Source organism: Homo sapiens, chromosome 1 (assembly GCF_000001405.40).
Source record: "Homo sapiens chromosome 1, GRCh38.p14 Primary Assembly".
Classification (NCBI taxonomy): domain Eukaryota; kingdom Metazoa; phylum Chordata; class Mammalia; order Primates; family Hominidae; genus Homo; species Homo sapiens.
In genome coordinates, this window is record NC_000001.11 from 148473729 (window position 1) to 148713847 (window position 240119).

Consider the following 240119-nt stretch of genomic DNA (forward strand, 5'->3'; position numbering starts at 1 on the left):
AAGCATACACATTTAATTAAGGTTTGGTAAGGTGAAAGGTGTCAGCAGAGAATGTAAAGGTGAAATAATGAGAGAAAAAGGAGGACATCAAGGAGAAAGTCGTGTTTTGAAAAAAACAAAAAGGACACATTTTCAAGAAAGACATTGTCAATAGTTTAAATGTCACAAAATAGTAGAGTATAATGCAATTAAAAAAACAAAATCTATTGCTTTTGTTAATTAAATAACTAGTAACCTCGGCTGCAGCAGTTTCAGTAGAGTGAGGAGAGTTGACACCAAACTGCACCAGTGGAGTGAAAATAAGTGGGAAGAAAGAGTGAGGAAGTGGAGGACAGTCTTTTTTTTTTTTTTAATAAAATATTTTCCCAAACTGTCTTTTCTGGAACTTCCAACATGTCTGCTTAAGAGCTTGTCTAAGTTGAATTCATTCAAACTTCTTGAACCTAATTAGTTTCTTTTTGCTGTTTTTTTTTTTTTTTTTTTTTTTTTTTTTTGAGATGGAGCCTTGCTCTATCACCCAGGCTGGAGTTCAATGGTGCATTTTCGGCTCACTGCAACCTCCTCCTCCTGGGTTCAAGCAGTTCTCCTGCCTCAGCCCAATTAGTTTTAAAGACGCTGCATATATTGGCAGGGAAAACCTAGAACACAAAGTCAAACTTCCAATTATCTCCCTTCAGTGCTCAAATCAAGAGTTCATTTGTTGCAAGGAATGGGGATTTGGACTCCAGGGAGAAGAATAGAGTTTTAGAAGGAGAGTTCTCCTAAAACTAAATGGAAGGAGGGTTCTTTGAGATACCAAGGATTTGCAGGACTTTATTTACAATTAAATGTTAGTTTCAGACAGCCCAGGAGGAATAGGTCTATTAAAGGAAAGCAAGAGTAGTTGGCGTAAGGAAACAATTTGCATTGGAGCCTGAGAGTGAGTATAGTAATGACCACATGAGAGACCCATTTGACTCAAGTACTTCAAAGCATTGCCAGTGTTAGTCTTTGCTCCACAATCAAGTGGGGAAAAAGTGAAATGTCTTTGAAGAGCATTTCCTGTAGGTGGTCTTTGAGGAGGTCCTGAAAATTCCAAACCTGCAAGTATTAATGGCAAAGAATAAAAATTCTTTATGTAAAATACTTTTAAAAATCTTTCTAAATAGCAAGACATTATATATTACCATTGTTAAAAGATGAACGAATTGAGAAATATCATTAGAATTATATGCAGCAGATAAAATGGTCACTTTTTCTTTTGAGACGGAGTCTCGCTCTGTCGCCAGGCTGGAGCACAGTGGCGTGATCTTGGCTCATTACAACCTCCAGCTCCCTGGTTCAAGTGATTCTTCTGCCTCAGCCTCCCGAGTAGCTGGGATTACAGGCACGTGCCACCACCCCAGCCAATTTTTGTATTTTTAGCAGAGACGGGGTTTCACCATGTTGGGCAGGATGGTCTTGATCTCCTGACCTTGTGATCCACCCGCCTTGGCCTTCCAAAGTGTTGGGATTACAGGCGTGAGCCACTGCGCCCAGCCAAAAGGTCACTTTTTAAACTTAAAAATTATTAAGAAAACAGTGAAAACTTAATGTTTAAAAGAGTAGAAGATAGGGAAAATTATTATACAGAAAAAGATAAACAACAGAGAAAGATAAATAAATTGCCAGTGAATATGTAAAAAGTTGCTCAGCACCAGTGGTAGTTCAAATCCAAATAGCACTGAGTTAGCATTTGTTAACTAATAAATTGGCAAAAATTATATTTTGATAAAACCCAGTGTTGCTGACATCCCAAGAAAAAGGGCTATGCTCACACAGCCTTGGAGCATGTGCACATTGATGATTTTTTTGGCATAAAAATTAGTGGTTTCTATTAAAATCAGCAGTGTAACTCACAATCGCTAAGACATGGAATCAACCTAGGTGCCCATCAACTGTGGATTGGATAAAGAAAATATGGTACATATATGTCATGGAACACTTTGCAGCCATAAAAAAGAATAAAATCATGTCCTTTACAGCAACATGGATGCAACTCGATGCCATTATGCTAAGCGAATTAACACAGGAATAGAAAACCAAATACCACATATTCTCACTTATAAGCAGGAGCTAAACATTGAGTACACGTGGACACAAAGATGGGAACAATAGAAACTGGGGACTACTCGAGGGTAGAAGGAGGGAGGGGGTAAAGGTTGAAAAACAACTACTATGTCTAGTACCTGAGTGATCGGATCAATCATGCCGCAAACCTCAGCATTACACAACATACCCATGTAACAAACCTGCACATGTACCCACTGTATCTAAAATCAAAAGTTGAAATTATAAAAAATAAAAAAATAAAATCAACAATGTATATTTCTCTCACACAGCCATCACGATGATATATTTGGAATAATATATGCATAAGGATGTTCATTGCAGTGTTGTCTGCAAGGGCAAAGTGAAAACAATCTGAATAACCAACAATATGACACAGAGTAAGTAATTATTGGTACGTCTGTACAATGCCTCATGCAATCACCACTGACAGCGTGGGAAAGAGAGACATCTATTATGAAAAGACCACTAAGACATATGATTACATGATAAGTGCAAGGTTCATGAATAAATAGCATGTATACTAGTATAGCATACTTCTTTCTAAGAAAGAAACCATAACACATACAAGAATGGACAAGAAGTTATTAACAATAGCTAACTTTGGTGATAAGACTGTAGGTTGTAAAAAGCCAGACTTTCATTTCTCATTTTAAACCCAATGAATTATTTAAATCTAACCCTACTGCATTCATTATCTTTATAATAAAATAAATATGTATAACAATGAAACATAGTTTTTAAGTATTTGGGACATAAATTAAACATTAATAGATTACACCTCTTAAACTTGGTACTTTAGTATCCCATTTCTCTGTGAGAACTCTGAAAGCTTCATCTTCCACAGTTTAGGTAATTCTTTGGTGTCTTATTTTGTTATTTTCTTGCCTGAGATTAGCAATGTCAGATCTCCAAACTGCTAACTCTTCTCTTTGGCAGATCAAATGCTTCTTCTTAAAAAAATTAATTTTTTAAAATGTATTTCATAGGATTTTTGTTCTCTCTCTCCCTCTTTTTGTGCATATGTGTGTGTGTCTGATTAGTCTTTATTATCTTAAAATGGTTAGTCCTGATAGACCTGTTTCTTCAAAATTTCTCTCAGTTCTTTGGCAGTTTGCTCTTAGCTTATAATTAAAGATCAATTTCTGACTTGTCTTGTTCTAGAAAACCTCAATGGAAATTACAGCAAGCTGAATAGGATACTAATTAAAAACATAAACCTGGTGAAACCCGAACATAGAGGCTCCAGTTCAAAGATGCTTCCAATAGTTGACATGGCCCTTCATTCCTTAAAACCAGCTATTTTTCTTTCGAATTACATTACCTTTAATTCTGTAAATTGGATGTTATATAGTACCATGAAAACTGCTGTGAGTAATTATAATACTCATTGCTGAGTGATGTGACTTCTTTCTCAAGGCTATTTCTGAGGGAAATTGTACAATTAGATCTTTAGGTATTGTGACTTGTTTTGGAAATTATGGTGGCCCTCCAGGGAGCTAATGAATCTTTAATTATTTAGAGGTTCACATGAGACCCCTTACAGATATAAGCACATTAGCTCTTTAGCTAAGGGAACATTTAAAAACAGTAACATGAAATGTGTCAGACATAGAGGAAAGATGAAGAAGCAAGTAGAAACTAATGCAAACAGAGGAACTGCCAGCTCTCTGTGGCACTCTAGCTCTCTCTGTCAGTATTTGGTTGGCAATGTAGACATAGTGGATGAGTGCAATTACATATGTTAGGCTCATTCTGAAATGCAGGAGCATTTTAGATTTTCATGTAGAAGCCTGACAAGCAAACTACATCTAGGATATACTTTGATAACTTTGAGTTGAGAGCCAAATTTTTTGAAGGTAAACCATCTCCCTGTTTTAAAGTAGTGTTTAAAATTATAAAAATTTTAATACATCTGTAATATGAAATATTTAGCTATAAATACTACAAGTGCAAATGAATTTTTTTTTCTACTTCTGCATTCAACTTTTCTCTTCTCCCTTTACGGAAAACACTTTTGTGTAAAGGCCTCCAAAATATATGTAGAGACGTATGTATGTTAAAAACATGTATACATATAATGCATAACCAAACATATGAAATATCCTAAACATATGGACCTGAAAATTGCTTATAATAAATTTGAACTGAACATATAGGCATAAATGTGGTTCAGAAGTGTCCAGTTGAAGCAACTTCACTTTGTTAGGTCAACAAAAGTTGGGGACACCAAGATCTACTCCTCTGATTTTGTTCTAGCATTATCTTAATGGAAATGTTTACTGAAATGGAAATACATGTAGTGGACATCGTGGTGGTGTCTCAAGCATTCAGTGTTCCCTGCTCTCACACACTCCTAACCAAATAATGAATTTCTCAGCTTCACAATGTTTAAGTGACATGAGTCCCATGCCCAATTCTTGGTCATTGTAATTGGTGCATGGAAGGAACGTGTGCCTTCTGCTAATCAAATCAGAATGAAGTACAACTTTTTCATTCCATGATTGAAGAGGGAAATGCCTTCTTTCCAAATGCAGCAGAGGAAGCACGAGGTACTAGGATTGGAAGTTGTCTACTCATGACATGATATTTTAAGCCATAGAATAAAACTGAGACCTAATGTCTTAGTCCTTTCAGGTCGCTATACCAGAATATCACAGCCTGGATGGTTTATGAACAACATAAATTTATTTCTTACAGTTCTAGAAGCCAGGAAGTCCAAGATCAAGGTGTCAACAGATTCAGGGTCTAATGAGGATTTGTTTCCTGGTTCACAGACAGCTGTCTTTTTGCTGTGTCCTCACATGGTGGAAGGGGCTAGGAAGTTCTCTAAGGTCTCTTTTATAAGGGCACTAATCTCATTCATGAGGGCTCTGTCCTCATGACCTAATCACCCCCCGAAGACCCACTGCCAAATATCATCACACTAGGGATTAGATTTAAACATACAAATTTTGGGGGGATACAAACATTCAATCTATATCACTTAAGGTAGAGTGAAGAAACAGGGAGGACAAGAAGCATTTATTTTGTGTCATTATTAAACTTCTGCATTAAACTATCTTGAGCCTATACTATTGTTCAAAATCTCTTTATTATACAAGCCATTTTGAATTTTGATTGTTTGCAACCAAAATTAACCTAATAAGTTAAAATGTACTATAATGTTACATCATAATTTGTCTGTACTAGTAGTATTTGCTAGAGTGTTTAGGGGAATACTTGCTTGTTAACTTTTTAGTAAATATAACACTCCATGTTCAAATACATTTGGGAAATGCTGAGCATTTCACACTTTTAGAGACTCAAAACAGGCAGCACATTTTTAAAAAATAAAAATAAAACCAAATAGCATTGCATTTGGAGAATGGTACAAAAAAAGAGAATTTGATAAACCGGAGTTATCAGAACTCAGTGGATACTATGTGTTAGACATTATTATAAGCCATTAAACATTTTACAAGCTTGATACCTGAGTTAAAAATTAATAACCCAAAGACACATTGGAAGAGAAAAGTTGACATATTTTTATTATATTAATGACCTAAAAATATCATAGCAACTAACCTCATTATAGTCAACAAGTGAATGAATGTAAATAATATTAAATAACTATTAGAAAGTCTCTCTGATTAAGCATGGAAATAAATAGGCAGTGCTTTTGACCAATAAATGGAGGACTTACAATATTTTCCAATACGAAACAAAAAGATTCTAAATGTAAAGGTTTTAGGCCCAAAATATGTTAGTCAATTCATGACAGCAGAAATTCAGCAGGTCATATTTTTGGGGTAATGTAAATGACAATAGAAATCATGGACTAAAGTGTAACAAATAAGTAATATCTAGGCAGGTGGAAATTTTAAGATCTTTTAAATTAACTTCTGGACTATAGCAAAAATTCAAACTAAAATTCATCAGGGAGTCAGGGAAGGTCAAATGAAGAAGCATGGGGATTGAGGCAAAAACCCTGAATTATACCAATATTATCTTTTTTTTTTTTTTTTGAGACAGGATCTTGCTCTGTTACCCAGGCTGGAGTGCAGTGGTGCAATCATAGTTCACTGCAACCGCGACCTCCTAGGCTCAAGGGATCCTCCCACCTCAGCCTCTTGAGTATCTGGGACTACAGACCCTCATCACCACAACACCCGTCTAATTTATTTATTTTTTGTAAAGATGAGGTCTCACTTTGTTGCTCAGGCTGACAAGTATTATCTTAATGTTATAGAAAAAAAGTAATTCTGGCCATATATAGGTATTATTCTTTGCAGTGGAATAGCATTTCAGAAATTTGTGCCAAACATAAAATTAGTTTTCTAGTAGTAAAAAGTAATTAAACTCTTTAAATTATTATTACCCCTAATATACTGGGGAATGGGTGTGTGTTCCAAATGAAAAAACTTGGGATGTCTAATGAGATGCTGTTTTCTGTCGCAGAAAATCTATGTAAAATGTTTTTTCTCACGTGTACACTGTTGATATTTGAGACAGCACATGTTAACACTTCAAGAAGTAAAATAAATGTGTTGATTATATCCACAGTTTTCATATTTATTAACTATATATTTCATTTTTAATGTAATGCCTATTGAAAAACCTGTAAATAGTTGTTTCTTAAAATTGATAAATACTGCCTAAGATTTTTCTGTATATTTTCATATTTCAATTTTCCTGTGAGGTTAGAATGAACACTTTTAGCTAAGACATTTGGGCCTCCAAATCCTAAACCTTTCAGAATGTTAGTTTATTATTTGGTTTTTACCTAAATTATTTTCTGCTTATTCAAGAACCTTAGGTCTATCCAGTTACGTTTTTATTTTTTTATTTTTATTTTTTTACTTTGAAACAAAGTCTCGCTCTGTTGACAAAGCTGGAGTGCATTGGCATGATCTCGGCTCACTGCAACCTCTGCCTCCCAGGTTCAAGTGATTCTCCTGCCTCAACCTCCCGAGTAGCTGGGATTACAGGGGCATACCACCACACCCAGCTAATTTTTGCATTTTTAGTAGAGATGGGGTTTCACCATGCTGGCCAGCCTGGTCTCAAACTCCTGACTTCAGGTGATCTGCCCACCTCAGGATCCCAAAGTGCTGGGATTATAGGCGTGAGCCACCATGCCTGGCTGTATCCAGTTACATTTTTAAGACCAGCCAGGCTTAATATATATTTGGTCTTTAGCTCAATTCAATTTGTTGCATTTTGTCCATTGTACTTCATGTGACACAGAATATATCTTAATTTAAAAAGACATATGTTTGTTGAGCTATCTGTTACGTTGGTATATCTTGGAATTTTAAAAAATATAAACCACAGAAGCCAATTATGGCTGACATTAACAATAAATAGGTTTATCACAGAAATAGTGGGGAACTTGTAGAACTGTTGAGAAGGCTAGAGAGCCAGATCAAAGCTAGGCAGCCAGGAAATGTACCCCAAACCATGCTGTAGAACTCATCCAGGGAGGAAACCACTGTCACCACCAGTAAGAAGTAACACCGAAGATGCAGACAGCAACAATTGCAGCAATTGCTCAATCCTAGGCTAACTGCAAAGCCACCAGCACCACTCCCACTTGTTCGCTTTGCAACAGATATTGTAGCAGCTGCTACATGGCCTCCACCAGAAACAAGAGAAAGCATAACTGAATCTGCTTCTTTTTTTATTAATTCCGAAGTCGAAATTCAGCACTGGCAAACAGATTGGCAAAACCTAAGTCATATGCTTGTACCCTAGCTGCAAAGGAGGCTGAGAAAGCAAGCATTTGGCATTTTAGCTTCTAAAGCAGGAGGTGGTTTCTTGTTTTCGTCAAAACTGAGAGGCTGAGGAATTCCTCAAACACAGAAACAAACATCAAATAATAAATATTCATGCTTTCACTTGCTCAATATCAATATAAACTTTCCCTTTTGAAAGTAAACATGAAAGACCCAAGCTTCCTTCTAACAGAGTGCAACTATTTCTCTAATAATTGAACATGTACCTACAATCTCTTGAACAATGAAACAATAAAAAATTCTCAATCACAGCATGTACTCTAAGTCTAAGAATTCTGGGTTATGTCCATTCCTCTACGAAGTTCTTCACTATACTCTCTTGACATTCTGCCATATATCATTTAAAAATTAAGTTAATCACCCTCAATAAGCCCTGTTTTAAAAAGAGGGATAAATGGAGAGGAAAGAAGGAAAGTTGTTAAGATACATAAGTATGCACAGGACAATACAAGAGAAACAATGTGTTTGGATGTCAAGGCTCTCCTTTCTGCAAGTGGCCAGCAGGTCACTATTGGCATCTATGGCCATGTGCCCTCAGCTAACACCTCTGCTAGTCAGGGTTTTGCCTTGTGAGATGACCAAATATTCATTCCTGACAGAGAAATGTCCTTGATAATCTTTTTGTGTGAGCGTGCCATGGTCATTGTTAATTTCTTTCATTTAACAAAATAATAGACTTTATTTTTTGAGCAGTTTTAGCTTTATGGAAAGATCGAGCAGAAAGTACAGAGTTCTCACATACTGTCACCTTTATCCCACCCCCAGTTTACATTAGGGTTCACTCTTTGTGTGGTACAGGTCTAGGAGTTTTGCAAAACGCATAATGTCATGTACCCATCATTACATTATTACCAACGTATTTTCAATCCCCTAAAAATCGCCTGTTTCAGAACTATTTATCTCCCTACCCATCCCCAAACTCCTGGCAACCACTGAGCTTTTTTGTTGTTGTTGTTGTTACTTAGTTTTTATTTCATAATCATAAACTTAACTCTGCAATCCAGCTAGGCATGGAAGGGAACAAGGAAAACATGGAACCCAAAGGGAACTGCAGCAAGAGCACAAAGATTCTAGGATATTGCAAGCAAATGTGGTGGAGGGGTGCTCTCCTGAGCTACAGAAGGAATGGGTCTGGTGGTGAAAATAAAACACAAGTCAAACTCATTAGAATTGTCCACAGTCAGCAATGGTGATCTTCTTGCTGGTCTTGCTATTCCTGTACCCAAAGTGCTCCATGGCTTCCACAATATTCACACGTTCTTTCACCTTGCCAAAGGCCACATGCTTGCCATCCAACCACTCAGTCTTGGCAGTGCAGATGAAAAACTGGGAACCATTTGTGTTGGGTCCAGCATTTGCCATGGACAAGATGCCAGAACCTGTATGCTTTCGGATGAGGTTCTCATCATCAAATTTCTCCCCATAGATGGACTTGTCACCGGTGCCATTAGGGTGTGTGAAGTCACCACCCTGACACATAAACCCTGGAATAATTCTGTGAAAGCAGGAACCCTTATAACGAAATCCTTTCTCTCCAGTGCTCAGAGCACGAAAGTTTTCTGCTGTCTTTGGAATCTTGTCTGCAAACTGTTTGATGGAGATGCGGCCCAAGGGCTTGCCGTCGACGGTGATGTCAAAAAAGATGACGGAGTTGACCATGGCTGATAGTACAGGGCTCACAGCGATGGCGGCGTCTGCAAAGATAACCACTGATCTTTTTACTGTCTTTATAGTTTGGCCTTTTCTAGAATGTCGTATAGTTGAAATCACAGTATGTACCCTTTTCAGACTGGCTTCTTTCACTTAGCAAAATGTCTTTGTTTTTTCTGTATCTTTTTGTGGCTTGATAGTTTTTTCCTTTTAGCACTGAATAATATTCCACTGTAGGAATATACCACAGTTTGCTTATGCAGTCACTCATTGAAGGACATCTTGGTTGCTTCCAAGTTGTGGCAGTCTTCATTTCTTTCTTTCTTTCTTTCTTTCTTTCTTTCTTTCTTTCTTTCTTTCTTTCTTTCTTCTTTTTTTTTTTTTTTTTTTTTGAGACAGAGTCTTGCTCTGTCACCCAGGCTGGAGTGAAGTGGCACAATCTCAGCTCATTGCAACCTCTGCCTCCCAGGTTCAAGTGATTCTCTTCCTCAGCCTCTGGAGTAGCTGGGATTACAGGTGTGCACCACCACGCCTGGTTAGTCTTCAGGAATATTTACAGGACTGTATAGAATTAGGAGCCATCAAAGGGGATCCCTGAATTCTTTCTGTTTTTCTTACAAATACCAGTTTTAAGGTCAAGATTTACTACCCCATGCAACAGTGTAGCCGCATTTTAAATTTTAAATTTTTGACTGTTTCTTTAAAGGTCTCAGGCAACCTAAAAGGCTAGATAGAAGTCTCTCATCCTCTAACGAAGGATGGATTGTAAAATGGAATACTGCTAAGACTCTCCCTTTGGGTACTAATTCTGCAAAAACCTAGAATCTCAGAGACAAGAGATAAGTATTTGGAGTGGATCATTAGATGTAATGACAAAAGGAGTCACTTCAACATTCATAACAAATATCAAAGATTGTTGTATTTTTTATATGGGAGACACCAGACAAGCTTATACTTAGTTACTAGTTCAGAGGATACACCACCACATCCTCTAGCATGAGTACAACCTTATAAGCCATTGTCTCCAGCTGGCACTGTGATTGAGTCTTTAATAAAATATTCACCATTCTATAATAATAATAATTTTGGTTAGTGATAGGATAAATGGTGGACCAGGTGAGTCCAATGAATATCTACTCATTTGTTATACAACAAGTTCTTTTAATAGAAGGATGTAGAACAGGATATTATGGCAGTATATATAAGGCATTCAATGTACCCGTGGAGAGTGGCGATCAGAGAAAAATGATGTCAGGTAAAGCAAATGTAATTCAAGGATAAAGGTAGATTCCATTTACAAAATTCCTTGTTGCCTTTATCATAGAGGAGCTCCAATAAAATCAACAAGTCTGACAAAAGGTGACTGGTTTATTCACCCAGGATATGTTATTGTGTGCTTAGCCTTGGACTTTGTTGCTTGTGTGTTGGACACCTAATAGTCTTGACAGCTAAATAGGCTTTTGTAAGCGAGAGTGGTAAAGTCCAACATGTTGCTAAACCTATGTGTATTCTCTACTGCTACCACCAATGTTGCTGTTTATTAGCCTTCTGAGCAAGCAATGTAGTGCCTGGTGAAAGAGATTGTTTCATACCTTCATATCTATTTGATAACCTTCCTGATGATAGTTTGGTGAGCATTCGTATTAAGCACAAATATTCTTACACTCTGGCTCATTTTCTGTGGTTCATCTACATACTTTTTCCCCAAAACTCATTGCCACCAATCCTTCAGTCTTTGTCTTTCTGAGTCCCTAATTATCTTTTCTTTTCTTTTTTTTTTTTTTTTTTTTGAGACAGAGTTTCGCTTTGTTGCCCAGGCTGGAGTGCAGTGGTGCAATCTTGGTTCACTGCAACTTCTTCCTACTGGATTCAAGAGATTCTCCTGCCTCAGCCTCCCAAATAGCTAGGATTGCAGGCACACACCACCACATCTGGCTAATTTTTGTATTTTTAGTAGAGACGGAGTTTCACCATGTCAGCCAGGCTGGTTTCGAACTCCTGACCTCAGACAATCCACCTGTCTTGTCCTCCAAAAGTTCTGGGATTACAGGTGTGAGCCATCAGGCCTGGCCCCAAGTCCCTAATTATCTAGACAAATTATTAGCTGCCACATATACATCAATAATATCTCTCCTTCTAGACATCGTGGACAACCAATTACATAGGCTGAATTTCTTTTAAAATTGCATTCACGTAGGTTATAATGCCTAAGCAATCTACTTTTGGCTGCTGCTGTGATGTTGTACAGTGACTTCTGTAAATCAGGCTCAATTTTTCCCTCACTAATCAACTGGCCATAGAGAACTTCCCATGAAGACATAGGTATAGATTCTATTATTCCTACCTGCTGATGAAGCAGGATAGTTAATTGGAAAACACTTATTTCATGATAAGCAGCTCATGTTTTCATATTTTTTTTGCATTGATAGGACTTCAGTTTCTACAATGGTCCAGGATCAATCAAGAGTTCTTTAAAGAAAACATTTATTTTGTCAAAGAAAGAAGCATTTTGTTCCAAATCCTAAGAACAATAGTAGTGGTGTGTCAGAGGCTCTATTGCATCTGGATATAAAAACAAAGGGGCACAATATTCCTGACCAGTTGGGAATTATTATCTTGATCTCAATCCCATCAAAATGTGGCAGCATGACAAGTCATGAAGTAAAAGGCCCAGGTGATAAAATGAGGTCTCCAAAATCCAAAGCATCAAAGTTCTCAGTTAGTGGTCAGGGCTGCAAAGTGCCATAATTTTGCACTTTGGAAGGTATATCTTGAGAATATTGAGTGTATGAGACAAGTTAAAAGGTCATGCAGCCAGACGCGGTGGCTCACGCCTGTAATCCCAGCACTTAGGGAAGCTGAGGTGGGCGGATCATGAGGTCAGGAGTTCAAGACCAGCCTGGCCAATATGGTGAAACCCCATCTCTACTAAAAATACAAAAATTAGTGGGGCATCGTGGTGCCCTCCTGCAGTCCCAGCTACTTGGGAGGCTGAGGCAGCAGAATTGCTTGAACCCTGAAGGCGAAGGTTGCAGTGAGCTGAGTTGGCGCCACTGCATCCAGCCTTGGCAACACCGCGAGACTCTGTCTCTTAAAAAAAATAAAAAAATAAAAATAAAAAAATGTAAAAGTTCATGATTAACACCTCTGTTAGCTTCTGATCTTTATAATAATTATCACACACACACAAACCAAACACCACACATAGAGGAAACAGTAAAAGATTAAAGGACACAGCTAAAAATACATTTGTATTATTACTTCCCAAAGTTCTAAAATTATCAGAAGGGACTAGTGAATCTTTAAAAAATATTGATTATCCAACACTTTTTAATAACCAGTATAATTGCATTGAAGGCTACTGAACATGCACATGTTCCTAAAATTTTTCTGTTATGGTGTCTGGTTTGCGAAAGGAACAAAATTAAACATAGTTCCTTGGCAATTTTTCCCTCTTCCACTCTACTAATTGGCGTATGTGCGATGTGTGTTTATTGTAAAATAGGAATAAGATTCAGAGGTCAAGAATCAAAGTGAGTCAGAGTAGGAAAAGCCAGACTCAAGCATAACAGAAGGGCAGAGCCTGTCAAACCCCAAAATTAAAGGGTAAATTTCAACACAAGTAGAAGTGGTTCAAAAGCTAAGGGCATCCTCATAGTTCATGAAAAGCAAGTATTCACGCAGGTAGCAGACTCTAATCTGCTTCAAGCCAATGTGCTATTCTCTTCGTGTTATTTATATCCCTCAGAATACCTCAAAGTTCCCAAGAGCAGTCAGTATTTAACTCTAAACTATATCATCTATATATTTATTATATATAATATATATATTTATTATATGTATAATACATATTATATATTTATTATATATTATATTTATATTGATTATATATAATATATATATATATTTATTATTATATATTTTTTTGAGACGGAGTTTTGCTTTTGTTGCCCAGGCTGGAGTGCAATGGCGCTATCTCGGCTCACCACAACCTCTGCCTCCCAGGTTCAAGTGATTCTCCTGCCTCAGCGTCCTGAGTAGCTGGGATTACAGGCATGTGCCACCACGCCTGGTTAATTTTGTATTTTTAATAGAGAAGGGGTTTCTCCATGTTAGTCAGGCTGGTATTGAACTCCCATCCTCAGGTGATCTGCCTGCCTCGGCCTCCCAAAGTGCTGGGATTATAGGTGTGAGCCAACGTGCCCAGGCAACTATGTAATATTTTAATTGTGTAGTGATAACCCTCATCAAAAGAAGTATTCATTATGGTCAGTGTACTCTGCTTATTTACCACTGAAGCTTAACACAAAATTGTTGAAATAAACATGCATATTGAAGTACTTAGCTAGCTATTGAGGCAATACAGGTTTCTAGATTTACTCATTTTTTTCACTGTACACACATGTCATGTGTGTCATGATAAACCCATGTGTGTGCATATATTGATTAAATATTATATTTCTTTTTACTTTTATTATTATTATTGAGAAAAGGTCTCACTCTGTCGCCCAGGATGGAGTGCAGCGGCACAATCTCGGCTGCCTGCAGCCTTGTCCTCCCAAAGCCCTAGACCCTGTAACATAATAGAATATGTATGTTTCTAATTTGTGCAATATGGAAGCAGGAATACTACATAGAACTGTCATCTTTTCCTATTGCATTTATTTTGGTGTGGAAAAATATAATAATTGGCTTCAGTCAGTAAGTCTATTTCATTCAAGAATATTTAAATATAATCCAAACCATCTTAGGTACATTTTGTGATACAAGAGGATGGTATCTTCTATTTGGAAATATAAAATCCCAGGGTCTCACAGTTTAAGTATACTTTCCAGGGGTATGTATAAAACAAGAATCCCACTTTACAAAGTTAATAGAAAAAATATATGCTAATTGGAAGGAGAGGCTTCTGATTGAGGATAAAGTGGAAATTTTCACATACTGCTAATTACACTTTAATGGAGTAAGAAAAAAAGAATTGGAAATAGTACCCTATAAAACTTCTGAAATGAAATTACAGTTTCTCTCTCTCTCTCTTTTTTTTTTTTTTTTCTTGAGACGGAGTTTCGCTCTTGTTGCCCAGGCGAGAGTGCAATGGCGCTATCTCAGCACACTGCAACTTTCACCTCCCAGGTTTAAGTGATTCTTTTGCCTCAGCCTCCCAAGTAGCTGGGATTACAGGCATGCACCACCATGCCCAGCTAATTTTTTGTATTTTTAGTGACCCACCACGCCTGGCTGTCTCCTCTTTTTAGAATTAGGAGAACTGATTTTTTTCAGTGCTAAACTGGCACTGTCCTATGTTTTCAAGAAAGCAATATGGTGAAACGAAAGAGTCTGGATAGCATGTTTTGTTAGCTGGCGTCTAGTTCTTTAAGTTCCATGAGTCTATTGTGTCTTCTTTACATCTCAAAAAGAAGAGAGAAGAAACCTGCATCTAATTACTGAAGCAGTTTCATTCAGCAAATGTAATTGCATCGCAGGCACATCTCAAATTAAAAATCTTCATCTTGGTCTCTGTCATTTCCATTTTAAACTGGGACTGAATAACCTGTTTTGCTACTCAAAATAATAGCCAGTGTCTCTTTCTTATTAAAATATGTGATCTTTTGCTTGATTACCTAATTATGTCACCTGCACCTTACGTGAGGCAGATAGAAGAGTCTTCCAGTCTGCCAGAGCAGATCTACCAAACTAGACTGCACATACAAATTACCTGGGGATCCTGATAAATTGCAGATTCTGAGTCTGCTTTCAGACAGGGCCTCAAGTCAAGCTGATGGTATTAGTCCCAGGATCCCTCACTGAGTAGCAAGGTCTTAGAATTAAAAATTGTGGAAGTATAAGGCCGGGAGCAGTGGCTCATGCCTGTAATCCCAGCACTTTGGGAGGCCAAGGCGGGTGGATCACCTGAGGTCAGGAGTTCGAGACCAGCCTGGCCAATATGGTGAAACCCCGTCTCTGCTAAAAATACAAAAAATTAGCCAGGTGTGGTGGCACGCACCTGTAATCCCAGCTACTCAGAAGGCTGAGGCAGAAGAATTGCTTGAACCTGGGAGGTGGAGGTTGCAGTGAGCCAAGATCACGCCACTACACTCCAGCCTGGGCTCCAGCCTGGGCAACAACAGCAAAACTCCATAAAAAAAAAAAAAAGTGCAAGTTTATAAACATGGAAACGTGGACAATTGTAAGCAATATTAGAGAACTGTAGAAAACAATTTTTTAAGTGATATGTTTAACCTATTTAGAATAAAACCCATTATGGTCCTAGGAATTTCTGGAACTGCCTTACTTGTGAGAAACATGATCCTAAGATGCCCATTTGTTTATCAGTACATCAATTTTCTCCTTCTTGAATTGATATCATTATTTTCTTCCAAGAAGCCTAGCACACTTTTGTTGTTGTCATTGAAAGAGGGCATATAAGGGTTATGGCTGCTATTTGGAGAAATGCATTAGAAAATAAAAAGCTTGAAAAAGTTGTATTACTGAGAAAAAAGTTGAATGAAAATAAGAAAGATTAAATTGCAATAAATAATGAATCAGTAAGGTATGCACTGTTAAACACTTGATGAGATTTCCCAAGTATCGACATGCTGACAACTTGAAATAAGAATGGGAGAAAAGGTCAATCTGAATTCTTAAAATGTTGAAGGCTGGGAATAAGAAGTAATATATCACAGAATCTGATAGAAAAATTTTTATTTATTTTATGGGAGAAAATGGGAGACTAACAGACAATAGGAATAGGAAAGAATTAATAGAAATAGCAAAAAGAAGTGTATCTGCAATTATTAATATAATACAAGAGGACATTGTGTAGAGATATTTAAAGAAAGATTGATGAAATTTAGATTTATGGAGAAATATCCTAATAAAGACATTATTTATAATCAACTGTTCATCATTATTATATAATTCTGACAGTTTTTAGGATATAAATGTAAGGCAGAATGATCTAATATAAAATGTATAAATGGGACAACATATAATTTTGCTTAGGAAGTTGAATAAATAAAGTAGTGATTTACAATTTGCATTAATATAAAAAAATTTAAAAAATGGTTTACATTTTGTTTGAAATGGATGATAAACAGGAAAAGAGTAATTTAGTACATTGAGTAATTTAGTACATTGGTCACCAAAGAAATACAAATTGAAACTATAAGATCCCTTCTCCCATCTTTGTCAGATTTGTAGGTATAAAAACAGTAGTAGTTGTATTGGTTGGAGAACAGAAAGATGACACTTTCATATGCGGCTGATTAGAGCACAGATTGGTATATTATTTCTGAGATGCAATTTGAAAATATGTACCATCAGCCTCAAAGATGATTATGACCATGTGTCACTACTTTCTTGGAAATCATTATTAATGCATGTATAGATTGATGTTTACTGTAGTATTACTTAACATAATGAGTTGAGTACAACCTTCACTCCCAAAAAACATGAGGTAGGGGTGAACTAGTTAAATATACAATCACAATGAACTATGACAAAATGCAGTTACTTAAAAGCACATTTATAAGACTATTAATGGCAATAAACATGATTTGATATAATGTTTTCAAAAATTAGGGGAATTCTATTCCCAGCATTGTGGTAGGCTAAATTTGCTGAATCACTATGCTGCTATATGAAATCTACAAATACCAGATAAAATGTACATGTCATTTTTCAAAAGTATATTACTGACTTGAATAGAAACTAAGGTGAACCACATAGGCCAAGCATAAGGAGAATACATAAATCCAGAGAGGTATGCAGACCCCCAAACCAGAAGCTTCCATAAGGACAGTCCTGGCCCTAGTACCCTGAGCTTCAATTTTTATGACCACCTGGGATATGGGAGAGTGTGAGACAAAACCTAGTGCCTGCCCAGTATAGCAGTCTTACAGGAGAAAACTGCTGAAAGCCAGAGATACGAAGGACTATAATTGCAGTGAAAGGATAAACTAGATAAAAACCTGTTCCTCAGCGGGAGACAACCAGGAAATTTTCCTGCCTCAAACTCGGTGCTATTTAGAGGAAAAATGAGAAGGCCATCTTCACATGAATTTGTGGTTTAAATTTTCACTGTAAGTATAAGTTAGAAAAAACCCACACATGAAACTGATAATTTATTTTATAGTTATCCCATGTTGGTATTACCACCAAACACAAGACGAAGGCAAAGTGTCTTTGGAGAAACCCACATTCAGCCCATGTCTCAAAGAATGGCCACAGGTAAAATTTCATCCAAAATGAGAAAAAAGTAAGACTCTTACAAAACTCATGAGGAAATAAACATCATGAGCAGAAACAGAATTATGCCCATAAAGATTTCAGATATTAGGATGATTATATAACTATAAAAGCTGTGTTTAATATGTTTAAAAAATCAATGAGGTGTGCCAGGAATATAAATTGAGACAGTGTATGTATCTTATATTAAGCAGATTGAAACTGAATTTAAGAGATCTTTTAGAAATAAAAAATATAATGAAAATTAAAAACTAAATGGACAGGTTAAACACAATATTGGATAGAACCAAAAAGAAAATAAGTGAGTTGGAAGTTAGACTAAACAAATTATGCTGAAGACAGTACAGAGGAGGAAAGGAAAATGGATATGTGAAATAGAGGTTGAAAAATTAGAGTATCTAATCATATCTGCAAAAGAAAAATTGAATCGGGGGAAGGTTATATTTAAGGTTATATTTAATATCTGAGGGCTTTTCGTCATTGGAATTTATTAATGTTCAAGGAAACCTGGAAAGTTTTCTAACACATTAAAGGAGCTTTAATTATAAGTTCCAAATTCTTCTTAGAAGAAGAGAACCAGCAGGCCCAGACATTTTTACTGGTGAGTTCTATCAAATGTTTTCAAGAAATGGATTATTTCCATTTTATAAAAACAACTCCAGAATAAAAAAAGGTCCATTTGTTCATTCATTTTATGAGGCCAGTACAACCTTGATACCAATGTTATATGAGAAATGTGTAAGACAGGAAAATTACATGCCAACTTTCCTCATGAACCTAACGGCAAACATTTTAAATTAAAAGTTAGCAAATTAAGTTTAGAAGTCTATAAAAAAGATAATATAGTATGAAAATTGTGTTTGTTCCATGAATGCAAGGATTTCTAACAATAGAAAAAAAAACTATGTATAATTCATCACATTAACAAGTTAAAGGAGGAAAAGCAAATCATCATTGTAGGAGAGGCAAAAAGTGAATTCAATAAAATAAAATATTTAACTTTGACAAATCTTGTTTAGCAAACAAGAAATAGAAGAGCTTTCAGTGTTTGCTTATAAATCAGAAACTATTCTTCGTCTTTCAAGCAGAGGTGATTTAATACAGGTGATTGATTACACAAGTGATGGAAGCCAAACCAGGCTTGGTGAGTCAGCAGCCCATATTTAATATATTTATATATTAAATATTTAATTATACTTCAAAACTTTTATGTACACTATAATCTCATTATTGTTTTCTATACTATTATATGCAATATACAAATACAGAAATACAGAAATGTACCTCAGTTTGAAAGAGAACTTGAATATGAGGCAAAAAGATACCCCCAAATTATAGTTACATTACAAGAATTGAATTTAAGAAGGAAGAAGCAAATTGCAAGAGATAAGGCCAAGCCTCTTTAGTAATGATCATTCTAAATCCAATTGGTATAAATTTAGGGACGCACAACTGGATTGCAGTGTAACTAAGAAAGTTTGTGTGTCAATAACCATATTTATCCTATGTGAAGAAATAATAGTTTCATAGGAGAAGGTTAATTGGCATGGAGTCTGTAAAAGAGAAGTTTGGATAGATGATTGAGCTATGTATTTGTCAAATAATATCTAAAGGTAAAAAGAGATCTAGTTCACAGAGGCGAATCTCTGGTTTTTCAATTTGCATTAACAGAAACAACATTGGAAGGGAGTATATTAAGATTTTAATAGTGACGATTTCTGCCAATGGTTTCTGTTTTATTGTTTACTATTTTCGGTATATTTCCAATGTTTCTTAATAAGTGTTTATTATTTAAAAAATGAGAAAACAGCAATGAGTAATTCAGTAAAATAAAATTTTTCAAAATTGTGACTGCTATGATTATGAGCCAATTATGAAAGAAAGAGACACAGATAGAAATAGGGTGACCAATCTTTCAACTTACTCAGGAATGAAGGATTTTCTGGATGGGGGATTTTTGTTGCTAAAATCGGGACAGTAGGGGACATGTTGGGACTGTGGAAAAACCCTACAGGGATTTATTTCCTAACTATGAATTTCTATCTTCGTCTAGAGACGACTGTTCTCATAAATAGGTAGAGTAGATGTGGTATTTCTGGAATGAGATTTAACATCTTTACATAGCTTGCCCTATTAAAAGTAGACAAATGCTTGTGAGAGAATATCATATACTTTTGAAAGCTAATGTCTTAACTAATTCGCTGTGAGCAAAGCTCTTGAAGACTGTGATGTAACAGAGATTCCTAGGTATCAGTGAAGATACGGAGATGAAAAAAGGGAAGTTGAAAAAAGAAGCTGAGAGATAAGCATGGAAATCATTTTCCAACCTCATTTTTCCAATCTCCATTTTCCTGTATTGAGAAGTGAAAATATGTTTTCTAGAGATAAAGTTCTAGAAATGAACTCTGACATAGATATTTTAAAACCCATTTCAGAAACAAAATAATATGTGAACCTAGAGTAGTTGTAATTTATGTCCTTTTGTCTGTCTTTATCCTGTAGTTAAGTTTCCCTTGGGATCTCTTTGGGAAAATGGAGTACTGCATTTTACAAGGCAGGACTTGAATTTTCTTTCTTTTCCTTCTTTCTCTCTTTCTCTCTTTCTTTCTTTCTTTCTTTCCTTTTCTTTCTTCTTTCTCTCTTTTTCTTTCTTTCTTCCTTTCCTTCCTTCCTTTTTCTTTTTTCTTTCTCTCTTTCTTCCTCTCTCTCTTTTTCTCTTCTTTCTTTCTTTGTTCCTTTCTTTCTTTCTTTCTTTCTTCTTTCTGTCTTCTTTTCCTTCCTTCCTTCCTTCCTTCCTTCCTTCCTTCCTTCCTTCCTTCCTTCCTCTTCTTCCTTTCTTTCTCCTTTCTTTCTTTTTTTTTTTTTTTTTGACATGATCTCACTTTGTCACCCAGGCTAGAGTGCAGTGATGTGATCATAGCTTAATGCAGCCTCTCTCTCCTGGGCTCAAGCAATCCTCCCACCTCAGCTTCCAGAGTACCTGGGGCTACAGCTGCATGCCACCATGCCCAGCTAAAGGACTTGAATTTTCTTACATATCTTGGCCCTATAGAGTGGCTCTCAACCTCGGCTGCACATGTCTATTACCTGAGAAAAGTTTTAAATAACCTAATACTCAGGTCACACCCTAGACTTTAGGGGTGAGACAAGCATTAATATTTTTTTAACACTCTTAGAATTAAGAGCCACTAATATTGTAGCACTGCAATTCCTATAAAGAGAACAGATGTGAGTCGATTTGTTACAGTATTGTTGTATTCATCTGTTTTCATGCTGCTGATAAAGACATACCTGAGACTGGACAATTTACAAAAGAAAGAGGTTTAATGGACTTACAGTTCCACATGGGTGGGGAGGCCTCACAATCATGGTGGAGGACAAAGAGGAGCAAGTCACATCTTACATGGATGGCAGCAGGCAAAGAGACAGCTTGTGCAGGGAAACTCCCATTTTAAAAATGATCAGATCTCATGAGACTTACTCACTAACACAAGAACAGCACAGGAAAGACCCATCCTCATGATTCAGTTATCTCCCACTGGGCCCCTCCCACAACATGTGGGAATTATGGGAGCTACAAGATGAGATTGGGTGTGGACACAGCCAAACCATATCAATTGTCATCACTCAAGGCAGATGAGTATACAGAAAGCTATCATTTGTAAGGAATTGGACTAAGTTTAAGAGAATAATAATTAAGATAGAACAAATGTTTGGTCCTGCTTAAGGGCTAGGATAGATGAGGCACAATAGAATCATGTGGGGAGCTGTAAAAATGCCCAGGCCCTACTCTGTGTCAATTAAATCAGAATCCAGAATCTCTGCTTGAGTGTGTCTAGAGTATTGGTCAAAGGAAACAGTGATTTTGATGTGCAGCCAGTTAAGAGCTGATATCCTCAAGGATCATGATGTGACACAGCTGTTTCAGAAGGGTAAATCTCCATACTCCCACTTTAGAAGAAAAGAAAAGGCAAAATGACAAAACAATCAAGCAAAAGGGCTGGAAGAGCTGGTAGATAACAGGGTGTCAACTTGAATTAATTCAGCTCTTTGGTAAAGATTAGCTGGAGTAAAGAAATTCCAGTTAGTCAAATGGGATGAATGTCCTTTTATGGAAACCATATCATGCTTTTTGAATGATCTGAGAAAGACTGGAAGCATTAGAGGTGAAGTATATCCATTTGCTCAATGGGAAAAGATTTTGTTTTATTTTATTTACATAATGTGATATGCTTGGCCATCTGCAGTAGTGCCTGAAAGGGGATGTAAAACGGAAAATGTAGTCAGTGAGACTGATTAATAACCATGGGTAGAAAAATAGGCCAAGTGGAAAAACTTATTCATATAATTGCTTCATTTTGCTGACTGCAAAAGGATTTGTTTTGGAAGTGATTTCTGCTCTTTAACCTAGTGGATTGATAGATCACAGAAAGGTCTTAGAAATGACATTACGTAATTTTGTTCATAACATGAAATTAGCTTGAATCAAAAAATGTATACCATTTTTTTGTATCTACCTTCTAAGACATTTGTCTTGAGAAATTAATGATTCTACAACATAAATAGTCATTGTGAAAGGAAGGAAAAAGATAACAGAGGGCTTTCATAATAATCATGGACTCAAGATTATCTAATTTAAAAAGACATATCTCATTTTCCTTTATTTAAACATAAAACAAATGAGAGAAAACAGAAATAGCTCATAATTTTATTTATCTGATAAAACATGCTGACATAAAAATATAATTCATGCACCCAGTAAGAAAATCAAAAAATTAAATAAAGGTAAAAATGAAATATAAAATTCTCTTTCCTCTAGTCTCTTACCCCCAGACATCTGGAATCTCTCCTTAAGATAATCACTGTTGACAATTTCTTGAGTATCTTTTTAAAAATGACCTTAATACACATCCCCCGTATAGAATATAGATCTTAAACAAGTTAGAAAATAAAATTTTATCTTTTAGTATTACACAAAAGGATGTTCAGAACTAGGCTTTGTATTTTTTTTTTTCTAGAGATGAGGTCTCACTGTGTTGCCCAGGTTGGTCTCAAACTCCTGGGCTCAAGCAATCCTCCCGCCTCAGTCTCCAAAAGTGTTGGGATTACAAGCATGAGATGAAGTCTTGCCTGGCCTAGGCTTTCTATTTTTGTTTAACAATTTACCTTCAAGATATTCTTAACTTTTAACAACTGTATTGTATAAATATATTTTTTATTTAAACAATAGGCTACCAATAACATTAATAACATATCTTGATTTATGTATTTTACAAGATTCTCCATGTGATAAATTCCAACCTGAGAAGTTGCTATAGAACATATGAATTTAACATGTTTTAATTGCTGCGATCTAATATGATCCTAAAACATGGCCCTAGTTTATATTCCTATGAGAATGTCTAATACCTACACTCTTGCTAACATTGACTGCTATTGCATTTTAAAGACTCATTAATTTGGTTGGATTGATGTTGAACATCTTCTGTTACTCCTGGCCATTGCATTTCTTTTTCTACCTATTAATCTCCCTTGTATAATATTGCATTATTTGTCTTTTTTGTCTCATTTATCGACAAAGATTAAAGTTATTGGCAGTAGTGAAAATGGAGAAAAAAATCAAAATTCAAATACTGTAGAGTACAATATTTTGGAGAATAATTTGATTCTATATATTGAAATTTAAATTGTCTTTAATCTTTGACCCAGTTATTCTATTTCTAGTAATTTTTCTACCCAAATAATAATTCAGGAAGAAAACCTTTACAGAGATTATTCTTATAATGTTTGTGATACAATATTTACGGGCAACATAAATTCTCATCCAGAGATCGGAGTAAATATTATATAGTATATCTGTAGAATGAAATGTACCTTGCTGTTTAAATGAATAAATTAGTTATTATCATAAAATAAATGTCATGTAAAGACATTTATTTTATGGTGTATAAAATTAGAAAAACAAGTTATTAAAAATAACATGATTTTTTGTAAAATGCTTTTATTTTGTTTTTAATTGACATAATAATTGCACATGTTTATGGGGTACAGTGTGGTGCTTTAGTGCATGTGTACATTGCGTAATGGTCAAATTTAAAAATTAAATGTATTGATAGAAAAAGTGTTTGGATATTTGTATCCTAAATGCTAACAGTGATGATATCTGGAATGTGGAACTGCTGGTAATTTTTCCCTTTTTCTTTTAGAGATTTTTGTACTTATTTTTAATAATAAACATATACTAATTTTATAATAAAAATAACAATGAAGTCCTTTCCATTTTGAAAAATTAATTCCAATAGAAAAATACTATACTCGAGCCACTTTCCAGGGTTTTCTTATTCTTAGTGCTGGTATAAGGTACCAGTGATATTATATTTTCAGATATGTTTGGCTTTTCTGCCTTATGGTTGAAGATGAGCTTAGGAAGTATTGCTGCCTAATTTTCAGGCTTTTGAGCCAATGCTTGGTGCACAAAAAGCACCACATCAACTTTAAACAGAATATTCTGCTTCTTTAGACTGTGTTTCCTACTTTTTATAGTATTTATTAGCGCCAGAACTCTGTGACTGTTTCCCAAAGAACAAGAGAGAAAGATCAAGGAAAGTGAGAAGCAATGAAACTAGATTTAATTAATACTCTGGCTTGTCAGCAGCTTTCATGAAAGATTTGTTTGTTGAAGAAGTTGAACCTATTAGCTTAAACAGGGATTAACTCTGCCAACTCTGACAGAGCATGGACAATTAAGAGTTTATTGGAAATTAATTGAAAATAATACAGTGTTGTGAGGTGGGATGAAGATGATTTCCTTTAAGGAAATTATGCCAAGTGTTTTGAATCAGCCAAGGATAAACAAATGCAGACTATCATTTGATGGAGGTATTATAAACTGATAACATGATTTGAAGTATAAGAATGGCAAATTGTGAAGAATGAATAAAATTACAGAGATAAATAGCAAAAATGTGAAACTAAAATAAAGAGGAACAGTGAGTAAACGGGGTTAGCTGAGAATATGGTTTAACAGGGCATACTCTATTCATTTATGAAGAAATTTTAATCCTCAAAATGCTACTTGTCTTAGTCTGTGTAGGCTGCTGTAACAAAATACCACAAGCTGAGTAACTTATAAACAACAGAAATTTCTTACAGTTGTGCAGGCTGGGAAGTCCAATATCAAGGCAGATTCAGCATCTGGGGTGAGGTTCACCCTTCTGGCTCATAGATGGCAACTTCCTGCTGTATCCCCATACTTTGGAAGGGGCCAATGAGCTCTCTGGGGTCTCTTTTATGAGGGCACAAATCCCATTCATGAGAATCTTGTCCTCATGACCTAATCACCTCCCCAAGGCTCTATCTCCTAACACGAGTAGCTTGGGGGTTAGGATTTCAATATACAAATTTGGGGGGACATAAACAGTCAGTCTGTGACATTGCCATTTCATCAGTAAGAATTTTCATGAACTCACTATTAAGATTTATGTTTAGGTTTTTTATGCGGATGTTCTCACTTTATAATATTGTTTGTCTGCATAGTTTAAAGAAAAGGACAATGCCCAATTAGAACAGGAGGTGTCTTTTGTTGGCCAGCAAAATATTTTAAGATGCCTTGAGTGTGACCCTACATAGAGATCATCAAGGTAACATCATTTTGTTCTTGTTCTAGATCCACATGTTTCACTCAAGATCCCAGAAAGAAAATGTATGAAAACACATTGGAAGACAATAATCCATCCTTACAATGCTAGCCAATGTTTATTATTGCTTTCTATGTGTGAGGAATTGTGTTAAACACTTAAAAAGATGTTATCCCTCATAATTATCATAACACCTGAAGAAGTAGGTGGGGTGATTTTCTCCAATTTAGATATTATAGGAACTGAAACACTTGCCCACTAAACAGGCAATTGAAAGAGATAGGATTTCTATAGAAAATTGCCAGCTCCACAGCTAGTGTTCCTATTCTCATCATTAGTGTTCCCTTAGTGGTTTTGATATTACACCTAATACTATTTAATACAAAAGTAAAGCATCCACCCTATTCTGGGATTTACTGTCAAGAATAGAGCACTGAGCCTGATAAACAGTATCCACTTTGGAATGCATGTTTCTATCCAGCTACTTAATATGACATAAGTTCATTGGACATTAAGGCCAGATTTCTTGACATGCTTTACCCTCAAATTAACAAGTTTGGCTTATTCAATTGTGGACCTTTAACCCTTAGGCCAGATAGTATATGAGGCCTAGAGTAGTGGAAAAAGGTAACTGGATTTACAAAATTTGACTCTTCAAATTCTGTAGGAATTCAATATATTGAGGAACGTTTAGGTGCATAGTAAAATTATAATTTCATATTGTTGCACAGACTCAGGCAGATGAAAGAGACTCCAATAGTGGTCAGGTAGTACCCACACAGTCAGTTGATTGTCTCTGTGCTGAAAGGATTTAAGAATGAAGAAGAGTTTGCTCCAATGTATGTTTCAATATCTCATTGTTTTACAATAATATTTGAAATAATACCTAGGAACCCAACTTACAAGGGATGTGAAGGACCTATTCAAGGAGAACTACAAACCACTGCTCAAGGAAATAAAAGAGGACACAAACAAATGGAAGAACATTCCATGCTCATGGAGAGGAAGAATCAATATCGTGAAAATGGCCATACTGCCCAAGGTAATTTATAGATTCAATGCCATCCCCATCAAGCTACCAATGACTTTCTTTACAGAATTGGAAAAAAACTACTTTAAAGTTCATACGGAAACAAAAAAGAACCCGCATTGCCAAGTCAATCCTAAGCAAAAAGAACAAAGCTGGAGGCATCACGCTACCTGACTTCAAACTAGACTATGAGGCTACAGTAACCAAAACAGCATGGTACTTGTACCAAACAGAGATATAGACCAATGGAACAGAACAGAGCCCTCAGAAATAACACCACACATCTACAACCATCTGATCTTTGACAAACCTGACAAAAGCAAGAAATGGGGAAAGGATTCCCTGTTTAATAAATGGTGCTGGGAAAACTGGCTAGCCATATGTAGAGAGCTGAAACTGGGTCCCTTCCTTACACCTTATACAAAAATTAATTCAAGATGGATTAAAGACTTACATGTTAGACCTAAAACCATAAAAACCCTAGAAGAAAACCTAGGCAATACCATTCAGGACACAGGCATGGCAAGGACTTCATGTCTAAAACACTGAAAGCAATGGCAATAAAAGCCAAAATTGACAAATGGGATCTAATTAAACTAAAGAGCTCCTACACAGCAAAAGAAACTACCATCAGAGTGAACAGGCAGCCTACAGAATGGGAGAACATTTTTGCAATCTACTCATCTGACAAAGGGCTAATATCCAGAATCTACAATGAACTCAAACAAATTTACAAGAAAAAACAAACAACCCCATCAACAAGTGGGAGAAGTATATGAACAGACACTTCTCAAAAGAAGACATTTATGCAGCCAACAGACACATGAAAAAATGCTCATCATCATTGGCCATCAGAGAAATGCAAATCAAAACCACAATGAGATACCATCTCACACCAGTCAGAATGGCGATCATTAAAAAGTCAGGAAACAACAGGTGCTGGAGAGGATGTGGAGAAATAGGAACACTTTCACACTGTTGGTGGGACTGTAAACTGGTTAAATCATTGTGGAAGACAGTGTGGTGATTCCTCAAGGATCTAGAACTAGAAATACCATTTGACCTAGCCATCCCATTACTGGGTATATACCCAAAGGATTATAAATCATGCTGCTATAAAGACACACGCACACGTATGTCTATTGCGGCACTATTCACAATAGCAAAGACTTGGAACCAACCCAAATGTCCATCAATGATAGACTGGATTAAGAAAATGTGGCACATATACACCATGGAATACTATGCAGCCATAAAAAAGGATGAGTTCATGTCCTTTGTAGGGACATGGATGAAGCTGGAAACCATCATTCTCAGCAAACTATCACAAGGACAAAAAACCAAACACCGCATGTTCTCACTCACAGGTGGGAATTGAACAATGAGAACACACGGATACAGGAAAGGGAACATCACACACTGGGGCCTGCTCTGTGGTGGGGGGCTGGGGGAGGGATAGCATTAGGAGATATACCTAATGTAAAAGATGAGTTAATGGGTGCAGCACACCAACATGGCACATGTATACATATGTAACAAACCTGCACGTTGTGCACATGTACCCTAGAACTTAAAGTATAATAAAAAAATTAAAATATTCTGCAGTCACAGTGACTGTCTTGGCTTCTCTTAATTTATGAGGACCTTTGTCTTATAGACTCTTTTTTTTTAAAAAAAGATGGGGTCTTGCTATGTTGTCCATGCTGGAGTGCAGTGGCTATTCACAGGCTTGATCATTGCATACTACAGTCTGGAACTCCTGGACTCAAGTCTCCCAGTGGCTGGGAATACAGGTGAGTGCCTACCACACCTAGCCTGATTTACAGATTTTTGACATCTATTATAGTTAAATGTATTTTCAGCATTTGCATATTAAAGGAATAATATTGATGCTTAACTTCATTAGTGATCAGGGAATTCCAAATTTAAAAAAAATTTTTTCATCTCTTATAGTATATTTAAAAATTCATTGCTGATAAGGATTCAGGGATGCCAACATTGTACATTGGTAGTGAAAATGTAAATTGGAAACTTTCTGTAATCTGACAGTAATTATTTTTTTAAAAATCCTTTTGAACTTGCAGTTCTACTTTTGGGATTTGAATTTATGGAAAGTAAAGTGCCAGTGAGAAAGAATATTGTTGCCCCTTGAACAACATAGGGTTAGGGGAGCTGGCTTCCCACACAGTGAAAAATCCGCATACAACTTTTGATTCCCCCCAAACTACTAATAACCTATTGTTGACCAGAAGGCTTACTGATAACATGCGTTACATTTAAGACATATTTTGCATGCTATGTGTATTATATACTGTATTCTTACAATAAACTAAGCTACAGAAAAGAAATTATAATCAAGAAAATTGTAAGGAAGAGAAAATATATGACCCATTCATTAAGTGGAAGTGGATCACCCTAAAGGTCTTCATCATTGTTGTCTTCATGTTGAGTAGGCAGAGGAGGAGGAGGAGGAGCTGGTCTTTGTGTCTTAGGGTAGCAGAGGTGGAAGAGGGTGAAGGGATGGAAGGGGAAGCAAAAGAGGCAAGCACACTTGGTGAAACTTTACAAAAATACATCATTATTTCTGTCTATTTTGCTTTTTCATTTCTCTAAAAACATTTCAGTGTAGTACCTATCCGTCTTCCACCATTTGCTTTAGTTTCAGTTCCTGTATCATGGAACGGTCTATGTCATAAAAGAAGTCAAAAGTAGTCTTGAATAATCAAAGCCAGATTGTTGAATGCCAATTTGTTTTCTGGCACTGCTTTTCCTATGTCTTCTTCCTCATTATCTGGCACTGGTTAGGAAGCACTCATCTCCATGGAGTCATCTTTTGTTAATTCCTCTGGTGTGGTGTGTATTAGCTCTTAAATTCCTCCAAGATCCATATCTTGCAACCCTTCACTCCACACCTTTTTTTCCCTTCACATCCATACTTCTTTCCATGGTTTTCTCTAAATTGGGTTTGTCGTAATTCTGTAGCTATGCACAACATCTGGACACAAATTGTACTTTTGTCCAGCAGGAATTCATTGTTTTGAGTTTCATGGTTTTCTATATCAACTGATGACATCTTGAAAGGTGTAAGCCTTCCAGACTTCCATGATGTTCTCTCTATTGGGTTTCTCTTTTGCAATGTTGACAAACCTTTCCATAGAGTGCCATATGTAGAGCCTTAAAGGTCCTTATGACTTCCTTATCTAGAGGCTGAAGTAGAGATGTGTTTGGGGGAAAAGGAGAACCCTTCAGTGCCTTTGGTGTTGAACTCATGGGGTTCTGGGTGGCCAGGGGGCATTTTCCAATTAAACAACAACAACAAAAAACTTTAAAAAGCAGTCCCTTACTGGCAAGGTACTTCTGACTTCAGGGACAAAGCATTGATGGAACTAATCCAGAAAAAGCATTCTCATAGTCCAGGCCTTCTTGTTGTACAACCAAAAGACTGGCAACTAGTGTTTCTCTTTTCCCTTTCAAGACCCAGGGGTTAGCAGCTTTATAGTTAAGGGCAGCCCTGATCATAAACCCGACTACATTTGCACAAAGCAGTAGAGTTAGCCTATCCCTTCCTGCCTTAAATCTTGGTGCTTGCTTCTCTTCCTTACTAATAAATGACCTTTGTGGCTTTTATTTTTCCCCCTGGAATAGGGCACTTTCAGCTGCATTAATACCTATTCAGGCAGATATCCTTTCTCCTCAATGTTTTTCTTAATGGCATTTGAGAATTCACTTGCTGGTTCTTGTTTGGCAGAAGTTGCTACTCCCATTATCCTGACATTTTTTTTTTTTTTTTTGAGACGGAGTCTCGCTCTGTCGCCCAGGCTGGAGTGCAGTGGCGGGATCTCGGCTCACTGCAAGCTCCGCCTCCCGGGTTCACGCCATTCTCCTGCCTCAGCCTCCCAAGTAGCTGGGACTACAGGCGCCCGCCACCACGCCCGGCTAATTTTTTGTATTTTTAGTAGAGACGGGGTTTCACCGTTCTAGCTGGGATGGTCTCGATCTCCTGACCTCGTGATCCGCCCGCCTCGGCCTCCCAAAGTGCTGGGATTACAGGCGTGAGCCACCGCGCCCGGCCTATCCTGACATTTTTAAAACCAAACCACTTTCTAAAATTATCAAATCATCCTTTGCTGCCATTAAATTCTCCAGCTTTAGATCTTTCACCTTGCTTTTACTTTATGTTGTCAAATAATGACTTCGCTATTTCTTGAATCAAATAAGAGTCTATAGGTATGTCTTTCTTATAGCAATTCTGTACCCCACATAAAAGCTGCATTTTGAATGTGAGATAAGAAAGGACAAGGTTTTCATGCCTGTTGACACGAAATGAGGCCTTATGAATTTCTCTTTTTTTTTTTTAAGGGACCTTACACTGGATTCATTTATTTTGAAATGGCAGGCAGCTGAAGAACTCAACCTATAGGAAGCAATCTAACTTTTTCTCATAATGTCACAACTTTTCTCTGCTTCTTGGGAGCACTCCCAGCATCACTTGTGGCACTTTGTATTGGTCTCATGGTGTTATTCAAGATTTATAGTATTACACTAAGCACAATGAAAAGAGAACTGTGAGAGAACACACTATTTACTTAGATACAGAATTTACTGAAGAGACCAAGTGCTCATGGCAGATACTGGCAACATGAGCTCACCACAGTAGCAACAGGGGGTGGCTACAAAATTATTATAATAGTATATACACTGGAAAGTAGACGCTGGAGAATATTCCAAAAGATGCCAGGGTTGGAGGGGAGTGAGGGTTGAAAAATTATTATTGGGTACAATGTTCACTATTGGGGTGATGAGTACAGTAAAAGCTCAGACTTCACCACTAGCAATATATCCAAATAACAAAACAATCATATAATAAAAGTATGCTTGTACCTAGCACATTTATAAAAATAAAATAAAAGTAATTATTTGGGTAGTACAGTATGTGCTATAGTTAATTGTATGCAGTTGTGGTTTAATACAGCATCTTTATGTTTGTTTATGTTTCTCTTGACTGCAAATAGTGACTTGTACGGTTTGTGTGCATACATTTTGATAAGTTTTAACTTTTTATAATGGATTTGTGTATATTTTATGGTAGTAAATGATAAAATAGATTAATATATACATATACTTTATGCATTCAGGATGTACATAGCTTTTTCTTATTTTTTTTTTATATTCTAGGCTATGCAGTTAGTCTGCTAGTTTTTTCAATTGCAATTCTCCAAAACTTTTTCTGATATATTTATTTTTTTAAAAAAATACCAGTGTAGGCAGACCTGCACAGTTGAAACCCATGTTGTTCCAAGGTCAACTAAAAAATCTGAAATCTGAAATGCTTCAAAATTGGAAACATTTTGAGCACTGATATGATGCCACAGGTGAAAAATTTCACATATGACATTATATGACTGGTCACAGCCAAAAGACAGTCAAAATTTTGTTTCTTGCACAAAATTTTACAAATACATAAAATTACCTTCAGGCTACATGTATACTATATGTAGGGAATGTAAATAAATTTAGATTGGGTCTCATTCCTAACATATCATGTTATGATATGAAAATATTTCAAAATTTGAAAAAATCCAAAATCTACAATATTTTTGGTCCCAAGCATTTCATATAAGGGATACCATACTCCAGAATGTTAGAATGTTTATGGCTACTTTGTTTGTAGTACAGGGGGAAAAAAACCATGATGAGTCTCCATCAGTAAAAAGACAGTTTAAAAACTTGTAGAATTTAGTCATATACATATATTTACACATGCATATATGCACACATATTATTTTTCTCTATATAGAGAAACTGTGCCTTCATTTAAAGTGATATTTCCTCTTTTTGTTAATTGACTTGGAGAAATGTTCATACTGTATTGATAAGTTGGAAAATCAGTTTGCTTACATGAGGTGAAGTGGAAAAGTTAAACTACATTATAAAGTACATTATAGGCTTTTCAAAGGGCAAAAAAGTGTCACCTGAGATGAGGCAATGAAGTGCTCATGGCCATTCATCCCTGTTTTACACAATAGAAAGAAAAGTTTGGAAAATGATGGATTTCTCAATAATATTTCAAGGAAGTAGAAATAAATATGTTACTGTACTAATGTATTCATGTCTTCTTAAGAGAAATGGAACTCCAAATTTTTAGAATTTTTGAATAGGAATGATAGAGGAAAGAAAACAGAACACTAGTGACTCCGGCATTGTCTGAAGCTGAGGACTGGGCTGTGGGTAACCCACAGGTGATATTACTTTAGCCTGAATAATCCAGACGTTATGATGTTTTGGCCTCTGTGTCCAAGACTCTTGTAGATTTCTTGTCAGGCCACAATTCTTTGAGTGAGAGTAATATTTTTTCAGTAGGCAAAAATCCCTTGAAAGATCAATCCAGGGACATTTATAATAAGATAGGATTAGAAGGTAGACTTTAGGCTAGGGTTAGGGTTGGAAAAATCAAAACACGTTGTTCTCTTTAGAGTGAGAAATTGGTTTATCCCAGACTTTGAAGGATAATATAATCTATAACCCTCTGGTTACGGGAAAGAAGAGACCTACATGTGGCCATCTTGGGAGCAAGGCAGAGAGCAGGCTGGAAGACCTTCTAGGATGGATATGGACTTGTGAAATGCAGTAGTTAAACAAAGTTTTCTCAGGGTTACATTTGCCTTCCATCATTCCTGAACACTCATGTCATCATGAAATTAGAAGAGCTGATCCAATACTATTGATAAGGAAAGAGACTCTCCTTTCCCCAAAGCGAGAGATAGCAGCAATAATCAGATAATGGCCCAGAAGATGGATGATCATACACACGGCTTGTGTGAGGCTTATGGAAGATAAAACAACCACAATATTTCAGAAATGTTTATATGTTGTTTACAGTTCTACCACTACAAAGCCTTCTAGAATGTGAGACAGAATGGTGTGATGATTATTCTCAGTATAACCAGATTAAGTAAGATTTCACAGGTGGAGTTAAGAATTAAGAATTTTTGATTCAAGAGTCTCATTCACCCTCTTCCTTCTTTGTTAATAGTTCTGTTAGGATCTGCCTTTAATTTGTCTTTTCCTTTAGGGCGCTCAAAACAACACAAGGATTAAATGCCTTTCTATTGTCAAAGTTCTCTCCTTATTTGCCAGTTCTTTTTTTCATGTCCCAATCATAATCTTAATGGTATCGTTGATCACTCAAGCAACTAACCCTGAAGACTGCCCAGTCGCAGGAGCCAATACATCTTTTTATGTTTAAACTCAATCACTTCAAATGTTGATCTTACCTTGTATAATAGAAATTAGTCGTAGAGACTGTGGTGGGATGAGATAGCATTGCGGGTAATCTGGCTCAGCTATGGCTGAGTGGAAGAAACTTGCATCAATTATTTATGGTTAATACAGAGTATCCTAGATCATAGTTGTGGACTGGATACAGACATTCAGCTCCCTCCCCCACTGAGCTCTCATAACAATGCAGGGACTGGAAAGAATGTCAGCATATGGGATGGGAGAATGCGAAGACGGGAGCTTCTTGGGCAGATATTACGTAGTGAGGAAGCAGTGGGTGAGAACATTCAGTGAGAGACCACAATGTAAGGAGAGAGTCTATCTGACCAGTGGAAGCAGAGACTCCAGACTCAGAACCTTTGGTACGAAGAGTAACTACAGCAAACGGGTAAAGAATAGATTGTGAATTTGGAGGTTATGTGCTTCCTTCTGGCACATGAAAAAACTCCTAAAGCTTTTTGTGGGTCCAAAATGAAATAAAAATCTTTCCCCATTGGTATGAAAATAAGTTAATTAGCTTTTACAATGGTTTGTTTTTGTGTTACTAGTTTCCAGTTGTGGCTGTTTCTCTCAGTTTCTCTCTGTTTTGGTTTGTTTGTTTGTTGTTGTTTTCCTTCTCTTAGGAAACTTTGGCAGATAATTGGGCACAGAAATTGGTCATTTTTTAAACACTCTAGGTTAGTGATTCTCATAGTCCCTAGACATCGGTATCAGTATTACCCGGCAACTTGTTAGATATGCAAATTCTCAAATCTTACCTACTGAGTCATATACTGCCAAGTGAGCCAAGGAATCCGTTTAATTAGGCTTTGCAGGTGGTTCTGATGCACACTCAAGTTGAACCACTGCCGAAGCCATAACTATTGGAGACAATCTTGCATAGCTTGAAAAATGGAGAGCTCTAACTGTTGATAGGGCTTTGCTTTATTTGTCTTAAGAAAGCATTAATGAGAATAGCTTTGTGTTTCTTTGAAGTTCTGGGTGCTTCTGAAAACTCTAAAGGTTTTCAAGCATTTAAATTTCTCTAGCCCTTTTCTCAAACAAACAAAAAACCCCAAACAAGGAAAATCTCATAGAAATATAAAAATGAGTTAAAATAAGTTGTGAGGAATATTCTATACATCAACAGTAAAGTATTACTCAACCTCAAAAATTACGTCTCTACCATAATCTATAATCTGACTGGATAAGGACTATAAATAAATAGCATATGAAAGTCTACAATAAAGCAGGGAGAAAATCATCACTGGCTCCGAATTTGATAATGACTTCTTGTTGTATGTATGTAAATATCTTCTGAACAAATTATTGTACATTTTCCTATCTCTGGAGAAAATTAATGAATTAGGTTAAACAATTTCTTAAGTTTAATGGAGCTTCTGTTTTCCTTGGCTTATGTATACTAGCACAGGTAACTTGCTGAACTGCAGCTCAGAAGAAAAAATCTATAGAGAGGTTTAGTTCTGAGGTGAATTAATGGACTTTGTTACTATGTCAGAAGGCGAGAAGCAAGGGAAGGCAGGCGGGTAAGAGAATCGCATAACGCAAAGGACTTCAGTGCTTCAGAACAAAATTGAAGCGTTTTAAAAATTTGACTGAAGTTCAGTAATATTTTTAATCATGGGAAATCCTTGGATAAATGTATATGGTTTGATAATTTTGGTTTAAATTAATTATGTTTTTTCTCTGATTTTATCACAATCTTAGAATTAATGTTAGCATATTTTTCTGGTTTATAAAATATTTTAACTTACCAGAGCTTTCTAGATGTCCCCTACTGGATTTATGGCTCAGCTGAATTGAATTATTAAACTAGTATTTTTTAAAACATTTGTTCCTGTAACTTGAGATGGGGCTACAAATAATTATACTGTATAGGTAAAACCACACATACCCTACCTGGTAAAAAATTCAAATTTCATATGTAACACAATTTTCATGTAAATTTTTATATTTTAGTATAAATTCTCTGCAGTGTGTCAGTTTAAAATGAATTTTAACATACTAGTTAGCTTTATGAGCTTGGCTAATATTTCACTGAGATAATTAGTGAAAAATCTTTGGATGAGTCTCATAAAATTTTTAACATATCCTTGCTGCATATTTTTACACGTTATAGAGTGGCTATCAAGTAGGAGAATGAACAGTATGTAAAAGTACCCTTAGTTCTGATTAATGCACATGTTCTTTTATACTACTTTAAGAAATTAAGTCAGTTTGAGTATTTAGAAAAGTGCATGCAATATAATTAATGTGTTTTTGCTTATCAAGGCAAAGAGAGTAATTTTGTCTAAAAGGCAAATTGTAGAGTTTTGCTAGAATATAAAACTGAATTTTAAAATACAAATTTAAGGGCATACAATAATTGTAGAATATCTGAGGGAAGTAAACTTCATTTGCTATAGCTTATAATTGCTGCAAATAATGAGTTTAAATGAGCAATAAAACGTTTATAATTTTTGGACTAACTTTACTCAATGTTAATTAGTTTGGGCATAAAACATAAAAGAACTTTTGAGTCTTTTAGTCCAATTTGTTAAATGGATGGTCTCAAAAAAGTCATATTAGTATTTGGGTTACCTTTTTGATAAAATGATAAATCAATCTCCATATATTAGCCTTTTTTTTTTTTTTGAGACAAAGTCTTGCTCTTGTCCCTCAGGCTGGAGTGCAATGGTGCCATCTTGGCTCACTGCAGCCTCTGCCTCCCGGATTCCAGTGATTCTCCTGCCTCAGCCTCCTGAGTAGCTGGGATTACAGGCACCTGCCACCATGCCTGGCTAAGTTTTGTATTTTTAGTAGAAATGGGATTTCACCATGTTGGCCAGGCTGGTCTCGAACCCCTGACCTCAGGTGATCCACCCTCCTCGGCCTCCTGAAGTGTTGGGATTACAGGCGTGAGCCACCACTCCCGGCCATATATTAGTTTTTTAGCAAAAATTTAACACTTGTATTCTCCACAGTGTCCTACCGGATTAGATATAGCTCTCCTGGACTAAATTGTTTCTCACCCACAACAATATTGCCATCCGGGAGAAAAGAGATTTATAGTAGTTTACTTTGTACTCCTAGAAATCCTTTCAAGAAGTATAAAAGTGAATACATACATATTTAAATGATAAACATTTATCTTTGTGATAAAATAGTTAAGTTTCCATGTGAGTCAGGTTTACCACATGAGTGATGAACCAGCTTTAATTAACAATATAACCATTCTCCTCTGTCACTGTAGGCTGTTCTAAAAAAAGAAAAAAGTTTATAAAAGCCTTAATTACCTTATGCTATTTGGGGAGAATTAAGCAATGAATGGAGTGTTGCATTTAACAGGTTATAGAAAATTTTTCTGTGTCCAGCATATAATCAACTACTAATTTTCAGACTGGTTTGGCACAATATAGATTTTCTGCCATTGAATAGAAACTAAAAAATTTGAAAGTCAGAAAATTATTTCCCAGGTTCTGAAAGATATCAACAAAGATATTTTTAATTGACTATGTATGATTATTGATTTGAGATTTAATATACCATGTCTATGAAAATTCTTTGTAATACTTCTGCAATGTAATTTGCTACATAATGAAAATTCATTTTTCATAATAAATAGTTTCCAGAAGTCATGTTGTCTTTCTTGCTCCCAGCAAGTAGCTCTATTTCTTGGCCACATTGAGGAATCAAAATCTAATGTAATTCTTCTAAATAGAATAGAGAACACCTAGAGTCGCTGCTCCTATGACAAATCTTTGGATAACAACTCTCATGTGCGTAAGACATTTTCTGATCTCTTCTGTACTTCAACTTGTAAAGAACTTTGGACATTACAGTCAGAAAGTCTGCTATTCCTACAAAGACAAAAGGGGAAGCCTCTAAATTCCCTGAGTAGTGGGGATAATTAGCTTTCATACTCATCTGCTGACCCCTGATTATCAGAAGACATTTTTATCTCTTTGGCATGCCCCATCACCTGCTGTCTGTCTCCAAAAGACCTGTAGATCAGAGCAGGCATTGTAAGGCAGGGACAGTTCCTGAAATTTCCAATTAACTGATGATGGGAAAGCTCAGAAACACAAACTCTGGGGAGTGGCTGCCTGGTACTGCTAATACTCCTGCTGGAAACAGGGGCACCTGGGCTACAAACAAACTTAAGACTTTGGAAGAAGGTGCGTTAACTTAATTCTGCCTTTCACATGTGAGCTCCCAATTTCCCTTGTGGCTATGAGCCACAAGGGCCCAAATTCAATGGCAGGGTGGTTCGGGTCTACCATGACAAGCCAGGATGGAGGAGACAGAGGTCAGTTATTGGGAGCCCAGATTCTTGCCCTTTAGAAACATGTGCTGTAGCAGAGAGGAACCCACTACAGCTGGGATCCTGGACTGACACAGGGAGTGGGTAGTCCATCCAGGGTCACCTGATTGATAGCAGGCCCTTCACATCTGCAGCCCCCACCTGTGACACTGTTTTTGATACCATATTCCCCAAATTTAACCCTCAAATCCAAAATAGTAAAACTACTGAGATGTTATTTATGAATACAGTATCTCTGGGTTTCTCAGATGGCTGCTGGGAAACTCCAGAGATCCTCCTCCTAGCTCTTAACATGAAGATATATTAGAAATAAAGGTAATGTTTTGCATTCTCCAGATATTTAATTTGCTCAAAACTATGCTCAATATAGTGGAAGCTGCTGTGTTTTTCAAGGCCATATTCTGAGAAAATAGCAATAAAATCATCTTAAATTAATTAAATGCAATAATTATGTATGATTACTGTGGCTATGTTACAATAATTGTGCACTTCTCAGGTTGGATTCAGGCATATTTATGTTCATGTACAAAGACTGGTGCAATAAATGTCAACCAACTGATTAAAAAAAGTAAACTTATCAGTTGGTGACAAATAATAATATCTACTTTGTGGGGAAAATTAAAGGCCCTGGAGAGGTATCGGGATGCACTAATTGTTCTTCATGTGTTCTGTCTTTTACGGTAATCACTGATTAAAATTTCATTAGATGAGTATGTATTACACCTCAACAGAGAATGCCACTGTCCCCCATTGTGATGTTGTTTGCTATGGCAAAAAATTAACCAAACTTTACAGTTTTATTATTAGCAACATCTCCTCCCCCTATCCCCGCTGCTTTTTTTTTTTTTTTAGATGGAATCTCGCTCTGTTGCCCAGGCTGGAGTGCAGTGGTATGACCTCAGATCACTGCAAACTCTACCTCTCGGGTTCAAGCTGTCCTCCTACCTCAGCCTCCCGAGTAGCTATATTCAGGTGCCCGCCACCATGCATGGCTAATTTTTCTATTTTCAGTAGACACAGGGTTTCACCATGTTGGCCAGACTGGTCTCAAACTCCGGACCTCAAGTGATCTGCCTGCCTCAGCCTCCTAAAGTGTTGGGATTACAGACATGAGCCACTGTGCCCAGCCCTCCTTTCCCTTTAAGCATACCTAAAAGCCTCTCTACAAAGTGCCAATCAGAATTTGAGTCATCTGGAAGAAATATCAAAAGAGCTCCAGTAATAACGGTAGCAGACACTGTTGATACTATAGATACCACAGGAAATTGACTCATGGATATAGGCCTCCAAGAATAGGCTGACCTTGTCCCCACAGACAATATTCCAACTATACGAAGTAAATGAGTCAGGAGTTCCAAGACACTCACAGTGTAGAAGCGGATGAATTCATGAAAGTAGACTGCTTAACTCAAGACCAGCACGACAAGAGGTTGTTATTTAGGATTAAAGGGCCTCAGTAAGGCAATTTAATTGAGGTTAGTTTAATTTTCTACTTTAATGAACATGAGAGAAACCCATTTTCTTTCTTCTTAATCTACCTTTAATCTCCAATTAAATGTACAAATTATTAAATTTGTAAAAACTAAATAAAACACTCTGAATTCTTAGTGTTGAGGAAAAAAATACCTTGCAGAAATTCTTAATATAAAAACAAAGCTAATAAGTTGCCAAGAAAAACATACAAATAATTATTTTGTAAAGAATTGTGACATACAATATTTGGTTTTGTCTATTAACATACCCTTAATTAGCAATATTGGTTAAATCTTGCACAAAGTTTCTTTAATAAAAACATTTACTTTATGTGACTATGTAGTTATTTGTATTGGTTCAATAAGAATTTGTCCTCCCTTCTACCTGAATATATTACTAATTAGAAATTTTTTTTTTTTTTTTTTTGAGATGGAGTCTTGCTCTGTTGCCCAGGCTGGAGTGCAATGGCGTGATCTCAACTCACTGCAACCTCTCAATCTTGGGCTCAAGCACTTCTCCCACCTCAGCCTCCCAGGTAGCTGGGATTACAGGCACCCACCATCATGCTAGGCTACTATTTGTATTTTTATAGAGACGGGGTTTCACCATGTTGGCCTGGCTGGTCTTAAACTCCTGACCTCAGGTGATCTGCCGGCCTCAGCCTTTCAAAATGCTGGGATTACAGGCATGAGCCACCTTGCCCAGCCAGGAAGAATCAATTTTTTAATAAAAAATTTATAGCTGTGCTACAAATTCAATTTAATTAGACAAGACAAATCCAGTAATAAGAATAATTTCTATGTTTTTCACGCAGAAGCGATGCCTATAACATCCTTCTAGGAAACCAATCTGGTGCTTGCTCTATGGACTATGCAATCTCAGGCTTGGAGGTAAGAAAGAATGTCCTTTCTTGGCAGAGCAGGGACACCGAGACATTGGATATCTTTTATTAAAAAGGATACATTTGCATTATAAATACTGCAGATGAAATCAGGTAGAGGTGAACGGACTGGTTTGGTCTGCTCTAAACTGAGCTGTTAAACATGTAAAAGTAAATTTAAACCACAAGGGCTTTATAAATCTATAGATAGACGTAAACTTGTGAGCCTTAGTTTATTGTTTCATCAAAAAAATACTAGGAGGTCATTAAATATTAATCAACACTTCTTAGATCTGTGCAAATAAAATGGATCAAATTAAAATGTAAAATCAATAGTACTGATTAGGAACATTGTTCAGCAAATGGAGGTAGACAAACATGTCCTGTAGAGAAGGAAACATGACCGCAAGATGAAGTGTAAAAACCAAAGTGACATCGGGGCCTGACACCATTGTCAGCCCGTTCATCATGTCCCACTGCTGAAGAAACAGAGAAAAAAAAACTCTGCACTCTGACATAAAGAAACAATAAAAGGGTCTCTCTGTCTACCTGCAGTCCTCCAAATGAATAAAACCTTGAGCATTTCCTGAGAGTTGCTAACTCCTTAATGAAAATCACTTTATCCTTGACTTTACAATGCTGTTTATTGTCTGAAGATATGTCATGAACATTCTGAATACAATAACCATGATAAAATTGCTGTTTTCTGCCATGAAGAGATTAATATAAACCCTATAGTCTTCACAATATTGTTTGTCTTAAAAAGTTCTATTTTTTTAATTTTTTGGGCAGTTCTTTTGAAGAATGACTTCCTCACATTTCTTTGCAAGTAAATGCCTCCTGCTTATTTTTCCAACATGCTTTTGTTTCTGAGACTTTCTTTCATGCTCTATACACACAAATCAGCAGGAGATAGTACCTGCAGCTGTATTTGGAGTTTACTGCCTCAATGTTCACTTTCAATGAAAGAGCATATTTCTTAACAGAAGACCAGAAATTCATGCTGAACCAATAAATTGTCCTCTATAGTTTTCATCTGCAAGGAGGATTTAAATATTTCTAGCTCAGTAGTTCAGCCCTGAAGATTATTTCACCCCACTGCTAATCCCAACCTAATCTGTTTTTGTGTTGTTAATGCTCCTATATACTAGCCAGGTCAGTAATTCTGTAACAGGCTTAATTTCTTAATATTTTAGGCCATGTGTTAATTTTACTATTTCTTAGCCATTTTTCCTCAATAGTTTTAAATTGCATCTCTGCTTACTCTCCCTTTTACTGGACGGGCTTCCTCTGTTTACTAATACAATTCCCCAAATTGATTCATCCACTTGTTGAAATACCTAATTTTAGGCCCTGCACTGACAGCTTGCCTTGGCTTATACTTGTTGTGTTTGGTGTTGCAGTCTTCAGATTCTAAAAACACCATCTAGACCTTACATTACCTCCAGCCAGGGCTATTCCCCCAGGGCCTGCCTTAAGAAGCAGATTTCTTTTCAAGTTTCATCTTCTTCCCATTTATTTCATTTCATGACAGTTAGAGAAGCTGTATACTAACGTGACAAATGCTAAGTTAGCAGAGAAAAACGTTATTTCAGGATAAGTTCAGGGAAAGCTTTTTGGAGGAAAGTCAGCTCACATTAGTCCTGATGATGGATAGTGTATAGAGACTACAGATGATGGAACGATGAAGTGGAAACTCGAGTGGCTACATACAGACATTCCACATAGAAGCAGTGTGAGCAAAACCACCAAGACAGGAAATGAGATGGAATTGATAAGGCAATGCAAATAATTCAGGTTATTTAGATCATCAGTGTTGGGGGAAGCTGGGTTTATGGGAATCAATGGTTAATCAGAATGTGAGCACCATTGGTTTGGTAATTCATGGAAGAGATTATCATTCAACAGGGGGAGTGGCTTCTCAATTATAAACATGTCTGAAGGTCACTGAACATCAAGGCTATCCTTCAGTTAAAATCTTATTAAAATTATACTGACCTCTGATGACCTTCAGAGAGCTCCAGCTAGATGGATTGATGATAAGAGAAATTCGAGAAGGCAATGGGGCAAATCTTTGTGCAAATCTCTGTTATGTCATATATCTAAGGCTTCTGCTGGATCCAGTGATTTGTTTGTTCTGACTGTAGTACAAATCTATTGGAACAATAAATCTAGTTATAATAAATGACAGAGGGCATTGAAGCAGATGCAAGAAGCAAAATATACAGGTGTAAAGACAAACTATATTAGGCCTCCCATCAAGCTTCTCTAATATTTTCACAGCACAGCCCTGCCTGACTTCTCTCTATCTGGGTAGGCCCCTTCTGTTTGCTAAACCAGTTCTCTGATGTTGACTACCTGATTCTCTAGTCCTCAAGTTGACTCATCCTGTTTATTGAGAGTGACATTTTTAGACTACTAATAATATTTATATGTAAGAAAGAAACTGGGTTTTTATATAAATATATAATCTTTTCAAATAAAAGATTATAATCAAGGAACTGTAAATAATAGAAAAATTACATAATGTTTCCCTATTTGGGGATTGGTTAAATGCAATATTATAGAAGTCTGAAAAAATAATGACTGTATTACAAAAGAATATAAAAATAATTGACTAGGAATTATGTCTACCAACTAATTCAGTCATTTGGCTGTTTATTCTCATTTGAACAGTAGTGGATTAAGAAAAAAACAAAAAGACTTTCGACTTCCATCACAGGGAGAAAAGGATCAAGTACACATTAGAGAAAGCTGATGGCAATGATTTCTAGTTTCCGTTTCTATTTTCTGTCAATTAACCATCATTTTGGTAAACAGCCTTTTTAAATGTCTTTTCTTTTAATTTTTAAATTTTTACTTTAAAGACAGGGTCTCACTATGTTGCAAAGGCATTGGCCTCAAACTCATGGACTCAAGTGATCTTCCTGCCATAGCCTCCCTAGATGCACATCACCATACCCAGCTATTAATGTCTTTATAAAAGCATTTTTAACCCTACTGGTCTAGCTATTGCATCAAATAAATAGCTAATTCCATTGACGAAGGATTAGGGACTCACGAGTGAAAATAAATGTTTTATTTGGATAATGGCTACAAAATCTCAACAGTCAAAATAAATAAGAGATTAAAGCCATGATGATGACTTAAAAGATAAAGTTAGGTAGAAATGTGAACTAAGGGAAATGACTCAACACATTCAGCAACACAAAACTGTGGCCTAAATTCACTCTGACAGTTGTTATGCTATCTCCTGCTGCCCGAGTAAAGTAAGTTATGAACAAGACACATGAAGGGGATCAGGCAGACATATGGTCAAATGCTTTCTGTGCAATATGTCTGTCTCCATATTATCTTCTCTGTCTCATTGCACTTTGGACATTTTTATTCTTCCTGCAGATCTATTTTTATGAAGCAATGTGATTTAAATGAAAAGAGCACTGAATTCTCAGCCAGATATTTGAGTTCTAGTTGAAGATTTATCACCTAGTGGTTATGAGATTTGGGGCAAATTGCTTAATCTCTCTCTTTCTTTACCACTTCGTTTGTAAGTTTTCTTGCCTCCCTACAGGACTGTATTGGGGATCAATCAATGTTGAGTTGAAGGCAACATGGTTTAAGTTGGCTTAATGGAGAAGTGGTAAATCACTTAAACGGGTAGAACAACACAGTGTAGAGGATGTTGGGCTGCATGAGGAAGTGTGGAAAAAAAGCATGCCATGAAAATATCATCACAATCTCACATTTCTTCATTTATTTGCACACTCTGAACACCTGCATGTGATAAGGACTGTGCAAGGTTCTCAGGATACCCAGGTAAAAATCACCACTTCTGCCAGTCTTGACTTTGCAAGCTTGAGGAGCAGACCTGGAGAAATTTGGCTATTACCACACCAAAGTTGTTCCTCACATTCCCTTTGACATATGGTCTCAGGAAAAAATGAAAAGAGTAAAAAAAAAAAAAAAAAGTCCTTCATTTTTGAAAGGAACAGTCATAATTAATTTCTAGAAGGAGAAAGAAAAAAAGAGATAACAGTGTGTGAAAAGGCTTAGAAAATGCTAGAGCACTACAGAAAGATAACGTGAGATTATGTCTAAGAGTAGCTTGGTTATTTTGCTTTTGTTGACAAAGTATACCTCCTTCATTTTCATAGTTGTCATAATTCTTTCCATGATTTTCTTAGTGGGTTTGTTTAGGAGAAACTGTATTCTTTCTTTATTCATCTAACTCTCCTTAACTCCAAAAGATGCTTCTTAGGATAACATTTTAAAAGGATATACATTACGCACATTTTTAATGCTTCTATACAGGACTGAAGGCCAATATTACCATGATAATAAGGCATGTAACAAAAATTTGTTCTGCAGAGAGTGAGAAAGCGTGAGGGAAAACACAGTGCAGGATTCTATGCTGTCACCCAAGAACCCAGACAGGCAAGTGAAATAATAGAGCAGACATTTCCTGAGGCTGTGGTCGATATGATTAGGAGATAGTGGGTAAAAATGGCCTTTAAACTATATACACATGAGAAGATAGATGTGAAAGCCCATTGCAAAGGCAATAAAATTATGCAAATATAAAATATCACTATTAAAATGTATGATGAATTGACGTGCCATGAAAACAGTTCCAGTGCTGGGCCAGAAATCAGGAAACGTGGGCTTTTGGTTTCTCACCATTAAAATGAAGAAGTTGGATTTATACCCAAGGGTACCTTGTGGGCTGTATGGCTTCTAAGTAACTGGTCATAACAAAAGGGACACAATCAGGTCAGTTTCAAACCAAGAATAAAATGGGAAATTAAAGAACTGAATTGGCTACTTTCTGCTCAAATGATTGTTAAAAATAAAGTTTAAAAAAAGCCCCAAGGACTATGCAGTGCAGTGAGCAGAGGCTCCCGATATTAAAAAGAAAACAAGGAAAATGGATTCCTGGTGATAGAAGTGGTGTGGGGGAAGACAAATAGTGTGGCTGCAAATGGAACAATATGCAAAAGAAAAGTAGCTAAATATAGCTCTTTTTTGGGAAAGAGATTGTGTCTAAGTCCATCAGTGGAAAGGCAACTTAATTGTTGTATAAGTCTGTTCAGGTTGCCATAACAAGATACCATACACCAAGTGGCTTAAACTATAGAAATGTATTTCTCACACTTCTGGAAGTTGGGAAGTCCAAGATAAAGGTGGTAGCAAAGCGGATTCCTTTCTAAGGTCTCTTCCTATGGCCTGTAAGTGGCTGTAGATTCACTGTGTGCCCATGTGACCATTTCTTCGTGCACCAGGGGGAAGGCGGACAAGCAAGCTTTCTAGTGTCTGTCTTCTTGTAATGGCATTAATCTCAGCATGAGGACACCACTCTCACAACCTCTTTTAATCCTGATTACCTCTCAAAGGCCCCAGCTGCATAAATCATCACAGTAGGTGTTAGGGCTTCAACGTTTAAGTGCGGGAGTTGGTGTTCACATTTCAGTCAATTGAGGTGGCAATTGAAATGAGAAAGGAAAACCATAGTTACTAGAGAGAACGGTTGTCTTGGGGAGGATCACTGGACAGAACTACGGTCCTGTCCAGGTTGTTATGGCAACCTGAACAGACTTATACAACAATCCAGTCCTAGAGGCAATACAACTTCTCTGCTGATTCCAGATTCTGAGCGCCTCTCAGTCCTTGGTTGGGTTGTTTTGATCCTGTCCATATTATATTTATAAATATTCTCTTCATAAAACTCTCTTTAGGCCGGGCGCGGTGGCTCACGCCTGTAATCCCAGCACTTTGGGAGGTCAAGAGATCGAGACCATCCTGGCCAACGTGGTGAAACCCGCTCTCTACTAAAAATACAAAAAATTAGCCGGGTGTGGTAGCGGGCGCCTGTAGTCCCAGCTACTCGGGAGGCTGAGGCAGGAGAATGGCGTGAACCCGGGAGGCGGAGCTTGCAGTGAGCCGAGATGGCACCACTGCACTCCAGCCTGGGCGGCAGAGCGAGACTCCATCTCAAAAAAAAAAAAAAAAAAAAACACAACTCTCTTTAAATCACACATCCGAGTGTGCCCCTTGTTTCCCACCAGAGCCAAGACTGAATGAGATGATTTCTTAAGGTCAGGTTGATGTCCTAATCCAGTTGTGCTGCTATAACAAAATACCACAGAGTGAGTAACTTATAAACAACAAAAATTTATTGCTCACAGTTATGGAGGATGGTCAGTCCAAGATCAAGTTGCCAGCAGGTTCAGTGTCTAGTGAAGGCCCATTCCTCTGTCATCCAGGCTGAAGTGCAGTGTTGCAAGCTTGGGTCACTGCAACCTTCACCTCCCAGGCTCAAGTAATCCTCCCACCTCAGCCTCCTGAGTAGCTGGGACCACAGGTGCTCACCACCATGCCTGGCTAATTTTTTTTTTTTTTTTTTTTTTTTTTTTTTTTTTTTTTGTAGAGATGGGGTTTCACCATGTTTCCCAGGCTGGTCTCAAACTCCTGGACTCAGGCAATCTGCCAGCCTCCTGAGGGAGTGCTGGGATTACAGGCATGAGCCACTGTGCCCACCCCCAAAATTCTACTCATATATATGCATAATTACATAGTTACCAGCCGTTATTTTCTGATACTTTGATTGGCAATTGGTTGAAAGAGTTTATCTAAAGACCTGGAATCCATAGAAGGCAGTCTCTGTGTTAAGGGGTTGTTCTTATTATGCAGATGAAGCCTCCAGGTAGCAGGCTTCAGAGAGAATTGATTGTAAATGTTTCTTATCAGACTTAAAAAGGTGCCTAGATTAGGGAAAAGGCCTGGAAAGGGATTCCCTGTAGCATGTAGACTTTCCCCACAAGAGACAACTTTGTAGGGACATTTCAAAATATGATAAAAAATGTATTTTAGGGTAAAATATTTGTATTTCTTTCAGGGCCTGCTATCTGTCATGTAATGCTACACTAGAGTCAGCCTGGAGTTTGGTGTCTTATTGCTACAAAAAGTCTTGAGATCGCTGTTGTAATGTCAGTTGGGCCTGGTCGGATGTGCTGGTCAGTTGTGCCTGAATTCCAAAGGAAGGAGGGTATAATGAGGCATATCTGACCCCTACTTCCCATCATGGTCTGAACCAGTTTTTCAGGTTAACTTTGGAATGACCCTGGCTGAGAGGAGGGGTGCATTCAAATAGTTGAGGGGCTTGGAATTTTATTTGTGGTTTACACTATAGAAAGTATTTTTCCAGTATTACCTGGACAATGTGTCTCCCTGTCAGTATCCAGGGAATGGCACCTGGATCAAGCATTTAGTGTTCAGTTGCTACACTCTCACCTAATCCCTCATTTTCAATATTTTGCCATGTTTTCCAGTGACCCAACTGGCCACCATGTCACAGACTTTATGGTCTCCAAGGGAGACCCCTCCATTTCATGTTTTGTGATTTGAGCAACAGACTGGAATCTACTTGAAATTTGCAAATGGTCTTTGACTTGGGCTTTCCAATTTTGCTCTACTTCACAGTGTTTTCTGGGTTATATACAAGGGAGATGATCCAGTCATTTGTTAAGCACCTCAAATAAGACATACCCTAGATTTTTTTTGTTTGTTTTGTCAAATTGGGATTATTTTTGTGTCTTTGGAGAATATAAAATACTAATATGAGGTAAGCACTAAGGTTCTGAGATGGCCGTGGAAGAGATGACAAACTCCATCACCATGCCTGAGAGTGTCCAATCGTCTCTGCGGGGGCCACATCATTTTGTATTACACTGTATTTGAAATAACAACAACAACAAAAAACCCTTCAAGATTCATAAAATTGGACAACTGTCTTTGTAACACTTCTAGTGGTAAAACCAGTAAGGATGGCTAGTTTGCAACCCATCTGAGCAGCCTCTCTGGTTTCATAGATATGTTTTCTCTCTGACATTGAACGGCTTTCAACTTGAAGCGGAATGCTACATCACAAAGATAAACAGGTTTGAAAGGAACCGGTTTTCCTTGTAATCCTAAACGTTCAAGTCTGCGCATTAAAAGACATTATCTGAAGAAGGGTGCACAAGCTTCCTGTTGGCCGCCAGAAGGGTTCTCTGCAGGACACAGATCAAGTACCACAGTCTTAGGGGGAGACCAGACGCGGGGTCTCTGCGAACCTCCCCAAAGGACAATGGCAGGAGGAAAAGGAGAAAGAGACAGACGTCACTTCCTCCGCCAGCTCCGGCAGCGGGTTGATGGGCTGAGTCGGCGGAGGGTAGGGCGGAAGAGCAGACGGGGACTGGGAAAGGCGCTGTCGGTGACATCACGGATAGGGCGATTTCTATGTAGATGAGGCAGCGCAGGGGCTGCTGCTTCGCCACTAAGGAGTTCCCGTGCCGTGGGAGTGGGTTCAGGACCGCTGGTCGGACCTGAGAGTCCCAGCTGTGTGTCAGGGCTAGGAGGGCTGTGGGTGGTGGGGGGGGGGGGTGGGGGGGGGGGGGCGTGCGCGGGGCAAGTGACCGTGCGTGTAAAGGGTGAAGCGTGTGAGGCTGTGGCGGGGCGGAGAGTGCAAGAGTTCATACTTACCTGGCAGGGGAGATACCATGATCATGAAGGCGCTTTTCTCATGGTCGCGGCTTATCCATTGCGTTCCAGATGTGCTGACCTCTGCGATTTCCCCAAATGTGGGAAACTCGACTGCATAATTTGTGATAGTGGGGGGCTGCGTTCGTGCTTTCCCCTGGCGCTTTTGTGGTGCGAATAGTAGATGAGCCGTAAGTGTTTTTGTAATTCAGGGTGCGGGCTCGTGTTTTGTGGCTGTGTTCTGTCCGGTCAGTTGTTTCCGTTCGCAACGGTTAGTTTTCCTTTGTGAGGCCATGTTTAGGGACAGGTTAGAATTATCCACTTACTCTCTCGGGAGGCGAATTTCAGTCTCTGTTGGTTGGGGTATTCTCCCAGGTTAGCTGCCGCGGTACTTGCTAGGTGGAGCTCAGGGATCAAGGGTCGGGAGCTTTCTGGTTTGTTCAGTGCTCCCAGGGCTTCTAACATCTCTTAAAAACTCTGGTGTTTTCTGTCATCCTCGGAGTTACCTCTTAGCCTCTGTTTTTTTTGTTGTTTTTTTTCCCCCCCTCCCTAAGACAAGTCTCGCTGTACCGTCCAGGCTGGAGAAGTGGCGCGATCTTCCCATCTCAGGCTCCCGAGTAGGACAACCGCACGCCACCACACCCGGCTAGTTTTTTCTCTTTTTTTTTCTTTTCTTTTCTTTCTCTTTCCTTTCTTTTTCTTTTTTCGTAGCGGTTTCACCATTCTGCTCAGGCTGGGCTCCAACTCCTGGGCTCAAGTGGTCCGCCCAGCCTTCTGAAGTGCTGGGATTACAGGTGCGATCCATCTTGCCCTGGCAGCTCCTGCTTTTCACCACAGCATTCACGGGAGTTTGTAGGATTTCTGTGCTGGGGAAACGTGTACTCAGTTAATAGAGCCAGGTGGAAGTTGTACTCAGAACTGGTGGTTTTCTTTGGAATGAAAACCGTGCATGTTGGGGGCTCTTAGTGTCCCCGTTCGGTTGTAGACATAACACCCTTGCTTTGTGTAGGGGGAGGGCTTTGCCCGTGCCCTGGTGCCCCGGCGCAGGGCATCGAGGCCTGCAGATCAGAACCGCAGTCTAACCTATGTCTTGGCGGAATACCCTGCTAATTCTCCCTGGAATGTAAGATGGGAGGTCTTGCGAGGAGGTTTCTACAAGTAAGAAAACAAATTTCCATTCGGTTTTTATTGACAAAATTGAAAATTATAATAACTGAGTCCAGCCTCTCAGATGACAAATGTCTTTTGCACTGAGAGCTGGGAACCGCCGCTTGCCTCAGCTCCTGCGTGCAGGTGCAGCCCTCGCTTCCCTCCACACTTTCTCCAGCGGGTGTCAGTTCCTCCACAAGAGGCAGACAGCGTTCTGCAGAACCACAGCGCTCAAGGCCTTCGAGAGCCAAAAATCTCGGAGCGAGCTGCCCTGTCCTGGCTGTACCTCACGACTGACCTAGAAATGGCCTTTGCTGGGAGCAAAGGGTAGGGGGGAGATGGTCGTCGGAGCTGGGGCCTGTGCACTGGACCAGGTTGACCCACGGGAGGGGAGGTACCCAGAATTAGAAGGGGGCCAAGCACTGAGACCTCACCATCCTCAATCTCCAAAAGGACTCAGAGAGATGCAGAGACTGAGACAGGCTTCCTTTTTCAAGGAAAGAGAAAACTACTGAGGAAGGCCCCAGGGGCTCTGAACCAAAATCCAGACTTTTTTTTCCACCTGCAGCTTTTTGTTTTTATTTTTGCTTGAGAAGGTGTCTCGGTCTGTTGCCCGGGCTGGAGGGCAGTGGCGCAATTTCGGCTCATTAAAACCTCCATCTCCCGGGTTCAAGCAATTCTCCTGCCTCGGCCTCCCTAGTAGCTGGGACTACAGGTGCCCGCCATGACGCCCGGCTAATTTTTGTATTTTTATTAGAGACGAGGTTTCACCATGTTGGTCAGGCTGGTCTCAAACTCCTGATCTCAAGTCATCCACCCACCTCAGCCTCCCAGAGTGCTGGGATTACAGGTGTGAGCTACCGCGCCCAGCCCGCACCTGCAGCTTAATCCCATTTCGCTGGTGCAACTTCATCCTTCCGTATGCTCAGGCCAATAAACAGTACTGTAGGCTGGTCGTTCTTTGACCCCCATACATCCTATTGGTCGGAAAATTATGTTTTCTCTTTGGTTAACTGCAGACTTTGATATGCACACTCTTTCTTGGTCTGAAACCCACCCAATAGTCCCATACGTAGATTTTTGGATAAACATAGAAATGGACCCTTCTGATCTGAAAGTTTGAAACTCGATATTTGTTTTATTTGAGTTCCTTCCTTCAGGCCTCTCAAAAAAGATATCAAAGAACTGAAAGTCACCCAGACAATGAGATGCCGGACCCCTCATTCATCCTGATTGCTTCCTTGCCCCTCCCTAGTTCCTGTTTTCTTTCTTTTCTTTTCTTTTTTTTTTTCTTTTTGCGACAGAGTCTCCCTCTGCCTCCCAGGCTGGAGTGCAGTGGCGCTATCTTGGCTCACTGCAAGCTCCGCCTCCCGGGTTCACGCCATTCTCCTGCCTCAGCCTCCCGAGTAGCTGGGACTACAGGCGCCGGCCACCACGCCCGGCTAATTTCTTTTCGTATTTCTAGTAGAGACGGGGTTTCACCGTGTTAGCCAGGATGGTCTCGATCTCCTGACCTCGTGATCCGCCCGCCTCGGCCTCCCAAAGTGCTGGGATTACAGGCGTGAGCCACCGCGCCTGGTCTAGTTCCTGTTTTCTTACACATTGTCACATTCTTTCCCTGCCATCTAAGCCTCTAGTTTTGGTTGGTCAGGGAGATGGATTTGAGACTGAGTTCTCATCTCCTCCGCTGCAGCACCCTATTAAAGCCTCTTCCTTGACAATAACCGTCTCAGTGATTGGTTTTCTGTGTGGCAAGCAGCGGGAACCCCAGGTCTCTGAACTTTGACAAAGGAATCTCCTGATAAAGGCGGGATCGATTTTACTGACCAAGCTGAAAACGATCAGACGTTTGAAAGCCTTAATCTCGGAGCCTGTCGGAGTTTGGTCTGCCCTTGAGGCTTTCCTTTGGGCCTACCAGTCAAAATCAGCCTGGCCAAACCTGTCTTCAAGGACCAGGGGCAGGGCCGGCTTCTCCCGCCGGGTCGGCAGCCACCTTCCCCTTCCCTGTGACTTGAAGAGAAGCTTCAGGGGGCGTTTATTCAATTTGCGAGGAGCCCGCGAGGCGCAGGTGCACGGTGACTCTGTGGTTCCCACCGCACCCGCTGCCCTCTTTGGTCCTCTCGCTGTCACCGGCGGGCAGTAACGTTCCGGGTGAGCTAGGGCTCCGAAGACACCAGGCAGGGAGGGACCAGTGGGTAAGGGCACCGCCCATTTAGGTCCTGCGCAGGAGGGATCCGAAAAAGGTCTTGAAGAAATAGAAAGGGAGAGCCAGATGCGGTGGCTCACGCCTGTAATCCCAGCACTTTGGGAGGCCGAGGTGGGTGGATCACGAGGTCACGAGTTCGAGACCAGCCTGGCCAAGATGGTGAAACCCTGTCTCTACTAAAAATACAACAAGTAGCCGGGCGCGGTGACGGGCGCCTGTAATCCCAGCTACTCAGGAGGCTGAGGCAGGAGAATCTCTAGAACCCCGGAGGCGGAGGTGCAGTGAGCTGAGACTGCCCCGCTGCACTCTAGCCTGGGCAACACAGCAAGACTCTGTCTCAAATAAATAAATAAATAAATAAATAAATAGAAAGGGAGAGTTGGAAGTAGATCAAATAGAAGAAAAGAAATCCTAGATTTCCTATCTGAAGGCACCATGAAGATGAAGGCCACCTCTTCTGGGCCAGGTCCTCCCGTTGCAGGTGAACCGAGTTCTGGCCTCCATTGGAGACCAAAGGAGATGACTTTGACCTGGCTCCTAGTGAGGAAGCCATGCCTAGTCCTGTTCTGTTTGGGCTTGATCCTGTAGCACTTGATTGTCTCTCCTGGACTTTCCATGGATTCCAGGGATGCAACTGAGAAGTTTATTTTTAATGCACTTACTTGAAGTAAGAGTTATTTTAAAACATTTTAGCAAAGGAAATGAATTCTGACAGGTTTTGCACTGAAGACATTCACATGTGAGGAAAACAGGAAAACCACTATGCTAGAAAAAGCAAATGCTGTTGAGATTGTCTTACAAACACAAATTGCGTGCCAGCAGGTAGGTTTGAGCCTCAGGTTGGGCACATTTTACTTTAAGCGCACTGTTGGTGGAACTTAAGGTGACTGTAGGACTTATATATATATACATACATATAATATATATACATATTTATGTGTATACACACACACACACACACACACACACACACACACAGGGTCTTGCTATCTTGCCCAGGGTGGTCTCCAACTCTGGGTCTCAAGCGATCCTCTGCCTCCCCTTCCCAAAGTGCTGGGATTACAGGTGTGAGCCACCTCGCCCAGGCCATTTTAATTTTAATTTAATACTTTTAATTTGAATACACAATCCAAAAATCATATAACAAGTACAGGAAACCCACTTTATGCCAAGTTTACAAAAACAGGAAAGATATGTCAATGACAAAGCGTCAAAGTGGCAACATCCTTAAGTACTGAGAGAAAAAAAGTTATTCTAGAATTCTATGCCAAATTGAAATATCTTTCAAAAATGTGACTGAAATCAGGACATTTAAAGACATACAAAAAAATGACAGAATTCACCGAACCACACTACAAGAAATATTAAAGGAGTCCTCCAGGCCTAAGGATAAGGATACCAAACAGAAATCTGAACCTACACAAAGAAATGGAGACGACTGAAAATCGCTATGTACGTACTTGGATGTTGGGGTTTATAACATGTCCAAAATCAAATTCCCTGACAACACTAGCATAAAGGCCAGAAGGGGAGGTATAATGTCACTTGATGGCAGACGGATAAAGATGTATTCTAGGGACCCTAAAGCCATCACTGACATAACAAAAGAAAGAGTTACAGCTAATAAGCCAAATAAGGAAAGAAAATAGAATGATATATAAAAAAAAAAACATGTAATCGCTGGGTGCGGTGGCTCATGCCTGTAATCCCAGCACTTTGAGAGGCCAAGGCAGGCAGATCACTTGAGGTCAGGAGTTTGAGACCTGCCTGGCCAAAACGATGAAACCCCGTCTCTACTAAAAATACAAAAATTAGCCCGATGTGGTGGCTCGCGCGGACCTGTAATCTCAGCTACTTGGGAGGCTGAAGCAGGAGATTCGCTTGAACCCGGGAGGCGGAGGTTGCAGTGAGAGCTGAGATGGCGCCACTGCACTCCAGCCTGGGTGACAGAGCGAGACTCTGTCTCAAAAATAAATAAATAAATAAATAAACAAACAAACAAACAAAAACTGTGTAATCCCTATGCTGGAGCAACTGCTCTCCAGGCCTCTACCCTATAGAAATACACAAATGGCCAATGAGAAGTGTACAAGAATGATCACTGCCGTATTATTTGCAATCATAAAATAGTAGCGCCAAAGTAATTTCAAAGATACATGAAAATCGTTTTATTTATTTAACAAACACGAACAATTGAACAAACCATGGAAGCAAGTCCTTTTGCCTAAAGGAACACAGAGGGTCATGCGGATGTTGCTCCTCCAAGGATTTCGGTGTTCCCCAACGGCTAGTTTTGGGTCTAGTTCTTCTGGAAGATCTTATTCTTGGGGAGCTACAGGTTCTGGCGTTTGGGGCTCTTTCAGGTTCTATCTCCATTTTCCCCTCAATTCCTCCCCATTCTGCTATAATAAAAAAAAATTCTCACCTCCGGAAGATCCCGCCTGTGCCTCCCCGCCAGCCTTTCAGGAGGTCTGGACGTCTGGTCCACCGCTCCCCGGCTTCTTTCCCCGCTTTTGCTTTTCCCCTCCCCTGCTCCCGCCCTCCGGCCTCAGGACCCGACCACCGCCCAGCTGAGCCCCCGCGGCTCCACGGCGCAGAAGGTGCACTGGAGGCCCTGCCCGTTGCCGCCCCGCGGGGTGCCAAGAAGTCCACGTAAATAAATGCTTTGTAAAAGGAACTTCCCCATGGAAAAATCTCTCATGATTTCCATTCTCAAGGCTCTTCAAAGGACTAAAAGCTAAAAGGATGGATTCATTCGACAAGTCCTAGTCCTGCGCCCTGGTGAGTGCCAGACCCTGCTCCCCGCGAGGGGGACCCACGAGCCACCCTCACCACGATCCCTGCTCTGGTGGAGCCCCCGTGCGGAACACAGGATCCGAAGATGGCAGCGGAAGCTCCGCAGCGGCCCCAAAAGCGACTGGGCAGGGAGGGCACAGGCTCCCTCACTGGGTGAAGGCGGCGCAAAGAACGGGAAGAGCCATCCCGGGAGCCACCGGGCGTTCAGCCTCCCTAGGGCCCCCAGGCGGCTCGGGCCGGGGTCTCAACCGGGGCGTTTCCGGGGGTTTCTGAAGCAGGTGAGGGGCAGGGCGGGCGAAGGCCATTCGGCTATCCTTCTGGCTCCAGAATCTCCCAACGCGCAGGTGTCCAACGTGACCAGCGCGACTTACCGCTCCAATCTCTCCGGTCTTCCAAGGCCTGCTCAGTCGTCCTGCTGGGCGGGCCCTGAGGATGCAAGGGACGGAGGAAGTTTCGTGCGTGCGCCCTTCCTATAGCGCCCAGTAGAACTGACAGTACCTGTCTCTGTGGCGCAATCGGTTAGCGCGTTCGGCTGTTAACCGAAAGGTTGGTGGTTCGAGCCCACCCAGGGACGCTTGTTCGAGCTTTTAAAGTATTCATATATTGTCAATCACTAGATAAATGGGGAAGATTTTATCTTCCTGGAGTCCTAAGCCACTAATTTGTGACTTATCCATGTCAAGGGCCAGCCCATCTCCCCGACCGGATTCTTAACCGGGTATCTCCTGAAATCCTGGGTTTATACGTGTGTAACTCAGGAATCCTGAAACAGAGCCCTAGGAACCCACTTCTGGTGTGATAAAATTCTAATTCAGTCCGTTATACGCTTAAACGAGTAATTTACATGCCTTCATTTTTTCATATTTTAATAATAGGAGGTCAGTAATATCCCGAGGATGTGCCTGGATTTACTGATTGCTCTATCAACAATGTGACCAGTGGAATCATTCATCATCATAGTGATCCTCTCCATCATTTTTGAAAAGAGTATTTTTCCTCAGTTTGTGCATGATTTATTTAACCCTTTTCAAAATGTTTTTGTTAGCCAGGCATGGTGGCATGTGCCTGTAATCCCAGGTACTTGGGATTCTGAGGCAGGAGAATCATTTGAACCTGGGAGGTGGAGGCTGCAGTGGAGGCTGCACCAGTGGAGGCTGCACCGCTACACTCCCGCCTGGGCAACAGAGCGAGACTCCATCTCAAAAAAAATAAAAATAAAAAAATAAAGTTTTTGAGATGAGGTAGGTTTCATTGTTTTAGGATTACAAAGAATGCTGCAGCCACCTTTCTTGTACACATATCTTTGGTCATTGTGGAAATGTCTACACCGCAGATATTTCTATAGTGTAGGGAAGTTGATGCACTATTGCTACATTATAGGGTTTACATGATGCTTCTAATTTGAGTACATTCCGCAAATGTATCTTTCACGGGAGCCGTACCAAATAATATTCCAATAGCAATATTTATAGGAGGAAAAATGTGCAGAAGTGCAATTGAGCTTCGTGCCTCTCCATGGGGCCCATGTTCATAAAATGGTGGCATTAGCAATCATCTGAGAGTGGAGTTTGTGGCCCTCTGACATCAAAAGCTGAAGCAAAGGACATGAAAACCCTCACTGTGCATCCTCTCTAGTCTGGCCAGAATCATTCCTAGGTCGGTGGTCTCTTATCAGGAGGGAATGCTGCTTGCTTGTTTTGTCAAAATCACAAAACTGAGGAAAAGCATCAGGCCGTTGGTTGATAACAGTGGTGAAGCAAGTCTTTCCATAGGGCTGGTTTGTTGTTAACCCTTAGGGAAAAAAAAAGCCTTTTTTTTTTTTTTTTTTTTTTTTTGAGACGGAGTCTCTCTCTGTCGCCCAGGCTGGAGTGCAGTGGCGCGATCTCGGCTCACTGCAAGCTCCGCCTCCCGGGTTCAGGCCATTCTCCTGCCTCAGCCTCCCGAGTAGCTGGGACTACAGGTGCCCGCCACCACGCCCGGCTAATTTTTTTTATTTTTAGTAGAGATGGGGTTTTACCGTGTTAGCCAGGACGGTCTCGATTTCCTGACCTCGTGATCCGCCCGCCTTGGCCTCGCAAAGTGCTGGGATTACAGGCATAAGCCACCGCACCAGGCCAAAAAAGCCTAATTCTTACCAGCTGGTGCCGTGCAGTTCCAGGCTCTTGGTGTCCCAAACAAAGACACCAAGAGCCTGGAACTGCACCAAAAACCAAAACCAAGGTAGGGGCAAGATGATAATCACAGAATGTCACCGGTATATGTTTAGGTTCAAATACTATTATGAGAAGTGGCAGGTAAAGGAGGTAGGAAAAAGAAAACACATCATGTAATTGACTGTTGTATGGAAATATTTGATGCTGAAAGTTATAATTTAAAACTATAAACCAAATATTAGAAGTGTGTCTAGTCCAAAGGGAGGAAAACCATCAAAAACATTTTTAGTGCAATATTTAACATGAGCTATACAACCCTTCCTAAATGCCAAAGGCACACACAGACACACACACAGACACACACACACACACACACTCACGAAGAATACAAATGACTAGAACCAAGAAATGTAAATACATTCTGCTACATATGGTAAACATAGCCTACAATGTGGAAGAGATTAGAAAATAAACATGGAAATGAAATGTTTTTATTAATTCGCATCAGTACCCACCAAAACCAATCACCATAATCAAATATTATAACACTGAATGTAAAAAACAATCCAAAAGTCCAGAGTGATAGGCAAAAGGTTTTAATTGTATAGATTAAAATTAACTTTGGACAAAAATTAAAACTCAGGCAGAGAATGTCTTCTTTTTGCAACAGCAGACACTAGTAAAAACAAAGGCACAGTAAAAATTGAGACCCCAAATTTGCAGTGTAGAGATATGAATATAATAATAGACACAGGCAGGGAGGATTAATAAATGATAAAATGTTTAGAGGATGATCATTAGAATACAGGATATTTATACTCTTGAAAACCACTTTCCCAAGTACTTCATTGTAAGTAAGGTGTCTCTAAAAGGGACAGATCTCCTAGACCCCTCCTTAACCAAGTAACCAGTCCTGATATCATAATGGTGATGGACAAACTAGACCTTCTCTGCCCGCAGATGGGCTGAGGTTGGAAACTCACAGCATTGTCTCTGCAGTGTTCCTGGCAAAACGTTTAGGCTGAATTTAATCATGAAGACATTTTCAGACAACTTCAGAATGTAGATCATTGAGCCAGACAGCTGACCTGTCTTCTATAAACAAGTCCATGTCACCACCATCCATGACAACAACAAAAAGATGAGGAAATATTTGGGGTTCAAAATAACTAAAGAAATGCAGCTACATTATCTTTTTACTTTTTTTGAACCCAAAATATCTCTTCTCCTTTTTGTTGTGTGATTTGTGGTGATATGGACTATGTGAAGGAGACAGGTCAGTTGTCCTGCTCAGTGTTCTACATTCTGCAGTTGTCTGGTGATTACCTCCTATGAAACTCAGGCTAAGCGTTTTCTGCAAGAACATGGCATTGTTCATATTCTGCACCGGCAGAGTCCTGGGTGACATGCTGTCTCCTGCCAGCGACTCCTGACTCCTGACCTCTACAGGATGGAATAGAGAGGAGCAGGGCTAAGGCCTCCCAATGCTGTTTGTCCATCTAGCTGTGGTCTTCCTAAGTACTGACACCAATTGGAGGCTGAAGGACTGTGGCTTCTCTAACCAAAGGAGTCTAGCGGGTTAACAATTGTCAAGAGCAGTTGGTGGTTCTGAAATACAATCCTCAGCCAAGGATCCCTCCTGTGTTACAGATGGATCAGCTAAAACAAGCCAACACTGAAGACACAAAGAATGAGGTTAGGTTCATTGAAACCAGGGTAACACCTTTGGATGAGCTAAACACAAAGATGACAATGACCTTGAGCAGGTATAGAAGCTCAGAGACATGCCTGCAAAATGAAATCCCTGAGGAATTTTGTAGCTACCCAGAGATACGTGGTTCAAATTAAAATGTCTGACTGATCACTCCCGGCATGTGCTGCACAGTTATGTGAACGTGTCACACCTAACGTGGGTCCATTGTCTTCAGACTGCGCACAGGTTTCCACTGGCATGGTTTGAGAATAGGAATAGAGCCATGCCCACTGACCCATCCTATGTCTGGGCTTCCAAATGGAACTGTACTTTCATTCAAATCTTCACTTGCCTATAGGTCCTGCCTGCAGGAATGACATCTCTCGGATTACTAAGGGCTGCTTATTGTGGGAATATGACTCCCATCTGGAACACCAGGTGGAGACTTGTCACCGTCAAAGTAAAAAACCTATTGTCCACGTAAAGGGCGAAGCTGATGTGCTGTTCCTCAAATGAGTAAAACACACTTCTGTAGTGCTGGAATGAGTCAGGTAGTTCAAAGTACATTGACGGAGTCGAATAACATCTATCCAGTGAGTCCTGTAAGACTTCACGCTCTTCCACTTCCATCAGCACGCCGTTGAGCCTGGAAAAGGAGACAAAACTAAAGAAGCAGCCAGGGAAAATCAGACACCACAGAGCCCCAGCTAGATTTCAGAAGCAACATAAGGAAGTGGTTAGAAAAGAAAAAGGATAGAACCATTAATGAGGTAAAAAAAAAATTTATTGCCTTTATGTTGGGATAGAACAGGGCCAGGTAGAAAACAATGAAAGAGAAAGACAGAGAGAGAGAGACAGAGACAGAGACAGAGAGAAAGTGACCTAGTGAATTGGCCAGGTGACATACTGGTAAGGGAGTCAAAGGACACTCTGAGTTAGTGCCCTCATGACACACAGCAAACTGTGATCATGAAAAGAGTGAGCTCAATAGTTTTCCATAAAATATGCTCAAAATTCGATGCAGTGGCCATGAGAGTACAGCTTTTGAAGTATGGTCAACCTATGGTACGTTAGGAAATGATAAGGGGAGGAAGAAATGGAAACCTAAACATCTACTGCAATGAAAACCAACAGCAATGACAGTAGGAGTAATTCAGCCTTTGTTGAAAATATGACATCAAACACACTCTGGTTTCCCTGAATCTGTTGCCTCCAGGAGTTAACACAGAACTAAGGATCCACAATTGCTGAAAGTCACCTGGGGCATGGTGGGTTTTGATCTTCTTCCCCTTCTTTTCTTCCCCTTCTTCTTTCCTTCTTTGATCTTCTTCCCCTTCTTTTTTTCCCCTTCCCCTTCTTTTCAATTTCTGCAATAAATTCAGACATGGACAGACACATTAAGCTGATTCCCCTACACACATAACAATCCACTGTCTAATCCTCACACAGGGACCTCAGGCTCCTCAGCATAAGAATAGGACACTGTGAGAGATATATTTCAGGAGGCCTGAAGGCTGGTCATGATAGAAATTCCTCGGTTTTTCTCCCAGAAACTGTGGGTAAAATGTCCCTATTCTAGTAGATCGTTATCCCAATATCATTTGTCCCAAGTTTCTGCAAACAGTTACGCCATATTTTTCCAATCAACGTAAAGCAAATACCCTCAATGATTTCTAGGAGAAAAACTGCAATATTTAGCCCTGTCTCATCAAATACTCAGATTGTTCATGGTAGTGAGGACTCCAGACACTGAAATTAGAGTGAAAAAGGAAATCTACAAACCCTTGAGTCAAAATCACAGTTCTCTGAATTTGTCACATCTGCCCAGGTCCAATGTCATGAGAATAGGATCAGGGCGCCACAGGTATGGCCTGAGACTAGGAAGAGAGTCTTGCTCACTGACCCATTTCATGTCTAGGCTTCCAGCTGAGACTACAGTTTCATTACAACCTATATGCGCCCATAGGTCCTGCCTGCGGCAATGACATCTCTCGGGTGAGTAAGGGCCACTTGGAATAGGAATATCACCCCTATCTGGAAGACCAGGTGGAGGCTTATCACCTTCATAGTAAGGTACTCACTGTCCACGTCAAGAGCCAAGCCAAGGTACTGTTCCTCCAATGAGTAAACAGCACTGCTGTAGGGCTGGCCTAAGTCAGGCAGTTCAAGATAACCTGAAGGAGTCGAATAACATCTATCCAGTGAGTCCTGCAAGACTTCAGGATCTTTCTCATCCAGCAGCTCCCTGCTGAGCCTGGAAAAGTAGGAAAAAGTAAAGAATAAGCCAGGGGGAATCAGAAACCACACAGCCCCAGCTAGATTTCATGGCTAACATAAGGAACAGTTTAAAAAGAAAAAGGACAGATCCATTAATGAGGTAACGAATTATTGCCTTTATGTTGGGATAGACCAGGGCCAGGTAGAAAAGAATGAAAGAGAAAGACAGGGAGAGGGAGAGAGAGAGAGAGGAGAAAGTGAGCTCAGCGAATTGGCCGGGTGACACACTGATGAAGGGGTCAAAGGACACTCTGAGTTAGTGCCCTCGGGACACACAGCGAACAGTGATCATGAAAAGAGGGGGCTCAATAATTTTCCATAAACTTGCTCAAGATTCCATACAGTTGCCATACAGCCTTTGAGGTATGGTCAACCTACAGTAAGTGAGTAAATGATAAGGGGAGGAAGAAATGGAAACCTAAACATCTACTGCAATGAAAACCAACAGCAATGTCAGTAGGAGTAATTCAACCTTCGCTGAAAACATGAAATTGAACACACTCTTGTTTTCCCTGGACCTGGCATCTCCAGGTGTCAACACAGAATTAAGCATCCATAATTGCTCAAAGTTACCTGGGGCATGATGGGTCTTGGTCTTCTTCCACTTCTTGGTACTTTTCAATTTCTGCAATAAGTTCAGACATGGACAGACATATTAAGCTGGTTCTCCTACACACATAACAATCCACTGTCTAATCCTCACACAGGGACTTCAGGCTCCTCAGCATGAGAATAGGACACTGTGAGAGATAGTCTTCAGGAGGCCTGAAGGCTGATCACCATAGAGATTCCTTGGTTTTTGTCCCAGAAACTGTGGGTAAAATTCCCTATTCTGGTAGATCGTTATCCCAATATCATTTGTCCCAAGTTTGTGCAAATGGTTATGCCATATTTTTCCAATCGATTTAAAGCAAATGCCCCCAAATGGCTGCTAGGAGAAAAACTGCACTATTCAGCCCTGTCTCATCAAATACTCAGATTGTTCATGGTAGCGAGGATTTTAGACGCTGAAATTAGAGTGAAGGATGAAATCTACAAGATCTACAAAATTGAGACAAAATCAGAGTTGTGTGAATTTGTCACATCTGCCCAGATCCAACATCTTGAGAGTAGGATTAGGGCGCCACAGGCATGGCCTGAGACTAGGAAGAGAGCCTTGCTCACTGACCCATCCCTTGTCTGGGCTTCCAAGTGGAACTAGAGTTTCACTCAACCTACATGTGCCTATAGGTCCTCCCTGTGGCAATGACATCTCTCAGCTCAGTAAGGGCCACTTGCAGTAGGAATATGACCCTAACCAGAAGACTCAGTGGATCCTTATCACCTTCATAGAAAGGTACTCACCATCCATGTCAACAGCCAAGCCAACACGCTGTTGCTCCAATACATAAAAGGCACTTCTGTAGGGCTGGCATGAGTCAGTCAGTTCAAGACAACCTGAAGGAGTTGAATAACATCTATCCAGTGAGTCCTGCAAGACTTCAGGCCCTTTCTCATCCAGCAGCTCCCTGCTGAGCCTGGAAAAGTGGGAAAAAGTAAAGAATAAGCCAGGGGGAATCAGAAACCACACAGCCCCAGCTAGATTTCATGGCTAACGTAAGGAAGAGTTTGAAAAGAAAAAGGACAGATCCATTAATGAGGTAACAAATTATTGCCTTTATGTTGGGATAGAACAGGGCCAGGTAGAAAACAATGAAAGAGAAAGACAGACAGAGACAGAGACAGAGACAGAGACAGAGACAGAGAGAAAGTGACCTAGTGAATTGGCCAGGTGACATACTGGTAAGGGAGTCAAAGGACACTCTGAGTTAGTGCCCTCATGACACACAGCAAACTGTGATCATGAAAAGAGTGAGCTCAATAGTTTTCCATAAACTATGCTCAAAATTCGATGCAGTGGCCATGAGAGTACAGCTTTTGAAGTATGGTCAACCTATGGTACGTTAGGAAATGATAAGGGGAGGAAGAAATGGAAACCTAAACATCTACTGCAATGAAAACCAACAGCAATGACAGTAGGAGTAATTCAGCCTTCGCTGAAAACATGTCATCAAACACACTCTGGTTTCCCTGAATCTGTTGCCTCCAGGTGTTAACACAGAATTAAGCATCCACAATTGCTGAAAGTCACCTGGGGCATGGTGGGTTTTGATCTTCTTCCCCTTCTTTTCTTCCCCTTCTTCTTTCCTTCTTTGATCTTCTTCCCCTTCTTTTCTTCCCCTTCCCCTTCTTTTCAATTTCTGCAATAAATTCAGACATGGACAGACACATTAAGCTGATTCCCCTACACACATAACAATCCACTGTCTAATCCTCACACAGGGACCTCAGGCTCCTCAGCATAAGAATAGGACACTGTGAGAGATATATTTCAGGAGGCCTGAAGGCTGGTCATGATAGAAATTCCTCGGTTTTTCTCCCAGAAACTGTGGGTAAAATGTCCCTATTCTAGTAGATCGTTATCCCAATATCATTTGTCCCAAGTTTGTGCAAACAGTTACGCCATATTTTTCCAATCAACTTAAAGCAAATACCCTCAAATGATTTCTAGGAGAAAAACTGCAATATTTAGCCCTGTCTCATCAAATACTCAGATTGTTCATGGTTGTGAGGACTTTAGACACTGAAATTAGAGTGAAAAAGGAAATCTACAAACCCTTGAGTCAAAATCATAGTTCTCTGAATTTGTCACATCTGCCCAGGTCCAATGTCATGAGAATAGGATCAGGGCGCCACAGGTATGGCCTGAGACTAGGAAGAGAGTCTTGCTCACTGACCCATCCCTTGTCTGGGCTTCCAGGTAGAACTAGAGTTTCATTCAACCTACATGTGCCTATAGGTCCTCCCTGTGGCAATGACATCTCTCAGCTCAGTAATGGCCACTTGGAGCAGGAATATGATCTTTATATGGAAGACTCAGTGGATCCTTATCACCTTCATAGAAAGGTACTCACCTCCCACGTCAAGAGAAAAGCCAACATGTTTTTCCTCCAATGCATAAAAGGAACTTCCATAGGGCTGGCAGGAGTCAGGCTGTTCAAGACAACTGGAAGGAGTTGAATAACATCTATCCAGTGAGTCCTGCAAGACTTCAGGCTCTACTACCTCCAGGAGCTCCCTGCTGAGCCTGGAAAAGGAGGAAAAAGTAAAGAATAAGCCAGGGGAAATCAGACACAACAGAGCCCCAACTAGGTTTCATGGGTAGCATAGGGAAGTGGTTAAAAAACTAAAAGGATAGATCCATTAATGAGGTAACAAATTATTGCCTTCATGTTGGGACAGAACAGGGCCAAATGGAAAAGAATGAAAGAGAAAGACAGATAGACACACACACACACACACACACACACACACACACACACACACACAGAGAGAGAGAGAACGAGCTCAGTGAATTGTCCAGGTGACACACTGATGAGGGAGTAACAGGACACTCTGAGTTAGTGCCCTCAGGACACACAGCATACAGGGATCATGAAAAGACTGTGCTCAATAATTTTCCATAAAATGTGCTCAAGTTTCCATGCAGTCGCCATGAGAATACAGTTTTTGAAGTCTGGTCCACCTACAGTAGGTTAGTAAATGATAAGGGGAGGAAGAAATGGAAACCTAAATATCTACTGCAATGAAAACCAACAGCAATGTTAGTAGGAATAATTCAGGCTTGGTTGAAAAGATGTAATCGATAATGTCAGCCCGCTCTGTTTTCCCTGAACCAGGAGTCTCCAGATGTCAACACAGAAGTAGCTGTTCACAATTGCTCAGTTACCTGGGGCATGGTGGGCCTTGGTCTTCTTCCTCTTCTTGGTCCTTTTTAATTCCTGCAATACATTCAGACAGGGACAGACAAAATAAGCCAATTCACCTACACCCATAACAGTCCACTGTCTAATCCCCACACAGGGATCTCAGGCTCCTCAGCATGAGAACAGGACAATGTGAGAGATATACTTCAGGAGGCCTGAAAGCTGGTCATGATATTCTTTGGTTTGCATCTCAGAACCAAGGGTGAAATATCCCCATTCTGGTAGATCGTTATCCCAAAATCATTTATCCCAAGTTTGTGCAAACAGTTATGCTTTATTGTTCCCATCAGTTCAAAGAAAATGCCCCAGATGATTTCCAGGAGGAAAACTAAAGTATTCAGCCCTGTCTCATCAAATGCCCAGCTCGTTCATGGATGCAAGAATTTTAGACACTGAAATTAGAATGAAGGAGGAAATCTACAAACCCTTGAGTCCAAATCATACTTCTGTGAATTTTTTACATCTGCCTGGGTCCAATGTGCTGAGAGCGGGCTCAGGTTGCCACAGGCATGGCTGGAGACTAGGAATAGAGCCTTGCTCACTGACCCATTTCATGTCTAGGCTTCCAACTGAGACTACAGTTTCTTTACAACCTATATGCGCCCATAGGTCCTGACTGCGGCAATGACGTCTCTCGGGTCAGTAAGGGGCACTTGGAACAGGAATATCACCCCTATCTGGAAGACCAGGTGGAGGCTTATCACCTTCACAGTAAGGTACTCACTGTCCACGTCAAGAGCCAAGCCAAGGTACTGTTCCTCCAATGAGTAAACAGCACTGCTGTAGGGCTGGCCTAAGTCAGGCAGTTCAAGATAACCTGAAGGAGTCGAATAACATCTATCCAGTGAGTCCTGCAAGACTTCAGGCTCTTTCTCATCCAGCAGCTCCCTGCTGAGCCTGGAAAAGTAGGAAAAAGTAAAGAATAAGCCAGGGGGAATCAGAAACCACACAGCCCCAGCTAGATTTCATGGCTAACATAAGGAACTGTTTAAAAAGAAATAGGACAGATCCATTAATGAGGTAATGAATTATTGCCTTTATGTTGGGATAGACCAGGGCCAGGTAGAAAAGAATGAAAGAGAAAGACAGGGAGAGGGAGAGAGAGAGAGAGGAGAAAGTGAGCTCAGCGAATTGGCCGGGTGACACACTGATGAAGGGGTCAAAGGACACTCTGAGTTAGTGCCCTCGGGACACACAGCGAACAGTGATCACGAAAAGAGTGGGCTCAATAATTTTCCATAAACTTGCTCAAGATTCCATGCAGTTGCCATACAGCCTTTGAGGTATGGTCAACCTATAGTAAGTGAGTAAATGATAAGGGGAGGAAGAAATGGAAACCTAAACATCTACTGCAATGAAAACCAACAGCAATGTCAGTAGGAGTAATTCAACCTTCGTTGAAAACATGAAATTGAACACACTCTTGTTTTCCCTGGACCTGGCATCTCCAGGTGTCAACACAGAATTAAGCATCCATAATTGCTCAAAGTTACCTGGGGCATGATGGGTCTTGGTCTTCTTCCACTTCTTTGTACTTTTCAATTTCTGCAATAAGTTCAGACATGGACAGACATATTAAGCTGGTTCTCCTACACACATAACAATCCACTGTCTAATCCTCACACAGGGACTTCAGGCTCCTCAGCATGAGAATAGGACACTGTGAGAGATAGTCTTCAGGAGGCCTGAAGGCTGATCACCATAGAGATTCCTTGGTTTTTGTCCCAGAAACTGTGGGTAAAATTCCCTATTCTGGTAGATCGTTATCCCAATATCATTTGTCCCAAGTTTGTGCAAATGGTTATGCCATATTTTTCCAATCGATTTAAAGCAAATGCCCCCAAATGGCTGCTAAGAGAAAAACTGCACTATTCAGCCCTGTCTCATCAAATACTCAGATTGTTCATGGTAGTGAGGATTTTACACGCTGAAATTAGAGTGAAGGATGAAATCTACAAGATCTACAAAATTGAGACAAAATCAGAGTTGTGTGAATTTGTCACATCTGCCCAGATCCAACATCTTGACAGTAGGATTAGGGCGCCACAGGCATGGCCTGAGACTACGAAGAGAGCCTTGCTCACTGACCCATCCCTTGTCTGGGCTTCCAAGTGGAACTAGAGTTTCACTCAACCTACATGTGCCTATAGTTCCTCCCTGTGGCAATGACATCTCTCAGCTCAGTAAGGGCCACTTGCAGTAGGAATATGACCCTAACCAGAAGACTCAGTGGATCCTTATCACCTTCATAGAAAGGTACTCACCATCCATGTCAACAGCCAAGCCAACACGCTGTTGCTCCAATACATAAAAGGCACTTCTGTAGGGCTGGCATGAGTCAGTCAGTTCAAGACAACCTGAAGGAGTTGAATAACATCTATCCAGTGAGTCCTGCAAGACTTCAGGCCCTTTCTCATCCAGCAGCTCCCTGCTGAGCCTGGAAAAGTGGGAAAAAGTAAAGAATAAGCCAGGGGGAATCAGAAACCACACAGCCCCAGCTAGATTTCATGGCTAACGTAAGGAAGAGTTTGAAAAGAAAAAGGACAGATCCATTAATGAGGTAACAAATTATTGCCTTTATGTTGGGATAGAACAGGGCCAGGTAGAAAACAATGAAAGAGAAAGACAGACAGAGACAGAGACAGAGACAGAGACAGAGAGAAAGTGACCTAGTGAATTGGCCAGGTGACATACTGGTAAGGGAGTCAAAGGACACTCTGAGTTAGTGCCCTCATGACACACAGCAAACTGTGATCATGAAAAGAGTGAGCTCAATAGTTTTCCATAAAATATGCTCAAAATTCGATGCAGTGGCCATGAGAGTACAGCTTTTGAAGTATGGTCAACCTATGGTACGTTAGGAAATGATAAGGGGAGGAAGAAATGGAAACCTAAACATCTACTGCAATGAAAACCAACAGCAATGACAGTAGGAGTAATTCAGCCTTCGCTGAAAACATGTCATCAAACACACTCTGGTTTCCCTGAATCTGTTGCCTCCAGGTGTTAACACAGAATTAAGCATCCACAATTGCTGAAAGTCACCTGGGGCATGGTGGGTTTTGATCTTCTTCCCCTTCTTTTCTTCCCCTTCTTCTTTCCTTCTTTGATCTTCTTCCCCTTCTTTTCTTCCCCTTCCCCTTCTTTTCAATTTCTGCAATAAATTCAGACATGGACAGACACATTAAGCTGATTCCCCTACACACATAACAATCCACTGTCTAATCCTCACACAGGGACCTCAGGCTCCTCAGCATAAGAATAGGACACTGTGAGAGATATATTTCAGGAGGCCTGAAGGCTGGTTATGATAGAAATTCCTCGGTTTTTCTCCCAGAAACTGTGGGTAAAATGTCCCTATTCTAGTAGATCGTTATCCCAATATCATTTGTCCCAAGTTTGTGCAAACAGTTACGCCATATTTTTCCAATCAACTTAAAGCATATACCCTCAAATGATTTCTAGGAGAAAAACTGCAATATTTAGCCCTGTCTCAACAAATACGCAGATTGTTCATGGTTGTGAGGACTTTAGACACTGAAATTAGAGTGAAAAAGGAAATCTACAAACCCTTGAGTCAAAATCATAGTTCTCTGAATTTGTCACATCTGCCCAGGTCCAATGTCATGAGAATAGGATCAGGGCGCCACAGGTATGGCCTGAGACTAGGAAGAGAGTCTTGCTCACTGACCCATCCCTTGTCTGGGCTTCCAGGTAGAACTAGAGTTTCATTCAACCTACATGTGCCTATAGGTCCTCCCTGTGGCAATGACATCTCTCAGCTCAGTAATGGCCACTTGGAGCAGGAATATGATCTTTATATGGAAGACTCAGTGGATCCTTATCACCTTCATAGAAAGGTACTCACCTCCCACATCAAGAGAAAAGCCAACATGTTTTTCCTCCAATGCATAAAAGGAACTTCCATAGGGCTGGCAGGAGTCAGGCTGTTCAAGACAACTGGAAGGAGTTGAATAACATCTATCCAGTGAGTCCTGCAAGACTTCAGGCTCTACTACCTCCAGCAGCTCCCTGCTGAGCCTGGAAAAGGAGGAAAAAGTAAAGAATAAGCCAGGGGAAATCAGACACAACAGAGCCCCAACTAGGTTTCATGGGTAGCATAGGGAAGTGGTTAAAAAACTAAAAGGATAGATCCATTAATGAGGTAACAAATTATTGCCTTCATGTTGGGACAGAACAGGGCCAAATGGAAAAGAATGAAAGAGAAAGACAGATAGACACACACACACACACACACACACACACACACACACACAGAGAGAGAGAGAACGAGCTCAGTGAATTGTCCAGGTGACACACTGATGAGGGAGTAACAGGACACTCTGAGTTAGTGCCCTCAGGACACACAGCATACAGGGATCATGAAAAGACTGTGCTCAATAATTTTCCATAAAATGTGCTCAAGTTTCCATGCAGTCGCCATGAGAATACAGTTTTTGAAGTCTGGTCCACCTACAGTAGGTTAGTAAATGATAAGGGGAGGAAGAAATGGAAACCTAAATATCTACTGCAATGAAAACCAACAGCAATGTTAGTAGGAATAATTCAGGCTTGGTTGAAAAGATGTAATCGATAATGTCAGCCCGCTCTGTTTTCCCTGAACCAGGAGTCTCCAGATGTCAACACAGAAGTAGCTGTTCACAATTGCTCAGTTACCTGGGGCATGGTGGGCCTTGGTCTTCTTCCTCTTCTTGGTCCTTTTTAATTCCTGCAATACATTCAGACAGGGACAGACAAAATAAGCCAATTCACCTACACCCATAACAGTCCACTGTCTAATCCCCACACAGGGATCTCAGGCTCCTCAGCATGAGAACAGGACAATGTGAGAGATATACTTCAGGAGGCCTGAAAGCTGGTCATGATATTCTTTGGTTTGCATCTCAGAACCAAGGGTGAAATATCCCCATTCTGGTAGATCGTTATCCCAAAATCATTTATCCCAAGTTTGTGCAAACAGTTATGCTTTATTGCTCCCATCAGTTCAAAGAAAATGCCCCAGATGATTTCCAGGAGGAAAACTAAAGTATTCAGCCCTGTCTCATCAAATGCCCAGCTCGTTCATGGATGCAAGAATTTTAGACACTGAAATTAGAATGAAGGAGGAAATCTACAAACCCTTGAGTCCAAATCATACTTCTGTGAATTTTTTACATCTGCCTGGGTCCAATGTGCTGAGAGCGGGCTCAGGTTGCCACAGGCATGGCTGGAGACTAGGAATAGAGCCTTGCTCACTGACCCATTTCATGTCTAGGCTTCCAACTGAGACTACAGTTTCATTACAACCTATATGCGCCCATAGGTCCTGCCTGCGGCAATGACGTCTCTCGGGTCAGTAAGGGGCACTTGGAACAGGAATATCACCCCTATCTGGAAGACCAGGTGGAGGCTTATCACCTTCACAGTAAGGTACTCACTGTCCACGTCAAGAGCCAAGCCAAGGTACTGTTCCTCCAATGAGTAAACAGCACTGCTGTAGGGCTGGCCTAAGTCAGGCAGTTCAAGATAACCTGAAGGAGTCGAATAACATCTATCCAGTGAGTCCTGCAAGACTTCAGGCTCTTTCTCATCCAGCAGCTCCCTGCTGAGCCTGGAAAAGTAGGAAAAAGTAAAGAATAAGCCAGGGGGAATCAGAAACCACACAGCCCCAGCTAGATTTCATGGCTAACATAAGGAACTGTTTAAAAAGAAATAGGACAGATCCATTAATGAGGTAATGAATTATTGCCTTTATGTTGGGATAGACCAGGGCCAGGTAGAAAAGAATGAAAGAGAAAGACAGGGAGAGGGAGAGAGAGAGAGAGGAGAAAGTGAGCTCAGCGAATTGGCCGGGTGACACACTGATGAAGGGGTCAAAGGACACTCTGAGTTAGTGCCCTCGGGACACACAGCGAACAGTGATCACGAAAAGAGTGGGCTCAATAATTTTCCATAAACTTGCTCAAGATTCCATGCAGTTGCCATACAGCCTTTGAGGTATGGTCAACCTATAGTAAGTGAGTAAATGATAAGGGGAGGAAGAAATGGAAACCTAAACATCTACTGCAATGAAAACCAACAGCAATGTCAGTAGGAGTAATTCAACCTTCGTTGAAAACATGAAATTGAACACACTCTTGTTTTCCCTGGACCTGGCATCTCCAGGTGTCAACACAGAATTAAGCATCCATAATTGCTCAAAGTTACCTGGGGCATGATGGGTCTTGGTCTTCTTCCACTTCTTTGTACTTTTCAATTTCTGCAATAAGTTCAGACATGGACAGACATATTAAGCTGGTTCTCCTACACACATAACAATCCACTGTCTAATCCTCACACAGGGACTTCAGGCTCCTCAGCATGAGAATAGGACACTGTGAGAGATAGTCTTCAGGAGGCCTGAAGGCTGATCACCATAGAGATTCCTTGGTTTTTGTCCCAGAAACTGTGGGTAAAATTCCCTATTCTGGTAGATCGTTATCCCAATATCATTTGTCCCAAGTTTGTGCAAATGGTTATGCCATATTTTTCCAATCGATTTAAAGCAAATGCCCCCAAATGGCTGCTAAGAGAAAAACTGCACTATTCAGCCCTGTCTCATCAAATACTCAGATTGTTCATGGTAGTGAGGATTTTACACGCTGAAATTAGAGTGAAGGATGAAATCTACAAGATCTACAAAATTGAGACAAAATCAGAGTTGTGTGAATTTGTCACATCTGCCCAGATCCAACATCTTGACAGTAGGATTAGGGCGCCACAGGCATGGCCTGAGACTACGAAGAGAGCCTTGCTCACTGACCCATCCCTTGTCTGGGCTTCCAAGTGGAACTAGAGTTTCACTCAACCTACATGTGCCTATAGTTCCTCCCTGTGGCAATGACATCTCTCAGCTCAGTAAGGGCCACTTGCAGTAGGAATATGACCCTAACCAGAAGACTCAGTGGATCCTTATCACCTTCATAGAAAGGTACTCACCATCCATGTCAACAGCCAAGCCAACACGCTGTTGCTCCAATACATAAAAGGCACTTCTGTAGGGCTGGCATGAGTCAGTCAGTTCAAGACAACCTGAAGGAGTTGAATAACATCTATCCAGTGAGTCCTGCAAGACTTCAGGCCCTTTCTCATCCAGCAGCTCCCTGCTGAGCCTGGAAAAGTGGGAAAAAGTAAAGAATAAGCCAGGGGGAATCAGAAACCACACAGCCCCAGCTAGATTTCATGGCTAACGTAAGGAAGAGTTTGAAAAGAAAAAGGACAGATCCATTAATGAGGTAACAAATTATTGCCTTTATGTTGGGATAGAACAGGGCCAGGTAGAAAACAATGAAAGAGAAAGACAGACAGAGACAGAGACAGAGACAGAGACAGAGAGAAAGTGACCTAGTGAATTGGCCAGGTGACATACTGGTAAGGGAGTCAAAGGACACTCTGAGTTAGTGCCCTCATGACACACAGCAAACTGTGATCATGAAAAGAGTGAGCTCAATAGTTTTCCATAAAATATGCTCAAAATTCGATGCAGTGGCCATGAGAGTACAGCTTTTGAAGTATGGTCAACCTATGGTACGTTAGGAAATGATAAGGGGAGGAAGAAATGGAAACCTAAACATCTACTGCAATGAAAACCAACAGCAATGACAGTAGGAGTAATTCAGCCTTCGCTGAAAACATGTCATCAAACACACTCTGGTTTCCCTGAATCTGTTGCCTCCAGGTGTTAACACAGAATTAAGCATCCACAATTGCTGAAAGTCACCTGGGGCATGGTGGGTTTTGATCTTCTTCCCCTTCTTTTCTTCCCCTTCTTCTTTCCTTCTTTGATCTTCTTCCCCTTCTTTTCTTCCCCTTCCCCTTCTTTTCAATTTCTGCAATAAATTCAGACATGGACAGACACATTAAGCTGATTCCCCTACACACATAACAATCCACTGTCTAATCCTCACACAGGGACCTCAGGCTCCTCAGCATAAGAATAGGACACTGTGAGAGATATATTTCAGGAGGCCTGAAGGCTGGTCATGATAGAAATTCCTCGGTTTTTCTCCCAGAAACTGTGGGTAAAATGTCCCTATTCTAGTAGATCGTTATCCCAATATCATTTGTCCCAAGTTTGTGCAAACAGTTACGCCATATTTTTCCAATCAACTTAAAGCAAATACCCTCAAATGATTTCTAGGAGAAAAACTGCAATATTTAGCCCTGTCTCATCAAATACTCAGATTGTTCATGGTTGTGAGGACTTTAGACACTGAAATTAGAGTGAAAAAGGAAATCTACAAACCCTTGAGTCAAAATCATAGTTCTCTGAATTTGTCACATCTGCCCAGGTCCAATGTCATGAGAATAGGATCAGGGCGCCACAGGTATGGCCTGAGACTAGGAAGAGAGTCTTGCTCACTGACCCATCCCTTGTCTGGGCTTCCAGGTAGAACTAGAGTTTCATTCAACCTACATGTGCCTATAGGTCCTCCCTGTGGCAATGACATCTCTCAGCTCAGTAATGGCCACTTGGAGCAGGAATATGATCTTTATATGGAAGACTCAGTGGATCCTTATCACCTTCATAGAAAGGTACTCACCTCCCACGTCAAGAGAAAAGCCAACATGTTTTTCCTCCAATGCATAAAAGGAACTTCCATAGGGCTGGCAGGAGTCAGGCTGTTCAAGACAACTGGAAGGAGTTGAATAACATCTATCCAGTGAGTCCTGCAAGACTTCAGGCTCTACTACCTCCAGCAGCTCCCTGCTGAGCCTGGAAAAGGAGGAAAAAGTAAAGAATAAGCCAGGGGAAATCAGACACAACAGAGCCCCAACTAGGTTTCATGGGTAGCATAGGGAAGTGGTTAAAAAACTAAAAGGATAGATCCATTAATGAGGTAACAAATTATTGCCTTCATGTTGGGACAGAACAGGGCCAAATGGAAAAGAATGAAAGAGAAAGACAGATAGACACACACACACACACACACACACACACACAGAGAGAGAGAGAGAACGAGCTCAGTGAATTGTCCAGGTGACACACTGATGAGGGAGTAACAGGACACTCTGAGTTAGTGCCCTCAGGACACACAGCATACAGGGATCATGAAAAGACTGTGCTCAATAATTTTCCATAAAATGTGCTCAAGTTTCCATGCAGTCGCCATGAGAATACAGTTTTTGAAGTCTGGTCCACCTACAGTAGGTTAGTAAATGATAAGGGGAGGAAGAAATGGAAACCTAAATATCTACTGCAATGAAAACCAACAGCAATGTTAGTAGGAATAATTCAGGCTTGGTTGAAAAGATGTAATCGATAATGTCAGCCCGCTCTGTTTTCCCTGAACCAGGAGTCTCCAGATGTCAACACAGAAGTAGCTGTTCACAATTGCTCAGTTACCTGGGGCATGGTGGGCCTTGGTCTTCTTCCTCTTCTTGGTCCTTTTTAATTCCTGCAATACATTCAGACAGGGACAGACAAAATAAGCCAATTCACCTACACCCATAACAGTCCACTGTCTAATCCCCACACAGGGATCTCAGGCTCCTCAGCATGAGAACAGGACAATGTGAGAGATATACTTCAGGAGGCCTGAAAGCTGGTCATGATATTCTTTGGTTTGCATCTCAGAACCAAGGGTGAAATATCCCCATTCTGGTAGATCGTTATCCCAAAATCATTTATCCCAAGTTTGTGCAAACAGTTATGCTTTATTGCTCCCATCAGTTCAAAGAAAATGCCCCAGATGATTTCCAGGAGGAAAACTAAAGTATTCAGCCCTGTCTCATCAAATGCCCAGCTCGTTCATGGATGCAAGAATTTTAGACACTGAAATTAGAATGAAGGAGGAAATCTACAAACCCTTGAGTCCAAATCATACTTCTGTGAATTTTTTACATCTGCCTGGGTCCAATGTGCTGAGAGCGGGCTCAGGTTGCCACAGGCATGGCTGGAGACTAGGAATAGAGCCTTGCTCACTGACCCATTTCATGTCTAGGCTTCCAGCTGAGACTACAGTTTCATTACAACCTATATGCGCCCATAGGTCCTGCCTGCGGCAATGACGTCTCTCGGGTCAGTAAGGGGCACTTGGAACAGGAATATCACCCCTATCTGGAAGACCAGGTGGAGGCTTATCACCTTCACAGTAAGGTACTCACTGTCCACGTCAAGAGCCAAGCCAAGGTACTGTTCCTCCAATGAGTAAACAGCACTGCTGTAGGGCTGGCCTAAGTCAGGCAGTTCAAGATAACCTGAAGGAGTCGAATAACATCTATCCAGTGAGTCCTGCAAGACTTCAGGCTCTTTCTCATCCAGCAGCTCCCTGCTGAGCCTGGAAAAGTAGGAAAAAGTAAAGAATAAGCCAGGGGGAATCAGAAACCACACAGCCCCAGCTAGATTTCATGGCTAACATAAGGAACTGTTTAAAAAGAAATAGGACAGATCCATTAATGAGGTAATGAATTATTGCCTTTATGTTGGGATAGACCAGGGCCAGGTAGAAAAGAATGAAAGAGAAAGACAGGGAGAGGGAGAGAGAGAGAGAGGAGAAAGTGAGCTCAGCGAATTGGCCGGGTGACACACTGATGAAGGGGTCAAAGGACACTCTGAGTTAGTGCCCTCGGGACACACAGCGAACAGTGATCACGAAAAGAGTGGGCTCAATAATTTTCCATAAACTTGCTCAAGATTCCATGCAGTTGCCATACAGCCTTTGAGGTATGGTCAACCTATAGTAAGTGAGTAAATGATAAGGGGAGGAAGAAATGGAAACCTAAACATCTACTGCAATGAAAACCAACAGCAATGTCAGTAGGAGTAATTCAACCTTCGTTGAAAACATGAAATTGAACACACTCTTGTTTTCCCTGGACCTGGCATCTCCAGGTGTCAACACAGAATTAAGCATCCATAATTGCTCAAAGTTACCTGGGGCATGATGGGTCTTGGTCTTCTTCCACTTCTTTGTACTTTTCAATTTCTGCAATAAGTTCAGACATGGACAGACATATTAAGCTGGTTCTCCTACACACATAACAATCCACTGTCTAATCCTCACACAGGGACTTCAGGCTCCTCAGCATGAGAATAGGACACTGTGAGAGATAGTCTTCAGGAGGCCTGAAGGCTGATCACCATAGAGATTCCTTGGTTTTTGTCCCAGAAACTGTGGGTAAAATTCCCTATTCTGGTAGATCGTTATCCCAATATCATTTGTCCCAAGTTTGTGCAAATGGTTATGCCATATTTTTCCAATCGATTTAAAGCAAATGCCCCCAAATGGCTGCTAAGAGAAAAACTGCACTATTCAGCCCTGTCTCATCAAATACTCAGATTGTTCATGGTAGCGAGGATTTTACACGCTGAAATTAGAGTGAAGGATGAAATCTACAAGATCTACAAAATTGAGACAAAATCAGAGTTGTGTGAATTTGTCACATCTGCCCAGATCCAACATCTTGACAGTAGGATTAGGGCGCCACAGGCATGGCCTGAGACTAGGAAGAGAGCCTTGCTCACTGACCCATCCCTTGTCTGGGCTTCCAAGTGGAACTAGAGTTTCACTCAACCTACATGTGCCTATAGTTCCTCCCTGTGGCAATGACATCTCTCAGCTCAGTAAGGGCCACTTGCAGTAGGAATATGACCCTAACCAGAAGACTCAGTGGATCCTTATCACCTTCATAGAAAGGTACTCACCATCCATGTCAACAGCCAAGCCAACACGCTGTTGCTCCAATACATAAAAGGCACTTCTGTAGGGCTGGCATGAGTCAGTCAGTTCAAGACAACCTGAAGGAGTTGAATAACATCTATCCAGTGAGTCCTGCAAGACTTCAGGCCCTTTCTCATCCAGCAGCTCCCTGCTGAGCCTGGAAAAGTGGGAAAAAGTAAAGAATAAGCCAGGGGGAATCAGAAACCACACAGCCCCAGCTAGATTTCATGGCTAACGTAAGGAAGAGTTTGAAAAGAAAAAGGACAGATCCATTAATGAGGTAACAAATTATTGCCGTTATGTTGGGATAGAACAGGGCCAGGTAGAAAACAATGAAAGAGAAAGACAGACAGAGACAGAGACAGAGACAGAGACAGAGAGAAAGTGACCTAGTGAATTGGCCAGGTGACATACTGGTAAGGGAGTCAAAGGACACTCTGAGTTAGTGCCCTCATGACACACAGCAAACTGTGATCATGAAAAGAGTGAGCTCAATAGTTTTCCATAAAATATGCTCAAAATTCGATGCAGTGGCCATGAGAGTACAGCTTTTGAAGTATGGTCAACCTATGGTACGTTAGGAAATGATAAGGGGAGGAAGAAATGGAAACCTAAACATCTACTGCAATGAAAACCAACAGCAATGACAGTAGGAGTAATTCAGCCTTCGCTGAAAACATGTCATCAAACACACTCTGGTTTCCCTGAATCTGTTGCCTCCAGGTGTTAACACAGAATTAAGCATCCACAATTGCTGAAAGTCACCTGGGGCATGGTGGGTTTTGATCTTCTTCCCCTTCTTTTCTTCCCCTTCTTCTTTCCTTCTTTGATCTTCTTCCCCTTCTTTTCTTCCCCTTCCCCTTCTTTTCAATTTCTGCAATAAATTCAGACATGGACAGACACATTAAGCTGATTCCCCTACACACATAACAATCCACTGTCTAATCCTCACACAGGGACCTCAGGCTCCTCAGCATAAGAATAGGACACTGTGAGAGATATATTTCAGGAGGCCTGAAGGCTGGTCATGATAGAAATTCCTCGGTTTTTCTCCCAGAAACTGTGGGTAAAATGTCCCTATTCTAGTAGATCGTTATCCCAATATCATTTGTCCCAAGTTTGTGCAAACAGTTACGCCATATTTTTCCAATCAACTTAAAGCAAATACCCTCAAATGATTTCTAGGAGAAAAACTGCAATATTTAGCCCTGTCTCATCAAATACTCAGATTGTTCATGGTTGTGAGGACTTTAGACACTGAAATTAGAGTGAAAAAGGAAATCTACAAACCCTTGAGTCAAAATCATAGTTCTCTGAATTTGTCACATCTGCCCAGGTCCAATGTCATGAGAATAGGATCAGGGCACCACAGGTATGGCCTGAGACTAGGAAGAGAGTCTTGCTCACTGACCCATCCCTTGTCTGGGCTTCCAGGTAGAACTAGAGTTTCATTCAACCTACATGTGCCTATAGGTCCTCCCTGTGGCAATGACATCTCTCAGCTCAGTAATGGCCACTTGGAGCAGGAATATGATCTTTATATGGAAGACTCAGTGGATCCTTATCACCTTCATAGAAAGGTACTCACCTCCCACGTCAAGAGAAAAGCCAACATGTTTTTCCTCCAATGCATAAAAGGAACTTCCATAGGGCTGGCAGGAGTCAGGCTGTTCAAGACAACTGGAAGGAGTTGAATAACATCTATCCAGTGAGTCCTGCAAGACTTCAGGCTCTACTACCTCCAGCAGCTCCCTGCTGAGCCTGGAAAAGGAGGAAAAAGTAAAGAATAAGCCAGGGGAAATCAGACACAACAGAGCCCCAACTAGGTTTCATGGGTAGCATAGGGAAGTGGTTAAAAAACTAAAAGGATAGATCCATTAATGAGGTAACAAATTATTGCCTTCATGTTGGGACAGAACAGGGCCAAATGGAAAAGAATGAAAGAGAAAGACAGATAGACACACACACACACACACACACACACACACAGAGAGAGAGAGAGAACGAGCTCAGTGAATTGTCCAGGTGACACACTGATGAGGGAGTAACAGGACACTCTGAGTTAGTGCCCTCAGGACACACAGCATACAGGGATCATGAAAAGACTGTGCTCAATAATTTTCCATAAAATGTGCTCAAGTTTCCATGCAGTCGCCATGAGAATACAGTTTTTGAAGTCTGGTCCACCTACAGTAGGTTAGTAAATGATAAGGGGAGGAAGAAATGGAAACCTAAATATCTACTGCAATGAAAACCAACAGCAATGTTAGTAGGAATAATTCAGGCTTGGTTGAAAAGATGTAATCGATAATGTCAGCCCGCTCTGTTTTCCCTGAACCAGGAGTCTCCAGATGTCAACACAGAAGTAGCTGTTCACAATTGCTCAGTTACCTGGGGCATGGTGGGCCTTGGTCTTCTTCCTCTTCTTGGTCCTTTTTAATTCCTGCAATACATTCAGACAGGGACAGACAAAATAAGCCAATTCACCTACACCCATAACAGTCCACTGTCTAATCCCCACACAGGGATCTCAGGCTCCTCAGCATGAGAACAGGACAATGTGAGAGATATACTTCAGGAGGCCTGAAAGCTGGTCATGATATTCTTTGGTTTGCATCTCAGAACCAAGGGTGAAATATCCCCATTCTGGTAGATCGTTATCCCAAAATCATTTATCCCAAGTTTGTGCAAACAGTTATGCTTTATTGTTCCCATCAGTTCAAAGAAAATGCCCCAGATGATTTCCAGGAGGAAAACTAAAGTATTCAGCCCTGTCTCATCAAATGCCCAGCTCGTTCATGGATGCAAGAATTTTAGACACTGAAATTAGAATGAAGGAGGAAATCTACAAACCCTTGAGTCCAAATCATACTTCTGTGAATTTTTTACATCTGCCTGGGTCCAATGTGCTGAGAGCGGGCTCAGGTTGCCACAGGCATGGCTGGAGACTAGGAATAGAGCCTTGCTCACTGACCCATTTCATGTCTAGGCTTCCAGCTGAGACTACAGTTTCATTACAACCTATATGCGCCCATAGGTCCTGCCTGCAGCAATGACGTCTCTCGGGTCAGTAAGGGGCACTTGGAACAGGAATATCACCCCTATCTGGAAGACCAGGTGGAGGCTTATCACCTTCACAGTAAGGTACTCACTGTCCACGTCAAGAGCCAAGCCAAGGTACTGTTCCTCCAATGAGTAAACAGCACTGCTGTAGGGCTGGCCTAAGTCAGGCAGTTCAAGATAACCTGAAGGAGTCGAATAACATCTATCCAGTGAGTCCTGCAAGACTTCAGGCTCTTTCTCATCCAGCAGCTCCCTGCTGAGCCTGGAAAAGTAGGAAAAAGTAAAGAATAAGCCAGGGGGAATCAGAAACCACACAGCCCCAGCTAGATTTCATGGCTAACATAAGGAACTGTTTAAAAAGAAATAGGACAGATCCATTAATGAGGTAATGAATTATTGCCTTTATGTTGGGATAGACCAGGGCCAGGTAGAAAAGAATGAAAGAGAAAGACAGGGAGAGGGAGAGAGAGAGAGAGGAGAAAGTGAGCTCAGCGAATTGGCCGGGTGACACACTGATGAAGGGGTCAAAGGACACTCTGAGTTAGTGCCCTCGGGACACACAGCGAACAGTGATCACGAAAAGAGTGGGCTCAATAATTTTCCATAAACTTGCTCAAGATTCCATGCAGTTGCCATACAGCCTTTGAGGTATGGTCAACCTATAGTAAGTGAGTAAATGATAAGGGGAGGAAGAAATGGAAACCTAAACATCTACTGCAATGAAAACCAACAGCAATGTCAGTAGGAGTAATTCAACCTTCGTTGAAAACATGAAATTGAACACACTCTTGTTTTCCCTGGACCTGGCATCTCCAGGTGTCAACACAGAATTAAGCATCCATAATTGCTCAAAGTTACCTGGGGCATGATGGGTCTTGGTCTTCTTCCACTTCTTTGTACTTTTCAATTTCTGCAATAAGTTCAGACATGGACAGACATATTAAGCTGGTTCTCCTACACACATAACAATCCACTGTCTAATCCTCACACAGGGACTTCAGGCTCCTCAGCATGAGAATAGGACACTGTGAGAGATAGTCTTCAGGAGGCCTGAAGGCTGATCACCATAGAGATTCCTTGGTTTTTGTCCCAGAAACTGTGGGTAAAATTCCCTATTCTGGTAGATCGTTATCCCAATATCATTTGTCCCAAGTTTGTGCAAATGGTTATGCCATATTTTTCCAATCGATTTAAAGCAAATGCCCCCAAATGGCTGCTAAGAGAAAAACTGCACTATTCAGCCCTGTCTCATCAAATACTCAGATTGTTCATGGTAGTGAGGATTTTACACGCTGAAATTAGAGTGAAGGATGAAATCCACAAGATCTACAAAATTGAGACAAAATCAGAGTTGTGTGAATTTGTCACATCTGCCCAGATCCAACATCTTGACAGTAGGATTAGGGCGCCACAGGCATGGCCTGAGACTAGGAAGAGAGCCTTGCTCACTGACCCATCCCTTGTCTGGGCTTCCAAGTGGAACTAGAGTTTCACTCAACCTACATGTGCCTATAGTTCCTCCCTGTGGCAATGACATCTCTCAGCTCAGTAAGGGCCACTTGCAGTAGGAATATGACCCTAACCAGAAGACTCAGTGGATCCTTATCACCTTCATAGAAAGGTACTCACCATCCATGTCAACAGCCAAGCCAACACGCTGTTGCTCCAATACATAAAAGGCACTTCTGTAGGGCTGGCATGAGTCAGTCAGTTCAAGACAACCTGAAGGAGTTGAATAACATCTATCCAGTGAGTCCTGCAAGACTTCAGGCCCTTTCTCATCCAGCAGCTCCCTGCTGAGCCTGGAAAAGTGGGAAAAAGTAAAGAATAAGCCAGGGGGAATCAGAAACCACACAGCCCCAGCTAGATTTCATGGCTAACGTAAGGAAGAGTTTGAAAAGAAAAAGGACAGATCCATTAATGAGGTAACAAATTATTGCCTTTATGTTGGGATAGAACAGGGCCAGGTAGAAAACAATGAAAGAGAAAGACAGACAGAGACAGAGACAGAGACAGAGACAGAGACAGAGAGAAAGTGACCTAGTGAATTGGCCAGGTGACATACTGGTAAGGGAGTCAAAGGACACTCTGAGTTAGTGCCCTCATGACACACAGCAAACTGTGATCATGAAAAGAGTGAGCTCAATAGTTTTCCATAAAATATGCTCAAAATTCGATGCAGTGGCCATGAGAGTACAGCTTTTGAAGTATGGTCAACCTATGGTACGTTAGGAAATGATAAGGGGAGGAAGAAATGGAAACCTAAACATCTACTGCAATGAAAACCAACAGCAATGACAGTAGGAGTAATTCAGCCTTCGCTGAAAACATGTCATCAAACACACTCTGGTTTCCCTGAATCTGTTGCCTCCAGGTGTTAACACAGAATTAAGCATCCACAATTGCTGAAAGTCACCTGGGGCATGGTGGGTTTTGATCTTCTTCCCCTTCTTTTCTTCCCCTTCTTCTTTCCTTCTTTGATCTTCTTCCCCTTCTTTTCTTCCCCTTCCCCTTCTTTTCAATTTCTGCAATAAATTCAGACATGGACAGACACATTAAGCTGATTCCCCTACACACATAACAATCCACTGTCTAATCCTCACACAGGGACCTCAGGCTCCTCAGCATAAGAATAGGACACTGTGAGAGATATATTTCAGGAGGCCTGAAGGCTGGTCATGATAGAAATTCCTCGGTTTTTCTCCCAGAAACTGTGGGTAAAATGTCCCTATTCTAGTAGATCGTTATCCCAATATCATTTGTCCCAAGTTTGTGCAAACAGTTACGCCATATTTTTCCAATCAACTTAAAGCAAATACCCTCAAATGATTTCTAGGAGAAAAACTGCAATATTTAGCCCTGTCTCATCAAATACTCAGATTGTTCATGGTTGTGAGGACTTTAGACACTGAAATTAGAGTGAAAAAGGAAATCTACAAACCCTTGAGTCAAAATCATAGTTCTCTGAATTTGTCACATCTGCCCAGGTCCAATGTCATGAGAATAGGATCAGGGCGCCACAGGTATGGCCTGAGACTAGGAAGAGAGTCTTGCTCACTGACCCATCCCTTGTCTGGGCTTCCAGGTAGAACTAGAGTTTCATTCAACCTACATGTGCCTATAGGTCCTCCCTGTGGCAATGACATCTCTCAGCTCAGTAATGGCCACTTGGAGCAGGAATATGATCTTTATATGGAAGACTCAGTGGATCCTTATCACCTTCATAGAAAGGTACTCACCTCCCACATCAAGAGAAAAGCCAACATGTTTTTCCTCCAATGCATAAAAGGAACTTCCATAGGGCTGGCAGGAGTCAGGCTGTTCAAGACAACTGGAAGGAGTTGAATAACATCTATCCAGTGAGTCCTGCAAGACTTCAGGCTCTACTACCTCCAGCAGCTCCCTGCTGAGCCTGGAAAAGGAGGAAAAAGTAAAGAATAAGCCAGGGGAAATCAGACACAACAGAGCCCCAACTAGGTTTCATGGGTAGCATAGGGAAGTGGTTAAAAAACTAAAAGGATAGATCCATTAATGAGGTAACACATTATTGCCTTCATGTTGGGACAGAACAGGGCCAAATGGAAAAGAATGAAAGAGAAAGACAGATAGACACACACACACACACACACACACACACAGAGAGAGAGAGAGAACGAGCTCAGTGAATTGTCCAGGTGACACACTGATGAGGGAGTAACAGGACACTCTGAGTTAGTGCCCTCAGGACACACAGCATACAGGGATCATGAAAAGACTGTGCTCAATAATTTTCCATAAAATGTGCTCAAGTTTCCATGCAGTCACCATGAGAATACAGTTTTTGAAGTCTGGTCCACCTACAGTAGGTTAGTAAATGATAAGGGGAGGAAGAAATGGAAACCTAAATATCTACTGCAATGAAAACCAACAGCAATGTTAGTAGGAATAATTCAGGCTTGGTTGAAAAGATGTAATCGATAATGTCAGCCCGCTCTGTTTTCCCTGAACCAGGAGTCTCCAGATGTCAACACAGAAGTAGCTGTTCACAATTGCTCAGTTACCTGGGGCATGGTGGGTCTTGGTCTTCTTCCTCTTCTTCGTCCTTTTTAAATCCTGCAATACATTCAGACAGGGACAGACAAAATAAGCCAATTCACCTACACCCATAACAGTCCACTGTCTAATCCCCACACAGGGATCTCAGGCTCCTCAGCATGAGAACAGGACCATGTGAGAGATATACTTCAGGAGGCCTGAAAGCTGGTCATGATATTCCTTGCTTTGCATCTCAGAACCAAGGGTGAAATATCCCCATTCTGGTAGATCGTTATCCCAAAATCATTTATCCCAAGTTTGTGCAAACAGTTATGCTTTATTGTTCCCATCAGTTCAAAGAAAATGCCCCAGATGATTTCCAGGAGGAAAACTAAAGTATTCAGCCCTGTCTCATCAAATGCCCAGCTCGTTCATGGATGCAAGAATTTTAGACACTGAAATTAGAATGAAGGAGGAAATCTACAAACCCTTGAGTCCAAATCATACTTCTGTGAATTTTTTACATCTGCCTGGGTCCAATGTGCTGAGAGCGGGCTCAGGTTGCCACAGGCATGGCTGGAGACTAGGAATAGAGCCTTGCTCACTGACCCATTTCATGTCTAGGCTTCCAACTGAGACTACAGTTTCATTACAACCTATATGCGCCCATAGGTTCTGCCTGCGGCAATGACGTCTCTCGGGTCAGTAAGGGGCACTTGGAACAGGAATATCACCCCTATCTGGAAGACCAGGTGGAGGCTTATCACCTTCACAGTAAGGTACTCACTGTCCACGTCAAGAGCCAAGCCAAGGTACTGTTCCTCCAATGAGTAAACAGCACTGCTGTAGGGCTGGCCTAAGTCAGGCAGTTCAAGATAACCTGAAGGAGTCGAATAACATCTATCCAGTGAGTCCTGCAAGACTTCAGGCTCTTTCTCATCCAGCAGCTCCCTGCTGAGCCTGGAAAAGTAGGAAAAAGTAAAGAATAAGCCAGGGGGAATCAGAAACCACACAGCCCCAGCTAGATTTCATGGCTAACATAAGGAACTGTTTAAAAAGAAAAAGGACAGATCCATTAATGAGGTAATGAATTATTGCCTTTATGTTGGGATAGACCAGGGCCAGGTAGAAAAGAATGAAAGAGAAAGACAGGGAGAGGGAGAGAGAGAGAGAGGAGAAAGTGAGCTCAGCGAATTGGCCGGGTGACACACTGATGAAGGGGTCAAAGGACACTCTGAGTTAGTGCCCTCGGGACACACAGCGAACAGTGATCACGAAAAGAGTGGGCTCAATAATTTTCCATAAACTTGCTCAAGATTCCATGCAGTTGCCATACAGCCTTTGAGGTATGGTCAACCTATAGTAAGTGAGTAAATGATAAGGGGAGGAAGAAATGGAAACCTAAACATCTACTGCAATGAAAACCAACAGCAATGTCAGTAGGAGTAATTCAACCTTCGTTGAAAACATGAAATTGAACACACTCTTGTTTTCCCTGGACCTGGCATCTCCAGGTGTCAACACAGAATTAAGCATCCATAATTGCTCAAAGTTACCTGGGGCATGATGGGTCTTGGTCTTCTTCCACTTCTTTGTACTTTTCAATTTCTGCAATAAGTTCAGACATGGACAGACATATTAAGCTGGTTCTCCTAAACACACATAACAATCCACTGTCTAATCCTCACACAGGGACTTCAGGCTCCTCAGCATGAGAATAGGACACTGTGAGAGATAGTCTTCAGGAGGCCTGAAGGCTGATCACCATAGAGATTCCTTGGTTTTTGTCCCAGAAACTGTGGGTAAAATTCCCTATTCTGGTAGATCGTTATCCCAATATCATTTGTCCCAAGTTTGTGCAAATGGTTATGCCATATTTTTCCAATCGATTTAAAGCAATTGCCCCCAAATGGTTGCTAGGAGAAAAACTGCACTATTCACCCTGTCTCATCAAATACTCAGATTGTTCATGGTAGCGAGGATTTCAGACGCTGAAATTAGAGTGAAGGATGAAATCTACAAGATCTACAAAATTGAGACAAAATCAGAGTTGTGTGAATTTGTCACATCTGCCCAGGTCCAATGTCATGAGAGTAGGATTAGGGCGCCACAGGCATGGCCTGAGACTAGGAAGAGAGCCTTGCTCACTGACCCATCCCTTGTCTGGGCTTCCAAGTGGAACTAGAGTTTCATTCAACCTACATGTGCCTATAGGTCCTCCCTGTGGCAATGACATCTCTCAGCTCAGTAAGGGCCACTTGCAGTAGGAATATGACCCTAACCAGAAGACTCAGTGGATCCTTATCACCTTCATAGAAAGGTACTCACCATCCATGTCAACAGCCAAGCCAACACGCTGCTGCTCCAATATGTAAAAGGCACTTCTATAGGGCTGGCATGAGTCAGTCAGTTCAAGACAACCTGAAGGAGTTGAATAACATCTATCCAGTGAGTCCTGCAAGACTTCAGGCCCTTTCTCATGCAGCAGCTCCCTGCTGAGCCTGGAAAAGTGGAAAAAAGTAAAGAATAAGCCAGGGGGAATCAGAAACCACACAGCCCCAGCTAGATTTCATGGCTAACGTAAGGAAGAGTTTGAAAAGAAAAAGGACAGATCCATTAATGAGGTAACAAATTATTGCCTTTATGTTGGGATAGAACAGGGCCAGGTAGAAAACAATGAAAGAGAAAGACAGAGAGAGAGAGACAGAGACAGAGACAGAGACAGAGACAGAGAGAAAGTGACCTAGTGAATTGGCCAGGTGACATACTGGTAAGGGAGTCAAAGGACACTCTGAGTTAGTGCCCTCATGACACACAGCAAACTGTGATCATGAAAAGAGTGAGCTCAATAGTTTTCCATAAAATATGCTCAAAATTCGATGCAGTGGCCATGAGAGTACAGCTTTTGAAGTATGGTCAACCTATGGTACGTTAGGAAATGATAAGGGGAGGAAGAAATGGAAACCTAAACATCTACTGCAATGAAAACCAACAGCAATGACAGTAGGAGTAATTCAGCCTTCGCTGAAAACATGTCATCAAACACACTCTGGTTTCCCTGAATCTGTTGCCTCCAGGTGTTAACACAGAATTAAGCATCCACAATTGCTGAAAGTCACCTGGGGCATGGTGGGTTTTGATCTTCTTCCCCTTCTTTTCTTCCCCTTCTTCTTTCCTTCTTTGATCTTCTTCCCCTTCTTTTCTTCCCCTTCCCCTTCTTTTCAATTTCTGCAATAAATTCAGACATGGACAGACACATTAAGCTGATTCCCCTACACACATAACAATCCACTGTCTAATCCTCACACAGGGACCTCAGGCTCCTCAGCATAAGAATAGGACACTGTGAGAGATATATTTCAGGAGGCCTGAAGGCTGGTCATGATAGAAATTCCTCGGTTTTTCTCCCAGAAACTGTGGGTAAAATGTCCCTATTCTAGTAGATCGTTATCCCAATATCATTTGTCCCAAGTTTCTGCAAACAGTTACGCCATATTTTTCCAATCAACTTAAAGCAAATACCCTCAAATGATTTCTAGGAGAAAAACTGCAATATTTAGCCCTGTCTCATCAAATACTCAGATTGTTCATGGTTGTGAGGACTTTAGACACTGAAATTAGAGTGAAAAAGGAAATCTACAAACCCTTGAGTCAAAATCATAGTTCTCTGAATTTGTCACATCTGCCCAGGTCCAATGTCATGAGAATAGGATCAGGGCGCCACAGGTATGGCCTGAGACTAGGAAGAGAGTCTTGCTCACTGACCCATCCCTTGTCTGGGCTTCCAGGTAGAACTAGAGTTTCATTCAACCTACATGTGCCTATAGGTCCTCCCTGTGGCAATGACATCTCTCAGCTCAGTAATGGCCACTTGGAGCAGGAATATGATCTTTATATGGAAGACTCAGTGGATCCTCATCACCTTCATAGAAAGGTACTCACCTCCCACGTCAAGAGAAAAGCCAACATGTTTTTCCTCCAATGCATAAAAGGAACTTCCATAGGGCTGGCAGGAGTCAGGCTGTTCAAGACAACTGGAAGGAGTTGAATAACATCTATCCAGTGAGTCCTGCAAGACTTCAGGCTCTACTACCTCCAGCAGCTCCCTGCTGAGCCTGGAAAAGGAGGAAAAAGTAAAGAATAAGCCAGGGGAAATCAGACACAACAGAGCCCCAACTAGGTTTCATGGGTAGCATAGGGAAGTGGTTAAAAAACTAAAAGGATAGATCCATTAATGAGGTAACAAATTATTGCCTTCATGTTGGGACAGAACAGGGCCAAATGGAAAAGAATGAAAGAGAAAGACAGATAGACACACACACACACACACACACACAAACACACACACACACACAGAGAGAGAGAGAGAGAGAGAGAGAGAGAACGAGCTCAGTGAATTGTCCAGGTGACACACTGATGAGGGAGTAACAGGACACTCTGAGTTAGTGCCCTCAGGACACACAGCATACAGGGATCATGAAAAGACTGTGCTCAATAATTTTCCATAAAATGTGCTCAAGTTTCCATGCAGTCACCATGAGAATACAGTTTTTGAAGTCTGGTCCACCTACAGTAGGTTAGTAAATGATAAGGGGAGGAAGAAATGGAAACCTAAATATCTACTGCAATGAAAACCAACAGCAATGTTAGTAGGAATAATTCAGGCTTGGTTGAAAAGATGTAATCGATAATGTCAGCCCGCTCTGTTTTCCCTGAACCAGGAGTCTCCAGATGTCAACACAGAAGTAGCTGTTCACAATTGCTCAGTTACCTGGGGCATGGTGGGTCTTGGTCTTCTTCCTCTTCTTCGTCCTTTTTAATTCCTGCAATACATTCAGACAGGGACAGACAAAATAAGCCAATTCACCTACACCCATAACAGTCCACTGTCTAATCCCCACACAGGGATCTCAGGCTCCTCAGCATGAGAACAGGACCATGTGAGAGATATACTTCAGGAGGCCTGAAAGCTGGTCATGATATTCTTTGGTTTGCATCTCAGAACCAAGGGTGAAATATCCCCATTCTGGTAGATCGTTATCCCAAAATCATTTATCCCAAGTTTGTGCAAACAGTTATGCTTTATTGTTCCCATCAGTTCAAAGAAAATGCCCCAGATGATTTCCAGGAGGAAAACTAAAGTATTCAGCCCTGTCTCATCAAATGCCCAGCTCGTTCATGGATGCAAGAATTTTAGACACTGAAATTAGAATGAAGGAGGAAATCTACAAACCCTTGAGTCCAAATCATACTTCTGTGAATTTTTTACATCTGCCTGGGTCCAATGTGCTGAGAGCGGGCTCAGGTTGCCACAGGCATGGCTGGAGACTAGGAATAGAGCCTTGCTCACTGACCCATTTCATGTCTAGGCTTCCAACTGAGACTACAGTTTCATTACAACCTATATGCGCCCATAGGTCCTGCCTGCGGCAATGACGTCTCTCGGGTCAGTAAGGGGCACTTGGAACAGGAATATCACCCCTATCTGGAAGACCAGGTGGAGGCTTATCACCTTCACAGTAAGGTACTCACTGTCCACGTCAAGAGCCAAGCCAAGGTACTGTTCCTCCAATGAGTAAACAGCACTGCTGTAGGGCTGGCCTAAGTCAGGCAGTTCAAGATAACCTGAAGGAGTCGAATAACATCTATCCAGTGAGTCCTGCAAGACTTCAGGCTCTTTCTCATCCAGCAGCTCCCTGCTGAGCCTGGAAAAGTAGGAAAAAGTAAAGAATAAGCCAGGGGGAATCAGAAACCACACAGCCCCAGCTAGATTTCATGGCTAACATAAGGAACTGTTTAAAAAGAAAAAGGACAGATCCATTAATGAGGTAATGAATTATTGCCTTTATGTTGGGATAGACCAGGGCCAGGTAGAAAAGAATGAAAGAGAAAGACAGGGAGAGGGAGAGAGAGAGAGAGGAGAAAGTGAGCTCAGCGAATTGGCCGGGTGACACACTGATGAAGGGGTCAAAGGACACTCTGAGTTAGTGCCCTCGGGACACACAGCGAACAGTGATCACGAAAAGAGTGGGCTCAATAATTTTCCATAAACTTGCTCAAGATTCCATGCAGTTGCCATACAGCCTTTGAGGTATGGTCAACCTATAGTAAGTGAGTAAATGATAAGGGGAGGAAGAAATGGAAACCTAAACATCTACTGCAATGAAAACCAACAGCAATGTCAGTAGGAGTAATTCAACCTTCGTTGAAAACATGAAATTGAACACACTCTTGTTTTCCCTGGACCTGGCATCTCCAGGTGTCAACACAGAATTAAGCATCCATAATTGCTCAAAGTTACCTGGGGCATGATGGGTCTTGGTCTTCTTCCACTTCTTGGTACTTTTCAATTTCTGCAATAAGTTCAGACATGGACAGACATATTAAGCTGGTTCTCCTAAACACACATAACAATCCACTGTCTAATCCTCACACAGGGACTTCAGGCTCCTCAGCATGAGAATAGGACACTGTGAGAGATATTCTTCAGGAGGCCTGAAGGCTGATCACCATAGAGATTCCTTGGTTTTTGTCCCAGAAACTGTGGGTAAAATTCCCTATTCTGGTAGATCGTTATCCCAATATCATTTGTCCCAAGTTTGTGCAAATGGTTATGCCATATTTTTCCAATCGATTTAAAGCAAATGCCCCCAAATGGCTGCTAGGAGAAAAACTGCACTATTCAGCCCTGTCTCATCAAATACTCAGATTGTTCATGGTAGTGAGGATTTTAGACGCTGAAATTAGAGTGAAGGATGAAATCTACGAGATCTACAAAATTGAGACAAAATCAGAGTTGTGTGAATTTGTCACATCTGCCCAGATCCCACATCTTGAGAGTAGGATTAGGGCGCCACAGGCATGGCCTGAGACTACGAAGAGAGCCTTGCTCACTGACCCATCCCTTGTCTGGGCTTCCAAGTGGAACTAGAGTTTCACTCAACCTACATGTGCCTATAGTTCCTCCCTGTGGCAATGACATCTCTCAGCTCAGTAAGGGCCACTTGCAGTAGGAATATGACCCTAACCAGAAGACTCAGTGGATCCTTATCACCTTCATAGAAAGGTACTCACCATCCATGTCAACAGCCAAGCCAACACGCTGTTGCTCCAATACATAAAAGGCACTTCTGTAGGGCTGGCATGAGTCAGTCAGTTCAAGACAACCTGAAGGAGTTGAATAACATCTATCCAGTGAGTCCTGCAAGACTTCAGGCCCTTTCTCATCCAGCAGCTCCCTGCTGAGCCTGGAAAAGTGGGAAAAAGTAAAGAATAAGCCAGGGGGAATCAGAAACCACACAGCCCCAGCTAGATTTCATGGCTAACGTAAGGAAGAGTTTGAAAAGAAAAAGGACAGATCCATTAATGAGGTAACAAATTATTGCCTTTATGTTGGGATAGAACAGGGCCAGGTAGAAAACAATGAAAGAGAAAGACAGACAGAGACAGAGACAGAGACAGAGACAGAGAGAAAGTGACCTAGTGAATTGGCCAGGTGACATACTGGTAAGGGAGTCAAAGGACACTCTGAGTTAGTGCCCTCATGACACACAGCAAACTGTGATCATGAAAAGAGTGAGCTCAATAGTTTTCCATAAAATATGCTCAAAATTCGATGCAGTGGCCATGAGAGTACAGCTTTTGAAGTATGGTCAACCTATGGTACGTTAGGAAATGATAAGGGGAGGAAGAAATGGAAACCTAAACATCTACTGCAATGAAAACCAACAGCAATGACAGTAGGAGTAATTCAGCCTTCGCTGAAAACATGTCATCAAACACACTCTGGTTTCCCTGAATCTGTTGCCTCCAGGTGTTAACACAGAATTAAGCATCCACAATTGCTGAAAGTCACCTGGGGCATGGTGGGTTTTGATCTTCTTCCCCTTCTTTTCTTCCCCTTCTTCTTTCCTTCTTTGATCTTCTTCCCCTTCTTTTCTTCCCCTTCCCCTTCTTTTCAATTTCTGCAATAAATTCAGACATGGACAGACACATTAAGCTGATTCCCCTACACACATAACAATCCACTGTCTAATCCTCACACAGGGACCTCAGGCTCCTCAGCATAAGAATAGGACACTGTGAGAGATATATTTCAGGAGGCCTGAAGGCTGGTCATGATAGAAATTCCTCGGTTTTTCTCCCAGAAACTGTGGGTAAAATGTCCCTATTCTAGTAGATCGTTATCCCAATATCATTTGTCCCAAGTTTCTGCAAACAGTTACGCCATATTTTTCCAATCAACTTAAAGCAAATACCCTCAAATGATTTCTAGGAGAAAAACTGCAATATTTAGCCCTGTCTCATCAAATACTCAGATTGTTCATGGTTGTGAGGACATTAGACACTGAAATTAGAGTGAAAAAGGAAATCTACAAACCCTTGAGTCAAAATCATAGTTCTCTGAATTTGTCACATCTGCCCAGGTCCAATGTCATGAGAATAGGATCAGGGCGCCACAGGTATGGCCTGAGACTAGGAAGAGAGTCTTGCTCACTGACCCATCCCTTGTCTGGGCTTCCAGGTAGAACTAGAGTTTCATTCAACCTACATGTGCCTATAGGTCCTCCCTGTGGCAATGACATCTCTCAGCTCAGTAATGGCCACTTGGAGCAGGAATATGATCTTTATATGGAAGACTCAGTGGATCCTTATCACCTTCATAGAAAGGTACTCACCTCCCACGTCAAGAGAAAAGCCAACATGTTTTTCCTCCAATGCATAAAAGGAACTTCCATAGGGCTGGCAGGAGTCAGGCTGTTCAAGACAACTGGAAGGAGTTGAATAACATCTATCCAGTGAGTCCTGCAAGACTTCAGGCTCTACTACCTCCAGCAGCTCCCTGCTGAGCCTGGAAAAGGAGGAAAAGGTAAAGAATAAGCCAGGGGAAATCAGACACAACAGAGCCTCAACTAGGTTTCATGGGTAGCATAGGGAAGTGGTTAAAAAACTAAAAGGATAGATCCATTAATGAGGTAACAAATTGTTGCCTTCATGTTGGGACAGAACAGGGCCAAATGGAAAAGAATGAAAGAGAAAGACAGACACACACACACACACACACACACACACACACAAACACACACACACACACAGAGAACGAGCTCAGTGAATTGTCCAGGTGACACACTGATGAGGGAGTAACAGGACACTCTGAGTTAGTGCCCTCAGGACACACAGCATACAGGGATCATGAAAAGACTGTGCTCAATAATTTTCCATAAAATGTGCTCAAGTTTCCATGCAGTCACCATGAGAATACAGTGTTTGAAGTCTGGTCCACCTACAGTAGGTTAGTAAATGATAAGGGGAGGAAGAAATGGAAACCTAAATATCTACTGCAATGAAAACCAACAGCAATGTTAGTAGGAATAATTCAGGCTTGGTTGAAAAGATGTAATCGATAATGTCAGCCCGCTCTGTTTTCCCTGAACCAGGAGTCTCCAGATGTCAACACAGAAGTAGCTGTTCACAATTGCTCAGTTACCTGGGGCATGGTGGGTCTTGGTCTTCTTCCTCTTCTTCGTCCTTTTTAATTCCTGCAATACATTCAGACAGGGACAGACAAAATAAGCCAATTCACCTACACCCATAACAGTCCACTGTCTAATCCCCACACAGGGATCTCAGGCTCCTCAGCATGAGAACAGGACCATGTGAGAGATATACTTCAGGAGGCCTGAAAGCTGGTCATGATATTCTTTGGTTTGCATCTCAGAACCAAGGGTGAAATATCCCCATTCTGGTAGATCGTTATCCCAAAATCATTTATCCCAAGTTTGTGCAAACAGTTATGCTTTATTGTTCCCATCAGTTCAAAGAAAATGCCCCAGATGATTTCCAGGAGGAAAACTAAAGTATTCAGCCCTGTCTCATCAAATGCCCAGCTCGTTCATGGATGCAAGAATTTTAGACACTGAAATTAGAATGAAGGAGGAAATCTACAAACCCTTGAGTCCAAATCATACTTCTGTGAATTTTTTACATCTGCCTGGGTCCAATGTGCTGAGAGCGGGCTCAGGTTGCCACAGGCATGGCTGGAGACTAGGAATAGAGCCTTGCTCACTGACCCATTTCATGTCTAGGCTTCCAACTGAGACTACAGTTTCATTACAAACTATATGCGCCCATAGGTCCTGCCTGCGGCAATGACGTCTCTCGGGTCAGTAAGGGGCACTTGGAACAGGAATATCACCCCTATCTGGAAGACCAGGTGGAGGCTTATCACCTTCACAGTAAGGTACTCACTGTCCACGTCAAGAGCCAAGCCAAGGTACTGTTCCTCCAATGAGTAAACAGCACTGCTGTAGGGCTGGCCTAAGTCAGGCAGTTCAAGATAACCTGAAGGAGTCGAATAACATCTATCCAGTGAGTCCTGCAAGACTTCAGGCTCTTTCTCATCCAGCAGCTCCCTGCTGAGCCTGGAAAAGTAGGAAAAAGTAAAGAATAAGCCAGGGGGAATCAGAAACCACACAGCCCCAGCTAGATTTCATGGCTAACATAAGGAACTGTTTAAAAAGAAAAAGGACAGATCCATTAATGAGGTAATGAATTATTGCCTTTATGTTGGGATAGACCAGGGCCAGGTAGAAAAGAATGAAAGAGAAAGACAGGGAGAGGGAGAGAGAGAGAGAGGAGAAAGTGAGCTCAGCGAATTGGCCGGGTGACACACTGATGAAGGGGTCAAAGGACACTCTGAGTTAGTGCCCTCGGGACACACAGCGAACAGTGATCACGAAAAGAGTGGGCTCAATAATTTTCCATAAACTTGCTCAAGATTCCATGCAGTTGCCATACAGCCTTTGAGGTATGGTCAACCTATAGTAAGTGAGTAAATGATAAGGGGAGGAAGAAATGGAAACCTAAACATCTACTGCAATGAAAACCAACAGCAATGTCAGTAGGAGTAATTCAACCTTCGTTGAAAACATGAAATTGAACACACTCTTGTTTTCCCTGGACCTGGCATCTCCAGGTGTCAACACAGAATTAAGCATCCATAATTGCTCAAAGTTACCTGGGGCATGATGGGTCTTGGTCTTCTTCCACTTCTTGGTACTTTTCAATTTCTGCAATAAGTTCAGACATGGACAGACATATTAAGCTGGTTCTCCTAAACACACATAACAATCCACTGTCTAATCCTCACACAGGGACTTCAGGCTCCTCAGCATGAGAATAGGACACTGTGAGAGATATTCTTCAGGAGGCCTGAAGGCTGATCACCATAGAGATTCCTTGGTTTTTGTCCCAGAAACTGTGGGTAAAATTCCCTATTCTGGTAGATCGTTATCCCAATATCATTTGTCCCAAGTTTGTGCAAATGGTTATGCCATATTTTTCCAATCGATTTAAAGCAAATGCCCCCAAATGGCTGCTAGGAGAAAAACTGCACTATTCAGCCCTGTCTCATCAAATACTCAGATTGTTCATGGTAGCGAGGATTTTAGACGCTGAAATTAGAGTGAAGGATGAAATCTACGAGATCTACAAAATTGAGACAAAATCAGAGTTGTGTGAATTTGTCACATCTGCCCAGATCCCACATCTTGAGAGTAGGATTAGGGCGCCACAGGCATGGCCTGAGACTACGAAGAGAGCCTTGCTCACTGACCCATCCCTTGTCTGGGCTTCCAAGTGGAACTAGAGTTTCACTCAACCTACATGTGCCTATAGTTCCTCCCTGTGGCAATGACACCTCTCAGCTCAGTAAGGGCCACTTGCAGTAGGAATATGACCCTAACCAGAAGACTCAGTGGATCCTTATCACCTTCATAGAAAGGTACTCACCATCCATGTCAACAGCCAAGCCAACACGCTGTTGCTCCAATACATAAAAGGCACTTCTGTAGGGCTGGCATGAGTCAGTCAGTTCAAGACAACCTGAAGGAGTTGAATAACATCTATCCAGTGAGTCCTGCAAGACTTCAGGCCCTTTCTCATCCAGCAGCTCCCTGCTGAGCCTGGAAAAGTGGGAAAAAGTAAAGAATAAGCCAGGGGGAATCAGAAACCACACAGCCCCAGCTAGATTTCATGGCTAACGTAAGGAAGAGTTTGAAAAGAAAAAGGACAGATCCATTAATGAGGTAACAAATTATTGCCTTTATGTTGGGATAGAACAGGGCCAGATAGAAAACAATGAAAGAGAGAGACAGACAGAGACAGAGACAGAGACAGAGACAGAGACAGAGAGAAAGTGACCTAGTGAATTGGCCAGGTGACATACTGGTAAGGGAGTCAAAGGACACTCTGAGTTAGTGCCCTCATGACACACAGCAAACTGTGATCATGAAAAGAGTGAGCTCAATAGTTTTCCATAAAATATGCTCAAAATTCGATGCAGTGGCCATGAGAGTACAGCTTTTGAAGTATGGTCAACCTATGGTACGTTAGGAAATGATAAGGGGAGGAAGAAATGGAAACCTAAACATCTACTGCAATGAAAACCAACAGCAATGACAGTAGGAGTAATTCAGCCTTCGCTGAAAACATGTCATCAAACACACTCTGGTTTCCCTGAATCTGTTGCCTCCAGGTGTTAACACAGAATTAAGCATCCACAATTGCTGAAAGTCACCTGGGGCATGGTGGGTTTTGATCTTCTTCCCCTTCTTTTCTTCCCCTTCTTCTTTCCTTCTTTGATCTTCTTCCCCTTCTTTTCTTCCCCTTCCCCTTCTTTTCAATTTCTGCAATAAATTCAGACATGGACAGACACATTAAGCTGATTCCCCTACACACATAACAATCCACTGTCTAATCCTCACACAGGGACCTCAGGCTCCTCAGCATAAGAATAGGACACTGTGAGAGATATATTTCAGGAGGCCTGAAGGCTGGTCATGATAGAAATTCCTCGGTTTTTCTCCCAGAAACTGTGGGTAAAATGTCCCTATTCTAGTAGATCGTTATCCCAATATCATTTGTCCCAAGTTTCTGCAAACAGTTACGCCATATTTTTCCAATCAACTTAAAGCAAATACCCTCAAATGATTTCTAGGAGAAAAACTGCAATATTTAGCCCTGTCTCATCAAATACTCAGATTGTTCATGGTTGTGAGGACTTTAGACACTGAAATTAGAGTGAAAAAGGAAATCTACAAACCCTTGAGTCAAAATCATAGTTCTCTGAATTTGTCACATCTGCCCAGGTCCAATGTCATGAGAATAGGATCAGGGCGCCACAGGTATGGCCTGAGACTAGGAAGAGAGTCTTGCTCACTGACGCATCCCTTGTCTGGGCTTCCAGGTAGAACTAGAGTTTCATTCAACCTACATGTGCCTATAGGTCCTCCCTGTGGCAATGACATCTCTCAGCTCAGTAATGGCCACTTGGAGCAGGAATATGATCTTTATATGGAGGACTCAGTGGATCCTCATCACCTTCATAGAAAGGTACTCACCTCCCACGTCAAGAGAAAAGCCAACATGTTTTTCCTCCAATGCATAAAAGGAACTTCCATAGGGCTGGCAGGAGTCAGGCTGTTCAAGACAACTGGAAGGAGTTGAATAACATCTATCCAGTGAGTCCTGCAAGACTTCAGGCTCTACTACCTCCAGCAGCTCCCTGCTGAGCCTGGAAAAGGAGGAAAAAGTAAAGAATAAGCCAGGGGAAATCAGACACAACAGAGCCCCAACTAGGTTTCATGGGTAGCATAGGGAAGTGGTTAAAAAACTAAAAGGATAGATCCATTAATGAGGTAACAAATTGTTGCCTTCATGTTGGGACAGAACAGGGCCAAATGGAAAAGAATGAAAGAGAAAGACAGATAGACACACACACACACACACACACACACACACACACACACACAGAGAGAGAGAGAGAGAGAACGAGCTCAGTGAATTGTCCAGGTGACACACTGATGAGGGAGTAACAGGACACTCTGAGTTAGTGCCCTCAGGACACACAGCATACAGGGATCATGAAAAGACTGTGCTCAATAATTTTCCATAAAATGTGCTCAAGTTTCCATGCAGTCGCCATGAGAATACAGTTTTTGAAGTCTGGTCCACCTACAGTAGGTTAGTAAATGATAAGGGGAGGAAGAAATGGAAACCTAAATATCTACTGCAATGAAAACCAACAGCAATGTTAGTAGGAATAATTCAGGCTTGGTTGAAAAGATGTAATCGATAATGTCAGCCCGCTCTGTTTTCCCTGAACCAGGAGTCTCCAGATGTCAACACAGAAGTAGCTGTTCACAATTGCTCAGTTACCTGGGGCATGGTGGGTCTTGGTCTTCTTCCTCTTCTTCGTCCTTTTTAATTCCTGCAATACATTCAGACAGGGACAGACAAAATAAGCCAATTCACCTACACCCATAACAGTCCACTGTCTAATCCCCACACAGGGATCTCAGGCTCCTCAGCATGAGAACAGGACAATGTGAGAGATATACTTCAGGAGGCCTGAAAGCTGGTCATGATATTCTTTGGTTTGCATCTCAGAACCAAGGGTGAAATATCCCCATTCTGGTAGATCGTTATCCCAAAATCATTTATCCCAAGTTTGTGCAAACAGTTATGCTTTATTGTTCCCATCAGTTCAAAGAAAATGCCCCAGATGATTTCCAGGAGGAAAACTAAAGTATTCAGCCCTGTCTCATCAAATGCCCAGCTCGTTCATGGATGCAAGAATTTTAGACACTGAAATTAGAATGAAGGAGGAAATCTACAAACCCTTGAGTCCAAATCATACTTCTGTGAATTTTTTACATCTGCCTGGGTCCAATGTGCTGAGAGCGGGCTCAGGTTGCCACAGGCATGGCTGGAGACTAGGAATAGAGCCTTGCTCACTGACCCATTTCATGTCTAGGCTTCCAACTGAGACTACAGTTTCATTACAACCTATATGCGCCCATAGGTCCTGCCTGCGGCAATGACGTCTCTCGGGTCAGTAAGGGGCACTTGGAACAGGAATATCACCCCTATCTGGAAGACCAGGTGGAGGCTTATCACCTTCACAGTAAGGTACTCACTGTCCACGTCAAGAGCCAAGCCAAGGTACTGTTCCTCCAATGAGTAAACAGCACTGCTGTAGGGCTGGCCTAAGTCAGGCAGTTCAAGATAACCTGAAGGAGTCGAATAACATCTATCCAGTGAGTCCTGCAAGACTTCAGGCTCTTTCTCATCCAGCAGCTCCCTGCTGAGCCTGGAAAAGTGGGAAAAAGTAAAGAATAAGCCAGGGGGAATCAGAAACCACACAGCCCCAGCTAGATTTCATGGCTAACGTAAGGAAGAGTTTGAAAAGAAAAAGGACAGATCCATTAATGAGGTAACAAATTATTGCCTTTATGTTGGGATAGAACAGGGCCAGATAGAAAACAATGAAAGAGAGAGACAGACAGAGACAGAGACAGAGACAGAGACAGAGACAGAGAGAAAGTGACCTAGTGAATTGGCCAGGTGACATACTGGTAAGGGAGTCAAAGGACACTCTGAGTTAGTGCCCTCATGACACACAGCAAACTGTGATCATGAAAAGAGTGAGCTCAATAGTTTTCCATAAAATATGCTCAAAATTCGATGCAGTGGCCATGAGAGTACAGCTTTTGAAGTATGGTCAACCTATGGTACGTTAGGAAATGATAAGGGGAGGAAGAAATGGAAACCTAAACATCTACTGCAATGAAAACCAACAGCAATGACAGTAGGAGTAATTCAGCCTTCGCTGAAAACATGTCATCAAACACACTCTGGTTTCCCTGAATCTGTTGCCTCCAGGTGTTAACACAGAATTAAGCATCCACAATTGCTGAAAGTCACCTGGGGCATGGTGGGTTTTGATCTTCTTCCCCTTCTTTTCTTCCCCTTCTTCTTTCCTTCTTTGATCTTCTTCCCCTTCTTTTCTTCCCCTTCCCCTTCTTTTCAATTTCTGCAATAAATTCAGACATGGACAGACACATTAAGCTGATTCCCCTACACACATAACAATCCACTGTCTAATCCTCACACAGGGACCTCAGGCTCCTCAGCATAAGAATAGGACACTGTGAGAGATATATTTCAGGAGGCCTGAAGGCTGGTCATGATAGAAATTCCTCGGTTTTTCTCCCAGAAACTGTGGGTAAAATGTCCCTATTCTAGTAGATCGTTATCCCAATATCATTTGTCCCAAGTTTCTGCAAACAGTTACGCCATATTTTTCCAATCAACTTAAAGCAAATACCCTCAAATGATTTCTAGGAGAAAAACTGCAATATTTAGCCCTGTCTCATCAAATACTCAGATTGTTCATGGTTGTGAGGACTTTAGACACTGAAATTAGAGTGAAAAAGGAAATCTACAAACCCTTGAGTCAAAATCATAGTTCTCTGAATTTGTCACATCTGCCCAGGTCCAATGTCATGAGAATAGGATCAGGGCGCCACAGGTATGGCCTGAGACTAGGAAGAGAGTCTTGCTCACTGACCCATCCCTTGTCTGGGCTTCCAGGTAGAACTAGAGTTTCATTCAACCTACATGTGCCTATAGGTCCTCCCTGTGGCAATGACATCTCTCAGCTCAGTAATGGCCACTTGGAGCAGGAATATGATCTTTATATGGAGGACTCAGTGGATCCTCATCACCTTCATAGAAAGGTACTCACCTCCCACGTCAAGAGAAAAGCCAACATGTTTTTCCTCCAATGCATAAAAGGAACTTCCATAGGGCTGGCAGGAGTCAGGCTGTTCAAGACAACTGGAAGGAGTTGAATAACATCTATCCAGTGAGTCCTGCAAGACTTCAGGCTCTACTACCTCCAGCAGCTCCCTGCTGAGCCTGGAAAAGGAGGAAAAAGTAAAGAATAAGCCAGGGGAAATCAGACACAACAGAGCCCCAACTAGGTTTCATGGGTAGCATAGGGAAGTGGTTAAAAAACTAAAAGGATAGATCCATTAATGAGGTAACAAATTGTTGCCTTCATGTTGGGACAGAACAGGGCCAAATGGAAAAGAATGAAAGAGAAAGACAGATAGACACACACACACACACACACACACACACACACACACACACACACACACACAGAGAGAGAGAGAGAGAACGAGCTCAGTGAATTGTCCAGGTGACACACTGATGAGGGAGTAACAGGACACTCTGAGTTAGTGCCCTCAGGACACACAGCATACAGGGATCATGAAAAGACTGTGCTCAATAATTTTCCATAAAATGTGCTCAAGTTTCCATGCAGTCGCCATGAGAATACAGTTTTTGAAGTCTGGTCCACCTACAGTAGGTTAGTAAATGATAAGGGGAGGAAGAAATGGAAACCTAAATATCTACTGCAATGAAAACCAACAGCAATGTTAGTAGGAATAATTCAGGCTTGGTTGAAAAGATGTAATCGATAATGTCAGCCCGCTCTGTTTTCCCTGAACCAGGAGTCTCCAGATGTCAACACAGAAGTAGCTGTTCACAATTGCTCAGTTACCTGGGGCATGGTGGGTCTTGGTCTTCTTCCTCTTCTTCGTCCTTTTTAATTCCTGCAATACATTCAGACAGGGACAGACAAAATAAGCCAATTCACCTACACCCATAACAGTCCACTGTCTAATCCCCACACAGGGATCTCAGGCTCCTCAGCATGAGAACAGGACAATGTGAGAGATATACTTCAGGAGGCCTGAAAGCTGGTCATGATATTCTTTGGTTTGCATCTCAGAACCAAGGGTGAAATATCCCCATTCTGGTAGATCGTTATCCCAAAATCATTTATCCCAAGTTTGTGCAAACAGTTATGCTTTATTGTTCCCATCAGTTCAAAGAAAATGCCCCAGATGATTTCCAGGAGGAAAACTAAAGTATTCAGCCCTGTCTCATCAAATGCCCAGCTCGTTCATGGATGCAAGAATTTTAGACACTGAAATTAGAATGAAGGAGGAAATCTACAAACCCTTGAGTCCAAATCATACTTCTGTGAATTTTTTACATCTGCCTGGGTCCAATGTGCTGAGAGCGGGCTCAGGTTGCCACAGGCATGGCTGGAGACTAGGAATAGAGCCTTGCTCACTGACCCATTTCATGTCTAGGCTTCCAACTGAGACTACAGTTTCATTACAACCTATATGCGCCCATAGGTCCTGCCTGCGGCAATGACGTCTCTCGGGTCAGTAAGGGGCACTTGGAACAGGAATATCACCCCTATCTGGAAGACCAGGTGGAGGCTTATCACCTTCACAGTAAGGTACTCACTGTCCACGTCAAGAGCCAAGCCAAGGTACTGTTCCTCCAATGAGTAAACAGCACTGCTGTAGGGCTGGCCTAAGTCAGGCAGTTCAAGATAACCTGAAGGAGTCGAATAACATCTATCCAGTGAGTCCTGCAAGACTTCAGGCTCTTTCTCATCCAGCAGCTCCCTGCTGAGCCTGGAAAAGTAGGAAAAAGTAAAGAATAAGCCAGGGGGAATCAGAAACCACACAGCCCCAGCTAGATTTCATGGCTAACATAAGGAACTGTTTAAAAAGAAAAAGGACAGATCCATTAATGAGGTAATGAATTATTGCCTTTATGTTGGGATAGACCAGGGCCAGGTAGAAAAGAATGAAAGAGAAAGACAGGGAGAGGGAGAGAGAGAGAGAGAGGAGAAAGTGAGCTCAGCGAATTGGCCGGGTGACACACTGATGAAGGGGTTAAAGGACACTCTGAGTTAGTGCCCTCGGGACACACAGCGAACAGTGATCATGAAAAGAGTGGGCTCAATAATTTTCCGTAAACTTGCTCAAGATTCCATGCAGTTGCCATACAGCCTTTGAGGTATGGTCAACCTATAGTAAGTGAGTAAATGATAAGGGGAGGAAGAAATGGAAACCTAAGCATCTACTGCAATGAAAACCAACAGCAATGTCAGTAGGAGTAATTCAACCTTCGTTGAAAACATGAAATTGAACACACTCTTGTTTTCCCTGGACCTGGCATCTCCAGGTGTCAACACAGAATTAAGCATCCATAATTGCTCAAAGTTACCTGGGGCATGATGGGTCTTGGTCTTCTTCCACTTCTTGGTACTTTTCAATTTCTGCAATAAGTTCAGACATGGACAGACATATTAAGCTGGTTCTCCTAAACACACATAACAATCCACTGTCTAATCCTCACACAGGGACTTCAGGCTCCTCAGCATGAGAATAGGACACTGTGAGAGATATTCTTCAGGAGGCCTGAAGGCTGATCACCATAGAGATTCCTTGGTTTTTGTCCCAGAAACTGTGGGTAAAATTCCCTATTCTGGTAGATCGTTATCCCAATATCATTTGTCCCAAGTTTGTGCAAATGGTTATGCCATATTTTTCCAATCGATTTAAAGCAATTGCCCCCAAATGGTTGCTAGGAGAAAAACTGCACTATTCAGCCCTGTCTCATCAAATACTCAGATTGTTCATGGTAGCGAGGATTTCAGACGCTGAAATTAGAGTGAAGGATGAAATCTACAAGATCTACAAAATTGAGACAAAATCAGAGTTGTGTGAATTTGTCACATCTGCCCAGGTCCAATGTCATGAGAGTAGGATTAGGGCGCCACAGGCATGGCCTGAGACTAGGAAGAGAGCCTTGCTCACTGACCCATCCCTTGTCTGGGCTTCCAAGTGGAACTAGAGTTTCATTCAACCTACATGTGCCTATAGGTTCTCCCTGTGGCAATGACATCTCTCAGCTCAGTAAGGGCCACTTGCAGTAGGAATATGACCCTAACCAGAAGACTCAGTGGATCCTTATCACCTTCATAGAAAGGTACTCACCATCCATGTCAACAGCCAAGCCAACACGCTGTTGCTCCAATACATAAAAGGCACTTCTGTAGGGCTGGCATGAGTCAGTCAGTTCAAGACAACCTGAAGGAGTTGAATAACATCTATCCAGTGAGTCCTGCAAGACTTCAGGCCCTTTCTCATCCAGCAGCTCCCTGCTGAGCCTGGAAAAGTGGGAAAAAGTAAAGAATAAGCCAGGGGGAATCAGAAACCACACAGCCCCAGCTAGATTTCATGGCTAACGTAAGGAAGAGTTTGAAAAGAAAAAGGACAGATCCATTAATGAGGTAACAAATTATTGCCTTTATGTTGGGATAGACTATGGCCAGGTAGAAAAGGATGAACGAGAAAGACACACACACACACACACACACACACACACACACTCACACACACACAGAGCGAGGTCAGTCAATTGGTCAGGTGACACACTGATGAGGGAGTCAAAGGACACTCTGTATTTGTGCTCTCAGGACACACAGTGAACAGTGATCATGAAAAGCATGTCCTCAATAATTTTGCATAAAATGTGCTCAAGTTTCCCGGCAGTTACCATGAGAATACAGCTTTTGAGGTATGGTCAACTTTCACTAGGTTAGTAAATGATAAGGGTAGGAAGAAATGGAAACCTAAACATTTACTCTAATGAGAACCAAAAAGCAATGTAGTAGGCATAATTCAGACTTGTCTGACAAGACAAAATCATTATTTTCAGGATGTACTGTTTTCCCTGGACTTGGCATCTCCAGGTGTCAACATCAAATTAACTGTCCACAATTTCTCAGACTCACCTGGGACCTGTTGCCTCTTGGTCCTCCTTTTTCACTTGATCCCACCGATGTCCTGCAAATAAATTCAGATGTGCCCTCTTACATTAAGTTCTTCCTTGCACACAGAAACATTCCTCTGTCCAATCCTAACACAGGGACATCAGTCTTGTCAGTGTGAGAACAGGAGACTTTGAGAGAAATATTCCAGTAGGCCTGAGGTCAAGTCTTGAGAAAACTGGCTTGTGTTCTTTCATGAGCCTTGGGCAAAATTCCCCTGTGTTGGAATGTTATCTTCCCTATGTGCTCTGTCCTAGGTTTATGTACACAAATGAGCAATTTTTTCCCCAATAAATTGTAGGCAAATAGTTCTAACACCTCATAGGAGAGATACTTCAATATTAAGCTTTCTCTCATCAAATACCCAGAATTTGATAGTTTATGAGATTGTGGACACAGAGATTTGATGAAGGGGTGCAATGTACCAGCTCTTGAGTCAAAATGAAACTTGGTTCTACACAGAAGCATCAGCTATTATGGCTTTTGTGGGTGAAAAGTCAGCCATTTATCTAGAAAACATACCAGGAACATGACGGACAGATGAGCTAAAACAAGCGAACTTAGAAGACACAGAAAATGGGAATAAATTCAGTGAAACCTGGGTCACATCTTTCACTGAGAGGTAGACAAGGGTGACACTGGCCTTGGGCAGGTAAAGAACCACACAGACATGCTTTGGGAACAAAACTCATAAGGAATTTTGTAGCTGGCAAGAGACATTTAATTCAGATGAGCTGATCTGACAGACAACTCCTGGGCATGTGCTACATAGTTTGGTGTGAGTTTGCCACACCTGCCTTGAGTTCAATGTCGTGACAGTCAGTCCAGGTTGGCATGGGCATGGCCTGAGACTAGGAAGAGAGTAAAGCTCACTGACCCACCCCATGCCTGTGCTTCAGACTTGACTCCAGAGTGACTGAAATCTACATTGATATATAGGTTCAGCCCACGGTGATGGCAAATCTCAGCCCAACAAGGGGCACAAGGCCCAAAGATTATGGGGTCTACCTGGGCCATGAACTGGAGCTTTATCACCTTCACAATGGAGTACTCACTGCCTATGTCAACAGCCATGCAGACTTGCTGTTCCTCTAATGAGTGAAATGTGCTGCTGTAAGACTGGTACGAGGCCAACATTTCAGGAGGAATTGAGAGAGTCGAATAACCTTCATCCCAGGACTCCTGGGGGACTTCCTCCTCTTCAGACTCCTGCAGATTCCTGATGAGCCAGGCAGGACAGGGATGATAGAAGATTTAACCAACAGACATTAGACAACAAAACCTCCCAGATGATCTGATGGGAGACAGAATGGAGTGGTCACAGAAACCAAAGGCATTTTTCCTTCAAGAGAAATAAAACTATCCTTCTAAATACAGGGTGGAGGGTGACTGCTCTGGGGACAGAGCAAAAATGGGCAGCATGTGCTCAGTACATTTGCCACAGATGAGCCAACTCAGGGCACCCGGACTCTCCCTGTAAACTACCATCATGACTTGCAGCACAGAGAACTGACACAGGGCTTCAACTACTTTGCATAAATTGGGTTGAATTTTACATGCAGCATTCAAGTGAAGAGAGTTCTTGACGCAGTGCAGACACAGATCTTGTGTATTAAGGGCCCCATTTTCCCAATATTTTGATATAATATATTTACTTTTTCAATTTCTTTTCTTGCAAAAATACTAGCCAACATACTACCAACAAATAGGAAGAAAGCATATATACACCTCTCCCTGGATTTAGACACATGGGAGAGAATAGGCAACACCAAGAAATCCCTGTTTGAGGGTCTGGAGTGGACTTCCAGCAAACTCCAACAGACCTGAAGCTGAGGGACCTGACTGTTACAAGGAAAACTAACACAGAGAAAGGAATAGCATCAACATCAACAAAAAAGACATCCACCCCAAAACCCCATCTGTAGGTCGCCATCATCAAAGACCAAGGGTAGATAAAACCACAAAGGTGGGGAGAAACCAGAGCACAAAAGCTGAAAATTCCAAAAACCTGACATCCCTTCTCCTCCAAAGGATCGCAGCTCCTCACCAGCAATGGAACAAAGCAGGATGGAGAATGACTTTGATGAGCTGACAGAAGTAGGCTTCAGAAAGTCGGTAATAACAAACTTCTCTGAGCTAAAGGAGGATGTGCGAACTCATCGCAAGGAAGCTAAAAACCTTGAAAAAAGATTAGACGAATGGCTAACCAGAATGAACAGTGTAGAGAAGACCTTAAATGACCTGATGGAGCTGAAAACCATGGCACGAGAACTACGTGATGCATGCACAAGCTTCAGTAGCCAATTCGATCAAGTGCAAGAAACGGTATCAGTGATTCAAGATCAAATTAGTGAAATGAAGCGAGAAGAGAAGTTTAGAGAAAAAAGAGTAAAAAGAAATGAACAAGCCTCCAATAAATATGGGACTATGTGGAAAGACCAAATCTACGTTTGATTGGTGTACTGAAAGTGACGGGGAGAATGGAACCAAGCTGGGAAACATTCTTCAGGATATTATCCAGGAGGACTTCCCCAACCTAGCAAGGAAGGCCAACATTCAAATTCAGGAAACACAGAGAACACCATAAAGATACTCCTCGAGAAGAGCAACCCCAAAACACGTAATTGTCAGATTCACCAAGGTTGAAATGAAGGAAAAAATGCTAAGGGCAGCCAGAGAGAAAGGTCGGATTACCCACAAAGGGAAACCCATCAGACTAGCAGCAGATCTCTTGGCACAAACCCTACAAGCCAGAAGAGAGTGGGAGCAATATTCAACATTCTTTTTTTTTTCCATATGTATAGTTTTCCTTTATTATTTTTTGTGTGTATGTATATATATATATTTTTTTTTTAATACTTTAAGTCTTAGGGTACATGTGCACAACGTGCAGGTTAGTTACATATGTATACATGTCCACATTGGTGTGCTTCACCCATTAACTCATCATTTAACATTAGGTATATCTCCTAATGCTACCCCTCCTCCCTCCCCACACCCTACAACAGGCCCCAGTGTGTGATGTTCCCCTTTCTGTGTCCATGTGTTCTCATTGTTCAATTCCCACCTGTGAGTAAGAACATGCGGTATTTGGTTTTTTGTCCTTGCAATAGTTTGCTGAGAATGATGGTTTCCAGCTTCATCCATGCCCCTACAAAGGACATGAACTCATCATTTTTTATAGCTGCATAGTATTCCATGGTGTATATGTGCCACATTTTCTTAATCCAGTCTATCATTGCTGGATATTTGGCTTGGTTCCAAGTCTTTGCTATTGTGAATAGTGCCACAATAAACATATGTGTGCATGTGTCTTTACAGCAGCATGATTTATAATCCTTTGGGTATACACCCAGTAATGGGATGGCTGGGTCAAATGGTATTTCTAGTTCTAGATCCCTGAGGAATTGCCACACTGCCTTCCACAATCGTTGAACTAGTTTACAGTCCCACCAACAGTGTAAAAGTGTTCCTATTTCTCCACATCCTCTCCAGCACCTTCAACATTCTGAAAGAAAAGAATTTTCAACCAAGAATTTCATATCCAGCCAAACAAAGCTTCATAAGTGAAGGAGAAATAAATCCTTTACAGAGAAGCAAATGCTGAGAGATTTTGTCACCACCAGGCCTGCCTTACAAGAGCTCCTAAAGGAAGCACTAAACATGGAAAGGAACAACCGGTACCAGCCACTGCAAAAACATGCCAAACTGTAAAGACCATTGACGCTAGGAAGAAACTGCATCAACTAACAGGCGAAATAACCAGCTAACATCATAACGACAGGATCAAATTCACACATAACAATATTAACCTTAAATGTAAATGGGCTAAATGCCCCAGTTAAAAAACACAGAATGGCAAATTGGATAAAGAGTCAAGACCCATCAGTGTGCTGTACTCAGGAAACCCATCTCACATGCAGAGACACACATAGGCTCAAAATAAAGGGATGGAGGAAGATCTACCAAGCAAATGGAAAACAAAAAAAGGCAGGTGTTGCAATCCTAGTCTCTGATAAAACAGACTTTAAACCAACAAAGATCAAAAGAGACAAAGAAGGCCACTACATAATGGTAAAGGGATCAATTCAACAAGAAGAGTTAACTATCCTAAATATATATGCACCCTATACAGGAGCACCCAGATTCATAAAGCAAGTCCTGAGAGACCTACAAAGAGATTTAGACTCCACACAATCATCATGGGAGACTTTAACACCCCACTGTCAATATTAGACAGATCAATGAGACAGAAGCTTAACAAGGATATCCAGGACTTGAACTCAGCTCTCCACCAAGCAGACCTAAAAGACATCTACAGAACTCTCCACCCCAAATCAACAGAATATACATTCTTCTCAGCACCACATCACACTTATTCCAAAATTGACCACATAGTTGGAGGTAAAGCACTCGTCAGCAAATGTAAAAGAATGGAAATCACAACAAACTGTCAGACCACAGTGCAATCAAATTAGAACTCAGGATTAAGAAACTCACTCAAAACCACACAACTACATGGAAACTGAACAACCTGCTCCTGAATGACTACTGGGAAAATAACAAAATGAAGGCAGAAATAAAGATGTTCTTTGAAACCAATGAGAACAAAGACACAACATACCAGAATCTCTGGGACACATTTAAAGCAATGTGTAGAGGGAAAATTATAGCACTAAATGCCCACAAGAGAAAGCAGAAAAGATCTAAAATTGACACCCTAACATCACAATTAAAATAACTAGAGAAGCAAAGCAAACAAATTCAAAAGCTAGCAGAAGACAAGAAGTAACTAAGATCAGAGCAGAACTAAAGGAGATAGAGACACAAAAAACCCTTCAAAAAATCAATGAATCCAGGGCTGGTTTTTTGAAAAGATCAACAAGAAAACCCTGTTTGGCTAGTTCACCTGGCTCATCTGATGGCAAGTTCCTATCTTGAGAGGACTATGAAATTAAAACCAATACAAGTGCCACAAATAACATACAACATTGTAAATCAGCACAATTTGTAGCTGGGTGAATGGAAGAAATAGTTCTATTCATCACTTCCTCATTTTCCCTAAATCTACAATCTCCAGATGTCACTACTGAATTAACAGCCAACAATTCCACAACATTACCTGGGAGACACTGGCCCTTTTTCTTCCTCTTCCTCATCATCACTTTCATTTTCTGTAAATAAATTCAGAGAAGCAGGTCACATTAAGCAATTCATACTTCACATATGAACAAATCACTGTCCAGTCATAGCACAAGGACATAACTATTCTCAGTGCAAGAATAAGGATTCTGACAGGAATATTCTAGGGTGTCCTAGATTAACTTTGGTGAGAATTAGATGACCCTGCTTTCCAGACCCACAGGCCAAAATCTCCCTCTACGTGTAGACCATAATGCCATATTCCCTGCCTGAGTCAAAGTTAAACAAAATTTTTTCCCCAAAAAAATCTCCAAAAATTGGTCAAACAATTTTCTAAGAGTGTTGCTGCGATACGGACTTATATCACCAGGTAACATGGACATTAAATGTTTAGAGGCATCTATACATGAAACACGACTGATAGATAAATTTGAACAACTCTTGCTTTAAAAAGAATCTGTGATTTGGGAGGCCAAGACAGGTGAATCATTTGAGGTCATGAGTTCAGGACTACCCTGGCCAATATGGGGAAACCCTGTCTCTACTAAAAATACAAAAATTAGCCAGATGTGATGTTGTGCACCTGTGGTCCCAGCAACTCAGGAGGCTGAGGCAGGAGAATCACTTGAATCTGGGAGGCAGAGGTTGCACCAAGCCAAGATGGTGCCACTGCACTCCAGCCTGGGTGACAGAGCAAGACTCCATTGCAAAAAAAAAAAAATCCACGATGCTACAAAGAAACATTGGATCAGCCATTGCATTGACAGGGTGGAGAACCAGGGTCCAGCCTTGCTTTATGGAAATATATCAGCAAAGTAAAGAAGAAAAGTTTCCGTCCTGATTTCAGGGTGACTGTGCAGCTAAGCAAGCTGACTTAAAGGAGATCCAGATGAAAGCTGAGAGCAGTGAAGCCTGGGGAACGATATTTCCAAATACAAAGGCAAGGCTGCCAGCTTCCTTAAACAGGCATAGAAACTCCATGGACATTGTTCAGGGACAGATGACTTAATCACAGATGACAAGAGATACTGAATCGAAGCTAGGAGGCCTGACAGATACTGCCTGTGCACCTCCTGCACTCAGGTGACTATGAGATTGTCACACTTGCCTGGGGTTGAGTAACTTGATACTGGGGACTGGCAGACAAAGTCATGACATTAGCTGAGAAGGACAAACAAACTCCCTGATATCTGTTTAGAAACCCATCACAGTTTTTTATTCAAATGAATTTGTGTTTATAGAGCCTGTCTTCAGAGTTTATCTTTCTCAGCCTAGAGAGAGGTATGAGACACAAGGAAAACAGAGGCTACCTGGAATAATGTGTACAGCATCCTCCCATTCAACATGAGAGGATGAGCCAATGAGAGTTGAGTCGACTTTGTCTTCCTCAAATGTGATTTTGGTTTTCCTATGTGGCTGGTTGGAGTCATAAGAGCCATGGCTATTTGAATAAGTGATGGCACATTCCTCCAGTGAGTCCTCAGGGACTTCCTTTTCTTCAGCCTTCTGCATCTCCCTGATGAGCCAGGTGGGACAGAGATGACAGAAGATTAAACACAGAGGGATTGGACCCCAGGGAGTCCTAGCTGGTTTTGACAGGCGGCATTAAGAGAGTGGTCCCAGAAAGCAAAATGGAGGTTCCCATTAAGAGGGAACATGCAATCCTGTTCTCTCTGCAACAGAGCATGGCTGCCATGGGAACCAGAGAGGAAGAGAGCAGCTGCTGTTCATTGCACTGGACAGATAGGAGCTGAGGAGGATGAAGACTCAGCTATCCCTGTACGGTGCAGACATGACACTCAGCACACACAGAGAAACATGACAGCTACCGCACCCTGTGTCTAAGCTGGATTATATTTCACATACTGTGGCCAAGCGAATGCGGGTTTTTGGCCCATCATAGATGCCAGAGAGGGTGTGCCTCCTAGATATTCCTCATATGTTACCATCCATTAATTGTTCCTGAGTATTCAGTGTTACCTGGGGGCAGACGATTTCTGCACTTTCTCAGCCACCTCAACTTGAACATCTTCATCGTCATCGTTGTCATTTTCTGTAAATACAGAAGTGTTCGTTCAGGTATTTCCCACTTCACAGTCTGCAAGCACAGTCAGCCCAATGTGCAACAGAGACATGAACATCTAGGCATGGGTCACCGTTCAACTGAAAACTCTCATGTTTTATCTTTAACAGAATGCCCTGCCATGGTTTCCTGATCCATCAGGCAATGCATTTCTGATCTGGAGGGCCACCATCAACATGTGGCCAAATATTGAAAAGACCTTTTGCTTCCCATATCACTGGAGGCTTGTGCAGCCTCTCTCTGGACGTTGGCAGCTGTCTCCCCCATCCTGCCAGATCTGATTCCCAGGCACAGGCTTGGTGTCCTGTCACGGTTTGCATTTCAAACCTCATTCTTTCTCTTAGAAGCAGACAAACTTGTCCCACAGTCCTCTATGCATCAGAAGATTTCAAGCCTCCAAGTGGCTTCTGCTGTATTCTTCAGGGACATTCTATCCATGGGGAGTGCTCCAGTCTGAAGCACTTCCTACCACAAAACGCCCCCACATAAAGTGCCTTCTCCAACATCACACGGCAAGGGCCTTCATCTCATTTTGGAAAGCAGTTGTAAGTGTTCCCACATTTGAATGCTTCAGACCCTTGCAAGAGACAATTTGTCTGCCACGGAGAGAGAGAAACTCAGGAAGGACAAGTCATTCACTCTCTGACAGTTACTAAGAACATTGCCGAAAAGACAGCCTGGGAACCTTCATTCTTAGTCCTGAGCTCTTTTCACTCTAACAAGCCTGCTCCCATCGCAGCCTCCTTCCTGTCCTTTAAAACTAGACAGATGCTGCCTCTTGCTCCAAAGACCACCTTCCATCAAGGGAGGAGGGACACTTGCAATACTGTGACCTCCAACCCCATGGGTTTCCCATCTCCGTTCTTACCCAAGAAGTCCTGGTCATGTCATGGCCACATAAGCTTAGTGGAAAAAAACACCATTGATACAACTGTCATTGTGAAAGTATGGAGGTCTGGAGTCTCTCATAAGCCTGGGATTTTGGGTCATCAGGGCCTATGGCCACCTTACCTGGGCTGAGCTTTTGGACAAGGTGCTGTGCCAGTCTACACCCCTCAGCCAGCTGTTCTTGGAGGTCCTGCCCCTGGGACTTGTCCGGCTCATCCGGAGTGAGGAGGGCCTGGAGATGCTCATTCAATGAGCGGGAGGCATCTCTCCCTTCCCGCAACTTCTCCCTTAACTGGGTCAGCTCTCGTTCCTGAGCGTGAACCAGGACTTTATATTGCCTAAGGTGAGACGGTAGAGAAAATTTAAGAGTGGAAAGGGTTGAGTGATCCGCTCAAATATTGCAACAGAGATTTCTGAGACAATGTCCTCAAGGAGACCTCGAAGCAGAAGGTCAGCACATGTGGAAAGGAATGTCTGTGGCCAAGAGAAAGAATAGAAAATGGTTTACAGGCTTCCTCTGTATCAGAGAGGGCTCTTGCAAGATCCTCGATGATGTTCCATTCATCTTTCTCTTCTGTAAACAAAAGTAGGTGTCTTCCTAATTCCATTTCAAAAAGACATCCTTTCAGTTCCTCACTCTGGCCATGGACATTTCCATGTGAAAATACACATAGTGCATCTTGCGGCCACTAGATACAAAGCCATGTACAGAAATGAGGCCAGGTGCAGATGGGGCGAATTGAAAAGATGAAAGAAGAAAAGAATGACAGGGTCGAGGAGGCAACATTGATTGAGTGAAAGAATGAGAAGCCGCAGTCAGTCAGGAGGTGATTCTCACTAAGGGTAAGTGGGGTGGTGATGGCACACCATTTTGAGTATACTGAATGCTGCTGTGTGGTTCACACTCCTTTGGTTAATTTTGTGTTATGTAAATTTCACATCAAAAATTACTTGTTTGAAAAAGAGAAAACAAGGCTCTGAGAAACAACTGCAACCCATACATTTTTACTATCCTTCTTCTCTGATAAATATTTGTGTGTAGCGAGCCTGCCATGGCAATTCCTGCCCTTCCCCTGGCCCAGCTGAGCTCTTACGTCTCCCCACTGAGCTGCTGTACTTCAGAGATTTACACACCTGCCCCCCTGCCTGCCCCCATGGGGTCCCCTCACCTGAGCTCCTCAGCTTGCTTCAGCTGCTCCGCAAGCTTCTCCTCCTTGAACTGTCGCTCATTCCTCAGCATAAATTTTATGAGGTCTTTGCACTCTTCATATTCTGAGAAAAGACAGACACACCTACCTCAGTGGAAGGCTGGACATGCTGCTGTGGTCATTGCCTACAGGACAGGAGCCAGGTCCATCCCAAGGACAAAACTCTCCCCAGTACCAGGGTCTAGACAGGGATTTCAACATCTTTACTCTTCAGTCTCCTGACTTTCTGGCATCTGATCCTCCAAAATTTAGAGATGAAGAAAGAGAACCTCAAGGGCACATCAAGGAAGTTGACAAGATGATTCAACCACAACTAAGTGGAGTCAGAATTCACAGTCCCTGAGGTCTGACTCTGAATGCGGGGCCACTTTCCCAAGCCTTGCAGCCTCTCCTCTAAAACACTGCACTGGGGCATGAAGTAGTGATTTCTTGTACAGTCGGGAAGGCCCCTAGGACTATGGGACTGATGGTTTCCCTTTTACTGGGAATTTCAAGGACAAGTATGCGAAAGATTTTTAAAATCTTTGATTTTTAAATCATATCTTCAGTTATGATTTTAAGAATCATATCTGAAGCATAAAGTGTGACACATAACACCATAAGGCCATGAAGGAAATATGCCCAAATGCTAATAAATTTTGTGTTAATTTAGAAACAGCAGAATGAAGAACTAATAGATAGTGTTTACTGTGTGCCAATAAATGTTCTAGGAGATTGACAAGAAATAGCTCATGTAATTCACTGCAGCAATTTACAGAGGTAGGTATTATTGTAGTACCCTCTGAACAGGTGAGGAAACTGAGGGACAGACAAGACAAGCAACTTGGATGGAGCCCAGGAGACAGGCCCACGGTCCCTGCTCTGTACACTGCACTGCTATCTCCACACATTCTCGGGTGCGATCTTTCTTCCTCTTTAGCAACAAGACTCTGTGCCCCAGGAAGCAGGACTTCACTCTCACCAAGCTACTCTCTGCTTTTTATTCTTATTTTTATTTATCATTATTATTATTATTATTTTTAACAGTCTTGCCCTGTCGCCCAGGCTGGAGTGCAATGGCAAAATCTTGGCTCACTGCAACCTCAGCCTCCTGGGTTCAAAGGATTCTCCTGCCTCAGCCTCCTGAGCAGGGGTGATTACAGTCACCTGCCACCACGCCCATCTACTTTTTGTATTTTTAGTGGAGATGGGGTTTCTCCATGTTGCCCAGGCTGGTCTCAAACTCCTGACCTCATCATCTGCCCGCCTCAGCCTCCCAAAGTGCTGGGATTACAGGAGTGAGCCACCATGCACGGCCCCTACTCCCTGCTCTTGATGCTGTCACTTATAGACAGCACAGGTTCTATTAGGAGTAGACTCCTCTTGAAGCCCCTCAGAGCAGGTACTGGCTACTATCACCAAGTTTCCCTCAGAGTCACTAGAACAGAGCTTTGCCTGTTGGGCCTCAACAGAAACTTGAACTGAATAAAAGTTCACTAGTCTCAGACATTTAGAACAACAGACTAGATGTTATTTGTCTGCAGGATCTTATATGGTACAGAGAGGATTCTTGAAAACACGATTGAGCCTCTTGGAGAAAACAGGTCATTCTGTGCCTGTGTCAGAAATCAATAAATGGCAGTTTAACTCTAGTCCCACCCCCACCTGATTGCAAACATGGAAAGTTGCTAAATACTTTGGTACCTCTGTCTTCCAACTTTGACAAAATGTTAAAATACCCATTTCTGTTTTCCTAGAAGTACAGGAAGGATGAAATTATTTTTGATGGAGAGAGCATTTAGTGTCTCAGAGAGAAGACAGGATATCATTCATCACTTTCATGATGGTGAGCCTATAGATCTTACTGTATTTCTTCTGTTGGTTGGCCAGGAAGCCGGACAGTTGAGTTAGAAAACATTTCTCTTTGAGGTTTCTGAACTGCTGTTTCTTCTCTGCCAGCTGGGGGCGCAATTTCTCATTGATTTCTAGAATGTTCATCTCTGCCTTCTCGCTGGACAAAGGGCCGGCTGATACCACCATGCTGACGTTTGTGGCAGAAGAGGTGGGGCCAGGGACTGGGGAGAAGAAAGGCAAACACATGATGGGTTAAAAACTGGTGAAATCAAATAGGCTTAATCAGGACTGAGGGATGTCACTGGCAGCCTTGTTTACTTATTTGAAGATGATGTTTCCCTGGTTTCACTCTTGTCATCTCCAGTCTTGATCTCCTTTAAGTCAACTTGTCTTAGCTATGCAGTCACCTTGAAACCAGGACATAAACACTTCTACACTTTTCTTGCTTATACGTTTCTATAAAGCAAGGCTTGGCCCTGAGATTTTTACCCCATGAGTGGCCAATGTTTCTGTGTAGCACAAAAGATTTCATTTTGCTTTTTTAATTTTTTTCTTTTTTGGTTTTTTGTTTTTTGTTTGAGACGGAGTCTCACTCTGTCACGCAGGCTGCAGTGCAGAGGCACAATCTCAGCTCACTGCCACCTCTGCCGTCCGGGTTCAAGCGATTCTCATCCCTCAGCCTGCCAAGCATCTGGGATTACAAGCGCCAAGTAACATGCCAGCTAATTTTTGTATTCTTAGTAGAGATGGGGTTTCGCCATCTTGGACAGGCTGGTTTCGAACTCCTGAGCTCAGGTGTTCCGCCCACCTCAGCCTCCCAAAGTGCTGGGATTAAGATGTGAGCCAGCGCCCCTGGTCAGAGACTTACTTTTTTTTTTTTTTTTTTTTTTTTTTGAGATGGAGTCTCGCTCTGTCTCCCAGGCTGGAGTGCAGTGGCACAATCTCGGCTCACTGCAAGCTCCGGTTCCTGGGTTCATGCCAATTCTCCTGCCTCAGCCTCCTGAGTAGCTGGGACTACAGGCGCCCACCACCACGCCCAGCTATTTTTTTTTTTTTTTGTATTTTTAGTAAAGATGGGGTTTCACCGTGTTAGCCAGGATGGTCTCAATCTCCTGACCTCATGATCCACCCGCCTCGGCCTCCCAAAGTGCTCGGATTACAGGTGTGACCCACTGCTCCCAGCCGAGACTTATTAATAGCTAAGACAAGCCAATGAAAAGGAGAGAGAGTCTAGCCTGACAGAAGTGAATGAGAGTGGGAGGATCATCTCAGCCCATCCTCCCACCTAAGTCTCCTGAGCAGTTGGGACTATAGGCGTGCAGCACCATGCCTGCCTAATTTTTTGTATTCTTTGTAAAGATGGGTTTCACCATATTGTGTAGGCTGGTCTTCAACTCCTGAACTCAAGTCATCGTCCCACTTGGGCCTTCCAAAGTGCTGTGATTATATGTGTGAGTCACAGCACCTAGCTCCATCCTAGTTTCTGACTAAAACAATAACAATATGTGTATATACAGCCTGTCCTCAGAATTGATCTTCCATAGCCTAGACAGAGGTATGAGACACAAGGAAAATAGAGGCTACCTGGGAGAATGTTTAGAGCATCCTGACATTCATCATGAGAGGATTCTCTGTCTACAACCAGAGTTGAGTTGACTTCGTCTTCCTCAAATGTGATTTTGATGTTCTTGTGAGGCTGGTTGGAGTCACAAGGGCCGTGGCTATTTGAACAAGTGATGGCACATTCCTCCAGTGAGTCCTCAGGGACTTTGCTCTCTTCAGCCTTCTGCACCTCCCTGATGAGCCAGGTGGGACAGAGATGACAGAAGATTAAACACAGAGGGATTGGACCCCAGGGAGTCCTAGCTGGTTTTGACAGGTGGCATTAAGAGAGTGGTTCCAGAAAGCAAAACGGAGGTTCCCTTAAAGAGGGAACAGGCAATCCTCTTCTCTCTGCAACAGACCATGGCTGCCATGGGAGCCAGAGAGGAAGAGAGCAGCTGGTGTTCAGTGCACTGAACAGATAGGAGCTGAGGAGGATGAAGACTCAGCTATCCCTGTATGGTACAGACATGACACTTGGCACACATAGAGAAACACGACAGCTGCCGCACCCTGTGTCTAAGCTGGGTTGAATTTCACATACTGTGGCCAAGGGAATGCGGGCATTTGGCCCATCATAGATGCCAGAGAGGGTGTGCCTCCTAGACATTTTCATACGTTACCACCCATTACTTGCTCCTGAGTATTCAGTGTTACCTGGGGGCAGATGATTCCAGTACTTTCTCAGCCTCCTCAACTTGAACATCTTCATCCTCATCTTCGTCATTTTCTAGAAATACAAAATGTTCGTTCAGATATTTCCCACTTCACATTCTGCAAGCACAGTCAGCCCAACGTGCACAGAGACATGAACATCTATGTATGGTTCAGCATTGTACTGAAAACTCTCATGTTTTATCTTTCACAAAATGCCCTGGCATGGTTTCCTGGTCCATCGGGCAATGCATTTCTGATGTGGAGGGCCACCATCAAGATGTGGCCAAATACTGAAAAGACCTTTTGCTTCCCATATCACTGGAGGCTTGTGCAGCCTCTCTCTGGACTTTGGCAGCTGTCTCCCCCATCCTGCCACAGATCTGATTCCCAGGAACAGGCTTGGTGTCCTGTCACAGTTCGCATTTCAAACCTCATTCTTTCTCTTAGGAGAGGACAAACTTGTCCCACAGTCCTCTATGCGTCATGAGATTGCACAGGCCCTCCATGTGGCTTCTGCTGTGTTATTCAGGGACATTCTATCCATGGGGAGTGCTCCAGTCTGAAGCACTTCCTACCACCAAATGCCCCCACATCAAGTGCCTTCTCCAACACCACATGGAGAGGGGCTTCATCTCATTTTGAAAAGCATTCGTAAGTGTTCCCATATTTGGATGCTTCAGACCCTTGCAAGAGACAATTTGTCTGCCTTTGCAGATGGAGAGAGAGAAACTCTGAAAAGATAAATCACTCACTGACACTTACTAAGAACATTGCCAAAAATACAGCCTGGGAACCTTCATTCTTAGCCCAGAGCTCTTTTCACTCCAACAAGCGCCCTTCCATCACAGCCTCCTTCCTGTCCTTTAAAACTAGATAGATGCTGCCTCTTGCTCCAAAGACCACCTTCCATCAAGGAAGGAGGGACACTTGCAATACTGTGACCTCCAAACCCATGGGTTTCCCATCTCTGTTCTTACCCAGGAAGTCCTGATCATGTCATGGCCACATAGGTGTAGTAGAAAAAAACCCCACTGATACAACTGTCATTGTGAAAGTATGGAGGTCTGGAGCCTCTCATAAGCCTGGGGTTTTGGGTCATCAGGGCCTATGGCCACCTTACCTGGGCTGAGCTTTTGGACAAGGTGCTGTGCCAGTCTACACCCCTCAGCCAGCTGTTCTTGGAGGTCCTGCCCCTGGGACTTGTCCGGCTCATACGGAGTGAGGAGGGCCTGGAGATGCTCATACAATGAGCGGGAGGCATCTCTCCCTTCCCGTAACTTCTCCCTTAGCTGGGTCAGCTCTCGTTCCTGAGAGTGAACCAGGACTTTATATTGCCTAAGGTGAGACGGTAGAGAAAATTTAAGAGTAGAAAGGGTTGAGTGATCCGTTCAAATATTGCAACAGAGACTTCTGAGACAATGTCATCAAGGAGACCTCCAAGCAGAAGGTCAGCACATGTTGAAAGGAATGACTGTGGCCAAGAGAAAGAATAGAAAATGGTCTACAGGCTTTCCCTCTATCAGAGAGGGCTCCTGCAAGATCCTCGATGATGTTCCATTCATCTTTCTCTTCTGTAAACAAAAGTAGGTGTCTTCCTAATTCCGTTTCAAAAAGACATCCTTTCAGTTCCTCACTCTGGCCATGGACATTTCCATGTGAAAATACACATAGTGCATCTTGCGGCCACTACATACAAAGCCACGTACAGAAATGAGGCCAGGTGCAGATGGGGCGAATTGAAAAGATGAAAGAAGAAAAGAAGGACAGGGTCGAGGAGGCAACATTGATTGAGTGAAAGAATGAGAAGCCGCAGTCAGTCAGGAGGTGATTCTCACTAAGGGTAAGTGGGGTGGCGATAGCACACCATTTTGATTATACTGAATGCTGCTGGGTGGTTCCCACTCCTTTGGTGAATTTTGTGTTATGTAAATTTCACCTCAACAATTACTTGTTTGAAAAAGAGAAAACAAGGCTCTAAGAAACAACTGCAACAGAGAACTTATTATTATCCTTGTTCTCTGATAAATATTTTTGTGTCATGAGCCTGCCATGGCAATTTCTGCCCTTCCCCTGGCCCAGCTTCGTTCTTACTTCTCCCCGCCGAGCTGCTGTACTTCAGAGATCTACACACCTACCCGCCTGCCTCCCCCTACGGGGTCCCCTCACCTGAGCTCCTCAGCTTGCTTCAGCTGCTCTGCAAGCTTCTCCTCCTTGAACTGTCGCTCATTCCTCAGCATAAATTTTATGAGGTCTTTACACTCTTCATACTCTGAGAAAAGACAGACACGCCTGCCTCAGTGGAAGGCTGGACATGCTGCTGTGGTCACTGCCTACAGGGCAGGAGCCAGGTCCATCCCAAGGACAAAACTCTCCCCAGTACCACGGTCTAGACAGGGATTTCCACATCTTTACTCTTCAGTCTCCTGACTTTCTGGCATCTGATCCTCCAAAATTTAAAGACGAAGAAAGAGAAACTCAAGGGCACATCAAGGAAGTTGACAAGATGATTCAACCACAACGAAGTGGAGTCAGAACTCACAGCCCCTGAGGTCTGACTCTGAATGTGGGGCCACTTTCCCAAGCCTTGCAGCCTCTCCTCTAAAACACTGCACTGGGGCATGAAGTAGTGATTTCTTGTACAGTCGGGAAGGCCCCTAGGACTATGGGACTGATGGCTTCCCTTTTACTGGGTATTTCAAGGACAAATATGTCAAGGACTTTAAAAATATTTCACTTTTAAATCAATATTCAGATATGGTTTTAAGAATCATATCTGAAGCATAAAGTGTGAGACATAAGACAATAAGGCCATGAAGGAAATATGCCCAAATACTTTATTAGTATGAGAGGCAGCATTAAGATTTAGATTAGTTGTGTTAATTTAGAAACAGAATAAGATTAGTTTGTGTTAATTTAGAAACATCAGAATGAAGAACTAATAGATAGTGTTTACACTGTGCCAATTAATGTTCAAGGAGATTGACAGGAAATACCTCAGGTAATTCATTGCAGCAATTTACAGAGGTAGGTATTATTGTAGTACCCTCTGAACAGATGAGGAAACTGAGGGACAGACAAGACAAGCAACTTGGATGGAGCCCAGGAGACAGGCTGAGGGTCCCTGCTTTGCACACTGCACTGCTGCTTCCACACATTCTCCGGTGTGATCTTTCCTCTTTAGGAACAAGAGCCTGTGCACCAGGAAGCAGGACTTCACTCTCACCAAGGTACTCTCTGCTTTTTATTTTTATTTTTGATTTATTTATCGTTTTGTTTGTTTGTTTTTTGACGAGTCTTGCCCCGTCACCCATGCTGGAGTGCAATAGTGCAATCTTGGCTCACTGCAACATCTGCCTGCTGGGTTCAAAGGATTCTTCTGCCTCAGCCTCCCGATTAGTGGTGATTACAGTTGCCCGCCAGGATGCCCATCCACTTTTTGTATTTTTAGTGGAGATGGGGTTTCTCCATGTTGCCCAGGCTAGTCTCAAACTGCTGACCTCGTGCTCTGCCCGCCTCAGCCTCCCAAAGTGCTGAGATTATAGGAGTGAGCCACGTTGCACGGCCCCTACTCCCTGCTCTTGATGCTGTCACTTATAGATAGCACAGGTTCTATTAGGAGCAGACTCCCCTTGAAGCCCCTCAGAGCAGGTACTGGCTACTATCACCAAGTTCCCCTCAGAGTCACTAGAACAGAGCTTTGCCTCTTGGGCCTCAACAGAAACTTGAACTGAATAAAAGTTCACTAGTCCTAGACATTTAGAACAACAGACTAGATGTTATTTGTCTGCAGGATCTTATATGGTACAGAGAGGATTCTTGAAAACACGATTGAGCCCCTTGGAGAAAACAGGTCATTCTGTGCCTGCGTTAGAAATCAATAACTGTGAGTTTAACTCTAGTTCCACCCCCATCTGATTGCAAACATGGAAAGTTGCTAAATACTTTGGCACCTCTGTCTTCCAACTTTAACAAAATGTTAAAATACCCATTTCTGTTTTCTTAGAAGTACAGGAAGGATGAAATTATTTTTGATGGAGAGAGCATTTAGTGTCTCAGAGAGAAGACAGGATATCATTCATCACTTTCATGATGGTGAGCCTATAGATCTTACTGTATTTCTTCTGTTGGTTGGCCAGGAAGCCGGCCAGTTGAGTTAGAAAACATTTCTCTTTGAGGTTTCTGAACTGCTGTTTCTTCTCTGCCAGCTGGGGGCGCAATGTCTCGTTGATTTCTAGAATGTTCATCTCTGCCTTCTCACTGGACCAAGGGCCGGCTGATACCACCATGCTGACGTTTGTGGCAGAAGAGGTGGAGTCAGGGACTGGGGAGAAGAAACCCAAACATATGATGGGTTAAAAACTGGTGAAATCAAATCGGTTTAATCAGGACTGAGGGATGTCAGTAACTGAAATTCTTAACTTACTGTTGTGAAAAATGTGATCACTCCCCACAGCACTTTAGGATCCTTCACCACAAAAACAAGGTTCGAGGTGCCTCAACTCAGAGCTGAAAGCACTGCCAGTAGCTCAGACTCTGATAAGAGTGAGGCAGAATGTGGCCAGCGTGCCAGGTAACCGTCTGCAGTTGCAATAACAGAATTAGAAGGTGGGGGTGTCATGGAATCTTAGGAGCTCTGCATTCCAATTGCCCAGGCTTTGCTGAAACACAGGCACCCTACTCTCACCTGAGGGTCACCACCAATGGGGATCATTCCTTCAGCATTCACTCTCAGTATTCGTGTACCCTTGTGACAATGCCACAGACCCGTGTCTTTCCCAATACATCTAAGCATATTCCTCACTGTTTATCTCTTGTCTGTACAACATCATCAAGGCAGAAACAGTTTCCCAACAGGTTATATTTTCTTAATGGTAGTCATGAAGTCACCCCACCTGCTCTCAGTTAAAACAGAGCTTAAGGCTTTTCCACAGGTGTAAGATATCAAACTTTTAGCCTGCCCTGATATCCTCCGGGTCTTCTGCAGTTTTTTCTGTATCCACTAGAAAGTGAATGAATAATTCATTTTTTTAAAATATTTTCTTTCCTGTCTCAGTATTCTTGCTGCTGCATCCCATTGTTAGATTGATTTCTTCTTTCTTACTGGGGCACCTTCTTGGGTTTTCATTACATTCTAGACCAGTTTGACATCCCTACGTCCAAAGCTCTTCCTCTATGTGGGTTGATTTGTTTTTTAATGTCACTGAGCACTACATTTTATACTTGTCACTTATAGATGTCATTCTAGTGCCCCAAGACCTCTTTTCAAGGTATCAAGTGATCAAAGTCATTTATATAGAGGTCTCCTGAAAACATGTGTGACCATCTATCTTGGGAAGTTTTGTAAACCTGATGCTATTTTGTTGTTTCCATTTTGTTTTCCCATATACTGAAAAGAACAGGGCCACGAGCAGTTCTTATGGAATATGGTTTGATATATATTTTGTTGAGATGACCTAACACCATTGATTTTGGGTTGCATTCCACTAACAGAACATGGCAAGATCAAGGTTATGGTCAGGGTTGGTTGGCGATCCTCAGTGTTGCTGTGCAGTAGAAGGTGAGTTTGAGGTGAGAGGAACAAGTAGGAAAGAGTGATCCCCTGAACCACCTCTTCGCTTTCTCAGCTTTCATCCCCACCTAGGTTTTGTGAGCCTGGAACTTGAGAGACTGTTCTGTAGCCCAGGTCTCCTAAGATTGGCTGCTGGACTTGCCTGAGTTGAGGGTGCAGTGGGTTGACCCTGGGCTGCCCAGCATTCATGTGGAAGTGAAGGAAGGAGGACTGGTTAATCCCATTTGAAAGCATCCCTCTCTGCAGCCCGCACCATCTTCCAGTGACACTGTAAGGATACTGCTTTGAGATGTATCAAAGGCTTTAAGTCAATGTATTTTCTAGGGTCTGGGAGACCTGACATTCTGTGTCAGAATGAAAATCTGTCAAGTTTCTAAATGAAAAAACTGCAGGTTCACAAAGTGTCATGGGTTACTTGAGGTCACAAAGGGATGAGTTTTCAGCACTGCCAATAAAAGCAATCACAATAATTATTCAGTAATTATTCATAGGATCCATACAATCCAGTAAATATTCACATATTTAGTAATTATTCATTGACCAATTCATACAAGGCATTTTGCTCAAAACTGTGTTTATATTTGGACATTGTATCTTCATCATAATCCTTAAGGTAATGCTATTATCTATAAGTAACAGATAAGAAACCTGAAGATGAGGGACAGCTAATCACGTATTTGGCCATATTTCCATTTTTTGGTTTTTGTGATGCTGGAAGAATGACCAGAATGGGTCACGGGAAGAGTATTCATTCCTGTATTATTTTCCAGGACAGAGGTGTGCCCTTCTAGAGTACTGGGACCAAAATTCAGAAGTGTCTGAAACCTTGCTTTAACAGTATGGGAAATAACCTCTATCACCTGGAATTTCCCTGGAACTTTGGAATATACAAGAGAAGTATGAGACGTGGGTCTTCCCTTGGCTGTGTTTAATTCACTCTTCTATGGAATACCAATGATTCTCACTAAGACTTTTGCCTTTTTATAACCACAATGTATGTCTTATGGAGAAGATTGTACACTTTGCTCTATTTAGAAAGAATAAATATGAGCAATAGTTTTAGGTTTTATGCCCTGGACTTCATATTTTTCTGATTTCTGTTTTGAGATTAAATTCTCATGTAAATAGAAAAATACTTATTATTTCTCATCAGGCCAAGTTTGTTATCAGCTTGAGTTTTTGAAGATGAAGCACAAACTTTTGATTTTATCTTTGTCCTCATCAGCGCCACTCATTGTCTCTCAGTATGGCCTGGACTTGCCCCTGCATTTACCCTCATCCTGCTGAGCCATCTCCATGCACTGCGCAATTCCATCAGTGATTCGGGGTCCTCCCAAGGCTCCCTGAAATGTGCACAGGGATCAGGACGTCAGACACATTCCAGACACAAAGGCAACCCACACTGTAGAGTGAGCAGCTGTGTTCCCACTTCCCTAATGTTCCAGTGATGTCCTCAAACTGAAGGGAACACTTTCCCTTTTTAAGGGTCTGTTCTTCATGTCTCAATGCCTCTGATCTAGTGAACACAACTGTCCTGAAACTGAAAGAACCTGCTAAATTTCGAGTTTCTGGTTAGGTGGCTAGAATAGGTTTATAAGACTTCCTTACTTACCTATGACTGCTGAAGTTTGAATTCTTAGCAGTATGATTCCTTTTCTTGTAAGCTGAGCAGCTTAGGAAAGATTGGCCATGTTGCTGTGCAAAAAGAGGTAAACTTAATTTATACTCAAAGCATGCTTGAATTTGAAACTAGGGCTTCCACTCTTCCAAAGTTGGATTGTCACTACCTCAGGCATGTGTCCCGAAGGGCTCATGTCTCTGTTGTACTCAAAGTTCAAATGGAGCCCAGCAAGCCAGATCTCCTTTACTTCTAAGTTCCCTCAACAGTTTCTCCTCTGCTTTAGAGACTGCCTTGAAAATATTCTTGTCCTGCTGTTGTGTTTTGGCTTTGGAATGATGTGATGCAGCTCAATGGGTCCTACCCCCAAGTTGATCAGAGTAAGAAACAGCTGGGAAAGTCAGTGCAAATTCAAGTTCATCATCCTCCTTACAGGGATTCTGATTCAGAGGGCTCAGGTGGGGCCTGGAATGTGTTTGTTAACATGACTCAGATGTGCAGTCAGTTTGGGGACCCGCTGATACCATCGACCTTATAGTTTATGGGATGATTCTGTTTTGCTGATAAAGAAACTGAGGCATAGACAGTCTGTAACTTGCCCAAGTTCCCCTTGCTGTAAGTCCTGGAGCCAGATCTCAGGTGGAGCAGCCTCTTCCCCATCCCCTTCCCACATTTTCCAATTCAGCTGGGTCAATTCTTTCAAAGTACGTGTTTCTCTCCCCTATACCTCATTTCTGAAAAAAGGAGAACTGAAATTTAACTTCTTTCATCTAATACATTTCCTCACAACATGCTGCCAGCATCATATTCTGGCCTCTTACTATTAAAGTGAGATGCCTTTTTTTTTTTTTTTTTTTGAGACAGGGTCTTGTTCTGTCACCCAGGCTGGAGTGCAGTGGTGATTATAGATCACTGCAACCTTGAACTCCTAGGCTCAAGCGATCCTCTTGCCTCAGCTTTCCAAGTAGTTGGAACTCTAGGCACACATCACCATTTCTGGCTAATTTTTTATTTTTCATGGAGACAAGGTCTTGCTATGTTGCTCAGGCTGGTTTTGAACTTCTGGCCTCAAGTGATCCTCCCACCTAGGCCTCCAAAAGTGCTGGGATTACAAGAGTAAACCACTGAGCCTGGCCCTGAAATGCTTTTTTTTTTTTTTTTTTTTAATGAAAATACAAGGCATGGAGATGTGGAAAGACACCTTGCTTTATTACTGTTATTATTAGTTCTATAGTATAATTCATATATCACAAAAATCACCATTTTTAAGCATATATTTCAGTGTCTTTTACCATATTCCAAAAGTTCTGCAACCATCACCACTACCTAATTCCAGAATATTTTCATAATGCCAAAAAGCATGCCTGTACCTATGGGCAGTCACTCTCCAATTCCCCACTTCTTACAGTCTCTGACAACCACTAATCTACTTTCTCTATATATAGATGTACTTGTTCTGGGCACTTAATTCAACAAATGGTCCTGGGACAACTAAATATCCACATGTAAAAGAATCAAGTTAGACTCCCTCCTCGCACATAAAAATTAACTCAAAATGGATCAGAGACCTAAAGGTAGGTGGTAAAATTATAAATCACTTAGAAATAGTAAATCTTTGTAATGTGGGATAAGCAAAGTTTTCACAAATATGACTGAAAGCACAAGCAACAAAAGAAAAAATAAATTGTATTCCATCAAGTTAAAAACATTTGGGCTGAAAAGTCTATCATCAAGAATGTGAAAAGACAGTACATAGAATGACAGAAAATATCTGCAAATCATATTATCTGATAAGAGACTTGTATTTAGGATATATTTTTTAAAAACTATTACAGTTCAATATTAAAAAGATAAACCAATTATAAAGTAGGTAAAGGATCTGAACAGACATTCTCCAAAGAAGATACATAATGACTAATAAGTATATGAAAAGATGTTGAAAATCATCAACCATCAGGGAAATGTAAATCAAAACCACAATGAGATAAACACTTCACATTACAGATGAATATAATAAAAAAGACAGACAATAACAACTGTTGATGAGGATGTGGAGAAACTGGAATTCTCATACACTGCTGGTTGGAATGTAAAATAATGTACCCACTTCAGAACAGTCTGACAGTTCCTGAAAAGGTTAAACAGCATTACCATCTGACGCAGCAATTCTGCTCCTAGGTATATATCCAAGAAATATGAAGATAAATGTCTACCAAAAAATTGTACAAGAATGTTCATAACAGAATTATTGATAATACTCAAAAAGTAGAAGCAACTCAAATGTCAATCAACTGATGATGGATAAATAAAATGATAAAATGTGGTAAATCCATATGATAAAATATTATTCAGCCATAAAAAGGCACAGAGTACTGACAAATGCTACCACATCAATGAACTTTGAAAACCTCATGCTAAGTGAAAGAAGCTGTCATAAATTACTACATGCTGCATGTTTCCATTTGTATGAAATGTCCAGAAGAGGCATTTCTGGAACAGAAGCTTTACCCAATTGCAGTCCATATGTTTTCTGGGATCCCGGAGTTCCCTTTCAACAATGTAAAATACAAACTTAGGTCAAAAGTTCCCATGTCTGAGAAAACTCAAGCCAAATCAGTTCTCCTCCAAAGTTGACAGGATTTATGCTTTAAAAATACAGATACAGAATTCTCTTTGGAAAGATCTACCAAATTCCTGTAAGAAACAGTCTACCCAAAGTAGGGGAAAGGCTATATGAAAAGTTACAAGGCACTTCTTAAAAATATATCTTAGGTTTTTAGGGAAAGGTAAACAGACAAGTTTCCAGACCCGTGGGTGGAATGGATGTAGCAGATTCACTGAGAGGCTCACAGCGCCGTACTAAAGGGAGTCTACTGCTTAAAGCCAATTCACATCCTTAAAAGGTCAAATGGAGAGAAATTAAACTTGGGAGAAGCATTTTAAGACTGTGCTGTTATAAAACCTCGGGCCACTTAACTGATTAATCATGGCAATGAGGGCAGGGACCAGAAAAGAGTCTTTAGAACCTGTCATCCCCACACAGAAGAGCAACTTTCAGGGAAACACCCTTATCTTTCCATTTTCAGACCCCGGGAGGTGTGAGGGTGGAAAGGCTAGGTAGAGAAGAGAGCAGAAAGGAGATGAGATGACACAACCAGGATTCTCCGAAGCTGGGCTTGAAGTCCTCAAGAAAAACTCCCATGAACAAGGAAGGAAGAGTGAAGAAAAAAACAGGGATACCTGGAACTGGACAAAAGTAAAAAGATAGAAGGATACTTTTTTTCCCCCAGAAGAAGTCTGTCACAAAAGCAAACCTGCAAATATACGATCAGTATAACACCCAAGAAAATGACACATGCGGCCAGGCATGGTGGCTCATGCCTGGAATCCCAGCACTTTGAGAAGCCGAGGCAGGTGGATCACCTGAGATCAGGAGTTCGAGGCCAACCTGACCAACATGGTGAAACCCCATCTCTACTAAAAATACAAAAATTAGCTGAGCATGGTGGCAGGCACCTGTAGTCCCAGCTACTTGGAAGGCTGAGACATGAGAATAGCTTGAACCCGGGAGGTGGAGGTTGCAGTGAGCCAAGATAGCACCATTGCACTCCAGCCTGGGAGAAAGAGCGATGCTCCGTCTCAAAAAAAAAAAAAAAAAAAAAGAAAAGAAAAGAAAATGACACATGCCCCCAAGTGTGAGAATGCAAGAGGGAATCCCTGACCTATCCCTATCCAACCAGTTTTCTTGGCACACACCTTCCATTCTCTGAATGAGCCCAGATTAACTCACTGACCCCTGTGCCACGTATCTCCCACTCCATCACCCGCCCAGGCTCACTGCTTCCACCTGCGTCCCTTCATATCTCCCTACTGACCTCCACTTTTTTCTAACTTTGTCACCAAAGAAGTCACAGAAATAAATAGGAGGATTCAAAAAGAATAATTTCAGTACATTTAAAAAATTGTAGAATATAGGATTCTCATCTATGTTTATCACGTTCATTCATTTTTCAAATTTTCATTGTGGCACCATTTTATGACAGGCACTATGCTGGGGATGCTGGCGACTAGGGTAGGGAGTTAAAATGAGAGTGTCTACTTGGAAAGATGAACAGATAAATAATCACCGTGATAAGTGCTGTGCTAGAGATATGCAGATGTCAAAAGACCTTAGAAGGTCTACAATCCACTTGGAGGGTAGGGAATATAGAAGGCATTTCAGTGAAATAGGGTGCCTTTGACAAATCATTAAGAATGAGTTCTACATTAAAAAGGGGAAGAGAGGGTGATAGCTGAGGAGGCAGCATAGGCAAGAACATCCAGCATGAAAGAACAGTGAAGGACATCAGGAACATCTTTCAGGAACATCAGGTAAAACAGACTTAGGGCCCAAGTCAAAGGAGCTAAAATAATACACCCTGGAAAGTGGTATGATCATTTCTGCATCTGCTCCAGAGAAACCTGCCAAAATATGATTAGCATAATACCCAAGAGAACATCACATTCCCCATGTGTGAAAATGCAAGAGGGAGTTATTTCTAATAGTTCATAAGCTCAGCAACAACAGAGTAGACACAAAAGCCATAGAATGTGCTTAGGCTTTACTTTAATGATATAGGGATATCACATATCATCAGCCTGTGGAGTACAGAGGTAGTTTACAAAGGATAAACCTTCATTGTTTGGAAAGGAAAGATCAGAGAGCTCTTTATGAAGTTTAAACAAAATCAGAGAAATAAAGAGATGTGGGAAAGAAAGAAAAAAAAGAAAGTACATTGAGGACAGTCCAATCTAACTGTGAACTCATAAGGGACAGCCAGTAAATTCAAAACAGCCTACTGTTTTTTGATTACTTGTGCTACTCTATTAAAATAGCCACAAACACAAAACTAGTCTACCTCTTTCTCTCCCCATTATTGGCCCTAACCCAAAAATAGTGGGAGTAAATGATTTAATAATTTATTTTCATGCTCCATTTTGTTCTTAAGTTAAAATTACTGTGGTTGGTGCCCCTCCTTTAGCTTCTGCTAAAGACTTTACATAATGAAAGCTCATGAAGTGTCTGGATTACTAACAGTTACTTATCCAAAAAGATGAGACATGGTTCATTGATTTGATTCTATTAGTTCTCTCTTGAAGATATTTTTCTCCTCCCTCTGTGAAGAAACATTTCTTTCTGTGTCATACAAGATGAGTCATTTTTGTAGTTTTAATTCCCTCTTGAGTCCTACAATAATACTAAAATACTCACAGTGACTACAGTATCCTTTGCAGGGAAAAAATTGTAAATTAACCATTTAAATATAGTCACTAAGTTATGTGGCATTCACTGACTCAGAGTTGAAAAAGACTCCAAAATTCTTATCCAGTATTAGAGTATACAAGGACAAAAGGAGAGGCCAAACTAAGTCTAGGACGCACAATACAAAGAAGAAAATGAGAAGACCAAAGTTACAGTCTCAATACTATGACATGATACTAAACCATACAGTCAGTCAGCCAATATATATTTGTGGGCCTAGTATATACTGGGCACTGTTTGTAGGTGTTTGGGTTACATCAGTAAACAAAAACAAAGATACTAGTTTTCATTCTGGAGAGGGTAAGAGGCAGTAGAATTTGGAAAAGACAGACAATGAACAATAGACATAATGAAGTAAATTATATAGTATAAATTATATAGTAAGAAGATAAGAGTTACAGAAAAAGAAAACAAAAAGTAGACCAGGGTTAGTAATTAAGGGGGTGGGGGACAGTTACAATTTTAAATAGGGTGGTTAGAGTAACCCTCAATTAGAAGTGCCAAGACGTGAAATGCAGTGGAAGCAACCATTTGAAAGTTGCAGAATACTTTAACAAGCTACTTTGCCTCCTGCTGACTTTGTTTCCCCATTTTTAGAACTGAAATAATAATTCTCATCAAATAAGGGTGCTATTTACATTGAGATAGTGACTATTACTATAAGTAACATTTTAGTCTCTTGACAAGCATGGGAAGCAATGGAATGAAGGGCAATGGAAGGAAGGGCACTGCATTATGAAAAGGACTTTTTAAAAGAAAACCATCTCTAGGCACTATTCCCCTTTGTGGAAATGAAGAGAATATTTTCTGAACTCCACCTGGGACATATGAACAATGAGCATGAAATCTTACAAACTGTATAAATAACATTTATTCACAGTGTCACTGCATCATCTATTGTTTTGAATTCTCTTTAAATTTCCTTCTATATATTTATCCAAAGCTGAAGTCATCTGGTTTAGATTATGGGACCCTGAAAAGCAAGAACTAGTCTATGTAACTACTTTTAAACATCTGCACAACGCCATATACACACACACACACACACACACACACACACACACACACACATTGATATGTAACAAGTACTATTTGATTATAATTAGGAGTGTCTTGGTTTTCTTATAACATGAACATATATTTTTAACCCAAACAGCTTAAAGCATTTAACGAAAAGTTTTACACACCTACAAAGTGCTTTCAGGAAGCAGATGTGCAGTGCAATGTGGCGCAGTAAGATGCACAAAGCAAAGGCTTTGAAAATAAACTGCCTCGGTTTCAGGACCCAGCCTAACCACATATTAGCTGTACAACTTTGGGTGAATCACTTAACATCTCCAAACTTCAGTTACTTCATGTGGGAAGACTTGAAAAATAATACCTGGTCCCAAGATTTTTGTGTAATTGAGCTAATAAGCATGGAAGTACCTGGCACAGTTCCTGAGTCACCAAAAAAATGTCAGTTTTCTCTTCATTGAATCTCCCCATTCCCACTCCTCATGCTAATCTCCCCTCCCACACACACACACACCATCAGTGAGTAAATAAGTGTCTTGCGTTAAACTACAACCAGAGAATAAGAGACAGCCAAGATTTCCTTACTCTATTTCACTAGCCCTGGCAGCCTCTCAGCTGCAGAATCCTTGGTTATTTCCTTTCTCAAGGAGGAGATACTATTCTAGTTTGACAGATCCTTTCCTGGACACACTCTCAGAATTCCCTAAGGTTCTTATCGTGGCTAATGGATAACAATGCAGAGGCTATGGGAGTGAATAATCACTCTCTCTCAGCTAAAAACTTCCTTTATTGACTTCTCTAACTTCCCGTCAACATCTTGCTGCCAAATCAACCTCTTGTTCTAGGCAATTATTAAAAGCAATTTTCTTGAAACTGAAAAACACATTTAGCCTTCAACAATAAATCACACTAACATCAATTACTAGCCAATTAGATTACTAGAATATCAGACCCAGAGATATTTGCAGTGTTGAAATATTTTCAAAATAAAGTTGTTTACATTTCTATTTCTGTCTTTAATCCTTAAAATGCAAACAAATACAGGAGTGAAGACAGATGTATTTTAGTTATTTCTTCTACAAGATAAAGTGGATAGTAATATTATGTTAAGAAAATACTTATTTAGTATCTAGAATGATAGCATTATCTATTCTTTATTAAAAGAGAAACTAAAAGTAATATAATTAAATAGCTTGTTCTTGTGACTTAAATAATATAAAATTTTCATTTCAATTATGTGACAATGCTTTGTATAGCTGTATTCCAAATACATAGCATGGTGCCTAGAACATAGCAGGCAGTCAATACATTTTTACCAAATGAAATGAATAAATTACCAGTTGATTTTATACTGAGGACCAAACTATGACCTTTAATCCCTCCAAAATAAAACACACAATCCCATTATATGTGAACCATATCCACAATACCAGAATCTAAGATTCCCACTCTGAAAGAGTAACTAGAACAACTTCTTTTTGAGGCAATTCTGCTTACTTAGCACATTACTCCCCCCTACAGTTTTCCTTCTTTTGTTTTTGTACTAAGGATATTTGTATAAAAACAGGATCTTTGTGGCTTAGTAATTCATCTGATTCAGCTGCTTGTATTCTGTTCCCAATCAAAATTCTTGGTTTTCAGCCTCCTCATCATTTTTATAAGGAGTTGAATGAATTGGTCAAGCTTGTTCCTTTCTCCCTCTCCATGGAACACCAGGCCCCAAGCTCCCCGACACTGCTCCTCTTTTTATTTCTATCTTTGGGTTGTGTGTACACTCTAGAACACTTGTATCAGTGAAGAGTGTAACAAAGTATTGTGCCACGCATAGTCTCTCATATATCATCTATCAGCTCATCAAAAAGTGCTCACTGATTAACAGAGGATCCCCTCCTCAGTTTCAGAATTCTCTAGCTTTAAGTTAGGGGAGGGTTACCCCAAAGTCAGAGAGGGTACATGGGAGAGGGTTGTGAAGGCCAGTAGCCCAGAGAAAATCAAGGGCAGCTGGGTGCATTTAGGTGGATAAGAAAACAATGAATTACTCCATCAAAAGCAAAAGCACAAGCACATAGTAAAGTTGATCACCCACTGTTAATGTCAATTCAGTTTAAAGCACTTTATTAACCACACATACATATTTTCCAGTGTCTAATTCTCATCGTGTTCTTTTCCATTCCAGACTTCCCTGTCTCTTTCCCAGAGCTCTGTTCCTCTTCTCACTGTTTCTACAAAAGGGACAATAAACAATTTTCTAGCCACTCATCATCATAAACCCTGACATGCTAAATTATCCCCTGCTCAGTTTATGGACCACAGTGGGCCCATAAAACTCCTCCCTCACTAGCAACCCACCCCACACAAAATTCTCACTTCCCTTTTTCCTTGCGCTTCCTAAAAAAAGCAATTGAGCCACACCCACTACCTCCTGTGCTAGGGGTTTGTCCCCTAATCCTGGGACACTAGGGAGCTCCTTACCTGGAAGGCAGTTGCACTCAAAAGTGAAGTCACCAGTCTGCCGACAGGTGCCTCCATTGACACAAGGCGAGGGTGCACAGGGCACATACAGGCTGTCACAGTACTGGCCTGTGAAGCCCTGAAGGCACTGGCACTGGTAGGAACCAGGCAGGTTGAGGCAGATGCCACCATGCTGGCAGTGTCCTGGAATGTCACACTCATTGACATCAGTCTCACACTTCTGCCCTGTGAAGCCTGTGAGGCATTTGCAGGAGAACTGGTTGGCCACAGTGGTACAGGTACTTCCATTTGCACAGGGATGAGACAGGCAGGCATCGGTCCATTGGCACTCCTTACCTAAAGGAAGGATAACAAAACTCAGTACTGGCCACAGAAATAGGAGATGGCCCCATCCTCAATACCTCATTGACATCAGCGAGCTCTTGCGTGGAGAAGACCTCAACTCTTTGCATTTTACAAAAGGCTAAATCAGAGCCTCCTCAAGGTCATCTGACACAGAGCTCTCTCCAGTAACTCTCCAAGGACCTCAGCAGAGACACAAGGACTCAGTGGGTGGAGCACCTGGAGGCAATTGTAGGTTAGTCACATTGAAGCCCAATCCTGCAGGACGCTATCAGCAATAGGAGTCTGGATCCATCTACTCTCTCAGAGCTCACTGTCTTTGCATATGCTGCTCCTGTTTGAATATCAACTTCCGGGCCAGGAGCAGTGGCTCACACCTGTAATTCCAGCACTTTGGAAGGCCGAGGCAGGCAGATCATGAGGTAAGGAGTTCAAGACCAGCCCAGCCAATATGGTGAAACCCTGTCTCTACTAAAAATACAAAAATTAGCTGGGCATGGTGGCGCGCACCTGTAATCCCAGCTACTTGGAAGGCTGAGGCAGAAGAATCACTTGAACCCAGGAGGCGGAGGTTGCAGTGAGCCGAGATTGTACCACTGCACTCCAGCCTGGGCAACACAGCAAGACTCCATTTCAAAAAAAAAAAAAAATCAACTTCCCTTCTGTTTTCCTAGTGAACTCTCCCTATCTTGGCAACTCTACTCAAAAGTTCCAACCTCTGTAAAGTCATCCTTAGTGCCCCTCACATACATACATGTGCGCAAACACAGATACACCAAGTTTGCTATTTTCTTCTATTATACCACCTGCCACACTGGCAGGGTTGGGTCTCCGTGGTATGCTCTCAAATCATGTCTGTTGAATGGATAAAATATATCGATATTTTCCACAAAATATAGTTACTAAATAGACCTCTGGTGATAGAAACAAGTCAATACTACTTCTGTTTCCTCTAAATGTAACACACACATATATTCTGGGAAACATTTTATTAATTGTGGCCTTGCTATAAATATCTGTTGATGTGTTTGAAAATGATGAAGGACCTCTGGGTCCCTATATAACAAATGAAATAGAAGCCATCAGGAGGACAGAGGTCTTGAAGGTATTCCGTGGACTTTCTCAAGTAGGAAAGTACCAGCACTAGCAGGAAGACTCTGACGGGTTGAAAACTAAATCATGATGCCAGGGGAAGCAAAGCAGATTCTTTGAGGCAGAAAGAGAAAGAGAAAAAAATATCCTCACAGAACTAGTAAATTTGGTATTCACATGGCTGGCTTTTTGTTGTCATTAGTCTAAGTAGCTTATTATTTAAACTACAGAGATAAGAACTCCTTGAATTATTATTATTATTATTATTATACTTTAAGTTCTAGGGTACATGTGCACAACATGCAGGTTTGTTACATATGTATATATGTGCCATGTTGGTGTGCTGCACCCATTAACTCGTCATTTACATTAGGTACATCTCCTAATGCTATCCCTCCCCCGTCCCACCACCCCACGACAGGCCCCGGTTTGTGATGTTCCCCTTCCTGTGTCCAAGTGTTCTCATTGTTCAATTCCCACCTATGAGTGAGAACATGCGGTGTTTGGTTTTTTGTCCTTGCAATAGTTTGCTGAGAATGATGGTTTCCAGCTTCATCCATGTCCCTACAAAGGACATGAACTCATCCTTTTTTATGGCTGAATAGTATTCCATGGTGTATATGTGCCACATTTTCTTAATCCAGTCTATCATTGATGGACATTTGGGTTGGTTCCAAGTCTTTGCTATTGTGAATAGTGCCGCAATAAACATACGTGTGCATGTGTCTTTATAGCAGCACGATTTATAATTCTTTGGGTATATACCCAGTACTGGGATGGCGAGAACTCCTTGAATTTGTTAATACTCCAGTTGATTGTCTAGGAAAGTATCTAAATCTCTGACCTCATAGAAAGGTAAATGGGAGACACAAGAGTTTTTCTATAAGGGAAAAAGATGCGAGATGTGACATATGAGCACAGAAAAGTGCTCTCTGCCTATCAAGGAATGTCAAATCAAAGGAGAAAACTATAACACAAATTTAGGCACAGCATATACATCTCAGGGAGCTAAGACAGAAAATGAAGGAACTGCAATTCTTCTTGTCTTTCCACTCATGTCACTAAGAGGCACTTATTTACAGTGGAGAAGAGATATAAATGCTCACTTCTAGCAAGTGTGATTTTCAGAGTGATGCCCACAACTGAAACAGAAAGATCCCCGGACCGGAAGTGGTGGCTGATGCCTGTAATCCCAGCACTTTGGGAGGCTGAGGTGGGCAGATCACTTGTGGTTAGGAGTTTGAGACCAGCCTGGCCAACATGGTGAAACGCCATCTTTTCTAAAAATACAAAAATTAGCCGGGCTTCATAGCGCATGCCTGTAATCCCAGCTACCTGGGAGGCTGAGGCACAAGAATCACTCGAACCCAAGAGGTGGAGGTTGCAGTGAGCCGAGACTGCGCCACTGTACTAAGCAACAGAGTGAGAAGAAAGAAAGACAGAAAGAGAGAGGGAAAGAGAGAGAAAGAGAGAAAGAGAGAGAAAGAAAGAAAGAAAGAAAGAAAGAAAGAAAGAAAGAAAGAAAGAAAGAGAAAGAAAGAAAGAAAGAAAGGGAGAAAGAAAGAAAGAATCAACCCTGAATTTGGTTTCCATATATATTATGTATAGGCACTAACTTGCTGCCTATGCTTCTTCATCTCTGAGTGGAGATGAGCTAGTAAGCTGACTGAGGTATAGCGCTATCACAAAAACCAAAAGGATGACCTTGATCTGTGATGATTCCTAAAGTGATAGACAAAAATAGCATATGTATAAAAGATGATCAGAATCGGCCGGGTGTGGTGGCTCACACCTGTAATCCCAGCACTTTGGGAGGCCGAGGCGGGTGGATCATGAGGTCAGGCGATCCAGACCATTCTGGCTAACAAGGTGAAAGCCCATCTCTACTAAAAATACAAAAATTAGCCGGGCATGGCGGTAGGTGCCTGTAGTCCCAGCTACTCAGGAGGCTGAGGCAGAAGAATGGCGTGAACCCGGGAGGTGGAGCTTGCAGTGAACCGAGATTGCACCCTGCACTCCAGCCTGGATGACAAAGCAATACTCCATCTCAAAAAAAAAAAAAAAAAAAAAGGTGATCAGAATCTTGCAGAACACACCAAGAAGAGATCCTTCTTAACAACAAAGGAAGAAGTTTTAATTTGGGACCATTTCAGAGTGACATTTTAATTATGAAGAAGGCATTACTGTCATTTCCACTAGCCAGAATTAAAATATTTTAAGTGGGTATATGCCCCCCTACTTTGCCTCCTAATAGCAAAACAACTCAAAACTGACAATCAGGAAGAAATTATTCTTATAACACCAAATATTTTCAGTGACTTACATCATCAATACCATCATCATCATGATGGAGATCATGGATCATCCTAACTACCCTCTACCCCACCAACACCTTTTGATGAATGATATGGTTTGGTAGTGTCCCCACCCAAATCTCAACTTGAATTGTATCTCCCAGAATTCCCATGTGTTGTGGGAGGGACCCAGTGGGGTAACTGTATCATGGGGGCCAGTCTTTCCTGTGCTATTCTCATGAGAGTGAATAAGTCTCATGAGATCTGATGGGTTTCTCAGGGGTTCTGCTTTTGCTTCTTCCTAATTTTCTCTTGCCACCACCATGAAAGAAGTGCCTTTTGCCTCCCACCATAATTCTGAGGCCTCCCCAGCCATATGGAACTGTAAGTCCAATTAAACCTCTTTTCTTCCCGGTCTCGGGGATATCTTTATCAGCAGCGTGAAAATGGACTAATACAGTAAATTGGTACCAAGAGTGGGGTTTTTGCGAGAGTGCCAGCTATCCCGAGGGAAACTTTGGAGGGAACCAGCTACTAGATGGTTCAATTAGTCTTTCGCCCCTACACCCAGGTTGGATGACCGATTTGCACATCAGGACTGCTACGGACCTCCACCAGAGTTTCCTCTGGCTTTGCCCTGCCCAGGCAGAGTTCACCACCTTTCAGGTCCTAACATTTGTGCTCATGCCCCACCTTCCCAGTGCAGAAAACAAGATGGGCCGGTGGAAAGCTGACCTGGCTACTGCCACCGCAGAGTGCCCAATTTGCCAGCAGCAGAAACCAACACTGCGCCTTTGATATGGCACTATTCCTCAGGGTGATCAGCCAGCCACTTGGTGGCAGGTTGATTATGTTGGACTTCTTCCATTGTGAAAAGGGCAGATGTTTGTCCTTACTGGAATAAACACTTACTCTGGATATGGGTTTGCCTATCCTGCATGCAATGGTTCTGCCAAGACTACCATCCGCGGACTCATGGAATGCCTTATCCACTGTCATGGTATTCCACACAGCATTGCCTCTGACCAAGGCATTCACTTTATGGCTAAAGAAGTGCAGCAGTGGGCTCATGCTCATGGAATTCACTGGTCTTACCATGTTCCCCAACATCCTGAAGCAGAACGGTGGAATGGCCTTTTGCAGTCACAATTACAATGCCAACTAGGTGAGAATACTTTGCAGGGTTGGGGCAAAGTTCTCAAGAAGGCTGTGTATGCTCTGAATCAGCGTCCAATATGTGGTACTGTTTCTCCCATAGCCAGGATTCACAGGTCCAGGAATCAAGGGGTGGAAATGGAAGTGGTACCACTCACCATCACCCCTAGTGATCCACTAGCAAAATGTTTGCTTCCTGTTCCCGCAACATTAAGTTCTGCTGGCCTAGAGGTCTTAGTTCCAGAGGGAGGAACGCTGCCACCAGAAGACACAACAACAATTCCATTAAACTGGTAGTTAAGATTGCCACCAGGACACTTTGGGTTCCTACCTTTAAGTAAACAGGCTAAGAAAGGCGTTACAGTGTTGGCTGGGACATCAAGGCTATCAAGACCCAGGCTATCAAGATGAAATCAGTCTACTACTCCAGAACGGAGGTAAGAAAGAGTATTCATGGAATACAGGAGATCCATTAGGGCGTCTCTTAGTATTACCATGCCCTGTGATTAAGGTCAATGGGCAACTACAACAGCCCAATCCAGGCGGGACTACAAATGGTCCCGCCTGGATGAATGAAGGTTTGGGCCTCTCCATCAGGAAAAAAAAAAACACAACCTGCTGAGGTGTTTGCTGAAGGCAAAAGGAATACAAAATGGGTAGAAGAAGGTAGTCATCAATACCAGCTACTACCATGTGACCAGCTGCAGAAATGAGGACTGTAATTGTCCTCAGTATTTCCTCCTTCTTTTATTAAAAACATGTCTGTGCTTGCACACACTTGTACTAAGAAAATATCTTCATTTTATTTTCTTTCTCCTTTATCATGTGACATAAGATTTATTGACTTCACATCAGCATTTAAGTATCGTTAACTTTATGTAAGAGTGTTTCAGTTGGGGACTAGTGTGTTTCCGGATGTATGAAGAATAGTTGTACTACATCAGGTGTAATTATGACCTAATTATTGTCTTTATTTGAAGATTATGTGTGATCTCAGGAGATGTGTATGGGTTCAAGTTGACAAGGGGTAGATTTGTGGTGGTTAAAACTGAGTGTGTCAACTTGATTGAATTGAAGGATACAAAATATTGATCTTGGGTGTGTCTGTGAAGGTGTTGCCAAAGGAGATTAACATTTGAGTCAGTGGGCTGGGGAAGGCAGACCCACCCTTAATCTGGATGGACACCATTTGATCATCTGTCAGCAAATATAAAGCAGGCAGAAAAACATGAAAAAGCGAGACTGGCCTAGCCTCCCAGCCTACATCTTTTTCCCGTGCTGGATGTTTCCTGCCCTCAAATATCGAACCCCAAGTTCTTCGGTTTTGGAACTCAGACTGGCTCTCCTTGCTCCTCAGCCTGCAGACAGCCTATTGTGGGACCTTGTGATCATGTGAATTAATACTTAACAAACTCTCCTTTATATATATATAAAGATTGCCAATATATATATATTAAGATTGCCACCAAGACACTTTGGGTTGGAATATATATACATACATATATATTCCATTAGTTCCATCCCTCTAGAGAACCCTAATACAATGAAAAATTAATATAACAGTATTCTACACTAACTGATCCAGTATAGTCTTCTGAGTACATTTTTCACTTTTTTGCTTATTGCATTTATAGAACTCTTGGTTTAGTGCTTAAAGCAGGAGAAAAAATGAAGAATGTTCCTCCTTTTCTCATCTAATTTAATAAACACTTTTGAATAAAGCTCAGACCCACCTAGAAAAACCCACAATCTATTCAGGTGAGATATGTGTAAAAAAAATTACAATAAAATGTGATACATAAAACTAATAAAACTTAGAGACCATTTGCCTAAAGGAATCATGAAAGGGTCACTGAGACACAGTTTTAAATAACATTGGACAATCACCAGTTGTAGAAAAGGGCATTCCAGGCAAAAGGGTGTGTAACTGTATGGAAGCAATAATAAGTACAACATTTTCAGGAAATAAGGAGAATTTGGTGTGACTAGGCCTAGATGCTTGTGGGGAGGCCAGGCTATAAAAAGATGTAAAGTCTAGGCTGTAGAGAGCTATGGAAGTCATGTAAAAGAGTTTGCAGTTTATTCTGCGGATGATGAAAAAATATTAGACATTGTAAGCAGGTGAGATTGTTAGAATATTTGCATTTATAATCAAAGATGTAGTAATATCATGGGTGAATGAGATGGGGAGAGAATAAAGGCAAGAAAACGTATTCAGAAACTACTTCAGAAGCCCAGGTGAGAGATAACATGGCCTTCAACTACAGGGTAGCAGAGGAAATGGGAGGAATAGACAGGTGAAAGGCAACTCAGAGGTTGGCTTGGGTGACTGAGTTGAAATGAGGTCAGAACAAGGGACAGGGAGTTTCTAGCGTGGGTATTTGGGATGTACATGGTTGCTACGTATTTCTGTCAACAAGGTGAGCTGAAAGTACCTGTAGAATATCTCCAAGGAGAACATACAAAGGATAACTAGAAACATGAGCCTGAATGTCAGGGTTGGGTGGAGCTAAGGGAATGATGGTGAGATTCATCAGCAAGCTAATGAAGACAGTGGCAGTGGAGGCGAATACAGACAGTGAAATTCCCTAGGGAGAGCTGTGATGTGGCTCAAAAGAGGGCGCAAAACAGTGCTCCAGGGAGCACAAACATTTAATGGATAAGAACAAGGTAATGAAGAAGCAAAAGGAACAGGGTTCAGAAAACCAGAAAAGCCAGTGCCCTGAATGTCTAGGGAGGGAGATTTCTAAAAGCAAATAGTCAATAACATCAGCAACTTTTCCTCTGGTGACAGTGTACTTATTTCTTTTAGTGAAGTAAACTCTGATTCCCCATCCTGGTGTACATATTTTTTTTTTTTGAGACAGGGTCTCACTCTGTCACCCAGGCTAGAGTGCAGTGGTGCGATCATAGCTCACTGCAGCCTCAAACTCCTGGGCTCAAGCAATTCTTCCACTTCAGCCTCCCAAGTAGTTAGGACTACAGGTGCACACCACCACACATGACTAATTTTGTTTTATTTTTATTCTTGTTTTTTTGTAGAGATGGGGTCTTGCTATGTTTCCCAGGCTGGTCTCAAACCTCTAGCCTCAAGTGATCCTCCTGCCTTGGCCTGCCAAAATGCTGGGATTGCAAGCGTGCGCCACCGCACCTGGCCCTGACATATATACTTTAAGCAGTCAAAGTATTTGGTCCTTTTTCTTTCTCTTTCTCTGCCCCCTGAAACTCTTAAAAGGAAGTTAGGGATAGTTGTCTGGAACATCCCAGTTCCTTATCATAATGTTAAATGTGCACCAGAGCTGGGGGACATTTAAGAGCCAGACACCATGATCTAAAAGATGCTAAATAAAGGTATCTGCTGAAGGTAGGAAAGCACTGGCTTTGGTCTCATTAGTTACCTGTAAACCCGACTTGACAGGTGCACTCATAGGTATCCCGGCTGAGCATATGGCATGTGCCGCCATTCAGGCAAGGTCGAGACACAAAGCATGGATGAGATGTCGAGTATTGGCAGTCCTCTCCTGTAAACCCTGAGGCACATCGGCACGTGGCTTTCCCCAGCATGGCCTGGGCCACACAAGTCCCACCATTCTGGCAGCGGTTCTTCTCACAGGGGTCTCGATGTTGACAATATTCCCCCAAGAAGCCTTCTGGACATCTGTATGGAAAAGAGAAGAGTCCATGAAAACACCTGACTTCTTGTAAGTCCAAAAAATTACAGTAAAACAATACAGTCCAATCAAGAAAGCACGAGATTGTGAATCAACAGACCTACAAGGACCACCTATAAAACTGCTTCCCTTTAGAAGAAAGAGTCCTTAGAGAACTTAACCACATACTCCCATGTCCTTTTGAGTCCTGGCAGGTGACAGAGTATCAGCTGTATGGTCTAGCAGGGTCTGCCATGGCCAGTCAACATGACCCTTATTCAAACGCAAAATGCACCCCAGCTTTTTTTCATGTGTGTACAGGTTGGGATGGTGTAACAGCACCTTTTTTAGAGCACTGTTCGTACTTGTCTGCTTAAATTCATTAACTTTCTCATTTTGACTAAGCCATTTGATAGGATTAAGATGTCCACAATATAATGCATGAACTTGACCCTATTATCCCCTCCAATTTAAAATATGTAAGATATCATGTGCTTTTCCTCAATTAAGCATTGAGAAATAGTAAGTGCTTCTTTCTCTTATTTCCACTGAAACATCAATTGGCTGATACCTAGTTTTCTGGGTTATGTTCAGGTGGCTGACATTACAACGGAAAAAGGGAAAGGAGGTACAGGAATGGGGAAGAGTTCAAAGGGATATTTAAAAATCTGTTAATATTTAAGTAGGCATTTTTAACCAAATAAAAAGACACAAAATATAATTAAAATAACATAAAATATCTAAGATACCATATAAACACCAAAGTCAAGGAAGGAATCAATTGAAGAATAACATTCTATGATATTTTCCACATTGAGGCACTGAGGAACCTTTTTACATGCCACCCCTTGATTCATAAGATGTACAACCATTTCAAACTGTGTGTATTATTTATGACAATTTTCTCTGAACAATATCAAAAAGGCATGGTAAGTCTCCATTTTCATAATGAAGTTGTTTAAATGGAATCTCTGAGAAGCATTTAAATTAAGAAACACAAACACTTTGATTCTAACTATAAATGCTGCTATATATTTGGCTGGTGCCCCAAATATGTGATTCAACTTATTCCTCGTTTTAGTTTTCAGGGACTAGAAAACTGAATCTAGTAGGCTGTTCCACCATTACCTCAAAGATTACACATTTAAACCAAACTCTAAATCCCCCTCTCAAAAACCAGCTTTTCTGTGCCCAAGCCTTGTTGTCCTGATTTTCCTAATCATTGTGACCTGAAACATTGGGGTCATGAGTGCTTTTGTCTTTGACAGTCATATCCAAGACCTTTCATTAACCATTGGTTGGCAAGGCTAGCTAGCAGGGGTCACAGTTACTGAGAAAAGAAGGAAGGCCAGATACTAGGGAACTAAGACAGAAAATGCCCAGAAGAATTGTGTAGTAGCTAAAATGGCTAAAGGAGAAAACAGGGTGGTGAATAGCTATAGTGGTAGTGAGGTAACTGGCCACAGCCTCTTCACCCCTCCCAGAGCTGCATAAGATAAGCATGGCAGAGCAAGGAGCGGCTAAGGCTCTGGGCATCTTCATGAGTAGGTGTAGCTACAGACCAACAGGCAGTGAAGAAAGTTCATAGCACTGAAACCAAAGATGGCATGCAGGTGACTGTGAGGAGTCTGTATCAAGAAGGTCAGAAGGTCTGGTTTGGAGTTCTGGTGCTGTGACCTTGGACAAGTTACTTATCTTCATTGACTATCCATTTTCTCACATTGTAAATAGTTAATAAGGTCACCTACATCATGAGATTATTCTAAGAACTGAACAAAATCAAGTATGTAAAAAACCTTATAAATGTTAAAAAGTTTTGCAAGTGGGCTGGGCACAGTGGCTCACACCTGTAATTCCAGCACTTTGGGAGGCTGAGGTGTGAGGACCATCTGAGGTCAGGAGTTTGAGAATAGCCCGGCCAACAAGGTGAAACCCTGGCTCTACTAAAAATACAAAAATTAGCCAGGGTGGTGGTGCACGCTTGTAATCCCAGCTACTCGGGAGGCTGAGGCATGAGAATTGCTTGAACCCGGGAGGCGGAGGTTGCAGTGAGCCGACGAGATTGTGCCACTACATTCCAGCCTGGGCAACAGAGTGAGATTCCATCTCAAAAAAAAAAGTTTTGCCAAGTGAAAACATCTTTTCTCTCTTCTTTGTGCTTATTGAGGAAAATACAATGCCCCATCCAAATCACAGCTTGATTTGAGAATAGTTTCTTGTGTTGGTTTTTTGAAGTGGAGGAGCAAAAAGTGCCAATGTAGCATAGCTAAAATTAACTCTGAGATATATTATTAAAAGCATTTGCAGCTTATTCAAGAAATGTGTTATGAATGTTAAAAACTGCAACACAATTCTCACTCACAGTGCAGCCCTCTGGGCATTATTAGATGACTCTTCATTCTCCCATATGGGAATTATGCACCTTCTAAATAATGGCAAATTTTTAAACGTGGGTGGGCTTTGCTCAGCTTTGCTCCTGAACTATTACACCACCCTAACACTATCATGTGGCATATGCTAAGAGAATGCAAAGTCATTTAAATGGTAGCATCATAAACATATAATGGAAATATAAGGTTCCCAGGAAAACAAAAATGAAGCAAAATGGAAGTTTCTAAAGCTAAACAGATGTATTTCTGAATTATTTGTTTCTACAGTTTAATTCACATTGTTGCTCCCTATCAAGTATGGAAAAATAAGTTTTAACCTAAGATATATTTAAGAAATCAGTAAAACCAGAGATTGACAAAGTACAGTTTGCAAGTCTAATTTGGACCACTGCCTGTTTTTGTCTGGCCTGTGAATAGTTTTTTACATTTTTAAATGATTAGAAAAAAAGAACAAAAGAAGGATATTTTCTGACATTTCAAAATTATATACAATTCAAATTTCAGTGTCCATAAATAGTCTTACTGGAACACAGCCATGCTCATTCATTTATAGATTGTCTATGGCTGATTTTCCACTACAACAACAGAGTCAAGTAGCTGTAATGAGACCACAAAGCCTGCAAAAATAATTACTCTCTGGCACTTTACAGAAAAAGTTTGCCAACTTCTGAGTAGAGAACATATGAAGGCTAATTCTATAAATACCATCCAATATGCTTATTAATAATGATCGGTTTCTGATAGGAAATCAACCTTATTAGTTTCCACAAAGAATATTAAACTTATAATCGTTCATTCACACAACAATTAGTAAATGCCTATTATGTGCCAGGCATTTTTCCAGTGCTAGAAAAATTCTTACACTCTTGGAGTTTACATTCTAATAGCGGAAGACGAAAACAAAATTACTAAGTAAAAGATGCACAATAGATGGAGTTAAGTGCTGTGAAAAAAAATTAAACAGGAAGGAATGGAGCTGGGGATGAGGGTGTGGGGTGAGCAAAGAGAAGTATCTCAGTTTAGAATAGGAAAATCAGAGAAGACCTTCACTGACAATACTTGAGTTGAGACCTAAATAAGGTGAGAGTAATCATGCAGGTATCTTAGGAAAACACATTCATGAGAAAGGGAACAGCAAATGCAAAGGCCATAACACAGAGAGCAGCCCTAGCGTGTTTGAGAAACAGCAAGAATATCTGGAGCAGCAGAAAATAGATGAGAGCTGTAACTGGGATGTGGATCAATTGGGGCCTTTAAGCCACTGTAAAGAAAGACTTAGGGTTTTCCTCTAAATGGGATAATACTTACATATGAGGTACAACAGACTTACTCTCCTAAAGCCCGTGTACAGAACCATATATTTGCTTTACGTGAAACTAGACCTACTGTATTAATAAAGTTTGATTTCTATTTAAAATGTTTTAGAGGGCTGGACATCAGCTTAGTTCTTTACTTTTACCTTAGAAGATATACAAGTCTCTTTTAACCCACACTTTCATGAGGTCCCATTTCCCTTTCCAAATTATTGTTTCACAGCTAACCTTCTATGACTGTAGCCTAATTTCAGATATTCCTCTTTCTTTTCCATCTACTTCTTACTTATCCCTCTGCAACAAAACTTTAATTCTAATTATTGTTTAGAAACTGTTTTCTAAAAACAATGACTTTCCTCTAGTCAAGTTCAGTGGTCTCATCTGAAACTTCATAAGGAAATTCTCTCTCCTATAGGGAGAATTGCTAACCACTCCATGTACCGTTTTAATCATTTTACCTTGGCTTCTATGCCTCCCTCTGTCTAACTCAAAACCCAGTGAAGTCTTAGTCTGGATTGCTGATTTCTCCTTCTTCCCCATCTATTATGGCCACCCTAATGTTTAAGTCTGGACTGCACTGCTCTTTCTCTCAAATGCATTTGTTACTGTTGTTGTTCACTTGGTTTTAAACAACTTCCTTCCTGTAACTGACTCCAAAATACACTGTTCCAGTCCCATATGTTCAGTTTTCTAGAAGTCATCTCTCTATCCTAATATGTGCTGCCACTATTTGAAACTAAACATTTGTAAAAGGAGATCATCTTCCCAAGAAACTTTAATTATTCAATTTTTCTAAGGCTTCCACACACAATTTAAAGTAACTTCATCTCTTTAAGTTGTATATAATTTATTACCACATTCTGACAAGACTTGTTAACTGAATTCCTATAATACTTATCATTCGTGTTCACAGTTTCCTTTTTGATACAAATTCTGATCATCTTAAAAGCCTCAGGCCAGACATCATCTTGTTGCTGGCTTTTCCCCCATTTCCAGCCATCCTTGGAATAACAGAACCTTCAGATTCAAGAAATTTAATTTCTATCCAATTAAGTAATCATTTCTAAAATATTTCTAAAAGATGATCACCAGCCTCTGCTTGAATACAAGCATGTAGCATGGTGCCGGATAAATCTTGAGAATTTAATAAATGCTTGGAGTTATTATTGTTCTGCTCTTAAGAGTACAGACTCTGGAACCAGACCACCTGGATTTCAATCCCAACTCCACCATTTACTCAATGTGTAATCTTGGGCAAGGTACTAAACTTCCCTGTCGTAAAAGAGATGTAATAACAGTGCCTACTTCATAGGATTTTTAAATAAGGGTAAAGCACTTAGAACACTATCCAGCACATAGTAAACACTATGCATTTGTTAAGTGAAATTACTGGCTGACTACTTCAACAAAAGAACAGTCTTCAATGTGGGTGGATTCCACTGTGAGAAAGCTCTTTCTTAATTCTTCAAATTCTGCCTCCCTTCCTAGGTATATACCCGAGATAACTGAAAACATATGCCCAGATAATAAAAATGTTCATAGCAGCATTATTCATAATAGCTAAAAAGTAGAAACAACCCAAATGCCTATAAGCGGATGAACAGATAAATAAAATGTGGTATATCCATAAATGAAATATGTGGCCATGAAAAGGAATGACATTCTGATACATGCTACAACATGGATGAACCTTGAAAACATGCTAAGTGAAAGAAGCCACACACAAAAGGCCACATATTATATAATTCCATTTATATGAAATGTCCAGAATATGCAAATCCGTAGAGATAGAAAGTAGATTAGTGTTGCCAGGAGCTGTAAAGAAGGGAAATAGACAGTGACTACTAAGCAGTAGAGAATTTCTTTCAGGGTGATAAAAATGTTTCGAAATTAGATAATGGTGGTGGTCTCATAACTCTGGAAATACTAAAGTCTACTAAATTAAACACTTTAAAAGGGTAAATTTTATGATACATAAATTATGTCTTAACTTTGAAAAGAACAAACTTTGTCTCTCTACAATTTCCAGGTTATCTCTACCCTCTAGAACAAAAAAGAACAAGCCTTCTGCTTCTCTTACACGTAGCCCTTCAAGAATCTGAAGATAGTTATGTGGGCCTTTTGTTTTCTTTTTTCCAGGATTCAATGGTTTGGCATATTCCTCAGTATAGGGTTATTTCCAGGCTTCTTCACCTTTTTAGTGGTGCTTCTATGCTTAACAGTAGTAATAATAATCAGAATGACCAAAATTTTCTGCCTCCCTTCCCAGGTATATACCTGAAGTAACTGAAAACATATTTTCTAAGTACTTAACTATGTATTGTATATTTGCTAAGCATTTGATAGCTATTGTCTCTTGTATTACTCGCTCCAGTGCTATATTATAATCTCCATTTTATATATGAGGAACTCGAAGCTTAGAAAGATTAAGATTTTACAGCTAGGCCAGGCGCGGTGGCTCACACCAGTAATCTCAGCACTTTGGGAGGCCGAGGCAGGCAGATCACCAGGTCAGGAGATCGAGACCATCCTGGCTAACACAGTGAAACCCTGTCTCTACTAAAAATATAAAAAATTAGCCAGGCGTGGTGGCGGGCGCCTGTAGTCCCAGCTACTCAGGAGGCTGAGGCAGGAGAATGGCATGAACCCAGAAGTTGGAGGTTGCAGTGAGCCAAGATCGCGTCACTGCACTCCAGCCTGGGCAACAGAGCGAGACTCCCTCTCAAAAAAAAAAAAAAAATTCACAGCTAGTAGATGGAAGAGGCAGGATTCAAACCCAAGTAGACTCTAGAGTGCGTGTGCTTCAACACTAGGCTATCCTGCCTCCCCATCACTGGATGACTCCAGTTCATCAAAAACCTCTTTAAAAAGTGAGGCTCAAAATGGAAAAAGGCTTAACACATGTTCTTACCAGTGCAGCACAGAGCTGAACCATGACCTCCTGATCTGGACACTATGCTTTTACTATTTCAGAGTAAGTTCTTAAACTGAGGAGGCATCGTGAGAGCGCAGTTCAAGAAAGAATAACGCTCCGACTCATACCCAATGGATATGTGTACTTTTTTAGAAGCCACAAAATACTACTATGTGCTATGGAATACACACTCAGCTAAAATATTCAGAGCCTTATTTCACATGAACTACTAGTGTACCCTATTTTTCTCATCTTATACTTGTAGCACGTTTTTTGAACCCAATAATTGGAACTATCATTCATTCCTTTTAAATCCATCATATTGAGTCTTTACTCCAAGTTTCCTTGATTGAGACAACTTTTACATTATACTCATACAATCACAGAATTTCAGCAGTGATCTCAGAAACCAAATGGTCTGAACCCCTATAGCACTGAGAAGGACACCAAAGCTAACTGATCTACCCAAAGTTGGTTATCTGTGAATCTAGCAATTTCCCCAGTTTTACAAATATATCCCTATCTTCACCTAGACCTTGCAATGAAACAGTACTTAACTGAAAGTGTATGACTAAGTCTTGCCCCAAGACTAGCACCTATTCAATCAGCTCTAACATCCTAAATGGACCAGCATCCTATCCATACCTCTCCTCTCCCTAAGGACAGTCTGGAAATTCCTTGCTGAACCTAAGCATATGACTAAAAGAATAATCTTTCCTAAGCATAATTTTCATGTCATTCTTCTGCTCAGAAACTAGCAACAGTATTAATACCAAGCCTTTCAAATCCAAGTTCTTTACAATCTCTGATCTGCTTGTCTGTCCCATTCCAATCATCTAACCATCTTACTCTTTAGTAATCCATAACTCGAACACTCCATATTATTTCCACAATCTTGTTTACTGTCCCCTATATTAAAATCTTTTTAATTTCCAGTGAGAAACATCATGCTTCCCTTCTGGTATATCTCCAACTTAGGTTCCTTTCTTCCACCCTTTTTTCAAAAATCTGCTGTAAACCTGTCCTATAGTAAGCCTTCTACAAATCATCCCACCTGTCTCTGATCCTTCCAACAGCAGATGTAGTGCCATGTCATGCACTACATTGTCTCCACTGGTATGGTTCTTCTTTATTTAAGCCACTGTTATGTCTTTGCTGTACCTTTCTCAAACTCCCATCTAGATAGTTTTTGTGGGGAAGAGCCTGTCTTGAACCCTTGGTGTAGGTTCCCTGAATACCTGAGTACCTAAACCCCACTAAGCAGCTGGTTCCAAAGCAGGCTAAATTTCATGTGATGGATAAAGTCAGTCTCTCAATCCAAATGTTCCACAAAATCCATCTCTACTCTGTGATCTGTCTGGTAGAATAACAGGCCAAATCAACCTAATAGTCACCCTGAGGTATAGAATTATCCTTCATACCCCAGGAAGCTAAGCAGCATTATGGACATGGGAAGAAAGGGGAGTAATAGCTAAGACAGTCAGAAATAACAGACCCTTGTTTCCTAAGGCAGGAGATCTTTCAACTTGCAAATCCCTGTTCAACTGTGGTATAAGGAGAAAATATACTCTGTTAGTCTTGGTGGAAAGTAAGGTTCTCTGCTTGAAAACAAGGGCTTAAATAGCTGTCTTCTTGAGATGGCTAAAGTTGAATTTGGTTAGAGAGTGAAAACATGGCTAAACACCCAACATCCCTTACGTATCTATAATTCCATTAAGCTACCCAGCACACATTTTGGAAAATAGTCTACCACTTGAACTAAAGGTGTATATTCTAAAAAATAACCACAAAAATCTAACAGATGCCTTTCATCCGCAAAACTATATGAATGTTTCCCTCCTGTAGGGAGTTTATTAATTATTTTCATAACTGTCTCTTCAATGTCTCTCAGTGACTTCTACTTACTCTCTCTTCTCTAGCATTGGAACTCTGAAAGAACATACTTCGCAGATGAGGTTGTGAATACAGAGAAAGGTTTGGGGAGCATTTTTCCATTTTAAACTCTATAAACTAATCTGAATACTTACCAGGTCCATAAAGATATATTTATGACTTTTTCTTTAAAAGTCTCAGCTGGGCACAGTGGCTCACACCTGTAATCCCAGCACTGTGGGAGGCCAAGGCGAGCAGATTGCTAGAGCAGAAGTTCGAGACCTGCCTAGGCAATACGGGCAACATGGTGAGAACCCCATCTCAAAAAAAAAAAAGTGTCATTTCTGACATTGAGAGGTCCACATTTCCATTGTTACTGTTCAAACATACGCATGGGGTTGGATGTAGAAAAGCAAAGGAAGGAAGAAAACAGAGAAAAACAAGGGATTCCTCCTAATGGAACTAGAAAACATTCCATTTGAAGGATACCCCTACAGTTTCCTCTCACTTAAGCAGATGAAAACCAGACCCCAACCCTCACATCTCACTAGCAGCCTGGATTAGTTTACATGTAGCCACTTTACAGATTTCAACGAAGCTGGGATCTGAATAGCAATTCCAATCTATCTGGCAATGGCTGCAGTTCAGGATCAGTCTCCCTAGTAATACAGGACAGAAAAATTTGTTCTTTCACGTTTCCTAAGTGAATAGCCACTCGTCTACAGAAAAGCTTAAAACAGTGTAGCAGCTTGTGTCAGCTCCAAGATGACTGAAGTCTGAGCAGGAAATAAGCCCCTTTTCCAAATAAAAGCCAGTGTTCTCTCCCCTTGTTTTCTCCACCGAATGTTCTGTATCAGCAGGGTGAGGCCAAATTGCATCCAGGGCTTTGCTGCAGCTCTGTCTTTAGCTTTTTTTTTTTTTTTTTTTTAAAACGAGGATTTGGCCATTCAAGAAACAACAACAATAACAACAAAGCAAAATCCCACCACATACAAGAAGAAAAAGAGAGGCATGCTTTACAAAACAGCTATTTCAAAGTCATGATTTTTAAAAAAACTATACAGAATGTGGAACGAAGGGGAAAAAAAAGTCTCATGTGGGTTGCGTCGGCACTGCAGCTGCTCCTCATTAAAGCTCCTCTTTACTCCCTCTGGGCTAGTTTCCAGCAGAAAATTCTTTAAACAGAACTTTGCTTTCAACCCACTTTCTTCTTGCACTGGGCCTCTTGGCCCCCCAATCCGCAGTGGCAGCCTGCCCTAGCTGAGCTCTAGAGGGGGGAGCTGTCGTTAAGGTAAATGAGGTAAGGGCAGGGGAAAAAACTAACAAAACCCAGAAACCAAATTAAGCATCGGTCAGTAACAAAGGTCTGCAGTTTGAAAGGCTCCAAATCAGTCTGTTCTTTCCTGTGACCATAATGCCAGCTTAGTTTCCTGCCCCCCTACTCTGTCCCCCCTGTTAAAGTAGATAAAAATAATTGCTAACAGCCAAGGCTAGCTGGAACCAGTGAAAGTTCCTATGTAACATTCAATTCCCAAGGCTGCGACTACAAACTTGTAGGTACCCTAGAGCCTATAGAATCAAGTCTAAACTTCTAGGCTGGCATTCAGGAGGCCTAACCCACCTATTGGTCTAGACTCACTGGTCTCCCTCCTTTCAGTACCTCCTGGCTGAGGTCTGATGGGCTTGTCAACTTTTTAATTCTGTCACTCTGTGTAAAGGTAACTAACTAGGTTATGCTAATTACCAACTTTGTTTTAAAAACATGCATGAGGACTTCTAGTTAACTTCCTGGTAAAGAGGGGAAAAAAAGAGAAGAAGCTCTGTCATACTACTTCTTGCCATTCCCACTCTACTCTCAACCCCCCCTTCTCTCAAATAAAAAGAAAGAAAAAAAAGGAAATACTATAGCTTACTCAGCAAGAAGGAAAAACAAAAAGAACTTTAAAAAAAAGTATTTGTGTATAGATTGGTGTCCAGAACTGGGACGCTTGTGGTAAAACACACTTTCTAGTGTAGTTTTTCTAGGGCCTTACTAGTTGTATGTGAAGGAAACAAAGACAAGTATACAATCTCTCACTCTCACACACGTACACACACACATACACACTTTTATCACAACTAATACACAAAGACTACCAAATACTGCAGGGCAGCTCATTTTTCTACTATGTAAATTCAGCTTCCTGGACAGACCATTTCTGCTTTTCTTGTAGAAGTATTTCAGAAAATGTTAATCTTGGTTCCCACATTAGGTTGCATGCTTCCAAATTAAAAGTTTCCCACAGGAAAAGAACTTCATGAGGAATTGTGAGGCTGGGAATTATCTCTGAAACCCCACCTCACTTAGTTTACATGTGTTAGGTTTTTCACCCCCTCATCTGAATAAAGCATTAAATACACACTGATTTTAAGAAACCTAAACCAAAAAGAAGCTGAAGTGGTACGGACTTTAAAGCTGTTGATTCACAGCATCATTCATCTTCACTCAGACTATGAAATCAGTAACCACTGCAATGAGAAACCATGCTTTATTTATACAAGAACTTTACAAACATCCTTATCTTCCAGTTTACAGTCTGGGCTCATTTATCAGAACTCAAAGGCTGAGCTGAGCACCTAGTCTCTTCAATCATCACTTGAAAGATTGGGAAGGGGCACACAGTGTTAAAAGACTTGTGTTGTTGCTATAACAGAAGGTGGTCTTTCCTCTGTGTTCCAGAACACAATCAGGATCTTACCATACTTCACTGCACTGGACTCTGAGAAAATATCTACTTGTGATTAAAACATGGCAAACACATTCTAGACATATGAGTTTACAAAAAACACCCTTCGATGTAATGGACAAAACTGAATGAGTTAGCTCAGTTGTTCCCAAGGTATGGGCTGTGGAGTTATTGCAAGGGATTGCAATCCTCATAAATCACTTTCTAAACTACTAAACAGTATCTTGTCCATATTTAAATATATGTATATGCTTTTATGACTAGTAAAACATAAAGATATATTAAATGATTCTTGAATTCTTAGATTTTGACAGTATACATTGTATTCAAACAACACACTGAGAAATTGTTTCATCTCAAGCTCTCTCCTTTATGCGCTATACTCTTGCTAAACGCCTTTCAGCTCCTAGAAAATGCTATAGTACACTACTTCTCACTTCCAGACCTCTGTACACGCTGTTCAGTCAGCCCAAAATGCTTTTCCCCACCTTCTCATGGCTAAGCCCTAAAATTTCATTGTCTCAACTTAAATGTTATTTCCTGTGAAAAACAGCCTTGACACCCCCTCTGTTCTTATAACCCTGAGCCTGTGTTACTCATTAGCCCTTATTATGATTATCTGTCAACAGACTAAAATTATTAATTCTCATACTCCCAGTGCCTAACACAATGACTGGCATATAGAAGGCATTCGACTATTCAGTGCAGAAGCAAAAGGTCAAAATGAAGGGCTCTGTGGAATCTTTACCCCTTAAAAAGACCCTATAAATACACTTGAAGTTTGGGAACAACTGGGTTGAGCTATTTACCTAAAGGATTTTCAAAACTAATTAAGATTCCTGATATATAGACTACTTCTTAACCCCCACTCACCCCTATATCAGTCAAATTGGGCCAACTCCATGCAAAGTAGATTATTTTTTAATCACCTTCCCTCCCACCTACCAAATATGAAGTTAACCAACACACACAAAGAGGCATGTGTGCATGTGCAGACATACACACACACAGTCCTCATTCCCTCTTGCACTTTTATTGGTCTTTCATCGGTTGTTGATAAGACTGACTACATAAACCACCAGGGACCTGGAGCCCTGACTAAAAAAAAAAAAAAAATCCTACAAAGTGGCCTCAATAGCATGAACTGCTAGATTCTGTAGTGACTGCCATTGAAAATTAAAGAAGATCTCTAGAAAGAAAAGTGTTGGAGCCTTCTTTCCATTCCCCAATGTTGGTGGATGACCACCTTCAAAGTTCTGAAGTCCAAAAAATATCTAAAAGCAGAGTAATTTAAAAAGCTTACTGTTTAGTCTAAAAGGATTTTCCTAGATCAAAAACAACTGTACCTATTTGGATACCAAAAATGAAAAAGAAATAGTGCAGAATCTTTAGATTGCCTAATGGGATCTGGAGAAACAGCTCTTAGTCCCAGTCTACATCCTAATGAGTTATGTAATAAAGGCTAATTCGCTTAGCTGTATTACACCTCAGCCTCCTCACTTATAAAACAAAATGAGTGACAAAGGTGCTTTCCAAAGTCCCTTTGACCTCCTAAGTGTGATGACTCTATAATCTTGGCCTTTGAAGTCCCTTGGCAATACCACCCAAGGATGTAATGATGCTTGCTGATGTTAATGTTTGGGTGTTTGTGGTTGTATATGTCTTGACCACTGTCCCACTCCAAGCAGGGGATCCTAGGGTAAGAACTGTACTGTGTCTCTTTTTTAATATCCCTCACAGTGCCCATCACCCTCTAGGTGCACAGATAATTCAATATACACTTATGTAAATGAATTGTTCCACAACTCACACTTTCAGCTAGCCCCTCACAGATGCATAAGAAAGCAAAGAACAACCAAAGAGAAGGAACAATATATTTAAACAAGATAAGGGGAATGAAAAAGAATCTTGTGTTTAAAAGGGATAGAAAGGTCTAACCATCTTCTATCCCAAACAACTGGCCAACATGAGAGCCTGTTTTCTTGAGCATAGAATGGTGGTAGGTATTTCAGCCTCGATGGAATCTGACCTGCTGATTAGTTATACAAGGCTAAAACTGACTGAAGTGTGTATGTAAGACAACGGTCTGGGAAGAGAAGCACTAAATTTAAGCTCACAGGGAATCAACCACTTAAAAAGGTAAATTCAGATAGAACTTTATCCAGATTTCATTTTTATGCATCCTCTCTACAAGCATAAACGCTTATCTTACTCACTTCCCATCTCATGATGCTATCATCAATTCTTATAAAATTTAGAAAAGAATAGGTGATGTCTCCTAATTAGAGAGTCTGCTTCTGTCACAAACTGTGACAGTCAGTGTCAGCCTTTGCCTGGAAGAAAATGAGTCACTTTTTCATTAGTAATCAAGTTATGTCTATTTTTTAAGAGTGACCCAGAAATTCAAGGCCATGAGTTTCAGCAATACGAGACAGAGAATCAGACAACACAAACATTGTATACAAATAGAATTAAGACAGAAAAATTAAAGTCAAGGAGGTACAGAGTTACTTTTCAGGATGACTGAGGTTTCAGAAAGGGCAAGTTGCCCCGTAAAATATTCTCAAGATGTGTCTGGCTTACACAACGAGAACCAGTATTTCAAAATCTTAAAGTGACAGGCAGTTAAACGACTAAGGCACTACCATCGTCTAGGCAAGAGAATCTTAACCACCATCAAATGTTTTCCACACAGAATAGGCAGACCTAGTTTATTCTGGAAAATTGAGGGTTTGGATATGTACTATATAATCAGAGGAAACAAGCAGTAAAGGACCTGAGCTAATTTGGGGTAACCAAAGACTTGGCTAACAGATGCTTCCTTACTCTGGATCCCTCATATGAATCAGATCTGGCCAGTGATATGCTGGACAGAAGATATCTGAGGTTGAGATACCTGATTTCTCAACTAAGGGAATGAACTATGCAGTACATGAAAACCAACCCTCTTCTTAGTGCCTCTGTTTTCCTATCACTTCCCCTATCCCAATCCATTCTTGCTCTTGCCTTAGAGATTCTTAGATTCTGATTTGCCTCGCAAAACATGGCCACAAGCCTACCGCCTCTCTGTCTGGTAGAAGTACAAGAATCAAGAGTCAAGGCCAAAAAGGTCTGAGGGAAGGAGCATAATTGCTCCCAGCTGCCCTCTCTTCCTGTCCCCAGGTCCTCTCCTTCACCCTCACTCTAGGCATTCTACCTCCAAACGTTCAAGTTAACATGTGCTAAAGGAATGATTTTCTAAATCACTTACCTGTCACTGTGAAACTAGATTAATCCACATACTGGTTTAGTAAAACCTCACACAAACCAGCATATACACAGAAGACAGCAATCAAGATGAAGAAAACGTTTGAAACTGTGTCATTAAGAAAACGTGATGAAGAAATTGGTAATGATTATTCCAGGAAATAACAGTCCCTTCTAGTCTCCTCAGCTCCCTTCCTCTCACCCTTCTCCTACCTATCCATCTTCTAAGGCACCACTAATATTCAAAGATTTAGGATCTAAGCAGTGCACCAAAAGTCCTCTGATTTTACTCTTTTGTCCCACAGTACTTGTTCCTTTGTCTGAGTGTCCATAGTTATTATCTGTGCCCCTACACTGGGATATTACAAACTGTTTTATTTTACACATCTCTGTATGCTTCATCTCCCCAGCAAGACTTCAGAAGACTGCCACCATGTCTTATGCAGGAGAAACTGCATTCACTGTCAGACAGTCTCTGGGTACGTATACTTGTGAATAAAGAAGTCAGGTAATACAGGCCTCTTGGGCTTTTCTGTCTATTCACAATACCCAGTACAGTGATCAGTTATAGTAGCCTGCTCAATAAATACTAGTGTGATAAAAATTAAACTTTTGTTTGAAAAGTGAGGATTCTATAGTGCTTCAGAGTCCATCTAACTTTCAGTGTTCAGCACACAGGATTATAGACAGTGACTGCAGGAAAATGACCTGAATCTATACAGATTTAATACCCTAAATGCTACCATTCTACATAAATCCTAATCAGATTATTTTCTTATTAACACCTACCTTTCTCCTCATATTTACGTGAAGGCAAAAAACTGGATAGAATGCTCTAGTTGAATGTGTTCGCTGAATAATATCACCCATCACTTAAATAATGCCTTTCTTAGTCTTTATTTTCACTTTTCTTTCATAAAACTCTTTTCATAAAGATCAAGTAGAAGACTGTTTAGGAGAAGAGCATTTCGAGCAGAAATTAACTGCATTACTTTTTCATAGGAGAAGGCTGATGGAGTCTAAGAATTGGCAATACATTTTTGGACACAGAGGACTAAGTGCTAGTGAAGGTCACTGACAGTGAATAAATAGGATCTAGAAAATGTGCGGAAATCCAATAGAAATTTTAATTTACCTTACGTTGGGTTGTAAGGTAAAACTCAACTAAAAGAAATATGAAAACAAAATGCATAACACAGTCGCATGTGCACACATGTGTGCATACACACATATGACAGGAGGACGGAGAGACACTAAACTTCATTCCTAACTACTGTATGTTGAGAGGAGGCCTAATGAAAACCTCTATCACACCCACATATTTATGCTAGCTTAATAAATTTTAAAGTGCTTGGAAATTTTTAGATGATTACTTTTTCTCATATTCTGATATCCCCCATTCCTTTGCTATCATTCATAAGGGCAGATGTAGACAAAATTAAAGAATTTAATTAAGCCTCTCCATATCCTGAAAGAGAAATATTTCTCATTTTGCTTAGTCACAAAAAAAGGGAGAAAAAAAGAATTCCTGTGTGAAATTAATGGTGCTAACGAGACATGCCTGAATAAGAAACTTCACATAAGATTACGATTGACCTGGAGACTGTGTTGAAAGAAACCTAGCTAAATTCACATCTATTAATGCCAGACTGCAGGCCAAAATTTGTTGATTTAATTTCTTGGCAGTTACCCAAGACAGGTAAAAGGATATAGGCAGAGCCTAAGAACCAGATTCTCCTACTTCTTCACTGAACACTGAAATATATAAAGGTCCCAACTGAAAGAATAAAAATTAGTTGAAAATAGTATGGAAATTATGTTGCTATGTGTTAAGAAGCTACTAACTGGCCAGGCACAGTGGTTCAGGCCTGTAATTCCAGCCCTTTGGGAGGCAGAAGTGGGAGGGTCACTTGAGCCCAGGAATTCGAGACCAGCCTGAGCAACATGTGAGACCGTGTCTCTATAAAAAGTTTTAAAAATGGGAGACTGAGGCAGGAGGATGGATGGCTTGAGCCTAGGAGGTGGAGGCTGCAGTGATCCATGATTGCTCTACTGCACTCAAGCCTGGGCCACAGATGGAGATGCTAGTAACCAAGACTTCCTTTACAAAAGACCCCTTAGGGAAACATCATATTTGATAAAGGATTTTAATAGGACATAAGTATTAATAAGAATCACTTAGGAATGGTACTGTTAAAGGGTCCAGATCTCAAGTCCTAATACAAGGAAAAGCCTCACAGGACATACTCCTATGCATCTGTAACTCACTATGCAAATGTAAGGTGCCATATTCAACAACTTGTGACTTTTGTGCTGGCAACAACATTTATCAAAAATCACTGAATTTAACCTGTCTCAATTTCACAACTGCATAAATCTGTCTGGACTTGCTCCTGTTCCATTAGTAAAAAGAAAGGAGAAGTTTCAAATTAGTTCTCTCTACTGAAGCACACTTTAATAGACAATATCCTCTATCCCCACCTTCACTGCCCTCTTCTTCTATTTCATCCACAGTTATTACACTGAGCTTTCATGTTAAAGGCCATTTCTCAGAAATGCAGTATTCACCAAACCTGGCCCATGTACACTCATGTAACTATATGCAGATTTAGTGTTCTAGAATGATATGAGGTACTCAGGCCTACCTAATGCTACTGTCTTTAAATTTAGAAATTACATAAAGCAGTGTTTTAATCATATTCCTGATCTGAAAAGTCCCCTTTTTGTATACTTTCAAATTGAGAACAGACCCTAATACGCAATAATGTTAGCTAGCATTATAGACTTTAACTTGCCAAAGATCCAATTGTTAATAGGAATCAGGACTCAAACTTAAGTCTATCTGGCATAAAAAAAACCTATGTCCTCAGCTGGGCGTGGTGGCTCACGCCTGTAATCCCAGCACTTTGGGAGGCCGAGGCGGGCAGATCATGAGGTCAGGAGATAGAGACCATCCTGGCTAACACAGTGAAACCCCGTCTCTACTAAAAATACAAAAAATTAGCCGGGCGTGGTGGCGGGCGCTTGTAGTCCCGGCTACTTGAGAGGCTGAGGCAGGAGAATGGCATGAACCCGGGAGGCGGAGCTTGCAGTGAGCCAAGAAAGCGCCACTGCACTCCAGCCTGGGCCACAGAGCGAGACTCTGTCTCAAAAAAAAACAACAACAAAAAACTATGTCCTCTTCATGTCACCAGTCAAGGATCTTCCAGGACCCTTACTCCACTCACCAGTGCAGGCTGAACCATACTAGGTCATAAGGCAAAAGAAAAAATCAGTACTACTGATCTCCTTATTTAAAATTTTGATAATTTTCAACTTATTTTGCATTAATTTTGATTTTTTGAACAACTACATACAAACATTATTTTGATTAGTGAGTTTTTTGGCACTCTCTTAAATTTCACAAGAGAGGCCTGTGCCTTACTTGCCTCACCATGGTCCCAGCCCTGCCATTCACTGGTGGCCCCTGTACAGAAGGCCACATTATAGTCAGTTTTTTTCATACTTGGCTTTACTCTGAACCTCTCTAAGAAGCCCAAGTTAATGAACTGGTAATTATTTTATGACTTCCCAAAGAAGTGTGAAATAATATGATAACAATATTGATTAACTGCAACTACTACCACAGACTTGAGTTATCTGTTATATGTGGTACGCATAAATAGCATGCAATAAATAACTCTTGAATTAATAAAACCTGAACATATTACATTTTAAGAAAAGATTACTCTATGAGAGGTATTTAATGAGCCAAAAAAACAGCATTCTTTGTTTTATGTTAAAAAGATAAATGAACTATGGAAAACTGGCCAAGCTTCTGCTATCATTTTCCAGAAAAACTATATACACAATGTTCAGCTAAATAGGCACCGTACTTGAAGGAACTAGGCTGGCAGAACCAGTTTCAGCTGAGACGAAAGAGAAAGTAATTTAACAGTTGATATTTTTCCCTGTCTATTTCTTTGATCTGACAATGCCCCTGTGCCTCCCTGAATGCACTCACAAGAAGGTGAAGGAAAGGGGGAAATGCTGAGTCAGCCATGACTTCTGAAAACGCCTTTTTGGGGGAGAAGCACCACAACAGAAACATTGCGAATGCATCCTCCATAAAAAGCTAAGTTCTAAGGGATTATGAGTGTCTCTACTCTCTACTTACTATACAGACATTTACCAAGAAGACAAAGAAGGCAATGGCTCTAGTTTTTCTTGGATGGATTCAGGAAATCTGGACCACCAACATGACTGCCTAATCCTGGCAAGGAGAATTGTTAGCTGTTAATGTTTAATGTTTATTACAGCTAGCAGACAAGTTTTAGACAAAATGTGACACAAAGTTATATTTTATAACACTTTATATTTATAATAATTTACCTTAAAGTGTAGTTTTTAGATCAGCACTTTAGCAAAAAGTGGACATTCTCAAATGCAAGCACCCATCTACAGGAACGTATACAACTCACGGTGACTTTCTGCTGTTTTACAAACACTATGTTAGATATTTACCAAGTGGTATGTATGAAATTCTGAAAGGCCCCTTTATATTTCCAATTTTCATCATTAAAAATAATTGCAGAGTAACTTATATCAGACTAGCCCTCTTGCTCTGGACAAAATATCAAAGGCACTGGAGAATCACTGAAAGCAGGCATAAACTAGAAGGGATATAAGCCTCAGAAAAAGCGAAGCAAACTATATGAAACCCACATTTACAGTTTTGTTTTTGTTTTTTTTTTATCGTGAAGGTACACCCCAGTTCATGCAGCAGAAGAGGAAGAGTGTGCAAGCAGAAAACGGAAGTCCTGCGATACTGAGGAGTCAGAGGTATCTGGAGCTGTCACAGCAGCTAGAATATGAGGAGAAAAATTCCTGGAAAAGACAGAACCACAGAGTGGGTAGCTTCAAAGTATGCATACAACTCTGCTCAAATCCTTAAATAATTCCTGACTATGCATGAGCAAGATAAGATTCAGAAACCCAAGAGAAAGTAAGAGCTGGACGGCTGAAAAGACTGAGCAGAAGGCTCCTGGGGCTGGGAGGACAAGTTCTGCCTTAGAGGGGCTTAATGAACACCTCAGGGCTTGGTAGGCCCCTCACACTTTCCACTGAACCCCTAGAAGGGTCACATCTTGGGAATAAGAGCCCTATCCCATGACTAAGATTTGTGTCATCGGACTAAGGGCAGAACAGAAGTAGGCCCACCCTAACGTGTCCTAAAACCTAGCATCCATAGGATCAAGATGATCTGCCAATCTTGACAAAATTCAACATTCTTTAGTGGGAGATAAACTTTAAAATCTATCACCCACAATGTCCAGTAAGTAATGTAAAACTACCATACATGTGTAAAGTAAAGGGAAGTCATACCCATGGTCCAAAGAAGGAGCAGTTGATAGAAACAGAAACACATCCATAGACAACCCAGATGTTAAGAACCAGCAGACAAAGATTTTAAATAACTACAATAAATGTCCTTAAAATACATATTTTGTCAATTATACAAATCATAACCTAACCTACCCCCAGAATCCTAGTGAACTTGAGTTGTCCATGATCTTTAATCAAATTGGGATTTAGAATGGTTTATATTTGAAAGTCTGAAGCAAACAACTTGAAAGTGATTAATGACATCAAATTTAATTACATATTTACACCTCCCAGTAGGACAAGGGAAAGAATAAAATATCTTATCTCCCTGTAGTGAGAGGGCTTTATTAAGATTTGACAGTAGTTATTTAACAGCAATAATTGAGTTTTATGCAAGATTATACACGTTCTCCTAATCTGGCATCAAAATCTAATCACAGACTGATAGGGTACTTAGGCTCCTAACAGTGAGAAAAAACAGTGGAGCTGAGTACAAAACTAATCTTCAAAAGTAGTTATCTTCATCTGTCAATGTGATCTTATCAAGGATTTTTATAATTTCTATAAACAATCATTATATTTTAGCTGAATCAGTAGCATTATGCTGTCTAAACAGATAGTCAGATTCCTTCTATTTTAAAACACTTTCTACCAGTTCCCATCCCACCACTCACCACTCACCCCCACGCTGGCCCTGTAAAAGGAATTTGGCTTCAACTTTCTTTTCTTAATCCACTAAGCAATCGCATGAATAAAAAGATAATCACATGCCCTGCATGCCTGATAGAATTTTTATAAATCTTCTAAGTGTTTTAATATTTATTTTCTATTTTGTGAAAATAATATTTACTGAACAAGCTAGATCATCTTCTTTCTCCACAGAAAAAAAGGTAAGGTTGGTGAAAATACACTGAAAGCTCTGCTAGGTACACATTACTTTTGCATAAAATTTTGCTTAAAATTCTGTGGAGGCTGGCAAAGCACTGTAGAATGATTGACATGGCTGCCTTGATATTGTTCTTGCTTTTTCTTTGTCCACTTATGTTGACCCTGCCACTCCTAAATATGCTAATATTACTTTTGCTGAGGTAGGGAATCACTCTCTTTATACAAGTTTTGTTGTTCATCTTGATCTCCCAAAAGGATGGCCTCACCAAATTTTTTCTTTCTCTCAAGGAGTTTGTTTCCCTCAAAACAGGAAAGACATCTGAGGGACATACCCAGAACTGTATCCATAAGCATTCCATCCTATCAACAATTAACAAGTAGCCAGGGACAGAATTTAGGCAGCTCCATTTTCTTTTTTTTTTTTTTTTTTGGAGACACAGTCTCGCTCTGTCGCTCAGGCTGGAGTGCAGTGGTGCAATCTTGGCTCACTGCAAGCTCTGCCTCCTGGTTTCAGGCCATTCTCCTGCCTCAGCCTCCTGAGTAACTGGGATTACAGGTGCGTGCCACCACGCCCAGCTAATTTTTTGCATTTTTAGTAGAGATGGGATTTCACCGTGTTAGCCAGGATGGTCTCCAACCTTGGTTGGAGAGTATGAGACTAGCAGCCCAACAGTCCAACAAAGAACTATTGGACTTCTTCCCAACAGTGACCCTTAGGTGTCCTCTCCTGGTAAGTGCTCAGAGATTAGTCTCCCCTAGAAACCTTCTCTCCCCATGTCAGACCAAAAATATATAGGCGAACACTTAGAACATATTTGAAATTCTCCATATATAAGTCACCAAGTTGAATGATCTTCAAATAGAACCAATTTGCCTCTCTGTATGGTATTACCACCCTGAATGCTATGTGAAATACATAAATTTTTTTTAAATTTTGCTTTTAAGTTTTGGGATACATGTGCAGAATGTGCAGGTTTGTTTCATAGGTATACATGTGCCATGGTGGTTTGCTGCACCTATCAACCCGTCATCCAGGTTTTAAGCCCCACGTGCATTAGGTATTCATCCTAATGCTCTCCCTCCCCTTTCCCCCCACCCCCTGACAGGCCCCAGTGTGTGATGTTCCCCTCCCTGTGTCCATGTGTTCTCATTGTTCAACTCCCACTTATGAGTGAGAACATGCCGTGTTTGGTTTTCTGTTCCTGTGTTAGTTTGCTGAGAATGATGGCTTCCAGTTTCATCCATGTCCCTGCAAAGGACATTAACTCATTCTTTTTTATGGCTGCATACTATTCCATCGTGTATACATGCCACATTTTCTTTATCCAGTCTATCACCGTTGGGCATTTGGGTTGGTTCCAAGTCTTTCCTACTGTAAATAGTGCTGAAGTAAACACACATGTGCATGTGTCCTTATAGCAGAATGATTTATAATCCTTTGGGTATATACTCAGTAATGGGATTGCTGGGCCAAATGGTATTTCTGGTTCTAGATCCTTGAGGAATCGCCACACTGAAATTTTTAAAGGAGAGAACCAGTGTCTTCTTATTTAACATAAATAGATAAGAAACATGTGCATGACGGTATCTACTTAGCACCTTTTAGTTTAAGAAACACATTGCTGAACAATAACTACACCAGGCACTGTAATAGGCATTAACTATGCAAAAAATGCATAAGACTAAGACCTCACATTCTAGCAAAAGAAACACATCAACAAATGACCATAATGCAATGGGGTTAACTACCACAAGAGTTGCATAACAGAATAAAGCAAGCAACTAAGGCACCAAATGCCACAAAAAGACTAAACAAGATTTCAGTGGCCTACTCTAAGGTATTAAGTTCCCTCCCTTATTATCTCCAGTTGTATCTCCATTCTTAGAGGAGAATGCACCACATGTTTTTTTTCCCCCAGCTAGAAAAACTAAATGAGCAGCCCATAATAAGCTACATAAAACCTTTATTTCCAATGTTATCTTTACTCCAATCCAAACAACCTATTGTTAAGCTTTACTGTCATCACAGCTTAATTTTCACTTTAGTGAAGAAAATTATTTCTGACTTGAAAAAAAAATCTTGTTTATAACATTAAAAAACTAAATCCTAGTGTCAGAACAGATCTCACTGGAAAAAAGTTGTAATTACATTCCTGGTAAGAAATAAAAATGTGTTGGATAAACTCACTTAAAATGCTTACTAAGCAAGTACCTCCACCAAAGCAAAGAAGAACTACTCCTCACAAAAATGAAGGAAAAGAAGAGAAATTTCATATTACCAAATTTTATTTCTCCAGCATCTTCCCTGAAATAAACAGAATGGATACATATTCCTCTTAAAAATTTTCAATTGAGGCAGAAGAAAAAAAATTATTTGCAGGAAACCTAGAAAAGCTATTATGAAATTATCTCACAGCCTTCCTCAAACAAACAAAACGTCTTGGCTAGAGTAGATGGTTGGAGAAAAAGGAAAAAAAAAATGCTCTTAAGCCAAGAACTAGCCTACATTTTCCTTCATCCTTACTCTTTTATCCCCATATAATAATACACACCCAAAGCCCCTGCTCCCCCTCAATCTACACATATGCACACATCTTCCTCTCTCACTGTCTCACTTTCAGAATTAGATTTTTTACACTAGAAAAAAATATGAATATAATATTCACATATACTGGGCCGAATATTAAAGTTGATATCTATTTGGTTTTACTTAAAAACAAGATAATAGGTAACATGTTAAGGGGAGACTCTAAGAGTATTCCTTAATCTGAAAAACACAAGGGAATCTAATATACATTTTTTTATTTTTTTTTATTTCTTTTTGAGACGGAGTCTTGCTCTGTCACCCAGGCTAGAGTGCAATGATGTGGTCTCAGCTCACTGCAACCTCCGCCTCCTGGGTTCAAGTCATTCTCCTGCCTCAGCCTCCTGAGTAGCTGGGACTCCAGGCATGCGCCACCACACCCGGCTAATTTTTGTATTTTTAGTAGAGATAGGGTTTCACTATGTTGGCCAGGCTGGTCTTGAACTCCTGACCTCGTGATTCGCCCAACTCAGCCTCCTGAAGTGCTGGGATTACCAGCATGAGCCACCATGCCTGGTCTACCCCATATACATTAACTAGCCACTCACTGAAAAGTCTTTTTCATAGTGAGAAAGATAACAGTAAGATAGTAAGAAGTTCTTATTAGCCAATTATCTGGCATCCACATCCTTCCATCCTCACCCCCAACCAAAATCTGTACCAGGAAAGCTCAAGAACCAGTAACATTCCACAGAAGCATTAAAAATAGAGGAGTAGAATCAAATCTTGTCCAGTGTTCTATCGCAAAAAGAAAATATATGAAGAGAAAAACTTACTTGCAGTATCCTGTGCCATTGTGGTAGGTAACACACATTCCTTCATTTACACAGGGTTCATAGCCATCTCGACACTGCAATGCCAAAAATAAAAACAAATGCACATTAGAAGTAAGTCACTAATCATAACCCTCAGACACCAAAGAAGTGTAATCCAATCCAGATCAGCATTCATTCCCACCTAATCTGGGTTTCTTTTTAGAGTTTTAATCAGTTTTTTATGTTTTGGCTTCTAGCACAGAAGCCCATCCCAAAACTATCTTCCAACAATAACCACGTTTGTGGTCTTGAATCATGCTCTTATTTCTCTGTGTTTCAGTATCTCCAGCTGTTACATCTCCATCTCCCAATTAAAAATTAAAGCCATACCATCTATGACATGACACATCATCTTGGGATTTAGATACTTCAGATGAGTATTATAAGGATTCATCAATGAGTGTTTAGGAAAATGCTAGATAAATAATAGATCACCATTATACTGATGAATTACTTAGCCTTCAGGTGAAGTTTTAAAACAGACCGCTTCAAGAAGTAATCAGAAACAGCAATAACAGTAATTCGACAAACTAAAATTGAGAGCCTAGTATGCACCAGGCACAAAATTAGGATCCAGAAAAAAGGAGAAATGGAATACATAAATAAACGAATAAACATAATCTCTAGCTTTAAGGGGCCCATAAAAAGATGGGGAGTAGATCATGAATAGAGACTGCAGAGAGAGTATCAAAAGAAATAAAAGGAGAAGGCAATTTTATACATACAGATAAAACAAAAATTCTCAAACTGTTGATTCCCCCATTCCCTTTAAGAGACAATAAAAAGGCACTTTACCATCTCAGGCCCTCCCAAAAACAGACTTTTCAGAGAAAAGAACAAAAACAACAGCAATAGTAGACATTTTCATTGATTTCAGCCAAGAATGGAAGAAGTCTACTCGAAATCTGCTAATCACTTGCTGGATAATTACAATATCTTGATTGTTTAGCTTTTAGAGTTGAAATTTTCATCACCAAAATACATATCAAGAACCCTAACAACTGGAAAGGTAAGACAGAAAGAAACCTAGTCAAACAATAAATATCAAATTGAAGCTCATGAACTCTTTCTTGGAAGTTATTAAGATGTCCATCTCTTATGATAGTTAATGTATAAATACCTGAAAGCAAAACTGAGAAGTTCCCCCCTCCAAGTTTCCTCTAACCACACCACTCTATGCATAAATTGTGCAAGATCAGAGACGCTAGGCCTGGCCATCCCTGGCCACGAAACCAGTAGCCCAGGTGCAAGCTGGATGTCAGAACAACTCCTCCAACAACAATTACTGCATAAAAGCCCAGTATTGTATCCAGTAGTAGAATCATTTGAGAACATGTTTACAGAAAATGCATCCCATCCTTGAAATAGTATTTTTAAATGGTAATAGTAATAATAATAGGCTAACACATAGAACTTACTAAATACCAGGCACTATCCTAAGTACTTTACATAAATTAGCTAACTAATTCAATCTTCACAACAACCCTTAGAAGTAAATTTCATTATACCCATTCTCAGGTGAGAAAACAGGGAGGATAAGTGGCCTGCCTACTGCCATGCCAGTGAGTTAGAAAGCTAGAATTTGAATCCAGAGACTCTGCCCTTAACCACCAAGATACACTGCTTCCCACTACCTGAAATTTCTCAGGATTGGCAGGGTGGATATTATTATACCCATTTACCAATAGTAGAGGCCAGAGAGAATAAGTGGCCTCTTTACGGGGCATCGCGCCACTAGCTGGTGGCAGTGCTGGGCCTAGGACCCAGGTCTCAGTAAAAGTCCAACCCATCTCTATGACAGCTGTTGGGATCACACAAAGAGTCACCAGGCTGCAGGCCCAAACAGGCAAATTCAGGAAGAGGGTCATCTTGTTGTCCATATCCCACTTCCCTGTAAGGCTCAAATGCTCCCTCTTCCCACACTGATAAGCCCAATGCAACAACTATAATTAAAACAGTTAATGTCAGGTTATTTCCTCCATACCAAAGTTCTCAAACTGATTTTTTCATTCTCTTTAGACACTTTTATTAGTTTCAGTGAGAACTTCCGGGGTTTTTTCTATTTACTTTTTTTCTTTAAATAAAATAATAAATAAATAAAACCCTCACAGTAGGAAAGGAATGTCCTGTAGGCACAGAAAAAGCTGTAGCTCTGTCCCCCTGCAGGAATCCTGGTGCAGTGGAGGGACTCAGGAGACCTGAAATCCTGTCTGTACCCCTAACTGCAAGCAAAGCACAACTTCATGGGGGCTCAATTTCCCTACCTGTACCAAGCTGAGAGCGAACTAAATGTCCCTAAAGGTTCCCTGTGATCCACCAGCGACAGCTCCCTCCTTATAAGTACATGAATGGCATGCCCAGTGCCTGAAGAAACCTGGAGTACATAATGACCCAGCCACCCATGACTCAGAATGCCATGGGTGCAAAAATCACGGCCTGTTCCTATTAAGTGTCCTGACAAATCATTACAGTGACAGGTTCAGAGAAATACAAACAACCCAAAGTCAATATGTAGCAATCAATCTAGCAAATAACTTTACAGCCTAGCCCTAGTGAACCAATCAAACTCAGTGACTGAAAAGAAGGTGGGCTTACCAGGCTAATAATTAATGCCACTTGGCTGATGTGTGGGATCATGCTACCTTGAACCTTTAGCATTTACTGAGCCACGGTTCTCAAACTTTAGTAAGCATTGGAATCACTTGGAGGGCTTTTTAAAAAAGAGTGTTAGACTCGACCCCCACAATTTCTGACTAAGTCTGCAGGGAGCCTGGGAATCTGCATTCCTAACAAATTCCCAGGTGATGTTGATACCACAGGTCTGAGGAACCACACACTGACTATGACTATATGAACGCTTGAGTGTCCACTTTTAAAAATACTCAAAAGCTATATAATATAGAGGTCTTAGATGATTTAGATGATAACATATCGTCTGAATAAACAGGATGTGGAGAAATGGAACCCTTCTACTCTGTTAATGGGAATGTAAATTAGTACAACCATTGTGAAAAACAGTGCAGACGTTCCTCAAAAAACTGAAAATAGAATCACCACATGATCTGGTAATCCCACTGCTGCGTATTTACCCCAGATATTTTAAATCAGTTTATTGAAAAGATGTCTGTACACCCATACCAAGTTATGGAAGTGTCCATCAACAGATGAATGGATAAATAAAAGGTGGTAGATAGGCCGGGCACAGTGGCTCACGCCTATAATCCCAGCACTTTGGGCGGCTGAGGCGGGTGGATCACGAGGTCAGGAGTTCAAGACCAGCCTGGCCAAGATGATGAAACCCCATCTCTACTAAAAGTACAAAAATTACAGCACGCCAGTAATTGCAGCTACTCAGGAGGCTGAGGCAGGAGAATCACTTGAACCTGGGGGGCGGAGGTTGCAGTGAGCCGAGATTGCTCCACTGCACTCCAGCCTGAGTGACAGAGAGAGACTCCATCTCAAAAAAAAAAAAAAAAAAAAAAAAAAAAAAAAAAAAAGCTGTGGTAGATACATAAAATGGAATACTATTCCACCTTTAGATATAAATTCTGTCATTTGACACAACATGGATAGAATTGGAGAACATTATGCTAAGTGAAATAAGGCACAGGAAGACAAATACAGCATGTTCTCACTTATATGTAGAATTGAAAACCATCAAAATCATAGAAGCAGAGAGGAAAATGGTGGTTACGGAAGCTGTGGGCCTGATGATCAATGGGTACAAAAAGCTACAGTTACACAAGAAGAATTTTTTTGTATATGTTTGAGATATATTGCATAGTGTGGTGAATATAGTTAATAATAGGGTATTATACATTTCAAAATTGCTAAGAGAGTAAATTTCAAAAAATGTTAAATATTTGAGATGAAGGATATACTACCTACCTTTTAATTGTTCTACATTGTATTAGCAAATTATAACATCACTTTGTACCCTATAAATGTATACAACTATAAACTGACAATTCTAATTTTTAAAAAAGAAAAATAATCTTGAGACTCGTGGCTTTACTCAGGAGCAAAAATGAATACTATAATTATCTTCCATACAAAGAGAAATTAAAACTTTGATAACCTGAAGCCATGAAAGTGAGACCGGGACAGACCTCATTTCAAAATTCAATTTACTTTTTTCCAATGTAAAACACTTAAATTTAACAATAAAATTGAAGGCAGCTTCATGCTTATAAAGTAAAAAAAGAAACATTAATCATACCATAGAGAATTGATGTTTAAACTGATGCTTTAATAGACTCCAAGAAACTAGTCACTCACAAAGAGTCACATTTAACCCCAATTTTCATGTCAATAAATACTTGCTGGCTGAAATAAATCTTATTTACTGTGTGTGTATCTGCTGTTTGTGCAGGCCCTCCTCTACTCCACCAAAAAAAAAAAGGCAAAAAGAAGTAGTAGATTTCAATCTCATCACTCCATCATTTGGCAATATAATACAAAAATCTAGAAGCCAATTTCCAATTTTCATACACTTTCAGTGCAGTGCATTTGGGAACTAGCTATCTAATATTCAGAACATATTTAGAAAGCATCTACTATCGGCAGGCACAAGCCCTGATGTCAGGGATACCGTAGTATACAGAATAAACTCCCTGTCCTCAGGAACCTTATTTCTATAAGAGAAAGGTGGCTAAAAAATTAATAAATAAAATAATTTAGGACAGTAATAAGCGATAAGTTCCATTGGAAACAAAACCCAGTAATGTATAAAAAGCAATCATGAAGGCTGGGGGTGCAGGAGTGTACCTCAGATAGTGTCTAGGAAAGGCCTCCCTGAGGAGGTATGCTTTGAGCTACAATGTAAATGAACAAGTGTCATGAAGATATGAGGGAATAGCACCCCAGGCAGAGGAAACAACAAGTGTAAAAGCCTTGAAGTGGGAATTAGACTGGTATTCCAGGTTCATATGGCTAGAGGTTATTAAGCAAGGACAGAGGCCAGGGAGGCAGGCTGGGGTTAGATCACAAGAGCCCATGATAAGGATCACAGCTCTAAGTAGGAGAGTAAACTGCTCAGCTGTTTTAAATAAGAAAAATGACACAGATTTATGTTTGAAAAAAGTCAAGATTATGAAATGGTCCAGTGAGTAAAAAGGTTTTTCTTTTCTTTCTTATATAAGCTTATTCAAGTCATCCCTTTTTAGACTAGACTGAAGACATCCATTTTCCCAGCTCCCCAAAATGGCAATGATTTTATTCTAACCGCATCTAACCTTCCAGAAGCACTACTTGTAACATGTTGCCCCACTACTTTCTAACCTACAATGGCTGTCAGTTCTTACTTAGTTCTCAGAACTTAGCCTCAGTTTGGCTCTCCTAAGAACCAGTTGGGAGGTCTGTGCAGTACCTTCACACAGTACCAAGTTTGACACTTTTTCTTCCAAGGACAAGCCATTTCTTACTTTAACCAGTCTAGGCTCCCATGCTGGCCTTCCAGATCAGAGCTTACCTTACGTGCCCAGTATTACTCCCCACCACTTCCACTGCATTCTCTGCCCAGTTTATGCCCTCTTTCCTGAACAGATCGTCATTGAACTCAGTTCCATTCCTCCATGCATGTCTGTGTTTCCACTGATTTCTGCCTTCCTCATTACTATCTAAATTCTACCCATTCCTTCAAGGCCCAGTTCACCTCTTGCCTCACCCAGAAAGCTTCCCCTGGAGGGTTCTGGTCCTCACAGGGCCACCCCCCCACCCATCCTTGTAACACTCATGACTCTCAATTCAGCACTACAGGGTCTTCTAGCTCTCTGCTTTTTCACTTTTAAGTTCCTGGGATATGGAAAACATTTCGTCTTTTCTGAGTATTTGAAGCAATGCAGTTAAGCAGTTGAAAGCATGGATGCAGAAATCAGACAAATCTGGGTTTGAATACTAGCTCCACCATTGACTATCTCTGTATCTTCTTTGTGCTTGATACAGTTTGGCTATTTTGTCCCTTCCAAATCTCACGTTGAAACATAATCCCCAATGTTGAAGGTGGGGCCTACTGGGAGGTGTTCAGGTTATGGGGGCAGATCTCTCATGAATAGCTTGGTGCCCACCCACAGTAATGAGTGAGTTCTCGCTACCATGTGAGCTGGTTGTTTGAAAGAGACTGACATCTCTCTTGCTCCCTCCTCTCTTGCCATGTTACATACCTGCTCCCTCTTCACCTTCAGCCACGAAAGTTTTTTGGGCCCTCACCAGAAGCAGATGTTGGCTCTAAACTTCTTGTACAATCTGCAAAGCTATTAGCCAAATAAACCTTTTTTCTTTATAAATTATTCAGCCTCAGGTATTCCTTTAGAGCAATGCAAAACAGACTAACATACTTCTTTTAAAAAACTATAGCACTGAAGGCATAAGGAGAAGTGATCCACTAAAGGTAAAATAAACAATATATGTGAGCAAAAACTCAATTTTAATACAGTTCCACTAATATTTGTCGAGAAACTACTGTCAGCATTGTCCCCTACTAGGCACTGCATGAAAACTAAGCACAAATAAAACAAACAATCTCTGTCCTCATGGTCCTTACAATCTAATGAGAAGTTGGGAGTAGGGGCAGAGAGAATGTGACCTACCCAAATGACTCTAAGATAAATACAAACAAAATAAAAATTGCCAATATATACCCTTGGCATACCCTCTTAATACCAATCTTGGAATCACTCCAAAAAGAACTTTTAAGAAATACAATAGGAACCCTTGATGTTTAGCACTAACTGTAACTCAATCCAGACAAGGCTCTTTTATTTATTCAGGTTTATCAGCCCCAATTATACATCAAAACTGCCAACAACAGAACAAGCTGCCATTGATTTTAACCAGTTCCAGCGCCTCAGAAATTTATTCATTTAAGGATAAGGCTAAGGTATCCAGACTTGATGGACTCTTCCTTAAAATTTCCTCTAGGCATTTACCTAGGTTTTCCAATGCTTTTCAATATCATACCAGCTACATATCACTGGCTTAAAAGCCTCCCTTTGTTTTAGGAATCTCTAACATGAGTAATTAAGTCTGTACTTCAGCCAGTGTAATCTGAGCAGCCTTCAATGTGTTTTACTTGTTGCATTAACATGTAATCGTTTTAAACTGGCATTACTTGTTGCTTTGTAGCTTCTTCAAATAAGCCTCTGTCGTCTATCTCACATGATTTTTTTCATATCCTTCTCCCTATCTGCAGTGTGGTATCTGTGCTTAGACCCACTGCTCAATCGGAAGGTATTTTAATGTCTTGACTGTCTGAGGCTCCTAAAATACATGAAGAGGAGTTATACAGGCTCTTTTAACTTTTTCTTCAATGTTTATGCAAATTTCAAGTAGCAATATTTGAGAGATGAAGTCTGAGTTTACGCCCTAGGATCTTGGCTGTGGTTGGCTGCTGTTGATTCTGGCACATGGCCTCTGGAAGAGGCTCAGTAAAATGAACAAAGCAAAGTTTTCTAAAATGACTGCCTGCATTATTACCAAAAATAGGAGAATTGAGGGCAGACAAAGAGACATCAGGGATTTGCAATAATTCTCATAGCGCCCTGCAATTTCAAACAAAACTTTCTCTAAATTTTGTATTCCATTTTTTGGGATCAAGCCATGAAAAAAAAATCCAAACAAACAGAAGAAGTGCGGAAGCTTCAAATCCCAAGTGGTACATTTAAATAAAAACGAAGCGGAGAAACATGTCTTCCTCCTTGAAATTTGTCTTGATTAAAAGGAAAAAAAAAAACCAAAAAAAAGCAATAAGAGATAAATCGATTTTGTTTTCCTAATAGTGTTCCAAGGATTTATGTGCTCTTTACAGATATTATCATATAGAAAGTGTGTTTTCTACCTAAGAGATGCTAGTATCAGATCCAGATATTAAGAACTGGGCTATAGGGTCATAGCAAATTATTACTGCTTTTCAAAAACTGAAAATATACCTTAAGAAAATATAATCAACGATAACAACTTATAAATGAATATTTTTTGTATTACTAACAGACTTTTCATACTATAAAAAAATCATTCCAGTTAGCTGATAAATCTAGAATAATTTTTGGTTTTAAAAATTCCAATTTTGTTCTATTTTATAATATTGAACTCATTGCAAAAAAAATTCATCAGTGTTTGCTGTGCTATATTGAAATCTACTATACACTGTGTAGTTTTTCCTTTTATTTTTCTCTTATTAAAGACTTCAGAAAAAAATTCAATTTATGCATGGGTTAAATTTCAATACCTGGATCTTGGAGATGAGACTAATGCATTCAGCTCTTCTACATGAAATATAAGGTTTGAAAAATCCACAAATACTTACAAATTAGGATGTAGCCAATTTGCTAATAATGATCACCTCTATACCCATGTACATTCTTTTACCTGAAAAATATTTTACCTCCTTTTCCTTTTTCTCTATCTTGCTAAATTCCTACTATATTTCAAATCACAGATAAAGCATTATTTTCCTGAAGAAGCTCTCAGAGACCCACTGATACAGATGTTCCTCTTCTGTGCTCCCATTTTATCCTAGGTAGATGTATTATAAGTGCTGGCTCACTCATCTCTCTCTCTCCCACTTCTAGGCAAATTCCATAGAGGCAGTAACCACAATTGGCTCCTCTTTGTACACCTGGGACCTCAGAAGATGCCTGGACCACAGCAGGTACTCAATACTCAATAAGATATTCAATAAACTAAATATCTATAATTAAGACAAAACCTATGAATAAACCCAACCTTCAGCTTGCATGTTTATGTGTGGAATTTCACTTTGTGTAACAAATTAGAAAAGTAAAATAAGAAAGAAAAAAATGCTGCAAATTTCCAGGCCTTTAACAAGGATGAAAAGTTGAGAAAGTAGAATTGTACTTTTCTAATCTTTGCAAAACTAAAACAGTTTTGAAAGTTCCTTTCTTACCATTTGTTTGAATGAAGATACACTCTCCACTCTTAGCCTCCTATAAATCTTAAGCCATGTGTATTATGGTAAAAACTAGCTGAAATAGGTTGAATGGAAGCCAAAATAATTTACATCTAAATGAAAAACATAGAAAACAGAGTAATAAAAAAATTCCAACTGAATGGGAAAATTCATTGTATAGTATTATCTTCCCCATGAGTAGGTTCACTAATACACATCGGCAGAACAATAAGCACCAACGAGATCCAAATGACACTGACCAACATGATCACAGTTTACATGTCCAAAAGGTTCAGGATCTCAGTGTAATAAAACCCAACAGAGAGGAAGAAGCTGTATCATATCTAGAAATTTAATTATTCTCTACAAAAAGTGCTATATATTTGTGTGCTGCTTAGTGGTCAAAGAAAGTGAATATGAAGTGTTATTCCATGTCTTGTCTTATATCTTGTATTATCTGTTCTGTTCCACTATCTGTATTTGTACTATTATCAAGACAAATTTTGCCTGTCACCAATTTCCTGTGCTTTTAGTAAACTCCCTTTTTAAAGCTTTTTTTTTTTTTTTTTGAGATGGAGTCTCGCTCTGTCACCCAGGCTGGAGTGCAGTGGCGCAATCTCAGCTCACTGCAAGCTCCTCCTCCTGGGTTCACGCCATTCTCCTGCCTCAGCCTCCCGAGTAGCTGGGACTATAGGTGCCCGCCACCACAACCGGCTAATTTTTTTTGTATTTTTAGTAGAGACAGGGTTTCACCGTGTTAGCCAGGATGGTCTGGATCTCCTGACCTCATGATGCTGGGATTACAGGCGTGAGCCACCGCGCCCGGCCTTAAAGCTTTCTAAAGATTATTTTGTTAAGTACAGCTTAGTTTTTTTAAGTCCTTAATTTTAAGTACATGCTTTTAAGTACACTTGCTGGAAAAAAATTTATAAATATATATAATCTTCTTGCTATACACACAAAAGAAACAACATATTCTTTTAGCTTAAATTGCTCAGGACACTTTTTAAATGGAGTACACAATTTCTCATGTTTGTTAATTTAGAGGTAGACACCCAAACAGAATGAATAACAAAATTATGTTAAAAATGAAAATGGAAAAACCTAAGATTGCTACATATTATTATATAAAATCATGGATACTTCCTAAAACAAAACAGGGAAAATCCAAAGAACAACCTCAGATTTCCCTACATGCATCCTTCCTCATAGCCTTTTTAAAACATCCTTGGGTGGTAGCAATGAAGGCTACTCACAAGGATGGGGACAGAGGTCATCAGGGATACCATAATCAATGTACTGTGCAAAAATAGTGCAGAGGAGATTGGTTAGTCCTACATAAAGTCCAACTACATGTATGGCTAACTATTCTCAAGTCAGGGTTCGCAGAAGCTAAGGTCCTAACATTTGGATTATTTTTATATTATTATCTGGATCAAATAATATGCCTTCAGCCAAAATCAAACTCTGTTCACCTGTGAATAGTATTCCTGTACCCAAATTCCTGTACACATCACTGAGAATTGTCTAAACCCAAGTGCCTCAAAAGGTCCTAAACCCTTGACTCATAGCCAGGATATTTCTTTTTTTTTATTATTATACTTTAAGTTTTAGGGTACATGTGCACAACGTGCAGGTTTGTTACATATGTATACATGTGCCATGTTGGTGTGCTGCACCCATTAACTCGTCATTTAACATTAGGTTCTAATAAGCTCAGAAACTAGCACTGTGAGGGAAATATCTAAATATGGAGATTATAAATGCCTATCATTGCCATTTCCAGAGAACACACCTGAGGCCAAAAACCTTGGAACAGAGGAAAGCAGATAATAGAAAAATATCAAATCTTTATTAAATACCAAAGGGAGAAGAAAACATAAAATATAGCCCTAAACGGCCAGGCGCGGTGGCTCATGTCTTTAATCCCAGCACTTTGGGAGGCCGAGGTGGGCGGATCACGAGGTCAGGAGATCGAGACCATCCTGGCTAACACGGTGAAACCCCATCTCTACTAAAAGTACAAAAAAAAAATTAGCTGGGCATGGTGGCGGGTGCCTGTAGTCCCAGCTACTAGGGAGTCTGAGGCAGGAGAATGGCATGAACCCGGGAGGCGGAGCTTGCAATGAGCCGAGATTGTGCCACTGCACTCCAGCCTGGGCGACACAGCAAGACTCTGCCTGAGAAAAAAAAAAAAAAAAAAATATATATATATATATATATATATATATATATTCCTGAACTTCAATTTTTATTTATTTTATTCTCCCTTGCTTTGTTTCTTCAGACATACAACTATGTCCCACATCAACACAACTTGGGTCTCCTGGTCAACAGAAAAAAATAATAATGTGTACTTAATGATATTTGATGAGGAGCTGATAATCTCAATGTCCAAATCAGTTCCTCTTAAAAACGCCAGTCCTCCAACTCCATCAGCCTTTTGATTACTCATATTCTTTCTTTATTGTAAATGCAAGCAAGAATTTATCTTCAAGACTACTCAGATTTCTGCAGAGTTGTAGCAGTCATTTTAATAAAAAAGCAGCTCAACACACTAACAGTCACAATTTGGTTTGCAAGTGCTCACAATCATTCTATTTGCTCATCCAGTTGTTGCTGGAATGACAAAGACAGCAAAGACAGAAAATTTTGTATATATTAAGTGACCATATTGGAACTTAAAACTTTCCATGTTTGTGTCTTTAAGCACAGAAGAGAACTCTAGGTTTCTCCATTTGCAGCAACACCTAATTTGGCAAACTCAAAAAGTTACATTGTCTTTGATAAAGGCTTTCTTTGTTCTAGAGAGGTCAAAAGATTTCTCTCCAGCTTCAGCCTGAAGATCTCGGATCAAAAGAAACAATATAAATTCCAATATATTAAATTTTAAAATGGGGGGTAAGCCCTAGAAGGGGTATTGGCTTTCTTGAGCCCAGTGCTTCCCTGATTCTCACAAATGAGTAATAAACTGCTAAAGAAAGAGAGAGAGAGAAAAGAAAGAAAAGAAAAGAAAAAAAAGAAAGAAAAAAAGAAAAGAGAGAGAGGAAGGGAAAGGGAAAGAGAGAGGAAGGAAGCAAAAGAAAGAAAGGAGAGAGAGAAAGGAAAGGAAAGGAAAGAAAAGGGAAAGAGAGAAAGAGCAAGCGAGCGAGCGAACGAGCAGATGCCCTGGCCTACCTTCCATTTCATCTGCTTTGTTGCCACTCCTGTCTGGAAGCCTAAGGGAATTCCACCAGAAGACAGATTCTGGAGCTAGGCAACACCTAAGTGAGGTCTGCTCCACCTAGCTTCAGCCCAGCTATAATACCATGGTAAGTGCTTGAAAAATGTCAGCCAAGCTAAACTGTTAATGAGCAGGCCCAGTAGTTTTCTATCTTCCTCCGAGAGAGGATAACCAAGTCTTTAATTTCCCATAAGACAAAAAGAAAATCTGCAAAATTACAGTTTATTCTAGTCTTTAATGGTAACAATGACCTGGCACAGGAGATATTTCCATCTCTTTTGTTTATCACTCTTAAAATTCTCTCTTCAATAAAACTCCGTTCTACTTTAGGGACATGGGAGTGACACTCATGTTGAACAAGAGGGACTTACAAAGGGAGTTTTACCAGTTTCACCACTTCGGGCCCAGTGGGAATGTCCTTCCCATCATCACCTCATCACATTAACAAGATTAAGTCCTTTGGAAAACCAGTATAAAAGCAAGGAACCCTCAGTTCAAGCAAAGGGACAAAGGATTTAGTAAATGTGGTTATTAGTGTAGTGCTGGTGATTAAATAATATTTCTCCTCCTCCCCACTAAAGCACACATTACCTCACTGAAAATATTAAAACCAATGCATTGTAATCACTTTGGCTATGAGCCTAAATATATGTTACCACATAAAGTTTCAAATACAAAGTTTTATATTAAAAAACACTAAATCTAGTATCCTCCCCTCCCCCAATCCAATGTAATCTGGCTTTAAAATTGTTAAGAAGAACAAGTTTATAAATTTGAGCACAGTGAGTTTTTGTGTGTGCCCACCCACCTCCACGGAAAATACCCCAAAAGCAGCAACCTTCAGAAAATACAAGACTTTACTCTCAAGGAGTAACTCTAATGTGAGTTCCAGAAGATAGCCAGCCATATCCTAAATCAGTTGGCTGGTCAGTTTCTTCAAGTAAAATGAGAGTAACAGGCACCTATGCTACCTGAAGATGAAGCTAATAGGGCATCATGAAGAAAAGCAAGGCATCTGATAGTACTCCATAGAATATATTTAGGATTAACATCTCAGCTTCTAATAGGCAGGGATTTTCAGCTGATTTCCATCTACATTCCTCCACCCAAGCCTACAAAGCATTCTATGGCTTGTGTGAACACCTCAGCCAAACAAATCAGAAAGTCAGCTCACAACCCTCTATTTCTCACTCCTGAGAAGGCTGCTCATAAACAGTGATCTCATTTGATCCCCACAACAACACTATGAGGCATGTAAATTGGTATTAGCACCATTTTACACAAGAAACTGCAACTCAAAGAAATAAGGGGCTTGCCCAAAGTCACACAAATCAAGATGTCTGAACCAGGACCAGAGCACAAGTCTTTTACCTACTGACCCAACATTCCTTTCACTCACTACATCTGTAAATACGCAGTTAGAAAAACCTGATATCCACCATAATCTGCAAACTTCCATAATATACATTTGTGACTACAACATTCTCAGGTAGGTAACCACCCACATACCAGCTATGCACATCAAAAACATTTACACGAAAGATCAGCTAATGACCTGCTTATTAAAACAAAACCAGGACTTGCTTATCAAAAACAAAACCAGGGACAAGAGGGGCTGCCAATGCTGTATCTCAGAACTACCACTCATACACATGCCCTAATGACTAACACCCATTGACTAGCATCACCCCTACCTACACAACAAAAGAACTCCACTTTTGAAAACCTGCCAACTCTAGGATTCAACATACTACACTATGCATTATTTCTCCAGGAAAAAAAAAAAACTACCCTATGACTGAAATTGTTTAGAATTTTTTCTTTGTAAAATTGACACTGACAAGATACCATCTCTTCTCAATAATAGAGTAGCAACACAGGAGCAAAAGGAAATTATGGAGTTAGAGATGGAACCAGATCATAAGTATGATATACCCTATCTTGACAAGATTTTACTCTTAAAAATGACGGCCCTATTAAAAGTAGGTAACCCATCATCATTTTATCCAAGTACCCATAATTCAATTGATTAGAAATAAATCCCTCCAAGAACACATCTGCAGTTAAGTTAGTGAAAACTGAACTACTGAACAGAGAAGCATGGCCTGCTGCTCAGAGAAGACGGGTCATCACTAATGTGGTAAACCAAAAATGCCATAAGAGATAAAGTATTTTCTTCATCTGGTCTGCTTCTCTCCAACTAAAGAAATCAACTCAGAGGGGGAAAAAAGACAAAAACTCACCTTCCCAAACCAACAAATAAACTATCCAGACACATACCCTTCATGATGTTGAATCCCAATTTAGGAAACCTCAGACAGCTCAGAGCACTGTCTTATCCACAAGGCTGAGAATACAAGACTTTTGTCCTCCAAAATTAAAAGTATAAATTTTATCACTAAGTTTGGTATACTGTCCCACAAAATGCCACCTTATTCCATGTCCATACCACTAAAGAACTATAGAAAATAATGACATATTAAAAAAGATCACTCCTCTGTTTTCCTTATGGCATTTTTATTATCTGACACAACATATAGCAAACGTGGATCTTGAAATGGGAGATAAATTAAAATAAAGTTTTAAGCTATAATAAGTCTATAATAAATAATATACTCTATAAATAAATTATCAAAATTCAGGGTATTTGGTGATAGAAATCTAAGGAGGAAATGAATTTTTGAAATGTCTCAGGCCAAAAGAAAACTAAAAGGCTATAATCAAGAAAGAAAGGAGATGGGCAACTTCTTTTTAGAGCCCCACTTCCGAAAGAACAGCTGTCTTTGCTCAGCTGTAGGAAAACCACAGGACTTGGAATAACTCACTTCATGTACTGTCCTTCTTATGTTAAAATGACACTGTTGACTCACCCTCAGTAGGATATGTGCTTGGTTAAACTTGTTTTTCCAGTAACAGTAATGAACTGAGTTACTCTACTATTGAAATGATTTGCACCCCCACAACTGAAAAAAATATTTGGAAACACCTACATATCTAGTATGCATGTCCTTGAGTAGTAGGTCTGGTTTGACTATGCAGCCAGAGCTTTATCCTTCTTCAGAGTCTCTCCACAAATGATGATCAGTGTAACAAAAGAATCTTTCACTGCATTTGCTCAGTGAATCATTGTCTTAGCTAATAGCTAATCCCCACAGTCCTGGGCTTCCAAAGTCTGAAATGAAATAAACTGTCTAATTTATTTTTCTTACTTTTAGTTACATGTACTGCTCAAATTTGGGTGATACTGCAGAAGGCCCACACCAAATCCACAACCCTTGCATGCAGCAGTAGCATTCAACAAGGTCCTGTAGGACACTCTGGTAGATTCCCCCTTCTACTGCTCTGTCATTTCTAGCTTACTTGCTAGTTAAGGTGGAAAGACTTTAAAAAAAAAAAAAAAAAAAAAGGAGCCTTTACCAAGCCCTAACTCTAGCTTATGAACCAAACTAATCATCATATGGGTGGGAAGGCTTAATAACTTCAAACAAGGATTTTTACTTATACCAACCCAGACAATGAAAGGGAGGGTTGTTAGTTCTCCTTAGATAAAAAACAGTATTCCCTCTTAAGGAGAGATACAACCTAATTCACATATATCTTCTATCTTTATCTTTTCTACCTCAAGGATACAGTTTTTTAATTGAAAATTTTAACTCAAAAATTATTTTGCAAACGGATATTTGAAACGTGGGGAGTAAAAGATAAGCTACAAACAAAAGAACAAATATCTTAGACATTAAACTCTTCAATTTACATTCTGGACCAGTGGTCTGCAAAATTAGGTGTGTGTATCCCAGAAGCACGGGAGGTGTAAGATCATCCACTGGGGCACTGGAAGAAATTTTAAAACATCTCCATATTTATGGGCTAAAAAACATATAATAAGCTTTACTTAGAGTTAACATATGCATACATGGTTTAATAGCCAGACATTTATATAATGTATAAATATGTATTTACTTGAGGAAGCGTTCATGCTTTAAAAATGTTTTTCTTGGGGTATACATTTTTTAAGGGTTTGAAGGGTCCTGCTTTACCCCCAGATTTCACAAAGTAGGATACATATGCGCTCAAGAGTATACAGTATGCCAGAAAAATGCAAAGAAACTGGATAAACCTGGTATATCTTCCTGGCATCTCTATTTCACTCACTCTAGGGTAAGTGACATTCATTCTTCCCTATAATCAGGTGCTTTGGAAGACACCTCTGGCTAACATGTCATTAGGATAAAAGAGGCCACAAAATGATGGCCTGGATTCTGGGTTCTATGCCTGGCTCTCTATCTTCTAGCCATCTGACCAAGGGCCAATCACTTCGCACTTCCAGGCCTTTCCAGCTCCTTCCTACTCAAATTTTGCGATTCACAAGTTAAGTTTTTCATCCCATCTTTAGTTGCTTCATGGCCCTGCACATGTCATTCTTCTAATTAGAATGTAACAGCCACTCCTCTCCACCAATCTCAGCCTCCTTTCCGCTCTCCAATGAGGCCTTGACTTTGCATTCCCTCAGCTTCCCATGATCTGTTTATATGATGTGAAAGGGCACTTTCTGGAAGGCTCTGTAAGTGTTCTCAGGTTATTACCAGTGTCCCCCAGTACTTCTGGACAGACTGTAGAGCTCCTTTGGCTAAAGTGCTAGAGGCAGCATTCTGCATGGGGGACCAACATGTATTATCACCTCACCATGCTGAAAATCTACAGCCTGGCCCCTGATCCAAATCAGCAATATACTAATATTAAGGAAAAAGTAACAGAAACCAAAATCACCCACCTAATGAAGATATATGATCTAGCAAAAGAAAATGAGGCTGAGAACATCCACAGGTAAGCCAGGCTATGAGGAACATAGCTCTGAACTCAGCAGGAACAAAATGAGGAACCGGGGAGAGTACAGAGAAGTGTTAACTCACACTGGTAGGATGCCCCTTCTCACTCAAAACAGCTGAGTTCATATCCCAGGCATGGCCGCTGTATCAAAATAATTAGTAATTAAACAAGTTAATATATGCAACATGCTTACAGCTTGGCACTGTTAAGATTATTACCCTCTTTCCTTCAAGCACAGCAGAACACGAGAAATGTCACATCTTTATCTGCAGACTTTGGGGGATCCAAGGCAGAATTTTCACCTACGCAGAGCAGGCTGAGATTCAACTTCCCTTTTCAGGTTTCACCGACATCCCTGAAGGTTCCATAGCATATCTGCCATCATGTGGAAAGATAAAATTCAATTCCCAGGCATTCCCAGGTGCACTTCTAAGGAAGTGGTATGGTGTGAAGAATAAAGCAATGGACCAAGGGCTAAAAAGTCAGACATCTGGCCTGGCACAGTGGCTAACACCTGTAATCCCAGCACTCTGGGAGGCTGAGGCAGGTGGATCATTTGAGGTCAGCAGTTCAAAACCAGCCTGGCCAACATGGTGAAACCACGTCTCTACTAAAAATACAAAAAAATTAGCCGGGTGGTAGTGGCACACCCCAGTAATCCCGGCTACTCGGGAGGCTAAGGCAGGAGAATCGCTTGAGCCTGGGAGGTGGAGGTTGTGGTAAGCCAACATCGCACCACTGCCCTCCAGTCTGGGTGACAGAGTGAGGCCCTGTCTCAAAAAAAAAAAAAAAAGTCAGTCATCTTGTCTTTGTACTGCCACTGACTATTTTTGTGCTCTTGAAAAATTACTTTACCTTGGTGTTTTTTTTTTTTTTTTTGAGATGCAGTCTCTCTCTATTGCCCAGGTTGGAGTGCAATGGCGTGATCTCAGCTCATGGCAGCCTCCTCCTCCCAGGTTCAAGCGATTCTCCTGCCTCAGCCTCCTGAGTAGCTGGGATTACAGGTGCACGCCACCATGTCCAGCTAATTTTTGCATTTTTTTCAGTAGAGACGGGGTTTTGCCACATTGGCCAGGATGGTCTTGAACTCCTGATCTCGTGATCCGCCTGCCTTGGCCTCCCAAAGTTCTGGGATTACAGGCATGAGCCACCATGCCCAGCTGAAAAATTACTTACCTTTCTAAGGCCTACAGTTTGTAATCTGTTTTTAAAAAGTGATTAGATGACATATAGTCCCATAGCCAAGAAAATAGTAGCTTACCAACATGTTTTACTGTGACCTACAGTGAGAAATATATCTTGTACCAGACCTCAATATTCACATATATACGTGCATAGCAAAAACAAAAATTTCAAGAAACAATGCTTGTCCATACTATGTGATACTCTCTATTCTACCCCTTTTTCCCCCAAAGTGCTGTTGGAGACCTACCAAATTGGTTTCATGACCCATTCGTGGTCATGATCTGCAGTTTAAAAAACAATGGACTAAAGCATGCAGTAAAGAATGTGGCTTTGCAATTAGACAGGCCCAATACCACTTTTTTTTTTTTTTTTTTTTTTTTTTTTTGGAGACAGGATCTTGCTCTGTCACCCAGACAGATGTGCAGTGGCATAATCATGGCTCACTGCAGCCTCAACCTCTGGGGCTCAAGCAATCCTCCTGCCTCAGCCTCCCAAGTAGCTGGGACCACAGGTGTGCACCCCCACTCCTGGCTAATTTTTTTATTTTTTGTAAAGATGGGGTCTTGCTATGTTTCCCAGGTTAGTCTCAAACTCCTGGTGTCAAGCGATCCTCCTGCCTCAGACTCCCAAAGCACTGCGATTACAGGTGTGAGCCACCAAGCCCAGCCCCAGCACCACTTTTAACTAGCTGCATAATCTTGGGTAAACTACTAACCTTTCCAAAGTACATCTTTTAAATTAAGACTAATACACCAGGGTTTTTTCTAAGGATTAGATGAGATAATGTATGTAAAGCACTTAGCCACACTGTGTCTGACATAAAATACATACTCAATAAAAAGTTATAGTGATGACTAATAACATCAATATTATTATTATTAAATTCAAGAATTCCAAAAGAAAGTAAATTAAGTGGAAGAAAGCTAGAAAGAGAAATAGGCTCACCTATAAGCATCAATAAACAGTAGGACTGTTGTCAGGTTAACCCAGGACTATGCTCACTGAAATTCTACAAACAAAGGGGTTTTGCTTACTTTCTTCACAATATCCCCTCGCAACTTAAGCAGTGCCCAGCACACAATAGGTACATATATTTGTTGAATGAATGAAAACATCTGGAGGCTCACCTCTATGCAGTGGAGGTGCTGTGAAGAGATCCCAGCAACGCCTGCACAGCACCCCTGCCCAAAAATCCAAACACCTTGAGATTGCTGTAAGCCAGTGACTCTCAAAGTGTACTTTCCCAAACAGCAGCAGTATTACCTGGACGCTTTTTAGAAATGCAATCTACCAGGTCCCGCTCCAGACCTACCAGATCAGAAACTCTGGGGGTGAGCCCAGCAATCTGTATTCTAACAAGTCCTCCAAAACTTGATGTGCACTCAAGTTTGAAAACCAGCATTACAAACTGATGATTTAGGGACCAATAGCAATTCCAGGGAGCTACATGTACAATCAAACGGACTCCTGCAAAGTTTATTGATTCTAGGAATTAGTTACTTACCTAGTTCAACCCAGACTTTTCAGAGTTAGCTGCAACTTCCAAGGAAGTTACCAAGAATTGCTTCTCCTCTCTGCTTCTCCTTAGTGCACCAATAAAGCCTAATTGCTGCAAACTCTCTGAAACAACCACTCTAATATTCAGCACAAAGCCTGATTGCTAAAAAAATGCAAAACCTATTTGTTAAGTGATCTTTTATCTAAGCACATTCCCTGGGCTCACACTATCCATACCAGAACTTCTGGAATGCAGGCTTACGGTGTTTTTTCAAACTCTACATTAGTTCTCAAAAAATGAACAAGGTCCCACAGCCAATCTGCATGCAGCAACTTTGCACCAAAGTTATAACAGTACTGATCTACCAATACCTTGCATTTCACTATTTGCCAAAACAACAAGACCTTATTTAGCATCAATTTTGTGTACATACACTTCAGAAAGAAGATAACCAGATATTAAAGATAACCAGATATTAAAACTCCAAAGTTAAGGTTTGTAATGTGTTGATAAATCAAACAACACATATTTGTATCACTAGATTGAGCCCAGTAATTTCTATAGAACCTTAATTTCCCAAAAGGTACCTTAATCAGACTCTAGTCAAACACAACAAGATTTAGAAAAAACACACTGTTTTTTATCAAAAGGCAGGAAAATATAACTGTCTTCTTTCTAGTCTGGTAAAGGATTTCTAAATATACCTTCCAAGGGCAAAAGGGTGCCTTTGAAAAATAAGAAGATTCCTTAATTCTGTCAATAGAATAATGATCCAGTTATATACCAAAGAGCAGATAGAAGACCTGGCTATGGAGTCATGTGACTCTGCATTAGATCTCATGGGGTCTCTGTCTCAGTCTCCACAAATAAAAACATGGCCTTGTCTCTATAAAAGATACAATGTACATAGAAGTGTTTTGCAAACTATTATATATTATCTTCTCAACATGCAAATTTATCCCTGTGAACTGATTCTTTCCCTCCCACTCACAGTGGCCAAAATAATTTATATTAGAATGTGTCCATAGGTGGCTTAATAGCAGTTGTGACAAAAGTGTAAACTAGAAAAGATACTGAATATTTACACACACATAAAGCAGCATGAAGCCACAGAAGGCTTCAAATGACAAAGAAATGAATTAGAAAAATCACCCACAGTACACTGGCCCTTCCTGGTTTTGGCAAGGATTTCAGCCAGAAAGACATGGTATTTAAGAAGAAAAATTAATAAAAAGAAAACATAAAATGAATTCTTTCAGAACTTCACAAAAGGTTATGTTTAAAAAGAAGTTTGGGAACAAGGGGATGCAGAGGGCTATGTTTTTTTCAGGTCTGACTTATCTTTTGCTATGGGTACACTGTCTTTTCATGTGGCCTCAAAGAAATAGTTGAGCCATTATTGTTGTTGATAATGACGAGCAGATGCTGATGGGATGATTGCACATCAACAGTTCTCAGACTCAGGTCTTGTGTAATTGGGTGTGTCAATCTATGTCACTCCACAGATGGTTATTAAACTAGTTACAACTTCCCTAAATCTTTTCACTAGATCTATGCAGCATTCTGGACAGCTATTCCTTGCCAACTGAGATTAGGCACTATTATAAAAAAAGTTTTGAAAAAACAATTCCAAGGTCTATTCCTCCTCCCAACACACACACACACACACACGCACACACACACAGAGTTAAATCAGAGATACTTAATTCAGATATTCAAATTTTTTAATTTGAAATTTAAAATATTACCAAAGCCATAAATATTCCTTTAATGCAGTGAATGTAAGAAATCTATTAATTTCAACCTGTCGTGAATAAAAATTATAATACATATATAATTTTCTATGAAAAAATTGTATGTATTTTAGATAATCTATGTACCTCACGAGTAGCCCTTCTATCAAAGCTCTTCTCAGGATGGTGGAGAATGGTGAATCTCAGCTCTCACAACATAAAAGTGCCAAATTCTTCTTAGTGAAAGAGATGTATAGCCTTGATGTGCTAGATAAAAGTGGCCTTCAGAGAAGAAGCTCTCCACTGACCACGGGGCATGGTCAAATGTCCAGTTGGATTGCTGTGAGAGTCAAAATGATCCACTTGGCATTTTGTTGATATTGAGGTGTCAAACCTTTAACTAGTTGGCCACTCCTTCCAGTAAGCTTCTGTACACTGGACAACTGAAAGAAAGTTTGTTAAGAAGGCTCCCTTAAACAAAAGGTACAACTTATAAAATACACTGTTGTGGAAAGACAAGTATAGCTTCATTATCATATAGATGTAAACAAGGCAGAGACTAGGCTAAAATAAAGTGTAAAATGTGAGTTTGTTAATTTTTCTTTCCCCGTGAACATTTGGCAGAGTTAAAATTTTAGCCATCATACATTTTATTCCCTGAAATGTATCAGTCACAGTTCCCACAGACTCTAGATACACATTTCCTTGTGGGTGTATGTGTAAAACTACCATAACAAAACATTTTCTATTTCCTCATTTTGATTAAAAGGAAAGAAGAAATGCTAAACTGCACTTACATAAGTGACAGTGCAATAGTGACACACCATCTGTGTACACAATTTGTATTCTGTTTAAATTTAAAGTTATAATGATAAGGTGAGAAATGCTAAGAGCTAGGAAATAAAAATACACTTAGAAGCAGCCTATGTTGTACGCTCTTGAAAAACCTTAAGGAAGCTTTAAAGAGCAGCAAAATCACTTCAGGCCACTCAGGAAGAACTACGGCTTGAGACATTAAAAATGGCTGAGGAAAAATACTAAGAAATAGACATCAGAAAATTAAAAACGCCTGTAAACGAGGGTGACGTTATAGACCCACTAGCAGGACATATGAAAGTTGTGATGAGTTAAGCTGAGTCAGACACATATTCCTGCCTATTTCACATGTATCAACATCCTGTCTAGGAACCAGGGACAACTGATTAACAATGTAAGCACAGAATAGCTTTAAGAAAAGCTAACTGACCCATCTGGGGAAAGAATACTCAAATTCTGCTCCATTTCTGTCATGCTCTGATGCAGCTAACCAAACAGAAATAAAGAGAATCCTTTCACATCATGAGAAATGAAATTCGGATTTAGGGACATTATAAAATTATGCGGTATCATGAAATAAGAACTGCTCTGGAAATCAGAACCTGGGTTCTAGCTCTGGCTTTTCCATATACTAACCATATGGTCTAAAGGAATTCCCTTAAGCTATTTGAGACTGATTATTTTCATCTGTAAAACTAAAATAATGTAACCAGCCCTCCATTCTTACCAGAGTTCATTTGTGGCCCAAATAAATCATGTCTATTAAGGTGATTACAACCTAGATAGCATTATTTAATGTAAAATATTATTTTATAATAGCACAATTCCCAGTCTAAAAATCTGTGAAACAGAAAATCCTTACCATCTAACCCAGAAATGATAAATGATTACATGATTCAAATTAGATCACAAACACCTATATTATTATTAGATCCATTCCTCCAGCCCAAATGGGGGTGGTAAGTATACGTTGTTAGACCAGTGTAACTAACTTCAACAACTTTTTGTTTTGTTCTGTTTTGCAAATCCACCCAAGAATGCATTAACTTCAACAATTTTTTAAAAACAATTTCCACAATCCTCTCCTTGTGTCTCAACCATGCTCAGGAATTACAAGTACAATAATCTCCTCAACCTCCCCTAGCCTTTCCTAGCTCAGAAATCCGACATAGGCCACTTCGCATGCCTGATCAGATAAGCTTTCCCAATGCTGAAAACCAACTGCTTCTAACCTTTTAAACCTGATTTCCATGAAAACTCAGGGGTGAAAGAAACAAATAATCCAACCAAATCAGTTCCTTCTTATTGAAAGAGTTCTTCATCTTTAATCTGAAATCCTAAATAATTTTTTCTATGAATCAATTGCTTCTGAGATGAGAGGTACAAGACACTACAAACTATGACCACACAAAAGATTTTTAAAAGCTTTTGATTCACAGTGAGTTAACCTACAAACTTGAAGTTACTAGACAATAGTACTTTTAGTCTACTCTTTAGGTGATCCATAATCTTGCATTGGCCATGAAGCAGAGCCTAAAGGGAGTCATTAAAAGAAACTGAAACAAGGTCTAGAGACAAATGTTCCCAGGCTATATATTCCAAAGGAGGAATTACCATGAAAGTAATGAACTTTAAAGTTCAGGGGCCCCTACACTCGGGTGCCTATTCTGTGCCCAGAACCACGCAAGCACAATTAAATATGTTGCTTTCAATCTTTACAAACAATCCTGCAAGTTAGATATTACTATTATTCCCATTATATAAATACGGGTACTGAGACTTAAAGAAGTTAAGTGGCTTGTCTAATATTCTTAGCTAGTACAAATCAGAGCCCAGTCTCTCTGATTCCAAAACTCACCAGCTATGCTAAAGCAAAAATCAAAAGGTAGTAGGGAAGGGTATCTAAAAGTCATTCTGAGAGATAATTAAAAATAAATAATGTTTGCTGTCACTTATCTCTTTTACCTTCTTTAATATCCCTTGGCATCCTCTCCTTCAACATTCAACTATTGACTAACACAACTAAAACCTAAGGAGGAAGTCCAGTATGTTTGAAAGAACCCACATGTCTGAGCATGCAGGCGAAGGACTGTGTTTTAAAATAGCAGGGATAATCTAAGATTAGGTATTGGTGTCAAACACACTTCTCTTATCTATTAGTACAGATGACCACCAGTTTTCAGTAACAAAAGATATGGTAATAAGAAAAAACAAATCCACAGAAAAGGAAAAAAACAAGCTTGTCTTTATGCTTGTTCTGTAATGATATGTGTAGAAATGCTACCCACAGTTAATTTCATAGTTCCTAAGCCAAGACAGGTTAGTACTGGGTAATTTTAATAATTGGCTATGTGCATTGTTCAGATGCTGAGGCATTCCAATCATTTTACATGGTCTCTTACATCACTTTCAGAATGGTACCATAAGAACACAACTGTACAGTCAAGAAAAAGCTATTTGTAACTAAAACGGCTGGCATCAAACATTTCTGAACATAAATCTGGCTCTGAATTGCTAGTTGCAATCTCTCTCAATTTTTTATTTAAAAAAATCCACACATTCATTCCTGGTCTTAATCTACTAAAGAATTTCTTTTGGGATCAAAAAGTAACAGGAAAGAATGCTAACCAACTTTCCTTGGATTACAACAAACATAATTCCATTCTTCTTCCCAGTTACAAAAAGATTTAAAAGAACTACAACTCTTCAAAATGGAAGTTTGCAATTTAGATCATTCTCCTATTATGCAAATGTTCATTCAGAATTAAAATATTGTTTTAAAAAGTAAAATGTAAGTCAGTTTAGTGCACAAAATGTTTACATTAAATACAAAATTACACTATCTAAGGGACTACAGGATTCCACCAGACAATGGCATTATTTATTATGGTTAAGTATGTTGGCTTTGGATCAGGAAAGAGGGGTTCCAGTGACTGTTCTTTACCACTGACTGGCTAGGTGATCTGGATGAACATTCCTTAACTTTTCTGTAAACAAGAATCCTAACATCTATTTTAAGGACTAAAGGAAACAAGTAAAGTATTTTGTCCCCAAGCATCTGTCACATAATAAACCCTCAGAATATGGAAGCTACTGATAGTCACATAAACTTCATGAAAACAGAAACATTCATCTGTTTTGTTCACTCTATTAACAAGGAGGCATGACTTGATCAGTATTCATGCAAATACTTCCAGTTCCTCCAAAGTGACATTCATATTTATCTATATTAACTACATCCAAATTCTGCTATCCTTCGTGTATACTTCTCTTTTATTATAAGCAGCTTCAGCTACTTTTATGGAAAGATTTAAATTATTGGAAAATATTTTAAGGGTATTTAAGTTAACATATGGACCATTTACATATTCTATAAACTGTGTGCTTACACATAATTATAAATATCTCAGACTGTAAAAGAAAACCTTCCATAATGTTCCCACAATGGAAAAATAAAGTCTTAGAAATAATTATAGAGGGAGCAGAAGGGAGTGGCAGGTAGAGGATAACTTACTAAATCGGCAAAATAAAATTTGGAATTTTTTCTTAAAACAAAACAAAATAAAAACCTGACAACCACTTGTTCAAGGCTGCCAAAACTTGAGAAGAAGCAAACTGTCAAGGGAAACAAATGTTAAAATATAAAGCCCTTTTCTGAGAAAGTAACTCCACCAGTCCAGGTTAATCCAATTCTGAATCACTAATGACACCAGACCTGCCGGGCTGTCTCAACTACTACAAAGAAGTCCAAAGGGACAGGCAGAGGTTCACAGGCAAATTATTTTCACTGCTGTCATTGAAATTTTAAATATAGCCACACCTCTCCCATCCCAACACCCTTTCTACTCCTCTACTGTTGTTGACTGGCACTAACCCTTTTCAGACCTCAAAAAACAAGGGCCGACATATTGATACATAATTTGAGTACTGAGCATAGTGGAAAAATCACTTGACTAAAAGTCAAGAGATTGGATTCTGGCCCCAACCCTGACCCAGCTCTAGGTACTTGGGCCAGTCACTTTGCTTCTTTGGTTTTCTCTCTTTAAAACAAGGATGGATTAGATGGGTGGTTCCCCACACAAGATCCCAAAATCTCCAGGAGCCCCTGAGGTTGTAATAAAAGACAATGGGATATTTTTATTATTTCAAAATGTCTAACAGAGATAGTTCATTAACTGCTTTAAGGCTAATTAAAACACCAAGTATTTTGGCTTCACATTAGTACTCTGCATGGTGACACTGGATGGCATGTGATTATGTTTGTCATATCATAGGAAATTTGGAAACAAGAGTGTTAGACCTGATACTGTTCTCAAAGCTGTACCTCAGAAAATCACAATATCTTTACTAAACATAACATCCAATCACAAATGTGTGGTTAATAAAAATTGGGAAAATGATTTAACACCTATCAATGCAACTTGCATAATACAAGCATACCTTTGTGATATTGTGGCTTCAGCTCCAGCTCACCTCAATAAAGCAAACAGTACAATGAAGCAAGTCAGAAATTTTTTGGTTCCCCAGTGCATACAAAAGTTATGTTTACAGTATACTCTAGTCCATTAAGCATGCAACAGCATTATGTCTAAAGCATAATGCATATACCTGAGTTTAAAAATACTTTATTGCTAAAAAATACTGACACAGGGACATATAGTGAGTATATGCTATTGGAAAAAATGGTGCTGATACATTTGCTCGACATAGGGTTGCCACAAACTTTCAATTTGTAAAAAATAAAACAAAATCTGTGAAGCACAATAAAAGGGAACACAAAATAAAATAAGGTATGCCTATAGATAAAATCTCCCCAAACTGAAAGTGTACCTCATTAAGGGAAAAGACTCAAATATGAAACCCTTAAATAATTATTAGATCACAGGAAACCAGTGAACAATCCACAGGCTGCAAAGATGATGTTCCTATTTCCTCATGAAGGTTCCCAATCACTCATCCACTTTTGATTAAAGAAAAGTGAATGCACCAAGAAGCCAGTCTGTACTGCAACATAAAATAACACCAATACCAACAATAACTACTATTTACTGCACTTTAACTATGTGCCTGGTACTGTCCAATGAATCTAACATTTATTAACTGATATTATCTTCATAACAACTCCAAAATATACTGCTACTATCTTTATTTTTAAAATAATAAAATTGAGGCACACCATGCTTCAGAAACTAGCCCAAAGACACGGGGCTAGTAAATTTAGAGCAAGGCTTGTATGTTTTCCAACCTTCTCCCCACCAAAGCTGGCATCTGCCTTTCAAAAAGATGTCTCCATAAATACAAACAGGAATGCCCCAAGCAGAGCCCAGAGGAGAAGGGCCATTGCTCCTGAGAGCAGTCCTCTGAAGAGTTCATCACTGTGGCCCTTTTCGGCTTAAAGATTCATCCTTAATGGAAACTCCCCTCTTTTCCCTCCAAATTATATTTGCTTGTCCTGGTAATGGAAATCAACTGATAGAAGGTTAAAAGCCATCAATGTATCGGTCAGCTAATGTCCATCCACTTCTTACTTATTCAGAAGATACAAAAGAGTTCTAACTGGCTGACCCTTCAAAGAAGGTAGTTTTTTAAATTAATTTTTACTTATACATATCATAAAAATAGGCATCTGCAGTATCCTGGAATGAGTGAGGGTTATGGAGACAGATCTAGCTCTGAATCTCGACTAAGCCACTTACTAATTGCATTATCCTGTGCAAGTTAGAAGCCCCAGTTTCCCTAAATACCTACCCCTGTCTCTTAGGGTTGTTGCAAAGTGTTAAGTGTATGAATGTACATAAAACACCATGATTTATTGCAGCGGCCCTAGAGCCAGACAGGGGTTTGAATCCTGGCTACACCCCTCACTAACCATAGGCCAACATCCAAAGCTGTGAACCTAAGTTCCAAATTCCTTACCTATAATGTAGAAAAATATTGTCTACTCCAAAGGATAGCCATATGAATTAAATAAAGCAATATTTGCAAAGCCCCTAGCAGAATGACAGACACATAATAATAAAAATCAAAAAAGAAAAAAAAATCTGATGTTTAAAAAATCAAGCTGCAAGGACCAGGCACGGTGGCTCACCTGTAATCCCAGCACTTTGGGAGGCTGAGGCGGGCGGATCACCTGAGGTCAGGAGTACGAGACCAGCCTGCCCAACATAGAGAAACCCCGTCTCTACTAAAACTACAAAAAATTAGCCAGGCGTTGTGGTGCATGCCTGTAATTCCAGCTACTCGGGAGGCTGAGGCAGGAGAATCACTTGAACCCGGGAGGTGGAGGTTGCGGTGAGCCGAGATTGCGCCATTGCACTCCAGCCTGGGCAACAAGAGCAAAACTCCAACTCAAAAAAAAAAAGAAAAATCAAGCCACAAGTTTAAGTACCAGCTCTGTCACTTATTATGTAGGGGTAAACAATGTATACAAGTCACCTAGCCCCTGTGAGGCTCCATTTCCACCAAGTTTGTGAGGATTAAAGGAGATCATTGTGTAAGAATACTCTATAAACTATAAATTTCCAACAGAAATGTTGGAGGTTGTTTGATTCTACAGAAGCAATTTTTATATTAATTGTATTTACTGGTCCTTCCAAACAATATCTTCATCTTTAAAATGGAAAAAACTGAGGCAGAGAAATGTTGAGCCATAGAGGGAAGGCTACTGGTTTGAAATGTAGGGTGGAGACAAGGGCTGGGCCAAAATAAATTTAGACCAGGACAAAGCAGAAAATTTCTGAAAGCTTCAAAGGAGAAAAATGAGAATACTCATCAACCTATGTTTTTAATCAACAGCTTCACCTGCTGGTTAAGCCTCTCAGTGCACAGTGTGGGCATAATAATTCTCTTACTTCCTCCCAGAAACAGTATTAGACTTCAGAGTGAGAAAGAACTTCACTATCAAATCTCTTTTCCTATTCATAAATTAATTTTGGGATGGGGCACAGAAACAAAGACCAGTGGACATAAATCTGAGTCTCAGTCTAACTGGCGTTTTCTGAACTACACCATTAAAAAAAAAAAAAGAAAATATTGTAATCCTTCAAATAGGTTTCCTTCCTTGGTTGATCAGAAATGTCCTCATTCCCCAGGTCTCTTCATGCTAAATATGGTAATAGCTGGCAGACAGCCAGCCCAGTAAATTCCAATGATACTTAAGAAAGCATTCATATGGCCTGAAATTACTCTGAACCAAACACTTGAGACCTGCAGGGCTTCAGCATAGAGCAGTTCAGCTGGAGCAACGAATGTCAAAACCAGCGGGGTGCCTTAAAAACACAAAAGCTTGGAAAAAAAGCAATCTACTCTTCTTTATTGCTACTTTCTTTAGCAACAACATTGATCTCCTACCCACTATGCACACAGCACTGCACTAGGGCAGTGAGAGGCTGGACGGAGGAATGGAAGAAACAGGTGGTGTCCATGGGTTGCCAAAACAACAGGTTGCTTCAGTCAGTTCTGTCCTACAACTAATCAATTTGGTGAGGAAAGGGGGAGAGAATCTTAGTCATCTTGTTCTCTGACCAAGCTAACTGGCTAGACCCACTGTACTGGCATTTATCCATTAGGTCAAAGTGTCAGAATTAGCAGTGCATGGTAGACATAGCATTAGTCCTGCCTTTCAGGGATGTTAAATGCTTCAAAAATCTTGGCTATCTAGAAAAGGAGGACAGTAGCCGATTACGTCACCCACCCAAAATCATGTATTTGACTCCAGAATACACTGCTTTTCTCCAACATATTTTTTTATTAAGTATTAAAGTAAATGTCAATTTCCTAGACATATACAGCTGAAAGCATGCTGATTTACGATACAGTCAGATAAGAACTTTCAAGTAGCTACAGAAAATAGCAGTTAACAAATGAATTAACCAATATCATTAGAAACCAAAGGATTAAAAAAAATTAACCTATGAAATGAACAATTTTTATATCAACATTGGTAGCAATTTGATGTTGTTATATACTGCTAATTATTTCCATACATATTGTGACATATTTAAGACAAAAGACTAACACCCTTAATATTTAAAGAGCTTTTTCAAACCAGTAAGAAAATAATTAAATGAGTAAAAGACACAATTTACCAAAAGAAGTAGAAAAAAAGGCAATACAAACGCCACTGATGATATGAAAAAACATTCAATATCACTGTAATGAGGCATATTAAGATTAAGTAATATTTACCACTTATCAAATGGTAAAGATTTTTAAAAATAAAACCTAGTGTTGACAATAGTATATTATGTGTGTGTGCATATATATATATGTAGATCTGTTCATAAACTAAAAAAAAAAATATATATATATACATATATATATATATATATATATATAAATAAATCAACAGCTTTTCTAAATCTAAGGGTAAAAAAACCAAAGACGTATACCAAAAAATTAATGGCAGCATGATTGTGGACATTTTATTTATGCTTTTCTAGATTCTTCAAACATCCTTAACTACTTTTTCAAACATAATTACTTTTTATATTACAAAAATAAAAAAATCTTGTAAAGGTGCCAGAGAAAATCAGCAAAGTATAAATATGAGTTAATTATCTGTAAACATAACGAATAATTCTGTTGCTACGTAAACCTACCTTAAACTGTTTCAATGTTTGCTTTTAGTTACAACTATTTTCCTTAACTCTCTTAGAAAGAATATGTCAGAGAAGCCACTACATATTACTTACTTTAAATAGTAACATAATGCCAAAGACTTGCATGAATCTCAGGATACGGTCTTTTACCTAAAATTCCTCATGAAGATTAGAATGCACTTTAAATGTTGTAATAAAGTAAATGCCCTTAATGTTTCTAACTAAAGAAGATCTAGCAAATAAATAAACCCATATTCACAGCAAATAAAAATATAATAAAATAATCGAAATACACATGTCCTCAAACTTCAATGTGTCTTGACAGCGTCTGAACCAAAGCATGTGTAAGGAGAGAATTAAACAAAAATGTCTTTGCTACTTACCACATTTACCATTTAGAGAAGTTAATATATCAGCACTATCTAGTTTTGTGATTATTCATACTTAGAAACTCAACAGAATAGATTAGTGAGTAAACAGTATTCAATTATTCTTATTTGAATGTTGGTTAGGTATACCAATAGAACAACCTCTCCCTGCTAGGTACCCGTTAAAATAGATTATTGAAAATATTTGAGGCTTAAAAACTTCCAGAATCTTCTCACACAAAAAAAGATGAAAATAAAAAGAGATGAAAAAGAAGCAAACAACAATTTTAAAACGTGCCTGCCTCAGAACAAGGCAGTTTATTTTAGAATGTAACCACAGCTTCTTGTACAACACCTTATTCATCAAGCACAACTGTATTTTAAAGGAATGCTATTTGTTAAAAAGACAACATATTTAGGATAAGGTATCTAACTCCAACCACAATATTATCATCATGTTTTCCTTACTTCACAAAATACACACATACATTCATCATATGAATAAACATATATAATAAAGGTGAGAGAGTTACTCTTAACCCAGAAACAGGTTCTGCAACACCCATAGATCCAACCTGTCGTTATGCAACAATGAGTCCATCTTGGCAAGATGTTTGGCTGATGTATTCAAATAACCCAGAGTTCTGCCAGCTGCCAGTATCCTGCAGAAGGAACTGACTCAGAGACCAGAAACTGCCCTAGGCAAGCCTCCAGGGAAAGGTGCTTCAGTCCAATGGGAAGAAAAACCCAGCCCCTCACTGCCTGGCCAGAGGACCCGGGGTACCATGGCTGGAGCGACGTAGCTGGCTGGAAATGCGAGAGGGGCAAGGGACACTAAGGTGAACCCCCAAGAGCTTGTTCAATCATACCTAGTAAAGGCCAAACTATTGGGGAGCTAGTAGAACAGGGTTTTGCCAAGACAAGTACAAAAGGGTGAGGGAGATATTAGTATGATTAATCAATGCCACCTGAGGCAGCAACTCTGGGTGTGTCCACACCACACTTCAGTCACTGCCTGGCTGTGACGAGAAGTTCCTTCAGCCACTGCCACTGAGAACTGCATCTTCCAAGGAAGATATTTCCACCATAACTTGTCCTAGTTCAGGCTTGGCATTCGGGACTAAGAACACAGCACTCTCTCTTGCCGCAAACCCACTAACAGACATAATAGACACCACAACATGTGCCAAATTTATATTTACACCCTCACCAGACAAAGGGGTTTTTGTCTTTTCCCCAAGCCAAGTTCTAATACTTCTAAATTACAACACAGAAAGAGGAAAATGGCAGACAGCTCACGACAGCAGACAAGCCCAGCAAGGGTGAGCTGGAGGTCGCCTTTCCCTGGTGGTATTAAGACCTGAAGTTTACTCCCAAGACCCTATAGCTCTGAGTCACCCTGACTGCAGGAAACTGCTTTCAGAGAGCATAGATAAATGATAAAATAACTGTATTTCATATTCCTAATTGTGTGCTTATCTGTCTTGTCTCCATGATGATGTCAGCTCCTTGGGAGCAGGACCATATTTTCTACTTGGTCAATGATTCCCACACATCTAGAAGAGTAGAATACCCTGTACTTGCTACCACATGATGCCAAGGGAAGCACACAAATTAAGTGTGACAACACACCACAATGCTCCCCCAATACACCACTAAGACAGTAGAGCTACAAAGATAGCAAATGTTAGTGCCAAGGGCTAGTGATCCTACCAGTGAATTACATGGAAACCTATGTATTTACATACACAAATTAATACAATAATTCCTTTGCTTTTCTTATTCCAAGCTATGGCTTTATCATCCCCCTTTCTTGGCTTTACTCTCCTTTTTAAGACCACAATGTATGTTCTGCCATACAGATAATATTCTCCTCAAAAAAGAGAGACAGGAGAAAAAACAGATCTACGGCAAACCTCCTACCACTACCAGTGATGCAGTTTGTCCCGTCTCAAGCCTATGAGCATATCCTTTCAGATCTGAAGCCACTTCCTTCTTCCTATCAAGGACAGTATTATCAAGTGTCTTTGTGAGAGGAGCAATCCTGTGCCCCTTCTTGCAGATTGTTTTGTTCTGCTCAAGAAGCCCTAGATTCCTCCTTTATTTTCCTTTCCTTATTTCATTTGCTGCAGCAGCCCAGAAACCCCAAAAGCAGGACCACCAGAAATGAGTGACCTTTATATCTCTCCACACTAACACATCTGAGGGAAACTGCCGACACCAAATATGTGTTCATGAGCTAATGAAGCAGAAATCCTCAAAGGAAGCACCATTTGCAACGGCTGAGGACAGAATTCTTTAGTGGACACCAAAAAGGCTGTGGAACTCCTATGCATTCTAACATCTCAGGTAACATTCTAATGGAGGAATAAGGAGGCTTACAACAAAGTCATACAACACAAACAGAAGTCCGAAAATGCTGGATTTCGCAAATTTCTTTTAAGACAAAACAAACAACTTTACTAACCTTATACCATAGCAGCTTTCTTCTCTGTACTAAGTGGCCAGCAAGTAGGAGGCATTTCCAAGGGGGAAAAATGACCACAGGATCTAGCCAAAGCAACCTGTCTCTAATACTCTCAAAAAACAAACAAACAAAAACAAACACTTTGATTTCCCAGATTCACTCTGCAGTGATTCTAAAACTTTCCTAATGTAAGAATCACCTGGCTATTTCTTGAACACACAAATTCCCAGATGACATTCCAGATGCACTGAATCAGAATCTCCATGAGAACACCTGAGCTATTCTTATCATAAGAGAGGTTAGGGAAACACTGCTTGATAAATGTTATTCTCCCACCAGTGCCCACCTGTGCAGGGAGGTATGAAACAAGTAGGGCTAAGATGCTTTACCTGAGCAATCACCCCAGACATGCTCCTCACTGGGTTTGACTCCTTTTATGGAGAGCTGGGTGTCAGCTCAGTAAAGTCTACAGACAAGCATCTCTTTGGGTCCCTATCACCTGCACAGGTCTCAGGACTCTGAGACAAATTTCTGAGTAGATGTCAATGAGGACAAGTCATGAGGAGATGGATTACAGCTGAATATAAGAAGATCTTTCTAAGAATTAGAGCTGGCCAAAGATGGAATAAACTGCTGTGGAGAGCTGTCTACCACAAGAGATGTTCAAGAAGAGAGAAAATATGGTACCTCTTGACTAGAATGTTGTAAACATCAGATCCAGCATGGGATGGACAGAAAGACTAGATGAATTTTAAAGTTCCCGCCAATGCATAAGTCAACAAAGAGGAAAATTTCAGCCACTCCTTAATTAATTAAAAGAGATAGCAAAAAAAGTCTGTGGGTGGGGTCAGCTTTCAACTGATCCTATCTCTTCAAAGGAAAAAAGAACATAGAAACACACTCCAACTCACCATCAGCCTCTCCTATAGAATGTTCTAAAGGTGGGAAAGCAGGAGTCACAGATGCTGTGACTAAGACCTGCCGCTCAGTTGACTCTGAATTTGGGGCACATGCCAGACAAGTTCTGTAGTACAAAGAAATGTGTGTAGCACAGACCTGGCCCTCAAGGATCAAAATCATGTGGCAGAGACAACTCAACACCATGTGATTCTCTCAAATATTTATTCATCATATTTCACCTTTAGTTTTTGTCAGTAGGGTGTTCAGGGGACTCTCTTGGTTCAAAAAAAAAAAAAGCAAATATACTTTACTAAATGTACATATTCTCTCAATCCAGTACAAGTTTGCAATATCCAACTCAATGAAAAAAATCTCAAAAAAAAATTATCAAAATAAATATAAACTTAGTTAACTCTAATTTTAAAAATAGTATTCCAAAAATGACTAGTCCCCAAAATGATGAAATTACAATAAGGTGTGGCTATTCTGGACAAAATAACAGAAATTGCTGGCCTAGTAATACAGTAATACAGGAAGCAGTGGAAGCAAACTTGAATGAGAGGCAGGGGGTGGATGGCAGTGCCTTTGAAGTGAGATTCCAAAGTCAAAGTGACCTTTATAAATTGCAGAAGTGATCAGAAAAAGAAAGAAAGAAACCCCACACACAAAGAAATTCAAAATTACAAGTTTAAATGAAACATCTGGGGAAGGGAAAAATTTGGTTTTTCCCCAAATGTAAGGTAAGCATGACTCCTGCAAATACTATTTTTAAAATGTCTAGGAGTACCACAGTTGTCCAAAATAAGAAAGTGGCTAAAAATAATTGTTCGACTGAACAAGTATTTATTGTGTGCCTATTAGATACCAAGGCATCATGCCAGGTACAGGGGTAGGGTATGGGCATTAGAATAAACACATAAATGAAAATACACGATTCCTTCCTCATGTACGCATTAACAATAAGCACTTGAGGATGTTATAAGAGTTTTTGTGCACATAAGCGCATTTGTACACGAGATGGAAGCAATGTGGACAGTGAATGAGGCACTGGACACCAGAAGAAAGGAATTCTAGTCTCAACTCTAATTGGCTCTGTGACCATGAACAATGAACATCAGAAAATGGAGGACCAAAACAGTGGCTCTCCTACAAGGTCACCAAACCAATTAATAACAGACCTGGAGAAGAATTCTGGTCTTCTGGCTCCTAGTTCAGTGATCTGTCCAAAATACTACACATATGGTAGACTGACAAAGAAAGAAAAGAAGACCTTTTGGTTTCAAGTCATTTGCAGAGAAAGGGGGGGAAACAAAAACAGGAAAATCAGGAAAGGGTGGAAGGAAAATTAATAGTTCAAATTTAGGCATTCGAACTGAGACATCAAGAAAGGAAGCATGTAACTATGGACTGTGAACACAATATAAAGAAAATGATGTAAAATTTCTTATATCCTTATTCAAATCACGCCTTGCAGTTTTTTACTCTAAAATCATTGCAGACGTATATAGATAAAGGGTCAAAAAACAACATGTATGAATGACATTTAAGGAAAAAGAGATAACAGAAGAAAAGGGAAAAGGAGAGGTGGAGAATTTATTATATCATCTAAATATATGAAGCCCTTCTAAAGGGTCAATGCAGACATACTGCACCCAGATAAACAGAAGAAATGACATTATATTCTATATCTCTTACGTTAGCAATTTTAAAATTCTTGAGTCAGAAGTGTTAAACACTGGAATGACTAAGGTTACATTTGTTATGGAAATTTCTTAAATTTAGAAAGACCTCATACACACACCTGAAGGTAAAAAAAAAATGTACTTAATCAGTGGGTTGCAACCAAGTTACTTGTCAGAATCACCTGTAAACCTTGAAAAAATATGGATTCTCAAACTTACCTTATCAGAATCCCTGGGTGCTGAGTCCAAGATCCACCCCAACAGATTTTGATGTAGCCAGGACACAGAGTTTTTTTCTACCATAATGGGAGAGGTAGGGAGGAGGATCACTAGGAATGGCAACACAGAGTGGGAACTAGATCAATGCAAATTTTGTGGGCAAAATAGAATTTCTGTGGGTGTGATATTTTTAAAATGTATTGTAAGGCTGCTCTGAACCATCCAAGCATATCCCACTGAATTTAAACATTCTCTAAAGGTCCTGAAGTCAGCAACTACAATCCAGGTGAACCAAAAGTTGCTTCTCTATGTCATAGAAGCCTACAGGAGAGGCAGTAGGGTGGGAATGGAGCAGAGAGATCCCAAGAAGTTATGGGTAAATATTTTTTAAATCTAAACATTCAGAAAAATAAGAGAGACTAGGAATCACTCTCCTCCTCCTCTCCACCACACCAAAAAAAAAAGGAATAATAAGAAAGTGAAAGGAAAAATAGTTTTAGGTTAAATTTCATCACCATCTGAAAGAAAATTACTCCGATTTTGTTTAAGCAAGAGAAGAATTCAGCTGAGAAATTATCTAGCAGGCAGCAAAATCAGGGAGTCACTTCCCATTGCAAAGCAAAAGAAAACAAGGAGCAAGAGTATGGTCCTGGATAGCTGTTTAGACAATCAGACATACTGCTAACATCTCCTTGCCTTAGAAACTCCGTGATGTTTAAATTAACAATTGGCCACAAGCCAAACACAGGAACACTCAAAAGTTTAGAAGGGTGTGCTGTAATTGGTACCTTAGCAAAACACAATAATAAATTAGGAGGATTCAAGAAGCCTTCACTGTAGACTCTAAGAAGATTTAAGATTTGTACCAAGAAACAGGCTTCTAAATCTCTTCTACTGCATTAGTTTAGCATCTAAAGAACACCTGTCTAAAAATCAAAATATCTAAATCCTATCCTTTGAGTCAACTTGACTAACACTCAACTTGACTACCTAAAAGCTAGCTAATAATCGCAGCACCTCAGCAGAGCAGAGGTGGAGGGCATAGTTTTACGCACTGAGATCCTATAATAAAAGAAGCCCTATGTGTCAGAGTAATCCCATTTCTGACATATTATTTAATACTTAATTTTTCAAATCACTTTACAATCATATTTATTATTCCCTACAATTCTCTAAAGCAGGTTATTCCTTTAGTCCTGCTTCATAGGTGAGGAGACTACATATCATGAAGATTAAGTTATTTACCAAAACAAGTTAATGATAGACCAAGGATTATTACCCTCAGACTGTCTCATTGATTATACTCCTCTCTATCCTAAAGCTACACTTAAAGCTTTCACTCAAAGAAAAAGGAAAAGCAAAAACACCATCATATATGCTCTTTATTAAATGCTTCAGAAACAACAGCTCTGCTTCATCACTACAAAGCCTCCTGGTCCACTTCTGAAATTCTTAGTGACCTAGACGTGTACGAAATTTGAACTTTCCAAGAAGTATCTAGTTGGTGCTGAACAACCCAGTACTATTTTCGGGTGATAAATAACCTTGTTCTCTTTTTAAACATCTGCGATTGACATGTCGACTGACTGTTAACAATGAACAAAGACCATATTTTTCTGAAGCTCATCATCTTCCTAACCTTTTCTTTGAAAACAGATGTAGTTCATGTACTAGTTTTTTGGTGAAGGTAAAAATCTTTATTCAGATTAGGCTCAGAAAAAGAAGGGGCTGCTTTCCGTTCAACAAATATGCACAAGACACCATCCCACTGGGAGCATCAATCTCAGAAGCAGTAAAACACAGCCTCGGCCCTCAAAGGACTTTCTGAACACCTTTGGAGTGTCATCCGTTTAATATACATTATTTTAATTAATCCTATTAGCTGGATAATTTCATTCCCATTTTATTGGTGAGTTCATATAGCAGAGCTGGATTTGAATCCAGGATTACAGAGCAGGGCTCCAAAGCCCAAGTTATTTCCACTAAAGGGTCTGAAGAAATGTAGAATCTAAAAGTGTGGGTGGGATGGGGAAGATATGATTTGATTCCCTTTCCTTGGTCCAACCGTGTTAGAAACATCCAACCACAAAGAAGCTTTCTAAGGAAGCCCTTTGAATTGACGTATCCACTTTTTCTCACCCGCCCGTGCCCCACCCCCAGCCATGCCAAAGGAGCAGCAAATGCTGCTGCCAGGTTGGAGGAATTGGTGATCGTCACACCACATTCCTGGGTCTGGACACAGCCTGAAACAGCAGCAGAGCTCCGCGCCTCAGAAAGAATAACAGCAGTTGAGATTTTTAAATCATGTGCCTCAGCATGCAGCCACACCAGTTGCCCTACTTCTCCTGCCTCCACCTTTCAAAGACGCGAGCAGCACACCCGGCTCCTCCGGACTTTCGGTGGGGTTGGAGTGTCAAAACTCAGGCGCGCCGCAAAACCCCGTCCCCATCCAAACCAAGCCCACACACCCGGCCCATGTGCCGCCCCCTGGCAAAGGCGAGGCTGGCTGCGAAGGTGCAGGCCGTTTGGCTTGGCGGCCCTGCCCCCGCTCTCCACGCCAGAATCTGGCACGCCTTCGCTCAGCCCCTCCGAGGCCCGCCGTCGGCTCTCGCTCGACCCCAAGAAACGCGGAACCTGAAGGGCAAAACTGCCCACCTCCCTGCACCCTGGCACTACGAAAAAGGAGTTTCTGAGACTTGCTGCCGGCCTCCCTCCTGCCGAGGAGGCGTGTGAGGGGTCCCGGGCCGCGGGGAGCAGAGGCGGCGGGGAACCCCGGCGGTTGGCGGGGAACCCCGGCGGTTGGCGGGGCACCACGGGAGGGGCCCCCGGCGATGTCCAAACTCTCGGGAACCCAGCGAGTGGCCTCGCTCCGCGCCGGCGGCCGAGCCTGGCCTTCCCACACAGAGAAGGACCGAGGGGGAGAAGGGTCGCCCCAGGTGGCAGCCCCGGGCGCCGCGGACAGCGCCCCTCAGCCCGATACTCACCATGCGCGGGGGTCGCGCAGCACAGCCAGAGCGCCAGCAGCGCCCACAGCAGAGCGGGGCGCAGGGCGGGCATCTTCTCGGTCGCCTCCTCCGCCGCCGCCGCCTGGGCAGATCCACATGGGGAGGGGGTCCCGATAGAGGAGCCCCACTCTCTCCTCCCCTCCTCCTGCTTCAAAGGCTCAGGCCCTGGCGCTACGCTCCGAAGCCCAGGCGCAAATGCCTCGACTCCCCGCGCCCGGAGTCCGCCGCTCCTCGGCCGCCGCCTCAGCCGCCCGAAGTTTGGCTGAAACTTTCTCGGGTGTGCAGCGAAGCAGCCTCGTGTGTCCTTCCGCCTCAGCCGCCTCCTCCCACCGCAAGCCCCGCCCCACTGTCGCCGCGGCCTCGGCCCCGCCGCCTTGGGCACCCAGGGGTTTCCCGCAGGAAGAAGCGCCGGCCCGAGCTCCGCGCGGAGGGATCTACTACGAGTCACTGGCCCCGTCCGCATCCTTCTCCAGCGGCCCCGGGGGCCGCCGCGCCTTAACTCGATCAGGGCTGCAGCGGCTCGCTGGCTTGACCAGTGCAGAAGGGGCGTGGGGGTGAGGGGGGTGGGGTAGGACTCTGAACTTCAAGCACTGGAGTTTGCCGGGATCGTGAACTTGCAGGGAGAGGCGGTCCTCATCCAGTGAGGTCTGTATCGCCACCTACACCCACACATCCACACACTGCTTTGCTAGCTAGAGGAATGCTCTGGAGTAGGACCAGTGCTGTCAAAGAAGGAAAGTGGGCCAAGGCGCCAAAGTCCATTAAAAAGGAATAGAGCCATCACGGAGTGGTGCTGCCCCATTCATTCATTCATTTGTTCATCCGTGTAGCGAATATTTCTTAAGTGCCTTACTTTGCGTAGCTGTGTGCTTGGCAGTGGGATGATACCAAAGATGCACAAGCAACTTTGAGTACCAAGACTTTGCCGCTGTGGGCTGGGGGATTCAGGGAAGGCTTTCCCAGAGGAGCTGGGATGAAAGCAGGATCTTGAAAGGTCAGTAAAATTTGTATAAGACAAGGAGACCAGCTAAGCTAAGGATATTCGTTGTAACACTGTAATAGCAAAACCTTGAAAACAACATAAATGCCCACCCTTAGAGGAATGGATGAATAATGTATGGTATATTTATAAAATGAAATGCAACACAGTAATTGAAAAGACTATAGCTATTTATGTCAATAGGGATAAATCTTAAAAACTAAATGATAGTGAAAATAATCGCAGAGGGAGACAAAGTATACCATTTATGTATATTTTTTTCAAGACAATACTACACATTATCTGTGGATGCATATATATAGATATAGATATTAAGAGACTATAACCAGAATAGTAGTTACTTCCAGGGCAGGAGAGTAGGGGGTGTGATCAAACCTGGGTACAAGTGGGCTTCTAAGAAAAGAGCTAAAAGTAAGAACAACAACAATAGTTGTATGGACATATCATTCCAGGAAAGAGCCCTCGTGAAAGCAAAGGTACAGTCAGAAGAGTAAGTAAATGAGTTCTGTCTCTGTTAGCAGTGAGAGGAGTCAAGGACGGAAAGGGGGTTGGGACCAAATTATGCAGCCTTGAATGGCAAGCTGAAAGGGTGGGGAGGCAGCTACCTCTTAGGTCACATAAAACTATTGAAAGTTTTTGAACAGAGTTGAGATTGATGGAAAGGAAGATTGCTCTGATAATTCTGTAGAAAATTGATTGTTGGGAGCAAGAGGTGAACTGGAGCCCCAGGACCAGTCAAGAGTTGGTGAACAGTCCAGGCACAAATTTAAGAAGACCTGAACTAATAAGGTAGATTTCAGAAGGAATGAATCTGAGACAATGTTAAAGAAACAGAAAAAAAAAATGGAGGTGTGACTAATTGGATGTGGGAGTTTACAATCCTGTTGGGATGAGAAATCCTACCCATAGAACCTCTCCCTGACTCCTATAGGATAAAATTCAAACTTCTAAACATGGTACATACAAGGCCTTTTCGTCATTGGGCCCCATCTCCTGTCCTCCCTGCCCCTGTTGTGAACTTCACACAATAACAGTATTACTTGAGATTCCCCCAAACATATCTTGCTGTTTCTGTCCCTGTATCTTTTGTTCCTTTGGCTTGGAATGACTCCTGTAGTCCCCTTCCCTCCTCCTCTTAATGAACTTCTAATCATAATTCATCCTTCAGTCCAAAGAAGGCTTTGCCGACACCACAATAAATTCCTCCCTCTAACAGACAGTCCCTCCACTGTCTTCCACTGCCGCTTCTTTATCTTAACACCGATACTTATTTTTCACACAGGACTCTTTGTATTTCTGTGTTCTCAACTAAGTTTTGAGGTCCTCATGGGCAAAGACCACAGCCTATTAATCCCCAGTGTCTATCACATAATAGATGTTGAACTAGAATGTAAAACAACACTAAGCAAGTACAAGTCAGTATGGGCATAGACCTATGAAGTTCCAAAACTGCATGTTAACAAGCACTTTAGGTAAGCAAGTATCATTAGTGAAAGTAGTCACATTGAAATACTGGAAACCCTTTTCAAAAATAACGTAGTCAAAATATTTTTGGAATTTGTCTTGTGCAAGTATGTTCAGAGAAAGATAACATTATTTTTCAGTTGTTTACCCACAGTGTTACCAGTTCGATCTTCCTCTTTACTCACTAAAGATAATTCATAGTGACTTGGCTGCATACAAATTTTAAAAATCACCTGCAAAGATAAGTTTTGTCACTATTAAAATATATTCAGAAGAATATAAGATAGTTATCCCCAAAGAGCAACTCTAGAAGCGACTGTAGCTATGACAACATTATTAAAATAAATGTGCAGGCCAGGCGTGGCGGCTTATGTCATAATCCCAGCACTTTGGGAAGCTGAGGTGGGCAGATCACCTGAGGTCAGGAGTTCGAGACCAGCCTGGCCAACATGTTGAAAACCCGTCTCTACTAAAAATACCAAAAATTAGCCGGGCATGGTGGCGAGCACCTGTAATCCCAGCTACTCAGGAGACTGAGGCAGTAGAATCACTTGAACCCAGGAGGCAGAGATTGCAGTGAGCCAAGATCGTGCCACTGTACTCCAGCCTGGACAACAAGAGTGAAACTCCGTCTCAAAAAAAAAAAAAAAAAATAGGTATGCAGTTTCTCAAAGTAACCGTTTTAAAGAAAGCAGCTATTATGTTCACATATAACTTTTGTTGAATGTGTTACAATATGAAAACTTACTGCATACATTCTGGTAAGGACAAGAGAAGTAAAGAGTAAATATGAATGGAAGTAAGGGAAAAATATGACTGAAGACATTTTTTAAAGATAAGTTTTAATGATAGAAAAATATGAGTAAGGGCTACCAATTGTTTTAGTTTTAATCAAAACTAAAAATATACATCTATGTCTTTACTGATTTAAACTCACATAAAACTGCCTTCCAAAATAAATGCAGAATTGGGCACTTATTTGTTCTCATGTCTGTCCTCTCAGAGCCGACAAGCTGTAAAAAACTCTCAAAATAAAACTCTGTTTTATTTTCTGTTTTGCCCCGGTTTCTATCACATAAGTGCTCAATAATATATGTTTTACATAAATGCTGAATGAGGAACATATATATCTATATAAACTGGGGAGCAGTGCAAGACTGGAAGAATGTCTTGGTGTGTTGGAGAAGTTGAAGAAGAGATTGTGGGATAGCTATGACACATAGATTGAGCTACACCACGAATCTCTCCATGTAACCCAGGAACCCAAGGATATGTGATGAGATGTTTGTGGAAGCAGGAATTAAAAGGAAGATTTCTTTTAATAATGCCTTGCAGTTGCACAGTGATTTAGACCTTCCAAAAACACTTTTAATTATATTATCTCATTTGATCCTCAAAACAGTCGTGGGAAATAGGCACCCCAGTCATTATTATCCCCATTTTGCAGATGAAGAAACTGAGATAGAGCTTTAAGTATCTTGCCCAAGGTTAAATAAGTAATTAGTGAGCTGAGACAAACCCCCCACTATTTCTGTCCTCTTACTCAGTCTCACTCCACTGTACCTTTGTGCAACAATGTGAAGCACATCCAAGATGATATTTAGTGTGGGGACCTCTGCGTAGAGGGACACCAGTTTCTTGTCACTTCCATATTAGCACAGAACAAGCTGGCCCACTGTAACTAGGAAACATAAACAAGTGAATACATTCTTTTAATTTAAAATTTTTTTGAGAGCCTGTTCTCTATAAAGCACATACTAGGCTCTGCGGCAATGCAGAAATAAATAAAACCTAGTCCCTGTTCTTTGGAGATCACAGAGCAGTGAGGCAGGCCAACATACAAATAACATAACTACAACAGAGATAAAGCACAGGGATATGGGAAAGTAGAGAGCACTGGGATTAATTTTGAGTCCACTTTCCTCTCATCCAGTCCCCAGCCTGAAAGATATGAACTGTGGTGGCCCACACAGCTGGACTGTAAACCATGTGACAAGAGTCATTTCTTACCCCTTATTCATGTTTGTAAACTCCACAGTAGTTGGTTCTTTGCCTTGCATAGAGTATGTGCTCAATAAAGACCTACTTTCTGAAAGGTTCACAGAGTTCAGCCAAACACAGGACAAGTTCTAGAAGGCAAGACGTTAACCTCAAGATTCAAACTAGCTCTGAGAATTAAGAACCAGCCAGACCCTTCCACTGAGCCTAGACCCAATTAATTACCTCTGCTCTAATTAAGGGAATCAGTAATGTAAGTAATTGTAATATGGGCGATATAGTTTGCCTGTGTCCCCACCCAATATCTTATTTTGAATTGTAATCCCCATGTGTCAAGGGAGAGACCAGGTGGAGGTAATTGAATCATGGGGGCGGTTTCTCCCATGCTGTTCTCCTGATAATGAGCGAGTTCACGAGATCTGATGGTTTTATGTGTTTGGTAGTTCCTCCTGCATTAATTTTCCTTCATGCTGCCTTATGAAGAAGGTACCTTGCTTCCCCTTTGCCTTCTGCCATGATTGTTAAGTTTCCTGAGGCCTTCCCAGCCATGCTAAACTGTGAGTCAGTTAACCTGTTTCCTTTATAAATTACCCAGTCTTGGGCAGTTCTTTACAGCACTGTGAAGACAGACTAATACAGTGGGCTTGTTGACATAGTTTTGCCCTTTTATGAATGTGATTATCTCAATTTTATTATGTTAAGGAAGGACACAGTGGCCCACACCTGTAATCCCAACACTTTGGGAGTCCAAGGCAGAAGGATGGCTTGAGCCCAGGAGTTCAAGACCAGGCTGGGCCACAAAGTGAGACCCTGTCTCTACAAAAAATTAAAAAACTAACTGGGCATGGTGATGCATGTCTCTAGTCCCAGCTACTCGGGAGGCTGAGGTGGGAGGACCACTTGATCCCAGGAGGTTGAGGCTGCAGTGAACCATGTTACCACTGCTGCATTTCAGCTCGGGTGACAGAGCAAGACCCTGTCAAAAAAAAAAAAAAAACTTACCTAGAAATTTCACATCTTCTGCTATGCTTGAGATAAGCAGGAAAATTCATATAGGAATGCTCACTGTATCACTCCCTTAAAATCTTCTTTTAAGCATTTTATGCTAGGAGGTATTACACTTCAATTCCTAAGTAGGTGTGTACTTTTTGTATATAATGATGTATGAAAAGGTTGACCTGTATGCACCAAGATGTCTCCCCAATTTAACAGTATCATAAATTCACAACTGTGTAATTATCAAACCACAGTATTATTGGATGAGTCTCAGTGCTTTAGTCACTAAAATGGTTATGCAATTTTGAATATTTATTGACGTTGTTCTCAGGGACTGTTGAATTGTTTTTACTCACATTCTTATATTCTTCCTTCATAATTAGCCAAGACATTCTTGACAGCAAGATTCAGGCATACAGAAAGTTTCTACTTCAAAATATGGAAAATCTTCTTACCATCTAGGTGCAGATCATATCTAAGTCCCCCGAAGAAAAAGAAAATGGAAACTTTTCTTACTAAGTGGAATTCAAAATGGTTAACTAAGTATGAGAGAGGGGACATCAAAAGTAAGGAAGAGAAATCCCATTATAAAAAGTGTGCACAGGCCAGGCACAATGACTCACACCTGTAATCCCAGCACTTTGGGAGGCCAAGACGGGAGGATCACTTGAGGCTAGGAGTTCAAGACCAGCCTGGGCAACATGTTGAAACCCTAACTCTACAAAAAATACAAAAATTAGCTGGGCATGGTGGTGCACGCCTATGGTCCCAGCCACTCAGGAGTCTGAGGTGGAAGAATCACCTGTGCCTGAGAAGTCAAGACTGCAGTAAGCCGTGATCACACCACTCCACCACTCCAGTCTGGGTGACAAAGTGAGACCCTGTCTCCAAAAAAAAAAAAAAAAAAAATGCATTAAAAATCTCCTTCTAAGTAAGTAATTCATTGGGAGATAATTAATGGCTGGAAACAGGTATTTATAATGGAAGCATACATGGCCTTAACGATAGGGTTTGCTTCTGAAAACACTCTAATTAAAAAGGGGAAGAGTAATTTTATAGGAAAGTACAAATCAGTGGTGTGTATGTCTACCAGTGTGTGCAAAGAGACAGAGGTGGTAATTGCTGGACTCAGACCAGGTATCAGCAACAACTAAACATAATGACCTTATAAATATGCAGATAGGATTTCTGACAAAGCTAAAAGTACATCATTATTATTATTCATCAATGTGGAATGGAATGTGAAATTGGAATCAGCAGGTAAGGGGTGGTTGTACCTGAATATCCTGGATACCAACTTGTTTTTGTTTTTAATCATTCTAATCTCTGTTAAGAATAATGTCACATGACTACTTTATCCTCTTTCTCAGACCACTGATCCAACCATTTTTCTTTCACACTTTTGCCTCCTTTCCTCTTATAACAGGTACTAACAGTCTAAGCAGAAAAAGAAGAACAGATGGTGGTAAGACCTAGAATGTTTACCCCATTAAGATCTATATCTGAATCCAGAAGGAACACCTCATTGCCGAGAAGAGCCCTGCAGACAGTTCACACCTCTGTTTCTTTTGCAAGATATAGCTACCTCAAAAAATCCTTTCTTGATCAAACTCTTATGGCCTGGAATCCTTGCGTTTCTGCTGATGACTGTCATTTTAGAGTACTTACTAAAGACAATGGTTGGGGAAATAGATATTTTAAAAATAAGGGAAAAAGTGGGTAGGGTAAACCCAGGCTTACTTATGTAAACTCTGAGTGCTGAAGTTAGAAGACAACCTTTAAGATTAAAAAAAAAAAAAAAAAAAAGATTTCTGGTAGCCGCCAGAAGCTAAGAACAGATTCTCCCTCTGAGCCTCCAGAACCCAGATGACACCTTGATTTCAGACTTCTGGCCTCCAAAACTGTGAGAGAAGAAATGTGTTGTTTTAAGGCACCCAGCTGGTGACAGTTCATCACAGTAGCCACAGGAAACTAATACCCAGCCCCATGGCAGGCATAGGTCAAGCCTGGCACAGTCTGGATCTCAGTCCCTGACTCAGACCCTAGATGCTCGCTGCCTTGTACAGAAACAACCTGCTCAACCAAACAGGGTGACCCTGCTGAAGCCGCAAATGTCCAACAGTCCTGCCAACCGTGGATGCTTCTGTAGCTTCCCTTTAGCTCTCCCTCCTGGCATGAAACCAGACACAGACTACCCAGAAGATGAACTGAGCACTCTGCAATGGGCCCAGCACGCTGCTGCATCTGAGACCATCTTCTCGGCCCTAACAACCCTGGCAGGCTCTTCTCTCTGGTGGGGAAATTGGGCTTAGGGAAAGGACATCTTTAGGACAGTCATCCCACCAAGTAGAATGACTCTATGCAGCCTGAATACTGTTTCCCTGGGAGGAAAAAAATCCAAAGCATAAACTTTTATAAGCTGTTTTAATTAAAACACTCTTTGTAAAGTGATGTATTTGAAGCAAGGGAGGAGAAAGGTTTTCTGGCAAAAGTGTCTTTTGTGGTGTTTCTTTGGTGAGCAAAAGGAACTCAACTGATGAAAACACCAAAGCACAAACATTCTGTGGCCAGTAAAGTGGGTGGAGGGGGCAATGGAGACAACCTCAGGTGGGGCCCAGCTTGTAACGCTGGCAGGGCTCTGTTAATGTGCTCCATAAAGGGCTTTGGAGGGCAGGAGGAGCACCACCAACATTTTAAATGTGAGGCCAACCATAAAACGATTCATGATTAGTCCACTAAAATGTGTTTATTGGCAAATAGGAAAGAGATCCCTGAAAATAAGCAGGAACAGGTGATTTTCAAGGCTGACTTAGGTCTCCTATTCAGCTACTCAACAATTATATCCGAGCTACGTGCAGTGGCTCACCCTGTAATCCCAGCACTTTGGAGGCTGAGACAAGAGGCGAAAAGTTCGAGACCAGCCTGGGCAACCTAGCGAGACACCATCTCTATGAAAAATTTAAAAATTAGCCTAGCATGTGTCTTGTGCCTGTGGTCCCAGCTACTCAGGAGGCTGAGGTGAGAGGATCACTTGAGCCCCAGAGGTTGAGGTTACAGTGAGCTGTGATCACACCACTGCACTCCAGTCTGGGTGACAGAGTGAGACACTGTCTCAAGAAAAAACAAAAATTAAAACAAACAATAACAACAACAACAACAAAAAAAAAAAACGGCAAAGTTAGAACACACAAAAGATAGTATAGTTCCTTACCCATCCACCACTTGGTTTTGAGGAGAAAAGGGAAGTAAGAAGAGTTGAAGAGAAGAAAAACAGAACAGAAGAGTGGGAAAGGAAGATGAAAGGGTGCTATGGAGTACTATGCACCTGTTTAGAAGTGGGGAAGTAGCACAAACACTAGCAAAAGAAGAACCACCATGGAGTTCCTCCTTGCACATCTCTCTCCCCTCCTGAAGGCCTAGGGTGAGCCCACAGCATTGTTCCAGCAGTGAGGGAGTCTTCACTGCCTCCTGAGACTCTCTCACGGCTCTTAAGATACCTCCCTGAAGTCCCTCCAAAGAATTCAATGTGCCCCTAGTCTAAATCAGTTTCCTCCATCATAAATACTCATAGATGACGCAACAATAAAGCGTTAATAACGATAATGGCAATTTTGTGTGTCAAACATTGTATTAAGAATTTTACCTGCTTTATTGTTTGTAATGCTTCAACAGCTTATGAGAAGGTATTATTATTTCTACTTCACAGTGCAGAAAATGAAACCTGAGTAAGTTGTCTTAGATCACACAGCTGCTAAGCAGTGGCACAGGGATTTAAGCCCAGGTCCATCTGATCAACTCCGATGGCACATAATTGACCTCTGCATTGTCCCGCCTGCCCACAGGTCACTGCCTCAGTGATCCAGTCCCATCCGTTGTTTAGATAACTGAATAAGTTATCCTCGAATCATTTATTGTAAGCCTAGTCTCTCAAGTTTACTGTGAGTCAAGGGCTAGGTCATATACCTCTTTTGTGCTCTTCTATATCGTGGCATCCAACCTCTTGCTTGTCAGCTTCCAACTCTGGCTCAACTTAAGGACTTCTTTTCCTGGCATCTGTCCCTTATATGGGAGGTGTTCATACAATTCTACTGATTGTTTTCACCTTACAACTTTTTATTTTGAAATACTCTCTTCTAAGTGTTCCTAGTAAATTTTTTAAAGCCAGCAAGGAAAAAAAATTCTATTTATTGCCAACTAATTATAAACATTAAAACATCAATTTAAAATTTAAAGGAAAAATGACCTATAATACCACCACTAATAGCATTTTCATGTGTTTTATTCATTTGTTCTTCATATGTATGTTCTTACAGAGTTGTAATCAAGACATACATATAGTTTTGTTTTGTTTTGTTTTTTTTAAGATGGAGTCTTGCTCTGTCGCCCAGGCTGGAGTGCAGTGGTGCGATCTCGGCTCACTGCAACCCCCACCTCCCAGGTTCAAGTGACTCTCCTGCCTCAGCCTCCCTAGTAGCTGGGATTACAGGCGCACGTGACTATGCCTGGCTAATTTTTGTATTTTTAGTAGAGACAGGGTTTCACCATGTTGACCAGGCTGGTCTCGAACTCCTGACCTTAGGTGATCCACCTGCCTTGGCCTCCCAAAGTGCTGGGATTACAGGCGTGAGCCACCATACCTGGCCGACATACATATAGTTTTTATCCAGATTTCTTAGGCAATTCATATACCATAAATATTTTCCTTTGTTGTACATAGTTGCCATACATAGCATTGTTATTGTCTGCAAAATATTCCAGCCTTAATTAATATATAGAGCTAGAATACTTTCTATATTAGTATTGGGATCTGTATCCAGAAGTTGTCCATCTTATTTCAAAGACAGCCTTTGGGGACAATCCCTCCATACTTCTTTTATTGCCAATCACAATTGGATGAATAAGTGGACTCTTTCTTTGTCTTGAATCAGGGAGATGGATCAGCCCTAAAGAATCCCCTGCTGTTGTTCTCCAATCCCCTCCCTAGCATTTACAAGTCTTCACCTCTCTGCTGTAGCCTCTTTCCTTCTTTCTGTTCCCCATTTTCTTCCCAGCAAAAGGCTTCACTTCCTACTTCACTAAAGACATCTCCTAGTTCAAATATCACCTCCCCTGCAAAACCTTCCCTAGCCCTCACCATTTCTACACTGACAGGCCATCTAAGGACTCCCTACCATCTCCCATCTCAACCTCACAACTCATCACTTATGTACCCACCTTTACTTCCTTGTGTTGTATCTCAGAAAAAAAGAGTCTTTCCTTCTTTCAATGCTAATTCTTCAGCATTGGCCATTGATTTAATTCCCTTCTGCCTTCTCCAGGACCATTTTGCATTCAATACCCACTGATTCCCACTGTCTCATCATTCATCTTTCCCTCTCTACTGGCTTAATCCCTCAGCCAACAGTTTTCTTCCAGACACACACACACACACACACACACACACACACACACACACACACACACACATTTTCTATTGTATTTCTATTTCAAATTCATCTTTCACTTCCAAACCTCTTAAAACAGTGGTTTGTCCCTTTCTGTTTTTATTTCTGCAATTTATTACAGCTTCCTCTTCTTACATTTATTGAGCACTTAAGATGTAAAAACAATATGGAAATAGAGATCGATAAAGCAGTCCCTACTCCCGAAGAGCTTCTAGTTAGTAGGGAAGATAGTAAACCAAATCAACACAACAAATAATATACATTTTATGACATAAATATGTGCACAAGTATCCATGGGGGGCTGCCTGGAGGAAATTGGAGAGACTTCCTAGGGAGGTGACATTTGAGTTAGGCCTTGAACAATGAGTTCAATATTATCAGGCAGAGACTGTACATATATTGCACATGACTGACAGGAACAATTTATGCAGATAACTGAGAAACCATATTAATGATTACTTAGGAAATATCAAATAATTCAGGTGTCATCAGAGTAAGGAACGTCTGGGGAAGAGATGAAGAGTCATTTAGGCTAGTTGTTCTCAAACTTTAGCATTTATCAGAATCATCCAGAAGACTTGTAAAAATGCCAATTGCTAGGCTTCATTCCCAAAGTTTTGAAAGGGGTGTGGGTTGAGCCAGATAATTTACATTTATAACATTCTCAAGTGATGCCAGTGCTGCTGATCTAGGGACCACACTTTGAGAACTACTGGCTTAGTAATCCAGCTTCTGCTTCAGTCGTTATAGTGAAATTACTTTTAGATGTCACCAAAGATCTCCAACTGTCAAATGCAATGAACTCATTCTCAGTCTTCATTTTCCTTGATGAGTTTGCAGCATTTGACATCATTGGCAATTTCAGTGAGCTCTTAACTGTCTCCCAGCTTTTAGCCTCTCTTTTAGTCCATTCAGTACTCTGAAGCCCACAGGATTGTCCAAAATACAAGTATAAACCCATCACTTCATACTTAAAACTCACCAATGGCTCCCCATTCTCTACAGTTAAAGCCCAAACTGGACAGACTGGCATGGAAAATCGTTGGCATTCCGACCACATTTACCTCTCCCCCTGCTGCTGCCCAGGATTGCATAGCCTTTGTTCCAGGCACATCAAGCTACCAGCCAGTCCCCAGACATGCTGTGGGCTCATGTCCTCTTCACCTTCATATGTGCACTTCCCTTTGCCTATAATGCCCTTGCTGCCTCCCCTCCCCTATCCCATCCTCCCCTGGATCCATAGTGATATAGTTGACCCATAGTGATATATGGTTTGGATGTGTGTCCCCTCCAAATCTCATGTTGAAATGTGATCCCCAATGTTGGAGGTGGGGCCCAATGGGAGGTGTTGGATCTTGAGGGCAGATCCCTCATGGATGGCTTAGCGCCATCCCCTTGGTGATAAGCAAGTTCTCACTCTTTTAGTTCACAGTAGACCTGGTTGTTTACAAGGAGCCTGACACCCCCCCCGCTCTTGCTCCCTCTCTTGCCATATGACACACTGGCTCCCCTTTGCCTTCCAGCATGAATGTAAGCTTCCCAAGGCCCTCACCAGAAGCAGATGCCAGCACTCTGCTTCACCTACAGCCTGCAGAACTGTGAGCCAAACATACCTCTTTTTTTCTTTTTTTCTTTTTTTTCGTGACAAATTCTTGCTCTGTTTCCCAGTCTGGAGTGCCCTGGTGCAAGCTCCGCTCACTGCAACCTCTGCCTCCCAGGTTCAAACAATTCTCATCCCTCAGCCTCCTGGGTAAGTGGGATTACAGGCTTGTGCCACCACACCCAGCTAATTTTTCTATGTTTAGTAGAGACAGGCTCTTGCCATGTTGGGGAGGCTGGTCTCAAACTCCTGACCTCAAGTGATCCACCCGCTTCAGCCTCCCAAAGTTCTGGGATAATAGATGTGAGCCACCAGTCCTGGCCAAAATAAACCCCTTTTCCCCTTAAATTACCCAGTCTCAGGTATTCCTTTATAGCAATGCAAAATGGACCAACACCTATGGAATTTTGGGTGAAGGCCTAGCTCCAATGTCATCTTCTCTCCAAAGCCTTCCTCAGCTTCCTGGCTCCTTTCCCTGAGGTCCTCCACGGTTGGTTTCTATGTATTATATATACCACTTAACAACTAGTTGAACATGTGATTACTATATGCGGACTTGCTTCAGTCTCTGAATCTTACTCTGAATCTATCTTGTTATTTTTGTTATTCTCATAAAAGGCTTTCAATATAGGTGTATTGAATGAATGTTGGGAACATAGTACACATTTGATAAATAATGATTTGAGTAGGCACTTGCTGCTTACCCAGTGGAACAGGCAAGCAGGCAAAGAGGAGGAGGAGGACACAAAGAGAAACTATGTTAATGAGCAAGAATCAAATGTGCCACCTCACAGCCTCCTGACTCCCTGCCTTAGAGGGTGAACCACAGGCTATTTCCCATGATTCCCTCTTCTTTGATGACACAGTGATTTGTCAGCTCTGTGGACTGGAGAGTTATGCAGCTGCCTTTCTCGCTTTCAACAAAGTACTTGCTGGAGGACTTATCCAAAGCTGAGAAGCAACACCTGTGGGGACTGGGCAGGAAACACTTTAGTAGTTTGTCTTGGTGCATGCACCACAAGCAGACAGCCATTTGCCTTCCATTTAGTTTCTGCAACTGAAGGAATACTGCGGGATTCTCTGCCGCTAGGAAGAAGAGAGCCGCCCCCCCCCCCCCACCATCCATTCTTCCTCTCTCTCTCTTCCTTAGTCTTACCCCTGCACATTCTGATTGTTGTGGTGACCAGATCCTGCAGAAATAAAAGAGGCCTGAGTTCCTATGTGGCTGGGCTGTATCCTCCTCCTTCTCTAATAAAGCTATGGCGTTAAGGAAGCCCTATCAACTGATGAGCTCAGAATGCCCATGCCTTTTGTCACCTAGCCTTTCCCCATCTCTGTGCAAATGGCTACTAGAACAGCCATTTATAAAGTGACAACTATGTGTTGGGTGTTTTGCATACATGATCTCATTAGATCCATACAACATTCCTGCAAGAAAGATATCTTTATCTCCATTTAACAAATAAAGATACTGATGCTCAAAGAAGTCAAATAACTTATCCAATGTTGACAAGCTAACAAGTGGTAGGGGTCAGATTTGAACCTATGTTGCAACCATTTTAGAGTCCTATATGTTTTCCATTATTTATATCATCTTGGAGAACTAAAAAAGGTGAAAGTTACAGAGTCAGCCAGTGTCATAGCAGGAATTAAATTCAAGGTGTTCTGATTTCCAGGGCAGCCTACAAATATCCACCATATTGAAAGAACTGTTTGAATGGATATGTTTAATGTTCCAAGAATTTATGAAACTTAAAAATATATGTTGATACTACAGTTTGAAAAGGACCCAGAATTGGAAAAGCTGCTTGTTCATGAGTGTCCCTTGTCTCTACTGTCCTGTAGTCAGTGCCCCCTCAAAGTTGGATGCATCTGAGTGGAGATGCTTTTCTGTCACCTAAAGTCACACATTTACCTTTGATCCAGACCCTCCCCAGAAGCAGTGCTTTTGAAATCTCTTCTCCTCTTCTTTTTGTTTGACAAAATATAAATGATAGTTTATTTCTAGAACGATGCCAAATTCAATAAAGCAATGATGGAGTTGTGTTTCGTTTTCTGGTCAAGTTGACACCATAAAGTGGGTTTTCCTGAATATTTCCCTGTTCCACTGGTGTTCTTGGCATTGTGAATAAACAGAGCTGGTGATAACATCCATCATAGAATTAAGCACATTGAGTGGGTGATAAAGTCAACAAGAAGCTGAAACAAGAATTACCACGGATAAGCTGCCAAGAGTTGGCTGTAGATTCTAAGTGGACACTGTGGCTCATTCATCTTCGCCCTTCAGCTTTCCACCCCAACATCATCCCTGCCTCAGCACTCATGACAAGAGTAGGAAAGTAGGAGAGAAGGAAAGCACAGGGATCAAGTACAGGGGACAAATACATAGCATTGATCTGCCTGAGATAAAATCTAAAGACGCAGTAGTAAATTCTTAATGAGTACTGAGAGAGAACAAAGAAAAATGTTGTGGGTTTTGTTGTTGTTGTTGTTGTTGTTGTTTGAGACAGAGTCTCCCCCTGTCGCCCAGGTTGGAGTGCAGTGGAGCGATCTCGGCTCACTGCAAGCTCCGCCTCCCAGGTTCATGCCATTCTCCTGCCTCAGCCTCCCGAGTAGCTGGGACTACAGGCGCCCGTCAACACACCTGGCTAATTTTTTGTATTTTTAATAGAGGCGGGGTTTCACCATGTTAGCCAGGATGGTCTCGATCTCCTGACCTTGTGATCTGCCCACCTCGGCCTCCCAAAGTGCTGGTATTACAGGTGTGAGCCACCGCACCTGGCCGAAAAACACTTTTTAAGTCAAAATGAACCAACTAACAAACAAAAGTCATATTCCAGAAGTGCAAGTAGACACAAATGATCACTGGGCTTCTTTTAAGCAACATTCTGTTTTCTTGTCCTAACCTATCTCAAGCTAAGGAAATTCTAGGGTCTATTGTTCAAAGACTTGAAATGTTTTCCTTGGATTATTCCCACTCTTATATTTTTCTTGCCTCTTTCCAAAAGTGCGTTAAAAATGTCCAGGTTTTTTAACTCATTAAGATGCTCATCAAGCATCTTAATGAGTTAGTCACGATTACAACTGCATCTTTTAAATTACCCAAACTGTTGAAAGGCTGCCATGAAAGGAGCTTCTACAAACAAAATCTGGGCTGTATTTCTCATTATCTTATGTTGCAAAAAGTGAATGAGGAGTTACTTCCAAAACAGTAATTAGCATAAAGGCTGCTGAAGCAGAGGAGAGATAGGTGCGCTACTGTCTCAATGGAAAATGTCACTGTTTTTTCTGCAAGGAATATGTACATTACTACTAAAGGAGAAGCTCTTTGCTAACAAATGTGAAAGGGTTTCACACAGTTCATGGCACATAATAAGTGCTCATAATTTGTTTGCTTCATCGGAATTCTCTCTGTAGTCTACTTCTCAGTCAAATAACTGTGACTACCTCCATTTCCTCACAATCCAGTCTCCTTATGTTCCTTCTGTTACAGGAATTGCAGCCTCATCACCTATCACAATATTTCTCAACCCTTTTCTTTTCATTATTGCCTTCCTAAGGAGGCTTTTCCGATGTTTTTAAAAATTGCTCTCCTCTATCAAATTTTGGTACCATAGTGTGATGGTTAATTTTGTGTGTCAACTTTAGTGGGCTACGGATTGCTGAGATCACTGGTAAAACATTATTTGTGGGTGTGTCTGGGAGGGTGTTCTTGGAAAAGGTTAGCATTTGAATTGGTAGAGTGAGTAAAAGATCACCCTTGGCAGTGTGAGTGGGCATCAAGCAATCCCTTGAAGGCCTGAATAAAACAGAGAGGTGGAGGAAGCACAAGTTCACTCTCTCTTCTGGAGCTGGGACATCCATCTCCTCCTGCCCTTGGATATCAGTAGTGTTTCTGGTTTTGGGGCCTTTGGACTTGGACTGGGACTTACAGGATTGGCTCTCCTGGTTCTCAGGCCTTCTGGCTTGGACTGGAGTTATAATACACCAGTAACTTTCCTGGGCTTCCAATTTGCAGACAGCTGATCATGGGACTTCACAGGTTCCATAATTGCATGAGCCAATCTCTCGTAATAAATCTATTTCTGTGTATCTATATATAATATATGCTATCAGTTCTGTTTCTCTGGAGAGCCCTAATACACGCAGATATATTGTGATATCGGTTTATGCATTGTATGTATATCTGCACTTTGTACATTTAAAAAATTAAGTTGTTTTTTATCCCCCAAGATCAATTCTCACTCCCATTGAGAATGTGCAACCTATCAGACCACAGCAGACTGATTCAGGACACAGCAGAAGCAGATCACAGAAATAGATGCTAGACAATTGATTTGGGCGAAAATCAGTGCAGATGTCCAGCATAGAAGTTTGTCTAGATCAGGCTTTGTAAAGGTAAAGACAGACAGTTGGCCATACAGGTTAGCCAAACAAGACACAGGTTGGAGAATACAGCTGACAGCAGTGTTGATGGAAGATAGGAGGGCAAGGTTCAAGGCAGGCAGAGATGTGAGAAATATTTGTCCACTGGGTCAGAGAATGCTTTATATAGAGAAATATCATCATCCAGAAAAGTTCCGTGAAAGAGAAATTATTCTCAGTTCTGAAGCCAGATTTAGACATTTTGCCTTTGTTCCTCAGGAGCCTGGACCACCCAGCCAACTGTGCCCTATTGATGAAAATCTCTGATTATTATAGGGGAATACATTATGTTGGCTTCTGTATTCCCTGAGAACCATCTACATCTCCTAGTACTTTGAAGTCGTGGTATCAGATGAAAGAACCAAGCCTTCCAAACTGACTTGGAGCTGTGCTGAGGTGTTCATGGCCTCAAGCATTCAAGCAGGTTGATTGGATATGAGGTGTGATATTCCTTTTCCTCAAGTCATTTATCCTCTGGAGATCCTAACCTAACCTAATCTCTCCTAACCTAAAAACAGGAGCAGACCCAGGGTCCTGACTGGGCATTCTCATTATGCTTCCTAAAACCATTAGGATCTCTTCGTGGTCACATCCAACAGCCTTTCTCTTTCTCAGGCCTGCAGCTCACTGCATGTGGTGCTGCCTCTCACATTCTCCTCTTTAATTAGAGGTCAGCCACTCTAACTCCAGCCTTCATCACACTCTGCCTCTAGGGTCTTCTGAATGCTGTCTTTGAGGGTCTTCTCAGTCTCTTCCTTCCTCTTTATCTTTTATCAAAGGCACTCTTTTAATCTTTTGGTTCCTTTCTGTTGCCCCTCCATTCTCATCTGTTTATATGTTCGCTTTAAGGTCATAAACATTATTGAGTGCTTGCTATATGCCTAGTACTGATATAAACAAGATATGGCTTTTGTGCATTCTTGTGATGGAACAGATACATATATAAAACCAAGCAAAACACAATGTGAAATATGTAATACAGATCTGTACAAAATGTCTTAGCAACTCAAAAGAGGAAGTGATGAATTCTGTCTTGAGACAAATAAAAGGCATTGCAGAAGGAAAAAGTTTTGATTTGTGCTTTGAGAATGAATTAGGGATTTATGAAAAGAAAAGTTGGAGGAAGGGCATTACAGACAGAGAGATGAGGATGGGATAGGAACAGCATGACCAAGGAAGGTTAGAAAGGCCATGTGACTGGAGGGGAAGCAGACAAGCGTGGGCAGGGAGAGTGGTAGGCAACGACCCTGCAAAGTTAGGAATGCACCACAACTGTAGTCACCATTTAAACCTACATGTCTAGTTAACATTCAAATGGATCATTGCACTGCCTGGGACATTCATTTTTAAAAAGTATAATTTAGCTCCTACTACTTGCTATATACCATGTAACATGCTTACCGCTGGTAATACAAAGATAAATAAGCTGTCCCCTCAAGAAATCAAAATATAATAGAGAGGTAGATGTGTTTTAAAAGTTATTATGTGCAATACAAGCCAACCCATGCAGTGAAGGTAGTATGTATATGACACAAAATAGAGAGTGATTAGCTCTGAGCAGAACATGTTTCAGAGAAAAAGTGATAGCAGAGCTTTAAGAGACTAATTGGGGTTGGGTGGTGCAGTAAGCAGAATAATGGCTTCTCAGAGATATCCACATCCCAAACTTGTAAATGTTACCGTACATGTCAATGAGGACTTTGCAGATATGACTACGTTTAAGGAAGATGGGAAGATTAGATTATTCAGACGAACCTGATGTAATCACAGGGGTCCTTATAGAAAAAGGAGGCAGGAGTGTCAGAGAAAGAGATGTGACAATGAGGGACCATCAGCCAAAACCAAAAACAAACAAACAAAAACAAAAACTGTGGTTAGAAGCTGGAAGAGGCAAAGAACAGTGTCTCTCCTCCAGCTCCAGGAGGTATGAAGGTCTGCCAATGCTTTAATTTTAGCCTCATGAAATAGCCTCATTTCAGACTTCTGACCTCAAAAAGAGTAAGTTTGTGATAATTTGTTACAGCAGCAACAGGAAATGAATACAGATGGAAAAGCAGCCAGGGTGCTGGGAGTGAGAGCATTTCAGGCAGAAGGAATAGCATAAGCAAAGGCACAGAGGCATGAAATAGCATGGCAAACCCTTGGGGCAGGGGTTACCAGTTGTTTAGTGTTGGTCTGGTTTAAGAACCACCAAGTAAGGAGCAGAAGAATGCACTGGCATGCAAAGCAAGTGCCAGATGACACAAGGCCTGGTAAGGAGCAGCCCTACCATGGAGCTTAGGTATGCTGAAGCTTAGAAGGTAAATCAGGAGCCATTTCATGGTTTCACACAAAAAAGGAAAAACACTGAATTTTCAATTTTGGAAGAAAAGCTTAATGGGGAAGAACCCAGGGCAGGGAGACCATTTAAGGAAGCTATAACAAAGTCCTGGAGGGACGTGGTGGGGCTTGAACTAAAGCAGTGTGAATAGCAGGAGAAGGCAGGGTAGCGATATTTAGGATTCAGAGAGTGACCAAATATGAGGAGCAAGGAGAAAGAGAAGAGTCAAGGATGACCCCACATTTCTGATTTGGACTTTGATGAATGTCCATGTGCTTACTGACATGGGAAAAACTGGAAGTTCCTCCCAATATTTCTTAGATTCATATTTTCTGAATCTCTGTATCCACTAGGCTAATCCACCCATCAACCTATGTCTAGACAGTCTTTAAAGTCTTCCTAGCCACTTTTTCTGATTCTAGCCTTTACCCTTCTCAAGCTATTCTCCACGATGTTGTTAGAACAACTAATTCAATATTCATAAAATATTTATTTAGTGCCTGCCATGTTCCAGGTTCTGATATAGACTCTGTTCATATCATAATGAACAAAACAATTTTAAGAATAAGTTAGCTTGCATTTAATCTAGAAGATCCTTATAGAAGGTAATTTTGGGTAGTTCCATCTCCAATTCGTATCTTCTACAATGGCTTCAAATTTCCCGTCACTTTATATCTAAATTTTTTGGTGTATGCTCAAGCTCTCTGTCAACTTCCTTGCACCAAACGAGCTGTAGGGCCTCTTAACTTACAAATGGGTTGTGATCTAAAGCAGTGATTTTCAAACTATCTGTGTGGTTAATTTTTTTTTAATTTCCAAGCTTGTGGTCTAAGTGTCTTCCTGCGTATGACTAGGGCACAGGTCATGCCACCTGTGACTCACTATGAGAATTCCACAACACCCAGACCAGTCCATACCCTGCTCATTGACATGAGTCCACTGACAATGTGCTTGTATGTTACAGCATTCTCGATTTGCTCTAAAAATTTCTAAATGCTTACTCTCAATTTTAGCACCATCCACATACCACATTTGAAATCTCCATACTTAGTAAGCCCCTTACTAAAACACTTTTGAGGGATTTGGAACACATTTTTTATAAGTGCCTAATTGTATCATGATGGCATTTTTTTACTTTTTTTTTTTCCTTCAACTTTTAAGTTCAGGGGTATATGTGCAGGATGTGGGGGTTTCTTACATAGGTAAATGTGTGCCATGGTGATTTGCTGTACAATTCATCCCGTCACCTGCTTATTAAGCCCAGTATCCATTAGCTATTCTTCCCGACACTCTCCCTCCCCTCACACCCTGCTCTGACTGACCCCATCATGTGTTGTTCCCCCTATGTGTCCATGTGTTCTCATCATTCATCTCCCACTTATAAGTGAGAACATGCAGTGTTTGGTTCTCTGTCCCTGCGTTAGTTTGCTGAGGATAATGGCCTCCAGCTCCATCCATGTCCCTGCAAAAGATATGATCTTATTCCTTTTTACGGCTGCGTAGTATTCCATGGTATGTATGTACATTTTCTTTATCCAGTCTGTCATTGATGGAAATTTAGGTTGATTCCATGTCTTTGCTATCGTGAATGTGCTGCAATGAACATAAACATGCATGTATCTTTATAATATAATGATTTATATTCCTTTGGGTATATACTCAATAGTTGGATTACTAGGTCAAATGTTATTTCAGCCTCTAGCTCTTTGAGGAATTGCCACACTGTCTTCCACAATGGTTGAACTAATTTACACTCCAACCAACAGCATAAAAGCATTCCTTTTTCTCCACAACCTCGCCAGCATCTGTTGTTTTTTGACTTTTTAGTAATAGCCATTCTGACTGGCATGAGATGGTATCTCATTGTGGTTTTGATTTGCATTTCTCTAATGATCAGTGATTTTGAGCTTTTTATCATATGTTTTTGGCCACATGTATGACTTCTTTTGAGAAGTGTCTGTTCATGTCCTTTGCCCATCTTTTAATGGGGTTTTTTTTTTCTTGTAAATTTGTTTAAGTTCCTTGTAAACTCTGGATATTAGACCTTTGTCAGATGAATAGATTGCAAAAATATTCTTCCATTCTGTAAATTGTCTGTTCACTCTGATGATAGTTTCATTTGCTGTGCAGAAGCTCATTAGTTTAATTAGATCCCATTTGTCAATTTTTGCTTTTATTGAAATTGCTTTTGGTATTTTTGCCATGAAAGCATTTTTTTTTTTTTGGCTCACCCATTAAAACCTATATTGGCCATGCTAGCTTAGGTTTTTCCTGTAAACAGACCTTAGACTATGTGGAGGCAGGAGAAGGAAGAGCTCTGGGACGACTCTTTGGTACACCATTTTCCTTTAAAGAATGAATGCTTCTTATTGTGCCTTCCTTTTCATGTTTTTCTTTTACTTCTCCTTAACCATCCCATTTCATGCAAACGAAGATTAAAATTAACGTGAAAGACTCTCAAATTTTTATCAAGTTCTTGCCAGAGGTATTCCAACCACTTCAATTTTACCAGCCCTAATTAGATAAAGCTATTTAGCATAAATCATAGTTGCAATTCAACCTCAGGCTTATGAACTGGCTGGGACTAAAAAAGAGAAGGAGCCTTTTGTCTCCGATTCACTGGCTCAACGCTGGGGCTGGCTTATGTTGGACTTCCTCCAGCCCCCAATGAGTATGTTTGTAGCCTTATATTACAGTTCTTTCAGGACCTTTTTTTCAATCTATATCCTTTCTTTGATTTTTAACACTACAAACTCTTTCTTCCCTGTGAATAAACTCTTTTTCTATGGCTCTCATGACTCCACATTGGATTTCTTTGTTGTCTCATTCTCCTCTCTCTCCTCCTTAACCGAGGGCCTCATTCTAGACCTTCTCTCGCCCTCACATGCTCTCAGATGCTCTCATCCTGTCCTATGGAATCAGTTATTACCTAGAGAGACTCATGCCCTCAACTCTTTCCTGAATATGAGACATGTAATTTCAACTGCTTTCTCAACATTTTCATTTAAGTATCTCGAAAGCATCACAAACTCAACTCGATGTTATTTTTCTGCATTCCATATCAGGACAACGCCATCTGCTTAAACGTTCAAGATAAACACTTGGGATCATTTTTGACTCCTCATTTCCCTTTATTCCCCATCTTCAGCTGATTGCCACTCACCATTCCACCACTGCTGTGTTTATTTCTCCAATCATTCTCATTTTCTCCATCTCCACTGCCTTGCCTCAGGCCCTCATCAGTTTTCACCTGGACCATTCTCAGTTCTCTGAACCCTCAGATCACCAATGCCCCACCCAGACTCTAAGATGCAGTCCCACTCCTCCCTGGAGCAACCTCTCCTGGTCACTGCATTGTCCTTTCTCTCTGACAGGCATATCCAATCATCCCTACTCTTGAATACTGACCTTCAAAACTCTTCTTTCTTTAGCTCTTTGTAATATAATCAAAACTCCTTTCTCAGCATGAATTGCCAGGCCTTTTAACACACAGCCCCTGACTAACTCATAGCCTCTTCTTCTGGTTTAACAATAACAATAATAACAGCAAACCACCACATCCCACAGTCCATCCTCTCAGGTATCCTCAAATTTCCCAAACCTGCCAACCTTTCCACCACTTCTCAGGCCCCTGTACCTTTGAGCATTCTATTCTGGCGACCAGCTATGAACCAACCCTTGCCCTGCCCTGATGTTCCTCTATTTGGTATACATGCTTCAGCTTCCAAGGCAACTCCTCTAAGCACAGTTCACTGCTCCTTCTGTTGCATTCCCATAGCATGATGTAAGGGCCTCTATGGATGGTTCATTCAATGGAGTTGTTCTGAGCCAGGCACTGAGCTAGATTCTAGGGGTACAAAGATAAAGATGGCCCTTACAAAGATGGCTCTTAAGGAGCTTATCTTCAATTAGTAGAGAAAGACATAAGTGTAAATGGCAAGTACATTTATGTATTTTAAAACAATCGGCCGGGCGCGGTGGCTCATGCCTGTAATCCCAGCACTTTGGGAGGCTGAGGCAGGCGGATCACGAGGTCAGGAGATCGAGACCATCCTGGCTAACACGGTGAAACCCCGTCTCCACTAAAATTACAAAAAATTGGCCGGGCGCGGTGGCTCACGCCTGTAATCCCAGCACTTTGGGAGGCCGAGGCGGGCGGATCACGAGGTCAGGAGATCGAGACCATCCTGGCTAACACGGTGAAACCCTGTCTCTACTAAAAATACAAAAAATTAGCCGGGCGAGGTGGCGGGCGCCTGTAGTCCCAGCTACTCCGGAGGCTGAGGCAGGAGAATGGCGTGAACCCCAGGGGGTGGAGCCTGCAGTGAGCCGAGATTGCGCCACTGCACTCCAGCCTGGGCGACAGCGAGACTCCGTCTCAAAAAAAAAAAAAAAAAAAAAATACAAAAAATTAGCCGGGCATGGTGGCGGGCGCCTGTAGTCCCAGCTACTCGGGAGGCTGAGGCAGGAGAATGGCGTGAACCCAGGAGGCGGAGCTTGCAGTGAGCCAAGATCACGCCACTGCACTCCAGCCTGGGCAACAGAGCAAGACTCTGTCTCAAAAAAAAAAAAAATCAATGTTACAAAGCACTATAGGTGCTGTAGGAGAAATATGGGCAGGACAAATAAACAAAGGAAGGAATGGTTAATTCTGTCTGTGGGGTTGGAGGTGGAAGGAGAGAAACCTAAGGAAATCTATTACAAGAGAGATAACCCTCCTGGAGGGTAATGAGAGGAGGTCATTCCAGGCAGAGAACAGCATAACAAAGGCCTGGCAGGATGAAAGGGCCTGCTATATTTAGGGAAAAGCCTGCTATATTTAGGGAAAAGCAATTGGTTCTCTATGGCTGGATCCTGAGCATCAGCATAGACCCAGTTAGACAGAAGGCTGGAGAACAAGGGGAAAGCTTTACCTTACAGGCAACAAGGAGCCACTGCACGGTTTTACACAGGGTTAGATACATTACAATTTGTATTTTCAGAAAGATCATTCTAGCAACAGTGTACAGAGTACAGTAAAATATTGGAGGGTGGTCTACATGTGTACTTTTCTTATTGGGTTGTGAGCTCCTAGATGTCAAGTATTGGGGCTCTTTAATTTCTATCCTCCCAGTGCCTAATACATTTTTTCATCAAGCAATAAGAGAGAGGATCTTCAGCCTGGCCAACATGGTGAAATCCCGTCTCTACTAAAAATACAAAAAAATTAGCCGGCTATGGTGGCAGTATGCCTGTAGTCCCAGCTACTGAAGAAGCTGAGGCGGGAGAATCTCTTGAACCCGGGAGGCAGAGACTGCAGTAAGCCAAGATTGCACCACTACACTCCAGCCTGGGCAACAGAGTGAGACTCTGTCTCAAAAGAGAGAGAGAGAGAGGATCCATGATGTTGGTGCTGGCATGTGGGTCTGGGACACAGGGGAATGTAGCTCTAGGCCAGGCTGTGCCAGCTTGGTGAAGCATTAGCAAGTCACTCTGTGCTTTTGTTTCTTCATCTATAAAATGGTGGCCTGCACAAGATCATCTTTCAGTTCTCTTTTGCTCTAACGTTCTGTAATTGTATAAGGGAGGTTCCTTTTTCTTCCTTTTTTTTTTTTTGTTTGCAGTCAATATTTGGTAATACAAATAAAAGTTTACAGAGGTGGATGTCAAGAGGTAAGTGCACTGTGAAGCACAGGTCGGCCAAAAGTTTACATGAGCTATTTCCTGAAGAGTGGGCAATGACTCTGGTTCAATTATTCACACGGTAAAAGGATGCATTTTTCCTGTTGTGGGAGTACAGAATTGTCTCCTCAAGTGTTGACTCCTTTTAAAAGGAAATAAACAGAACTTGGACTACTCTTCTTCTTATTATTATAAGGCTTTAAGTCTTCAAATACATTTTGAAAACATTAGAAGCCTGAGAGACACCCAGCAGTTTTGTCCACCTTAAGTTAGTTCTCTATTTATTAATTCAGCATAGTACACAGAGCTCTACCAGGTTCTCCATGTCCCTCTCATAACTGTTGCCTGTCTTTGACTTGGTAAAATATGCTGTGACATTTCTGCTTCATCAGCATATTACTGGCCTGATCACCAGAATTTAAAATTCAGGATCTCCAGCAACAGAGCCAATTTCTATTGACCACCCGCTCAAAAAAGCACAGGTTTATTTTAGCCTCCATGCTATTTGATCTTTACCTTGATGATGCTATAGCCTTCAACCCTCTTGATAAAAATCTTTTTTTGCTGATATATTACTATCTTTTACCCAGAAGTTTGTTTTCTTAAAGAACAAGTTTTCTCAATGTACTTCACTACCATGAACTGTCTGCAATGATATTGAAATGGAAATATTTAAATTTAATTTGTTAGAGATTTTGTGTTCAACTTTTAAAATTTAATGATGTATTAACCTTTTCCTAAGAAATAATATTTACTGTCTAGTATCAAGCTCAACGATATAAATCTAATTTTGTAATATAATATCTATATTTATTCATAAAACCAAAGAAAATTCTCACTTTGACCACATTTTCTTAATAAGCTATGTCCCTGGGTTTCTTTTTACAGTAAAACATAGCTGCTAAATTTATGCCAGAGCATAACTTTCCAGAGTGGCTTGTAAACCAGCCACAGTAATTTCAAGATATTTCAACTGAGTTCAACCTCCTTTATAAAAAATGTTTAGAGGAGGAAAAGAGACTGTTATTATTATAATTTGGAGAACAGAAAGAGAAAGATAGTGGTGACACCACCCATCTCTTATTCTCTCACAGACATTGTCATGCTCCAGGTGGGGTGGGTGGTGATGCCAGTAATCCCCTGGGCTTTGACTTAGCTGAGCGTGGACTCAGTTTTCAGTTGCTTGGCTTGTTCTTGAAGAGTAAGCTGACAGGGTAGATTTGGTTCTCAGCGTATCATCTAAACAAACAAAACATGTAGGGTAGTAGTTCCACCTCCAGTGAGGGGCTCAGCCTTCTTACAGAGCACTTTTCTCTACTCTCAGCCTCCTGTGCTTGAGAAACAGCAGCAACTGGGCCTGGCTGGGCTAGCTCTCCGAGGCTGCTATACAAAAAGCCTGTATTCTAATAGACTCATTAACCCCAAAACCTATTCAGAGCACCTAACTTTCATTTGTTGAACTGCACATGAAATATATTTGGGGATATAAGGTTAATATTTCTTAGGAATCAAGAGTCTCCTCGCTAGTTAACTTTAACACAACAGAAAGTTCTTTTTTTTTTTTTTTTTTTTTGAGACGGAGTCTCACTCTGTCACCAGGCTGGAGTGCAATGGCCCGATCTCGGCTCACTGCAACCTCCGCCTCCTGGGTTCAAGCGATTCTCCTGCCTCAGCCTCCCAAGTAGCTGGGACTACCGGCGCCCGCCACCACGCCCAGCTCATTTTTTTGTACTTTTAGTAGAGACGGGATTTCACCGTGTTAGCCAGGATGGGCTCGATCTCCTGACCTCGTGATCTGCCCACCTCAGCCTCCCAAAGTGCTGGGATAGCAAATTTTAAGCCAAAACCACTATCTGAGATTTACACAAAGCATAATTTTAGCTCCTCTTTTGTTTCATGAAGTCTAAATAATATTCTCTAGAAGAATTCCCAATATGCAGGCTGATATTTACTATTGCTTTCTTTATCTTCGAAGTGAGATGATGCCAAAACAATTGTTTTTGAATATCTTATGCAAGAAATAATAATGGAAAATAGAAATGTTGTCACTCCGGATAAGTTTTTTCCCCATCCCACAGAAGTTGGAAAAAATAGCATGAAAAGAGTCACTGAAAGGCTAGAATATCACAAATTAATAAATAATAAGTCTGAGTGCTTTCCCATTCACTTATTTTGCCTGTTTTTTGCCCCCCCAGAAGTACCAATTGTGAAAAGCTAACCTCATATCAAGCCTGGGAGAAAGAAGAGGGAATTGTCTACTGACTTAAGAAAAGTGGCAGATAAAAATAAAACATGCATTTTGTTACACAGGAAGATTTTAATGTATAGAAATAAATTTTATGATGTTTATTGAACATGAATTACATTGGCATACCTCGCTGCTTTTGCATACTGACAACTGGTACCTGGTAAAAACAAGTTCTTGAATGAATGACCCTCCACCTTTCATTCTCACAAAAGTAGCTCTCCTTCACTTCTTTTGGTTCTCAAAAGGTTACTATCCAAACAACTACCTCTTGTGAAAAAAAGAGCGGAAGAAGATGAATTGTTTTTAAAACAAAGCTTGTCAGTTTTAGAAACAAACTTAACCAATTTCAGTGTGTAGTAGGTAATCATTCAATAAATAAGCGCCAAACATGTAAACAGGTCTAATTGCTGTTGTGATAAGCCATCTACTTGAAAGATGCATATGGAGATAACTAAGTCTGTAGTTAGCATGAAGCATGTTAAGTAAGATTAACATGAATGACAAGTGTGGCCTCCAGAGTCAGATGGTCTGAGTGTGAATCTTACTGTCAATCACTAACTGTGAGATCTTGGGCAATATTTGTGCCTCAATTTCCTCATCTGTAAAATGGAAACAATAACTCATAGACTTTTGTAAGATTTGAATGAATTAATAACTGTACAATGATTAGAAAAGTAAAAGTACCTGATATACAATAAGCACTTAATAAATGTTAAGATTTAATTACATGGATTGATTCTGCTTTAAAATTCTTTGTAGCAATGAAATGCCCTAAATTTTTCATGGTGTATGGGACTGAGACTGAAATAATAGACTACAGTTCCGGAAACTTTTTAAAGTGGCTCCTAAAATTATCTTGTCACCCAGGTGCAGTGGGTCACACCTATAATCCCAGCACTTTGGGAGGCTGAGGCAGGTGAATCACCTTAGGTCAGGAGTTTGAGACCAGCCTGACCAGTATGATGAAATCCCATCTCTAGTAAAAATACAAAAGTTAGGCGGGCGTGGTGGCGGGTGCCTGTAGTCCCAGCTACCCGGGAGGCTGAGACAGGAGAATTGCTTGAACCTGGGAGGCAGAGATTGCAGTGAGCCGAGATCGCACCACTGCACTCCAACCTGGGGGCCAGAGCAAGACCCCCTCTCAAAAAAAAAAAAAGTAAAATAAAATTATCTGTCTTCTGGAATACTTATAATTTACATTAAAGCAGACATTGAAATCTTTTCAGCCAGAACCTATACCTGTAACCATATAGCCAAAGTTACATTTGTTTAAAAGTGAATTTTCATTTTTGCTCCTCCCCTTTTTCATTCTCCTATTCCCCCCCCCCCACCTTTTCTACTGGTGTAGCATTTTTTTCTATTGATGTAATTTTGATTTCCAGTTACAGTAAAGACACTTGACTGGATACCATACAAGAGATACAAGAGGCAACTATATATATATATATATCTGTGTGTATGTGTTTGCATGTGCGTGTATGTATATATTCTATATTAAATAGGCTGTAGAAATCTTAGTATTACATACAGCATTGATACTAGGGAAAACACATTCCACAATGGCAAATAATTGCGTATTCATTTTTATTCTTCTCAGTGAGACAAGGGCCTGCGGTTATTGATTAGACCAGCTTTGTCTTTAATTCCCTTCCAGTAATGAAGAGGAATACTCTTGCCTGAGAGAACAGGGTGGTCTTTCAGGCCTACTTAAGCTGGGTGAGATGGAGCACACACCCCAACCAGGAGGTGTGGAGGTTCACTGCCAGGACACCCTTATGAGTTAGGTAGTTTACCAAGTGTCATGTCTTAAAGGGTTATGAGTGGGATCATCTCTCCAGATTATCTGCTGCACTGACTGACCTTAAATCACTCTTGCCATGATTTAAGTTCCTTATACTCCACTGTGGCTTCCCCACTGTGATTTATGGTTTGCCAGTAAAAAGTAGTAATCCAAAGTAGTAATAGATCATGTTCTTTCCCCTATTTGCAGCCACTCCTATTGAGTGATTTGAAATACACTTATTTTATGTGATTGTCAAGCCCGGCAATACAGACAAACTAATGCTTTTAGGATTAAAAATCAAAAGCCCTCCCCTGCAAAATGTCCTAACTGTATGTCTAGGAATTACTTAAAACATAAAATTTGCTTATCAAATATAAACAATACCAGGTTCAAGATAGAAAATAAACACAGATTTCAGGTAAAATATAAGTATTGTATCAGCCAGGGCCTGCCATCCCCAACTTGACCCCATTGCCCAAGCTGATGTCTGCCTCTTGCAGACGGCCTTGCCCAATCCCTGTGCCAGTGAGAACCATACCTTGTTCTAATCCAATTCTTTCTCCAGAAGAGAGAAGAGAAATCAGGAAATAGTTTATTATTTCAATTCCCAGCACCTAGCCCAATGTCTGGCACAGTGCCTAGAATATAAAGAGCATTCAGTAAATATTGATTGAATGAACAAATATGCTGTCACCAGGCTGACCCCCCACCACCTGCCTCAACAGAGCCAGTATCCAGTGTGATCTGGGATGGATTTAGCTTCCTGGGGCTTCCCATATGCATTAATCTTCTGTTTCCCTATCTGCCCCTCACATGTGTGGCTGACCATCCTACCTGGCCCTTCTGATTTGGATGGTCATCTGCCCTGGTTCTTTCTCTAAAACCCCTTGGAGTACCACAGTGGAGTCTGCAACACCAGCTAATGGGCCAGGGGGTGAGAAATGCCAAGGGAGCCAGACCTTCTTACTTGGGTCCTATAATTCTTTTTTTTTTTTGAGACGAAGTCTCACTCTGTTGCCCCAGGCTGCAGTGCAGTGGCGCCCAATCTCAGCTCACTGCAACCTCTGCCTCCCGGGTTCAAGTCATTCAGCCTCCGGAGTAGCTGGGACTACAGGCACACACCACCATGCCTAGCTAATTTTTGTATTTTTTAGTAGAGACGGGGTTTCACCATATTGGTCAGGCTGGTCCTGGACTCCTGACCTTAGGTGATCCACCCACCTCGGCCTCCTAAAGTGCTGGGATTACAGGTGTGAGCCTCCGCGTCTGGCCCCTATAATTCTTTTTCCCTAAGCCAAAGCCTTTTTCAAGGGTCTCTTATGTTGCCTGGGAACCTCATCACTAACAACTCTGAGTCCTAATGTTGACAACCCCTGCTTCCCAAAGCTGTGCACTGCTCCCTGGTCCATTCTTTGAATACTATTGCCAGAATAGTATCGTCTCCATATTATGACTCAATTTTTACTCTTTTTGTCTTAAGGCATTTTACTCTCATGTGTTGTGCAGTTATAATCCAAGTATGAAATCCAATTAACAGAATTTTATCATAGATGTGCTAGAAGCTACAAGGATTTGGTCTGTTTCTTTCTTAGTTTTCAGTTAGCCAATCTTTTCTGAAAGAAATTGAAGCCACCCTCCTCTTAGAAAAACAATCCTTCTTTCTTCATTTTATTTTCATGGGCTGCTTCTAGGAGTATATTGAATTCTGCCTTCCATATTTCTAATCAGGCTTCACAGTTTCTTCCTTTTCTGTCCCTTTCTCTCTGTTCCTATTTCTGCCATATCAACTAAGGCTTTCCTTAGCTCTTGCTTTACCTATAGCAATACTACCTACTTTGTCTTCTTACTTACTACACCAGTTTATATTGGCTCTGATCGTTATTATCTATGGGGGCTGAGGCAGGTTGCTTTCACTCTGATCCTCAGTTTCCTCACCTGTAAAGTGGCCATATTAGAGTATGGACCTTGTAAGGGTGGTATAAATGTAAGCAAATATCCTTGGTTCTCCTGAGCCATAAATCCAAATGTGATCATGTTAATTAAAAATCTTCATAGTTCTTATCCTTCCCCAAATATTTATGAGAAATTCATGAAATGGATTAACTCAATAAATATTGAGCACTCTGTGTGAGTCACTGATGTGGGCTCTGGGGACACAACAATAAACAGACAGACCTGGACACTGCTTTCTTGGCATTTGCTTTTTGGGACAGGAAAAACGATGATTAAAAAAGAAGAAAAAGAAACAAAAATGACAAAACATGAGATGATGATAAGTGCTATGGAAAGAAAGTCGGGGTAGGCAGAGGGTAGGAAGGCAGAGGGGTTGCTCGGTTTTACATAAGGTGGTCAGGGAGGGCCTCATCGAGTAGGTGTTTTTGTACAAAGACATTTGGGTGTCATTGGTGGACAGATCTTACCTGTGTTCTTAAGCCAGTGTTGTCATCATGTGTATTGTTATAGTTAGCCAGACACCAAGATGCTGGCACTGACAGCACCACTGTGAGCTAAAAGTCCACAAACGGTGTCAGCGTGGAGCCCTGCACAGTTACCCTAGCCAATAATGCTTTTGAAAAACAGGAAGTAAGAGAGTTGACTTTTTCAGCATTAATGCTCAAGGTAAAGTGTTATGACTGAATTAACTGAAATCAACTACTATTTCCTTAACACAACTTGGATAAAAACCTTTTTCTGCAATCACAGCTGGCACTGTGGTGCCGGTTTTATGGGAAATTGAGGGCTATGATAGCCCCTGTGATGTCTGTCAGCATCCTCTTTCAAAGTGGGAAAAGAAAAGCTCTCTTCCTTAATATAACACTGAGTTACCAGTTACTGGGCGATAGGCCCTAGAGCATTAAAGAGTTTCATGGCTCTTTCCATGACTCAGAGGCCCTTCTTTGTTTTCTTCTGGGAAGACACATGCAAGGAAGCTGGGTTAGGCCCTTCCCTGTGACAGTCAGACTTACCACGACCTTCCAGGTCTAAAGCCCAGTCTTACCGTTACAAACTCCTTCCTCAACCAACGGTGCTCTCTCCAGGGGCCCCACCATTCCTGCCAGCACTCTGCCTACCTCTGGAACTGTCTCCAGACATGCCCATGAATGCTGAAGACCCTACTGAGGCAAATATTTCCATTTTGCCCCCAGCAAACTTCTCAGCCCCCTTATAAATCAATGGATGCCAATCATTGCTTAAAGGGAAGAGACATTGTCTAATTCTGCATCACAGCCATATCTGTCTGAATTCTGACCCATCTGGGACATTGTATTGCACAAGAAATAGAAAAATAATTCATGAAGTTCCTAGCATAATTCTTCTGTTTAGTAGGTATTCAAAAATTGGTAACTATTGTAATTACTTAGGTAGTAGTTTAATGGGCAATTGTAAACATATTGTTTATAATTTTTGTTTTTTTCAAAATGTTTTACAAAATCATGTGTTATATAATAAGAAGCAAATTCTTTCAAAAAAAATAAAACACACACACACACACCAAACTCTTGACACATAGCTGTTTTCTTCCCCTCCTTTTCATCTAAACTTCTCAGAAAAGTGTCTTGCACTCACTATTTCCACTTCCTCAACTTGCTTCTATCTAGCTTCTGCCCCGATCATTCCTCTAAAAATTGATCTCACTGAAGCCACCAGCTGCTTTTGAATGTTCTTCCCTCAGGAGTATGTTGGTGGGTCTGGGAAGGGAAGGCACCCTCAGGTAAATAATAACCCAGAGCAGAGTGGATTGAGTAGAAGGGAGAGGACAAGGATACAAGAGGTGAGGCAATGTCATCCAAGTTGAAAGAATGGTGCAGAACCAAAGTTGGATCCAAACACTCACCTTGTCCAAGAGCCAGGCGTTCCAGTTAGAAGTCTGCTCACCTGAGCAGAAGAGAGAGTCCAGAAACAAGCCAACTCCAAACAGGTAATAAACTGAAAAACCAAAGTAGTCCCAGAAGGAAGAGTGCAAGGAGTTGGAAGGCCAAGAGGAATTCCACATTCAGCAACTTACCAGCTGCATTTGGCTGGGCTTTCCTGGGAATATGTGATGAAACGTCCAGATCTACAATGCTATCTCTTTCAGAAATGAGAGATGGGCTCCCAGGGCACTCCTATACTGGATATGTCAACACAGTGCCTGCCACACCCAACTTCCTCTTTGAGATGAAAGTGCCCCACCCACAGCCCCCTGCTTTGAGAAGCAGAGGTAGGTTGTTCTTTGCCCAGGGATGGCTCCTGATTGGACCAGTGATTGGCCCTTGACATTAGGGGCTGCCTTCCCAAAAACCAGGGCTTGAGTGGAAAAGGTAAGTTTGATCAATCAGATTCTCTCCTTCTGGGATTTGAATTGGGAAACATGGATAGAAAGAAGCAGTTAGCCATGGGAGCTGAAGCTGAAAGGATGGCATACAATGGAGTGGAGCCATGGAGGATTATAGCAAACCAAAACTATGAGGAAGCAGAACCATGTGATAAGAAGGCAGAATTTATGAATAAGCAACAATTCTGAGGTAGAGAAAATACATGAAAAGTAAACAGAATTTTTTAGTTGGAATAAGACAGCAAGAAGCAAACCTGCAAAGAGTCGCAAGAAATGAGAAGTGGTGCACAATTGTCATTAAGATCCTATCATCTGGCTCAACTAAGAGCCAGTTTCAGATCACCCGGATTTACTAAGGCTCCTGTGCTCTTCATCAGATTTACCCCAGCTTTCCAGGTTTCCATGCTGGTATTTCTTGGGCTCCTACTATGAGCTAGGCACAGTTCTAGGTGTTTGGGATCTAAGGGCAAATGAAACAGGAAAATACTTAAACCCCTCATAACTTGCGGCAGGGTCTCTGTTTCAAAGGGCCAAGTTGAAATAACTACTCTTGACTTCACCATTTCCCATGGTCCAGTTGGTGTCATTATGTTGTCATTATGAGTCTACACCCACTTTGGCATGCAGTTCATATATATCACCTCCACTGCTAGGGTGGGTAACTGGAGAATCAGGAAAAGAGAAAATAAAAAACAGAAGTTGGGAGATGGGACATGAAGGAAGTCAGATGATGTATGATAATGGCAGCAGAGTGGCTGAATGCCCAGGCTTTAAATTAACTTGCGTTCAAAATTTTGCTCTATCACTTATTCATTATGCGGCTTTTTTGGCAGGTCAGTTTTCTCAGCTGTGAGCTAGAGATAAAATAGCATTCTCCTCATTGCATTTTTTGAGAATTAAGTGAGAAAATATATGCAGAGCATTTAGCGTAGTACTTGGCCCATAGTAAATGCTTGATAAATGGTAACTATTTTTGCTGATGCTATTATTATCAGCAATCCTCTAGTTTTCCCATTAGTTGGATAGAATGAATGGGCTGGCGGGGAATTAGATGGCATCCTATGCTCAAACCTCTCTGAAGGCTGATGCCAGCCATAACACAGTAGGCTCA

The 240119-nt window shown here is 40.8% G+C and overlaps 3 protein-coding genes, 1 long non-coding RNA gene and 2 other non-coding genes across 19 annotated transcripts, besides 6 other annotated features; 3 read left to right on the forward strand and 3 right to left on the reverse strand.

Annotated features, from left to right (window-relative positions):
• Positions 1 to 8819: 8819 nt before the first annotated feature.
• PPIAL4G (peptidylprolyl isomerase A like 4G) lies at positions 8820 to 9574 on the reverse strand. The gene has a single exon (NM_001123068.3). The coding sequence runs from the start codon at positions 9522 to 9524 to the stop codon at positions 9030 to 9032; it is 495 nt and encodes a 164-aa protein (NP_001116540.1). The 5' UTR covers positions 9525 to 9574; the 3' UTR covers positions 8820 to 9029.
• Positions 48429 to 48488: an enhancer, noted in NCBI's record as "active region_1648". NCBI's record gives its function as "activates an Ori minimal core promoter by ATAC-STARR-seq in GM12878 lymphoblastoid cells {active_cell/tissue: GM12878}" and the evidence as "EXISTENCE:reporter gene assay evidence [ECO:0000049][PMID:35858748]".
• Positions 48789 to 49108: a silencer, noted in NCBI's record as "silent region_1286". NCBI's record gives its function as "represses an Ori minimal core promoter by ATAC-STARR-seq in GM12878 lymphoblastoid cells {active_cell/tissue: GM12878}" and the evidence as "EXISTENCE:reporter gene assay evidence [ECO:0000049][PMID:35858748]".
• Positions 48873 to 49037, forward strand: RNVU1-27 (RNA, variant U1 small nuclear 27). Its single transcript, NR_189288.1, has one exon. It is a non-coding gene; the product is annotated as an RNA, variant U1 small nuclear 27 (small nuclear RNA).
• Positions 54963 to 55012: an enhancer, noted in NCBI's record as "active region_1649". NCBI's record gives its function as "activates an Ori minimal core promoter by ATAC-STARR-seq in GM12878 lymphoblastoid cells {active_cell/tissue: GM12878}" and the evidence as "EXISTENCE:reporter gene assay evidence [ECO:0000049][PMID:35858748]".
• Positions 55498 to 55757: a silencer, noted in NCBI's record as "silent region_1287". NCBI's record gives its function as "represses an Ori minimal core promoter by ATAC-STARR-seq in GM12878 lymphoblastoid cells {active_cell/tissue: GM12878}" and the evidence as "EXISTENCE:reporter gene assay evidence [ECO:0000049][PMID:35858748]".
• TRN-GTT2-1 (tRNA-Asn (anticodon GTT) 2-1) lies at positions 55529 to 55602 on the forward strand. Its single transcript has one exon. It is a non-coding gene; the product is annotated as a tRNA-Asn (tRNA).
• Positions 57657 to 122283, reverse strand: NBPF14 (NBPF member 14). Of its 2 annotated transcripts, NM_001395631.1 has the most exons (71): positions 122127 to 122283; positions 121815 to 122024; positions 119870 to 119972; positions 118824 to 119038; positions 117704 to 117776; positions 117029 to 117240; positions 115456 to 115665; positions 113573 to 113675; positions 112527 to 112741; positions 111413 to 111485; positions 110743 to 110948; positions 109413 to 109464; positions 105346 to 105509; positions 104255 to 104306; positions 103455 to 103627; positions 102682 to 102733; positions 101911 to 102083; positions 101150 to 101201; positions 100325 to 100497; positions 99502 to 99610; positions 98715 to 98887; positions 97954 to 98005; positions 97137 to 97309; positions 96314 to 96422; positions 95527 to 95699; positions 94754 to 94805; positions 93985 to 94157; positions 93224 to 93275; positions 92415 to 92587; positions 91592 to 91700; positions 90811 to 90983; positions 90038 to 90089; positions 89269 to 89441; positions 88508 to 88559; positions 87679 to 87851; positions 86856 to 86964; positions 86065 to 86237; positions 85293 to 85344; positions 84524 to 84696; positions 83763 to 83814; positions 82962 to 83134; positions 82139 to 82247; positions 81352 to 81524; positions 80581 to 80632; positions 79812 to 79984; positions 79051 to 79102; positions 78248 to 78420; positions 77425 to 77533; positions 76644 to 76816; positions 75873 to 75924; positions 75104 to 75276; positions 74343 to 74394; positions 73540 to 73712; positions 72717 to 72825; positions 71936 to 72108; positions 71165 to 71216; positions 70396 to 70568; positions 69635 to 69686; positions 68826 to 68998; positions 68003 to 68111; positions 67222 to 67394; positions 66451 to 66502; positions 65682 to 65854; positions 64921 to 64972; positions 64106 to 64278; positions 63283 to 63391; positions 62496 to 62668; positions 61725 to 61776; positions 60956 to 61128; positions 60133 to 60241; positions 57657 to 59520 (listed from the first exon to the last, which is right to left on the reverse strand). In NM_001395631.1, the coding sequence occupies exons 2-71, from the start codon at positions 121987 to 121989 to the stop codon at positions 59277 to 59279; spliced, it is 8967 nt and encodes a 2988-aa protein (NP_001382560.1). In that variant the 5' UTR covers positions 121990 to 122024; positions 122127 to 122283; the 3' UTR covers positions 57657 to 59276. The 2 variants fall into 2 exon arrangements, with proteins under 2 accessions (NP_001382560.1, NP_056198.2); NM_015383.2 differs by lacking the exons at positions 96314 to 96422; positions 97137 to 97309; positions 97954 to 98005; positions 98715 to 98887; positions 122127 to 122283 and having other exon boundaries at positions 121815 to 121989.
• A 4273-nt stretch (positions 122284 to 126556) lies between these two features.
• Positions 126557 to 238810, reverse strand: NOTCH2NLB (notch 2 N-terminal like B). Of its 13 annotated transcripts, none has more exons than XM_047420744.1 (5): positions 238700 to 238810; positions 166288 to 166361; positions 141963 to 142222; positions 133682 to 134017; positions 126557 to 133431 (listed from the first exon to the last, which is right to left on the reverse strand). In XM_047420744.1, exons 1-5 carry the CDS (start codon positions 238706 to 238708, stop codon positions 133355 to 133357), a joined length of 756 nt encoding a protein of 251 aa, XP_047276700.1. In that variant the 5' UTR covers positions 238709 to 238810; the 3' UTR covers positions 126557 to 133354. The 13 variants fall into 13 exon arrangements, with proteins under 13 accessions (XP_047276700.1, NP_001382163.1, NP_001350937.1 ...); NM_001395234.1 differs by having other exon boundaries at positions 238529 to 238806; NM_001364008.2 differs by lacking the exon at positions 238700 to 238810 and adding an exon at positions 205734 to 206018.
• Positions 173092 to 173721: an enhancer, noted in NCBI's record as "NANOG hESC enhancer chr1:145241463-145242092 (GRCh37/hg19 assembly coordinates)". NCBI's record gives its function as "activates a minimal SCP1, AML or CMV promoter by ChIP-STARR-seq in naive H9 embryonic stem cells {active_cell/tissue: H9 hESC(naive)}" and the evidence as "EXISTENCE:reporter gene assay evidence [ECO:0000049][PMID:30033119]".
• Positions 205862 to 205911: an enhancer, noted in NCBI's record as "active region_1650". NCBI's record gives its function as "activates an Ori minimal core promoter by ATAC-STARR-seq in GM12878 lymphoblastoid cells {active_cell/tissue: GM12878}" and the evidence as "EXISTENCE:reporter gene assay evidence [ECO:0000049][PMID:35858748]".
• LOC105371223 (uncharacterized) lies at positions 206172 to 214815 on the forward strand. Its single transcript, XR_922063.3, has 2 exons — positions 206172 to 206399; positions 212639 to 214815. It is a non-coding gene; the product is annotated as an uncharacterized LOC105371223 (long non-coding RNA).
• Positions 238811 to 240119: the final 1309 nt, after the last annotated feature.

Excerpts from the sequence above, each read along its gene's own strand:
- PPIAL4G (NM_001123068.3), bottom strand. The coding sequence starts at position 9,524 with ATGGTCAACTCCGTCATCTTTTTTGACATCACCGTCGACGGCAAGCCC.
- NOTCH2NLB (XM_047420582.1), bottom strand. The coding sequence starts at position 238,687 with ATGTGGAATTCCTCTTGGCCTTCCAACTCCTTGCACTCTTCCTTCTGG. Across the intron at positions 166,362-238,528 it reads ACGCCTGGCTCTTGGACAAG|TGTCGAGATGGCTATGAACC; the intron begins GTGAGTGTTTGG and ends TTGGCATTGCAG. Across the intron at positions 142,223-166,287 it reads AATGGCACAGGATACTGCAA|ATGTCCAGAAGGCTTCTTGG; the intron begins GTAAGTTTTTCT and ends TTTTCCATACAG.
- NBPF14 (NM_001395631.1), bottom strand. The coding sequence starts at position 121,989 with ATGGTGGTATCAGCCGGCCCTTGGTCCAGTGAGAAGGCAGAGATGAAC. Across the intron at positions 94,806-95,526 it reads CTTGGCTGTTGACATGGATG|AAATTGAAAAGTACCAAGAA; the intron begins GTGAGTACCTTT and ends AACTTATTGCAG. Across the intron at positions 69,687-70,395 it reads CTTGGCTCTTGACGTGGACA|GAATTAAAAAGGACCAAGAA; the intron begins GTGAGTACCTTA and ends AATGTATTGCAG.